The 246,180-nt window shown below is 42.9% G+C and overlaps 1 protein-coding gene across 2 annotated transcripts; it reads right to left on the bottom strand.

Moving 5' to 3' along the window:
• Positions 1-5,636: 5,636 nt before the first annotated feature.
• On the bottom strand, positions 5,637-221,851 carry MAPKBP1 (mitogen-activated protein kinase binding protein 1). Of its 2 annotated transcripts, none has more exons than XM_060263107.1 (32): positions 221,472-221,851; positions 219,861-220,227; positions 155,044-155,135; positions 101,839-101,901; positions 100,418-100,475; positions 96,746-96,916; positions 92,266-92,403; positions 91,782-91,964; positions 90,308-90,325; positions 89,716-89,876; positions 84,800-84,989; positions 83,383-83,529; positions 82,225-82,409; positions 82,042-82,133; positions 79,645-79,770; positions 78,600-78,670; positions 78,161-78,282; positions 65,704-65,779; positions 63,131-63,242; positions 61,960-62,023; positions 60,589-60,714; positions 35,933-36,081; positions 33,665-33,714; positions 26,951-27,184; positions 24,787-24,956; positions 21,828-21,964; positions 21,126-21,314; positions 18,582-18,657; positions 16,808-17,103; positions 14,990-15,895; positions 10,891-10,979; positions 5,637-10,373 (listed from the first exon to the last, which is right to left on the bottom strand). In XM_060263107.1, the coding sequence occupies exons 2-32, from the start codon at positions 219,972-219,974 to the stop codon at positions 10,077-10,079; spliced, it is 4,902 nt and encodes a 1,633-aa protein (XP_060119090.1). In that variant the 5' UTR covers positions 219,975-220,227; positions 221,472-221,851; the 3' UTR covers positions 5,637-10,076. The 2 variants fall into 2 exon arrangements, with proteins under 2 accessions (XP_060119090.1, XP_060119089.1); XM_060263106.1 differs by lacking the exon at positions 221,472-221,851 and adding an exon at positions 221,122-221,193 and having other exon boundaries at positions 14,837-15,895.
• Between the last annotated feature and the right edge of the window lie 24,329 nt (positions 221,852-246,180).

Here is a 246,180-nt window from a genome sequence, read left to right as displayed (position 1 = left end):
AAAAATTTGGAAGCACCAACTCCTGAGACCTATGAAAAATAGAATTAACTTTAGGGATGAAAGATGGGTCTGGTCTAAGCACAACCTTATCATTATGAAAGACACAGAGTTCCTTACCAAAAGAAAGGGCCCATAACTCAGACACCCTACGTGCCGTGGTGATTCCCACTAGAAAGAGTGATTTTAAAGTCAGTCCTTTAATCCCACATGATGCCATAGGCTCAAAGGGATGTCTACACAAGGCATTCAGCACTACATTCAAGTTCCATGAAGGGAACCTATGAACCTGTGGCGGTTTGAGAAGTGCAGTACCCCTCAAAAAACGCCTAATATGCGGATGCATGAACAAAGCCTTACACCCCTGCACCCCTTGGATAGCAGAGATGGCAGCCACTTGATGCCGCAGAGTACTAGTGGAAAGCCCTTTGTCCGCCCCCTCGTGTAGGAAGCAAAGAACACCTTGAACCTGAGTCACGAGATAGTCCCTCCTCGGCAGTCGCCAAGGGGGTTGAACCGACAGCCTCAGTAGTTCCTGAAACCACGCCCGTCTTGGCCAGAAAGGAGCCACAAGCACCATCTCTGCCCTTAGGCTCCACTACCCTCTGAATCACCCTGGGCAATAGTGGAGTGGGTGGGAAGGCATACAGTAGCCTTGTCGGCCACTCGCCACTAAGCACATCGGTCCCTTCTGCTTTTACATCTTTGCTTTTGGCGAAGAACCTGTCCACCTGCCGATTCTCTGCTGTGGCATACAAGTCCACCGATACTGGACTGTATCTGTCCACTATCAGACTGAAGGTATCCCTGTGCAGCATCCACTCTGTCTGATCCAGAAAACGTCTGCTGAGCCAGTCCGCTAGCAGGTTGTCCTTTCCGGGGACATGAACCACCTTGATCGACAGAAGATTGGCTTCCGCCCACTTGAAAAGAACCTTCGCCTCGGCGTGAAGAGATTTCACCCGGGTTCCTCGTTGATTCACATACGCCTTGGCAGTTGAGTTGTCCATTTTGATGAGGACATGGCGACCTATCAGGAATGCCTGTAAACCCAACAACCCTAGATGAATCGCTCTGAGCTCCAAGAAGTTGATACTGTGCTTCATCTCGTGGGGCTCCCATTGTCCCTGAATCATTTGTTCCTGCGAGTGGGACCCCCAGCCCCATAGACTGGCGTCTGTGGTCACACATAATCTCTGGGATTCACGGAGTGGATGGCCCAGAAGGAAGCGGACTGGATCCAGCCACCACTGCAACTGGGTTGTCACCTCTAGCGGCAGCGTCACCAGTTTGTGAATTTTGCTCCCTATAATGTCCTGGAGGGGACGGAGGAAAAACTGAAGGGGTTGAGTGTGGAACCTGGCCCAAAACAGTAAGTCCTGAAACGAGACCATCATTCCTAGCAACTGCGCTAGAGACATAACCGATACCCTGCGTTGTTGCAGAACCCCTTGTAACAGGGAGCAGAACTTCTCCCGTCTCTCTACAGTCAAGAATACTCTGTCCATGGTCGTATCTATCTCTACCCCCAAGTGCACTAACCTCTGTGAGGGAAGAAGATTGCTCTTTTCTACATTTACTACAAAGCCGTGACGACGTAACATGGTCACGGTCTGCTGAATGCCTTCCAGACATTGCTGGTATGACCCCGCATTCACCAGAATGTCGTCCAGGTAAGGAAACAGGGCCACACCCTGAAGTCTCAGCTCCGCCACCAGCATTACCAAGATCTTTGTAAACACCCGAGGAGAGGACTTCAGGCCGAATGGTAGGGCCCGATATTGAAAGTGCTTCCCCCCGTAGAAGCGCAGAAACGTTCGGTGTGATTCCAGAATGGGAACATGTAAATAAGCCTCGGATAGATCCAAGGAGGCCAGGAAATCCTGTGGCTGACTGGCTAGCAACACTGACCGTAAGGTCTCCATCTTGAAATGTTTTGTTTGTACGAACTTGTTGAGCCATTTCAGATCCAGAATGGTTCTGAACTCCCCATTCTTCTTTGGCACTAAGAAAATTACTGAATAAACTCCCAGCCCCTGTTGGGGTGTTGGGACTAACTCCTCAGCCTCAATATCCACCAAATGCTGAATGGCTGACAACATTGCTCTGTGAGCGGCCAGATCCGGCTTCCGTGGGACCCAACGAAAGCAGTTGGGAGGGAGTGAAACTCTATAGTGTAGCCCTGTGCCACCACCTCCAATACCCACTGGTCTTGAATAGAATGATTCCAGGTGTCTGCGAATAGAGAGAGACAACCCCCTATTCTCCCTGTCGTCTGGTAACCAGCATAGTCATTGGGATCCCCCTTTTTTTGAGAGGGGTTTAAGCATTCTGGTTTGACTTTCCAGAATAGTAGGGTTTAGATTCACGCCCCTTCTGTTGCCACTTTCCTCTAAAGGAACGAAAAGGACCTGGTCTAGAAGGCTTCTTGGAGTCTCGAAAGGAAGAAAAAGATTTCCTCTGTTTTGCCTCTTTACCCTTAGAGGGTAGGACCTTCTTTTTATCCCTGTTCTCAATGAGATACCTATCTAAGCCCTCACCAAACAAGGCCCCTTTAAAGGGTACCGCTGCCACCCTTGCCTGGGCTGTGTCATGGGTGCTGGGGACCCTGCAGAAGAAGCTGAGCCTGCAGAAGAAACTGTGCCCCTGCCACCTGCACCAGTGCCCCTGCCTCCTACTGGAGAAGATCCGAGCCCCCCTGCCTCGCCCTCTCGGATGGCTCATGTGCGTGACCGCCTTCGTCAGGACCTCAGGGATCGGAGGAGGGCAGCACACTCACGAGCAAGACGCTCCCTGAGCCCTGAGTTCTAAAAGTATCCTGGCCCCTCTAGGAGTGAGGATGCTTGAGTCTCAGCAGGATCCTGGCCGCCCTCTGAGTCAGCAATTAGTCCAAATAGGCAACAGACAGCAGAGGGCTATATAGCTGTGGGCTTTGGGAGAAGGCTTTGTGGAAGCAACTAGTCACTTACCTGACGTTCTAGCATCCACTTCGGCTTCTGACTTTGGCTTCTGGACCCCTTGATGTTGGCTTTGACTTCTGGACCCCCTGACTTTGGCTTCTGAACCTCTGACCTGCAATACCTGGACTGTGATTTGGTTTTGGCGCTTTGAACCCTCTTTGCTCACCAGCTACAGACCTTGGACTGCCCCTGGACTTCGCCTGGCCTGGCCCCAGCTCGTGACAGGCTGCAGCATCTACCTCCCAATTTCAAAGCCAAATGTTGTGCCTAGCCGCCACGCCACAGGCCATGGCTCTAGCCGCTTGCTGCATGGTATCTAATGAACCATCTGCCACAAAAGCAGCAGATAAGGCAATCATTTTCAGCTCGTCCTTTAACTCCTTAGGAGCTCCGCTATCCGCTGCTGCTAAATTATTAGCCCAAATACACATTGCTCTGGCAAACAATGAAGATGTCGTGACCGCCTTAATGGCCCAGGCTGCCGCCTCAAATTCCTTGTGCAAAGCCTGCTCTATTCTTCTATCACATGGATCCTTGGGTAAACCATCTGTGTCCATAGGCAGGACCAAATTAGAGATAAGACTAGTTACAGGGTCATTACCGCTGGTAACTTTAGCCTCTTAGTGGCCTGCGGAATTAGGGAATAGAGCTTAGAAAAAACCTGCTGGGTGGCCTTGGGTTTAGCCGGCCGTTCCCACTCTGCCTTAATCATAGCAAAAAAGGCAGCTGGCAAAGGAACTGCTCAGTTTCGGCATCATTTCCCCTGAGCCTGTGGGAAGGTCAGGATCCAGTTCTTCCTTTTCTGAGTTGCCACAAAGTTAAGGGTCCTTAAAACCTTAGGGAGCAACTTTGAATAATATTCGAGGGGGAAAAGCCTAGATTGCACTGCAGCAGGCTGTTCTTCCTCTTCTGAAAGCTCCCCTTCCTCCCTGTCTGACTGCTGATCAGAGCACTCTGACTCTTCAGCTGAACTTGGGAGAGGCAAATCTAAGCCTAAATGAAATCTGCCCTTAGGTCGCCATTCCAGAGAGTCACTAGGGCTGGTATCTCTGCCTCTTTTTCTTCCCTCCTGTTTCCTTTTCAGTATCGAGGAAGAGGGAAGTCCAGGTGTTGACGGAGGTCCTGCCCCAGCTCCTTTAGCATTTCTTGCTTAAGCCACTGCAGCATATTTGCCTTGGCATCATCCCCTGAGAGATCGGGGTTCTGAGCCTCTTGCTGAGAGGCCAGTGTCCCTGATAGAAGGGGTAGGTCAAACTCACTGGGGGAATTGCTCTTTGAACTAGCTGCCATTTCATTGCCTCCACGCATCACTGCAAACAAAAGTGAAAGTAGAGGCAGGAAGAGCATAAAATGGAAGGCAATATGCCTTCACTGCACCCCCGGTCAGAACTTAAGGCGTCTTCCACCCTTCCCTCGGTCCCTCTACCAGCCACCGTGAAGGGTTTCTCCCCACTGCCATGCGTCTCACCGCAATGCAGTTTTGGGCTCCAGACAGTTCTGTCTGCACCATGCCTCTTCAGTCGAGCTTCCTGACCATGCCAGGTCCCTTTCCACTGCCGGGCGACTTACCGCACTTTCGGGCTCACACGGCTTTGTGCCGCTTTCCTCCCGCTCTGTTCCTGTCGCATCAGCGAGGAAACGGAGCTCCAGAGGGCTCTGCCGTCTCCAACGATAGGGCCTACTCGTGAGTAGCCCTCCGACAGCTTGCCTCTCTGCCGGTTTTGTTGGGGACCAACCCCTACGCTCCCGGCCTTCGTTCCTCTTCTTCATCCGGATCTCCCACGCTTTTTCCAAAGGCGCTCAGAAGAAAGCTGTCCTGCTTCATGCAGGGCCGGGAAAAAACTGGAGAGTTCTGGGAGGTATAGGCCACTCCCCCCCCCCCGGATCAATTGGAAGACCCGACCCTGTGATGAGGAGGAGGAGCCTATACCCAGTAGTCGGACCGACCCACTGACCAGACCACCAGAGAATTATGTTTTCTTGAGAGGTTGAGAGCAATTAATAGGATAATATGTATCTAGTTAGAAATTAGCTAAAAAATATGATAAATGGGAATGGAAAATGGAGATTGAATTTTTAAAGCCAATGGATTAGCAAGGAGGTGGTGGGTGTGACCCCCCCCCCCCCAGACCTCTGACTGTAGAGAATTTTCTGCAACACCCAGCTTTGGAGGTAACCCTGTCCAGCTTTCTTTTGCAGGCACAAGGAAGATAGTTAAAGTTTAAAAATTAATGTATAAAGATGTAAGTACGTGAAAGAAATTTTGGAAACAAAGAGAATATAATTAGGATTAGAACAAGAATAAGGAAAAGGAAAAGTGGTACGGGGATTGGGTAAAGAAAGGAAATAAGATAACGAGGAAGGAGTTTATTTGTTGTTAGTATTCAGTTAGATTTGTAGAAGATAATAAGTAAAAACTGAAATGTATTTATATGAGATGTATAAATATGTTGACATATGTACACTTAATAAAACATTAATTTAAAAAAATCAGTTCTGGTTCATTCACACAAGCATGTCAGTATTGTCATGGTAGTCAGACTGCTCCCCCACCCCGCTCCAGTACATAAGTAACCAGGAAGAAAAATCCAGGTACCCAGTAATAGATATTCTGTAACATTTGGCACTCCCAAAGCCCCTTAAGATGGCAGCTTTTTTCAGCATTGGCACAGAGATCTCTTTTTGTAACAAAGGATCACACTTTTTATTAAAACTATTTAAGACACAGAGTACAAATGAATACATAATTAAAAATAGCCCCAGAAAGGTGGCTTACAGTGCAAAACCCCCACAAACATAAAACAGGTATTTCAAATAATTAAAAAAGGCATTTAAAAAGATTTTTTCCTCTTAAAGCCAAGGTAGAAAAAACATTTATAAATAAAAATTTCAGGTTTGTTATCTCCTTTAAAAACCAGTGGAGAGAGAGGAGGGAGTGTAGAAAGCGCACAGGAAACAAAGGAATGTCCATCAGGTGCCTGTGGCATAACTTAGACATGCTAAGTAGAAATGGCTTATTCCTAAGGTTGCTGCCCCCATGCATCACAGTCTGTGATTTACAGCGGATTATCCTAATATAGAAGTATCCCAGTCCAGTATATTATACACAAAAGTCCCATCTTCTGAATACTTTTAAGTTTTTTATCTACAAAAAGAACTATCAAGTTAACAATACCTGAAGGGCCACAAGAGGATGATGTTTCCTTCCAACTAAGCTGTAAAATACTGAAAATGCAGGATGCTGGAGCTCCAGTACCTGGGCATCTGTGTATTAGTAGGTAATTATGTTTATAATACTTTCAACAAAGGCCTTAGGAATAGCTTTTTTGTGGCAGGAAGTGTATTTATTCTGGAACACTGGAGTGAAAGTTGTATCTAATAGAGTGATATTCAGTAGAAAATAAATGATTAAAATCAAGTGGACAATTAAAACAGCCTTATCCAGTAGCACTAGTTGCATGAATCAATAGCTGGTGTAAACACAGTTTGATTTTTAAATGTGCCCTATATTTGAGGAAACAAGAACAGGCCATTTTGTCCTATTCAAGTGCAAAGGTATTTGTTCACTTTTCTAAGGACTGTCTTTGAAAAAGAAGCAGCATACACAAAGAAATCATTTTCAAGTTACGTTGCTTGGAAATATTATAGGAACCATGAAAGTAATACATAAGTGACAGATCCAGGGTCTTGTACATAATTTCCACACTTGCCTTAATACGTTATGTTTACATGCACATAGTTTTAAAAAATGGTAGAAGTAGGCCAGTCAAATACTACATGTCTTTATATTTCTCCAGCTTTTGGAAGATTTCCTAATGGAGACCATGGATACCTGTAATATAGCTTGCACGCAATGTAAAACAAAATCACAGTTTGCTGAATTATCTTACTGACTTGTAACTAGGGTAACCAAGCCTGACCTGGCCAGTAGTGGGAGACTGGAGGGGGGCATTTTTTTTGGGGGGGGGCCATTACCCACATCATGATGTCACTTATAGGAAAAACCTGGAAATGATGAGACTCTAGGGATTGCCAGAAACTCTGTAGAAAAACCGTATTTTCAGTGATTTCTAGAGAAGGCTGACATCACTCCTGTTCCCTCCCCCCAAGTGATATCATGCTGTCACTGATGGCATGTTTTTAAAATTTTCTCCCTCCAGCTGCTGAAATGCCAGAATGCATATAACAACTTTACTCGTAACAGCTATTCCTTACAGTGTTCCAAAAGTGATATTTGTGGCCAGCAGCAAGGTGCTACCAATGAACATTTAATATCCAAGTATTTTCTTCAAATAAAGCTGCTTCTTTGCAAAAACAAATTCTTATGATATCAACAATGAATTAGGGCTTCTGCTGGATGACAGGCATGCTAAGAAACTCATGGGAGCCAGGTGGCCTGGACAACTATTGGCAGAGGAAAGACATTCCCAAAATCTTCCCAAATCATGAACACAAGTGGGAAAAATAGGGGACACTTTAAGAGACTTAAGAACTGCAATCCCTTTCCAGTCTTTAATCATCATCAAATTCCTGTCCAATTCTACTTAACTAAACTCTGTCTCTAGTTAACTATCTCTGTCCTATATAAAAACTATTAATCCAAGCTCAGCTGCACAAATTTTCTAGAAGTCTTTGCTTTACTACTAAATGTATTACTGGAAACTACAGGCCAACTCATGCATCCTTCAATATCTACTTACTTAAGGCCACAAAAAACAATTCCATTTCTCACTCCACTATTTTGTTTTCCCATCTTGAATCATGAAAGCAGTCAATGCTGAATGTTAAAAGCAGTTTCACATGAATTATCTAGTGGAAGCCCTGTTTTGGCATCAATATAGAACTTGTTTCATTTTGCTTTTTTATCCAACAGAATCCCAGATAAATCTATTGGGTGTAAATCTATAGAAAGCCAATCAGAAACTTGAACCTGCTCCCATACAATATATTTGGCAACTTCAAAAGGTTAAATTAAGGAACACCACACCAAAAACTTCCAACTTTCTGGTATCACAGGTTACCAGAAGATTATGGCTCTTTGACCTGATATGTGTGTTTCCTGATCACTGAGCATTCTTTTCAGTTTAAATATAAAAGAGATAGACATATTTTGCCTGTATGATCTTTCCTGTACATGCAAAACACAATCCTAACTTTCTCTTGACAGATAGCCAATTGTCACATCTCTAACTGATTTCATGCTCGTTTATGGAAGGAAAGGACTAGCAGGACCTCAATTTGAGAGTCTGTATCTTAACTACCAGTCAAACTGTTTCAGTGAAATTCCAAGGAGAAATAGCTAAAATAAGCACAATTTCTGGGAGGGGTATATAAAACACTAAAAAAAAACCCAAGTCCCCAGCCTTGGAGTTCAGTGATGAATGATTGGCCAGCCAGTCAAGGATCTCATGAACTGCATCTTGAGTCCTGAGATCCAGCCTGTCTCAGACCAGAAGCAATGCTATAGGGTTGTCAGTTAAGAAAATGCCTGGATGACAGGCCAAAAGTGCAAGGAGGAAAAAGCCAACTAGAATAAGTCACTCTCTGGTCAAAGAACAGCAGCAATAAACACTGTGAAGGGCAGCTATTTTTAAAATATTTTCATCAGTGTCAACCAGCACTTTTGGAACATGATAAAACTGATAATTCAGTAAGCCAGAAATTGTGCTGTCCGAGAGGAAAAGAGAAGTTTACAAGAAGCTTGCACATACCTTCTAGGAGGCCCCTGACATTTAACTGATAATTTAACTGATTATTTTTTTCCTTTTATGAGCTAACAAATTAACCATGAGCTTGGACAGGACCGTAAGATGAGGTGGTCCCTGAACACAATAACCCATGCATCTTTCATTCCCACTCAACAGATTTGCATTTGCATTTCTTCCCAAAGATCCCTAACAGAAAAGGAAATAGAAATAGTCACAACAGCTTATATTTGGTAGCTTAGACTTTATAGATTTTTGTCATTAGCCTTGGAAACAAATGAAAGGATCCCTATCTTAGCAGGCTAGATATCTCTTATGAATCTCTTGAACGGTGCTGGAGAGCTAATAATCTTTATATTCCCATTAGGATGGAATAAAAGCTACAGCCATCCTGTTTTCTTGTTTCCATTTAAAGAGCCCGCCCTCTACCCTGGTGCCCTCAAGATCTATATCTTCCAAGAAAGAATCATTTTAACATCAAGAAACTTTTATACAATTTCAGTTGGACAATGTGGGTAAAAACTTCATAAAACATTTTAACTATTCTTCAATTATTCTGAAACACTGTAGTGTCTGAAAAAAGGCCAGATTTTATTTTTTAAAAATCTGTCAAAATTTTAAAAACAGGCTTTAAAAAACATGCTGTTCTATTTAGAAACAGCCTTGTAACAAATCTCCAGAGCTTGGTCCAAAGGGTACATCATCCTCTGGATACAAGTGCATATGTAGGTAAAGCACAGGCCTTTCTTGAGTATTGAAACCAAAGACAAAGGATATTAAGAAGTATAAATATGAAAAGCTCTCTGTGTAGTAAACCTAGGCAATAGGGAGTGAAATTCAACAAGGCAAAATACTTTTGTAACCCTGCCTGTTATTCTATGAATCCATTAACTGTAACAAACTCATCTCTCACTACAGACAGCAAGAAAGAGACAAAAAAATAGCCATTACAAAATGCAGGTGAAACGCTGAGAGCTGTAATCACAAAAATAAATTAATAAATAAAAGGCTTAGCAGTTTGTACACTGACAAGCCCAAAGGAGGGAGTGATTGGTGCAATCTTTATCTCTTTCAAAACCAACCATTTCACATTGAGCCACAGACTACAATGAAGTGTGTGTTGTTTGTTCCTGCAGAATTTTTTTAAAGCCAAACTTAAAACGTATTTCCTGGACGAAATTTTTAAGCAGTTTTTCTAAACAATGTTCAAAGAGAGGAAGAGCACATAAAGGACCGATACTGTGACCAGCACATTTTTCATAGATGGACCCTTAAAGAGCACTGTTCATTGTTTGAGGGAGAAAAGATATTTCCACGGATGAAAAAAGTAATGTTGGCATTCAATCCTGGGCTTCCACCATGAACTCAGTTTTCCTGTGTGATTATCACTTCAAAAAGTTCATTCTGACTCTTTTTAGAGTTTTTTATCCATACGTCGTTCAACAGCCTGTAGTAACAACTTGGAGTATTGTTCCAACAAAGCAAGAGTCTGCTCATCCCCAAAATGCTGAGGGATTGATAAGGGGACACCACTTTCCTCACTCTGTGGCATCACAACAGAGTCCTGCTGATTCACCAACATTGCCTTCTCCTTTTGGAGTTCTTTTCCATCCTTGAGGGAATCTAGTTCTTTTTTCATTAGAGAGAAGGTGTCAGTCAAGAGGCCAGCCATCTCATTTTTGTCTGCTGAAGACTCCAGGTCAGCAGATACCTAAGATGACAAGACAAGACTTTTGTTTATTTTATGCCCACACTATACACAATATTGGTGATCTCAAAAGCAGTCTCAGGCAAAGTGGGGGGTTTACATAAGAGTTGAGGCATTGAGTAAGTGGCGCTTTAGCCAGTCCTTGCAGATGTGATTAAACCCACTAGGAAAAGAGAATGCTTCCATGCCTGGCAACACTAAGCAAATCTATTTAAAGCAGAATAAAACTAATTCAGGCTAATCTCCACCCCATCTGCTGACAAACTCCTGAAAGCCAGTTCCACAGTTAAATTCAAGCTAGCCTAGCTGCTGACTAGTCTAAACAGCCCACTACCTCCAAACAGCACTCTCTAGGGAGATTACTACAGTTACATTTTGATGTAGACAAAAATATGCATATAAAGCTGATCCACAGAGAATTTTCACATGCTGCCTCAACAGTTCACCTCTAACTCATCCAGTATGGATAATCATATACAAGCACTATGATGCAACCAGCTGTTGTGAATGGGTAACTTACCACATGGTACAGATGGATGGCCTTGCGCATGCTGTCTTGGAGCTCTGTCACAACATGCTTGCACTGCTCAACACTGATAGAAGAACTTCCTAGATAGGAGAAAAGACAAGACAACACAGGATCTAAGCAATGTATATAAAGCGTCCTCCCACCTGTGCCTATTTGCTCCCTACAGAAAACTGCTGCTGAAAATGTAGCAATCTTAAATTTCCAAATAATTTAAATGGAATGTGTATTTTCACCCTTTAGCTACTTTCAGAAGGTTACCTTTCCCTCTGTTAATATAATGCAGTGTATCACATGGTGGCCAATCATTATACCAGTTCTGGAAGTGTTCCTTACTGCAAACATTCCTGCTTTACTAATTTTCAACCTCTTAATGTGAAAGAATGTGCTTAAAATCGATTGTTCCAGGTTGTGGGCTGGGGTGTCTATGATTAGACCTCTGTCAAGAGTGAAATTCCTCTGCTTAATGCTACATCAGCAGCTCCCAAACCAGTTCCTAGGGTACACTGCGCACTGTAAGAAATCACTTGATTAAATAAAGATAAATGCTTTTGTAAGCCCCAAGACACCCATCCAACAAAGACTGCCTGCTGGTTTCTGCAATGGCTGACAGGGAAGAGGCTAGGTCACAGCTGTCAGCCTCTGCCATATCTCTGCATCTCATGTATTCAACCACTCCTCGTTCAGAGAAACAGTGCTCACTGCATCTCTGCAATGAGCCACTGCTCTGGACTTAGTTTCTTCCAGTCAAGAGATACATCAGAATAGTAATAAAGGCAGAAACACAGGATAGGCTGTTCTGAAGAGGGTATTTCACTCTATAAAAGCAAATTTTTTTGGAAGCAAGAGTGACACAAGCTGCTAATTTTAATTTGCGGGGGGGGGGGAGTCCCTCTGCTATCAGAAGTTTTGGAAATATTGGCCTAAAATCTCAGCTATACATTAATGAATTAATCCAAGCAGGGTCACAAACCAGTTCTATTCATTTTTTACAAAGTAACTTTACCTGCATGAGATGCAATATGAAGCAAAAGGGAAGTTATTCTAGATATTGACGGATAAGCAGTATTTTGTAAGCTTCGGAAGCAATAGTCTAGTAATATAGCATTTTTCTACCTCTACTAAAAGCAGATAGCTGTTTTGCTACCTTCCCATTAACCCAGCAAAATTTAACATCTGAAGACAGGAGGCAACACAAGATGACCAACATGTAGACAGAGACATACAGTATGAATGTGGCTTTTACTGTGTCCTTTTGCGTTTTGCCTAATTTAAAAAAGCATTGTAAATCTTTGTTACCTATCAAGTAGTATAATGTAATACATCTACAAGCTTCTGAGTTAGCCAAAGAAAGCGCGGGAGACAGCTCAACTAATAACCCATGCAGATATGTGGCGCAGGATATGCACTATTACACTAAAATATAATTTTGTAATCCACCTTGAATCTCAAAGAGACAGGCAGATGATAAATGAAATGAAATGAAATAAAACAAAGCTGGGGGTCTCAACCAACATCTCAGGCTCTTATAGTCTTCACGTTGATAGATAAATTGACTTTCATTAGCTATATTATAACACTGATCATTCTCTTCTCCATCCTTCGTGTATGTGTGTGCTGGTATTCCTTGAACTGGCGCCAATGCATGTGCACAGAAGTCCACAAACAGGAAATGTGATGAAATACAAACGCCTGGATGAATGAACTATGATGTTTGTGAGGCAGTGAGAATGTACATTCAGACATACGTATCAGATGGGCTGGTGTGGTGACAATATTTCACATCCTACAAGATATTCCTCCATGGGTTTCAAAATACTGGACAGGCCAACAGTATGTGCACATTTGGTAAATGGAAAAAAGACTGAGAGCAGATGTGTTAATGTAACTTTGTACCAAAGTTACATGTAAACCAATGGGAGAGGGGAAAAATAAGAGCTCAGTTTTCCAACCTGCACACTATTAATCTTACTGCAACACTTTCCTTCCTCCCTCTCTCCCTTCAACTCAAGGCAGGTAACACCGAGTAAGTCAATACAATCAAGGTTGGAGATTTTAACTCCAATGCATTAGGATTTGGACTGTAGAAATCTGGAGCCAACCAGAAATCTGAAACAGAATTGTGAGTTTGTTTTAGGCACAGTACCAATGTTATGAAATTAACTGAAAATAATAAACTACCAAAATCTAGCCTTCCCATATATATATATTTCTAGGTGGGCAGCCATGTTGATCTGAAGCAATAGAACAGATTTTGAAATGAGAAATGAGTAGCTTACATATGACAGCTCATACTTTGAATAAAACTTTGTTGGTCTTAAAGGTGCCACTGATTTCAAACTTTGTTCCCATATTTTTTATTTATTAATAGCCAATGTTTAGAAATGGAGAGCAATGGAGAGCCAGTTTGGTGTAGTGGTTAAGTGCGTGGACTCTTATCTGGAAAAACTGGGTTTGATTCCCCACTCCTCCACTTGCACCTGCTAGCATGGCCTTGGGTCAGCCATAGCTCTGGCAGAGGTTGTCCTTGAAAGGGCAGCTGCTGTGAGAGCCCTCTCAGCCCCATCCACCTCAGGGTGTCTGTTGGGGGGAGGAGAAGATATGGGAGATTGTAAGCTGCTCTGAGTGTGTGATTCAGAGAGAAGGGTGGGGTATAAATCTGCAGTTCTTCTTCTTTCTTTTAAAAAATCACTTAAAACAAAGTGGTGAGTTTACTTTTCTCATTTTGTATATTACCAATTTGGGAAAAGGAGAAGTAGCAAGAAGTAGCTGAGATTTAGTTGAAATCTATCATTAATTAATCCAGGCCTAAACAATCCACAACCAAATAATCAGCTTGGAGTACAATTCTCTCTGTTACTATACCTCCTACACATTCAGTAAACTGTGTGAGTATCTGTGCGGGGCTTTCAGTCTCTCATCTTGCCAACATACCTTTCCCATCACAGAAATGGGCCCTCCATTTTAATTTTGCAACAGCTTAGAACACCACAGAACAGTAGGAATTTGTTCTGGTGTGATGAAGCCATGCACTAAATTTTTTCCCTCAAAAGCAATGGCTAAATGGTTTGAACTAAACTTTTTTTTTTTAACCCAGGCTATGTTTAATGGACACCTGAGTAGTACTTGCAACCTTTAACTCTGGTTACTACTGTAAGATAAAGCAAGCAGCTATTCAACTGAAACACACTGTAGTCAGCAACATTTTCCCCACTTACTGAAACCTCTGGTTATGATACTATGTGTATACTGAACATATATGTATAAGCCAGCATGGAGTAGTGGCTAAACTGTCAGACTAGGATCTGGGAAAACCAGGTTCAAATCCCCACTCTGGTTACTGTGGACCAGTCACTCACTCTCAGCCTAACCTACCTCAAAGAGTTGTTGTGAGCTTAAATAGAGGTGAATGATGTAAGCTGCTTTGAGTCTCCACTGGAAAGAAAGACTGGATATAAATTAAGTAAATATTTTATGCTTGTATAGTCCAGAAAAGATCTGATTAGATAAGCTGGCTAATACTTCATCTAAAACCTGAGCATGTCCAGTTTAGCTCCATTAGCTAGAATTCAATGAGACATTAGATAAATGAATAATTTTCTTTCAGTAGTGTCAACAGTCCACTGCACAACTCATTAGCAAACAGGAAGACACTGCTGATTGGCACTGACAAATGGAAGGTTATACATAAACTAGTAGAAGCAAAAAGGCAGCTTGAAAAATCAGCAAAGAAGTCTATGCAAACTGATTGACACAAACATTTTCTTTCCCCAGAATACAAACACTGGGAAATTATATTTGCCTCTGCTATTATTATTCCTTCCTCTCCTTTCAAACAAGGAAATGTGTGAGCAACAGACTTTGCAGGCACCAAAGAACAGAAGACAAACTGAGCTGCCACAGAAGACAGAAAAATGAATGTCAGACTGAAATGTCTCACCATTAAAAGGGTGGCTTATGGAACGAGACAGATGCAGACAAGACGAGACAGGCCAGAAGCTGGACGTAAAGAAATGTGATGGAATTGTGAAGCGATTCACAAGGACAGGAGACAGAAGGGGGAGGAAGTTTAGAGATGAATATCCGTGCACACCTGAGTCCTCTGCCGGAACCACCACTGTTGTGGGAGACCTCAGTCTGCTTTGTTCAAGAGGGGAAAACCCACACTGGGTATCTGCCATGCTGCCAGAGCTGGCAATGCTGCCTGCACATCCCAGCACACTGTCCTCTGGAAACTTTGGAGATAATCCATCTGAAAACTCTTTCATTTGGGAGCTGCTAACTCCTGGCTCAAACTGGACTTCGGTCCTCAGTAGTTTTTGGTTCTCTTTCAAGATCTCTGTACAGGGGTTTGCTGAGCAATCTTTGCCAGGGCTCAAGAGCACAGCTACTTGGCCTTCCATTTTACAAGTCCGGCCTTCAGGAAAGGAGTGTTTCTTTTTACCAGTGCCAGCAGGTGACTGAGGAGATTCTAGCATTTTTGATTTAGCAGTTGGTGAGAAAGAAGCCAATGTTGGTCTGTCAGGTAGTGGTTTGGGGATGTCAAGGATCAAGTGGGCCCGGTTAGATGTTAACTTGCTGTGAAAGGACTTGGGTGACACAGAATTTGTGGCTTGCTGAAGAGCAGGTTTCATTGGGCCATTTTCTTTTACAAGTGGCTTGTTCTTCTCTGCATCTCCTGAAGCATTTAGCAGTGTCTTCTCTGGTACCTGGAGGCTGATCTCTCCCTCAGTAATGGTTTCTGCAGAGTCATCAAGGCATAGATTCTCTCCCACAGATATGCTACGGGACATCTTAGCCATGAAGCTAGTGGTAGGGTTCATGTAGGACTTGGGTTTTGTAGCTTTACAGTCTCTGGCTTGTAGGGAGTTGGAGCCATCCATCTTCAACACAGTTGCAGGCAACATCCGACAGTGATTAGACCTGGGATCCTTCTCACCTACCATTAGTGTCTGAGGACGTTGCCCAGCAGAAGGCATCATCACCCCTGGAACCTTATCTGTGGAAACGGAAGAAATAAATGCACAGAACTGGTCTGGAGAAATCTGTGGAGCCAGAATCAGAATATCTTCACCTTTTAAAAAGTATTTCACCTCAGGTTTGTCTTTTCTTTTTTAAGGACATCAGGTGAATCATTACCATCACTACCTCCTGGGATGAATTTTAAACAAATCCCCCCCATCCCCACCACTAAGCACTGATGCTTGAATTGAACTAGGCTAAAGCTAGTGATGCACCTTATTTCATTCTATTGTTCTGGTTTTTTATTGTTTTAAATTTGAATTGTAGGTTTTTATTGTTCAATTTATGTTGTGATCCGCCCTGAGTCCATTATGGGAAAGGGTGGAATATAAGCCTACCAAATAAATAAATTTTTAGTTCTGCATGATGAAGAACACAACAGCTGCAGGTGCATAAAGACATATTACCTGATATTTTCTGAAATATGCCATCTTTATATTGCTAACAGCTACACAGCTGTTATTGCTAGCTTGGTATCCTGTGAAACATTCCTAAAAACAAATGTGGTCCTCTCCTTTGCAAAGCACCAAAGAGAAAGCAGCCCACAACTGCACATGAATGATCACCCTTGGCTTATAACTGAAAGAAATTCTCTGGATAGGAGCACAGCTATATAGGCACAGCTTCTACAGAAGAACTTCCAGGTAGCAATACTGCTGTTAAACCAATGACTGATGTTCACAGAAAGCAAATGAAGTTGCTTTCCTACCATCACCAAGGAGAAGCGGAGATCCTATTTCCCAGGTCAGGTCACCCTGTGATATAAATAGGGACATGTGGGCAGACAAAGTTTAGTTTTAATGCTTGCAGATTTTTGTTCTCTTCTCCAAGGCTGTGCAATTTTCTATTTGGAGTCCACTACACATCACAATACTAATCATTTTCTTACCATTATGGACAAGGTCATGAACTGACTGGGACTTTCTCATCACCCCATCACTATCTGGGAATGGCCCAACAGGTCTTCCAGGACCTCTGTTGATCTCTAAAGCAGGTTTTCTCTTTCTATGCACATAAAGAGACTTAAACGAATTCCCATCATTTTGAAAACTGCCGTTCTCTGTTGCCGAGTTCAGCTGATCAATCTCATTTTTCAACAAATCAGCAGAAACTTGGTTTGACAAGGCTGGAACCTCAAGAGGTTTTCGATCCAGTGGCAGATTAGATGAAGAAAGTGACAGCTGTCTATAGAAATGAAGACAGAACAAGATACTCAAGATACTGTAATTAGGTTTTGTTGTTTTTAAAAAAGTAAAACAATACTACATAGCTAATTCTCACAATGGAGCAAGACACACTTAACCAGATCAAGACCTTCCAGAACTTCCAGAAACTGCATATAAAGTACGTTTTCCCCTTAGACAAACATAATACTGAATAGGGGAAGACAGACTAAACAAGAGTGCTATGTTTAACAGAAGGACTTAGCATACATGGGAACAACGGGGAAGGAAGGCATAAGGGCAGGTTCCAGCAGGGGAGGACACATTTATATTAGGATGAGTTCCTCTCTGCTCCTTATGGTACCAGCTTCAGACTCTTACATTTTCCCTACTGCAAAATCATTAGACAAACTGTATAATCTTTGAAAGCAGGGACACGGATTAAAACATGAGCCATTCCTTCTACCTGAAGCAAGATTTATAATGCTAATGTAAGGCTGTGTAACAGAAAAAGGTGCACCAAAGCTTACCGCAACCAGTCTACACCGCTCTTCTCTTTGCTACTTTGATGAAAAGCAGAACAAATGCTCAGTAAACTCTGGCACTCATAGAAACCCTTTTCCAGTGCACATTATGATGATCCTTCTCTCAACTACCCTAGCTGGCTGGCAGTCAAATTAATTCATCAAACCAGGTTTTTAAAAAGTTGTCATGCAGTGTTCGGTACATAGTCATTAGAACAGAGAACTTGTTAATATGAGAAAAACTAAACTTAATAGGATGGTTTTCACTGTCCAGGTTGAATGAAATGCAAAAATAAAGTGCATAAATGGTAAAGAGCAAATCAGATGACAAAAGAAATTTCTCAGCCTTTTCAATATGATTTTACTCACACAGCTGTGAAGTTGGCTAAAATACTGAATGTCACCCTGTTCAAACCAAGGAAGTCACAAGAACTCTTGATAGGCTCTTTGTTTCAAAGACTGAGGGCCAAAATAAAGGCTGCGACTGCAACTTCTGTTCCTTCTAGCCACACAGCAACTGCAGGGAATGGCTTCTAAACAAAAGGACAGCACAAATGGGCTTTAACCTATATGGGGGGAAGGCTCCTGCCTCCTGCCCCCAAGCTGTTTCCTGTACAAAAATGGCACGCAAGGAGTTATTTCAATTATTTTGCTGCTCCAAATGGAGTATCTGTATACATGAGGCAGCAAAGTCAGGGCAAGAGCTTTTCTCCCATCATAGCTTTGACACAGGAAAATAGCTGGAAGGGGGAGAAAGAAAGGGATGGAGGCCCTCCTTCTGCTTTGCCATTCTAAGCCCTTTTGAGCTTTTTTTTTAAAAAAAGATGCCATTTCCTGCAGCTCCTGTGCGGCTGTGGGAAACACGTCTTTAAAGCCTGTAACATTTAGTTTGCCCCAAAACAAGAGGCTTTCATACAGAAACCAGAGAAAGTTCCATAAAGCCATGCAGCCCAGCAGCAAAAAAGTGGAATGGTACCTGAGAGCTGGAGACTGGGACAGAAAGCGAGAAGAAATACTGTTTTCTGTTCGTTCCAGGGTCCTACATGATCCACCTATGAATTTAGGGAGAAAATATGCAAGCATTAGGCAAAAAAATATAGCTTCTGGGATGGGGCATTTTAGTAAATGACATTGTACAAGTTCTTCACAGGCCGCCATTCTTGCTAAGAGACTGCAACAGGTTATAACAATCTTGGTGCTTGTAGAATTTATATGGTGTAGGAAAGGCTCTGATAATCTTGCACTGGTCATTGATTTGATTGCTTTAAATATTAAGAGATCTGATCAAGTTACTATCCTTTCACTCAATGTTGGAAAGGCCAACACAATATGCTGGAAAGTTATTTTTGCTACATTGACTAAATTTGGTTTTCCTCACATATTTTTAAACTGATTAGAATTTTTTATTCATTTCTCAGGTCCAGGGGTCTTCACTAATGGCATATTTTCTGCACCATTCTAGACAAGGTACTAGACAAGTACTCTTTCTTCTCTAATTTTTTATTTATGCTTGAAAGCAGCAGTTTATAAGACAAAATAGTTATATTCATGGCTTTGTACATAACTCTCTGGAATTTAAACTTATTTTTTGTAGATGGTCTATTATTGTTCATTTTGGAACCTCAGTCTTTCCAATCCTGTACTAATGAAAAATGATCAATACTTGGTATGATTTGTCAGGTTATTCAATTAACTGGATGAAATCTGAGTTGATGCCATTTCATCCAGTTAATTGAATTTTGTCTTGTAACAAGTGCTTTCAAGCATAAATCAAAAATAGTTCTTATGAGCACTTATCACATAATGAAAGCCTAACCTATGAAGAACACACAGAGGTTGAATTCAGGTATCACTTCAAGCTGACTTGTGCACAAGCCTGGTTTGTTGCAAGGATTACATGAAGGCTTAGATTCTTCCAGCCCTTTAATCAAAGGGCAACTAGAATGATTAAAGGGCTGGAGCACTTTCCCTATGAAGAAAGGTTGAAACGCTTGGGACTCTTTAGCTTGGAGAAACGTCGACTGCGGGGTGACATGATAGAGGTTTACAAGATAATGCATGGGATGGAGAAAGTAGAGAAAGAAGTACTATTCTCCCTTTCTCACAATACAAGAACTCGTGGGCATTCGATGAAATTGCTGAGCAGACAGGTTAAAACGGATAAAAGGAAGTACTTCTTCACCCAAAGGGTGATTAACATGTGGAATTCACTGCCACAGGAGGTGGTGGCGGCCACAAGTATAGCCACCTTCAAGAAGGGTTTAGATAAAAATATGGAGCAGAGGTCCATCAGTGGCTATTAGCCACAGTGTGTGTGTATATATAAAATTTTTTGCCACTGTGTGACACAGAGTGTTGGACTGGATGGGCCGTTGGCCTGATCCAACATGGCTTCTCTTATGTTCTTATTCTGTGTGTGTGTTGGGGGGGGGGGGGGGTGGAGAAACTAACTCCAGTTACTCTTCACATCTATGTTTGTATATCACAAGTAACCTAAATTTGTTTTTAATTGGGATTTCTTACAAAAGAGGGGAGGAGGGGAGGCACACAAACAAATCAAGTTTATATATATGTCAGATCAAGACATGAAAAGGCAGTCCAAGAAAAACAAGGCCCAGTTCAGCTATTGCTCCCTAACCTTAGAGCTCTAAATTTGAAAAATTGGCTTTCATTCTTCCAGCACAGGGGTGGCCAAACTGTGGCTCGGGAGCCACATGTGGCTCTTTCATACATAGTCTGTGGCTCTCAAAGCCACCACTGTCATGTTGGCTGGCTTGCAGAAGGCATTTCTCTCTTTAAATCACTTCTCAAAGTCAAGCCAGCCATTGACTTGGAGAAGGTATTTAAAGTAAAAGTTGCTTTCTTTCCACCTCTCCTTCCCTCCATCTATTTTTCTATCTTTATTCCTTCCTTCCTGTCTTGTGGCTCTCAAACATCTGATGCTTATTCTATATGGCTCTTACGTTAAGCAAGTTTGGCCACCCCTGTTCTTGCAATTGCATGGTTAATTAAACTTAAAAACAAGTCTTAGCCCAAACTACATAAAATAAGAAACCCCAGTATGTACAAATAGATTTGTTTCATTTGTAGAAATTGGCTATAGAACCACTACCCACTGTTCACATTTATTGCTTCTATTTGTTGCCTATAACCCCACTGCCACATTCCTGTTCTTTAAACAGATTTATGTGCTCACTTCTTCCACTAGGGGGCTATTATATTGCCATTTAATTCACAGCACAATAAGTAGGTCAAGGCCATAATGTTTCTCCATGTCAGTAAATTGAGGGGGGGGGGAGCCATTTCAGCAAGCCAAATAGAACTAATTTTAGGTTGGCTCCATTCCTTATTACTTATTATACTACAAGCTATCTGCCTCACTTCTCAGTAACTCCACTACAGGTATTTGGTTCCACAGTTGCCAAGTGAGAAGTAGTTAACATGAATGGTCTATGCAGATTTATAGAGTCATGTTATGCAACATTGTTATAAACTGTTTTTCACCGCTTTTCAAATGTACCCTTTTCACCATTACTGGCCAGAGTCTCAAAATGTTGCTTGAGAAACTTCTCCTGATCTGGAGTCCTGGGGACTTCTCCCTGCAACTGTCCGGTGCCCACATCTTCCTCATCATCTTCTCCCTCTCCTTCCACCTGTTCATCCAAGTCTGAGGTACCATCAACGCTAAGAGGTTCTGTACTCTCAGAATCTGAAATAGAAAATGTCACATGTTAAACACACAGCAACTTGTACTGATAAAAGTAATACTTCTGTCTTGGTTTTGTTTGATATTCATGCAATAATCCTCATTAACACTGGTTGCCCATTTGTTTCCAGGTTCATTACAAGTTCCAGCTTCCACTTTTAAAGCCCTTCCCTGTATAAACCGGTGTCAAAACACTGGTCTTCGCTCTCTTACTATAGATACGTGAGAATGGCCGCTGTTTGGTCTCATGCTTTTATAATACAGGTATCCACTGATAGAGGAATGTCTGACTCAGAGAAAGGTGCATCTACCTCCATGTGTTTCAGGAGGTTGTGTAAATCTGAGTAGAACAGTATGGCATTTGAGGATGGCTAGTGGCAATGTACTTTTTCAGGCTGTTTTTATTGTTTCAATGCATTGTTTGATTTACTGGTTTTGTGTTTTGTTGTAAATTGCTCTGCCCCCACCAGAAAAAAAATACAGAAATGTTTTAAATAAAAAATTTAACTCATTCACCTTCATTTGGACTTGATAGTCGGCTGCTGCTATAGTCCACAGAACAGGCACTGTCAGGACTGTGTTTATCTGGGCATCCATTGCTGTGGTAGCCTCTACCTAGCTTCCCATGGGGGAGTGCCTTTACCTGGAACTCACTGTGAGAAAGAGGTAGGAATACAGAATTTGAACAGGTGCATGCCTTGTACTTTTAAGATAAAAAATTCAGCTCTTACATACCTTACATATAATAATCATGACAAGAGAATAACCTTTTTTTCAAGCCTAACTTTTTAACCATTTATGCAAAGATTTTTTTGCATTTCATAGAGCTTGGACAGTGACATTTGGACTACTTCTTTCACTTTGATACCTTATACATTGATACTCCATACCTTATAAAGATAAGCTATACTCAGCTGGATCATTTCCGTCTTGTCAGTATTCAAAGGCCAATGAAGCTATACCTAAAATTCTCCAACACTGCATTCAGCTGTAGGATATACAGCTTTTATATAGCTGTCTCACAGATCAGGGTATCCTAAATCAGACCTCAAGAGCCACATCTGTACCAAGTCTGAGGCTTAATGACTGTGTAGGTATAAGCCGTTTGTATCCTTTACAGAAAACTCAGCCAATTGTTGGAGTCATCACTTTACACAAAACGGAAAAGTCTCATCACATCACCATGACAACAGCCTTGGGCCATTCTCCTTCTCTTCCCTGCATCAGCAACAAGGTGTGTTTTTCCAAGCACAGCCAATGATTTCTTGTCACCTTATGGCTGTAAACAAAGACGTTCAGTTTTATCCAGTATTTGGGAGAAGTTTTAATCCTAATCATTATAGCTGAATCAAGCACCTTGGCTACTAATGGTGGATATATCTGCCTTAACTGCTGCTCCAATGGCTTAAAAATGTTGTGCTGACTGTGCTTCTGAACACCATCCAAAAGTGCTTTCCGCCCCTATTTTCTAACTTCTTCGAGAGATCACAATTTGCTCCATCCACAGACTAGAACATTAAATACATAACGCAACAGTTTCTGCAGAGTGGAAAGAGGATTAATGGTTCTGAGTACAAAACTCTGCAATGTAAATAACTCATGCAGATGTATATCAAGGTCATAGATATAACGTTTTACACACACACACACACACACACACAGAGTGGAAGGCAAGGAAATAAAACAGCCACAAGTGAGGTTCAGCTCAGAGGAGGGAAAACTGGGAAAGGAGCATTAAACTGTGTAAAGTTGAGAGAGACTAACAAAGACAGGGAGAAAGAGAACAAGTTTCCTTTATTTCTTCAAGTTTCCTTTTCTGTCACATATGATGCCCCAATCCACTTCCCTCCGTCAGAGGCAAGATTTGCCCTCCATTTTTCTTTCCCTTTGTGATTAAGCTGCCTAGTTATCTGTTTTCATCTTTCCTGAGGAACTCTGGCTGTCCCACCTTGTCACAGTATGATATTCTGGCTGTTGGCTCAACCCAGGAACATGAAAGAAGGGTCAAAAGTCTCCTTTAACTTAAAACAACCAAAATGGCACTTGAGGTATTTTGAAATTCCAAATTAACAAAATATTTTATTCAACATAGAGGGAAAAAGTCAGGTGAAATCAGGAGTAAAATGTCTGAGGTAATTCAATATAGAACTTTGAAGTTCACAGACTTTTGTTCATATGTTTCAGGCTATTGAGAGTTTCATAAGCTTTTCACAATGACTTAGGATCTTTAAGATGAGAGGCTTTTGTTCCAGTGTTTCCCAAATACTCCAGTACATTTTCTTTGAGCCTTCACAGGTTCTTTTGGTTTCCAGAATTTTGGGACACTTGTTCCAGTACCCAAACCTCTTCTCTAAACACATCAGTACTCTTCTTGAGTTTTATCTGACTCCTAAGGTTTCACAAAAAAGAACCCCCTGGCGCAGAGTGGTAAAGCTATAGTACTGCAGTCCTAAGCTCTGCTCATGACCTGAGTTCGATCCTGGCAGAAGCTGGGTTCAGCTCGAGGTTGATTCAACCTTCCATCCTTCTGAGGTCAGTAAAATGAGTAACCAGTTTGCTGGGAGGAAAGTGCAGATGACTGGGGAAGGCAATGGCAGACCACCCCAGAAAAAGTCTACTGTGGAAACGTGAAATCAACGTCACCCCAGAGTTGGAAATGACTGGTGCTTGCACAGGGGACTACCTTTACCTTTTTAAGGTTTCACAAGGCAGTTTCTAACTACACCAGACTAGGGATCTCTCCATTCTTCAGAGCTATTGACTGGATAAGGAAATTCTTCACTCACTAGATCTATCCTTTTTTCTTGGCTGGAATGGGAGTCTTCTCCTAACTACCCACTCCTCTTACCAACCTTGCCAGTACTCCATCTCTGTTAAACTGCTCTCAGTAAGGGCTGAATTCAGAACATTTTTTCCTCAGCATCCAATTTAGAAGTCTTTCTCTGCTCAACTGATGCTAACCAATCAGATTCTTTGGAGCAGCCTGTCATTCAAGGCTGTCTGGCTCTGTGAAGAATTAACCCTTCACAGTCCATTTCCTGTTTATACAGCCCTTATAAGATTTAAACTGCAGTCTGTCACACCACATCACTTCTCAAAATCATGATAGCTGGCCCCTCAAAATATTCACTGCTTCTAGATCATTATCTTACTAAAAATATTTTAAATAAATAAAAGCCAGACTAAGATGAAAGATTTCAAGTCCAATTAAGATGAAAGAGCAAAACAGAGGTCAAGAATCTCACAGGATATTAATGCAAGAAGAAACCTATTAATATGCACAATTTTAGTTGTAAAATGTGGAATAGCTCACCACACTCTAGAAACTGGCCAGGCCAGCATCTGTAAAATCCTTATAATAATTAATTTTGACATGAACCTGCATCAGATTACTTCAGTGAATGCCCTCAGCTCAAAGATAAAAGACAAACCGAATACCTCAAATATAAATCACAGAAAAGAACTCATATTTGACCTGCTAATATCTGTAGGGTGAATCTCATCTTGTTCTGGATAGATCACACATTCCTCGCTCTCAGAGGGCTCCAGTTCCTGGGGGAAAATCTCATCCTCACAGGATAAAAGCCGAATAACTTGAGGTCGGACACAGGGTTGATTCTCCTGAGGAGACGTGTAGTCTCCAATCTGGGAAATAAGTGCAGAAATGTGATTAGTTATCATTGCTTTAAAGTTTTTTACAAGGCTTTGTACTCATTATTGGAAAATCTGTAGCTAGCAATATTATTTGGTACTATGGTTGCCAACCTCCAGATGGAGCCTGGAGGTCTCATAGAATTAAAGCTGAAGCTCCAAGCTACAAAGATCAGTTCCCCTAGAGAAAGTGTCTGTACTGGAGCGTGGCCTTTATGATATTATACCCTGCTGAGGTCCTGACCTCCCCATGCCCCATCCCCAATCTCCAGGAATTTCCCAACTTGGAGCTGGCAACCCTATTTGGGAGAGACATTATAAGATCACTATTGGCCTGTAATAATTTACTTGACATCACACTGCTATATACACAAAACAAACAGAAACAAAAAAGCAGCATCTCTTTTCCTTTACCCATGACAGCCAGTATGGTGTAACGGCCAGTGTGCCGGACTTGTGCCCTTGCTAATATTGTCAGGAGATATGGGCTGGGGTACCATCAATATGCAGATGACACCCAGCTCTATCTTTTGACGGGTGTTCGATCCAGCTGCGCCCCGGACAACTTGGACCTGGCACTACAAACCATGGCATCTTGGCTCAGATTGAGTCGATTGAAGCTGAATCCGATGAAGACGAAGGTTCTCTCTGAGTCGCGGTGGTCCGGGAAGGGTGATCCCTTTGCCGACTTTTGACAGGGTGCCACTAATACCGGCCCCGAAGGTCAAGAGCCTGGGAGTGCTCCTGGAGTTCTCTCTAACTATGGAAGCCCAGGTAGCAGCCACTGCCAAGTCCGCCTTTTTTCATCTGTGGCTGGTACAGCAGTTGCCCCCTTTTTCGGAGCACCACTACTTAGCTATGGTGATCCATGCTATGGTCACCTTGAGAATAGACTACTGCAATGCCCTCTACATGGGGCTGCCCTTGACTTTGACTCAGAAACTGCAACTAGTGCAGAATGCTACAGCGTGGTTGCTAATGGGGCTCCCTCAGTGAGAGCCCATTCAACAGGTGCTGAAAGAGCTGCACTGGCTACCTATTGTGTTCCAAGTACGTTTCGAAATGCTGGTATTGACCTTTAAAGCCCTATATGGTTGAGGACCTGTCTATCTATGGGACCACCTTTCCCCATATGTTCCCCAGAGAGCACTGCATTTGGAAGTACAAAATCTGCTATCCATCCCTGGACCAAAGGAGGCTAGACTGAGCTCTACATCGGACAGGGCCTTATCGGTGGCAGCACCAATTATGTGGAATGCCCTCCCAGAGGCCATAAGGGCCCTGTGGGATCTCTCCAAATTCTGCAGAGCCTGCAAAACTGAACTTTTCCGACTGGCCTACAATATCTAAATGGGAGAGGGTGCCACCTCTATATTGCTGAGCAATACCAATTACAAGGAACTAGGATCATCAGAAGAACCACCATCAGAAAAACAGAAGAAACTATTATTAGACTGCCGAAGAACAAAAGTTGTGATCCATCTGTATCAAAATTTTTCTGAGTAGTACCTACTATGCTGTTTTAATTATGTAATTGTTTAAGTTATATCGTTTTAAAATTGTAACCTGATATTGTGTTTTAAAATGATTGTTAGCCGCCCTGAGTCCGCTTGCAGAGAGGGCGGGATAACAATCTAAAATAAATAAATAAATAGAATCTGGGAGACTGGTCCAAGTTCAAATCCCCACTCTGGCATAGATGACTGCTGGGGAATCTTGGGCCAATCACACAGTCTAACCTGTCTCACAGGGTTGATGTGTGGATAAACGGTAGTAGAGGAGAAAAATAGTAAGCCACAGGATCCACACAAGAAAGAAAGGTAGGTAATGAAATAAACAAATATTTTATGCTTGTATAGCCAAGGAACCTGAGCATATCCCAGTTTAGCTCAATTCACTAGAATTCAATGATGTCATCTTTACTGTAGAACCCTATTTCTTCCATTTGACAACTGGTGGATGCTTCCATTAAGAAGAACAGTTCTTACATTGTTAATGTGCAGAGAGACATCAGCATGCTCTTCTTGGTCATCTCCATTGCTGGCCTGGGACATGGAGTCTCGGCTAGGAGACCGGGAGACTGAGTAGGACTCCAGCTGGCGTAAATCAAGCATGGATTTAACTGTCATCTCTAGACTGCTGGTTGGCTGGGACCAACGCCCACGCTGCCGAGGTGCCTTGCTTGTAGTCTCTGAACACTGGATTGTTGCAATGTCTTTTGCCTAGAGATAGTTTAAAAATAGGAGCTTATGTGATCAGAGAAACAGAATCCCTAAAAAGCACTTGTTTCAGAGTGGGGACAAGATCAACACAACAGCTCTAAAATTTTGATCATAAATACTGGAGGATGAGACATGATAACAGAAACCAACTGATGAAATTTTGTCAGTATATTTTAGCATTTTCTACAGTTTAATTGTATCTTCAGTAGCATATAGCTCCGCTCTCACAAGCTACTCTTATATCTTAAAGATCCTGCTGTTTGTAAAGTGAGGAGCAACTACCTGATTTGTCTCAAGCAGTTTCTTCAAGAGTGGCCTTTTCCCTATATTCTATATTTCAGTTTCCAAGTAGAAAAGGGTTTGTGTGTGTTTGTGTGTACATGTGTTTGGGGGCTTGTTTTTTTTAACAACCACATGACAACATCCCTTAAAAAGCCCTCAAAAAGCCCTGTAGTAGCATGGTGGGGTAAAATGCAGGGGAAACTGCTGCTGATAAAATCACAGAAAACTCCCATGTGCCAGTCCCACTGTTGCCAGTGCAGATGCCTTTACATCAGGGGTGGCCAATGGTAGCTCTCCAGATTTTTTTCCTACAACTCCCATCAGCCCCAGCCAGCATTGCTGTAGGCAAAAAACATCTGGAGAGCTACCGTTAGCCACCCCTGCTCTACATTCACAGAAGCAATGAATGCAAAACAAAAAAACCTTGACATCTGGATGCAGCCATGATGGGTTCTGTCTTGTTCAGCTAGCCACCAGCTAACATATGTTGTTTCTGTTGTTGTTCAGTCGCACAGTCGAGTCCGACTCTTTGTGACCCCATGGACAAAGTCACACCAGGCCCTCCTGTCTTCCACCAATCTCTGAAGTCTGCTCAAATTCCTGTTTGTTACATCAGTAACATTGTCCAGCCATCTCATCTTTTGCCATCCCCTTCTTCTTTTGCCTTCTGTCTTTCCCAGCATCAGGATCTTCTCCAATGAGTGCTCCCTTCTCATTTGGTGGCCAAAGTATTTCAGCTTCAGCTTCTGACTTTCCAGGGTACAGTCTGGGTTGATTTCCCTTAGGACTGACTGTCAAGACTGATATTTCTGGTTATTGAATCAATATGTATTATTGAATTCTTTCTTTTTCCTCTATTCCATTTCTGCATAAGACTGCTCTTCAAAGCTTTCCTCCCCTACCTAGTAATTCTAAAGGATTCAGAATATGCAAGTAACCTTGTCTTTGTAAGTAAATTGCCTCTCCCACCAGTTCCCATCCATACATCTTATCAGTAAGTCAAGAACTTGTGGGAACTAGGAGATGTTGTAGTGACCAAATGAATAGTTGATAGTACCCTTTGAACCTTCTCTGCAAGTCACATCTGTATGTTATGCTTTTGAAACTATCTACTATTGTGCCTTTGAAGTAGCCTTTAAGATTCCATGCCATGTGAAACTATGTATCACTTCCAAGGTATTGTTCCTTGGAGCAAGTATTGGATTATCAATAAAACGAGTCTTTGAATTAAACAAAAGCTTGGTTATTTGAAATACCAATGCTTGACCCTGACTGATTTGATCTTCTTGCAGTCCAAGGGACTCTCAAGATTCTTCTCCAGCACCACAGCTCAAAAGCATCTATTCTTCTGCGCTCGGCCTTCCTTATGCTCCAGCTCTCACAGTCATACATTACTACTGGGAATACCATCGCTTTGACTATACAGACTTTTGTTGGCAGGCTGATGTCTCTACTTTTTATTATACTGCCCAGGTTCACCATTGCTGCCCTCCCAAGGAGCAAACGTCTTTTAATTTCATGGCTACAGTGACCATCTGCAGTGATCTTGGATCCCAGATACGTGAAGTCTGTCACTACTTCCACGTCTTCCCCTTCTATTTGCCAAGGTGTGATGGGGCCGGATGCCATGATCTTAGTTTTTTTGATGTTGAGTTTCAAGTCTACTTTTGTGCTCTCCTCTTTCACCCTCAACAAGAGGTTCTTTAGGTCCTTCTCACTTTCTGCCATTAGAGTGGTGTCATCTGTATATCTGAGGTTGTTGATGTTTTTCCTGGCAATCCTAATTCTGCTTTGTGCTTCATCCAGGCCAGCATTCCACATGATGTACTCTGCATATAAATTAAATAAGCAAGTTGACAATATGTATCCTTGTCGAACTCCTTTTCCTATTCTAAATCAATCAGTTGTTCCATATCCCGTTCTGACAGTTGCTTCTTGACCCTTACACAGGTTTCTCAGGAGACATGTGAGGTGGTCTGGTACTCCCATCTCTTTAAGGACTTGCCACAGTTTAATAATAATAATAATAATAATATAATAAATTTTATTTATATCCCGCCCTCCCCGCCTAGGCAGTTTGTTGTGATCCACACAATTAAAGGCTTTAGCGTAGTCAATGAAACAGAAATAGATGTTTTTCTGATACTCCCGTGTTTTCTCCATAATCCAGAGAATGTTGGCAATTTGATCTCCAGTTCCTCTACCTCTCCGAAACCCAGCTTGAACTTCTGGTAGTTCCCGATCGACGTACTGCTGAAGCCTAGTTTGTAGGATCTTTAACATGACCTTGCTGGCATGTGAAATGAGTGCGATAGTTTGAACATTCCTTGGCATTACCCTTCTTTGGGATTGGAATATAAACTGATCTTTTCCAATCCCATGGCCACTGTTGCGTTCTCCAGATTTGTTGACCTAATGTGTGCATCACTTTAACAGCATCATCTTTTAGGACTTTGAAAAGCTCAATTGGGATACCGTCATCTCTGCTTACTTTGTTGTTAGTAATGCTTTCTAAGGCCCATTTGACTTCACACTCCAGAATGTCTGGCTCAAGGTCAGTGATTTCACTGTCATGGTTGTCAAGTACATTGAAATCCTTCTTGTATAAATCTTCTGTGCATTCTTGCCACCTCTTCCTGATCTCTTCTGCTTCTGTTAAGTCCCTACCGTTTTTGTCCTTTATCATGGCCATCTTTGCACAAAATGTTCCCTTGATTTCTCCCCTTTTCCTGAAGAGATCTCTTGTCCTTCCCATTCTATTATTCCTCTATTGCTTTGCATTGTTCCTTCAGGAAGGTCTTATCTCTCCTTGCTGTTCTCTGGAAATCTGCATTCAGTTGGGTGAATCTTTCCTTTTCACCTTTGCCTTTCGCTTTCCTTCTTTCCTCAGCTGTTTGTAAAGCCTCATCAGATAGCCACTTTGCTTTCTTGCATTTCTTTTTCTTTGGGATGGTGCTGGTTGCTGCCTTCTGTACAATGTCATGAACCTCCGTCCATAGTTCTTCAGGCACTTTGTCCATCAACTCTAGTCCCTTAAATCTATTCTTCACCTCCACTGTATATTCATAAGGGATGTGATCAAGGTCAAACCTAATGGCTTCCCCAGTTTTCTTCAGTTTAAGCCTGAATTCTGCAATGAGTAGCTCATGATCTGAGCTGCAGTCAGCTCCAGGTCTTGCTTTTGCTGACTGTAAGGAGCTTCTCCATGTTTGACTGCAAAATATATAATCAATCTGATTTCTGTATTGCCCATCAGGCAATGTCCACGTGTAGAGTCGCCTTTTAGGTTGTTGAAAGAAGGTGTTTGCTATGACCAGCTTATTCTCTTGACAAAACTCTTATTAGCTTTTGCCCGGCTTCATTTTGCTCTCCAAGGCCAAACTTGTCAGTTGTTCTGGTTACCTTTTGACTTCCTACTTTGGCGTTCCAGTCCTCTGTGATGAGGAAGACATCTTTTTTGGTGTTAATTCTAGAAGGTGTTGTAGATCTTCGTAGAACTGGTCCACTTCAGCCTCTTCTGCGTCAGTGGTTGGGGCACAGACTTGGATTACTGTGATACTGAATGGTTTGCCTTGGATACGGACTGAGATCATTCTGTCATTTTTGAGATTGTATCCCATTACTGCCTTCCTCACTCTCGTTAACTATAAAGGCTACACCATTTCTTCTACAGGACTCTTGGCCACAATAATAGATGTAGTGATCCTCTGAGTTAAAGTCACCCATTCCCGTCCACTTTAGTTCACTGATTCCCAAGATACTGATGTTCAGTTTTGCCATTGAGGAGGGACAGTGGCTCAGTGGTAGAGCATCTGCTTAGTAAACCGAAGGTCCCAGGTTCAATCCCTAGCATCTCCAACTAAAAGGATCCGGGCAAATAGGTGTGAAAAACCTTGGAGACCTTGGAGAGCCGCTGCTAGTCTGAGTAGACGATACTGACTTTGATGGATCGAGGGTCTGATTCAGTATAAGGCAGCTTCATATGTTCATCTCTTGTTTGACCACATCTAGCTTACCTTGATTCATAGCTCTTACATTCTACGTTCCGATGCAGTATTGTTCTTTGCAGCATCGGACTGTTCTTTCACCATCAGACACATCCACAGCTGAGCGTCCTTTCGGCTTTGGCCCAGCCACTTCACTCTTTCTGTGGTTACTTGAATGCTCAACCCCAGTAGCATATTGGGCACCTTCTGACCTGAGGGGCTCATCTTCCAGCGCCATATCTTTTAGCCTTTTGTTACTGTTCATAGGGTTTTCTCGGCAAGGATACTAGAGTGGTTTGCCATTTCCTTCTCCAGTGGATCACATTTAGTCTGGGCTCTCAGCTGTGGCCTGTCCATCTTGGGTGGCCCTGCATGGCATAGCCCACAGCTTCATTGAACCACACAGGCCCTCTCACCACGACAAGGCAGCAATCCATGAGAGAGCAGCAATCCATGAGAGAGATGTTTCTGCAGCACTAGAAAATGCCTTAACAACAGTATGTTAAAGCAATATAGTCACCCTTGAGTGATATTTTGTTAACGACCATAATTTTGACGATTTCACATCCCTTCCATGTGATTTGAATTGCAGGGAGGAAGAGGGTGACCCTCAATCTGTGGCAGGGAAGGTCATTCAGGGGCCTTGACTCCAGCCTGCTGGCCCTGCCTCTCTCTCCTCTCTTGCTCGCCTGAACAGAATTGATGGAAGCTGTACAAAGCATTTGGTTGAATGTTGGAACTTGTTTTTGATTTGGATAAGCTTGGAAAAAGCAGCCAGTGAAACAGGACCTGAATACTAGTTTTGCCTGTTGCTGCAGGTACTTGTTGAATAGATTTGAAATATATACAATGTATTCGGTGCACTGGAGACCAGTAAGAATCAGATGTGACGACTGTGGACTGGCTTCTATTTTGAGGTTGTATGGTCTCAGTGTTTTACATATCTGTGTGTGTTTGATAACTGATCGCAAATACTTGGAAACTTTATTATAAAGGCTATTCATTTGATACAATAGATTGAAGAGGTATTCTTTGTCACAGAGTCTTGCTGCTTGTTCTCTACTCTCCATTCTGGGTGACTCATCTGGGATTGCTACGCCCCTGGATCATCATCTTCTTGACATGTAACAACTAGTTTTCTGTGTTGAAGATTTTCAGTATGGAAGGGCATTCAGTTCACAGAGTATGAAGTGACACAGCCCAGATATAGGCTTCAGAAAAGACAAAACTAGGCTTGAGGTGGCATTCCATGCCTTTTACTCATTTACTAAAAGCAGCCTTAGCAAGCTATGTCTACAAGTGAAAGAATGGATGCAGAAAGGCTTACTTTATTATTTTGCTTTACTGCCAATAAAGAATCAAATTCCTCAACTGGTTTTGGTCCTGGGAGAGGAAAGCCATAGATTTAAGTAGAAACACACCTAAGCAGGGAAGGGTTACACTGCTCTTCACTCTCATTTCACATCCTATGATGACTGGATTTTATTTATTTATTTTTGAAAGCTACTAGGGAAGAGGGTTGTGCAATTCTATGCTTTGGATGTCTTGGCTCCAAGAAGTGGGAATCTGTATGCATGTTCCACTTATGAGCAAATGTTTCATTAATTTCAGAGAATTAGAGTTAGGTTAACTATCAACTGAGCTAAAAATCTCTCGCAATGACAATGTTAATGAAACAAACCAAACCACAAGACACAGAATGGGCAGATTTAAAAACCCTCCAGATTCAGGTATTTTTTTCAACCCCCCAATAAACTTTTATTCCCCATACCACCACTATTATATTGGTGGTATGCCACTACAGACTACTAGTATTTACATCTGCTGAACAATCCTGTCATGGAGTAGTGATGCTACTGATTCAGAAGACTTAAGGATATGCTCTGATTTGAAGCATACAAGCCTGTCTCATAATAAGTATCTCTCACTGTTAATAAGTGTTCAGGAACAGCAGTTTCTCCAATGAGAACAGAAAGCCCTTCAAAGGGAGGAACAACTTTACGTAACAGATAACTCTGCTAAAGGTATCAAATCAACTGTACGGCACTTGAAGCAACAGGATAGAGCAAGCATAGATTCTTTGCAAGTCAGCACATTAAGAAACTGCCAAATTATGTGTGGGGGGAACCTCCTACACTGATACATCATACATGTTAGGCATGCCTGCATCAATTGTCTTTACATTTGTAAAAGAAATGTATTGAAAACTTACCCTCCTCATTTCCCACTGTGATAAGCTTCTTGAAAAAGAAAGATCTGAATCTAGAGGGAGAAAATAGATCAACAGATATTCCAATTAACAATTTTTAAAAAGAAAACAAAAGGATCCCCTGACCCTATGCACACATAAAATTTTAGTGTAATATTTCAACTATCATATGGCTTAAGAGAAATTACTACTGATTCTGCAATTTTAGAGGGGCACTATAAAAAAGTTCTGGATGTTAAATAGGCTATGCCCCTGTAGCACAGGGGAGATTGAAACCAAAGAACATGTATTACTTTGTTGCCCTTTTTATCAGGAGATTCATAATAAGTTTGTTTTTTTCTTTACTTAGCAGGTATCCTGCCATTCAGAATCAATATATACCAGAATGTTAATAGATGAAAACCCACTGATTACAGTGGCTAATGTGAAGTTTTTTGAAGTCTTTTCAACTTTGGAGGATACAAACTCTGTAATGTTTTAAAGATTGATTGGTTGATACTACCAATTTTATTTTACAACTGACTGAAGAAATATTCTCTCATTCTAGCACTCTCCTGTATATACATGTGATGTTGTTTAATTTTTAATTGTAATGAATTATGTATTAATTATTTATTAATCTATTATACATAGAGGTCTGGTAGTTTTCTTCCCCTGTTGAGGCAACTTGGTGCACAGTATGTAATGTTTCTAGGATAAGGCTAGGAAAGTAATTAATTTGATTTGCTTGTTATTTGGAATTTAGAAATATATAGCATGTATTTTTTAAAAATATCCTTTATGTTTTCATATTTAGTACAGACCAGCCACAACCCTTTGTTTATTATGCATGCTTTGCATTTTTTGTAATATTTTATCCCTACATTCCTGGTTTTTTTACTACGTTTGGCCTTTTATTTATGTTTTGTAAATAAAGGGGTATTTTGTATTTACTTAAACATGTACACCATGTTCCTGGTTTTGAAATGTACGTAGTGGGAGTTTTTAGTATGATGAATCCATAAGTTCAGGAATATGTTTCTGTCTTTTTACATTAAACTTCAAGAACTTTGTATTTAAGTATGGCATTGTTTTTTCTGCAATTCTCTGCTTTTTGATGTAGGAGAAATTACTACTAGTTTCATTTTACAACCAACTGAAGAAATATCCTTTTTAGGGTTGCCAGGTCCAATTCAAGAAATATTTGGGGACTTTGGGGTTGAAGCCAGGAGACACTGAGAGTGGAGCCAGGAGCAAGGTTGTAACAAGCATACTTGAACTCCAAAGGGAGTTCTGGCTATCACATTTAAAGGAACTGCACACCTTTTAAATGCCTTCCTTTCATTGGAAATAAGGAAGGATAGGAGCACCTTCTTTTGGGGCTCATAGAACTGGACCCCTGGTCCAATCTTTTTGAAACTTGGAGGGTATTTTGAGGAGAGGCATTGGATGCTATGCTGCAAATTTGGTGCCTCTATCTCAAAACATAAGCACAGACCCCAGAGCCCTAGATACCCGCAGATTAATTCTCCATTATACCCTATGGGAATTGGTCTCCACAGGGAATAACGGAGTGCCCAGCAGACATTTCCATCTCCCCAGCATTTTCTGATGACCCTGAAGCAAGTGGAGGGCCTCCAAACCCGAGAATCCCCTTCCCCCACCTGGGGATTACAATAGAGAGAATCACGAAGAGAATGAGAACGGTTTCTCTTTGGGTCCCCACCTGGGGATTGGCAACGCTAATCCTTTTAGCTTGGAAATCTCACTTTTTTTTCCCCCTTGTACCTTTACAGCCAGATCACCATCCTTTTCTTTGCATGTTTGTATTGAGAAATATTCTGCAGAAATTGCCCCTAGAAACATTTTGCAATGATTTTTAAAACCATTACTTCACAGTTTATTCTATACAATTACAAGTCTGCATAGGCCTATAGACAATTATATGGAGAAAATCTGATCAAGAAGACTGCAGATTTATATCCCCCACTCTGTGAATCAGAGACTCAGAGTGGCTTACAATCTCCTATATCTTCTCCCCCCACAACAGACACCCTGTGAGGTGGGTGGGGCTGAGAGGGCTCTCACAGCAGCTGCCCTTTCAAGGACAACCTCTGGCAGAGCTATGGCTAACCCAAGGCTATTCCAGCAGGTGCAGGCGGAGGAGTGGGGAATCAAACCCGGTTCTCCCAGGTAAGAGTCCATGCACTTAACCACTACACCAAACTGGCTCATATCAACTAACTGTTCTCCTTCTCTTTGCTTTTATAACTCCCATCTCCCCCTTTATACCTGAATTCCTTTCAGTATTGGAGTTGCTTTGCATTTGGAGAGAGTGCAGACCATGAAGCTCATCTTCATCATTCCCTTCATCTTCACCATCTTTGTCACTGTCTGATGAGAGTGCTGGTACAGATGAGAGGACAGAGGCAGATTCATGTCTAGGAGAAAAGTTAAGAAATAGATATATAAAATATATGGTAAATGCCAACATCCTCCATTCAAACCAGTCTGGTACAGAGCACCTTTCAGTCTCAGCAATAATGTATTTAATTTTATTTCAAATAATCTGATGCCTCAGTGGTATTAGACAACATAAATCAAAATAAAACCACCCTCTAATTCCACCCTCATGTTGAAGCCTCTACAGCCAAAATGTCTTCCTACAGCCAGTATTATGCTAGCAAAAAGGCCAGGAAAGCCAAAGTAGTACTAGAAACAACTACTGGCTGAATCTAGAAATCTCTCAAAGGGGCCTCCAGCACATAATCAAAGAAGATATGAGCCAACTTTCAATTGTACCAGATCCACAAGGTGCTATCTGAAAAAGCTACTCCTCAGCAAAGCAGCAGAAGAAAAAGCATTTAACCTAGCCAAAGAAACACTCTCTGATAGTTAGAGATGGTGAGTTGATAAAAATAAGATGGAAGTGTAGAAGGCACAATACCCCCCCCCCATAACATAGAGCACGCTCTATGAGCCCTAAGATACAGAGCACAACTACTCTATGATCAGACCACCCCACATTTAGAGGGGGAGGGGGAGAGAAGGAGAAGGGTAAGAACTCTGCTGCTCACCTTAATATGTACATTTGATCACAGGCTCAGTGTACCCAACACAGCTTAATAATACAGATAATTATTATTCAACCTTTTCAATTGAAACACTTTTGGAAACAAGATTTAGGGGGGTGGGAATTAAGAACTTGAGTGTCTGGTTGTTTTCAATGGGAGAGTTATAAGTATACTTAGATGTCCCCCAATAAAATTGATTGGATTTTAAAGAAGTGAAGTAGGGCTAAATTCTGCCCTTTGATATGTCCTCTAATCCATTTCCCTTATCTTGGGTTTATCACTACTGTAAACATACAAATTGTGCTGTGCTATATAAAGTTAATGTATTGTTTGGCAAGGGGAAAAAAAAAGATGAATTATCAACTAAAACTGTTTGCATTCTGAACATGTTTGCAAAACTTAAGAACTAAGTTAGTGCCACATTTCACTGCCAACACCCAGACACAATAAGAGAGTCCTTAACATACCTGAGATAGGTACTTAATCAAAATGGATAAGACAGACATTCCAGGGATTAGTCACGAACATAAACATTCACCAGCAGAGCATGCACTTTCCCCTTTCAGCCAAAGTAACAGCTAAACTAAGTCAGCTAACGATGGCCCATTTTTTTAAAAAAAGTCACAATCCATCAATACCACGCTGGGTCCATGATCTTACACAAGTGTACCATTAGGAGCTTTTATAGAGTTTTGTAGGTAGATGGCCACAGCAAGACACTAATCAGGAGATAAAAATAACTTGGCTGACCAAATACGGGTTAGTCTAGCTAGCTGCAATGTGTAAGTTGCCAGCAGTACAAGAATAGGACCAACAAACATTGAGGGTTTTAGCCATTGCTCCTGTATTGATCCTCTGCACTCTGCCTCCCTCTGCATTTTGTTGAAGCTTTCCCTGCCTAAGCAAAAGGTCTCTACATAGTCCTCCTTCTTGACCACTCTGTTGCCTTATCACTCTCTTTTACATAACTTCTTTCACACCATCAGTTTCAATGTCTCTGTCCAAGGTTAGTTCTTAACCTATAATAATAATAATAATAATAACAATAAACTTTTATTTATATCCCGCCCTCCCTGCTGAGGCAGGCTCAGGGCGGCTCACAAGACATGGAGTGTACCATGATTATAATAAATACAATTTATACGATATAATATACAGTTAAAACACATTTAGATAAATAAATTAAATTAAAACCAATACAAATTAAAGGTGCTACAGTACAGTACATATATATATACCAAGATGGCTAGATGTCACTTTCAGGGTTCCATCTTATAAGCCAGTTGTAAGAGGACAGTTTTACAAGCCCTGCGGAACTGATTGAAGTCCCGCAGGGCTTGCACCTCCTCTGGTAGTTGATTCCACCAATGGGGAGCCATTATTGAGAAGGCCTGCTCCCTCGTTGTTTTCAGTTTGGCCTCCCTTGGTCCAGGGATTTTTAGAAGATTTTGAGAACTAGATCTCAGTGCTCTCTGGGGGATATATGGAGAGAGGCGGTCCCTAAGGTAGGCAGGTCCTTGGCCATATAGGGCTTTAAAGATCATCATCATCATAGACCTTTATTGGCATTAATATAAGGATACAGTATACTTTAAAACCAGCAGTGACACTATAGAATATAATAAAAATTATATAATATAAAACCAGCAAAAGTTAAATGACATAAAATATAATAAAAATATAATATAATAAAAAAGCCAGCAGAAGTTAAATGGCATAAAATAGCTGTGGGCTATGCATGAGTAAAAGCCTCTCTGATTCGGATCGCAACCTGTAAAAAACAAGCAACGTGAGTAGTGACAAAGTTGTATTTCCCGTGGAGTAAAAAGCAGACCTTGGCATTATCAGAAAGGCCTTGATGGTCAGAGAGCAGAGCATCTAGGTATTTTGCTCGTGGGCTGCTATAGAAAGGGCAGTCCAGAAGATAAAGATAATAACCAGCACCTTGTAACGAACTCGGAACACAATTGGCAGCCAATGCAGCTCCCGCAGCCTAGGCTGTACATGTTCCCACCGAGGTAGTCCCACTAACAGCCTGGCTGCCGCATTCTGCACTAGCTTCAGTTTCCGAGTTCGGTACAGGGACAGCCCCATGTAGAGGGCATTACAATAGTCCAACCTCGAGGTGACCGTTGCATGGATCACTGTTGCCAGGTCGCTACGTTCCAGGAAGGGGGCTAACTGCCTCGCCCTCCTAAGATGGAAAAAGGTGGATTTAGCAGTGGCTGATATCTGTGCCTCCATTGTCAAGGAAGGCTCCAGTAGCACTCCCAGGCTCCTGACCCTGCGCACTGGTATCAGCGACGCACCGTCAAAGGCTGGTAGGGAGATCTCCTCTCCTAGCCCACCACAACCTAGGCAAAGGACCTCTGTCTTCGCTGGATTCAGCTTCAGCCCTCTCAGCTTGATCCAACCTGCCACGGCTTGCAGCGCCTGGTCCAGATTTACAGGGACTCCGCCAGTCCGGCCGCCCATCAATAGATAGAGCTGGGTGTCATCAGCGTACTGGTGGCAACCCAGCCCATGCCTTCGGGCAATCTGGGCAAGGGGGAGCATGTAGATGTTAAACAACATCAGGGAGAGAACTACCCCCTGAGGCACCCCACAATTAGGTAAGTGCCTCTGGGATAGCTCTCCTCCAATCGCCACCCTTTGTCCCCGACCCTCAAGGGAGGAGGAGAGCCACTGTAAGGCTAGCCCCCAAATTCCTGTGTCGGCGAGGCGGCGGGTCAGCAGCCGATGGTCGACCATATCGAACACAGCCAATAGGTCTAACAACAGCAATACTGCCAAGCCGCCTCGATCCAGATGTTGTCGAAGGTCATCCATGAGGGCGACCAACACTGTCTCCGTCCCGTAGCCCGGGCGGAAGCCGGGATGGTATGGGTTGAAGCGTCATCCAGGAAGCCCTGTAACTGCAGTGCCACAGCCCTCTCAATGATTTTGCCCAAAATGGAGAAATTTGAGACCGGCTGATAGTGAGCCAATTCGGCCGGATCAGATGTAACCTTTTTCAAGAGAGGGCGGACCACTGCCTCCTTCAGGGGCATTGGAAAAGAGCCCTCCAAAAGAGATCTATTTATGATGTCCCGTATAGGTCATCTTAGCTCCTCCCGGCAGGCCTTGATTAGCCAGGAGGGGCATGGGTCCAGATCACAAGTAGTTGGGCATGCAGTGACAAGGATTCTGTCGACTTCCTCCAAGCTGAGTGGGTCGAAGTGGTCCAGGATTAAACCAGAAGACATGCACGGGGCCTCGAGTTCACTTACTATATCTAATAATGGCAGGGCAGTCGTGGTGGAGCAACTGGACCTTGTCTGCAAAAAATTTCGCAAAAGCCTCACAGCCTATCTCCAATTCCTTAACATTTGGCTTGCCTTGTGGCAATGTGGCAAAATTTCGAATTATCCTAATAATTGTGCCGGGTGCGAATTTGCAGACGCAATCTTAGCCGCAAAGTATGTTTCTTTGTGGCCTTGACTGCCATCTCACAGGACCTCATAAACTCCCTATAAGATGTTCTATTCGCTGCTTCACAGGTACGCCGCCATTGCCTCTCTAGCCGTCTGAGACCTTGTTTCAGCTGGCGTAGCTCCGGGGTGTAGAAGAAGATGATATTGGATTTATATCCCGCCCTCCACTCCAAAGAGTCTCAGAGCGGCTCACAATCTCCTTTACCTTCCTCCCCCACAACAGACACCCTATGAGGTGGGTGGGGCTGGAGGGGGCTCTCCCAGCAGCTGCCCTTCAAGGACAACCTCTGCCAGAGCTATTGCTAACCCAAGGCCATGCTAGCAGGTGCAAGTGGAGGAGTGAGGAATCAAACCCGGTTGTCCCAGATAAGAGTCCGCACACTTAACCGCTACACCAAACTGGCTCTCCGTGTACCACGGAGCCAGCCTAATCCGAGGTCGTAGAGGGCGTCGAGGTGCGATCTCATCAATGGCCCTAGAGAGTCGGCTATTCCAGGTCTCAACCAGGCCATCGAGGGGATCGCCAGAGGGCCAGGAATCCCGCAAAGCCATTTGGAACCGTTCCCTGTCCATCTGGCTCCGGGGACGAGCCATAATAGGCTCGTTGTCTAAACAGGTTTGGGGTGGCATATCTACACGAGCCCTAAGGGCAAAGTGGTCTGACCATGGCACCACTTCGGTGGTTATATTGTCCACCGTAACCCCGGCCGCAAAGATCAAGTCTAACATGTGCCCGGGCTGGTGAGTGGGGGCTGTGACAAATTGAGAGAGTCCTAGCGTTGCCATGGATGACACTAGGTCCACCACCTGACAAGAGGCTGGGTCATCAGCATGGACGTTGAAGTCACCCAGGATTACCAGCCTTGGGTGCTCCAACGCCCAGCCTGTCGCCGCCTCGAGTAGGGATGTTAAGGAGCTGGCTGGTGCGTTAGGCGTATGGTATACCAGCCAGACCTCCAACCCCTCTCCAGCCTCCCACGCCAGACCAGCACATTCAATACCCTCGATCCTTGGGGTCGGGAGTGCCCTAAAGGAGTAAGCCTCTTGTATAAATAATGCCACTCCTCCCCCCCCGCCCGCTAGTCCGTGATTGGTGAAAGACCGAATAACCTGGGGGAGCTGTTTGTGAGAGGGCCACTGTATCTCCCTCTCGAACCTAGGTTTCGGTCACGCATGCCAGGTCCATGTCCTGTTCGAGTAAAAACTCTCGAAGGACTGAGGTCTTATTGTTAATAGACCTGGCATTGCATAACACCAATGACGGAGGCGAGTTGTTCAACCTGACCCTACTACCTGTCACCGTTGGGATGGGACACAGATTGGAGGGTGAACGAGAACTAACTTGTCTCGGTCTCCCTCATCTTGTCTGCTCCCACCGCCATAGTTCCCCCTCCCCAGGAGCACTGGAATCCCTAGACCAGCCATTCCCCACTGGTAGTAGCCGCTGTCTTAGCCACCACCAGTGCACAGCAATCACTAATACTCTCCAGTCCACTCCGCCCTACTAGATCCCAACAATCAAATCAACTCAATAAAACCCAGCCCTCAATTTCTCTTATATATTAATTGGTCAAATAAATAATTTAAATCTGATGGCAGTAATTAATTGTAAATCCCACCCTATTAATCCTCTTCAATTTAATTCGCCAATAATATTTATATAAATTCAGACCCAATAAATACAATAAACTAATCAAATGAGTTAATTAAAAATCAATTTTACACTAGTAATTCATAAGTGTGGAGGTAAGATGTTGTTAAAGTGCAGTGTAAATTCTTCCAGATTAAAGTAAGTGCAAGGAAGGGTGTTGAGTGTGGTATAATGTGAGGTAGGATGTTAAGAGTGGTAAAGTGCAAGTCAGTGCAAAGCCAAGCGCTGGCGTCGAGGCAGTGCCGTGCCAGATGTGACGCTGAGAGCTGCAGTCATCCTACCGGGTGCAGGATCCATCAGCCAAGGGTCCAGGTCCGGTGCTCTCCATGTAACCTGGTGAGCCCGAGGAGGGCAGAGACCCCCCTCGTGCTCCCCTGCCACGTAGCGAAGCTCCACTGTTCTCCTTCTGGAGATAATCGGTCCACTCAGGGCCCCCGCTTCGCCCGTGCACCTGGCTGCTTTTGTCATAGGCTCTCCTCTTCGGCAGCGGCACCCCGGCTTCGTCCGCCGACACCCCCGAACTTCCTCCGGCGGTGCGCCTCAGTCGCCGCGTCCGCCTTGCAAGCATCTCCGGCCCCACCCACCCTGCAGGCGTCGGTTCCACCGCCCGGCTGCTTCACTCCGCCCAGCAACGCCGGCCCTGTTCGTTGTCTGATCGGCCGCCTCCCAGTCCATGCCGCTGCCTCGGCCACTTCCGCACCTGCGGCAGGCCCCACTTGCAGTTCGGTGGCAAAACCCAGCTCCATCCACACCAACAAACACCGCAAGACCCTCCAGTGCCTCACCTCCCTCTCTAAGACAAGGGTTAACCCGTCCAGATTTTATATCGTTTTTAGGTGGCTAGTAAGCAGGTAAGAGCCCTGGTTTCAGGTTTTTCAGGAGCTCTAGCACCTGAGCTCCTGCCTCGCCGCCATCTTGAAAAAGATTACCTACCTGCCTAACTACTCTTTAGTGTTTCCACAAGAAAAAGTTCTTCTGCTTGATGGAATCCTCCAGGGATTTGTTCTTGGCCGTCTTCCCTTTATGTACTTTTCTGGGGTAACCTTATCAATTCCCATGACTTTAGAATCACTTGCACATACCTCCACTTCTCAATTTTCTTCCTTCATTCAGCTCCACGCCTGTTACAATATCTATATTGTTATCTTGCCTTTCATCCAAAGAGCTTGTAGCAGTGTACATAGTTCTCCACTTCTTCATTTTATTGTTACAACCACTCTGTGAGGCAGGCTAGACTGAGGGAGCATGACAGACTCAAGGTCAACAAATTAGTTTCATACCTCACATTCATACCCAAGTCTTCCTCAGCACTATGAAGTTTGGAGGACTGTTCAAAACAGATGGAGAAAGAAGGACAAAATGCCATGGGGGGGGAGGGACGGTGGCTCAGTGGTAGAGCATCTGCTTGGGAAGCAGAATGTCCCAGGTTCAATCCCTGGCATCTCCAAAAAGGGTCCAGGCAAATAGGTGTAAAAAACCTCAGCTTGAGACCCTGGAGAGCCGCTGTCAGTCTGAGAAGACAATACTGACTTTGATGGACCAAGGGTCTGATTCAGTATAAGGCAGCTTCATATGTTCATCACAAGCTGCTGCTGCTAATGATAACCAGTTGCGTGGTGCAACAATATTTGGAAACAGGCTGGTAACTTGACAAACTAATTGCTTGTTTGTTGCTGGAGTTGTTCAGTTCAACACTGAACCATGGTGAAGAGGCTTTCAGAGCTTCTAGATCAGGGGTGTCAAATGCATGGCCCGGGGGCTGGATACAGCCTCTGCAGGGTTCCTACCTGGCCCCTGAGCAGAATCCTGCAGCAGAATCCTGCTTTCTTCTCTGGGGCTGCTGTGACATCACAGATTGCTTTCCCAAGGCTTCTCAATCACATGGAAGAGACAGATAACCACACCTCCCTTCCCTCCATTGGCTGAGTCCCCTCCCCTCTCCTCCTGTGGGAAGAAGGGAAGAGGGGAAGGTAAGGAGCAGGCGCCAGAGACAGCTGAGTTGGAGTCAGACTCATGGCACCTCTTTAAGACCAAGTTTTCTTTCAGGTATAAGCTTTTGTGTGCAGGCACACTTCTTTGGAGGGAGAGGATACTCTTCTGCTCTGCTGTTTATTTAGAGACTTGATCTCTCTCTGTTTGTCTGTGGGAATAAGATAAAAAGGAAACCTTCTGTCTCCTCCCACCTCCTTCTCCTTTGAGAAGAAAGGGAGAGGGGAGGGAGAGAGCACACCAGAGTGAGCAAAGTCTGAGTTAGTCACTAAAACCAAGGAAGTTTTATTTTACTTCTTAGAAGGGAGGGGGGAGTCTTCAGAAAACACAAAACAAAATCCAGGAGGAGGGAGCTGTTTTGGAGGCTGAAGTTTCAAGCCATGTGCTCTGTTAATTGCAATAAATTGTTGGGGCTTCTTTTTATTTTTCCTCCGCTGTGCACGTGGCCAAATGATTAACAATCTCATTTTGCACCAGGCTCCTTCTGATTAGCCCTCCTGTTTTGCACTAGGCTCCTTCTGATTAATTCTCCCAGCAAGTGCTTCTGCAGGGTGTTTCTGAAGTCATCTAAAGGTATAGTTCTCCTCAGTTGGTGCTAGCCAATCAAAGGGGGGGGGGGGGAGAGCAGCCTGTCACTCAAGCTCTCCCTTCCAGTGAAGAGTTAACTCTTCACCCTGCCAGATTTCTGAAATTGCTGTGTAGGGAGCCTGTTGTTAAGAGCAATCTGTCACAAAGGGGCTTTTCAATGGCTCTTTTTGCAGGTTGCTAATTTTATTAATCTATGAAGCAATTAATTATGTGAGACTTATTTCCTTTTGTCCGTCCTGAACCGACTGCCCATCAGTTTCATTGGATGCCAAGTTCTCTAGCATTTGGGGAAAGGGAAGAAAGTTTGTCTTTCCCAACTATCTCCATCCTATGCATAATTTGATAAACTTCACCTAGAGAGCCTCCTGAGTAAACTTGGAGGGGGGGAAAGAGAAGTTTGTAACGATAAGCCATTTAATGTTTTCCCTTGGGTCCTAGGCTCAGAGCATTGAGCATGAGAGCAGGCTGGAGAAAGGGTTTGCAGGTTCTCCAGTCTGCCTATGTGGATTTTCCTCTGCACCTAATTTGATGCAATAATTCAGCGCAAGCGGTTAATTATCAAAGACTGTTAAATAAACAAAATATTTTTGCTAATCTTTTAAGCATGATTGTACTTTAAATAAAAAAATATCTTTAATTGTGTTTGTGCCCTTTATAAAGTTTTCATCTCCACTACCTGGCATAACATTTTATGACACACATGGCCCGGCCCATTTATGTCAGATCCAGCCCTCCTAACAAATGAGTTCAACACCCCTGTTCTGGGTAGCAACCTATTCAAGCTGATTACACCAAAAGAATTAGGTATCTTCCACTTGAGTCTCTTAATTCATCTAATACTTCTGATTATAAGTTGTTTATATAAATGGCTATTCCACATTTTTTTATTTTGTGCTGAAGCAAAATATGCTTTGCCTAATTATTTATAGTTTAAAATATGTTCATATTTTTCGTTTATATGAGCTTCTTGTAAGCGTACTATATCTGCATTTTGTTTTTTCAGTTGAAAATTTCCATGCATTTTGAAGGAGAATTCAGTCCACTGACATTTATTGGTACAAGTTTTAATTTATTCATTTTGCCCTGATGTTGTTGCCACATCCAACTTATCCTTTTCTATAATTTAGTACACCTTCTGGTGATGTCAGGGGTGTGTGGCATATGCAAATGAATTGTGCTAATGAGCTCTGTCACCTCTTTTTCTACTAAATGACCTCTGTTCAGAGAAATATTCAAGAATCTGAGGAAAGAACTCAGAAGAAAAACAGGTTTCCTACCTGTAACTGATGATCTTCGAGTGGTCATCTGTGCAGTCACACTGATGGGAGAAGGCGCTGGCGCCGATCACGATCGGTAACTTCAAAGCTGCGGATTTCCGCGCCCCCACCCCGGCGCGCATGTGCAGGCACTCCCCTTCCCTGCACATGCCCATCGGGGCAGGAGCGGACATCCCGCCAGTTCCTTCTGACCGCTGCATGATCCCCTGTGATGGACCAGCAGCAGTGGGGAAGGTGGGCGGGTAGTGTGACTGCACAGATGACCACTCGAAGATCATCAGTTACAGGTAGGAAACCTGTTTATCTTTTTCGTGGTCTCTGTGCATCACACTGATGGGAGAATAGCAAGCTAACAGCCTACCTGGAGGAGGGTTGCACGGTCCGTCAACAGGTCAACGATTGCAGAACTGCACGGCCCACAGACGAACTACGCCTCCACTGAAGGTCCAGCGCATAATGCTTGATAAACGTATGCGGGGAGGACCAAGTAGCCCCCTTGCAGATGTCTCTCAACGGCACTCCCTTCATGAATGCCGCCGAGGTTGCCATTGCCCTAGTGGAGTGTGCTCTGATCGGCCCCGGGAGAGGCCACTTGTGCAGTAGGTAGCACAGTCTGATTGTCTCCGTCAGCCACTTTGAGAGTCTTTGTGATGAGATTTTCTGCCCCAATGTGGCTGCGGCATAGGAGACGAAAAGCCTAGGGTCTTTACGCGACGGCCTCACTCTGTGAAGGTAAAAGGCTAACGCCCGTTTCACGTCCAGGGCATGGAAACGTCTTTCTGCATCTGTGGACGGGTTTGGGAAATAGACGGGCAGGCAAATGTCCCTATTCAAGTGGAAAGAGGACACCACTTTAGGTAGGAAAGTCACATCCGGTCGCAACCACACCCCTTCCGGCCGGAACTGGAGGTATGGGTCATCGCACCTTAGTGCCGCCAGTTCCCCGACCCTCCGTGCTGAGGTGATGGCCACCAGGAATGCCGTCTTCCAAGACAACAACTGCAATGAACACGGGGCCATAGGTTCGAAGGGTTTCCCCATGAGGGCCTCCAGGACCCCCGGCAAATCCCACGAAGGAGTTGGGGTCCTGACGGAGGGGTATAAACGCGTCAACCCCCGCAAAAAGTTCTTTGTGGTAGGGTGTGCAAACATCGATCGGCCTTCGATCTGCTCATGATTAGTCGAGATGGCCGCCAAATACACCCTTACAGAGGAAACTGCCAACCCCTTGTCCAACAGGGTAAGCAAAAAGTCAAGGATGCAGGGAAGACCTGCCTTCGCTGGGTCACCCCCGGTTCTAGAGGCAAACTGTACGAACTGTGTCCACTTATAGGCGTACGACTTCCTCGTGGACTCCTTTCTGCAGTTAAGTAGCACTTGCTGAACCCTTGCCGATAACTCATTCACCCGAGCCTCCACGCCGTCAGCTTTAGGTGCGGAACATCGTGGTGGACTATAAGACCCTGCTGGGACACCAATAAGTCTGGTACCGCGGGAAAGTGGTGAAAGACTCCTTCGTAAAATGGGGGCAAACCAGTGTTGTCTGGGCCACCATGGGGTGATTAGAATCCCTCTTGGGTGTTCTCTGTACAGTTTTTGTACTACCCGCGTAATCAGAGGGATCGGGGGAAACAGGTACACGTGGTAATGGTCCCATCGGAGCAGGAGTCCGTCTCCTAATGACAGTGGATCCCTTCCCCCTCGGCAACAGAACCTTTTGCACTTCTTGTTGTTGCGGGTAGCGAAGACGTCTACCTCCGGTGTCCCCCACTTCTGAAAGACAGGTTGGAGGAGAGACCAGTTGAGTTCCCATCCATGTAGGGAGGCTCCCCCCCGACTGAGAAAGTCCACGCACCCGTTCTGTTCGCCTGGGAGATGAGCCGCCGTCAGGTCTGTGTTCATCTCTCTGCAGACTTCCCAGATGCGTAAGGCCAGCATACATAGCTTCCGAGACACCGTGCCCCCCTGCCTGTTTATATAGGCCAACGCCGTGGTGTTGTCCGGCAGAATCGCTACTGTCTGATTTGCCAGCAGCGGCCTGAAGGAAAGTATAGCATGGTGAATCGCCAGAAGCTCTAAGAAGTTGATGTGATACTGCAGGTGGTCCTTGGGCCATCTGTCGCCCACACATAGGCAATTTACATGTGCGCCCCATCCGCATAGGGACGCGTCTGATGTTAAGGTTACTGCCGGACGTGGTCTGTAGAACGGAGCTCCCGCTAGCAGGTTGTGCTTGTGCTGCCACCAGTTTAGTGTCCTCAGGACTTCCCCCGGGACAGAGAATCTGCGCAGGGGGGGATCCTCGCCGCACCTGAAGCGCTTCAGGAACCACAACTGGAGACATCTCATGTGGAACCTGGCAAAGACCAACACTGCTGTTGTGGATGCCATCAAGCCTAGCAACCGCTGTATCTGTAGAGCTGTGACCGACCTGCTGTTCTGAAAAGTCCGTATCAGTCTATAATGTCCTCCGCCCTCTTCCCTGGCAGAAACGCTTTGCACAACAACGTGTCCAAAATTGCCCCAATAAATTGTACCCTCTGAGAGGGCTGAAGGCAAGATTTCTTTGTATTCACCTTCAACCCTAGCTTCTGCAATAGAGACAGGGTGGTGGAGATGTGCTGTAGGAGTTTGTTTCTCGATTCGGCCACCAGTAGCCAGTCGTCGATGTATGGGTATATTGCTATACCCTGCAGTCTTAGATGAGCCGCCACCACAACCATTGTCTTTGTAAATACCCTGGGGGCAGTTGATAAGCCGAATGGTAGGGCTCTGTACTGGTAGTGCATAGTCCCGATGGCAAACCGGAGGAATCTCCTGTGGGATGGGTGGATGCTTATATGAAAATAAGCATCCTGTAGGTCTAGCGTGGCCATCCAGTCTCCCTGGTTCAACAATGGAAGTATGCTTGGCAGGGAGGTCATCCGGAATTTTTGGTGTGGTATATAAAAATTGAGACCCCGAAGGTCCATAATGGGGCGCAGTCCCCCATCCCGCTTTGGGATCGCAAAGCAGTGGGAGTAGTACCCCAGTCTCAGTTGATCTGACGGAACCGGTTCTATGGCCTCTTTCTGGAGCAAGGCGCTCACCTCCGCTTGGAGCGTCAGTGACGGGGCGGTGTAGACGAATGTCGGGACCTCTGGTTCGTGTTGAAATTCTATTAGGTAGCCCCGTCTGATTATCGATAACACCCACTGGTCCGTTGTTACAGTGGACCGTGTTTGGTAGAAGGGCCATAGACGGGTGCGGTCCGAAGAACAGGATGGGTGGGGGAAATATGGGGAAGGACAGTCAAAGGCCCTGTTTGGGCTGCCTGTTCCCTTTCTGGCGTGATGACTGTGATGAAGTTGAGGAGTATTTGGACTTGGTGCTGTACTGTGTTTTGGTGAAAGGGGCCGTGGGCTTAGGTCTCCACTGCTGCTCTCCTGACTGCTTTGTGAATGGCTTTTTGCTCCACGGTCTTGACCAGGGTCGTTTGCCTTGTTGCCTGGACGAGGCTGGAACTCCCAAATTTCTGGAGGTGCGGATACTTTTATCCATCTCCTGTAGTACTGTATCAGTAGTAGCACTGAACAGTCCTTTCCCATCGAATGGCAAATCCTCAACATATGCCTGGGTGTCAGCTTGTAAGGCTGTGGACCTGAGCCACGAGTGCCTCCGCAGTGTGACGGCCGTGGTAAGGGTTTTTGCGCCAATGTCGCCAGCATGTTTTGCAGAATTTAACTGCTGCTTGGCCAGCGCCATGCCTTCATTCTGAATCTTCCTAACAGCAGTTTTAGTCTGCTCTGGAAGTCCTGGCAACAGCGTGGACAGTTGGTCCCATAAGGCGTATTGGTACCGCCCCATACATGCCGCGTAGTTGGCTACCTTTAGGCCCAATGCTCCCGCAGTGTAAACACGGCGTCCCAAGCCATCCAGCTTCTTGCCCTCTTTATCAGGAGGGGTGGCATGAGTCTTTCTTGCCTTCGATGACGACGCTACGACTACAGAGTTAGGCTTAGGATGATTGAACAGAAATTCTGCCATAGACTCCTGTATGTGATACATGTGATCAAGCCTGCGAGATGATATAGGTGTGGAGGCAGGCTTGTCCCATGATGCCTTGGCCGTATGCAGTAGCACCGTCGTTAGGGGAAGGGTGACCGCTGTCGACGTATCCCTCTGTACGATGTCGAACACACTGTCGGTGATGACAGGCTGGGGCTGGACTGTCGGGAGGGAGAGGGACTGTGCCATTCTCTTTATCAATTCCCCGTAAGATTTTAAATCTTCCGAAGGGGAGATGGGTTGGTCTTCCCCAAGTTTGCTAGGGGGTGAGCGCTCTTCTGGAGAGGATATTGCTTGCTCCTCCAGTACGAGTCTACCGAGGACCTCGGCGAACCATCAGGGGATTCTGATTGCTCAGAGTGTTGTGATGCTTTATCCCGACTTGGGTCTGGAACTGTGACCTCCTGGGGTGGAGGTCGAGGTGACTTCTTTTTCTTGGGAGGCTCCTCTATCGGCAGCTTCAATACCGATGCCGACGGGGTATGCTTTTGTGGTCGATATGATGTCCTGGAACGATAGGATGCCTCCGAGCGTTGGTCCCACTCAGTCTGTCGTGGTGGAAATCATGGGAACATCGAAGGCATCAGGCAAGATCCATATAAATATTGCCATTGGCGTTGGTCCCATGGCAGTGGTGGTGGTGCCCTGTCCCTTGGGGAGTCTTCCCGACGTTTTCTGGGAGAGCGGTCACCTGGGGAGCCTTCTCTCGATACTCGGAAGTCATGCCAATGTCGAGGACTCCAGGATCTGTCCCGTTGTAAGCTCCTCGAGCAATCACCTCGCACTGGCTCACGCCACAGAGTGAGGGGGGAGACTCTATAAGGGCTTCGAGATCGTTCCCGCCGAGCTCCCTCGGACCGATCCCGAGATTCAGGCTGCTCTAGTTGTATCGGGTCCGACGGACTATCCTCCCTTGCCGACCGTTGGGCTGGGTCTAAGTCGCGGTCGGAGTCTGACGAGATTGCAATTTGTGTTGACATCGACTGCAGCGTCGGTGGACTTTGTCGACGACACGGGGAGGCAAACAGCTTTAGTGGTGGAACAATTAGCTCTGCCGGGTCTGGTGGAGTTTTCGGTGAGGAGCGAGAGGCGGGCTTGCCATGTTTCAGCTTATCCGCCTTCTTCTTCTTCGGTTCCGAAGAAGCCCCTTTATCCTCCTTGGACCTCTTTGCTGGTGTAGAGGTATCCGACATTGAAGCCGAGCCCGCTCTCTTTAGGGGGCGATCGGCATTGGAGGAGGCCTTGTCGGTATCGATCACCGACGCCGAGGACTTTGGCGCGCTTTCAGATGACGCCGCCATTTTGCGCGGAGACAGCGCTTGCTCCATCAAGGCTGCGGCGAGACGAGCCGCGCGATTCTTTCTTGTTTGCCTGGACAACTTGGCGCAATGGGCACACAAGTCTGGTTTGTGCGCCTCTCCCAGGCACAGCAGGCACAGGGTGTGGCCGTCAGGAAGGGCGATTTTGCTGCCACACTTCCTGCACCACTTGAAAAATCCCCAGCGCTTTTCCATACGCGGAAGGCACGGGGGTAAGGGGGAGAGGGGAAAGGGAGGGGAAACTGGGAAGTTAGGAAAAATAACAAACGTCCTTTCTCCCCACTCACGGACAAAGAAATACAAGTCAAAGTCTCTAGAAATCCTCTCTGGAAATCCAAACAAATGCTCTGAAGAAATCCACCGACCGTAGCGAAGATCGACTGATCTCAGCGGCGGTCAGAAGAGAACTGGCGGGATGTCCGCTCCTGCCCCGATGGGCATGCGCAGGGAAGGGGAGTGCCTGCGCATGCGCGCCGGGGCGGGGGCGCAGAAATCCGCAGCTTTGAAGTTACCGATTGTGATCGGCATCGGCGCCTTCTCCCATCAGTGTGATGCACAGAGACCACGAAGAAGATCATTCAAGAAATGTACCAAAAGATCAGCTGGATTATCAAAAATGAGTTTAATATTATAAGAACGCACACAAGAAATTATAAAAATCAAAGAATAGCAAAAAGATAATGATGCACATTTAGAAAGGCAGGATCTTCAGCTTGAGAAGACAGAACAAAGAACTGAAATCCTGGAAACTTAATGGAGATCTAATAATTTGCATTTTAGAAGAATCTCAGAGGATTCTGGGAAGCCAGATTTGGAAAAAAGCTTTCATGATTTACTTCAGAATTATCTGAGGGTAGAGGAAGACATTCCTGATATTGACCATATTTTCAAGATTTGAACTCAAGAATAAGCTTCCTCAATATATACTGATTCAATTCACCTACAAGAAAACACAAGACACAACACTAAAAAACTGAAGGGAATTACCACTTAAGGTTGCAGAAAAATAAGTGAAGATCTTTCAGGATTGACCAACAAGTGTGTTAAAGAAAAGGACAGATTTCTAGGTAGGGAATCTTGAAAGCAACAAAATACTAGCAGTTGTCAGAGCAGCACTAATGATGCAATTCTGGAATGACCAATGCTCAAGAATAGCAGTAGGGCTATATAAGGGAAGAAACATTATCAGCCTATATTGCATAGCTTGTTCTCTGGTGTAATGAAGTCTATTCACAATTTAAAATGCTTCATGTTTAGAATCATTAGATTTCATGATATATATCATTTTAAACAGAGTACTGATTCTTGATCCTGCCTCATGTGCTGCAAACATAAGTAAGTTTGCTTTTGGACTCGCAAATACTGCTCTGGAAGAAGCTTCCTGCAGCTGTGTTTCTAAGGACATTGAAATCAGTCCTTGTATCACTCTCCAAAGGATACATTTCAAAGAGCAACTTCATTAACATAAAACTAAACAAGGGAATCAGTCACCTATTCTTTATTTTACATGAATGGCCTGTCTCTTCCTAACCACACTGCAAGGACAGCTAAGAAACTAATGCCCTGCCAGATTTCTGACAAGCAGGCCTCACTTCAGAAAAACTCAAAGGGGTCTTCCACATAGAACAAATGCAGTTGCCAAGTCCAATTCAAGAAATATCTGGGGACTTCAGGGGTAGAGTCAGGAGACTTTGGGGGTGAAGCGAGGAGACATTGGGGCAGAGCCAGGAGCAAGGGTGTGACAAGCATAATTGAACTCCAAGGGAGTTCTGGCCATCACATTTAAAGGGACAGCACACCTTTTTAAATGCCTTCCTTCCATAGGAAATAATGAAGGATAGGGGCACCTTCTCTTGGGGCTCATAGAATTGGACTCCCTGGTCCAATCACTTTGAAACTTGGGGGATATTTGTGGGGGGGGGAGGCACTAGATGCTATACTGAAAATTTGGGGCCTCTATCTCAAAAAACAGCCCCCCCAAAGCCCCCAATACCTCCAGATCAATTTCTCGTTATATCCTATGAGAATCGATCTCCACATAGGGAATAATGAAGTGCCCAGCAGACATTTCCCTCCCCACCCCCACCGTTTCTGGCGACTCTGAAGCAAGGGATTGGCATCTCTACTCATGAGTTGCTGCCAACTTCTTCAAAGTAACACAGACACACCATCCCAAGAGGAAGCCTTTCCAATCAGGAGACTGAAGCCTCCGGGGGTGGAAAGTCACATGGTGGCTTTGGGGGCGGGGCTTCCCCCCGCCGGCCAGCTGACTCGGGGCAGGAAGGAGCCTGGGAAAGCGGGAAAACCCCTGCTGAGACCTGGGGATTGGCAAGCCTAAGGTCCACCTTGAGCAAATTCATGCTGCCCACAGCTGACTCCTGTCAGTGAAAAGGTGGGCTTCATTTAAAATCATCAGGAAAAAGACAAAATGAGATTAATTACCAACAGACAAACTTTTAAACCTCAGAACATTTTGTACACAGAGATCAATACTTAACCAGTCTTTTGGGCTTGGGGGCAAGATAGAATGGTATTCCGAGTATGAATGAAGCACAGGGAAGGGAGGAAAATGGAATGTATTTTTAAAATTGTATGCATGTTGGTGTTTCAGTATTTTTTCTCCAATCTACTAGCAAAAAAAAAAGTATAACAGAATACAATCCATCGTTTTTAAAAATCCACCAACCAGTATGTGAATTTTGACTAGCGCACAGACTGAAGAAAACTTTTTTTAAAATCATATGTACTGTCAAGGAATCATTATTACATAAAAAAGTGTAAGGAGATCATAAGCAAAAAAAAAAGTGTTGCAACACAGTGATGGTATGGCCATAGGCTACACAGTGGTGCCCTTTAGATGTTAGGAACTTGACAATGATGTGCTGCAAGCTTGCGCAGCCCCAACTTCCCCCTCCTTCCCTGCACCCTCCTCTTCTGCTTCCTGGCTTACTGCAATTCATTTGCCAGGACATAAGAATGGGCAAATTGCATCTAAACCAGTATCAAATGCCAGTATCAAATGCCAAGGCACAACATGTAGTACATGTTCCACAGTTATCCCACTTGCCAAAATACTCTTAATTCCTCTTGCATGCCAGGTTCCCAGACTGAAAAGACAAACGAAAAAGTTACCCTCCAGATTCTTGCTCCTCCAACAAACTGGAATTTTGTTAATTCATCCACTGACTTTTGAAAATACTGTCTATTCATCAGCCTAGTTTAAATAAGGGAAGAAGAAAGGCAAGCTAAAAAATGAAGCACATTTAAATGTTCTCTCAGTTAGGCCGCACAACAGCCTTACAGATATCAAACTGCAACCCAACTCTTTCTGTATCCCATCTAAACAGGAATGCACATTCGTAAGGCAAGCAATCATAAGTATCTTACACAAGGTCCCAAAGTTTCTTAGGTTCTTAAAGTGATGCTGCGACAGCGTCTTGCATCCTTGCAAAAATGCAGTGTTGTCAGATCTGTGTTCATAATCCAAGAGCCAGGGTAGAATACAAGCCTTTTAAAGGTGACCAAACAGAAAGTCTCCAGCTTTGCAAAGAGGTCACCAAACGTGTTTGCCAACAATCTATTGAGCTTGGTATGCTACAGACTCAACACTCAAAGCAGAAGCATGTGACAAACGAGATTTGCAATACTGACTGAAACCAGGAGTGCCTGATGCAGACTGTGCCTCAAAAAAGGCAAAGCTCTGCAAGCTTCTGAAATGAAGAGTTGGCTATAAAAAGCATTCTGCTGTACCACTTCAGCATTTTTGGCTTGAAAAGCCTTCTCCACGGCTCTATACTGAGCCATAGCAGGACAGGGTATTACATAAAGTTACATCAGAGTTTAATTTCAACAGTGATTCAAAGGCTTAGCCCAGAACATGTAAGTGCCAAGCCTCAGCCCTTGAACAGGGCATTTTTAAGCATGTACAGAGTGATCCTCTCTAATTGAACCCAGGCCTCATAGGGAAGGGCTTCCAGTTCACATGATGCAGTTTTCAGCCAGCTCTAGTACCTCTTCTTAAAAAGCAAATCTGGAGCCTTTTCTTACAAGAAAACCTTATGCACAGCACAAACTGTGTTTTCTTAACAGACAAAGAAAAACCTTCCTCTAGTAAGAAAAACATACATCACAAACCAGGATTTTGTATTTTCTTCTTAAAAGGGCTTTGTGATGGACCGGCCCTGTGTCAGCTGGCAGGCTCCAGCTCTGCCTACCCCTTCCTAGAATGCTGACCTGAAGGGATCTTCCACGCCACTGCCTTCAGGTATTGCTGCCACCACTGCCCCTGTCTTGGGCTCTGGTTAGGCAGGGCAGCCTCCTAACCTCCCTCCCGTGTCACTAGAAACATAAGTGCATAAGAGAAGCCATGTCGGATCAGGCCAATGGCCCATCCAATCCAACACTCTGTGTCACACAATGGCCAAAAAAACCCAGATGCCATCAGTGGGGCCAGGACACTAGAAGCCCTCCTACAGTTGCCCCTCCCAAGCACCAAGAATACAGAGCATCACTCCGCCTGATAGAGAGTTCCAACAATATGCTGTGGCTAATAGCCACTGATGGACTTCTGCTCCATATATTTATCCAATCCCCTCTTGAAGTTTGCTATGCTTGTAGTTGCCACCACCTCCTGTGGCAGTGAATTCCATGTGTTACTCACCCTATGGGTGAAGAAGTCCTTTTATCTGTTTTAACCCGACTGCTCAGCAATTTCATTGAATGCCCACAAGATCTTGTATTGTGGGAAAGGGAGAAAAGTACTTCTTTCTCTACCACATAATCTTGTAAGCCTCTATCATGTCATCCCTCAGTTGATGTTTCTCCAAGCTAAAGAGCCCCAAGCATTTTAACCTTTCTTCATAGCGAAAGTGTTCCAACCCTTTAATCATTCTAGTTGCCCTTTTCTGGACTTTTTCCAATGCTGTAATATCTTTTTTGAGGTGCAGTGACCAGAATTGTACACAGTACTTGAACACAGCATTATGATACTGGCTGATTTGTTTTCAATTCCCTTCCTAATAATTCCCAGCATAGAACTGGCCTTTTTGTTTATTGCAGTCGCACACTGTCTCAACATTTTCAATGAGTTATCTACCACGATCCCAAGTTCTCTCTCTTGGTCAGTCTCCTCCAGTTCACACCCCACCAACTTGTATTTATAATTAGGCTTTTTGGCCCCAATGTGCATTACTTTGCACTTGGCCATGTTGAACCTCATTTGTCACGCTGACGCCCACTCACCCAGCCTCAACAGATCCCTTTGGAGTGCCTCACAATCCTCTCTGATTCTCACCACCCTGAACAATTTAGTGTCATCCGCAAACTTAGCCACTTTGCTGCTTACTCCCAACTCCAAATCGTTAATGAACAAGATAAAAAGCATCGGACCAGTACTGAGCCCTGCAGCACCCCACTGCTTATAACCCTCCACTGCAAAAATTGCCCATTTATAATCAATCTTTGTTTCCTATTAATTAGCCAGTTTTTGATACACAAGAGGACTTGTCCTTTTACCCATGACTCTCGAGCTCACCTCAGGGCTTCCCAGAGAACTTTGGGGCTTCCCTGGAGAGTTGGCAACTGGACATTTTGCTAACTTTCTCTCCCCCTAAGGATTCCCTGCCCCACCCCTAGTGTTTCCAAGTGACAGAAGGACTCAATATCACAACAGTCAAAAGATTTATTCAAATATTATAACTATATACAGGCATATACATAGGTGAACAGAAAAATTAAATCAAAGTTGGCAAAATACTCCATCTCTCTCCTTGTTTATACTCATGCCCTAACTAGATGGTATGTAGGGCAGGCACCTAACTTAGTTACTCAAGAATACATGGTTGAACATATTCTTCTGACCCGGCCATGGCTTGCTGAGACTGCCGCTGGCGTCGGACACGCCCCCCCTGAATTGCCGTGTGACCTCCGGGCCACCGACCCCCAGACCCTCCCGGCAACCCCAAAACGGGACTGAGGTCGCCCTGCCCCACCTCCCTCACCCGGTGGGCTGACAGAATCACTGGAACCGGCGAAGCAGTCAGCCCAAGAAGCAGGGAAGATACGGGGATTGTGGGCCGCCCAGCAGTGGGATGAGCTCAGCCCCGAAGCAGAGGGAAAGTCGCCTGGCCCCGACAAGCAGAAAGAGAGGGGCCAAGCCAGCGAAAGCACGCTGCTCCAAACCGCGGCAGTGCCTGCCGCACCATGCCCACCCTGTCAGCCAGCCAGAGTCAGCCCAGCAGGCCATGGGGGAGGGAGGAAGCTGCTGGGCATCTGCCCTTAAAAAGGGTGGTGGAGTCTGGAGGGTCCCTTCCTGGGGAGAAGGCACAGGGGCTGGGGAGGAAATAAAAGGAAGGGCTGGGCGGCCAGTAGGGAGGTCAGTGATGACCCACAAGAGTGGAGCTGGTAAGGGAACCTCATTCGGCCTGAACTGAGAATGAGAGAGAGTACAGGCAGAGGAAAGCTGAAGGACCAGCCAGAGGGGCGGCAGGGTGCTGTAACCCAGCCCTCCACTCTAGATCTGAGCCCTCCCGGCTGCCCAGGGTGGGGCCCTGGGAGGCAGACGGCCGCTCAAGGGGCGGGGCCCCCAGACAGGGCGGGGCGTGACACCCTTCAAAATGACTCTGGCCCAGGAACATAACTCTGTCTGCCTCCTTCTATGGCAAGCTTCAACTGAGAATTGCCTTGAACTGAACTTTTTCTGCCCAAAAAATACTAATATAAATTGCAGTTCCCACCCAGGAACTGCCCACCCTTCCGCAGCATTCTGGGACAAACTTATGACGGACTTCCTGTCCTCTCTAGGGAGCTGCCCTCAGATTATTGGTTACACAGGGAGGGAGGGAATGAGGAGAAGACTAGGCCAAGGCCTGCCTCAAGTTTGATTGTCTCTCTCCATCTACCCCACAGTTAAACACAAACAAAATGGCATTTCTCCACAGGCTATAATTATACAAATGCAAAGGATGGCTGCTTAATAGTGCATCAGAATGTAGCCATAGCCTTTTATATCAACTGCTCTCAGAATCTAATTTGTCAAATTGGCTAGTATTTATTGAGAGGAAAATTAAATCTATGGGCATTGATTTAGATTCACTTCTTATGCTATCCTTAAAAGATGCATTTTTGAAACTTAAGCTCAGAATTCTAGATATTGAAATGCAAACGTTACATAGCCTGGCCAACAAGTCTTGCTCCCAGCTGAATTTCGAACTTCCTCTCAGTAGGGAAATTAGCGTCATATTTCTTCTCTCTACAAGCTCCACAGCAACGGCGTGCGTTCTCGTTAACGAGATGTAATGCATTACCATCTGCTATCCTATTTGGTAGATTTAACAGGATTGAGTACTCTAACAGACACTGTCTTTGTAATCCCAAGTGTATTGAAACTATTTCCCATGTATTATTGAACTGTCTTCTTTATGATATTCATTGTATATACCTGAAAGATATCTTAGCAGATATGTTGGGCTGTGCTGATTCAGGCAAAGTCCACAAACTTTTAAATGACACTTGCTCTGAGGTAACTTTAATGGTGGCTAGATTTCTTCAACAGGCCATGGAAATACGATAGAGAATGGTTCTGGAATGACCACATTTTATTTGTTTTAATTATTTAATTTGTCTAAACTCGACTCATATATATTTTACTTATTTTATGTATATTAGCTCCCTATGTACTCTATAATCTAGGATTTTATATTATTTATATTGCTATTTTACTGCTAAATCTGTTTTATGCCAATAAAGGCTTGCTGCTGCTGCTGTTGCATTATGGTTCAAAACAAACAAACAAGCCTGGGGTGTATAGTTCCTTAAGAAGTGCCATCAGAGTCCACATATATTGACATGGCTTCTACATAGGGTTGCCAAGCTCCTGCCAGGGGGATCCCCAACCCAAAAGGACCCGGTTGTCACGCAATGTGCCCTGTGCAATTACATCATCGGGAAGTGACATCGTCATGCTAGGCACATTGCACCAGGGACTATGAATCCTAGAGCATCCCTGGTGTGATGACATCACTTCCATGTGATGTCATCATGCCCCGTGCACAAAGCATGTGCAGGAGGAGTCCCCTGTCGCAGCGGTGGAGGGACTTGGCAACCCTACTTCTACAGTTGAGATACAGCTTTGAGGTTCAGGGGTGGGGGCCACCAAAGAGGTTTGAACACAGTTTCCAGAGTGATTTGGGAAGTCCAGTGATCTCTGCCTGATCTGCCAGCTGAGTGGGGTGGGCCTTATTCCCAGCAAAACAACCCCAGTGCAATACAGCGAGTGGGGCTGACATGACCGGTGGTGCTCACCATAAACTTAGTGGTGGAAGGCAATACCATATGCACCACTGATGTTAAGACTGGCTAATATGACCACAGATGCCCTTCTGTAGCAATAAAGAAATTTACATGTATGAACTTGCCCTGCTCAAAATAAGAGTTCTTGCTTGGGCAACTTTTTTTTTAAGAAGACTACTGGAAAATAACTGTTGGTAGAAAAAAAGTAGATAGAATAAATGCCAAAAAGACAAATAGGAGTGCAGTGGAAGTAATAACAACATAAAATAAGACTCAAAGGGTCTTTAATGTTAATGGCAATCCACACAGTACCTTATCCGCACAGATCTAGTGACCCTTCTTTGCTTCACAGTAATTCCTAGCACTATTTCTATTTGAGTTTCCCCACTGCCTCAGGTCATCTAGAGAGGTTCAAGTGCATAGCTCTTCCGTTCTCCAGCCAAAGAACCTGGCAGGGTATGGAGCAGAGCCTTTCAAGTTATAAGACGTTTTCACTAGAATGATCACTGTAAGGAAATATGCCAAGCCACCACATTGGTTGCCTTCTGTCCCCTTTTGAAATATTTAAGATTACAGCATTTATATTGAATTAATTTTGAAGGTGTTTTTACTGTATGAAAGATACACCATTTTTCTTTTATTTCTTGTTATTTTTATTATATTATATACAGTGCAAATCAAGCATCCCCAACCTTTTTAGTCTGCTGGCACCTTTGGAATTCTGAAATGGAGCGGCAGTTGCTGCAGTTACAAAATGGCTGCTGCAGGAGGTATAGCCAGCCACAGAAGTGTTAGAGAATGAGGTCATACGTAACTCTACCAGTAATCCTTAAACAGACCAGCTGCCTAAAATATTAAACAGGATGCCTTTTAAAATGAACAAATTGTTTAAAAGTATTTTCTTGCATACACACAACCTACCTGCAGTAAAACAGTGAAGATATTTGTGCTATGCTAGCAGCTGCTGCTGAAACAACTTAAAAAAAAATAAGCACAGCCAATCAGCTCTTCAATGACTGATCAGAAGTCCTGGAAGGCGAAAAGCCCCACTTGGCCCCTCCCACTTTCTAAAAACACTTTGTGGGCATCTGGAAAGTGTTAATAGCTGCAATATTGGGCACCCACATCTAAATATTTTCTATTAAGAATTTTTTATTGGAAATCTGGTTTAGAAACATAACAGATAAAAAATGCCTCTTGTTAGTGAAAACTGTCCAAAAAGCCACACCATCAGCTCCTACCTGAGGAGCCCAGCTGTTTTGCCCAGCTGTGCTTTCTCTGCTTGCTTCCCTCTTTGTTTCATGTCAGCCAATCGCTGCCGCATGTTTATGGTCATCTCAGAACTCAGCCGCCAGATGAAAATACAGCTGGATACAAAAAGAAATATATAATTTATAACCAGGGCTTTTTTGTAGAAAAAGCCCAGTAGGAATTCATTAGGCCACACCCCCTGACACCAAGCCAGCTGCAACTACATTCCTGCTCAGAAAAAGCTCTGATTATACCTTATTTTAGACCCAAGTACCCCAAACTATTCCAGCCATGTCTTCCTTCAGAAAATTAGCTCTGACAGTTTCTATTTTCTCCTTGGTATCAAATTTTGTAAGATTTTAGACAACAATGCCCCAAAAGACAGAAACTTTCCCTTAAGGAGAAATATAAATTATGAAGTATAACTCAGTCATAGGGCACATGGTTTGCCAACAGAAGGTCCCATGTTAATTTTCTTGCACCTCCATTTAACAGAGCTAAAGTAACAGGTACTGGGAAGAGAGATCCTACTAGTGAATAGACAATACTGAGCTAAAAGACTGTCTATCCAACTCAGAATAAGGTAGCCTCATACATTAGTTTTAAGATTGGAGGCAAAGGAGGAATTAAGTAGGCACAGCCCAAAGGAACTGTTACTTTGAATCAAATTAATCTGCTGTTAAAGTTTAAAAGATGAGAAATTCTACAGGCAATGCTGTCAAAAATGGTTTACATTTTCGAAACGGTCTTCCAAAAGAGAAAACCTTTGGGGAAAATTAGGGTGTTTTTCATTCTTAAAATTTCAAATTTGGCTTTTCTCATCCATTCCTATAAATGCGGGCAGTTTCAAGCCAATTGGAAGTACAAACGTTTTAAACATTCAGTAGCAACTCTGCTTACAACTAATATGGCTGGAACTTTCAACTGTGGAGAACTTAGCACCATAGTTAATCCATCTCTGTCTATGAACTTTTGAATTTGAAGAAGAAGAAGAAGATGATATTGGATTTATATCCCGCCCTCCATTCCGAAGAGTCTCAGAGCGGCTCACAATCTCCTTTACCTTCCTCCCCCACAACAGACACCCTGTGAGGTGGGTGGGGCTGGAGAGGGCTCTCACAGCAGCTGCCCTTTCAAGGACAACCTCTGCCAGAGCTATGGCTGACCCAAGGCCATTTCAGCAGGTGCAAGTGGAGGAGTGGGGAATCAAACCCGGTTCTCCCAGATAAGAGTCCGCACACTTAACCACTACACCAAACTGGCTCTCCATATACACAAGTATTAGTTTTAAGATGTCCCCAAACTGTTGATCCATTCAAATAATGAAAAGAGGAACTACATAGTAAGCTTCATTTGATTACCTGTCGCCTGAGACAGAGATCAAGTGTTTACAGTCATTGGTGAACTTCATCCCAGTTACAATTTCTGGGGGAGGAAACAGAACAAGCAAAACCGTTTTTGAAACATCCCATGAGCACTGTTGGAGTTCCTCAGCTCTACTCAGTAATGCTATGGAATCCTATAAATCTAGAGCCTAAGTGTATTTATTGTCCTGCTAGAGGGACTTATAGGATTTGTGCAGTTACATGGATCCTTCTCATGTAACCTGTAAATGACTGAGAATAGGAGCAATGATTACATGGGAAAGGACCTAAGAGTCACCCCAGACACATAGGGCCTATGCCTTTAAATGTTACTGTAGGCTATGCTACTGAACAATACCATCAGAAGGACCACTAGCAGATTAACAGAAGAATTGAGACATCAATATAATCTGAACCACCAATGTTAAAAAAAAAATTCCATAGCACCAAATATCTAGTTTTTAAATTGTTTGTACATGTTTTTATCGTTTTAAAACTGTAATTCAAATTGTTTGTTACCATGACTGTTAGCCACTCAGTCTGCTTGCGTAGTGGGCAACATATAAATCCAAAGTAAATAAATAAATAAATGTCATGAAGCAGCTCTTAACAACATGCTGTAACATATAAATGGCTCTTCGTTTGGTATAAGATCTGCCCCCTACTGCTGAAAAAAATAATCTCTTTGGAACACCTCTCCTGTTAAAGCCATTAAAACATAGCTTAGTGCTGAACAAAACATTCCCCATTTACATTAAATCCAGGGCTTTTTTTCTGGGGCAACACAGCAGAACAGAGTTCCAGAACCTCTTTGTGAAAGCAAAAGTCTCATAAAAAAAGTTTAAAAGTTCATGGGGGGGCACCCATGGGTTTCTCCTTCATTTCCCTCTTGAGAGTTCTGGAACCTCTTTTTCCAGAAAAAAAGCCCTGATTAAATCTAAGATTTGTCTGAAATGTGTGTGCGGGCAAACATAGTATGCATATTTCATGTTTCCCTTGCTAATTTTTCAAGATGCAGAAATGCTGATAATTCTATTAATATTACCACAGCAGCCTTAAGCAGAGTTACACCTAAACCCACTGAATCTGTTAGACTCATTTATTTCCACAAAAAAAATGGAAACTAAGATTTTCCAACTAATATTCACCAAAAGGTTCCACAGTTTACCTGAGTGCCCATACATTGTGGCCACACATTCCCCTGAGTAGAAATCAAATATAGAAAGGTTCTTATCAGAGCAACTTGTTGCAATGTAGAGACCAGAGGGATCAGTTTGTACCTGGAACCCAAAAGATAAATAAATGCATCAAATGTACCTATTGTACAGTTTCTTTACTTTAAAAGATCCTTGCTGAACTCTTCAGTGTTTTACTAAGTGTGTGAACCAACTTGGGGCTTACTGAATAAGTACTATTAAACATCATTGATTTCAAAGGAGAATGAAACAGGCGTAACTTTTCCATTTGGACCTATCTTTGATCTGGTAGTGCCCCACATTTTGTTCCACACAAGTTATTGTTTATTAAAACATTATGCTATATGAATGCTGATCCTTTCAACTAGACAGGCTTCAATTCTTTATATGTGCAAGTTATGTGCCATCAAGGCATTATGGACTTGTGGTGACTATTCTTTAGTGCACACGAAAGCTTATACCCAGAATAAAATCTTGTTGGTCTTAAAGGTGCCACTGGACTCAAACTTTGTCCAGCTGCTTCAGACCAACATAGCTACCCACCTGAATCTATCTTCATGGAAGGCAGGCACCACATTAGTTTGCCTAATTTATTCTGAGGTGCAGAACTATGTTGCCTTAATGCCAAGATGTTTTATTTGCTGTGCACAATCCAACTAGTGTCATGAGGCATATAGTTCGGATATCTGTTAAGGAACCTGACCTTACAACCACATATATGGATAACAGCACCTCAAGTGAACACCTTCTAAGCTTCTTCTTATACTGGCTAAACTAAACATTATACTTCAATAGTCCCTCAAAAATGCAAGTGATACACAGTGTTGGCTTTGATCTAGACTTCAGCTGTTGATCCACAAATCTCTCCCATTGACAACAGCATCATTTTCTTGGTCTCACAATTTCTAAACAGTGCAGGAGCAATGTAGAAAAGCAAAGGAATTAATCAGGCTCAAACAGGCTTTTCCTGAATCAAACAAATCCAGGTGAGCATATTTGTGCACAGTTTCTTTCAACAGCTGAGAAATTATAAAGCAAAACAGCTTCAGCAGCAAAATACAAGGCTATTGCACATTTGCTACAACACAGCGCACAGCATCTTCAAAAGCTGGTAAAGAAAGCGCCCTAGGATCTTGTAAGAGACAGAAAATGAGATGCTAAGAGTTTTGTCACATCAGTCAGGATATAGCATAACTTTAAAAATAAAGCACAAAGAATGATTAATCTGTAGCCAAATCCATTCCACTTGTGGGGTCAGGGATTTAGACAATTGGCATGAACCAAGAGAGAAAGGAAAGTGGTATATGTTGGAGTGTGTGTGCTACTATAACCACTTTACTTTGCTTTTATAGCTAGGATCAAAGTTGTGCTAAGGGGTGCTGGCGCACAAAATTTTAGCTGCCAGCCCAGGCATTTTTGAGCTCAGCCTTCTAGAAGGCATTTCCCCCTGTATTGGAAACAACTGGGGATAGGGGCTCCTCCTTCTGGGGCCCACAAAACTGGACCCCCTGGTCCAATCTTTTTGAAACTTTGGGGGGGGGGGTAAAAAGAGGGAACAGCAGCTATGCTGTAAATTTGGTGCCTCTACCTCAAAAAACAATCTCCATAGAGCCCAAGATACTTCAGGATCAATTTTCCGTTATAGCCTATGGGGCCAATTGACTGTAATGGTCTCATAGGCGACAATCGAGCAGGGAAAAGAATGGTTTATTTTGCACACCCCTACTATGCTTTTCGGTATGATTTATAAGCTGCCTTGAGTCACAGGGATATAAATATTTGAATAAATAAGTAGTTTGGGCAAGTTGATAATATTTAAGCAACTTCCTGTTTGTTAGGTTAGACAGGGTTCTGACAGTGATTGTTCCTCCTCTGTTAACACTTGACTTGTAATGATGGCTGTCGCATTGAGCTAGGGAAAAAAGAAAAGCAAAGTAGACTGCAAGATTCCCCTCTCCCCCAAAAAAACATGCTGGTATGTGTTCTAAGGCTCAGTGCAGGGTGATAGTCCAAGGCCAGGTCTACCAATATAGTAGACTGGGCTGGGTAGTCCTGTTCTCCCAAGGACAGGTCTACCAGTATAGTAGAATGGTTTTAGCATATCTCATTATATAAGGACACATCAATCTCCACGTGTGCATTCACATGAAAGCTCACACCTTGAATTTTTTTTTTTTGTCTTAAAGGTGCCATTGGACTCTAATTTAGCTCTAGTGCTTCACACCAACACGGCTACCCACCTGGATCTAACAACCTTGTGAAGTAGGCTCACTCACGATAGCTAAGCTAGTAGCTCATGAAGTAGATTTTCTGCTCATAACATGCTACAGCTTAAAGGGAACATTAGCTAGGATGCCTTGATGAGACAACCAACATGTATACAAATAAATGCTGATCTGAAAAAGTGCAAGGTCTCCAAAGATGTAAAGTCCAGAAACTGTTGCTCAGTCAGCAGCACATTGCCTTCAAATATGATCCCATCCCCAACACACCCAGCATGAAATAAAGAGAAAGTAGGCAGCACTGAAATTGGTGGAGGACTTACCTTGATGAGAGTGCCATCTTCACTTTGGGATCCCTTATATAGCTTTTTCTGCTTCCCACTGCTAATGTTGAAAATCCTAAGAAGAAAACAAAGCAGAACTTAACTTATGAGGAGAGGCTTGCCAGCACAAGATCTGGGCAGAGGATCCCCTGGTTTTCCAGGCTCCACCCTATTACCCTATGTAATTTCTGAGCCTCTGGCTATTATTTTTGAGAATTCTTGGAGAACAGGAGAGGTGCCGGAAGATTGGAGGTGGGAGAATGTTGTCCCCATCTTCAAGAAGGGGTAAAAAGAGGATCTGGATAACTACCGACCCGTCAGCTTGACGTCTATACCTGGAAAAGTTTTAGAACAAATCATCAAACAGTCGGTCCTGGAACATTTAGAAAGAATGGATGTTATTACTAAGAGCCAGCATGAGTTTCTCAAGAACAAATCATGTCAGACTAACCTGATCTCTTTTTTTGAGAAAGTGACTACCTTGCTGGATCAGGGAAATAAGAACATAAGAGAAGCCGTGTTGGATCAGGCCAATCCAGTCCAATACTCTGTGTCACACAATGGCCAAATCTCCCCCCCACCAAGTGCCATCAGGAGGTTCACAAGTGGGGCTAGAAGCCCTTCCACTTTGCACCAAGAATACAGAGTATCACTGCCCCAGACAGCTCCAACAATATGCTGTGGCTAATAGCCACTGATGGAGCTCTGCTCCATATTTTTATCCAATTCCCTCTTGAAGCTGGCTGTGCTTGTAGCCGCCACCACCTCCTGTGGCAGTGAATTCCACATGTTAATCACCCTTTGGGTGAAGAAGTACTTCCTTTTATCTGTTCTAACCTGACTGCTCAGCAATTTCATTGAATGCCCACAAGTTCTTGTATTGTGAGAAAGGGAGACATTTATCTTGATTTCAGTAAGGCTTTTGATAAGGTTCCACGTACTATCCTTGTTGACAAGTTGGTAAAATGTGGTTTGGCTCCTGTTATCGTTAGGTGGATCTGTAACTGGTAAACAGATCACACCCAAAGAGTGCTTGTGAATGGTTCCTCACCCTCTTGGAGAGGAGTGACAAGTGGAGTGCCTCAAGGATCTGTCCTTGGACCTGCTTTGTTCAACATCTTTATAAATGATTTGGATGAAGGAATAGAGAGAATGCTTATTAAATTTGCCGATGATACTAAATTGGGAGGGGTTGCAAATACAGTAGAATACAGAAACAGGATACAGGATGACCTTGACAGGCTGGAAACAGGGCCAGCGCATGGGAGCAGGCCAAGTAGACAGCCACCTCGGGCACCACTTGGCCTAGAGGCGCCATGAGGTGTCCCCTCTCCCAGCGCCTGCCATCTTCCCGCAGTCGCTGCCACGTTCCACCACCTACCAAAGGCCACTGCCAGCTTCCACATCCTCCCCACGACCTTCTGCCACCTCCCCATGGCCGACATCTTCCACTGCCTCCAGGCCACCTTCTGCCACCTCCCCATGGCTGTCACCACCTTCTGCCACCTCCTCGTGGCTGCCACCTTCCGCTGCCTCCCCACCACCTTCTGCCGCCTCCCTGCGGCCACCGCCATCTTCCACTGCCTCCCCGCCAACTCACAACTTTAATGACAGGAGCTCACAAAGTAGAATTTTTGCTCACAAGACTCTGCAGCTCAGAGGGAACATTGGTGGGTACTCCCCTACAAGTCCACCATTCTCCCACTGAAGTGCCTTCCTTCCAGTCAAACCGGAGAAGTTCTTGGCTGGGAAAACTGGGATTTTCCCGCCCCCGGTTGCAAGCCCTGGAGGCAGCCATCCATGCACACTGCTGGGCATCCCAACATGTGTCTCAGGCCAACTGCAACAACAGTTTGGAAGGTCTGGTTGCTGCGTCCCTGTGGAACTGCAGTGGAGGGGGAGATCCATGAGTTCACAGGTTGAGCAGCAAGCGAGGCAGCGTGGTGGCAGCTCCCTTTTGCTGCCACCTTCTGCCACCTCCCTGCCACCTTCTGCTGCCTCCCCGTGGCCGCTGCCCCGCATTTACCTCCCTCCCCACACCCCAAGATGCTTCCTGAACTATGCATGACTCTCACCCCTGCCCTCCCCTGCTTCAAAGGGAGCCAATCGGCTCCCTTTGAAGCAGGAGAGCGCCGGGGTGAGAGCTCACGTGTAGCTCAGGCAGCCTGATGAAGTCACTTCTGGTGACGTCATCGGGTTGTGCATGCTCTACGCACGCAGAAACAGATTTGGTGTGTGTGTGTGGAGGAACAGCTATTGGCCTAGGGGCACCAGAACCCCTAGCACCAGGCCTGGCTGGAAAACTGGGCTAAAATCAATGAAATGAATTTTAACAGGGATAAATATAAAGTTCTGAATTTAAGTAGGAAAAATCCAATGCATGGTTATAGGATGGGGGAGACTTGTCTTAGCAGTAGTATGTGTGAAAAGAAAGACAGGTTGCTTACCTGTAACTGTAGATCTTCGAGTGGTCATCTGTGCATTCACACTCATGGGATAGAGCGCCTGCGCCAATCCCCGAATCGGTATCTGAAAAGCCCGGGATTTTTCCGCGCTCGGCGCCAATGGGCATGTGCAGGTGTCCCAGTACGCATGCTCACCGGCGCCAGCGCGGGGATCCCGCCAGTTCCTTCCTGACCGCTGGAAGCCCCTACTGGAGGGAGACCATCAGCTGTGGGGAAGGAGGGCGGGTAATGTGAATGCACAGATGACCACTCAAAGATCAACAGTTACAGGTAAGCAACCTGTCTATCTTCTTCGTGGTCTCTGTGCTTCACACTCATGGGAGACTAGCAAGCAAGACATACCTGGAGGCGGGAAGACAGTCAACCGGAAGAAACAGCTTGCAACACTGCAGTTCCCAACCGAGTCCTCTGCTGAGCACATAGTGCTTCATGAAGGCATGCGGAGAAGACCAGGTGGCAGCCTTGCAGACATCAGAAAGGGACACACCTCTCAGGAACGTCCCGACGTGTCCATCGCTCTTGTGGAGTGTCCACGAACAGGCCCAGGTAACGGCTTCTTTGCCAACAAATAACAAAGTTTAATCGTCTCGAGCCATTTTGAGAGCCTCTGAGACGAAATCCTGGAACCTATCTTGGGAGCAGCGTACGAAACAGAAAGCTGCTTGTCCTTACGAAAAACCTTTTAACGTTTCAAATTAAACTGCAAAGCATGCTTAACGTCCAGAGCATGCAACCTACGTTCCTCGTCCGAGGAAGGGTTAGGGTAAAAAGTGGACAACCAAACTTCTAAGTTGAGGTGGAACTGAGAGACCACCTTCGGAAGAAAAATAATGTCCGGAGCCAGGGAAACCCCAGCCTCACGAAAAACAAGATAAGAATAATCACACCGCATTGCCGTGAGCTCCCCAACACGACGTGCTAATGTGATGGCAACCAAAAATGCAGTCTTCCATGACAAGAGCTGCAAAGAGCACATGGCCATCAGCTCGAAGGGGCGACGAGTTAGTTTGTCCAGCACTAAAGTCAAGTCCCACAACTGTGGGGGCGATCTTGATGGTGGGTGCAGCCTAAACAACCCCTTCAAAATTTTTTGGGACTGAGGATGGGCGAAAACAGAGTACCCCTCCACCGGATCATGGAAGGCAGATATTGCTGCCAAATAAACTTTGATGGAGGAGAAAACCAGGCCCGCATCCACTAGGGGCAACAAAAAATCAAAAATTGCCGACAACCTGCTAGGTGAGACCGACGGGTCAAGTAAAAACTTAGTAAATCTCCGCCACTTCCTGTCATAGGAAGCACAGGTGGACAGTTTTTTGCTGTTCATAAGGACCTGCTGGACCCTGTCAGAGAAACCTACTGGTCAATGAACCACGCTGTCAGCTTCAGATGGGGCACGGAATACATGCCCGCCCTGAGCTAATAGAAGGTCCGTTTCTGCTGGGAACTGGTAGAAGACCCCCCTCGAGAGTTGGAGCAGGATCGAGAACCTGTTCTGGCGAGGCCACCAGGGAATCACCAGGATGTAGCGTGGTCTCTCCCTTGCTATTTTGTTGACCACCCTCGTCAACAACAGCAGAGGCGGGAACATGTAGATGAACCGACCCTCCCAAGGAAGCAGGAGCCCGTCTCCCAGAGAGGCTGGATCCGCTCCCCCTCTGGAAAAGAACATGGGGCATTTCTTGTTCTCAGCCGTGGCGAAGACATCCAGCTGCGGGTACCCCCAAAGCTGGAATACAGGCTTCAGAAAACCCAACTGCAGTTCCCACTCGTGTGGGGAAGCCCCACCCCTGCTGAGGGAGTCTGCCCGAATGTTGAGGATCCCCGGAAGATGTGCCGCCTTCACGAAGATGTTGTACTGGAGACACTCCAACCAGAGATCCATCGCCAATGCGCAGAGCTGACGAGACACTATCCCTCCCTGCCTGTTGATGTAGCACAGGGCAGTGGTATTGTCCGTAAGCAGCGCTACAGTCTTCCCCGCCACTAAGGGACGGAAAGAGCGTAGGGCAAAGTGAACCGCCAGCAGTTCCAGGTAGTTTATGTGGAACTGAGTCCGTTTTGGCGGCCACTGGCCCCACACACACAGGCCTTCCATGTGGGCCCCCCAACCCCACAAGGAAGCATCTGTGGTGATAGTCACAGTAGGAGTTGGCAGATGGAAGGGAGCTCCCTGGCAGATGTTGTTCTCTGACTCCCACCACTGTAGCGTCTGAAGAGTCCCGGATGGGATGGTGAACCTTTTTCGAGGCGAGTCTCTGAGTGGACGAAACTGGCGAAGAAACCACAACTGTAGGCCTCTCATTCTCAGTTTCGCGAAAAGTAGCACGCTTGTCGTTGCCGCCATCAGCCCCAGCATCTGCTGAAGCTGCTGTGCTGTGCTCCACTTTCGCCTCTGAAGCAGTTGTACCAGACCGACAATGTCCTTTGCCCTCTGCGAAGGCAGGTATGCACGATGCTGGTTCGTATCCAGCAAAGCCCCTATGAACTGCACTGTCCTTGACGGAGTAAGATGAGATTTCTCCAAATTGACCTGCAACCCCAAGGTGTCGAGAAGACGTAGAGTGATGGCAATGTGCGTTGACAAACATTCCCTCGACTTCACCACAAGGAGCCAGTCGTCGATGTATGGAAAGACGACAACTCCCTGGAGATGGAGATGGGCAGCCACAACACTCATCATCTTCGTAAACACCCGAGGTGCAGTGGACAGGCCGAACGGAAGGGCTTTGAACTGGAAGTGCTGGGAACCCACTGCAAACCTGAGGAAACACCTGAACGCCGGATGGATGCTGACATGGAAATAGGCATCCTTGAGGTCCAGGGTCGCCATCCAGTCCCCTTGGTTGATGAGGGGCAGGATTGTTTGCAGAGTGGACATTCTGAACTTCTGGTACAGAATGAATTTGTTCAGATTCCGAAGATCCATAATTGGTCTTAAGCCCCCGTCCCTCTTGGGGACCAGGAAGTAGCGAGAGTAAAAACCTCCCATCCTGGCCTCCATCGGAACTCTCTATGGCTTGTTTCTGTAGGAGGTTGTTCACCTCCGCCAGCAGAGGTGGGGAAGGGGGGGTGGTGATCACCATGGATTGGTTCGGAATCTGCGCAAACTATTTTGTAGCCGTCTTGTATAACGGACAAGGCCCACCTGCCTGAAGAGATCAACTCCCAGGCAGATAGGAAAGGGCGGAGGTGGATAGATGTTGAAGTGGGGGCGATGACACGTGCCACGAGAAAGTCAAAAGCCCTGCTTTTGAGGGCGAGCACCCTTGGACTTGCTGGTGGTCTGAGAACCTTAGCGGTTCCTGTTGTTGCCTGAGTACGATGGTCTGCCAGGCTGGGTGGAGCAAGGTCGCCATTGCTGTTCAGGCGAAAATTTTTGGAAAGGCTTCTTGGCCCACGGTTTGTGCCACTGCTTTGCCTTAGGAGCCCTGGAGGTGGCCTGCACACCCAGGTTCCTAGAGGTCTTCAGGCTCTTATCTATTTCCTGCAGTGCACTGTCTGTGGTGGTGTTAAACAGGCCATCCCCCTCAAAGGGCAAGTCCTCAACAAAAGCCCTAGTGTCCTGCTGCAGGGCTGTTGATTGTAGCCAGGAGTGCCAACGAATGCACATAGCGGACGTGATTGCCTTTGCCGACACGTCCACCATGTGCTTTGCTGCAACCAATTGCTGCTTGGCCACAGCAAAGCCTTCTTTCTGCAGCTTCCTGGCAGCAGCCTTTTTGTCCTCGCTCAGGGAAGAGAGGAGAGGGGTGAGTTGTTCCCATACTGAGTACTGGTATCTAGCCATGCAAGCCGCACAGTTAGATACCTTTACTCCTAGGGCCCCTGCAGAGTAAACCTTTCTTCCCATATTGTCCAGCTTCTTTCCCTCCTTGTCAGGTGGGGATGAGTGGACCTTTCGTGCCTTGGAGGAAGAAGAGACGACCACTGAGTTCGGTTTCGGATGGGTGAAAAGGAACTCAGCCCCCGTCTCCTGGACCCTGTACATATGGTCCAGCCTTCTGGATGACATTGGAGTCGAAGATGGTTTCTTCCAGGGCTCCTTCACTGCCTGCAGAATCACTTTGGTGACCGGCAAAGTGATTGCTGTGGATGTGTCCCTTTGCATAATGTCAAAGACATTATCATCCACGACGGGTTGTGGTTGAGTCATAGGCAGGGAGAGGGAGGTTGCCATCCTCTTCACTAGGTCGCCATAGGACTTCAGATCCTCCGATGGTGAAATCAGAAGATCTTCAGTCGTCTGGGACCTTGGCAAAGGCTCCAAAGCACCTTCCTGGGTGTCAGCACCACTCTCAGAGTCCGATGAAGAAGACTCCCGGTGCTCAGAAAGGATCGGCATCGATTCCCGGATCGGCGAGCGGATCGACGTCGATGGTCACCGACGAGTCTCAGCCGCTGATGTAGTGCACCTCTCCGAGGGATCGATGCAGATGGTCTTCGAGAATGGTGCGACAGCCTCGACATGCAGGACGCCTCTGAATGTTGATCCCATTCCGCAAACTCCCTCGGTGGGTACCATTGATAAGGAGGGTACGGATAGGAGGGCGGCCATTGATGCTGCTCCCACGATGGTAGCGGTGGGAAACGGTGTGGTGCCATGGAGGGCTCTAGCTCCCGTCTGCCTCTGGGTTCCATTGGGGGAGACGGATCCATCGGCGCCGAAGCCTCCACATCTGAGATCGACCCGCTCCTACTGCGACGCCATGACCCGGATGACGAGGATCGCTGGGTGAGGTCGATCTCCTGCTTGGACATCGAGAGATGGTGTTGTTGAGTACTGCCTCTTGATGCCGATGGGCTGTGGCACGGGGACGCCAGGATCTTACTCGGCAGGGCAGTCGGTGCTGAAACGTCGCGTGAGGGCAATGGAGTGCGGGGCCTTTTCCGCTTCTCCTTGGCCTTCTTTGGGGCAGATGCTCGGGTCCCCGAATCATCCTGACGCTTCTTAGCGGGTGTTTCCACTGATCCGTCATGGGATCGTTTTGTGGAGGAGCCTCGCTCGATCGGCATTTCGATGTGACCGTTGGGGCTGGAGTGTCTGCCATGGTCGATGCCGATGGGCGTGATGCCGATTTTTGAGGGCAGAGTGCCGATTCGGTTAGAGCCGTCGAAAGCCGTGCTGCCCGGTTCTTCGTTTGCTTGGAGAAGCAGAGGCAATGTGGGCACGACTCCACACGGTGCGCTTCACCCAAGCAAAGAAGACACAGAGAATGGCCGTCTGGGGGGGGGGGGCAATCTTCTTCCCGCAGGAACGGCAGCATTTGAAAAAACCCCAGCGACTTTCCATAGACTCCAGTCGCTAAAAACCTGCTCAGAGTCCTCTGAGGGGAAAAAAACTTTGGGGGAAAACAAACGGGGGGGAAGGCCCCGGAGGGCAGTCCGACAGACACACACACAAACTTTTTTTTTTATATCTATCTATCTAACTAACTATCTATCTATGCTAAGAAAAACAACAAACGGGCTATTTACAACGATAAAGGCAAAAAGACCAATATCTCACCGACCGGGGGACACGAAAGGCAAACCTCTCCGCGCAGCGGTCAGAAAGGAACTGGTGGGATTCCCGCGCTGGCGCCGGTGAGCATGCGTACTGGGATGCCTGCGCATGCCCATTGGCGCCGAGCGCGGAAAAATCCCGGGCTTTTCAGATACCGATTCGGGAATCGGCGCAGGCGCTCTATCCCATGAGTGTGAAGCACAGAGACCACGAAGAAGATTCTAGGGGTCTTAATGGATCATATGCTGAACATGAGTCAACAGTGTGATGCGGTAGCTAAAAAGGCAAATGCAATTTTGGGCTGTATCAACAGAAGTATAGTGTCCAGATCACGTGATGTGATGGTATCGCTTTATTCTGCTCTGGTAAGACCTCACCTGGAGTATTGTGTTCAGTTTTGGGCACCACATTTTAAGAAGGATATAGACAAGCTGGAATGGGTTCAGAGGAAGGCGACGAAGATGGTGAGGGGTCTGGAGACCAAGTCCTATGAGGAAAGGTTGAAGGAGCAGGGCATGTTTAGCCTGGAGAGGAGGCGGTTGAGGGGTGATATGATCACCATCTTCAAGTACTTGCAGGGCTGTCATATAGAGGATGGTGTGGAATTGTTTTCTGTGGGCCCGGAAGGTAGGATCAGAACCAATGGGTTGAAATTAAATCAAAAGAGTTTCCGGCTCAACATTAGGAAGAACTTCCTGACTGTTAGAGCGGTTCCTCAGTGGAGCAGGCTTCCTTGGGAGGTGGTGGGCTCTCCTTCCTTGGAGGTTTTTAAACAGAGGCTAAATGACCATCTGACAGCAATGAAGATTCTGTGAATTTAGGGGGAGGTGTTTGTGAGTTTTCTGCATTGTGCAGGGGGTTGGATTAGATGACCCTGGAGGTCCCTTCCAGCTCTATGCTTCTATGATTCTATTTTGTTGTGTGAACAAATACTTAAAGACATGTGTCATGACAGCACTCATAAAATCACAAGGAAACAGGGAAATACACTAGTCCATACACGATATATGCAGTTCAATCTTAATCCAAAATGTTATGCTCAGTTTCTCAAACAGATAACAAAAGTATTACAAAGATTGCAGAGTCTTCAAAGAGACAATGAGGAAGATTCCAAATTCAGATGTGGTTCCTAGGTGTTGCCAACATTTTGTAATCCTTCCAATGTTAAGTATATAAATTCCATCAATCTGATGGTAAGACATTCTCACTCACTGAGGTGCTAATCAATTTTTTTTTACATAGTTCAGTGATTTTCCAGTTGGCAAGAAGAAGACTGCAGATTTATACCCCGCCCTTCTCTCCGAATCAGAGACTCAGAGCGGCTTACAATCTCCTATATCTTCTCCCCCCACAACACACACCCTGTGAGGTGGGTGGGCTGAGAGGGCTCTCACAGCAACTGTCCTTTCAAGGACAATTCCTGCAATAGCTATGGCTAACCAAAGGCCATTCCAGGAGCTGCAAGTGGAGGAGTGGGGAATCAAACCCGGTTCTCCCAGATAAGAGTCTGCACACTTAACCACTACACCAAACTGGCTCTCTCTGCTCTACTGGCACCTTGTTTTTTTTAAGCATCCACCATGATGAAAAGTTCTGGAGAATTCAAAAGTCTGCTCAACGTTTTGTGTCAATTTGAAAAGTCCTAATTTAAAAAGTATTAAATGATTTTGGATTTGGACATATAAAGCTACTTGCAATCACAATTCAAAATAAATGTCACACTCACCTTCACAGTGCTCACTTTTTCCCATTTCCAACTCTATTCCTATGCAGTTTTAACATACAAGTTCTAGCATACACACTAGAATACAGTGAATGCAATCCTATGGATATTTACAGGGTTTTTTTAGAGAAAAGCCCACTAGGGATTCATTTGTATATTAAGCCACACACCCTGACATCATCTGAAGTGATATCACCCATTCAGTAGGTTACTTTCTGCATACTGACACAGAGCAACACAGTGTCATCAGCTGCATTTCATGAACATGTGTTCTCACACATCCCAATGAGAGAGCTTATTTCACTCCCCCTCCAAAAAAACATGGCCAGAGAGGGAGAGAGCCATGTGTGATGGAGCCACAGCCAGTGAGTGGAAGTAGGTCAGGTAGGTGGCTGCCTAGGGTGCCACCTGGCCACAGGGGCAGGCGCCCCATCCCCGCTTGCACCATCTGCTCCAAACGCCTCAGAGCCAAGAAAGGAGACCGCACGTGTCACCCAGCCCCCTCCAGGTCTGGCGAGGGCTGAATGTAGCACGCGGCGAGGCGTCTTTTCTTGGCTCCGAGCCATTCAGAGCACCTCTGAACGCCTCAGAGCTGAGAAAAGAGGCCATGTTCCTTGCCCAGCCTCTTCTGGGTCTTTTCTTGGCTCAAAGGTGTTCAGAGCACTGCCGCTTGCCTTGGGCAACAGAAGCCCCAGCGCTGGTGCTGGGTGGAGCAGGCAGTTGCAGGCCTAGCTTCTCCTAGGAGGGGGCACTTGCAGGCGGCTCCACATCTCTCGCTCTCTTCACAAGCCTGTTAAGAGGCTGGAGGAGGCAGAGAGGGTAGAGTTTGCAGTCTAGGAGCACGTGGCTGCCTAGTGCCTTCCCTTCTGTCAGAGATCTTTTTTTTGAGCCACAGCCCTGGCCAAACCAGCCAGAACTGCATCCCTGTGCGTTCCTGCTCAAAAAGAGCCCTGGATATTTTATTCAGAAACATGTTCTGCCCATTTTAATATTACTTTTCCTAATTAGTGTGCATAGGAAAACACCCTTGGCTCCATTTCTGTTTTCTGGTTCCATACCCAGTATGCACTTTATGCTATTCTCAGTTATTTCCTTTGCCTATACAATGAGAACTACAGTACAACTGGAGAATATGAGAGCAGGCATCCACTGCCACATTATTCCTACTTGGGAGGAAGATGTGATTATTCAAGATCCTGGACTGCCCTCATCACAATCTGCTAGTTTCTTCCTTGCTACATGGGCAAGGGGGAGTGATTGAAATCCTCCTGTGCCTTGTCAGAGGAATGCTGGGTGAAAGTAGATCACCAGGAAAGCCAGTAAGTATCCTATATAAAGCACAAGAGGACCATATGAAGAACATGACACAGCACGGCTCAAAATTAACTCTCTCCTTAATATTATACCAGAACCCCTAAAGTAAAATAGGGCATCTATAAACACACCACTTCACATTTCAGATTCAGAGAACAGATACCAAAAGCCAAGGGAAGAAGCATCATCAATCAGACTCTCACAATGACATCAATGATTAGTTCAAATTAGTTAAAATATAAAGCAAAGAAGTCTTTTGCAAGTACATCTTAAAAGGAAACAGATAATCTGAGATCATTCCAGATTCCCACCACAAGAAACAGTCTGTGTATGAGGCAACAAGGAACATAATACAGAAGGCATGAAGGGATTTTCTTAAGCCAAATGCCTAAAAGCATCCAATAGCACAACCTAATCTCCTTCCTGAGTTAATGATAACAGCAAAAACTCATCTCCTGAGCTCCAAACACAACTGTAAGCAAATATTCATCTACTATAACTGAGTTAATCATGTCACGGTCAGTTTTTGCCACAAACATTAAATAAGGATATAATTTTTTGAAGCACAAAACTAATAGATAAAGTTAATTTAATTTGAAATTATCTGAGGACTCCCCTAAAACAAGAGAATTTTAGGCATATCATGACTGGGATTTTAACCACAAAATGGTTCAATTTCTCCTACAGACTGACCACCACCAGCAGCATAACAGAATATGGCAAAGTATTATTTAATACTCCCTCACTCTCCTCTGCCACTGCATTCAGCCCAAAACATTTCTACCAGCTCTGCTTCCAGCTCCCTCTTTCACTCCTTCCAGCTCACTACCAGTGGTCACATTCCTCCCCCTCTTCTCCAGGCATCTCACTAGAAAGCAACTTTTCCTCACTCCCCCCCTCTGCAACATCTTTAAACATAGCCTCTGAATTCAGGTACAGGAATTTTCTGGCCCATCAGCTGCTGCCTACATGTTTGCCTGTCTGTCTTTCACCTTGGCAGCTCTTTTCTCCCTGTACCAGCACATACACATGCCTGGACTGGGTGGAACACTACTGTAAAATAAGGGAATAATCACACTACGAATGAGATTGTCATTATTACATGTATACACTGCCATTCATTAACAGATGTCTTTTCCTTCCTGCTTAAATTTATCCACAATTTGGTCAATAAAGTTTACTATTGTTTATTAGATGTGTCTTTCTTTCAAAGCCCTTTGAAGAAGGGCGTGACAGGGCAAGCCAATGCATACAGAGTCCTAAGTGAACCCTAGATTGTTGGGATGAGCACCTCCAGGGATGCCTACACATGCCAGCCTCAGGTTTTGGGTACCATTATATCTTCCAATAAAAGTCACCAAAATATTGTTTATTGGTGAAATTAAGTATTATATGATTTGCTGACAGACTTAGAGCAGAGGAAGCATCTGTGGTAACTAGTGAACCAACCTGATATTCCGGTCCTGGCATCCAATAGCAGCATATTTCCAGTTAGGATCCACATCCATGTCATACAAAGTGGTCTTCCTAACAACATGATGCGTACGAGTAAACTGGACCCCATCTGCTGTCTGAGCACAAGAAATATAAAAGGAATGAAAACCAGTCCAACATCTCTCACTAGCAAGAGGATGATGAATTCTTCACCAAAACAAGTTTCAAGGAGGCAACACAAATTCAACAAACTGTGGCTATGCAATTTCTTAAAATTCAATTCTGCTAAAACGCAAAGCAAGTCCTATAACCAATTATCACAATACTGCAAAATTTTAAAAAGCAGAACAGAATGAAACAGGACATGAATCATCTAAGCTTTTGTGTCCACCTTCAATCTTAAAATAGCTCTATTCCATAAGTTGCAAAAAAGAGAATAGTCTAATGGAATTACCTTCTGTGCAGTGCGGAAATAGATACTCTTATCCGCTCCACAGCTGATCATTCGTACCTTTCCATCATTGGCTAAAGGAAGAGAGAAACGCACAGACACATAAACAGAAAGCAATAAAACAATGAACTTCTCCTTAAGTTCTTTGGGATCAATTGTGGTATAGCAGCTAGAATGTTGGACTTTGTGTGAGGAGACTAGTGTTCAAATTTTTGATCTGCCATTAAGTTTGCTAGCTGACCTCAAACAAATCAATTTATTGACAAGCATTGTTGTGAAGACACACTGAGAGGGTAAAAAAATGCACACCACCCTCAGCTCCATAAAAGGAAGATGGACTTCTCAGATAATTTAATAACCAACAGGATGGTATTTCATAGGGATGGACCACAGAAAAGTCATGGTTGAACTTCCACCAGGGAGAAGTTGAGCCTGAAAGAAATGGTGCATCCAATGAGGATAACCAAACATTAAGCATGAGCTGTAATTGTGAGTCAAATTTGTTGTACTCCGCCCCAAGCCCGTTTGCGGAGTAGGGTGGAATAAAAATCAACTAAAATATACATAAATAAATGGTTATGAAAAGTTTTAGTTTAAGTTTCTGCAACAAAACAGGATCATCTTTAACTGGCTGCTTATAGATGAAGTCATACAATGTAACACTAAATAAGTGTTCCAGAAGAGATATGTACAAATAGCTTTGCACCACTGTCAAACCCCAAGTAATGGGATAAAGCCCAACAGAAACTGCATTGATCTGATGAAGGGGGAAACGGTGAAGGGTACCTCTGTTTCAGTGCTGAACTGACCACTTGTCTTCTTTGCCTACTCTGAATACTCCAGAGAAAGAGAAGAAACGTCTTGGAGAGAGAGATCCAGGGAACAGGTAGGACTTTCATTATTCATAATAAGTTGATTGCATCCAAGCAACCAAATCACAGAAATCGATTAGGAAAGTTGCCAATACAATCTGGTACTCTAAAACTGAAACAAACAGCAGGTGCAGAACTGTTGTCTGGTACTGACAAAAATAGATGTAATCCATTACCTGCAAATTTTACTGCTGTGATGGAAGATGAATGCTCATCCAGGGTCTGTTGTAGGCTGTAGTCCTTCCCTGCATCCAAAACATGGATCAGCCTGTCCCGACTGGCTGATGCTAGAAGCTTTAACCCTGTCATATAAGAAAAAGTGATGGTTCCTCCAGCCCTGCACTCAAAGCATTCTCTCAAGCCAGACTTCAAAAGGAACATAATGCACTTTGCCACACTGGAGCTGAGCACATAGAAAAAGCTTCTACCATGTTTTCTTGTGTGACTTTCTATAAAAAAGGCTAATGGTTAATTCTTTTGTGCTTCGTGTTGTATGGTCTCTGCAAGAAAGCTATAAGAATACAGCTTGACCAAGTCAGCGTAGATGGTGCCTCTTCAGACAAAAACAAATAAGCAAAGCTTTACCCATTCTTAACTGATTAAAAGTGGAAAGCTGACCTTACTCTTAAATCTTTGTGAAAATAAATCACAAAAATGTCAGCAATCAAAACAGTAAAAGTCTTCTGGGGACTATTTTTCTGTACCAGGAAAGGGACTAGAGATGGAAGAGGAGGAAGTTGGCCTGAAGGTGTTCATATCTCCAGAGCATCAGATGGATAAACTCTAAAGCTTTATAGCAGGGGTGTCGAACTCATTTGTTATGAGAGCTGGATCAGACATAAATGAGACTTTGTTGGGCCAGGCCATGCCATGCCATGACAGGCTGGGCCATGTGTGTACCTATTTAAGATTATGTAGCTGAGATATAAACTTTATAAAGTACATAGACAAACACAAAGGCCTTTTTTAAAAAAAAACTTAAAACATTAACACTTGCTGGTCTTAAAGGTGCTTTCTTCGTATTTCTCCCATGGGATCCAGGGAACAGGACAAAGGAAGCTCTGGCTCTGTTGTGTGATTGAGAAAGCCTGGCAAAGCAAGCTCTTCCTCCCCCCTTCCTTCCCAAGAGAAGAACCTCAGCCAATAGAGAAAACAGAGGTTTTGCTCTGTAGCTCTGCTGTGCTATTGTTGGACATAGATTCAGATTTGCATTAGAGCATGGACAGACTGCCAAATAGAATTGCACTAATCTTGATCATTTGCACTAACCTGCCTTAACAAAGTATTATATGTGTATTCAAAGTATCATGTTTGAGTGTTATCTTTGCTGAGCTCACCTTAAGAGTATTATAGGGCCTTTTCTATGATTTTGGTTCCACAGTCCTAACCAAGAACAATGGGCTACTGTTAGGTATGAGAGGAAGTCTCCTCTTTAGCAGAGACTCGTTATCTTCATTTTGTTTTGTAAACATCTTTCGGTGGAAAGTAAGCTATATTTCTACCTCCAGGAGTCACCAGGAGCCTATCTCTTGGAGAAAGTCAAATCTCCCTGCTACAGCAGGAGCTCTGCGCTGACACATCCTGGAATTCGGCCAGGAGGCCTACACTGGAGTCGAACAGGGAAGGGGGAGAAACCGCAGATATGAAGTATAGGGAAGTGGGGCATGGGGGTCCAGATTAGTGGCCCCCGGGTGATATCTATTCATCTCTCGCTTCTAAGTTGGGATATGAGACTTATTTAGCCGCCCTGAGCCTGCCTAGGCGGGGAGGGCGGGATATAAATAAAAATTTATTATATTATTATTATTATTATTATTATTATTATTTGACCAATGAATGTAATCAGGATGTCAAAGGCGAAGACCGGTGCAGCCAATCTGTGAGTTGGCCTTTGTTTACAGGAAGGTATAAGATGTGACTGTGGGGAAGAATTTCAGAGGAGAACGGGGTGTATGGTTTGTTTTCTCCTCCCCACATTAATGTGAAAAAACTATAAAAGAGATCTGCACATCAACTCTTCTATGCCTCTGTCATTTGGGGAGTCCTTTGTTTGGGAAGAAGGGGACTTCATCTATGTGCAACACTATTGAGCAACCCTTGCAAAGCAAGTTGTGATGCAGACGGAAGCAAGAGAGAGGGAGAAGAAAGCAGATGACAGCCAATTGCTCAGGGGGCTGATAGGAGCCCTCTGGGGGCCTGATTCAGCCCCCAGGCCGCACATTTGACACTCTCACTTTATAGTCTCTATATTTATACACTATGCAGAAGAAACATCACCAACCCCCTGGACCTGAGGTCAGCAGCAACAACAACAAAAACTAACTGAGCAAGGTGGAATGGAAACATTTCATAACCCATGTCCTATTGAGGATGCTACAGAATACTGTGGACAAAATTCTCAATACTCACTGATCTTGTTGGTCTGAGTCAGCTAGCAATAGCTTCTGCTGTGTTTTGCCCTCCTTCTGAAAAAATGAATTTCTGCTCCATAAGCAGTCTGCTTTTGCACTGTAGTAACTGAGGCCTTCCACAGTTAACATAAGCAAATCAACAGTGGGCTAACACCATCTTACCTGTCTCTGGTTTAGAGTACTCAAGACAAAGGATTTCAGAATCATGGGCTTCCACCTTCAGCATCTCTTTCAAAGATTTCAGCTCATAGATCCTGAAACAGGACATAGAGACAGAAGGTCAGAAAGGATATTTTAATTGCTATTGGAAAAGACCAGGCCCTCTTCAAGAATCCAAAAGCTTACCTGAGAGTGCCTATTCTATCACCTGAGGCCAGGTGCTCCCCAGTGGGACTCACACACACTGTGCGAATCCCCATTTTTGTGTCTTGAGCCTGCACATCAACTTTTTCTGCACCTCCACCTGTATTGTACTCTGTGTCCAAAAGGCCCTGAGTGATTCCATCTACATAGATAATTTTCATCAGGTCCTTAGGACAGAAAAAAAGAAGACCATAAGAAGAGACCAGATGAAAGCAAAAATGATCAGAACAAGACAGGATGAATGGCTATAGTACACATTGCCTTTGACATCAGCAGAGGCAATAAATAGCATGTGCTGATTTGCTGCTTGTCTGACTCCAAAGCTGCTATTTAACAAAAGCCCACAGGCAGACTGATGATAGAAAATAGCTGTAAACTGCCACCCTTTGATACTAACATTTCTTTGACCCTCAGGTACAGATTATAAATACAAGGATATTGGGGGAGCTCTTATTTAATTTAATTTAATTCCGATTTATAACCTGCCCTATCCCGCAAGTGGGCTCAGGGTGGCTTATCAAAGTATGGTAATTCAAAGTATGGTAAATTACTGAAAGACTTTGGACTGCCAAACTGGACACAAAATCTGCAGTTTAATCTCATCTGCAAGAATGTGCCAGAGGAACCTAATTCTATATTATTTGGATGTAACTCTATGCCACTTATACACAAGCAGCGAGTAAATCAAACAAAGAATCTTGTTCACCAAGAATAAGTACAGTGGAAATAACAAGAAGAAATTCTGTTGCTTCACGAACATGTACATGCAAGTGAAGAGTGCAAAGTAATCACTCACTGCCCATTATTTTTAAAGTCAAATCAAAAGTTTATCCTGTCTGACTGAAGTAACATTTGGTTACATGTTCAGGCACTTTGCAGGGGGAGAGGCTTGCTTCTTGCATTCAAATTAGGCAGTAATAGAAATAAAAAAATTGTCAGAAGTAAATATATAGGTTATAACTGAAGACCAAATCAGAGACTGTTTTCCTAAATGAAGCATAGCTGGGTTGCTATATTAACATCTGTTAATTAAAAGCCTATATTACCTAGCAAACACATCAAGTTAGAACATCAGTTCAGCATTCCCTCTCACATTAAACAGTGACATGTGAAGCATTCCATTCCCAAAGATGTCCTTACACTGCTTAGAATGTTCCGATGTAGAGCAGCCCCATGAATGTTTGAGCTCTCCGTGTTCCACAGGCGGATGGTGTTATCCGAGGAACACGTGATGAAAGAGTTTGGGGGTAAGCAAGACTGATTGCTATTTTTCACCTCAGGATACACCTGAAAGCAGGCAACAAAAACAGAACAAAGATAACCTGTATCCTAAGGCAGTAACCATAACCTCATAAGGGTAGCAGAAAAAAGGCAATTCATTTGCATAAGAATTCCCATCAGGCCAAAGTTCAGGGAAATAAAGACTAAAAGAGCTCCTGTACTTTTCACTCTTGTTAAAAACTGACACTGCAGCCCTGCAAACAAGTCAACGCTCAATGGCCATAATTATTCTATGCATTTTTATGTAAAATAATAAAGTTAGTCTCAATGCATAATCATAACCATCTTTTGAAACTGGTTCACCCTGAGTTATAAATCCAGTTATATGAAATGCCCAGATTTTTTGGGGGGTGGGGGGTGGTAATTGGTTCTTTAAACAAGAACCTTGCTGTTTATATAACACTCCGGATGCTCTTTTCCACTCAGTAGAAAGAAATTCCATGAGGGTGCTAAACATTCCTACACACAATGCACCAGCAGGGAGCAGCACTTCGCTACTGCTGTGATCTTTTGTTATGCTGGTGTAGCTGCTGCTGCTAAAAGGGCACTCTAAAAACCCTACTCAGTTCTCTTTGTTTCTTTTCTGACTAACCAGAAAGAGAAAGCTTCTGGGTTCACAGAGGCCAGTCAGTCACATACACCAACTGACGAGACAAGAGTAGTGGTCTGATGCTCAGATAATAGCTGCAAGAAAGCAATCATTTGAGAAAAGAGCAATAAAGCAACATGTCTTCCCTTGCGGGTAGCTAGCCACCTTCATGTTGCAAGTGGCTTCTTTAATCAAGGGCTGTCTGCATACAGTCAAGGTTCATCCTGGTAGGTCACTGATAAAAACTGCATGGCCTTTGTAAGCACAGAAGACTATGAAACAAGGCAAAAGACTGGCAGTCAGCAAACTGGCAATTCATCTTATTCACTTAAGAAGTGGATTTTAAATTATTTACAGTAAATGCCCAAGCTTGGCCCCTGGTTCTAGCCCATATGCTGTTCTCAGTTATTTTAGTACAAAGATGTTTTCTTTCTCCTCTCCCTACTCCTCCACAGCCTCCATTCCTAGTGTTTCAGGGGGTCATTACTATAATAAACACAAGACTGCTTCCTCCTGCAGTCAGAAGCCATGCATGTTGGGGGGAAACTTGCTCACAAAGGGGAGGAAAATTTGAGTTTGGGGTTTTGCCATAAGGAGAACTGAATTTTTAAATTTTTTAGGTTTGTAACCCATCAACAACAGGATCTCTCTCTTTCAATCTCTGCTCCCCCGCCCCAGCTTAATTACCTCAATGCTCCAAACACACAAGGAGTGGTATAAGGCAGAATAAACCTTGCCCACTTTCTTGGGATCCTTGACATCCCATACATACAAGCTGTGATCATTGTAAACACATGACAGCCACTGGTTGTTGGGGTCAAAGGTCAAGGCGATGGTATCCGGATACTTGGCATCAGTCATACTGGAGAACAACCGGCTATAAAAAGAAGTGTGCATATATGTGTTTAGAAAAATATATAACATAGAAAGCTTACAAAAAAAATCTACAGAAGTTACAAACCCACAAAAATGGTTACTACTAGCCTGTCTACTAAAATATAACCACATTTATTAAGTATTTTTATCTTACTGGTCAACTAAAAATGGTTCATAACAACATATTAAACACAATTAAAATCCCAGTAAAAAGGCTAAAAAAATTAATAGTTATGAAACACCATCTGTAAGAAAGAACCTATTCCTCTCCCACTTGAGAAAGACCTCTGCCTTGTCAACTAGAAGCTATCACCACATCTTTCTTATCTGCACAAACAAGTAGCTGTCTATGTCCATATCTATGTAAATAATTTTTATTCCCCTATTAACATAGTCTGTCCCTTCCTACTATCAGAATTATAAGTTATGAGCTCAAGGCAAGATCCCATTTTTTTGCTTATATAACTTTGTGAGGTGCTCTTGTTATATTACCCCTCTCCTGTTTTCAAAGTGGGTTCCCAACATTTTTATACCTTAAATGAGCTGGAAAACAACAGGCTAGGAAGAAGCCTCCTGTGTACTGTGTGTTTGTAGGTGTGTAGGTATGCCTCGTGGTACAGAGTAGTAAAGCTGCAGTACTGCAGTCCAAGCTCTCTGCTCACGACCTGAGTTCAATCCTGGAAGAAGCTGGGTTCAGGTAGCTGGCTCAAGGTAGCTGGCTCAAGCCTTCCATCCTTCCAAGTTCAGTAAAATGAGTACCCAGCTTGCTGGGGGGAAAGTGTAGGTGACTGGGGAAGGTAATGGCAAACCACCCCGTAAAAAGTCTGCCTTCAAAACATCATGATGCGACAACACCCCAGAGTCAGAAACGACTGGTGTTTGCACAGGGGACGGCTTTTACCTTTAGGAAAATTGTGGTTTTCAAAAATGAAACTCATACAGATCCCTCCTCCTCCACCCCCACCCCATAGAATCCAAGGTGCTGCTCTCATGCAGCCAGTGAAGGTCCCTATGGGGGAAAGTAGCTATGTATGCATGAAGTAAGTGTTGAACTGAGAAACTCAGCATCCTGGACTTTGGGAAGTGCTACTTCACTCTAAGTGTGTACAGGTGTTATTTCCTTGAATAGGATGCCCTCTCTTTGTCTTAAGGGAGCTGCCCTCTGCCCTCTCCTCTCTCGCTTTATCATCTCACTCTATTCACATAGCCCTCCATGGAGACACATCTCTACAGCTCTGGCCCAGAATGTGGTGGTGCAAGTCCTGACAGGAATGTCATAGATTACACATATACATCCAGTGCTGTGCCAACTACAATGGCTCCCAGTGGAATACCAAGTCAAGTTCAAGGTTTTAGTACTGATTGACCTATAAGGCCTTGAATGGTTAGGGACCAATGTATCTGCAGGACCATCTCCTCCTCTCCTGGAAGGGCGTTACACTCTTCAGACAGCAACTTGCTGGTCGTCCCCAGCCCTAAAGATATCCAGCTTCCTCAACTAAGACCAGGACCTTTTTGGTCCTGGCCTCAACCTGGTGGTACTCTCTGCCAAATTCCATCAGGGCCCTGCAGAGCCTTATGCAATTCCACAGGACCTGTAAGACAGGGTTGTTCCACCAGGCTTTTGGTTGAGAACAGCAACGGTTTCCATCCTGACTGGCACCCTCCACTGTTCCTCATGTCTGCGTCCCCTTTCCCTCAGCCTGCGGGAGTGGCTGGCAGTCTGTAACTTAGATACTTTAATAAGGAATTGTACTTGCCATATATTTTTATAATATCTATTGCTTTATCTGGTAAATATTTTTAGCCTTATGTACATCACTCAGAGCCCTACAGTAGCAGTGATTGGACCATTCCTAAACTGAACGAACGAACGAACGAAAGTCTCTCCTGTAGGTACAATGCCCTCATGCTCCTCCACACACATGATGCCAGACAAGCTGGCCATTTGCGATAGGAAAAGTACTCTTTAGATTAGGCTTCTCTTTCTCTTCTTTTAACTGCAACCTGAATGTGAACTGGATCAACTTGAATAAATGTAAGTTAACTTTTTTTTTTTTTTGCAATATACTTGAGAGATTATTTACTGCACTTAGTATCATGCTTCTATGACTGGGCAAAACTCTACTATATTAACCAAATATCCCAATAGTAAGTAAATAAAATAGTCACAGCAGAGAGCAGCCATACAGTCACAAGTGCATAGCAATCTAGGACTGGCTTTCCTTCAGTCTGGGGCCCAACAGGGGGAGAGGATGCACACATCCTCTCAACACCCCGCCAGAGCTCAAAGAGCACAGGGAAGAAGCTGTATGAACTGAGGCTAAGCAACAACCATCTCATAAAACACTTGGTTTTCTCATAACCAAGAAGAGCCCACCAGGTGGCAGCCAATCTTTTCAGTGTGTGTGTGTTGAGGGATTACATTCTCCTGCCTGCATTGTGCTTTCTGCAGTGGCAATGTTCTTTGACAGCACATATAAGGTCTTGGTCCCTGTAGGGGTTTTCTGGGGGGGGGGGGGAGGGGGGGGGAGGAAGATCTGTTTAAAAAAAAAAAAACCCTACAATTTCCAGTTTAAATAAAGGGAGAAGGGATTGTAGAATCTTTCGGGCTCAAGTACCGTGTTCTACTGGAGAAAGTTGAGCCTGAAAGATTCTACAAACCCTAATGATGTTACCAGCCGTGAAAACCTGAAATCTTTGGAGAAGGGATTCTTTGTGAAAGAAGTGTACCCTCACGTTTGTCCAACCCTTCCCCTCCCTTGCTAATATCAGACTCAGCCTAAACAGGAGGACCACTTCAATGTGCTTGCAAGTGTGGATGCTGTCTATCTATACTGCACCGCATTCAACTGAATGAACTCTCAAATAAGCATCCACCAGGTACCATTCTACAGAAAGCAACACAGTAGCATCCATGCTCACATGTACACACCAATAACCAGTTTTTTGTGTTTCAATACTTCATATTTAGCAGCAATTATATGTATTATACATATCCCCTCCCCTGGCCCCAATGCTGATCAACTAGTACATTTCTTCTCATCAGGCACCATGTAGATATTTTACTATGATGGAACATTCATTACCCCAGCAACCACACATCTAGATCAGCAACTGAAAAGCACAGAATAATGGAACAACAAAAGTTTTCACAGTGGTAGGTACAATCCGAAACTGTAATACCCTTCTAAATCTGTTAAAGTCAATGAACACAGAAATGTGCAACTCTGCACATAACTGCCCTGAAAAGAAAGTATTCATTTGGCGCACTTTTTATCCCACCCTTTCTCCAAAGAAAGCCACAAGGAAGCAAAGACTGTACTGAAAGCCAAATTATTAATGAGGTCATGGGCTGTAAAAATTAAAAAGACAAGCATCCCACAATGAAGTTACTGCATGAGTTGTTCTAAAGACACCTGTGTATTTTGACTTCCTTTAAAAGATGTTGGGGGGGGGGGGGGAACATGCATCTACCAATTTTCTTGGCTCTCAAATCTTGTACTTAAAAACTATGTGATTTTGCTGCATAGGGAGAAATGACAAACACACGATGGGTGGAAGTTTTTACAAGGTGAGCATTTTCTTCATCAACTGCTCTTAAAAGCCTCAATTTGTCAAAGTGGAATACGTACATTCCATGTGCCATGTTTAGCTCTCCATTTTAAAAACTCCTGATCTTGTGATGTAAATACAACTCTTCTTAAACATTTGTTCTTCCTTTCTAGTAAAAGCCTGACTACGTAAGGTTCTAACTGGGGAAAATATTTTTTAAAAACCCCTCCATACAGAAGAACTAAGTTCACATGCACCAGGGAATAGCATGCATGGTCATTGTTTTTTTAAGCTACAGCTTCAGGGGTGAAGAATCACACTGAAAAGTCCTTTCAGATCTAGAAACTGATATGCTGAAATGGCACACACATCTTCCGTGCATTTGTATGTATGTATTTCTCATTCTGAAGTGACAATATGGCCACAACATGCTAAAAATCTGGCAATGCCAGGTTACTGAAATGCTGCCACAAAAGAAAAACAAGAAGCTGTGTGCAAACATGTGAAAACTAGAAACTGAATCAGACATGTGTGGAATGTTGTTCTCTGTTTTAATTAAATATCTATTTATCAGGAAAATGCTATGGAAGAGCAACAAAAAGTGTTCTCAATATATATACATTCATGCATAGTCCTAGGCTTTAGGTCTGCAAGCAAGGACAGAAAAGGGCTCTTCTATTTCCTACTAGAAATATGAGCAAGAAGCATTTTATGCAGGGCATCCCAGATACCTAGCATGAAAGACTCCAATGGAATTCTAACCTTTGAATTCAAAAAAAGTAAGCTCTACAAGAAACAGCTTTGAGAAACAGGCAAGGAGACATAAATCTATACAAAAATGGACTCATCCATATTAGTGTATGAAGCCAGTTATAGTCAGACAACTGCGCCATCTAGCCCAATATCTACTCTAATGGACAGCAGCTCTTCAAGATCTTATATAGAGGTTTCCCCCATTCCTGAGACAAAAAGAGCCTTCATCAGCGATTAAGGGTTGAACCTGGGATATTCTACAGGCAAAGCATCATTCAGCTATGGGCTCTCCTCACATGGACTACCCTTAAAGGAGAATGAACTGCAATTAAGGGCCTAACATAGAAACAGACACCCTAATAATTTTAAACCCACCACATGGTAAGCACTGTTACAGATCTAGTTCCCCCTTTTCCTACCTGGCATCTGTGATGCTGGCGATATCCGTTCCCAGGAAGTGAGGCTTAGGGAGTGTAGTCACAAAATGAAGGTTTGAAGGGTTAAAGATTCGCACTGTACCATCAGCACAGCCACAGAAGATGTAATCGTGGCTCAGAGAGATGCAGTTTGCCACAGTAGTCTAAGAACACAAGACACCAGTATGAGTAGCATTCTTTCCAAAGCCACCACAAGAAGTATGACAAGACACAAGGAAATCAATGGCTGAGGCAAGGGGCTGGGGGGGGGGGGGGAAGAGAGCCAAGGCAGAGTTAGAAATGGGAAATGAGATGAAGCCACCTGATGCACAAAGGCATTTTTTCCTAAACTGTCTTCTTTCCAAGACCAGTCTTCTACAGATCCTAGGATAACCAGTCTGATACCTTATTGGGAAAGTGTGTTTGGCATTAGAAGACAGAAAGCTAACTCACTATACAGGCTTCTTGATTTGGATTACATCTTATTCCTCTATAGCTAATAGATTGCAATTTGAACAATCGCAAACAATGATGGGAAATGAGAAGCATGATGAGCCAGTGGAGTGCTGGTGGCAATGAGTTCATTCTGACTTACTGTGAAGCTGTCTGTGTTCTAAGTGAAAGAGAAAAGGTGATTTTAGTGCAGAAAGGAAGAAAGGAACAATCAAGAGAGAGACAGATTAAATCTGGAGAGTGAACTAAGATTTAGAAACTGGAAGCCTTATGTTCACCATTTGCAAAGAAAAAGGGTTTTCACAGTGTTAGTTCAGCAGAACCTTACTTCTACACAGAATAGATCTAAAAAAAACCCACACTACTGTCTGGGAGGCAGCACAAAGACACCTTGCCCAATTCAGTTGGCTCATGTTGGAGCCTAGCAACAAAAGGTAAGCAAGTCACTATTTTCCAGCTTCAGCTTACCTATCCCATAACACAGTAGCAAATTAAGACTGAATTGCAAGACTATAAAAGCCACAATTAATTAAAATGCTTAAAAATAAAATGACTTCATTTTTATTTACAGCCTACAAGTAATACACAGTGTTACCAATACTGCAATTTCAGATAATGAGCATTACATTTTCCCATACAGGGCAACTGCTTGTCCCAGCAATGGAGCTTCACAGAGCTGAAACAACTTTCCAAGGGAAACCATTATTCAGATGCTGCTTCTAAAAGATTCAATTTCTCTTCTTAAGAAACTCAGACTTTAAAACTTACTGCTTCTACCTGCTCATACATATGATGCTGCCTTGGCTGATTTCAGATTGGTGGTGTTGCTCTTAGATGCTGTTTTATAGGATGTTATGGCTGGCTTTATTTATTTTAGCTCTATGTGATCTTAGAGAATCTTATGGCAGCTTTTAATTATATTGTGGCTGTTTGAATTGCTTTATTCTGTACTTTTATTGTTTCTCTGTCATACTGGAAGCCTCAAGAACAATTCTGGACTTAGAGTGTCAAGTATACATTTCTAAATGAAATAAATGCAGGTATATGTAAACCGGAGACTAAGAATGCATGTTCTGAGACTTCACTTTGTTTCACAGCTCCTACCCACAACTGTTTTCCTCCTAGCCAAACTTTGTCCAGGATTAGAGTTTAGCCATAAGAAATGTGTATTCTTTCTTCCAAATGCACTTATCATTCTTGGCTTCATTTTTAGTTGTTTAAGGTCTGAGAGGCACATTTCTGGGTGTATTATTTGGTTGGCTCGTATTTAGTTATTATTTCTCTGTTCATGCTATTTTATGCAGTATTTCTTTTGACTATTTTTTGCAATGCAACTGAATGATACAATTTTATGCTCTTCTTATGCATTTGTAAGTCAAAGATCTTTTTTAAAATATTTATTTATTTATGAAAAAAAGAAATGTGCCAGAAAACAGACCGCAGACGGAGGAAGAATCTGTTCCATACACCCCTTTAAATTGCATTGACCATTCCTACAGATCAACAGCATTAAATATAGTCTGGGTTTCACTGACAACAGATTTTTGGGCTTGGTGCATCCCTAACCCTCTCTTCCCTATGCACACATATATGAGAGATGCAAATTCAGAACTTACTCTCAGCTCCACCCACTTGTCCAGCAGCCTTTTCTCATTGAATTCACAAAGAAGGCCTGAGGAAGTGATACAGAAGGTGCTGTCTGCTTTCTTGCCCCTGCCACATGCTACATCAGTAAAGAAGTTGTTCCTCAGTTCCCCAAGCAAACCGGAGCGCCCGAGCAAAGGAACTGTGGCATTCACCTGGCCCAACGGGAGGGGGTGGGAAAGGAGAGAATATGTCATGATGGTTGTATACTAGCAATCTTAAATGGTGTGAAAAATTACACTGACATACACATACACAGAAACTTGCACTATAATATGTATGCAAAAGAAACTTCTTCCTTCATGTTCAGGGTTATCAAAACCAGTAAACTCCTGGAAAATGCCAAGCAAAAGTGCCAAATAATCACAGTGGAAATAAAGCAAAGCCTTCCAAATGTCTTCTCACTCCCAGTTTTTCCTACCCACCACCTGGCGCTTTTCTCATCCTGCCTCTCACCTTGGAGGTTTTGCTGTCATCTAGGTACCAGAATTTGATGTGCCGGTTTCCAGCAGTGACAAAGTAGCTGCAGTCCTCAGAGAATGAAACCGCTGTCACTTTGCTTGAGACCTTATTTGCTGCCACAACTATATTTTTCTGGAAAGAAAGTATTCAAGCAGGTCAGATTTCTTACTAAGCAGAATTCATATGCCATGACAATAGTTTAGCCATATCCATGACAAGAATCATAACCCATATTGTGCAAAATAAAGTGGGAGGAATTAAGAGAAAGTTGAGAAATGACTGTCCTTTCATAGTTTTCTCAACAAGACTCCTCTGATTTGAGCCACTGGTATAAATGCCCTCAGCATCTCTTATTAGGTTAGGTAATTTCACTGTTGCTACTTTTAAAAAACATCTTAAAAATGCATGCAGATAGCAAGAGTTGCAATGGAAATGTTTTGCAGTAAAGATACTAATTTTCCAAACTCACATGAGACAAAACAACAACCGGGGGGGGGGGGGAGATGCTAGAGTTTTAGAACATTCATAGTGAGGGTGTCAAGTCTCAGGGGGGTCTTGTCAATTGCTGCCACCACTCTGGGTTAAGGGTTCACCTTGAAAAGGCCCAGAGTTCCCTCCCAAGCCCTTCAGGCCTCTTGTAGCTTATGCCAAATAATAGGCGTGAGGACCAGGTAGAGTGAACAACAACAAAAAGGTTTATTTAAAGTCATTGCAAGATAAATTAACAAGGTGCATAAAACAGTAAAAGTGTGAAGGGAAAATAAGCAAAAGTCCTAACGTGTCTTAACTGACAGTCCCTAAACTACTAACCAGCACTCACCGCTTCCCTTGGCTCAAGCTCTTCAGCTGGGTTGCCAATCCCCAGGTGGGGGCAGGGGATCCCCCGGTTTGGAGGCCCTCCCCCCGCTTCAGGGACATCAGAAAATGGGGGGAGGGGAGGAAAATGTCTGCTGGGAACTCTATTATTCCCTGTGGAGATTTATTCCCATAGAAAATCATGGAGAATTGATCCGTGGGTATCTGGAGCTCTGGGGGGGCTGTTTTTTGGGGTAGAGGCACCAAATTTTCAGCATAGCATCTAGTGCCTCTCCCCAAAATACCCCCCAAGTTTCAAAAAGATTGGACCAGGGGTCCAATTCTATGAGCCCCAAAAGAAGGTGCCCCTATCCTTCATGATTTCCTATGGAAGGAAGGCATTGAAAAGGTGTGCCGTCCTTTTAAACGTGATGGCCAGAACTCCCTTAGAGTTCAATTATGCTTGTCACAGCCTTGATATTGGCTCCACCCCTAATTTTTCCTGGCTACACCCCCAAAGTCTTCTGGCTCCACCCCCAAAATCCCCAGATATTTCTTGAATTGGACTTGGCAACCCTATCTTCAGGCACAGCCTACCTCCAACTCAGCCTTCCAGGGAAAGAACACCCACTTCCTGGGCTGGGCCTTTATATTCTCTTCTCAGGCCCCACCCTCTTCGAGCCTGTTACCCTCCAAACCCCTTGCTACCCAATCAGAGGGACAAAGGGGATCCTGGGAGATGTAGGCTTTTCCTAGTAACTCCTAAGCAGGCTTCCCTGCGACCTGCAGGCCTCGCTAGGCCCAGGATCATGACAGAGGGAAAAGTAAATAAAGGGAACTTTTTCTCCCTCTCCCATAATCCTCTGATGAAAGCCTGTTTTTCCTTCATAAATGATGGCATCATAAGATCTACCCCAATATCTCCTACTAAATCAGCACTCCCCAGCTGCACTGGTGACAGATTTGTACAACTTCCTTGTTTTGGCAGGGAAGAATCATGAACATTGATTCTGTACATACATGGACAGTCACATACAGTGTCCACATCAAGCCACCAGAATTTGTGAAGGAGAGAGGAAGCGAGTCTAAACTAGTTTTAAGAAGATATACATAAGAGTTGGGTTGATCTATCCAATTCTCAGAATCATAAAGTTATCAAAATACAAGCATATCAAAATAAAAATTCTGATGTTAACTATAGACTGTGAACAGACTATCCAAAATATCTTCCCCAACCAATTTATATTGCATCAGCTACACAAGTACAAAATGATTACCATTCTAGTCTTCCTTATGCTAAACATGCTTATTCATGAATTTTCACATTCCACAAGAAAAAAGTGATATTTCAGCTGCACCAGGCAATAACATATATTCTTGTTCAAACAAAACTGCTTGTTTATTTGGCATTCTGATCAAAGGACTCTCTCTCCTTGGAGAAGCCACTTTTGTTATCAACAGTAACAACTGTTGAAGACCTTGTTTTGAGTATCACAGTGAGCAAACAGATTTTTAAAGGAACCTTGACAAAACAAACACATGCTCCTTTGATGCTTAAAGACACATGTATGCCAGCAATTACCTTTCCTTTTTAGAGCAGCAACCAGTGGGAGTTTAGAATGAAATAGCAGCTATTTTTTTAAAAAGCAAAAAGAGAATCTTTCTGCTTCAGAGTGGGTACTTTAAGCACAACAACCAAACTGTTTAATCTCAGAAGACCTGCTGTGATCTTCTACTGTGTGTGATAACCAAGAAAAGGAAAGGTCACTGCTGAAGGGGAAAAAAATCACTCTGGTTTAGCTATTGTACTCCAGAAAGCTTATTCCACAGATTAATTATGGTAACAAAAAGCTTCAGTTATCTTTTAGATCTGTCTTCCTTCTTTGAAAGGTCTCAGGACAATGAGCAACCCTCTCTCATTTAATTCTAATAACCTTGGAAGGTGGGTTATACTGAAAGAGCAAGACTACCTCAAGATCACTCCAGATTATCATGATTAGAGCCTAGTCCAATAACCTAACCACTACTCCACATTGGGTCTTGTTGAAATTCCTTTGAAGGGTGGGGGAGAGAGAAATGTCATCAAGTCACTTCTGACTTATATCAAACTTATGAATTAATGACCTCCAACACATTCTATCTTGCTCAGGTTTTGCAAACTGAAGGCTGTGGCTTCCTTGATTGAGTCACTCCATCTCATGTTGGGTCTTCCTCTTTTCCTGCTGCCTTCAACTTCTTCTAGCATTATTGTCTTTTCCAGTGAATCTTGTTTTCTCATAACTTGACCAAAGTATGATAGCCTCAGTTTGGACATTTTAGCTTCTAGGGAAATGTCAGGCTTGATTTGATCTAAAATCCGCTTGTTTACTTAATCTGTGTAATTTATGTAAGCAGGAGAGCTCAGCTTTTCTTTGTATGATTTTTGTTACACTGACAAAGACTTCTGACTCTTGCTAAGACCATGTACCACCCAATATTAGGCATAGCTTACTTCCTAAGAGCACCCCAATAAAATGGTACTGATCAATAAAAGGACATCATATTGCGGTATTTATCTATTCTTCTCTTCAGCTGAAGGTATGGTTGGCAGGTGGGAGTAGGCAAGGTAGGGGACCCCTATGGGACGCCTTCAGGTGCCCTCTCCCACCACTCCGATGCTTTTGGCTTCCTGGGCTGCAAACCCGGGAACCTGAGAGTGACAGGTCCATGTGCCAGTGTGTGCTCTCCTCCAAGCCTGGCTTCCTAGAAAGGGTTGGAGGAGAGCAGCCTCACTCTGAGGCTGCTTCCTCTTGCAGGGAAGGCAGCCAGAAATGAGGCCACACTGCCTCTTTTGTCCACCCAGGACCCGGGCAGACAAAGATGGTGGCCCGGCCTCACTTCTGGCTGCCTTCCCTGCGATGAGAGACAGCCTCGGAGCTAGGCACAGCAGCCCTGCTGCCGCTTTCACCTGCCCATCAGCAGTGAGCGGGATCACAGAGGTAAACAAAACTGAAGAAAAACAACACACTCACTCCTATGCACCATCCTATGCACGACACAACTACTGTCCAAAGAACCATGCAACATTTAAACTGTAGTCCAACAAATGATAAAAGAACCAGTCCAATTTCATTTCGGAAGTATCCTTCTTCAAGGGACCGTCTTTTGTACTCATAGGTTCAGTAGAGTTGAAGTGCCATAATCCATTTCTGGCTGTGGGTTAGGTATTTCTGCATCCTTCGGAGAAAGGTTTCCCTGAAAGATGCAGAAATACCAGGCTGACAAGAGAGGTGGCGCAGCCTCACTCTGATGGGGTGGCTTAGACATGGTGACAGCCTGGGGTGGCAAAAACCCCAGCACTGCCCCTGACTGAAGGCAAGAATTTTGACCCTAACATTTCAAGTGGGAGCTGAAAAAAACAGTAATGGTTTATGATGTGTCTAAAACAAGAAGGTGAAGTACCTAGCATCTAAATCGTTTCCCACATTAGTATGCAGGAAATCTGACAAAAGGCATCCCGTATCTGTCTAATTGCAAGGAATAACCCTTAATTAATATGACTTTGTGATTTATTATGACCATTTAATATCAATTCATAAACAGAGGCACGGGAAGCAGAACTTAAAACGCCCTTCTTTCTTTGAGATCTTTCAGCCACACCTACAAGAGTTCTAAAAGAAATCTTGTTCTATATTTTTACCTTCCATGACCAAACGTTGACAATCATGTCATGCTGGTAACCCACTGAGACGATGTACTTGGAGCTGGGGGAGAAAGCCACACACGCCACTCCATACTTATGCTCTTGAAGCTCCGCCACCTGAGTCCGTTCAGCCACATCCCATACTCGAACAGCTGGCATATGCCCACTCTGAAAACAGAGAGAAGGACAGCAAGTGAATATGATCTTAAAACCACTGACATTGCATCCCTCTGTGGACAAAGCCACCGCATTTTGCCAAATGTTTTCTAGCAGGGGCTAGAGGCTTGTCTAGCAGAGACTAGAAGTTTGTTAATTTCAGTCCATAAATAGTTAAAGATTTTAAAAGGCTACTGAAGGTCCATATGTATTCAATGCTAGTGTGTTACCATCAACTCGACCTTATACCTGGTAGTAAGAAATCTGTAAATGAGGAACCACATGGCACCTCTGTTTTTGTTATTAATATTGTACTGAGATTTGATAGGAGGTTGTTACCATTTATAACAATTTTCAGCACACATATTTAACCATTTAAAAGCACAACAGATCCCCACTCCTCACATAACTCAGGTATGGCCAATCAGAGGAAAGTAAAATAAAATACACACTTTTGAGTTTGCTTGGGTGTAGTGGTGCAGGGAGACAGACAAAAATTATCTAAAATGATAAATTGAAACAGTTCTCTGAACGATATCCTGCCCCCAAGGTAATGTGTTATTTGGTAGCTAAATGTAAAAAGCCTTCCAATCCAGTGCTGTATCAGTGGTGAAGATCATGCCTTCCAGAACTGCAGTAGTCTGCTTTGCTATCTGTGATCCTCTAATCAAATGATTCAAAGTCTAGCAGCTTCTGGAAATGCCCAGCTTACTAGTATTGAACCCCGCAAAAGATTAATTTATAAGTAAAGATTATGGTTAAACTGAGAAGATCAAGTATTTTCAGAGACTGCAGGGCAGCCAATTGTTTGTTGTTAAAACAGCCAGTGTACCAGGACCAAATTTCTGAAACTTGGCAATGCCACAACTGAATATATTGCAACATGGCCATTTTAAGTGAAAACCAGCAAAATCTTGAAAGGAACACGAGAGTGTTCAACTGCTGCTCTTGAACACCATCTTTTCAGAACATCTGTCATTTATAAGGATTCATAATTGCTCTTGAAGCTGAAAAACTGAAAACGAACTGACCCAATCATGAGGGGCAAGTGAAATTCTGCATTCCAGAAATATCAGAGAATTAAATCTTCTCAGTGAGGGACTGCAAATTTCCTTTCCTGCTGAGGGAAATGTCACAGAGAAGTTCCACATTTCTGTTAGCTGCCTGCCTGTTTCTAGAGATGCACAAATTTGCTCATTACTGCAGGGTAGTGGTTTTCATAAGTTGTCGCTGTGAACCATTTTGCTCATTTTCATTGCTAGTATTCTCCATTTGTTTCTTTCATGCCACTGATGTGAAAATAATAATAATAATAAAAATAAATTTTAATTTATATCCCGGCCTCCCCCGCCGAAGCAGGCTCAGGGCGGCTTACATGACATAGTACATTGTACCATGATACAACAATAAAATTCAAAGCAATTAGCAGCTTGCAGCACCAGGTCCAGATTTTTAGGGACATCGTCAGTCCGGCCATCCAGCATACTGGTGACAACCCAGCCCATATCTCCGGGCAATCTGGGCAGGGGGGCGCATGTAGATGTTAAACAACATCGGGGAGAAGACCGCTTCCTGAGGCACCCTACAATTAAGTAGGTGTCTCTGGGATAGTTCTCCCCCGATTGCCACCCTTTGTCCCTGACCCTCAAGGAAAGAGGAAAGCCACTGCACGGCCAGCCCCTGAATCCCGGCGTTGGCGAGGCGGCGGGTCAGCAACTGGTGATCAACCATATTGAATGCAGCTGATAGGTCTAACAGCAACGGTACCGCCGAACCACCTCGATCCAGATGCTGCTGGAGATCATCCATGAAGGCGACAAGCACTGTCTCCATCCCATGGCCCGGGCGGAAGCCGGACTGGAATGGATCTAAGGTGGAAGCGTCATCCAGAAAACTCTGCAACTGCAATGCCATTGCCCTCTCTATAAGCTACCTGAAAATTGCTCTCTATATAAGATACCTGAAAATTGCTACATAGATCAAGATGGGTAGCTGTGTTAGTCGGTCTGTAGCAGTAGAAAAGAGCAAGAGTCTAGTAGCACCTTAAAGACTAACAAAATTTGTGGCAGAGTATGAGTTTTCGTGAGCCACTACTCACTTCTTCAGATACTCAAGAAAGCTCACATCCTACCACAGATTTTGTTACTGGACTCTTGCTCTTTTCTATTGAAATGGACAGTTGATAAAAATCTAGCACTTAACTAGCATTTACCGGGGAGAGCGAAGGAGGGGAGGAATCACACACTGAATTTAGTACTTGTGATTGGAGGAATTTTTTAATAATCATTTCATGCATGTGTGTTTACAGAGGCCAACAGTAATCAAGTCAGAAGACACAGATGGCAGCTATCCAACATGGACATAAAGAGGACAGTCAGCATTTTTGTGGTCTTTCAGCATCCAGCAATTCAAGTTTCACTGCACACAGAGAATGAATATTGTGTATCTGGTCTGCATTAGATACAGAATGCAATCATTTCTGTCTTTCCTTTTTGCATCTTCCAAGGGGAAAAACCTTCTGCCAGCGATGAAGTAAACCTGCCAAACCCACAGGCACCAGAATCTTTGTCACTATTCAAGGCTTCCTTCTAAATGACTTAAAAAAAAAAAAGACTGTTCTGCATTGTCTCTTCTGTATCCCAAGCAGAAACCAGAACTTCTGATCCACATCCTCCTTTACGGATGAATTAGAGGATGCCAGTGCCCACAGCTAATTCTTACCCTGCAAATCTTATCTTTGCTTTTCATCTGTCTGAATACCCAATCTTTATTCTCTGGAAAATACATTTAAAAGCAAAGCTTCTAAAGAGAAGTAATTGAGATTCATACTAGTTTCTACCTTTCATGGTTTAGAGAAGTCATAACATAGAAGCAAATTAAGGTTCCCTCGTGACTATTTTAATAAACTGTTAATTAACTTCAGTATAAACCACACTTTCTATTTCCTAATCTCAAGAAGCATCCTTTTGTCAAACCACACTGATAAATTGCTCCAGTAAGATAAGAAGAAGTTGCTTTATTCAGGATCATCCTAATGGATCACTTGGGCCATAGTTGCACCCCCAGCATCTCAGAGATCTTTTTCCCCAGCCGTGCTTACCAAAATTCTTTCACTGAAGATGGTCAGAAAGGAAGAATTTTGTATATACAAAGTGTATGTTGTACTACTAAGCAATGACTCCTCTAAAAGCAATGACATTACCTCAGACAGGAAGAGGCAAGCTCTGCCTATCTAGAACCCTAAATGTTCCAACTCATCAACTATTCTAAGGCTAGAAAAAGAGAGTAAAATGGCGAGCAGCAAAAAGGCAACATGAGCCCTTCTGTCACACAAGGAGCTTCTCGTCCTTTGTATCAAGGCTCTCTCCCAATACCAAATAGGCAGGAAAAGGTAAAAAGCTGCTTTAGCCTGTTCACATATCAGCCTGAATGTGTGAGGAGAAACTTCTATGATTCGTGAGAAAAGGGCAGGCAGCCTCTCATATCAGCAGGCTTTAAAGCTCCACCACTTACCTCTCCAGTAACCAAGTATTTTCCATCAGGAGAGAAAGCAAGAGCTGTAATAGTCTTCCTGTTCAGAAGGAGAAAAGACATTTTGTGAAACAGCTGAAGGTGATGGAGTTTTCAACTCAACAAAACTAAGGTGTAGATCTGGGACTATAAGCAAGACCATACTAGCCTATGTAAACCATCATGTACATAATTCCTAACAGTAAACTTGGAGAACATGTAAATACTGGATCAGCATTCCACTGCTTTGCTTTTTTTTTTTTTTAATGATCCAGTTATAGGCTTGTTCTAAAATCACAACCATTAAGAAAAAAAGAGAAAGTTTATCAGCCTGTGGCTGATGCACATGTTTTGAAAATACTGATACAGCTGGTATCCCAAAGTCTCAAACAACCAACTCTGATGCTTTTCCAAAAAATTATTTTAAAATTAAAAGGAATTTAGACATCAAAAGGGATTTTTTTAGTATTTAAATAATTAGTATTGTACACTCAAGTAGCATCCGACTGGCTGTGACCCAATTAGAAAGAAGTTCCTATATCCTTCACTTAGCAGTCAGATGATTTCCATGGTCAGTATCCCACTGTTCAAAAAACCTTTAGTTCAGTGCAATATCAATATTCCTGTGGATTACACCAGTGGTGGTATCAATATTATACAACTGATGCTTCAAAATCCTGATGTAGGATCATTCAGCATAACAAACCACTTGGGAAGTTCTTAATTCATCAGCAGGAGCATGATATAAATACAATTTAAAAATGCAACACAAGTTCAAATTTCCAACCAATGTGAAAATTCAAACACGTTCAAAATGCTTTGGGCAAATTATATGTTGCATAGCGGGATGGGGTGAACATCACTAATCCGTAATAAAAATGTGGTGAAGAGAAGCCTGAATAAATTGATAGATGACTAAATTCTCTCTCCTGTCAGTAATCCTGGTATCTATTCCTTGAAGAGACACATTTGTGGATGGAAGCCAAAACAGAATTCTGCACAAAACTCAACACATTTCTAAGAAAGTCAGAATGGCCAGGATAATAGTGAATAAAAATTATTGGTCTGTTTGTGCCTAAAACTCCCAAATTAAAAAATGGCAAAATTTAAAGTAAAAAAAAAAAATCTCCCCACAACCCAAATATGAGCACAAAAGAAAAGACTAGAACACACAAGTTCTGAGCTTCCTTTCCCAAGTTTCAACAGCTAGCCATACTATTCCACTGGGTTTGTTTATTCCTATGCTCCTAAACTATTTCAGCTACTGTACATGAGTGGCTGAAAGACAGAGGAAAGGGGTTTTTTGTATGCCATCCTTAATTTTGATTGTGAGGCCCCACCACTTGGCAAAGTTTTAAAAGGCCTCTCAGGCTTCCAGAAAAAGAAAAGCAAGACACCATTTGACAACCCTGGATTTCACTCACCTGGAACTATTCAGAATATGATGCTGCTTATTCTTCCGGGGGTTGAAGAGCACAACGACACACCTATAGAACAAGAATTTTAAAAACCATTAAATGCACATCAATAGCCTTTCAGATATAGCTATTGATCAATACGTTCTTTTCTTCTGCAGAGGACAGTAAAGCCTGCTCTGGACAAGTATTGTGGGGAACACAATACAAGTGAATCTTTTATAGCAGGGGTCCCCAACCCACAGGCCACAGACCAGTACCAGTCCATGGCTATTAGCAACCAGGCTGCAAGGCAGAGGTGCTGCACTGCCCCTTTCACCCACCCAGGACCTGGGCAGACAAAAGAGGCAGTGTGGCCTCGCTTTGCAGGGGAGGCAACCTCAGAAGAAGAAGAATTACAGATTTATACCCCACCCTTCTCTCTGAATCAGAGACTCAGAGTGGCTTACAATCTCCTATATCTTCTCCCCCCACAACAGACACCCTGTGAGGTGGGTGGGGCTGAGAGGGCTCTCACAGCAGCTGCCCTTTCAAGGACAACCTCTGCCAGAGCTATGGCTGACCCAAGGCCATTCCAGCAGGTGCAAGTGGAGGAGTGAGGAATCAAACCCGGTTCTTCCAGATAACAGTCCATGCACTTAACCACTACACCAAACAGGCTCTCTCAGAGCAAGGCCACACCGCCTCTTTTATCCACCCGGGTCCCGGGCAGGTGGAAGGGGCAGTACTGCTGCAACCTTCAGCTACCCCTCATTTAAAGACCTCCATGGGGAGCAGGAACAGGGGCAACTTGGGGCAGCAAAACCCCAGTGCCACCGCCCCCACCGATTTGTGGGAAAACTGTCTTCCACAAAACCGGTCCCCAGTGCCAAAAAAGTTTGGAGCCACTGTTTTATAGAATTTTGGAAGATACAGGAAATCCTACGTTAATGTTTTAATTGAATCACTCCTCCGCTGGATGAGAGCCATCAGCTTCATATAACTCAAAGGATTTACAGCAATAGCATACTTCTTGTATTACTCTGTAGTCAGGGTTATCAGGCAGATCACACAGGCTGCAAAAGCCAGTCAGCCAGCCAGCTCTGGATGGTTGTGGAGAGTTTTGGAATGGAACATGAACAGTCTAGGGTGGCCATAATATCTGCAGGCCAGCCAGGGACACCTTGAGGGGGGAATGAATGTGTGCGTGTGCGCGCGAAGGGCGCGCCGCCGCAAACAGGAAGTGACGTCACTTCCGGTGACATCATGCCACTGCCGGAAACAGGAAGTGACATCACTTCCTGTGACATCGTTTCCCCGCGCCACCTGCCGGAAGCAGGAAGTGACCAATGAGCTGCGCTGCCCCAAGGACTGAACCCCTGGCCCCACAGCCAACCCCGCCCTCGTGGCCCTCCAGCTCGAGCGCTGTCAAGCCCGTGGCCTGCGCTGCTGGGGGAGGGGCAACCTACGACGTGCCCCCCCGCCGCCCCCCTCCCCTCCCGCCGCCCAGACCCCACCCTCCCTTCTCACCGAGGTATCGCCTCCACAGCAGGCCGGGCTCCTCTAGCCCCAAACTCCGCTTCCTCACATCCCACAGGAGGTGGGTGCAGCACCCCCGGGACATGGCACCGCGCTCTAACAAGAGGGCAGCCCTCTTGTTACTTTCCTGACATGGGTCCACAAACTTTGACAGAAACCTTTGCACGCTGGCAAGCCAAAAAGCTGCACCTCATTGGACAAAGTGTCTCAAATGACCCATTGAAACCAGAAGCAAAAGAACTGAACCTCAACAAAACCTCAAAACCCAAGCATACTCCAAATCACACCCAGAAGCTCAGAAGAGATTGCCTACAGTACGAACCTATGCCTGTTTACTCAGAAGTCACTCCTTCAGAGCTCAATAGGGTTTACTCACAAGCAGTGTTCCCTCTAAGCGGAGTTAGCATGAGCTAGCTCACAGATTTTTAGCCTCCAGCTCACAGATTTTTGTCTTAGCTCAGGAAGGATGACCCCAGAGCACAATAATTTATGCAGTAGCTCACAACTTTAATTCCAGTAACTCACAACTTTAACACAGTAGCTCACAAAATAGCATTTTTGCTCACAAGACTGCAGCTTAGAGGGAACGCTGCTCACAAGACAAGGCTGAAACCTGGGTTTTATTTACACCTTGTACCCAAAAAAATATTTTTAAAGGGGACCATGAGCACATGATGTCCCACGCTCGGATATTCATTGCAAGACATACAGAAGCCAAACCTCCAAAAGCAGACTTTACACTCAGACACAAAATGGGGAAACTTGTACAGTTTAAAACACACCATGTCCCTTTTGGTTTAAAGCAAGGGAAGTGATGCTTTTTTTAAAGAAAGAAAGAAATTGCACAGGCTGACAACATTTTGAACACAGAGGAAACAACATTGTTGGCTGAGGGGTGTGTGGGGGGGGGAATAAATTCCCAGCTATACCAGAAATGTCAAGACACAAAAAACCAACACCACCAAGAACTACGGAGTTACACGGAAACAGAATGGCTTTGATGTGCATCTTCGTTCCTTTTCTCTCTTTGAAATGGGAAGCTCTTTGGGCAACCCTCCCCCCCCACCCCCATGTAGACCGAGCTGGCTTCTCCGCTTGCACGCCATTTGCGGCAGCTGCCTGCCTTCAGTCGAACAGACCCCCGGCGGCCATCTGGTCTGGGAAACCGCATGCACAGATCACGGAGCACAGAGCACGACCAGCCCCGACATTCAGGGGGATGACTCAGTGGCAGGAAGAAGCCGCCAGTAACAGGTTCCTCCTGCTGCTGCTGCGCCCGGGAGGAGAGAGGAGAAAGTTGCAAGCCCGAAGGCAGCCCCGGCCGGCCGGGAGGAGGCGGAGCAGGGAGGGAAGAAGAAGAAGAAGGGACCACACCGGGACAGCTGCAGAGCTGCAAGCGAACCACCCTCCGAGCTTCTCTCTCCAGCCCGGGCGTGTTGGATTGAGGAGCACGCTGCCCTCCTCGCCTTGCCTCTCTCTCTGCCCAACACCCCGACAGAGGGAGTTGCGCAAGGCAGAGCAGCCGGCGCAGGACTTCTCCCAGGGACCTCTCACCAGTGTGCCCTCTAAGCTGAGTGAGCGGGAGCTGGCTCACAGGTTTTTAGCCCCCAACTCACAGCTTTTTGTCTCCGCTCAGGAAGGAGGGCCCCGGAGCACACGAAGTGATGCAGCTCACAACTTCAATGCTGCAAGCAGCTCACAAAGTAGATTGTTCTGCTCGCATGATTGTGCAGCTTAGAGGGAACGCTGCCCCAAACTAGTTTCTTTCGCCCTTCTCTCCCCCTCCCCCCGCACCCCCGACTTTGGCTCCTGCTCCGCTCCCCCTTGGATCACCGCGAGGAAAGTTCAGCCCGAGGTGGGGGGTGGGGACTCTCTTTAACCCTTTCCTGACTGGGCGACTTGTATGTCTGTGAAGGAGGGGTGTTCTTGCTCTGCTTCTGCGAGGCGGAGGACGGCAGGTCGACCGAAGGCGCTGCGTTACCAGTCACCGCACTCACCATGGCGGCGGGATTTTGGCGAACCTGGGATTTGCTTGGTCCCGGGTTAGCCAACCCGTGAGGCGGGAATTTGGGGGCAGGGGCGGGACTTTCCCAGGTGGGCGGGACGATCTGGCCACCCTACTCCACCTGGAGGTTTGCAATTGTAGGCTATGGTAAGGCCCAGCAGGGGAAAGGGGCCAAGGTGAGTAAACCTCCCTTTTCTCCCACTGCTCAGGCCCCAAAGAGCTCTTACAAAAGATACTGGAGAATGCCTGAGGTCAGGGGTCCCCACCGGAAGCCCCAGCTTCTGACAAACTGACATAGGCAACAAGGCAAATGCAATTTTGGGCTGTATCAACAGAAGTATAGTGTCCAGATCACGTGAAGTGATGGTATCGCTTTACTCTGCTCTGGTAAAACCTCACCTGGAGTACTGTGTTCAGTTTTGGGCACCACATTTTAAGAAGGATATAGACAAGCTGGAATGGATCCAGAAGACAGCAACGAAGATGGTGAGAGGGCCGGAGGCCAAGTCCTACAAAGAAAGGTTGAAGGGCTGGGCGTGTTTAGCCTGGAGAGGTTGCGGCTGAGAGGTGATATGATCACCATCTTCAAGTACTTGAAGGGCTGTCATATAGAGGATGGTGTGGAATTGTTTTCTGTGACCCCAGAAGGTAGGACCAGAACCAAATTAAAGCAAAAGAGTTTCTAGCTCAACATTAGGAAGAACTTCCTGACCATTAGAGTGGTTCCTCAGTGGAACAGGCTTCCTTGGGAGGTGGTGGGCTCTCCTTCCTTGGAGATTTTTAAACAGAGGCTAGATGGCCATCTGACAGCAATGAAGATCTTGTGAATTTAGGGGGAGGTATTTGTGAGTCTCCTGCATTGTGCAAGAAGTTGGACTAGATGACCCTGGAGGCACCTTCCAACTCTATGATTCTATTATACTACTACACAGTTCTCTAAATGTGTACATCAGTTCCAATTCTGTCATGGTACCTTTAATAAAGTTAAAGAAAGGATGCCTCTGCAATATGCTGGAGAATGGCTGAGGTCATGGGTCTCCACCAACAGCCCCAGCTTCTGACAAAGTGATGAAAACACAATTCTTCTAAAAGTGTTAAAGAAAGGATGCCTCTGCAGCACAAGATGATCAGGGACAGAGGCCTTGTGAAAAAAGCAATGTTATATTCAAAACCAGGCCTCTGGACCTCTATAAAGAACTCCAATCATATCTCGCTGCTAATACCCACCAGGTTTATTAGCCCCAATCTTCCAGTATGAGTCACATTTCAAATTCAAAGGACATTTATTGAAACAGCTCAAGGCCGCTTTGCAGGGTCATTGCCAAACTACACCAGCAGTCTGTTGCCATAACCAATTCGTTTATGCAAACTGCTTACAGGAAAATTTACTGCCTTTGCATACAAACTTTTCATTTCCAAGGCTTGAGATGGCACACCCATACAACTATCAATCTCTGATGACAGGACAAGGTCCCTGTGGTAGCAAACAACTGTGAAATACAGCTTTTTAATAAACTACTATCTCTCTCACATCTTGAAGAAGCTACAGATTTTTTTTTTAGACAGTAGATTTGAGCACAAGATGAAAGGCACACAGCTGCAGTCAAATTATTAAAGAGCACCTGAGTCTAGTATACCAGCAAGTGATCCTCCAAAATACTGGGAGAGTATATACCCTTGGCAGCTCATATAAGCACTGGAAACACCCACAAGAGGAGGAAGGAGTTCAGCATTATCGGTCAAGAACTATTAGAGATTACCCATTAGATTGAACTGGAGGCAACACAGCCTCAGGTTTTCCAGTAAGGCACGTAAGGGAGACCATGACCATTTCAGTCACAGAATATAAGACTTGAGAACTGAACTGCTTGCTGCAAAAATTTCCCAGAAGAAACACATAGCTCTGGTAAACACAACGAGTGGGATATTGCATTTTCCCTGTTAGAGTTAAGTTTTGGAATGGAACAAGATATAAGATGTCATGTTTGAGTCACACTTATACATTGACTCATTCAAACAGTTCTGTGGAATTCTCCCCCCCCCCCCCCCACACACACACACCTTTTCAGCTCACTTGAGACTTTAAACCCTTTTTAAATTTTACTCTCCCCCCTCCCTCTTGACAGCCCCCTTGTCCATTTCCTGGCTTGATTCATCTCTTGCCATGCCCTTTCTCAGACTCCACTCTTCCCTCAGCAGGCAAATAGAAAACAAATTTGAGGATTTTTTAAAAAAAGTTCTACCTTTTCTCTTAATAGTAACTTGAATGTGACAGGGTAAAGACCTGCAGGTGAAGCTTTTCCTATTGTATTAGTGTTCTTAAACATCTATTGAATTTGTCTGCTAGACATGCCAGGCACATGTCTAAAACCCCCAGGAGACTTTGGGGAAATGGTATAAGGAGGAATATCAAAATATGTTGTCAACACAGAGATATCACTTCTAGCTAAAACCCAAAAGTGACATTGCCAGGTCAACACCACCTCCCCGTCTAGGGCTGCCAGGTCTGCCCTGGCCACTGGCAGGGGATAGGGAGCTAAGGTTGCCAGTTCCAGGTTGGAAAACTCCTAGAGGTTTGGAGATGGAGCCTGAGGAGGTCAGGGACCTCAATAGGGTACTTTGCCACAGGTCCCACTTGGAGGCTCGTATACCCCAACTATCACTTATTCAAACAGGCAAGGAGCAGGAAGTAACCTGGCACAGCAGGCAACGTTACTGCTCCTACACAACTTTTTAAAAACACAAAAACACTGACGGAGGATGGAGTGGTATCCTACACCTCCTATTCTAAAACAGTATATACTCCCCGCCTCCTCCAAAAAAAAAAGTTCTGAAAGAACTTGCAAATCAGTGCTGAAATTTTGTCCAGACTTTGTTTTTTAAAAATCCTTCGCTGTATTTCACAAAGCTGTCAAATACTTGCATTTAAAAATGATCTTTTGTTCTTGAACTTCAAGTAGTTTAGTATTATGGAAGTTCAATACTTATATTAATCAGACCCTTCATAGAAAGAATACTACGATATCCCAACGGCCAAATTTTCAGTCTGACAGCAAAAACTTTAATTTCAAGCACTGCTTAGGGCTAGGTTTATTCAGAACAGCCTCTTTCCTTCAACAAGGTAGGCACATGCTAACAGGTGCAGCTTCTTCTATCGCAGTCTTAACTGCAACAGTATTTGAATAAATTTCATCTGTTTAATGTTTCAATTCTATCTCAGGTGAAATATGACAGCCTTATTTGACACAGACATAAAGTGTAGTTTGTATGCTAAACATACTTGGGCAACTTGAGAGTTCAACACTGTGTGTTTCAAGTGCCATCAATTCACAGCCAATTCACAGCATGAGATTTTCAAGCAGAGACTTCAGAGGGTGGTTTTTGCCATTGCCTGCCAAAGCATAGCAACCCTAGACTTCCTTGGTGGTCTCCCATCCAAGTACTAACCAAGGCTGATCCTGTTTAGCTTCTGAGATCTGATGAGATCAGACTAGCCTGGGCCATCCAGGTCAAGTAGTCTGCCTGCCTACAAGCAAAAACATGCAAAGGTATGTTCTGCTTTCTCCTGTACACACCATGGAAAAACTTATGAAAAAATTGACTTCTTTGTCTATAACTGCTCAAAGTTTTCTCATCTTTCAATAAATTTCTCCATACCTACATTCACACAGAGCTCAGTTAAACAAGGCTCCAGCAAACCCCCAACCTCAAGCATTTCATTTGTTATAAGTGTGGTGCTCATGAAAATCCCTTGAAACAGTGTATGAATAATAATAATAATAGCTACCACAAGGACTTCTTTTGTAGAAAAAGCCCAGCAGGAGCTCCCCCCTGCCTTTCCCAGCGCACCTGCTGCAGCGGGCACGCTAGGAAGGCTGAAGCCATCAGGGAGGCATTTAAAGATGCCTACCTGTGCCATCGCTAGCATGCCAACTGAAGCCCTGGCCAGACCAGGCGGAACTCTGCTCCTGCACAAAAAAAGCCCTGGCTGGATAGTTTTTTTCCAGTGCAAGCAAAGAAACAAACTTTATTAAATACATTGTGAGGGAAAGAAGCCTAGAATGAGCAGGAGAGAGCTACAGTGAGACAACACAAATTGGAAGTGCCTGTTTTTAACCACTGAGCAAGGGAACTGCCAGAGACTGCTGCCACCAGGCGTGTGAAGGACAGAGATGGAACAGATAAATGTTTCATGCTTCATAAGATGCCAGAGAAAATTAACAAAGAACTGCACAGGACAGAATTATCATATTGTGTCTATTTAAAAATTGCTAGGATTATAAATTAATTAGTGATTATGCCACCCACTTAAATGGGATACACCACAGATCAGACTCTGCAATAAGGGCTCCAGGGAATTACTGGGTGTGTGTCTCTCATCATGTAGGATAACTGGAAAGAAAACTCCTCAAGACATATATGCTATGAATTTGCTTGTGCTAGGTTTGCCAACTACTATTTGGTTAGAGGCTGCTGAATATTACGTACTACATCTGGGAAGATTCTTCCCTGAGTGCTGCTAAGAACAGAAGAATGAACAAACAAATAAAAAAGAGCCCTGACAGCTCACAGACCAATGAGCTAGGGTTGCCAGGTCTGACTCAGGAAATAACTGGGGGCTTTGGGGGGTGGAGCCAGAAGCAAAGTTGTGATAAATATGACTGAATTCCAAAGAGAGTTCTGGCCACTGCATTTAAAGAGACAGAGCTCCTTTTAAATGCCTTCTCTTCACTGAAAAAAACAGGTTGCTTACCTGTAACTGATGATCTACGAATGGGCATCTGTGCAGTCATAAACACGGGTTCTCCACACAGCTACGCATTTGTGGGACTACACAGAGACCACGATGAAGATAAACAGGTTGCTTACCTGTAACTGATGATCTTCGAGTGGTCATCTGTGCAGTCACACACGTGTGGCTGTGTGGGACTGCACAGAGACCATGATGAAGATTAATGTTTACGTATGATTGCACCAGATTTCTGGTGGCTGTCAAGAAAATTTGAGAAGATTTTGGACTTCCAGGATTTTGAGAATGCTGAGCTGACCTGCCTCTCTAAGGGGGGCAGATTAGAACTTCTGTTCGGGGTAGTAAAGGGCAAATTTTTGCCTTCTGCCTACTTTTCTCAGTGAGAGATTAGTCCAAGATATGCAGAGGAAACTTTGAGGTGATTTACCTTGGCTAAAAGGAGTCCCAGGAGGGGGGCTCCTTTGAGGCTTTGAGGGATCCCCAGTGAAGAGTTGCATATTTATCATCTGCAGAAGCTTACAGAGTAATTTATTTGACATAAGCTTGACAAGATCCTAATCTTCTTTGAGACTGCTAAACATCTGATGCTGTACGAGACCAGTGTTGATATGGATAACCTTAGAAAAAGGTACGGATTGTTATCTACCATTCCGGGACTATTTTAAAGCAAACAAAATAATATTAGAAGGTGGGAAAGAGAAAGTTTGAAAGCTTGGAAGAAGAAGAAGAGGAGAAGGGGTGAATTTTGGACTTTGTTAAATTAAGGACAGTGTTAAAAACTGGAAAGGAATTTATTGTTTTGTCTACCTGCAGTTATGGAGTGAAAGCACCATCGTCAGAGATCTGCAGTTTCTACAGTCAACACAGGAAATACGTCAAGTATCGTGAGACTTTGTTACCAGCGAGAATGTGACTTGGGGCAAGCAAAGCAGGAAGTAACTATTGAAGAAGTGGACCTACTCTAGGATTGTATTACCATAGAAAAACATCGGTGGCCATTACTGGGAGGCTAATTTTTTTAAAAAAATTAATATCTGAGCCTGGGAAGGTCAGAGGACAGCGAAATTAGGCTCATTTGAAAGGGCAAGTTCTAATCTATCAAACCTGATAGTTGAAATTTAATTTGGTGATATCAAAATTTTTGCTGTTTTTTTAATGTCAGTTGGAAGCAATGGAAGCTAGGATGATGAAAGGGGTGGAAAAGATGATAAATGCTTGCAAAAAAGAACTTTAAAAAGATATTGAGGACTTTAAAAAGAAATGGAAGAGCTTAGAAATGAAACAGTGGTGGTGTCAAAAAAAGTGCAAGAGGTAGAAGGGAAAGTTAAACTCCAGGATTCCACCTTATTACAAATGCAAGAAAAAAATAACAATCCATGACTGTAAATTGATGGAGACACAAATACGTCTGAGAGGAGTACCTGAAGAAGAAGGGACGGATTTAAAAGAACATGTAATAAAAATAATTGCTGATTTCTTGGAGGAAGATCCTGAAGGGACTAGAAATATGTATGATTATATGTATAGAGTGAATTCATCATATGCCAAGAAAAATAACTTACCAAGAGATGTGGTTATAAAATATATGACAAAAGAAATGGTGGGGAAAATCTTGAATAAAAATTTTGAAAAGACATTGATAGTGGGAGGAAGCAGAGTAAGAATAATGAAAGAATTGCCAAAACAAGTGATAAATGACAGGAGAACATATAAGAAATTAACAGAAAAACTATGTGGCAATGAAATGAGGTATACATGGATAATACCTGAAGGTTTGAGCTTTGAGCTACAAGGAAGAAGAATTACAATTACAAATACACAGGAGCTGCGTAAATGTTATGAAGAGAATAAAGAATTTGCACCATGATGGATTATAAATTATTATCTTGGAATGTAAATGGATTAAATTCACCACAAAAAAGAAAGGCAATATTTCATTGGATTAAAAAACAAAACTGTAATATAATTTGCTTACAAGAAGTTCATATTAAACTAAAGGATTATAAATATTTATGGAATAAACAATTGGGACTGGAATTTTTTTCATTGGCTGAACAGAAGAAAAGGGGTGTGATTCTTTATATTAAACAAGAATTGGACCCAAAAATAATATTTAAAGATAAAGATGGAAGATTTGTGGCAGTAGAAGTAATAATAAATGCGAAAAAAACCTTATAATTGGGACTGTATGCGCCAAATGGTGCAAAAGATTTTTTTTTTAAGATATTATAAAAAAACTTGATGAAGTGACATACGACCAGGTCATGATTATGGGAGATTTTAATGGAACAATTCAGAATACATTGGACAGATCTGGGGGGAAAAATAACAATAAAGAAGGAAAATTGCCAAAATCCTTCCTTGAACTGGTTAAACAAGAACATTGGAAGACATATGGAGAAAATTTAATCCTGAAGTACGAGATTATACATTTTTTTCAGCAAGACATAATACTTTTTCCAGAATTGACATGTTATGGGGTACAAAGGACTTAGGCCTTATAACTAAGAAAATAGAGATCTTACCAAAGATAGGTGCAGATCATAATCCAATATTATGGATTACAAAGTTGTCTAAAAAAGTGAGAAGATGCAGATTAAATGAAGATTTACTACAAAATAAAAAATTAATGACATGAAAAAAGAAGGGGAATTGAGGAAAAGGCCAGGGGAAAAGAAAATTATAAGGGAAATTACAATACTACAAGCACAAATGAGACATTTGTTAAATAAGGAATTGGAATGGGATTTGCAAAAATTACAACAGAAGTCCTGAGAGGGAGCGAATAAACCTGGAAAGTATTTGGTCTGGCAACTGAAGAAAAAGAGAGGAAGTAAAATTATTAATAAAATTGTGGTTGATGGAAGAGAGATGGTATATCAAGAAGGAATAAAGAGAAAATTTTTCAAGTACTATGCTAAATTATTTAAAGGTGTTAAAGTAAAGAAGGAAAAGATGGAAGCGTATTTGCAAAAGATTAAAATAGCACCCTAAACTGAACATATGAAAAAAATTTGAATGATACAATTGAAAAAATAGAAATTGAAGCAGCAATTAATGCAATGAAAATTGGAAAAGCACGGGGGCCAGATGGATATACGGCTAAAAATTTAAAAATTTTTAAAGAAGAATTAGTACCGAAACTTCAAAAATTGATAAATATGATAAGAATAAAAGGGAAAATACCAAATACATGGAAGGAAGCTGTAATTTCTTTGATTCCTAAGGAAGATAGAGATGTCACGAATGTAAAGAACTATAAACCAATTTCATTACTAAATAATGACTGTAAGAATTTTGGCAGAACGACTTAAACAATATTTGATAAATTTCATAAAGGAAGACCAAGCAGGATTTCTCCCTAAAAGGCAAATAAGAGACAATATTAAAACTGTTGTAAATATTGTAGAATATTATGAAAGACATCCAGAGAAGGAAGTTGCATTATTCTTTGCGGATGCAGAGAAAGCTTTTGACAATTTTAACTGGGACTTTATGTTTGGAGTAATGAAGAAAATAGAGTTGGGGGAAAACTTTATAAGAATGACAAAGGCAATATATACTGAACAACATGCAAGGTTATGTATAAATGCAGATCTTACAGATGAAATGATAATCAGCAAAGGTACAAGACAAGGTTGTCCGCTTTCACCTTTGTTGTTTATAATGACTCTTGAAATTTTATTGATGCAAATACAAGATGATAAAGAAATAGAAGGGTTGAGAGTTAAAGGATTTATTTACAAATATAGAGCATTTGCAGATGATATAATGTTTATAAATGAAAATCCTACACAAGTAACATCTTTGTTGTTAGCTAAAATACAAGAAAATGGAGAACTGGCGGGATTTTATGTTAATAAAGAAAATCAAATTTTTTATGTAAAAATATGCAAGTAAATAAACAAAAGGAGTTGCAGAGACTAACAGGATGTGAAGTTACCTCTAAAGTAAAATATTTGGGTGTGGAAATAACAATGAAGAATATTGACCTGTTCAAAAATAATTATAAAAAGCTATGGCGTAAAATGGATGAAGATATGATAAAATGGAATAAGCTAAAATTTCTTTTTTTATTTCAGAACATCCCTATAGAAATACCGAAAAGTGAAATGACAATGTGGCAAAAGAGTTTATCCCTTTTTCTGTGGCAAAACAAAAAGCCAAGAATAGCATACCAATTACTCGCCAAACCGATTGACAGGGGGGGCTTAGGAGCACCGATTTTGGAGAAATACCATTTGGCATCCCAGCTGAGAAACATTCTGTTGTATTCCAAGAAAAGTTGTGATCTTCCATGGCTTCAGATAGAGGCCGCAAGTATTTTTCCTGTAAATCTCAATGAGTTTGTTTGGAATAGTGAGGCGGACAGGAAAAAAACTGTTTTGACCAACCCTTATCTAAAATATACTCTGAAGATTTGGGATAAGTATAGATCTGTAGTGGTCCAACCATCGATGCCAGTAATGTCCTTTTTGGGGCAGACCTGGTTCCCCCCAGGCTTGCCTAAAGAAAACTTTAAGAGCTGGAGGAATGAAAATATTATTAGAATTTCGGACATTAGCTCGAAGGGGAAACTATTGACACGCACTCAATTGGAAGCTAAGTTTAATGTTGTAATTCCTTGGTTTGAGTACCATCAAGTACATGATGCTCTCAACAAAGTGGTCCCTGTAATGCAACCTATTAGCCAACTAAATGTCTTTGAGAAATTAATCTATGAGGAAAAAACGAGACTGAAAGGTGTAATTGCAAAGTTGTATTGTTTATTAAATCAGAGAAATTGGACACAACCCACATCTCAGCAAAATGCGTGGAGTAAAGATTGTAAATCGCAATGGTCAGAAGAGCAGTGGCACACAATTTGGACATCATCTGTATGTAAATCCAAATGCACTAACTTTAAACTGCAACAATACAAATTAGTTTCAAGATGGTACTTAACTCCACAAATTGTAAGTCACGCACACAAAAACACTAGCTCTATTTGCTGGAAAGGTTGTGGTGCCTCTGGCTCCTTCATCCACTGTTGGTGGTCGTGCCAAAGAGTACAGAAATTTTGGAATACTTTAATAACAAAAATTGAAGCAATTGTAAAGGAAACCATTCCTCGTACCCCTGAATTTGTCCTTCTGAATCTGTGGCCAAAAGGGGATTTTCCCAAATTAAAATCAGAACTTATTTCATTACTACTCTTAGCAGGTAAACTACTTCTTGCAAAAAATTGGAAAACTACTAAATTGCCATCGCTAACTTTATGGTTTCAGAAGGTGTGGGAAGTTATAATCCAAGACAAAATTGCCTCCCAACTCACTTTAGGGGATAATCCTAGGATAGGAGAAAATTTTGTAGAGAAATGGTTTCCTTTTTTGGACTTTGTAAATAATAGTTCATCAAAGAAATGTATGATGCCAAAGAAGTACCTAAATTGTATTATATATTGAATAATACTTGAATGTAACAAGACGATTCTTTTTATAAGAAATTGTGCAACCGCTTACGGAGGTATTTTATTTTATTTTATTTTTATTATTATTTTCCCTTCTCCCCTTGAATATGTGTGAGTGTATTGTTTTCTGTACTGTAATGTTATATATTTGTCAAAATTTGTTGTTTACTGCTTTTTATAAAATAAAAAAATTTAAGTTTAAAAAAAATGGAATAAGCTTAACTTGTCATTGCTTGGAAGAATAGCTGCAATTAAGATGAATATTTTGCCGAGAATAATGTATTTGTTTCAAACTATTCTGATTGTGAAAGACAGTAAACAATTTAGCAAATGGCAAAGGAAGATTTCGGAATTTATATGGGCTGGGAAGAAACCAAGGATTAAATTGAAAGTTTTAATAGATGCTAAAGAAAGAGGAGGATTCCAATTACCAGATTTAAGATTATATTATGAAGCAGTTTGTTTAGTGTGGTTAAAAGATTGGGTGACGCTGTTGAATAAAAAACTTTTAGTGTTGTAAGGTCATGGAAATAAATTTGGCTGGCATGCTTATATGTATTATGGGAAGAAAAAGATGGATAGTTTTTTCTCTCACCATTATATAAGAAATAATTTGTTGAATACCTGGTTGAAATATAAGAAATATGGTGATGAAAGAAAACCATTATGGATAGTGCCAGCAGAAGTGATAAAAATAACAGCTGAGACAGGTGAGGAAAAATGGCTGTCATACAATCAACTATTAAAAATACAAAGTGGCAAAATAGAATTGAAAACTGCTGTGGAGTTGAATAACAAATACGATTGGTTTCAAATGCAACAAATAAAGAGTTTGGTGGAAAACGATATTAAAACTGAAGGAAAAAGACGAGAGCAAACAGAAATGGAAAAAGTTCTGCTTGGAGATAATGAAAAATTAATTTCAAAAACTTATAAGTAACTTTTAAAATGGTCTACAGAAGATGAAGTAGTGAAATCTCAAATGATTAAATGGGCAATAAATGTAAATAAAGAAATACAGATGGATACATGGGAATATTTATGGAAGAGCTATATGAAACTTTCAACATGTCAGAGTATTAAAGCGAACTGTTTTAAAATGATGTATAGATGGTATATGACTCCTAAAAAATTGGCAAAGATGAATAACAAGACGCCAGACAGATGTTGGAAATGCAAAAAACATGAAGGTTCTTTCTATCATATGTGGTGGACTTGTGAAAGAGCAAAAAAGTATTCGCAGATGATCCAACAAGAAATTTCTAGGATCTTGGGATATGAATTCAAGAAAGCTGCAGAGACTTTTCTGTTAGGATTGCAAATGGAAAAATTTCCAAAAGAGGATAGAACTATAATTTGGTACTTGCTTTCAGCTGCTAGAACACTTATATGCGCAGTTATGGAAGCAAGAAAAAATACCAGAAAAATGGGATTAGATTGTAAAAGTTATGACATGGAGTGAGATGGACAAATTAACAAGAACTTTAGAGACTATGATTTAGAAGATTTTAAAAGGGAATGGAAATAATTTAGAAGTTATGTAGAAGACGAGTGGAAAGTAAAAGGACTTTGGACAATTTTTGATAATGATTAAACTTTAGAAGAAAGAAGAATATTAATTTTAGTTCTTAGTAATTAAGGGTACCTTTTAATGTTAGTATTTTAAGTAAATAACACTGGCGGGAGTCAAGTAACGGAGGGAGGGGTGATTAGAAAGAAGCATATGGGATAGATTAAAAGAAGTTATTAACGGAAATTGTTACCATATGTTATCAATAAAATTGTTTAAAACAAAAAGAGAATTTGAGAAGATTTTGTAAAGTAGGGACCTTGAAGTTGATTGTTTTTATTTTTTCTGAATATTTTGAAATTTGTAAAGCTCCCTTTTATGAATATTTTTATGCTGCTGTAACAACCATGCCTAAATATTTGAGTACTTTGTATATTGGATTTTAATGGATTGGCTTCTTAAATTGTTTTCATTAGTTATGTACTGCAACAATAAACTGACTGACTGACACAGGGAATAATGAAGGATGGGGCGCATTCTTTTGAGGCTCATAAAATTGGACCCCGAATCCAATCTTTTTGAAAATTGGGGGAGGGGGTTGAGGAGGGGGACCGGATGCTATGCTGAAAATTTGGGGTCTCTACCTAAAAAAAAAGCCCCCTAGAGCCCAGTTGCTAACCAGGTGGTTCGGATCCCCGCAATGGAAGCATTTGCGGGTTGCTGAGGATTTCACGGCTCCTCCCCCCACCTGGGTCTTCTTTGCCTCCATCTTCACCCCTGTGGCCCACTTTTCCGCTTTGCTGCCGGCGTTGGAGGGCCACCCTCTTCATGTTGGTCTCCACTTCTCCCGCCAGCTGTATCCAACCTATCCAGGTAGTAGGTCTCGCTTGCTGTAGGCCCGATCCAGAACACAAGCATTTAGCCAGCCCCCGGGTGAAGTGCTCAAACTTCATCAGCTCACTCCACCCCCTCACCTTAGCTGCGTTGGCGCGGAACTCGGCCGCAAACTCACAGATCGACTTAGATCCTTGCTGTATGTCCCTCAGGGTGGCCAGCGTGCGGGTCTCCTGCAATGGAACCTCGTACTAGGTCAGCAATGCCTGAAGGAAGGTGGCCACATCATCCAGCTCTGGGCTCATAGCCTCGTACAGCAGGTCACTGACGAACCGGCACCACTCAGGGTGAGAGTAACGGGGTCGTTATTTTTTGTCCCAGTGATATTGCTGAACAGCAAACTCAGGCGGTTCATCCAGGTGAAGGCCATGATTGACTCGGGGTGCACAAGGGACATAATCACCCCTAAACAAGTGAACGCTTTGGGTCTGCCCACTGAACAAATTTGAACAAATGGATGGGTCAGTGATGAGGGGGGAGCCTTGCGTGTTGGAGACACAGTTGGTGCCCATAGGCATTAAAGACCACTGGGACCAGGAGGCCATTGTGATAGCCCCCTCCTCCTCCTATGATGTGGTCCTAGGAGTGGGGTGGCTGGCAAAGCATGAGCCGGACATCTGATGGGGGGACCAAACAATAGAATTCAATGATGTGAGGTGTCAGACCCATCAGTGGAAAGGGGAGTGGGGGCCGAACCATCTGCCCCAGAATGAGAAGGTTTGCCTGACGGTGGAAGAAGTTCAAGCGATCCCAAGGCCTACCGAGACTTGAGGGAGGTGTTTAGTGAACAGGGAGCCGATGAACTCCCGCCCCACCGGGACACTGACTGTGCCATTGAAGTAATCCCGGGGCAAACCTTACCCAAAGCGAAACTGTATTCTATGGGGTGGGCTGAAAAGATGGAATTGAGGGAATTTTTAGATAAGAATTTAAAGAGGGGTTTTATACGACCCCCCACAGCCCCCCATGCTGCCCCTGTCCTTTTCCGGAAAAAGAAGGACGGCTCGCTTAGGCTTTGCACTGACTTTCGTGGGATTTCCACCTCTAACGCGTACCCAATACCCCTCATCAAGGACTTACTCAGTACAGTGTCAGAGGGGAAGATTTTTACCAAGTTGGACTTGAGGGACGCGTACTTCAGAGTGCACATCAAGGAGGGGGACGAATGGAAAACGGCTTTCAATACAGCTATGGGACAGTTCCGAGTACCTAGTGATGCCATTTGGGTTGCATGGGGCCCCAGGGGTCTTTATGAACTTTATAAACGAAGTGCTATTTGTTTAAGGGGGTGGTGGTGTACCTGGATGACATAATTATCTATTCCCAAGATCTACAATCGCATATGAAGTTGGTACAGGATGTTCTCAGCACGTTGTTGAAACATAAACTGTATGCCAAGTTATCTAAGTGTGAGTTCCACAAAACCGAACTCAATTACCTGGGTTTCAGGGTATCCAGGCAGGGACTGGCCATGGACCTGAGTAAGGTCCAAGCGGTACTAGATTGGGCTCCCCCGAGGACACATAGACAGCTCCAATAGTTCCTCGGACTCACAAATTTTTATCGCACCTTCATTCCGGGGTTCGCTCAAACTATGCTACCCCTCACTGAGTTGTTGAAGACTAAGGGGAAAGGTCCAGATGCTAAGAAACCGGGGGCAAAATTAAGTTGGACGCCTAAATGTCAGGAGGCGTTCACTAAGCTCTAACGACTGTTCACCAGTGAACCAGTCCTAAATCACCCCAACGAGCTAACGCCCTTCATTGTGCAATGTGACGCTTCCGATGTCGCTGGCAGAGCCATCCTCATGCAGAGAGATGAGGAAGGGAGACTGAAGCTGTGTGCCTATATTTCAAAGAAATTCTCCCAGGAGCAGAGAAACTGGTTCATGTGGGGTAAAGAGGCTTTTGCAGTGACCTATGCATTAAAGACTTGGAGGTCCTGGCTAGAAGGCGCCAAGCTGCCATTTGAAATTTGGACAGACCACAAATATTTGGAGGCGCTCACCAGCCGCCACAAACTCACCGAAAAGCAAATTAGGTGGGCGGGGTTTTTGTCTAAATTCGACTTCATTTTGAAGCATATCCCAGGGACGAAATATTTCTTGGAGGACGCCCTTTCGCACCTTCCTCAGCACAATAGCCAAAAGGAAGCGGTAGTAGATTCCCTAATTCCCCCTTCCCAAGTAGCTGCTGTAGTAACTACCTGCTCTAAAATGAAGCAGCAACCTTCCCATGCCGAGAAGTGGCGGGGGGGGGGGGAACGTCTGGCCGTTGAAACAGGAAACGAAGGAGAAGATCGGCCGGGTGAGGTGCAAAAAGGGGAGGACGGTTTCTGGTACAAAGATGGCAAACTTTATGTCCCCAAAAGCCTTCGCTCAGAAGTTCTGCAATTCTGCCATTCTAACAAACTGGCGGGACATTTTGGGTATGTGAAGACGCTGCACCTAGTTAATAGGCAATTTTGGTGGCCCTCTATGAAAAAGAACATTTCTGAGTTTTTGGCTTCTTGTCCCATTTGCCTGATGGCCAAAAAGAGGGGAGGGAAGCCCCCCGGGTTATTGAAACCCCTGGAAATGGCCACCCGACCCTGGTCCGTAGTGTCCATGGACTTTATAGTAGAGCTGCCAGCTTCTCAAGGGAAAACTGTAATCTTGGTAGTAGTGGATACTTTTTCAAAACAAGCGCACTTCATCCCTTATGTGCAATTGCCAACCGCCAAAAGATTAGCCTACTTGTTTTTCCACCACATTGTGAAGATCCACTCATTCCCAGACAAGATAATTAGTGATCGGGGCCCACAGTTCATTGCCAACTTCTGGCGGGAGTTTTGCAAACTAATGGGTATAGAACAAGGGCTGAGCTCAGCATACCATCCACAAACCGACGGGCAGATGAAACGAGTGAACGCTCTTCTACAGCAATACTTATGGTGCTATGTGAATCACCAACAGTCTAACTGGGCAGATCTACTGCCGTTTGCTGAGTATGGTTATAATAACAGTGTTCATAGCTCAACCAAAGCCTCCCCGTTCCAAATCGTGAATGGGTATGAAGGCAAGCCTATTGCATTGCTACCAGGGGGGGAGCAAATCAGAGACCCCACAACATTTGAGCAATGGTGGGGAAAGTTGGAGAAAAGCTGGAAGGGGATCCAGGAGAACCTGGAGATGGCCAAAGAAGCATATAAAAAACAGTATGACAAATCACATGTCCCCGTGTGGGACTTTAAAGTTGGTGATTCTGTGTTTGGGTCAACCAAAAATCTCCCATTGAATCAACCTTCAAAGAAACTGGCCTACTGGTTTCTGGGACCATTCAAAATAAAGAGGGAAATCAATAAAGTGACCATAGAACTGGAGTTACCCGAGATGTTTATTAAAATACACCCTGTCTTTCATTGCAGTCTTTTAAGAAGAGACCCGAGTGGTACTCCTTGGCACCCTCAACCACCAGCTCCACAACCTATCCAGATTGGGAATCAGAGTCATTATGAAGTACAAGAGATTTTAGATGCAAAATTGAAACGTGGAGTGTTGTATTATTTGATTAAATGGAAGCATTTCCCGGCCAGCCAAAATGAATGGGTAGCAGAACAGAATGTCTTAGCACCTGATTTGATTAATAAATTTTATAAGGCTTTCCCTCAGAAACCCCGAAGGTGATTAAACGGGGGCCGTATGTCAAGCATCGTAGAATTCCACTGGTAATTAATTGTTTTAGGGTCCCCCATAAAGCTGATCTGTGAAATATCAGGGGGACCAAGGTATGTTGGTTCTGTTATTCTTTCCCCTTCCCCCCTCTTGCTTTATTGCTTGTGAAAGTAGACTAGAGAGAAACGAAACTGACTTGACAAGAGACAATCAGCACCTCCCCATGCATTCCTCCTTGGTAGTGTGAAACATCTGGGGGAAAGCAAGGACGAGATACTGATAACATTGTGAGAATGTAGACATTTATGATAGTTTATGTGTTAGAGCGCCCCGCTTGCCCCCACCCTTGGGAAAGTCTCCTTCTAAAGACAGAGGCCACTACCAGAATATGCACAAACTGGCTTTACAGTTTCATTTCCACCTTCTGCCAATTTATAGTTAAAAACCAGCTGTCAGAAGCAGATATCTCCACTTAAAATTCAACACAAATGATAGTTACAAAATACAACTTGAGGTGGAGATTCTAATCCAGGGGTAGCCAAATTGCAGTTTGGGAGCCACATGTGGCTCTTTCACACATAGTGTCTGGCTCTTGAAGCCCACACCAGCCAAAGTGGAGAAGACATCTGGCTCTTTAAATCATTTCTCCAGGTGAAGCCAGTCAGAGGATTGAATAAAGCATTTAAAGTTAAAATTGCTTCCTTTCCATGCCTCCCTCCCTCCCTCCTGTGGCTCTCAAACATCTAACATTTATTCTATGTGGCTCTTATGTCAAGTAAGTTTGGCCAGCCCTGTTCTAACCGATGTCTGGGTCCAGGAGCAACCAAAAGGTGCCAAGGGCTGCCTTCCCTCCCTCTAATGGCATCAATAACAGTGGGTGGAAGTTGCGAACTATGGGTGTTTTTACATTCAGTTTGATCCAGAGTTTTAGAGTTTTCAAATCGCCTGCCATTGTTCTGCTTTAATTATTTTCGTTTAACATTTAAGCGTTTCAATTGGGGGGTGGGGTGTCTCTGATCAGAGGGCAGCCGGAATACCAGTGCTTAGTTAAATGTATATACAATTGCTTGGAAATCGTGTCAACACTGTAAAAACAATACAAATTTAAATTACTAGATGAGGCAAGCAATGATATGTAAAATTTTCAAGTGCTGTCAGTTCTCATGCAAATTACTGCACCTTGTGGTGGCTTTTGGTGGAGTCTTTTAAAATGCAAGAAAACTTCTACAATACAAGTTTGAAACGCCTGTAGAGAAAAGACCACATCAAAACTAGTGTGGAGAAAAACGTTATAGCAGCAGCTCCAAAACTCATCTCACTGAAACAAATGTAGATGCTTCAGGCAGCAACAATGCAAAACAGTTGTGAGAACGTTAGGTAATGTAAAAGGTGAGTTTCCAGTGTGGTGATAGAGAGTCACAAACTATCAGTGCAAAAACACCCTATGTGTTGTCTCCAAATTTTAATCTGTCACTGATCAATTTCATTTGCTGTCCTTGAGCTCTAAAACTTTTAAAAAGATTCATAGCACACTTCTTTGAGGCAGCTAGCAATCAGCACACTAAAAACAAAAGCCTGTATCCTGAGCAAAGTCTAAAGCCTTCTTGCAACCTAAGGAGCCTTCCTCAAACTCCCAAAGAGCCATTTAAATTAGAAGCAGGCTCCTTAGGCTGGAGGAACTTTCCCCAGGCAAAGGTAGCATACATGTCAGTAAGGTTGCAATCTCATTTTTGGCTTATTGTCATGTCATCTCCTTTACAAGGTTTGATTATAACCTTGAGTCTGTTGGAAGGGATCTGTTGTAGATGGAAAAAGCTACTTATGTAGATAAGATATACACCAACCCAGATTATGAGGATGTATAAAGAAAAGCAAAGAAGAGAGAAGCTGCCAATTAGAGTGAATTTAAATTGAGCTGCATTGTACTTTTGGGGGACATTATGGTTTAGAGGCTTTTTTGACAATTGTGACAGATGAACATATGTGTTTTGTTGTGCCCTGACGTGCATGTGGGAGAGTTCCAGGGTTAATAATGAAGTAAAGGATGTTCTGTGTCCGCCTTAATCTGTTCTAGGTACAGGAACTGAATGTTGTTTGTATGATATGGAATTGCTATATACTGAGAAGGCTATTGTTCCATCAGCCCGAAGTGGCAACAGCTCTCTAAAGACAAAGGTCTTATGTGGCTACTGATATTCTCATAATCAAAGATAATAGGATTTGAATTCCTATTAAGTTTTAATTTAATTTTTCGATTTATATCCTGCCCTATCCTGCAAGTAGGTTTTGGCTTACTGATTCTTGGTTTGTGATTTATTTCTTTAAATGTTGACTCTATTTCACATCAAATGTTTTTTAAAAATCCAAGACCCTGGTTGGATGCATGTAGGCAAAATGAGATGACAATCCTTTTTATGTGAATGTGGAATAGCTTTAAGCCACACAAGTAGGCGTGAAACCTCAGCTTGAGACCCTGGAGAGCCGCTGCCAGTCTGAGTAGACAATACGGGCTTTGATGGACTGAGGGTCTGATTCAGTATAGGGCAGTTTCATATGTTCAATTATGAATGGCTTGGTAAATTGGGATAGAAAACTTGTTCTCTTCCTCAACCTGTGCAGACTCACTCTCTTGTATATTCTGTGTAGGCTTTGTTTTTTTTGCTGAGTCATTCTGCAGTTGCCCTTGTACTCTGGAATGGTCCTTTTGAGGTCTGGAAAATACCTCTCCCCTACCCCACTCACTGAAGCAAAAGTGCAAGACGTTGTTGTTCAGGAGGGGCATTTGGGGACTGAGATCAGTTGGATCTAATTGCTCTTATGAACCATGCATGCGCTTTAGTTAAGTTGCTTCCTGTTTTACCAACTTTTATGCCTTTTTGAAAACGGCAACCTTTAGAATGACATAGACTTACTGCAGAGAATTAAGATCTACCCTTCTATGGTACTTTAAGTTAGGCTTCCCAACCCCCCCGCCCTGGCGGGGGACCCCCGAATTTGAAGCCTCCTCCCCCGCTCTCCAAAAATCCAGAAGCGGGGGGGGGGGGGAGAACATGCGTGTAGGCATCATGTAGTTGTAGAGCTCCTGATCTGTTTGTAAAATGTGTGCCTTTAAGGCTGCACAGGAAACAGGAAGGGCTTCATTGGAAAGGGTCAGTAATAGTTTCCATGGAGAACGGCCCCTCCCTTTCTTTTGCTTTTGTTTTCACAGCAAGTAGAGTTCTGCAGGAAGAAGATCTAGTACGTATTTGTGTGTGAGAGAGAGGGAGGGGGCAGGGGATTCCCTGGTTTGGAGGCCCTCCCCCCCTTTAGAAAGTGTGGGGGGAGGGAAATGTCTACTGGGCACTCTATTATTCCCTATGGAGAACGATTCCCATAGGGAATAATAGGGAATTGATCCATGGGTATTGGGGGCTCTGGGGGGGGGCTATTTTTTGAGGTGGAGGCACCAAATTTTTAGTATAGAAACCAGAGCAGAATAAAGAGATACCATCACTTCACATGATCTGAACGCTATACTTTTGTTGATGAAGCCCAAAACTGCATTTGCCTTTTTAGCCCCCACATCACACTGCTGGCTCATGTTCAGTGTAGGGTCCACTAAGACCCCTAGATCCTTTTCACACATACTACTGCCAAGACAAGTCTCCTCCATCCTATAATGATGCATTGGATTTTTCCTACCTTAATGCAGAAGTTTACATTTATCCTGGTTAAAATTCATTTTATTTGTTTTAGCCCAATTTTCCAGCCTGTTAAGCTCATCATGTATCCTTTTATTTTATTTTTTACTCAATTTTTAGACCACTCTTCCCACAGAACAGACTCAGGGCGGGTTACATCATAGAAGACAACAGTTAAATGCCAGTTAAAATATATAAAATCTAAAATTACAGAGTAGAGACTAAAATGGCAAAATTCTGATTCTGTCTTTTACGGTATTTGTGACCCCTTCCAATTTAGTATCATCTGCAAATTTAATAAGCATTCCCTCTATTCCTTCATCCAAGTCATTTATAAAGATACTAAGCACAAGGACAGATCCTTGAGGCACTCTACTGGTCACTACTCTCACAAGCATTCTTTGGGTGCAATCTGTCAACCAGTTACAGATCCTCCTAATACTAATAGGATCCAAACCACATTTTACCAATTTGTCAACAAGAACAGTATGTGGAGTCTTACTGAAATCAAGATAAACTATGTCGACAGCATTCCCCTGATCCACAAGGTAGACACTTGAGAGGGAGGGAGAGGGAGGGAGAGGGCAGAGGGAGAGATGTTAGTCTGACATGACTTGTTCTTGAGAAACCCATGCTGGCTCTTAGTAATCATAGCCATCTTTTTTAAATGCTCAAGAACTGACTGTAGATTATTTGTTCTAAAACTTTTTCAGGTATAGACGTCAAGCTGACAGGATGGTAGTTATCTGGATCCTCGTTCCCCCCCCTCTTGAAGATGGGGACAGCATTTGCCCACTTCCAAACTTCTGGCGCCTCACCTGTTCTCCAAAAATTCTCAAAATAATAGCCAGAGGCTCAGAAATTATGTCTGCACATTCTGTAAGTACCCTTGGATGCAGTTCATCTGGCCCTGAGGACTTAGTCTCATTTAAAGAAACTAGGTGTTTATATACTACCCCTAGGCTGCATCCAGAGCTCCATAGTGCAGAGTGGTAAATTGCAGTACTGCAGTCCAAGTTCTGCTCATGACCTGAGTTCGATCCTGGCGGAAATTGGGTTCAGGTAGCCAGCTAAAGTTTACTCAGCCTTCCATCCTTCTGAAGTCGGTAAAATGAGTACTTAGCTTGCTGGGGGTAAAGTGTAGATGACTGGGGAAGGCAAGGGCAAATCACCCAGTGAAATGTCTGCCACGAAAACGTCATTATGCGACATTGCCCCAGAGTTGGAAATGACTGGTGCTTGCACAGGGGACTACCTCCAGGGCTTTATTTGAGCAGGGATGCACAGGAACGCAGTTCCAGCTGGGTTGGTGTCAGGGGGTGTGGCTTAATATACAAATAAGTTCATACTGGCCTTTTTGTAGACCAGACATTGGTGAGACATTGGTGATGCCAGAGGGTATGGCCTAATATGCAAATGAGTTCCTGCTGGGCTTTTTCTAACAAAAAAAGTCCTGACTACCTCTATCTTTTTTTTAAGGTCTTACCATGTTAAGCACCTTTTCCTCTCACAAGAGAAGACTGAGGAAAAGTTAGAAGTTGAGTAGTTCTGCCCTCTCTGCATCACCTGTTACAATTTCACTTTCCTGTCCCTGCAATGGGCCTACCATGTCCTTGCTCATTTTCTTACTTTAAACATAAGAAAGAACCCTTTTTGTTGTTTTTAGCATCTCTTGCTAGCCTAAGCTCATACTGAGCTTTAGCTTTCCTAACCTCTCCAGTAAAATGTCCTAACTTCTCCATAACATCTCCAATGCCATGTGTTGGATGGCAATGACAGAATGATTCTATGATTCTATGAATGTCCTACATAGGATGACATACGCAAACTGCCTATGAATTATCATGTGTAACAATCTCATAGGTGAGGCATCAATTTTGCATGGCAGTGTCCTTGAAATACCAAATTTACAGAATACACCACTCATGGCTGCTGTCTCCACATTGTGAAACTTTGTGTGTGTGTGCTGCTGTTGGGGGTCATGCCACCCCCATCCATCAGGAAGACTCAGCAGAAATTCATGGATTTTCTAAAGTGTGGGGGGAAGGGTACTCTCACATTCCTGTCTTTCTGCTCATTCCAACTCTATCCAATCCCAACCTGAACCTCTGTTATCGGCCAAGCCAGTAGGTGTAGACACTGTAACCTTCTCTTCCATAGCCCATATCTTGAGTTACAATGCAGATGAACATTTACAGGTACACAACCAATTTAAGCAAGCTACCCTACACCCATGGCAGCATCCACACAGGCTGCGTTTATTTCACTACAAGCTCAATGAAGTAAGCACACACAAATTGAACTAGTGTTTTATGTGCTTTTTCTACACAACTGAAGCACCTTCATGAAGCCAGAGCAGAACAATTAACTTAACAGACAATGCAATGGTAATAGTCTCCCTGAACTCAATATAACATAGAATCTTATTTCTTCCCACATGCAGCAAATTAATTCCTGAATCTCATTCATGAATATTTTCAGTTCAACAGATGAAACACAGAATATATAAGGACAAAGAAAGGGACTGTTTGGGGTTTCTCTTGTTTCCTCTAATTTCATGAGAAGCTAGAGTGTTGTTATACATCAGAGTACATGCCTGGATAATCTGGGCTAGATAGATTCCCAAGCAGTGGGCACATGAGTATTTAAGATGGCCATGGATAGATACCCTGATGCAACTTTCTAAATACGTACAAAAATGCTTGTGTTACTAGCCACTACACCATCATCTCAGATATCTTCTGTGACAATATGGATCCATAAAACTTTATCAGAAGGTACATATCAAGCAGAGCTTAGGGTTTTGCTCTGCTTAGTATACACAACACTCCATCTGTTTTAGATCTGTGTGACCTCAATTTACAGTATGAAGAGCTGGAGAGAAATAAACTGGAGGGGATGCTAACACCAAGGAAGCTTGTTAACTTGTCATATTTCTGCACTATAATTGATCCTTATTGCCAAATCATTCTGATTCCAAAAGCCTTTCGCATCTCATATATATTTCCTGCAGATTCTCCCTGCTGTTAGAATTATTGCCTGCTCTAGCAGAACCTACCCTGCCAAAAAAAATCTTCCAAAGAACACAGCCATCTGCCCCTGCGGAACGCAGTGAACCACCTGAAAGTCAAAAAAGCAACACCAGCAAAACTACTAGAATTAACATGCACGAACAGAACTGGGTGACACCCACGGACAGGACATGATTTATATTATAATTTTTGTAGTTGCATTAATTCCCAGTCCATGAGATACATCCATACCCATTAAACTTCAGGAAGGGGGGGTGGAAGAGATGATAATGAAAAAAAAGCATTCACTAGCTTTTGAAAACGTTTTAGCAACAATTCCAATCAAAGATAAAAAGATATACTTACTGTACCAAGTATATGTGCATAATCTCCAGATCTCATGTACAAAAGAGACCAAAGCAGAAATCATGAGAAGAAAATTCAAGAACTACTCAGGTTCTTGACATTTTCTGGAAACACAGAGGAAGTTAATAAACATTAGCTAAAGCAAGCATTGTGATGTCCCACTGCAACTGATATTACAAAAATATATGAGATTCATGATTATTCAGTATCTTGTCATCACAAAAAGCCTTGTTGGATCAGAGCAGTGGTTCATCTGATCAACCATACTGTTTCACAGTGGCCAACCAGATACCCTCTCCCTCAAAAACTCAGCACATATCTACACCTAAAAAAATCAAACACCAATATTATATTTAAAAGAACTGTCATAGAGCAATCCTGTTAACTCATGTCAAGTGCTTGCCTTGAATTACATATCTATGGACCAATGTTCCCTCTAAACTGCAGTGTCTTGTGAGCAAAAATTCTACTTTGTGAGCTATTGGTATTAAAGTTGTGAGCTACTGTCATTGAAGTTGTGAGCTACTGCATAAATCATGACTTCACCACTTAGAGACTGCCCTCTCACATGTATTTACACAAAAGGAATAAAGACTTTAATTTTCCCCAAAACTCTACCAATCCAGATAGTTGCTGCAAAGGATAAAAATTCCTGAGATAAAACTCGTGAAGGTTAATTGTGCTTTGCTCAGTCTTGAAGACAGAGAGGTTATCCAGAATACGACAGAGAAACAATAAGTAGAATCTATTAAGAACACCTGCATAATTCTCTCTTGAAATGAATGGGAGTTGTCATTAATTCCAGGAGACAGTGAAATACTTGCCACTGAGCAGAAAGATGTTGCTTCAGCAGTAGGGACATCTCCTTTCAGCCTATTCAGAGCAGAGGCAAAGCAGTTATCAGAGTCAAACTAGATATGAAACATCACAGGTCCAACCCATGGACAGCAATGCCATTTTAAAGTTATTTTTAAAAGTTGCAAGGGCCCAGCTGGGTTCCCAACAGCCTGGAGAAAAATGTCCTGTCCCTTTAATGGAGAGTTGTGTGTGTTATGTTCCCTCAAGTCACTTCTAACTTACATGACTCTATGAATTAATGTATGTTTTACTTCCATGCCATGAAAAGCCTCAGCTGCCCATTACATTAAACCCTCTTTTAAAAGAACACATTTTTTCCTCCAGGTTGTTGACAACCTTTAATAAGGATGCTGCCGTTTCCTTCACTGTCAGGTTTTTTTTAGAAACTTGCATAAACCAGCAACACAAAAGGTAAATAATGGCTCCAAACAGGTACAAAAAATATATCAAAAAAGCTTTTGTTATTAAGTTTTCCCTAGAAAGGTCATAGTTCTCAAAAAGTGTTCCAAGGCAAAAACTCAACACAGCCCTCACTTCTACATAAAAATGTCATCTGTTCCCAAAGAAGTAGCCTCCTCCTCCCCTAACCCACTACCAGACACATCCACAGCTCTTCCTGTTGTTACTGCACAAACAAAAAAGGAAGTGTTCATTTTTTTTTAAATGAACAAAACTGCCAGGGTTGGCAAGTAGGAATCTCATGGCAAGAAAGCAGCACAGTAACTATGAAGACAGGCAGTGCACAAAATGATTTAACTCTCTGTGCTTCCATTCAATTAATTAAGCCATGCAGGGAATAGCACAGGGCAAGGAAATGATCTGCAACACAGAGAGTGTGCTATCCCTTCATTCTTTTTCAGGCTATAAGCATTTACTTCTGCAGAATACATACCCAAGACCACCCCCACTCCAAGACCCAGAGGCCCTACAAAAATAATGTGGCATATTGCAGAAGGGAGGGCAGGCTCCTCAACCATCACTGAATAATTGGTTCAGAGAGCATTAAAACAGCTTCTACTGCACACAAGCACTGTGAACTAAAAGCAAGACATCTTTTGAAGAACTTTGCTTTATGACAATGTTCAAAGAACCATACAAAGCATACAGCATTGCAGTGTGGGTCAGAACAGGGGAGAGGATGAGAGCTACAACAGCATATGACATTATATATCAGATAAGAAATCCAAGGGCTCTCATTCCTGAAGACCAAGATCTTCTTCTGAACCACATGGGTGTCCAATTACAAAGGAAGAAACTTTGTTACAACAAACCACATCTGTATGAAAATTCTTAAACATCTATTCTCTTTTAGTCTTTGGGGGGGGGGGCTAGAGCATGCATCAACATCAGTAGCTAGAAGACTGAGTTGGCTGGATGCAAACAACAACCGGAGTACTCAGTTATGGTTTTCTTGAAACAGCCAGTGTCAGACAGACACTGCAGAGAAATACGGTGCAAAATTTCAGGTGCCTGATTCAAACCATACATTACTTACCAACATAATCTACCTTCTCTTCATTTTTTTTCCAATCTAAATCTACCTTCTCTTCATGGATGCATTAATTCAGAGAGATGTAAAGTGCAATCCACTTTACATTGCTCTGAGTTATATCCCCCCACTCTCCATGGCTGCATTCACAGACTTTGCTGCCACACACATCCAGGATTGTACTTGTGTGGGCAAATGTCATGTATGATCTGAAGAAAGAACTGGACAAGGCCAGTACTTTTCAAGAGGAAAGAGTTTTGTGACCTGGTCCTTTGATCCTTTTAAAACCACCCACCTTCAAAGTTACAGCATCAGTCCATTAACTGAACATATTCATCAACTTGTGGGTTCCCTCCAGAGAAAAAGTCAGCAGCACTGTTTATCTTCAAGAACTGAATCAAATGCTAAAATGTCCCTAGGAAGCACCTTTTACAGTATGCTCTGCTCAGACACACTGAATTTAGGTTTTTGGCCCAAACTCAGCTAGGATTTTTCCTCTTCTTGTTCTTATGAAAGCTCAAAACTTGGCTCTAAAGCAAACCCACATTGCTAAATTAGGCACCAGCTGTTAGGAGGTATAACTGCTCTTAAAGATGCCAAGTTCTTCCTCAATAATGGAGAGAAGAGAACAGGTTGTTACCTGCAAAGGCAAGAAAGATGCCTGAACCTTTGATAGAGAATTCCATCTTCCTCACTTCACAAGCATCCAGAAGACTTTAGGTACAGCAGGGAGCTAGGTGTTACAGAAAAGACCATCCTGAAATCCCTCTCCTGGTCAAGGAGAATACAGATAATTTGTGGCTGGTGGGGAGGGAGAGCTGGCCAACTTGAAACTACATACCTTTCAGGGGTAGAATGGAGGAGGACAATATATGGCGGGCATTCAATATACCTAGAGTTCCCAGGTATGGCAACTGGTAGGAATCCACAGGGCAGGGGCATAAGGGGGCACTGTCATGTGATGGTGTGACATCACTTCCAGGGAAAATTTGGAAGTGACATCACACCTCTGTAGGAATTGCTGGATACTCTATGGTATACCAGAGTTGTCAGTGATTCCTAGAACAGACTGAGATCACTTCCAAAAGTGATGTCACACTGTCATTGCTAACTTTTTGTACATTATTTTGCCAGAGAAGTAGCAGGGAAGCCTTGGCCTGCTCCAACAGGAAGTGAGAGGCCCACCCACTCTTTACTTCAGAGTAGGCACATGCTTTTCACATGGGAGGTAAGTAAAGAATTTGTTGCACCTTTGGCTTGATTGGCACTAAACTCACAGGTGCGGAGTTCATGTAGTCTACTCTGAAAGTGATGTCAGCGAAGTCTTCCAGCTTGTGGCAGATGCCATGTCACTAGTGGCGGTAGCAACGCAGACAGGTTTGCCAGCATGAGCCACCGGTCATGGCTTCTCACTGTGCCTATACTTCATGATTGAGTGTAGGAACTTCAGTACATGTTGGGCTATGTCTTGAACTCACACAATTCCCTGTTCAGAAATGAGCTTCATGGAGAAAATGCATCTTGTATAAAGAAAGATATACAATAGTCTCATCAGTGACCACAACTGGTTTTTCACCCACACCAGTTTTACAACTTTATGTTTTGACTTTTTTCTTTTCTTTTACCAGTCAAGATGCTAGATCAGCTAGGACTGCCAGCCTCCAGGTGGGGTATGGAGATCTCCCAGAATTTCAACTGATCTCCAGGCAACAGCTGAGTTCTCATGGAGAAGATGGCTACTTTAGAAGGGGAACTCTGGCATTATACTCTGCTGAGGTCCTTCTCTGTTCCCAACCCAGCCTTCCACAGGCTCCACACACACCCAAATCTCCAGGAAATTCCCAATTTGAAATTGGCAACCCTAATACTCAGTCCCATTCCTTATGTTGATTGGGCTGTCCACTTTTTAAAAAATATATAAGTGACATACATGCATTTGTATACATGTACATTCACCACACTGCAAAAAAAAAACAGTTTTAAAAAGTTGCACACTTTGGAGGTATTGGGGATGCAGGCTGAAACATTGATGACATCAAAAAGCATCCACAAAGGCTACTTCGTCCCCAACATAAAGCTGATAATTTATACTCCAATATTTGAAAATCTTTTGTTTCTTCCAGGACACAATAGTGTCTGTGTGTTTCTAGGGCAGTAAAACTGATTCAAACTATCTCTAAAGTAGCCTTATTTGTAGGTACCAAATCTTGGCTATTGCTGCTACTAGAAAACTGCCAATGCTCTGAGTTTTCTATAGCTTCATTGCTTCCTTATATGTAACAGTAGCCTGTAGCATGATGCTGGAGAGACAGGAGGAGAATCAAAATTGTGAATGCTGCCTCTGACGTCTACACATTCTTCTAAAGTTGCAACAGAAAAGCTGTTTATGCATAAAGTCCTCAGTGTGACCAGGTCCCTGCAAAAGACAATGCGCAACTGTAAGTTCTATTAGTCTTTCATATAGCTGTGGGGAAATTTGGCACAGGGCTCAGTTTTTTCCCACTCACTCATACACAGCATACACTATTTTGATTCTTACTCCTAATTTCAGTATTTTTCTTTATGAAGAGTCTAACTCTGCCCTGGGTCACGTGTCTCTGCCTTACTTTATAAATTAATCCTTATTCCAAATTATCATACATCCAACATTCCAAATCCATACAAGTCTGCAAGACAGTGGTGGTGCACTATTTTCTTCAGCTTTCCATCGGAAGCAAATATCAAATTTTTGAATGTGAAGTGTAATGACACACACAGAGGCCTTTTTGTAGAAAAAGCCCAGCAGGAACTCATTTGCATATTAGGCTACATCCCCTGATGCCAAGCCAGCTAGAACTCCATTCCTGTTCCCCCCCCAAAAAGCCCTGCTCACACATACAAAATAGTTACAAGATCTGACTCTTCTCTAGAGAAGATGAACCCTGCCTACTTGGGTATGGACACTCAGAGGACAGAGAAGCCCAGGGAAATTTGTTCAGTAAGATGACAAATTCCAACTTTTTTTTAATACAATACCCCGTAAATTCAAAATGACAACACAACAACACAGCATGAGGAGGGTTTTGCTTCTATAGTCTTTACACCATAACTGAGTACTTCTGAATTTGTAGACCAATCACTGTAGTTCAATCAGTATTAAGTACAAATAAGAAATCAACAGGGATTCCAAATATGCATTCCAGAACCTACCATTTCTACCACTAGATGCTTAAGTTCCATGTAAAACAATACCAGAACATTTTTATCTGTAGATAGCCCTCAGCAGCTATTTTAAGTGAGATGCTAAAAAGTTAAAGGTAGTGCAAGCACCAGTCGTTTTTGACTCTGGGGTGACGTTGCTTTCACAACGTTTTCACAGCAGACTTTTTACGGGTGGTTTGCTATTGCCTTCCCCAGTCATCTACACTTTCCTCCCAGCAAGCTGGGTACTCATTTTACTGACCTCGGAAGGATGGAAGGCTGAGTCAACCTGGAGCCGGCTACCTGAACCAGCTTCCGCTGGGATCGAACTCAGGTTGTGAGCAGAGGACTGCAGTACTGCAGCTTCACCACTCTGCGCCACGGGGCTCTTCAAGTGAGATGCTAGGAACTGCTTATTAAAACTTTTTGGAACTAAGCACCTAGAATCTGATTTATGAGAATTGCATATTACTATATCAGATATTGCTTCATTTGGATCAAAAACAAGCAGAGATGAATAGGTTTCACACCATTAGGATGCTCTACTTATGGCTGTTACCCATAATACAGAGCTTTGTGGACATCATTATTAGTCAACTGATTCCATTAGGGAGAGAAAGCAAATAATGTAGTTTATTTTATGCAGACTTTCAATTATAAACAAGCTTCATTTCCGTTACTGGCAGTATTCAATTGAAACAAAGGGAGAAGGAAGACTGTCCCAACTTATGGTCAAATAGCTCTATTTTATTTGGGGTTGGTTGGGGGCCACTATTCCTCTGCACTGTGATCCAAATTAGAACACTGGCAGCTTGTGCTGCTTTTCTTTGGCACAGGGTAAAACCAAGCCCAGCTGCAGACAATTATTCCAACTACTGTGTTGATGCAGTAAATGAACAAGCCACTGTTACTACCTTCTAGAGAAGATGAACCCTGCCTACTTGGATATGACCACTCAGAAGACAGAGCAACAAGGGGAAATTTTTTCATTAAGAGGACAAATTCCAAATAAGTTTTTTGAACTCCATAAATTCAAAATCCAGGACAAATTAACACTTGCTTTCAGATTTATTTTTTACTTGTTTCTTTGCACTTTGATTAGAATTGCCTTTTGTCAATACATAAATAGACACTACTGAAAGCATACTGGCTGTCAAAATCATGAGTCCTATATACAAGGATGGACTGAAGTGGAGCCAAATGATAGGGGATGGTACCTAGCAAATTCTCATTCCGATTATAAACACTGCTGAATAATTTGTGACTGGAGCAAGACTACCATTATTAGTAGGCTTGCCAATCTCCAGGTCCCAGCGGGGGTTCTTCCGCTTTCCCAGACTCCTTCCCACCCCCAGTCAGCTGGCCAGCGGGGGGAAGCCCCACCCCCAAAGGACCATGTGCCTTTCCACCTTCAGAGGCTTCAGTCTCCGATTGAAAGGCTTCCTCTTGGGATGGTGTGTCTGTGTTACGTTGAATAAGTTGGCAGCAACTCATGAGTAGAGAGGCCAATCCCTCACTTCAGAGTCACCAGAAACGGGGGGGGGGAGTCTGCTGAGCACTTAATTATTCCCTATGTGGAGATCGATTCTCATAGGGTATAATGGGGAATTGATCTGGAGGTTTTGGGGGCTCTGGGGGAGCTGTTTTTTGAGGTAGGGGCACCAAATTTTCAGTATAGTATCTAGTGCCACTCCCCAAAGTGCTCCCCAAGTTTCAAAACGATTGGACCAGGGGGTCCAATTCTATGAGCCCCAAAAGAAGTGCCCCTATCCTTCATTATTTCCTATGGAAGGAAGACATTTAAAAAGGTGCGCTGTCCCTTTAAATGTGATGGCCAGAACTCCCTTGGAGTTCAATTATGCTTGTTACACCCTTGTTCCTGGCTCTGCCCCCAATGTCTCCTGGCTCCGCCCCCAAAGTCCCCAGATATTTCTTGAATTGGACTTGGCAACCCTAATTATTAGTCCCAGAGACAAGAATTTATAATTAGCATCATAGAGTTGGAAGAGATCTCCAAGGTCATGTAATCCAATCCCCTGCACAATGCAGGAAATTCACTAATACCCCATTTCACAAGCAGGAGGCAGGGAAGGCCTTCTACTGCCTGCCACCACTCTGGTAAAGGTCCGTCTGGGAAGGCTCAGAGCATGCACCTGACTCCTGTCTTCCTTCTCAACAAGTACCTTTTACCTGTGACTGAAAAGGCCAGAAGACCCAGGCAGTATAATAACAGTAAGTTTTTTGTAAGTGCTCAAGAACAAACGAGTTGTAACTTTTAATGCAATAGTGAACATGGAAACAGTAAAGGTGGTATAAAGCAAAATAAAAAGCCCTGATGCAACTAACTATGCATTCTTTCCTCTAATTCCAACTGACTCACCACTCTTTGGATAAGGGAGCTCTCATGACTGCAGCCTTCCTCCATCCTGGTCTTTTCAGAGAGACCACAGCTTCCTCTCCAGCTAGACCTTTTATTTCCTTCCTTCCAGGTCCCACCACTCTGGTCTCCACTGGGCAAGTCATCCATCCAAAACTGCTATCCACCCAATCAGAGGGACAGAAGAAATCCTGTGAAATGTAGGCCCTGTAGTTACTTTAATATAGGCTTCCCTGGAGCCGGTAGGTCTCAATAGGCCTAGAATCATGACACCCCTACACACAGACACATACAAACCCAGAAGATGGCAAAAACCTCCAGGATCTTTTCCCAAACTGGCCTGGAGAAAAACTGATGACTGACCTCAAAGTGGCGATCAGCATTTCCCTGGGTGTGTAAGAAAAGGCCACAAGAACTAAGCACTCATGTAACCCTTCCTGCCCTCCTTCTCATGATCTTGCTAAGTTCACAGAATCAGCATTGCTGTCAGATGGCCATCTAGCTTCTGTTTTATGAAGGAGGACAGTCCATCACCTCCCAAGGAAACCTGTGTTCTGCTGAGGAACCACTATAACCTTCAGGAAGTTCTTCCTAAAGTTAAGTCAAAAATTCTTCTGATTTAATTTGAACCTTCTGGTTCTGGTCTGACCTTCTGGGGCAACAGAAAACAACTCCATACCATCCTCTATATACCAGCCCTTCAAGTACCTGAAGGTGGTTATCATATCACCTCTCAGTTGCCTCCTTTTCAGGCTAAACATACCCAGCTCCTTCAATCTTTCCTCATACAACTTGGCCTCCAGACCCCTCACAATCTTTGTCGCCCTCCTCTGGACACCTTTCACATTGTCTATACGCTTCTTAAATTGTGCTGCCCAAAACTGAACACAATACTCTAGGTCAGGCGTGGCCAAACTATGGCTCAGGAGCCACATGTGGCTTTTTCACATGTATAGTGTGGCTCTCAAAGCTGCCCCCCATTGGCCAACTCAGAGAAAGTATTTCTCTCTTTATATCACTTCTCCAAGTCAAGCAAGCTAGAGACTTGGAGAAAGCATTTAAAGTTCAAGTTGCTTTCTTTTAGGGTTGCCAAGTCCAATTAAAGAAATATCTGGGGACTTTGGGGATGGAGCCAGAAGACTTTGAGGGTGGAGCCAGGAGACATTGGGTGGAGCCAGGAGCAAGGTTGCAACAAGCATGATTGAACTCCAAAGGGAGTCTGGTAATTACATTTAAAGGGACTGCACACCTTTTAAATGCCTTCCCTCCATTTGGAAATAATAGACTGAGGATAGGGGCTCCTTCTTTGGGGGGTCATAGAATTGGACCCCTTGGCCCAATCATTTTGAAACTTGGAAGGTATTTTGAGGAGAGGCACCGGATACTATGCTGAAACTTTGGAGTGTCTACCTCAAAAAGAGCTTCAGATACCCACAGATCAATTCTCCATTATACCCTATGGGAATCGGTCTCCATAGGAAATACTGGAATGACCAGAAGACATTTCCCTTCCTCCCCCACCCCCCACTGCTTTCTGATGACCCTGAAGTGGGGGGAAGGCCTCCAAACCGGGGGATTCCCTGCCTCCAACTGGGGATTGGCAACCCTCCTTTCTTTCCACCTCTCCCTCCCTGATCCATTTGCCTGCCTGACTTCCCTCCTATCTCGTGGTTTTCAAACATATGGTGTTTATTATTGGACAGCATCTAGCACAGAGTCTTCAAAGATTGCACTGCACCTTTTTCCTCTTAAGTTTTGTCTTTTAGATCATGTTATGCCTTGGGTTTCAGACACTTCCTGCTATTCACTAAGGCAACACTCCTTCAACTCAAGAGAGACTACTATCAAGCTCACTTTTGAGTAGGTAGCTGGAGCATGTAAATAACTATCTGAATGGGGACACTGGTCAGTTAAGGAAAAAGGGGTTGGGATCAGTGATGGTTTTCCCTGAGGAGGGGGGGGTGAGACTATATAATGCAATCCTTCAAACTTTTTTCTCTTTTCATTACAGGATAGCAAAAAAAAAATCAGTTTCAGGAATCAAAACATCTAATTTGGAATTCAAATGAGTGTACGTATATATATATATTTCATCCCTTTCAAAACTTTTTTATACTATTCATCAGTAATCTTAGATGGTTTCTTAGTTTTGTTTTAATCCTTGTTTCTAGGATACAGAACCTCAGCAGGCTAATATGAAAACATGCCAAGAAAGAGATACCAAACACCCCACAAATGTAAGTTTTAGGGGAATGTGGAAGAAAGCTATCTGGGGTAAAATAGAAGAAAAAGAACACAGAGCTTTTGCCTGTCACTCTAAGATTAAATAAAGTGACGCACCGTTTTCCATCCTTGCTAAACCTGAATTGCATTTAACAGTGTAACAAGTTAGGCTGCCTTCATAAAGCTAGTCAAGGCTTATTCCCATTCATGGCTTGGTTTTGTATACAGAAAGTACAGCAGCAGCGAGGTCTGCCAAGGTGAACTAACTGCATGTTACTTTACTCGCTTCCTTCAAAAAGGAGACAGGAAAATAGTTGCTGCTGGGTCCCTGGCCCATGCAAGGCAAGCAGCTCCCATTCCCAGAATGAGATCTCAATATACACTGTGCACAATCTAAGGATGCTGTTTGATAAGGAAACAAGTAAAACACAATTCCTATTTATTCCTTTAGACCAGCTCAACATATCATAGGATTGTCTACTGCATGATTTTTATTCAAATAAATAAATAAATTTGATAAATAAAATAAATAAACTGTACTAATACAAATGCATTTCCCCCGATCCCTGCATTTCACAATACCAAGTGCTGGTTATGTAATCTGAAAGATACTTGCAGTTTTGTAAAGTATACTTTGTTTCAAATTTTCATTTTTTCTGAGGTTATTTTTGTATGTTTGAGGTTATCTTTGACCAAGAAACTGTATCACTGAAGTTGTGTGTGTGTTGTGTAATGAGAAGTTTGGCAAAACTTGTGAACAGTTTTGTTGTCCCATTTAACTGTGATCTTATGTAAATGTACTTTAATCCTGATGTCCAGTATTTTAACCTATTTTCTGTTTTTCAACCCATTGTTCTTTTAACCTGTTTTTACATGCCATTAAAGGTTGATTGATTGAAATGCAAGTTTGTTAAAAGAAGTCAAAATTTCAGGAGGATTTTTCTAATTTCATGGAGGTATAGATCACCTGCACACAGAAGCATCATTACAAAAAAAAAAATCCACTAAAGAGACAAAATGGAGATGGATGTGTATAATTCAAATAATACACAATAAGGACATGACTGCCTCCCGAACAAACAGGAAGAAGTGGCAAAATGCTTGTTATAACAATAGTTGTGTTGGGTCTTTAAATTGTAGACCTTCACCCATAAGTGATTGAACAATGAGTGGGATACGTTGTGCTTTTTATAGACATTTATAAAATTATATATGTTCTTATTGTAGACTTGATATTGGGACTGAAGCTACTTGTACCTTTAAGAAACGCTTGCTTGTTGTTGTAATGCACTACACCTGGCTGGATGATTACAATGCCTACCGCTACACTGTTGACTTTGCAAGATTGGTGGTCACCACACAGATGAGTATGATGTGTGAGTGAGAGTTCTTGACATAAGATTTTGTTTTGAAGCAGAAAAGCAGGCTGTAAAGGAATTTATTATATTTGAATATTGTAGTGCTTTTATTTCCTGTGTATATTAATTTACTCTTTCATGCAGCCTGGAAAAAGCAATTTTATGAGATAAAAAAGGAGTACCAGCTCATTGCTACAAAAGCTGGATTCATGAAAGACTGAACTTTGAAGATTTGGATATATTGCTTTCTGACCTATGGACTGGGATTTCCTTTCTAAAGGACTAAAGACGTTTTCTGAAACTTTTCGAATTTTACAAAATTGGATTCCCTAGCTATAGGCTTTTGTTCCGTGTTCTATCTTGGAGTACTTACAATAAGATGAGTCACATTGCCGATTTGGAAAAAAGGTATTGTTAAAGCATGTGTTATATAAGTATTTAAAGGTATATGAGTTTGGTTTTTTTTAATAGAGGCTGGTTCCACGAAGGCTTGAACTAACTTCAGTCACTTTTAGAAAGGGGGCAGAGTCAGGGTTTCTTCTGCCCAGCAAGGATTCTGACAGGCCAACTGAAGATCTGATTGTCTGTGCAGATTCAAAAAAAAAAGAAAGAAAGAAAACTAATTTTTTCGGCAATAGCTGTCACCACAGCCCGAGGATCTTTACTATGTGACTGAAGGTATGCTATGCATAAGCAAGAAAATGAACAATGTGTACATTCCGCACCCCATTAAGCCTCAACTTGAAAATGAAGAGTTACTATTAGAGTTATATAAAATGAAGAGTTACTATTAGAGTTATATAAAATGAAGAGTTATATAAAGGCTGGGTGAGCAAACCTCCATGAGACACCCAATTATATGCGGAGTGCCGCAGGGAGCTATTCTCTCACCCATATTATTTAACATCTATATGCGTCCCCTTGCCCAGATTGCCCGAGGTTTCAGTCTGGGTTGTCACCAGTATGCTGATGACACCCAGCTCTAGCTGTTGATGGATGGCACACCGTCCTCTGCCCCTGAACATCTGTCCAAGGTATTAGGAGCCGTAACGGGATGGCTACAGCAGAGCTGACTGAAGTTAAATCCAGCTAAGACGGAGGTCCTGTGCCTGAGTCAAGGGGGGGGGGGTACCCAGCTCCCACCCTTAGATGGCACGGTTTTAGTGCTAACCCAACAGGTGAAGAGTTTGGGAGTGATCCTGGATGCCTCACTCTCTATGGAGGTCCAGGTCATGGTGGCTGCCAGGTCTGCCTTCTACCATCTACAGCAGATCAGACAGCTAGCACCGTATCTACCATATCTATCCCCCCAAGGCCACAGTGACCCATGCAACAGTCACTTCCAGACTAGATTCCTGTAACTTGCTCTACGCTGGCTTGCCCTTGAAACTGATCTGGAAACTGCAACGGGTGCAGAACATGGCAGCTCACCTGCTGACTGCATCACCTATACGGGTGAGCATGCAGCCGGTGCTCCATGGCCCGCACTGGCTGCCCATAGAGTACCGGGTCCATTTCAAGGTGTTAGTTCTGACTTTCTAAGCCTTACGCAGCCTAGGACCAGCATACCTGCGGGATCATCTCTTCCTGTATATGCCCTGGAGGTCACTTCGCTCAGCATCCCAAGATAGGCTGACTGTCCCCAGCCCAAGAGATGCCCGTCTTGCCTCTACCAGGTCCAGGTCTTTCTCGGTCCTGGCCCCAACCTGGTGGAATCAGCTCCCTATAGAGATCCGGGCCCTACCTGGCTTGCTAGCCTTTCATAGGGCCTGTAAAACGGAGCTGTTCCGCCAGGTCTTTGGGTGCGGCAGCAGGCATCAACACATTAGATCAGTTGGCCTCCCCTACTGTACTATCTTGCTGTGTTGATTTGCTGCACTGTCCTGCTGCACCATCTCATCATATTGTTCTGCTGGGCTATTTTGGTCTATTGAATACTGAAATTGACTTTTATTATTATATGATTTTATTGTAATTTTATTATTATGTTGTGCTCCGCCCTGAGCCCCTACAGGGGAATGGGCAGAATATAAACAAAATAATAATAATAATAACAACAATAACAACAACAACAACCTCACTCCCTGTTGTGGTGGCTCCACCCCCTGCAGCAGCCATTTTGTAGTTGTGGCCAGCACCTTGTCTCAGATTTCCAAAGGTGCCCACAAACTCCAAAGGGTTGGGGACCTCTGCTCTATAGGGACACATATATGTCAAGCTAAAAATGGGAGAGGCAGACTTTCTAGCCCTAACAAGCCTGGAAGAAATTTCTTAGTGCAGTTTGTGACTGAATATCCAAACCCTTTCATTGTCCACTTTGTATTTGATAATTGTGTAAGAAGAGACCAAATTTACACATGTATTTTTCTATTAAAAGTTGGTCCAACAATATTTCAATGTGAAACAGAAGCAAAAAGGTTTGCAAAACAGGACACAACTTTAATCTTCAATTAAACACAAAAATAAAATTAAAATTAAACAACGTATTTTTGGTGTGATTTTCTTATGAATGTTAAGAATTTGAGCCCTGTTCAGATCTGTTGATATTAAGTCTGATGCTTTTAGGGTTGCCATTTCCCCAGGTCCAGGCAGGGACTCCCCCAGTTTTGGGGCTTTGGGGGAAATCCCACCCCCATGCTGACATCACATGGAAAAGGTATTGCATCTGTCAGGGCTGCTCCCGTTCTTCTGATCCTCTTTCCCAAGCCCACACTTTGTTCTACAGGAAGAGAAGAGAAGGGAAGGGACAGGCCCATCGGTCTTCCTCCTTCCCAGCCATCCTTTGAGGCACCCCCTTGATTCCCCTGCTCTGGCTCCTCATTTGCTCACCATCCTGTCTGTCTCCCAAGTTCCCCTTCCATTGACAAATCCCTGCCAAGTTCCAACGCCAGCCTTCTTCTCAACCCGTCCTCACTCTTCCTTGTGATTGGGCCCGACACCTCCACATTTGCTTCCTGCCAGCCTCCTTATTGGTGTGCCACTTTCACCACTGCTCCCCATCCCCAGCATGATTTGGCAGTTTGGAGGGGTCCTCCTGCCCTTCACCACTGCCTGCCAAGCTCCTAGTTTTGCCCAGGTTCTCCGCCACCATCTTCCTCATTCCAGGAATGTCTTCCATGCTCCCAGCCTTGCTCCTTGCTCCCAGGCTTGGTGAGTGGTCTTTGGGTCAGGCCCTCTGCCTTGGCCTCTTGGCTAGTTGCTCCACAGGGGGGCTGGATGTGACAACATCACTTCCAGATGGCATCAGCACACCAGGGACATCCCTGCTCACTCCTGGAATGCCCCCTAATTCCCCCTGCCAGCAAGACAAAGGGAACTGGCAACCCTATTTCAAACAGAGATCTGTCTCATAACTTAGGCTTTTAGGTTGGAACAGCAGAAGAGTTAAACCTCAGGACTGCCCTGTATTAGCAGTTCCAAGTATATGCTGAAGCATCAAGTAGAGTTATCTGGAGATGGAGATGACTAGAACTGAAGCAGATGTAAGAGCTGCATGGAAGGCAGTCATGCAGAGCCAAGCACATTTTGCACTACCCAGGCCAGCAAAATGCACATCAATTCAGTATTCAGCAAGTTCTGCTCTCTGCCAAATGGGAAAAAAGGTTCAGAATGAAAACCCCCAAAAGCCAGCAAAATAGCTATGCCAAGGGGTTTTTTGCACTCTGTCAAGGAAGTACAACAAGATAATAAAACAAACTGACCTTGCAACCCAATTAGGCTTGAAAACTGTTTCTTTTGTGTGCTTTGGGCCTATAACAAGCACAAGCATAACCTTGAACACAAAGCGATTTTTTGACAGTGGCAACTTGTATCAGCTTCACAAAATAGTTAAGCACAATGCATAAACACTTATTCAGGCAGGCACTTTGTACACATTTCCTGTCCACTGTCACCTACACCACAAAGGTACCAATTGCTTCACAAAGACCAAAAGTAGGGTTGCAGGACCTAGAGATTTCCCAGAATTAAAACTGATTACCAGGCAACAAAAATACCTGCTTTGGAGGGTTAACTCTACAGTATTATACGCCATTGAGGTCATAAGAACATAAGAGAAGCCATGTTGGATCAGGCCAATGGCCCATCCAGTCCAACACTCTGCGTCACACAGTGGCCAAAAAAAAAAAAACAAGTGCCATCAGGAGGTTCACAATTGGGGCTAGAAGCCCTTCAGCTTTGCCCCCCTCCCAAACACCAAGAATACAGAGCATCACTGCCCCAGACAGTTCCAACAATACATTGTGGCTAATAGCCACTGATGGACCTCTGCTCCATATTTTTATCCAATCCCCTCTTGAAGCTGGCTATATTTGTAGCCGCCGCCACCTCCTGTGGCAGTTAATCACCCTTTGGGTGAAGAAGTATTTCCTTTTATCCGTTCTAACCTGGCTGCTCAGCAATTTCATTGAATGCCCATGAGATCTTGTATTGTGAGAAAGGGAGAAAAGGACTTTTTTCTCTACCTTCTCCATCCCATGCATACTCTTATAAACCTCTATCATGTCACCCTGCAGTTGACGTTTCTCCAAGCTAAAGAGCCCCAAGCGTTTTAACCTTTCTTCATAGGGAAAGTGTTCCAAACCTTTAATCATTCTACTTGTCCTTTTTTGCACTTTTTCGAATGCTATAATATCCTTTTTGAGGTGCGGTGACCAGAATTGTACACAGTATTCCAAATGAGACCGCACCATTGATTTATACAGGGGCATTATGATACTGACTGATTTGTTTTCAATTCCTTTCCTAAAAATTCCCGGAATGGCGTTGGCCTTTTTTATTGCAATCGCACATGGTCTTGACATTTTGAGTGAGTTATCTAGCACAACCCCAATCTCTCTTGGTCAGTCTCTGCCAGTTCACACCCCATCAACTTGTATTTGTAGCTGGGATTTTTGGCCCCAATGTGCGTTACTTTGCACTTGGTCACACTGAACCTCATCTGCCACGTTGACGCCCATTCACCCAGCCTCAACAGATCCCTTTGGAGTGCCTCACAATCCTCTTGGTTCTCACCACCCTGAACAATTTAGTGTCATCTGCAAACTTAGCCACTTCACTGCTTACTCCCAACTCCAAATCATTAATGAACAAGTTAAAGAGCATGGGACCCAGTACGGAGACCTGCAGCACCCCACTGCTTACCATCTTCCACTGTGAAGATTGCCCATTTATACTCACTCTCTGTTTCCTATTAGTTAGCCAGTTTTTGATCCACAAGAGGACTTGTCCTTTTACTCCATGACTCTGAAGTTTACTAAGAAGCCTTTGATGAGGAACTTTATCAAAAGTTTTCTGGAAGTCAAGGTAAACAACATCTATTGGGTTCCCTTTGTCCACATGTTTGTTCACCCCCTCAGAGAACTCTAACAGGTTAGAGTGAGGCAAGATCTTCCCTTACAGAACCCATGCTGAGTCTTCCTCAATAACTTGTGTTTATCAGTGAGCCTACTCATTCTGTCTTTGATAATGGTTTCTACCAACTTTCCTGGTATTAAAGTTAGAGTGACTGGCCTGTAATTTCCCAGATCTCCTCTGGAACCCTTTTTAAAGATGGGGATGACATTTGTTACCTTCCAGTCCTCAGGAATGGAGGCAGATTTCAATGAAAGATTACTTTTTTTATTAGGAGATCCACATGTTCACCTTTGAGTTCTTTCAGAACTCTTGCATGTATGCCATCCGGACCTGGTGATTTATTAGTTTTTAATTTGTTTATCAGTTGTAGGACTTCTTCTCTTGCCACCGCAATCTGACTCAGGTCTTTCAACACCCTTTCCAAAACGGCCCATTGGACTTACTGTGAGGGGTCCTTCTCCTCAGAGGTTCGGAGGCCATCTCTGTGGGTTATTCCTACTGTTCCTTTAGGGAGGCAGGAAACACTTTTTTCACCTTCCTGTTGGCGCCTTCGGAATAATCCCGCCCTCAGTTGTGGGACTCCGAAAGCAGTATCGTCTTCCCTCTAACTAGAAGGACTATAAACACAACTAACAACGTATACTACAATATAAACTGTAACCTTGAACTCCGATAGTACTGAAAGTAATGCAGTACAAGGGAGAAAAGCTGAAGTAAGTAGAACCTAATGAGATATAAGCGATGAAGATAAATTTGGGAGTGGCGAGATGTCCTCCGAACCTCTGAGGAGAAGGACCCCTCACGGTAAGTCCAATGGGCCGTTCTCCCTCAGAGGTTGTTGGACATCTCTGTGGGACCTACCAGAGCAGTCCCCCTTTAGTTGGGTGGGTCTTCATCGCTGGCCTCCCCCAGAACATGCTGTAATACCTTTCTCCGAAATACTGCATCTGCTGATGCCATGGAATGAATCTTATAGTGTCTTACTAATGTAGATGGAGAGGACCAAGTAGCAGCTCTACATACCTCTTCCACTGACGCGCGATTCAGCAGTGCCGCGTTTGTAGAGGCACTCCTAAGGGAATGGGCCGTAATTCCTCTAGGAATTTGCAACCCTGATGCCCTATATGCTTCACTGATACAGGCCTTTAGAACTGCACTAATTGACGAAGTGGACATCTTATCTCCAGCTCTGGGAGGAGAGATGTTGATGAACATATAGTCAGTTTTCCTAATCGACTCGGATCTTAGGATGAAAATTTTTAAGGCTCTGCGCACATCTAAGGTATGCCAAACGACTTCCTTTGGGTGTTTGGGATGTGGACAAAATGTGGGTAGGTAGATTTCTTGTGTACGATGGAACTTAGAAACAGCCTTGGGAAGAAAGGAAGGATCTGTGCGCAGAACCACCTTTTCTTTATGGAACACGCAAAGACCAGCCTTCACTGATAACGCCCCCAGTTCCGAAACTCGATGTGCAGACGTTATGGCTACCAAGCAGAGAGTATTCATTCGAACCCATTTTAAGTCCACCTCTTGAAGAGGTTCAAATGGCTTCTTTGTAAGAGCTGATAAAACAGTATGGAGGCGCCAAGATGGAAAACGATGGACTGTCGGAGGTGACTTTAAATTGACCCCCTGCAAAAATAACTGGATGTGTGGATGTTGCGATAGCTTGTACCCTCCAATGACCGGTAAGACGGTGGACAGGGCAGCTATCTGCCTTCGTAACGTAGCTGGTTTTAACCTGGACTCTAGGCCCTCCTGTAAAAACGCTAGTATCTCTGCAATGGAAGGAGTAAGCGACAAGACCTTTTTTCTACAACACCAGCGAACAAAGGCCTTCCAAGTTGTGTTGTATATACGAATGGTGGAAGGTCTTCTTGACGCTAGCATAGTGTCCGTCACCTCAGAAGAGTAGCCTAAACTTCTGAAGGTTTCCCGCTCAATCTCCACGTGGTCAAGTGAAACCACTCTGGGTCGGGGTGCCACACCGGACCCTGATGGAGCATGTCGGGAGACACTGGTAGCGACAGCGGAAGGCCTATTGATAGCTCTGTCAACATTGAGAAACACGGTCACCGTGGCCAATAGGGAGCTACCATGATGATTTCCGCCTGCAGAACTCTCACTCTCCGCAGAACTCGAGAAACCAGAGGGACTGGGGGAAACGCGTACAGGAGACCTGGAGGCCATAGAGCTGTCAACGCGTCTGTCTGTTCGGCTTCCGGATGGAAGAACCTGGTGAAATACCTTGGTAGCTTTGTGTTTGTGTCGGAAGCGAATAGATCCACTTCTGGTTGACCCCAACGTTGACATATGAGATCGAATACACTTGTGCTGAGAGCCCTTTGCAAATAGCCTGTCTGCTTAACCAGTCTGCCTGTATGTTGTCTTGGCCTCTGATGTGTTCCGCCCTTAGAGAGGCCAGATTCTTTTCTGCCCATGTTAGAATCTTTGATGCTTCCTTGTGTAACTGCGAGGATCTGGAACCCACTTGGTTGTTCAGGTATGCCTTGGCTGTAATGTTGTCCGTTCTGATGAAAACGTGTTTCTGATACAATTGTGCCCTGAAGGCAACCAGAGCCAGACGTATGGCTCTGACTTCCAGGAGATTGATGGGAAGCAGACCCTCGGGTTGTGACCACCTGCCTTGGACTGGTTTGTCCCGAAGAGTGGCCCCCCACCCCCCCAGGCTGGCATCTGTGAACAGCTCTAGGGATGAGGGAGGATGGAACAGTTTGCCCTGGCAAAGATGAGTCAAGTCTGTCCACCATAGTAAGCTCCTCTTGACTGTTAACAGAATTATCAGATTTATCTCCTTTCTCTCCATGATCTGAAGTTGAAAAGGCCTTAGGAACATTTGAAGAGGTCTGGAATGGAATCTGGCCCATTGGATCATGTCTATGGTCGAAATCAATAGTCCCATTAGTTTGGCAAGCAACATTAGTCGTGATGATTGGCTCTGGATGACCCTGATAGCCAAGTCCCTGATGGTCCTGGCCTTGGACAGAGGCAGAAATAGCAAGTTGCACGTGGAGTCGATCATCACTCCTAGATGTTCCAACCTCTGGCTCGGCTGAAGTGAATACTTTGCTATGATCACCATGAACCCGTGCGACTGAAGACACTGAATGGCCAGAGCTGTGTCCCGAAGAGATTTCTCTTTGCTGTTGGATCTGACTAAGAGGTCGTCAGGTGGGGGTGAATGTGGACCCCCTGCTTTCTCAGCTGTACTATTGGATTTATTAAGATCTTGGAGAAAACTCTGGGCGCTGTTGACAGGCCAAAGGGTAAGGCCCTGTACTGGTAATGTTGATTCAGTACCACAAACCTTAGGAAACGACGATGAGAAGAGTGGATAGGTATGTGAAGATAAGCTTCAGTCAGGTCTATGGAGGTGAGGTACTCCCCTGTCAAAAGTGAGTCCATAATGAATCTCAAGGTTTCCATTCTGAAATGACGTACCCTGATATAGCGGTTCAGAAACTTGAGATCCAAGATGGCCCTCCAGTCGCCATTCTTCTTGGGTATGGTGAAAAGAATGGAGTACACACCTTTCCCCTTCTCCGACCCCGGGACCGGTTCGACTGCTTGAATGTCGAGAAGGTGCTGGATTGCTTTTGTAGTAATGAGACGTTTGTGACCCTGCTTGGGGGTAGGTGATCTGACAAATCTGTCTGGTGGAATGCGGTGGAACTCTATTGAATACCCCTCTTGTACAATTTCTAAAGACCATTGATCTGCCTGAGAGGCTTCCCAGGTTGCTGCGAAATGGAGTAGTCGAGTTCCCACCGGTATGTGGTTGTAGTCATGCCTGCTTGGACTTGGCCTCTCGGTCGGGCTTGTCCATTTTGGAGAAGTTATTTCGATTGAATTTGGAGCCAAATGAACCTCTCTTAAAGGAGCTCTTTGGCGTTTCCCAATTCAACTTTTTTGAATCGGTGCGGCATCTGGCCAAGGAATGCTGAGTCCGAAAGGACTGAGGGCCCCTTTTTTCATTTCTCCAAATGGATTTGGGCATGGCCTTCTTTTTATCCCTAGTCTCTACTAGGATCTTATCCAAAGCATCCCCGAAGAGACGATCCCCCTGAAAAGGGTATGCTGCCACTGTAGACTTAGAGAGAAAGTCAGCTTGCCAAGCCCGAAGCCAAAGGAGGCGTCTAGCCACCGTAGTGGACGCCATTGCCTTGGAGGCAAATGTTAGGATATCTAAGGTTGCGTCAGCCGTAAACGACGCTGCCTTAAGAATGCGTGAGGCGCCCTCTAACATACGTCTGTTGTCTTCTGGTAACATCTGGAGTAAGTTACGTACCCAAACAATGGCGCCCTGGAAACCAGGGAGGCCGCAGAGGATGCCTTCACGATCATGGCCACAGATACGTATAGCCTTTTCAAGGTCGCCTCAGCTTTTTTGTCCAGAGGATCTCTAAGAGAACCCTGGCCATCCTCCGATACCAGGCCCGAGGATTGTAGAGCTGCTACTGGACTGTCCACAGTTGGAGCCTGTAATAACTCATTAGTGTAAGCAGGAAGTGCGTACAACTTTTTTACTAAGTGAGGGAACTGCTTAAGGGAAGCTGGCTTTTCCCATTCCACTCTAACCTGCTTTTCAAAGTATTCTGGAAATGGGAATACTTGTTCAGAAGTTTCCCCCCTTGGCAAGAACTCAGTATTTCTGCTGGTTCTGGACTTAAACTTCTTTGATTTAGCTACCTTGGCTTCCTCATCAATGGGCCCCTCCTCAATTTCTAATGCTGAAAGTGTCTTGGTTAGCAAAAACTGGTAATCTTCCTGATGGAAGAAACGACTAGCCTGCTCGGGTATTTTAACCTCCTCCTGTTCCTCCTCTGAGAAACATTCCCCCTCTTCCCTATCCTCCTGATCAGAGCCAGATGCTATAGATTCAGGCTCAATAGTTAGGGACTGGGAAGACTGTAATGGGGCCTTTCAAGCTGCCTTGGTGGGCCAGGAGAAGGAGCGGGGAGGATCTAAGGGAAAGGTTGGTCCCTGTGGGAGAAGCCCCATTCGGGCGCAAAACGATCCCATTTTCTCCTTCATAGCTCGCCTAATAAAGAGCATAGCCTCTGGGTCCAGAGGGTTGCTCCTTAATACATTACCTCCATCCTGGAAGCCTTCCATTCGTGGCTGCAGGTAGTTCCGAGCCTTTGGAGTGCCTGCTCCTGGGGGTTGGAAGGTCTGAGAGCTATGCCCCGCACTTCCAAAATGGCCGCCGCTGATTGCTGCTGCCCCGAGGCACATAGTCGGGGCTTCCATTACGCGCCGTTTCTTGGCGCTGGCAGCCGAATCGTCTGCGGCCACGTTGGGAAGGGCGCGAGCAAGCCGCGAAGGCGAGTCGGCACCTTCGATGCAATTCGCCACCACGAGAGGCGCGGCGTGCGACTCTCCCTCCTCATCCGAAAGAAAACCGTCCTTGCTGCAGGCCATTCTAAAGTGGCCCAAACTGATCCCCTCTGCTGCCTTTACCCAGCGCAGGGAAAGAGAAAGGAGAGGAAGAGAAATAGCTATGGAAGGGAAAGAATAAGAGAAAAAGAGAAAAAAGGCTTAGCCTAGCCTAGCCTTGTGCTGCTGCTCCCTGTAGAGGCAGGAACAAAACTGGGGGCAGGGTTATTCCGAAGGCGCCAACAGGAAGGTGAAAAAAATGTTTCCTGCCTCCCTGAAGAAACAGTAGGAATAACCCACAGAGATGTCCGACAACCTCTGAGGGAGAACAACAAACAGGCTATATACTTGAGAAAAGGCAAAAACCAATATCTCACCGACCGGGGACACGAAAGGTGAACCTCTCCGCGCAGCAGTCAGAAAGGAACTGGCGGGATCCCCGCGCTGGCGCCGGTGAGCATGCGTACTGGGACGCCTGCGCATGCCCATTGGCGCCGAGCACGGAAAAATCCCGGGCTTTTCAGATACCGATTCGGGGGTCAGCGCAGGCGCTCTATCCCATGGGTGTGAAGCACAGAGACCACAAAGAAGATCTGCATAATCTTGCATCTAGTCTATGCAATTCTCAAGAGTTGAGCAACCCTTGATTTTCCACTAAGCTGCAAATACCACTTTTAATGCAGTTAACACGTATGAGCAATTCATGCATTCCTTACAAATTCATTGGTAGCATAGAAAATTTACACATTCACTGGTGACATATTAAAATTAATTTTTATTATTAAATGTTCTATGTATTTCCATCCAATTTTGCTAGGTTGTTTTTTTTTTTTTTTTTTGCAAGATCACCACGTATGGTAAAAGGTACCATCTATCTCTACACTTCCAACACAATCCTAGTTTTAATTGATTTAAAGATGTGTTATACTTTTGGGTTGGTATTAAAATGTTATTTTATGCATAACTTAATTTATTAGCCACTGTAGAGGCCTTTGTGAGAGCAGAAAGGCGGAATGTAGATTTTGTAAATATATATATATTAGCCAGCTGAAAATTTCTAAAAATCTTAATTTTGTCTGCTTTCTTCACATTTGATTACAATGATCTTGACTTCATTGTCCCTTAAAAGATAAGACACATATGAAGCCACCTCATAATCTAATCAAACTGGAATAAAAAGAATTCCTATAGTCCTAACAGAAAACAGACATATCAGAATTAAGTGAAAGGAGGCATCGTTTGTTTTAAACGTTGCCTTCTAACAGTGAAGAGGCTACATTTTGACTGCAGCTTGCTGCATTCTAGATGTATGCAAACAAAATTCAAAACATTTGATAAATGCACAGTAAGTATTCAAAAAAATTCACTTTTTCATTACACCTCAAAATATATTGTTTTCAGGGAATAAGCAGCAATACATAGTCTGAAAGCTGAGTTATATCACAGAAAAAGAATTCACTGAGGGAAGCATTCCATATCACTACATATCAAACCCACCCAAATGAAAGAGCTCTGCAGCAGAAACATGCCAGTTATCCACCACTCCCAAGACAACAGCAAGGGACACCAGATTTCACTTTAAAGCAAAAGGCTTCCCTTTCTCCTGTCTCTGGAAAGACAAATCCACATACATTCAGAACACCAGCAAATCTTATCAAACTTATTTCAGCTTCTACTTAGAATTCCTCAGATCCCACAAACCATCTACAGAGGTTTCAGCTACGGAACTCCTTGGAAATTTAAGGCAAAACTGCAAACATCAGCATTTCAGGGACAAATCTACTTTTTAAAGGCAGATCAAACTTCTAAAAGAACCCATTGTGCTGTGGTGGATAAAATGTCAGATTCAGACTAGGCTTTTTAAAGAAATCTTTGAAATAATTACAGTAGAAATTAGGTAAACCAGATAACACAATGAGGCTCTAAATCCTAAAACCCTTGCTACTATCACCTTTCTTATATCAGTCCCACAGACCCTACAGACCCTACAGACCCTACAACTTATCAGGAACAAAGTCATCCAACAGACTCCTGGCTTCTGAGGAGATCCCTTTTGGGGCTGCCAGCATCTGATAGAATCTCACAGTATTTATTTTTAATGCATGCCAATTAAAGATTGCCAAGAACCTGAGCATAAGCTTATCATGTGCTTCAAAAAACAATGAAAACCTGTCAGACTGGCTTCAAAACTGTTCACAGTGTTAGAGAAGGTGCAGAGAAGGGCAACTAGAATGATTAAAGGGCTGGAGCACTTTCCCTATGAAGAAAGGTTGAAACGCTTGGGACTCTTTAGCTTGGAGAAACGTCGACTGCGGGGTGACATGATAGAGGTTTACAAGATAATGCATGGAATGGAGAAAGTAGAGAAAGAAGTACTTTTCTCCCTTTCTCACAATACAAGAACTCGTGGGCATTCGATGAAATTGTTGAGCAGACAGGTTAAGACGGATAAAAGGAAGTACTTCTTCACCCAAAGGGTGATTAACATGTGGAATTCACTGCCACAGGAGGTGGCGGCGGCCACAAATATAGCCACCTTCAAGAGGGGTTTAGATAAAAATATGGAGCACAGGTCCATCAGTGGCTATTAGCCACAGTGTATGTGTGTATATAACATTTTTTGCCACTGTGTGACACAGAGTGTTGGACTTGATGGGCCGTTGGCCTGATCCAACATGGCTTCTCTTATGTTCTTATGTTCATAACAAGTTTAACAATGACAAAGGCCAGAACTATCCTCTCCTTCACACCTGGGATTGCCATACTCCAGACTGGCAGCCAGTAAAGACTGGGTAGGCAGGGACATGGCAGGCAGCCATCAGCAACACAGATATGTCACTTTTGTGGAAACCTGGAAGTGATGTCACAGCTCTCTAGGAATTGCTTAAAAACTACACCATTCTTCACAATTCTTAGAGAGGACTGGCATAACTTCCAAGTTTTTCCAAAACTTATGCCATTACCCTTTTCTCATTTTTTAAAAAATTCCACTGGCAACCCTACCCCCACCTCAAGAGGTAATATTGTTACCAAACCTGCAGCAAAAACCAGACTCAGTTTCCTCAAAGCGCAGATTAATTATATTCATCTACATATACTTCCAAAAACTAATGCTAAAACATTGCTAAGTAGTGGCCCACTTCCCCTTTGTCAATTGATCAAGTTATCATTCAATTAGCTACACTACACTAAACATAGTAAATGCCTTGAAATTTAGACACATCTGAATCAGATTTAACTAGATGCCTATCTGCACTTTCCAATTTAGACCTGTGCCCCTTATTCTTATGGAGGTGCACAATCCAATATGTTCATGGAATAAGATTCAGTTTCTCAAAACATTCTGCCTTTCCATTTTATTCACCCAAGATAATTGCAGAGAACAGAGCGCTGCTGAAGGTAGCTTGTTCTACACTCATTCCTATTCTGGAGACCTTGATAGTGTGGATAAGAAAGGCTAGTGGGACATGTCTCCATGATGCAATGAGCACCTTAATTTCTATTAATGTAAATCCACCCAAACAGAAGATTATCTCACATATATCGCATAGGGAGCACTCATTAGTTCTTAGAGAAGGTGTGGCAAAAATCTTCTCATGACATTTACAGGGAACAAGCCAACATGGTTTGCTCACTACTATTTACTTCCAAAGTAGCTCTAATAGGCTCCCTCACTAAAACTGGCTCTGTGACCTAATAATTGGTTTGGTTCTGCTAAGGAAAACTAGAGACCACCACTAGTTGTGTGTCCCTTTTCACACAAGTGGAAGCTGGACCACGAACCACAAGGCTACTCGATATTCTTACAGAGCAGCTTCTACAACACTGTGATTTTGAAATTAACCTCATTTTTTATGTCTGATCATGCTATGGAATCCAACTATAAAAATGCAGTAGAATTAATGCTTAGCTGAGAACAGGAAGCAGAAGGGAAGGAACCACAGAGTAGAATTTCATTAACATTGACAAGCAAAGAGTGCTCCTTCTAGCAATAATTTAAATCAACACAGCCAACATTCACCATAATTGGAAAGCATTATTAGACTCCTATAAAATGCATCACTCCACTACATTTGGCATAAACTGTACCTTTAGGCTGACAGCATGAAATAACTTACAAACACCTTTAAATGACTCACCCAGCTGGATAGGCAACAAGACCACTTTTAGGGTCACAGGCCAGTCCTCTGCCTCCTGATACAGTGATTCCCAATACTTTCTCCAAGGTCACCTTAAAAAAGAAGAAATTAAACACAAATATATTGAATTCACCTGGTAGGTAATTCCCATCCTCCAGCCCCCATTTCCTTCTCTCTCTCTTACATTTTTTCAGAACAGATATTTTCAGAACTGGAAGCCGCACAAAACTCTATCTACAAACATGCCTCTAAATGTCAAGACCAAATGCCTTTTGTATGATAGTAACTTAGCATGTGGTTGCCAGGTCTGACTCAAGAAATATCTGAAGACTTTGGGGGTAAAGTCGGGAGCAAGGGTATAACAAGCATGACTGAACTCTGAAGGGAGTTCTGGCGATCACATTTAAAGGAACTGCATGTCTTTTAAATGCCTTCCCTCCATTTGGAATAATGAAGAATAGGGATACCTGCTTTTGGGGCTTATAGAATTAGACCCCCTAGTCCAATCTTTTTGAAACATGGGAGGTGCTTTGAAGAGAAGCACTGGATGCTATCATGAAAATTTGTTGCCTCTATCTCAAAAAACAGCCCCACAGAGCCCTCATTACTCATGATTCTATACCCTATGGGAATCAGTCTCTACAGGTTATAACAGAGTGCCAGCAGACATTTCCCTCCCGCCCGCCTTCTGATGGCCCTGAAGTGGGGGGAGGGCCTCCAAACTGGGGGATCCCGTGTCCCCAACTGGGGATTGGCAACTCTACATATGCCAGAACAGTTTTATTACACCATGACCACCATGGCATCTGGGTCCCAGTGGCCAGCAAGGTTTCCACCTGGCATGTGCCACCCACCTGGGCTTCCCAACACCATGAAGGGCTCTTCTCCCTCTCTGGTCAAGCACTGGCAGCACCTGGCCTTTGTAGGAACTGCCCACTGAGAGGGCCAGGACTCTCAGCTTCCTCACCCAGTTCTGAGGTCTTGCCTTTGTCTCCCACCATCCAGGATCTGCTTACCCATGGAATAGCTTATTGCCTTGGTCATGGGGAGAGTAGCCACTTGCCAACAGACTGCACCTCCCCTGCCTCTTGGTGCTGCTTTTAAAACAGTGTGCCTGGAGCAGTGGATGTTTAATGCAGTACAGAGAACCACTACCAGCATTAAAAGTTATAAAGTATTTCTTTAAAAAAAAATGTTCACAAGCACTCTCAGCACAGTACCAGACACAGCAAGGTTTAAAATGCAATTCTTCTGTCCCTCCCTCCGGACATGCCCTTGCAGCTGCTAAATATAAGGCAGGCTCCTTAGTTTAGAAAGTTACAGATGATCTATTCTAAAGGGTTTCTATTAGCTTGAAGTCTCTGCTCAGATGTAAAGGCCACTGACCTGGATGGCCCAGGCTAGCCCAATCTGCTCAATTCTCAGAAGCTAAGCAGGGTCAGCCCTGGTTAGTATATGGATGGGAGACCACCAAGAAAGTTCAGAGTTGTTAAACAGAGGCAGGTAATGGGAAACCATCTCCTGCCTCGAAAACCCTACTCACCATAAGTTGGCTATGACTTGATGGCGCTTTCCACCAACAACAACCTAACACAGTACCTTATAAACGAAAGGCAGAATTCTGTTACAGAAGTTGGAACCAAAAAGAGGATGAAAGTATACTGGGGGGGAGGGGGGGAATTGCAGGAAAGTGGCACTGCCAAGCCATGTGCCACTACAACCCGCCCCCCCCCCAATCATGCTCCTTTTCAATCATTTTGGGGCAGCTTCCCATAAGAATGTGTGTGTTGAGGTGGTCAGCAAATGCAGTGTCTAGCAGCAGTTCTAATTCTTTTGCAAGGTTTTTAGAAAGAGCCTTGCTGTAACAGACCAGTGGTCCATTCAGGCCCGCAACTACAGTGGGGGCCAGGCCCATCCTTTCAAACCCTCCTTAGAATCATAGAGTTGGAAGGGACGTCCAGGGTCATCTAGTCCAACCCCCTGCACAATGCAGGAAACTCACAAACACCTCCCCCTAAATTCACAGGATCTTCATTGTTGTCAGATGGCCATCTAGCCTCTGTTTAAAAACCTCCAAGGAAGGAGAGTCCACCACCTCTCGAGGAAGCCTGTTCCACTGAGGAATCGCTCTAACGGTCAGGAAGTTCTTCCTAATGTTGAGCCGGAAACTCTTTTGATTTAATTTCAACTCACTGGTTCTGGTCCTACCTTCCGGGGCCACAGAAAACAATACCATGCCATCCTCTGAATGACAGCCCTTCAAGTACTTGAAGATGGTGATCATATCACCTCTCAACCGCCTCCTCTCCAGGCTAAATATCTTTCCTCACAGGACTTGGTCTCCAGACCCCTCACCATCTTCCTCTGGACCCATTCCAGCTTGTCTATATCCTTCTTAAAATGTGGTGCCCAAAACTGAACACAATACTCCAGGTGAGGTCTTACCAGAGCAGAGTAAAGCGATACCATCACATCACATGATCTGGACACTATACTTCTGTTGATACAGCCCAAATTGCATTTGCCTTTTTAGCCACCACATCACACTGTTGACTCATGTTCAGCGTATGATCCACTAAGACCCCTAGATCCTTTTTGCACTTCTACTGCTAAGACAAGTCTCCCACATCCTATAACCATGCATTGGATTTTTCCTACCTAAATGCAGAACTTTACATTTATCTGTGTTAAAATTCATTTTATTGATTTTAGCCCAGTTTTCCAGCCTGTCAAGGTCATCCTGTATCCTGTTTCTGTCTTCTACTGTATTTGCAACCCCTCCCAATTTTGTATAACTGGCAAATTTAATAAGCATTCCCTCTATTCCTTCATCCAAATCATTGATAAAGATGTTGAACAAAAGAGGCCCCAGGACAGATCCTTGTCACTCCTCTCCAAGAGGATGAGGAACCATTCACAAGCACTTCCAACCCCTTCCAACTGTATGGCCCCAGCAATCTGTCCCCTTTGCTCACCACAACTCTGAACAAGTAGTAGCATCGCTGCTGATCTTTTCACTTTTTTCTCTCCCCTTCCCTAACCCAGAGTGCAGAGCAAAAGAGGGGGGGGGAGTCAAGAGGTCTCTGTCTCTCTCAGAGAGGGGCACATAAGAAAGGGATTAGGAAGCAGAGCTGCTGTGATTGCCCAAGCGAAGGGTGGTTAGCTTGTGAAACTCAAGGCAGTTTACAGTGCCAAGAGCCCAGGGCCGCCAAACTAGGTGGCCCCTCAGCCCCCCCAAACAATAAATCCTGCTGTGGGCCCCACCAAACAAGAAATCCTCACTATTGCCCTGAGTCCATTCAATCCAGCAACCTGTTTCAAACAGTGGCCAATCAGTTACCTGGAGAGGGGACAAGTAACAGGGCCTAGAGACCAATGCCTTCCCCTGATATTTACTCCAAGCACTGGCTTCCAGTGGTTTGCTGCCTCTAAATATGAGGTTCTCTTTAGTCACTCTGGTTAGTAGCCATTTATCAACCTGTCCTCCATGACTTTGTCTAACACATTTTAAAAAGTGCTCATAGCCATCATTATATCCCTGGCAATGAATTCCACAACTTAGTTACTCCTTTTGTCTGTCCTGATACTCTTACCATGAACTTTACTGGGTGCCCCTGAGTGCTAGTATTATAATCTTTCATGTTGTCCCTGACAGCATTCAGGTAGTTTAGAAAGGTCTGCCAGTTGACAGGACACGTCATTTTTTAAGATGATGGGGCTCAGAGGACCTCTTCTTCAAGTACCTAGTTAGCAAACCAGTAGAATTAGCCTATTAATGTAAAATATTTCCTGCATAAAAACTGTTTCAAAATTCTTATTTATCCTCAAATGCAACTATATAAACAATATTAATCCTAGAAACAATGACATGCCTATGGCCAGCAAATTAAATTCATGAATGATTAGTGAAGAGATTTATATTCTTGAAAATCTGTCAACAAAATAATCCTAAATATTACTTGGACTATGCACAAACCCTAACTATGGACAAAACCCACTTGTTAGAAATAACAGCCTCTAAGGCTTTAGCAAACTGAACTGGTCTCTTCCCTAACTTAACAGGGGTTGGCAATTATCCTAAGTCAGAAGGATGACTTCTGGGATGAAGCTGCCTCTCTGGAAGAGAGCAGTTGCTGATTCAACCTAGGTATATTGGAATCCATACATCTAGTTATTTTATTCAATTTTTAGCAAGGCCTTCCCACAGGACAGGCTCAGGGCGGGGGTGGGTCATGCGCCTGAAAATAACTGTTCCATACCTGAAATGGATGCTGGACTCCACCCCCTTGCCACATGGCCCTTGATTGGCTCTGGCAGCCCTGTTCATCATAGTGCTACTGCCTCCATACAATGCCTCCACTGACCACCATGCCATGGTTCCTAAAGACCATGGCAAAGTGTTCAAGACCTGAACCCTGTGGGTCCTCAGGGCAGCTGAACACAAGCAACCAGACTGTTGTTTATTACAAAGGCAAATTTGCCTTCTCAATCTCTGGAAGGACTTTAAGGTATCTGAGTAGAAAAAGCAGCATATCCTTGCTACGAACTGCGGCAAAGTTTGCAATAGCAACAGATCGGAGGTTAAGTTTGCCTCCCTCGTTGTCTGGCTGAGTAAACACTGGGAATATTTTATCTTGGATTAAATTGCTCACAATCTGGGTGGTAGGATGAGACCAGATCGCAGGAATACCCTTCTTTTTAAGTGGTTGCCTTTTCTAGATTATTTTGTTTGTGGTATTTTTGTACAGGGCGCATCTAATTCTAGTTTATTGGTTTGGCATTAATAAGTGCCAATTATTTTATATCTTATATTAACATGTAACAATCTATTTGTAAACTGTCTACTTTGGCTTTCTATATTTGTTATCTTGTATATGATTTCTGAAATAAAATTATTCTGAACTAAAAAAAAGTTTATTATAAATTCAATCAATTAGGAGAGTTTACTAAACAGTCAATACGTCTATAGTAACCCAGTTGAGGGGTAAATGGCTTAGGGGTAAGATACTGAGACCTCAAGGGGCCAAAAAAGTGGTAGCCCCTCTGATACAGATGCCAGGGCTGTCTCACAAAGGACCTCTGCTTGAATTGGAACATGGACAATTGTGAGACTCCTAGGCGCTTAGCTGTCTGCTTGTTCTTTATCAGGAAAAGCATCTTGTCCACCTTGGAGAAGAGAGTCAAACCTTCAAAAGGTAAGTCCTCAACTTTTAAGTCTTGTCTCCATAGGCAAAACCATTCATTTTAATCATGTGTGGCCCAAGTATGATAGAGCTCACCATTGCCCACATAACTGAATCTACAGAATGCCATCCCACATTAATCTGCTGTTTCAAAAGTTTAATGGCCTCCATATGTAGAGCTTTAGCAAGGGGATGTTTATCTACCAGGAGAGTTCCAGGAACAAAAGAATCCTCTCCCATAAGAAGAGCTGATAACCAGTCATACTGGTTTCATAGCCATTTTGAAACCTACTGTTGTTGAAGAAAATAATTTTCAACCCAGGACATCCAGTTTGCTCCTTTACTTATTCTTTATAGCAGAGTGGTAGGCCTGATGGCCCTTGGGTTGCATGTCCTCCATAATCAAGTAGGATGGCAGAGAATGTGTTGTCAAATTGTTAAATGACTTTTTAATCTTATAAAAATGTTCTACCCTTCTAGAGGTAGGTTGGAGAGATTCATGTTTTTGCCACAATTCCTGTGTGAGGTCATGAAGGCCCTCCAACACCAGGGAAACAATGATCCAGGGAGACTCTGAATAGGGATAACTGAAATCTTATCTTTGGGTTTGTGCTCTGAGGTAATGACTTCTAGCCATATGACTCCAAACATTCAGAGATCCTCCATGGATGACGCCAGAGACAGCTCACCTACCCTCTTTGTCTGGGCTCATATCCAATGTTGTGTCGGATCCATCAGATTCAATTGGTGTTTATTCTCCTCTCACGGCAAGAATAGGAGAATGTGGCCAGCACTCAGAGGCTGCTGAAGGCAGATACAACAAAACCTGATGAGGTAATGACACAAACTCGCATCTCTATGGCTTGCAAAGTTGTCACCCCATTTCTCCATATATTTCAGAGATGTCATGTTGGGATGTGAAGGCTACCACACAGGCAGTTGGGGCTGAGACCACAGAACCATGGTCTTTTGCCCCGACACAGAACCTGGCCATGTGGTAAGCAAGTATCCCAGTCCCCATCAGAAATAGAAACAGGTAGAGAGCTTGGAGATGGAGATAGCATACATTCTGCTGGGGAGCCAATTTACACTTTTCCTTTGTCTTGTCTTTAGGCTCCTTAGCTGGAGGCTCAGAAGAGATGCCATGAGCCTAAGGGGAGCATAACCAAGATCAGATCTGCTGAGACACAGATCTGGGAGGTGGAACCAAATGAGTTGATTCCAAAGATGTGGAATTGGGAGCTTTCTCCAGGGCTGACTTGCACAAGGGCTCCGAGGCTTTAAGGCACTTCTCCTAAAATGATGCCTTAAGTTTTGTTTTGTTTAGAGTTTTAAATTTCTTATTTAGTTTCAGTATAAAGGGGAAGGAATGGTGCAAGGATACAGAAGCAAAAAAGGGGAGGGAATTGGAGGGGAAACAAAACAAAGGAAAAAAGAGAAGCAGTAAATAAAGCTGCTACATTTCTACATTTCAAACTTGATCCTAAAGTCTTTCTACCTGCAAGTCTTAAATTTTAACCCAATCCAACCATTACATTCTACAGTCTTATTATTTTACTATATATTTTTACTAATTATTACTTATAATGTAAATCTATACTATTCATTGCTAACTTCCACACACGAGAAAAGCAAAAAACCCAGTCACAAAATAAAACCCAGTAGCTTATTTTAACCATATTAGTGATAAGTGCTAACTTTAACCATACTAACAATAATCATAAGGAGAAAAGATGAATATAATCTCTTTATCCTTAACACTACCTTAATTATTTCCAACAGAGAAAAAATAAAAATAGCAAAGGACCAAAATAGAACCTAACAGATATTACTTTATCTGTTTCAATATCAACAAAATCTGTTACTAAAAAGAAAAAGAAAAAAATAACCAAGAGCAGATCTTTAAAAAATGTTTAAAGACCTGTGTTGTCTACCTTATTGTAAATTGACCCAAATTAATTATTTGTCTAGATTTAAGTTTTTTAATATTTAGCTTCATTAAACTTTTGGGAGGCTCATATTGCTCTAAAAAAAGCCACGCAGATTTAATAAGCAGTGACAGTCTCATTTCCCATGCTTGTTATTTTTACCTAAGAAAAAAATCATACAATCTCTATAACCCTCTCTCTATTAACTTGCTCCATTTAACTTTATAAGAAAAAAGTAAAATCCCTAAATAAAAACGGCCTCCTTTCTCTCATTTATTTATCTTGCCCATGGAAAAAAATCATATATCTCTATAACCCGCTCTCTATTAAATTGATTAGTTTTAAAAATATGGAACCCATAAGTAAAGATAACAAACTGGAAAAAAGTATTCAGATTCTAAAAGTCTCATTTACCGTTTCAAAATCATGCATCTCTAAAAATCACGCTTGTCATTGCCAATCTGTTTCAAGGCCGCACGTCAGTTCCCTTTTGTTAATTCCATGTTAACCAGTTACAAGAAAGAGCAACAGTTTATAATCCCTTCTTTTAAAAAGTTTTCCAAGACTTCATCTTCTTAAAGTAGTCTGCCTTTTCTCCCTTTAGCATATATATCCATTTTATTAAAAGTGATAGGATCTCCACACTGTCATTTCCTCCTGCACGAACTTTTATCAAGCTTGATTTCAGCCTCCTTTTTGTAACTGCGCACAATGTCTCCATTGTCTCCATTTTTATTTCTTAAAGTAGTCTGCCTTTTCTCCCTTTAGCATATATATCCATTTTATTAAAAGTGATAGGATCTCCACACTGTCATTTCCTCCTGCACGAACTTTTATCAAGCTTGATTTCAGCCTCCTTTTTGTAACTGTGCACAATGTCTCCATTGTCTCCATTTTTATTTCTTTCGACTCCTTTCCCACTGGATCTTTCTCTGCCTCTCTCATCTCCGTAGACATCACCGGGATCCCTTCATCATTCTGCTCATGTAGATTTTCAGTTTCGCTGTGTTTTAAAATAAAGATTTCCATCTTGTCCTGTATTAACTCTGCTAGCAGACCGATTTCCTGCTTTAAGGAGGATATGGTAATCATAGTATATTTTTTATCAAGCGCTTCAGGTTGAGTTGCCATCTTCTCTGCAATATAACTCAGTCTGATTATCAAAGTTAAAAAAACCAACTCAAAGTCCACGATAATCTATCTTTCTCAATCTCCTCCAGCCATAAACTTTCCTCTTACAGTTTGGTTGCAATAATTTCAAATCCAATCAGGTAACAGAAGCATTTCTCTTAGAAAATATAGCAAATTTTTGTTCACACCATATTAAAATAAAATAATGCTCTCATTATAGCTTGATTGACTGTAAGCCAAATCCATTCAAATGTTCATGTTCAATCCAATTTAAGTTATAAAGAGTTCTTAAGTTTGTTCTTTATTTTTTTGAGGCCTTCTTTGCGGGGGGGGGAAGGGGAGGATATCCTCTTCTTTCCCTTTTTTTGAACAGTCCAAATTGGCACTATAACAGAAGATCCATTAATTGGTAGTGGTAAAAAGAAAAACTTACTTGCACGATAGCATTTTGGTGATTTAGGTAGAAATATGATATAGTTGAAGCTTGTTAAAAAAAAAAAGCAGTCAGGTGTTCATCTCTTACTGCCATCATGGCGACCACAATGGTGGAGCATCAGGGCAGACAGAAGGAACAGGGACCAGCTGCCGCTGTTTCCCTGGCTCCTGTAGAGCCCCTTTCTGTCGGAAGATCCCTTCAAGATCTTCTTGAGATGCCACAGCTGTGGCACCCCCCCCCCACTGCCCGGTTTAGGGGGTCGCCAGGAGTGAGCTGCACGCACCCCACCAAGCTCAAGATGCCAAAATCCCAGAAGTCAATGCTGCCTTAAGTTTTGACACCCTATTCCCCCAATGTTTAGGGGTAAAGCATTGGCAGGCTTTACATGTGGCGACACTATACCATTCACCCAAACAGAACAAAAAAAAAGTTGTTCAGTCATCTTTGCTCCGCATTGGGTACACTTCTTGAAAAGGGTCTTCTGAGCCATGGAACAGACTCAGAAGCCAGTGCAGCTTCAACAAATCCAGACAAAATCCTCTCCACTGTAGCTGGAGACTCCAAAAATATGGCCTTCTCCTTCAGCAGCAAAAGAATTGAGGGTAGGGAAGTGCAGCTGCACAGGAGCATGTGGTTCCTGGACAAAAGAACAAGCTTCTGGCTCTGACAAGCAGTGCCCTTGGAGGCTTTTAGCTGTAAAGACGTCTTCAATGGCAAGACTGCTCGTGCACAGTCCCCATGTAGGACGGCACAGAAAACTGATGATGAAACTGTCTTCCCTAAAACGAACTGAACCCCCAATGTTGCTCCCGTGTTGTTGGTGCTCCTGCTGTCTCATTTTTTTTACTGTAACCATGTGCTTTTCAACACCATAAATTAGTTATTTTATTGGAATTAAAACTGACTCTTCTGTTTTTAGTTACAGTAACTGAATATATTTTTGTTAGGCCTCCAAAAAGCCTTTAGGGATGGGTGGCACAGTTATTTATTTTCATCAGTGCTGTTAGCTGCCCTCTAGAGATTCAAATCTTTTGACACATAGCCTCGCTGCCAACCAGCTGCAGGGCACACCTAGATATGCCTGTGAAAGCAGATTTATCCACCACCTTAGAACAGGATTTACCCAGATTTACACCTCTTTACAATAGAGTTTCTCTTTTGTAACACTATTTCCAATCCCAGTGGAACTTTACAAGTTATTCCTTCATATGCTAATAGATTGGTTAGCTCATTCTACATTCAAACTTATGGCCTAAAGGTAAGATGATTTCATAACCCACTGCCAGCCCTTTCTCCACCTCCATTCTTGTGTTACTCAATTCACATTCATTTTTGTGCCAGATGCCCTGTGGCATGGAGACAGAACTCAGAAAAGGTCTCTCCTTTCCTATTGCAAAATGGAGGGCACATCTTTGGAAATGTGGTTCTTATAACACACAAATATTTGTTTCTTTTTACAAATGTATTTTTCTAGAGAATGTGTACTTAGAGGTATGCAACCAAGGACCAACACAGACACTTTCTACCCTGGAACACCACTTTCTCAACCCTTCTAAGTGAACATGCATATAAACCCGGGTGCTTTGATTTTTTTCCCTGGGGGGAACATGTTCCAGAACCTCTTTGTGGCAACAAAATTCTCCAATATTGTTTAAACGTTCATGAGGGACACCCATGTGTTTCTCCGTCATTTCCCTCTTGAGAGTTCCAGCACTTCTTTTTCCAGAAAAAAAGCCCTGTATAAACCTACCCTGCCATCTGGAACAAGATAACACCTATCATATTTATCATTATCATAATGGGTGAGGTTAAACTTGCGTAATCCCTGTGAAATTCTTGCCAAATATATTCTGTGCTTGTGAAATTATATATATTCAGTGCATTCAAAAACCTGAAAAATGTGTTTGTTGCAGCTGGCTTTCCAAATAATTTCTTAGGACAAAACAGAAGCTGTTAACAGCCAGAGAGCAGAGGCAAGTGTTCCCAGGTTATGCAAAAGCAATACTGGAAGAGCAAAAGGACTTTTTTGGAAAACAGACACAGAGGTAACATTCTGGCCAAATCCAGGTATGGAAACTCCTGGAGATTGGGGAATGGAACCTAAGGAGGACAGGAACCCAAGTATGGAACAAAGCCACAGAATCCACCCTCCAAAGTATGAATTTTCACCAGGGAAACTGATTTCTTGTCGTTTGCAGATGAGCTATAATTCAAGGGGCCTTCCCAGCTAAAGCTGTGTCCCACACAACTTACTACTTCAAACAAGTGATCATTATGACAAATCTCATTTTAAATATCCCTATTATGTCTGGGTTGGAAGGTTAGAAATATTCCTTGTTAGTTGCAATTAGAAAAGGAAAGGAAAGGTCCCCTGTGCAAGCACCAGTCGTTTCTGACTCTGGGGTGACGTTGCTTTCACATTTTCATGGCAGACTTTTTACAGGGTGGTTTGCCATTGCCTTCCCCAGTCATCTACGCTTTTCCCCCAGCAAGCTGGGTACTCATATTACCAACCTCGGAAGGATGGAAGACTGAGTCAACCTTGAGCTGGCTACTTGAAAATCCAGCTTCCACCAGGGATTGAACTCAGGTCGTTTAATTTTAAACTGTGATAATTGCAACTAACAAGGAATATTCCTAACCTTCCAACACAGACATTTTTATCATTTTTTTAAAGATCCCAAAAGAAGGCAGACATAAAAAAAATGAGGACATATGGTAACTCTAATTAACCCTTTCAGAAAACCATAAACTGCTTCAGATTTTTGATAGTTTCTTAGAGAGTATCTTACACAACACCCAGCTGCACAGCAATATTGACAATGGGCATAATCATCATCTGTGTTAAATAATGCGGTACAAATAAAATTCCTTAAAAGAATTATATCCCACTCCTTTGAAGCAGCTTCCCTCCTCCTCCTCAAAAAAAAAAGAAATACAGGCCCAACCACTGCATAATTATATGGAGCAGGGATGGCCAAACTTGCTTAACATAAGAGCCACATAAATTAAACCTCAAATGTTTGAGCCACAAGACATGAAATCAGATGTTTAAGAGCAAGGAGGGAGACAGCTAAATAGGGAAGGAGGAGGAAGAGAGAGGTGGAAAGAAAGCAACCATAACTTTAAATGCATTCTCCAGGCCACCAGCTGGCTTGGCTTGGAGAAGTGATTTAAAGAGACAAATGCCTTCCCCAAGCCAACTGACAGGGTGGTGGGGGCTTTGAGAGTCACACAATAAAGAGCCACATGTGGCTCCAAAGCCACAGTTTGGCCACCCCGACATACAGATTTGCTCCTAACACAGGATCCAATTGAATCCTATGCTAAATCAACCTCATAATCCCCTGAAGCCCAGAGATCATTGAGAGATTAACTCCTAAAGGTTTACAGGGACAAGGTGGCTTCACAAAGCTTCTTAAATCTTGCCAGAAAAGGTGCCCTCTGTAACTTATCTGGTATTCTATACCAAATGATGGGGGCCATTACTGAGATTGGCATGTACCTCTTACCAAGGCCAGGTGAACCTGCCAGTAAAGGAGGTGACCTTTAACAAAAAGGTACTGTGCAAATCAAAAGGGGGGGGGGAGAGATATTGCGAGAGGAAGTCCTTCAATATTTAGGCAACAGGTCATGAAGGGCATTAGAGATCAAAATCAGTCCCTTAAATTAAGCCCAGAAACAAAGAAGAAGACAGGGCATTGTTATAAAATCACTTATATATGCATAGTGCCCCACATGAACTAAGACATAAATTGCTCCATTCTGCACTAACAGTAGGTTCTAAATTACTCAACAGAACCTATCGCAATAGTTCAGTCTGGAAGATACAGAAGTAAGGTTCAGTGTGGTTAAACAAGGCCAAGGAGGGGAGAGAACTTTTGAACAATAATTTAATCCTTTAACAAGAGTCAGTATCCATCACAATCAAGTAAATATATCATGCATGTAATTGTGGGTACACATCAATCACATATCGGTAAAACCATTCATTGCTTGTGGAAAAGACAGAAGGCTCTGATTACTTCATTTTCAATTTCAAATGCTTCATTTTGAGAAGAACAGAGACACACTGTACTCAGTAAGTGACAGGTCATCTTAACAGCTACACATTTATGCTGTTCTTGGAATCAAGCTGCCTCACACCTGCATGTCTTAGCTGTTATCAGGATGCAGTTTCAAAACCTGAAATACCTATTTGGCCAGAGACAACACTGTGCTGAGGCAGGAGCAGAGATGAATGTATTATGCTGTCATATCACTTTTTGGCCTTTTGAGAACTCTTCTTTGTATAAATCTTTATGCAACAGCATGCTCAGTGAAGGCTACAGAATCTGCAGTATCTCTTCAGCTATCACTGGTTTCAGTTGGATGAAAGATGAGCAAGGGAAACATCGTGCAGCCTGCAGGAATCAGATGTGCTGAAAAGAGTACATGCTATCCTCGAAATATACCCTATACATGGCACCATCAGTGTCCTAAGCTTTAAAATACATGCAGCTAGGGACAAGCTGGAAGGAATGAGAGCTCCCGTGCTCTGTTACACCCATCCTCCATAGCAACTGGAAATAGCTAGAAGTATTTCCACGGTAGCGGTGCACACAAACACCACAGATTTGATCTACTCTCAGAAAGCATATTACAATATTGCTGAACAACAACAAAATGTTTGCACTATTACATCTAGCTCTGCTGGGCTTCATTTAGCACACACAATGCAGAAACTCTAATTATAGTGCTGTGCTGTTCATTGTAGGAGGGCTTGTTAGCATTTCTACTGTAAAGACTTCATTTTAGGATTTAGGATTTTAGGATTCAGCTGTGATGAATTCACACTAGTTAAAGCTGGATGCTGGTCCTTGACCAAGTTCTTCTCCTTAAGGGCATTTTCAATTTTGATCAAAGATTTGAGAAGGAAATTAAAATGGGAGAACTTTACAAGTTATAAATGTAAAGAAAAAAATGTGCAGTTCCAACTTGCACCCCAACCCATGCACACACAACCATTTCTCATCAGCATTTTCTAATTCAAAACAGTTCAATTTTTATAACAACTGAAATACCTTCCCATAGTGGATCTTCTGATTTTTTTTTCTTGCCTACCTACAATCTCTTTGGGAATTGATGTCCGGCAGATATCAATGACAGCTCTAGAAGACTGAAATAGGACTACCTTAAAACACAAACAAAATAAGCAGAGCAGAGCTGGACAGTGGAAATAGCTTTCCACCTTCTGCTACCTTATCACCTTTAAGTCAACTTGCATGTAGGTTTCTTAAAGCAATAAGAAATCCTCACATATGTCTGGCCAAAGAAAATCAATATCTGATTCCAACCACAGACAGTGTTGTTCTGTTAACTAGTATGGTTGCTAATCTCCAGATAGGGCCTGGTGATCCCTCAGACTTAAAACTGATCTTAAGACTATGGAAATCAGTTCCCCTGGAGAAAATGGCTGCTTTAAAGGGTGAACTCTATGACATTGTAACCATCGCCCCCCTTCCAAAATTTCACCTTCCCCAGGCTATACTCCTATTTCTCAACCCAGAGCTGGCAACCCTAGGTTCAATTAAACAGGAGACCTGTGCTAATAGGGATTCAAACTACTCTCCAATTCCATATCAGAAATGTTTTGGAGAACAGTCTAGGTTTAGGAGAACATCCGCAGTTCAGAGGATGGCAAACAAGGAGGGTTATGCAAAGTCAAGGCAAAGAAGTGAACATTTTCAGTGCCAAATTTTCTACCAAGAATGGCATTTAAGGCAATATATTGGAGTGAGGGAAGAAAACTAAATACAACAACCATAAAAATACAAATACCAATATAGCAAAATTTAAGAACCACTACTGCTAGATCAATCAGAAGATAATTAACTTAGGGAGAAATTCTTCAGGAAGAAGTTCCATAACCAGAGAAATACCCTACAAATATATACAAAAAAACCCACACACACTGAGTTATCTTTTCCTGAGTAAGACCATTGGTCTATCAAGGTCTTTAAATAAAATAAATTTTAACAGGTTAAAATTTTAATTTGAACAATAAATTTTAACCTTGTTTCCAAGGTCATGGAAATGCAAAGTTCTCCATTTAGGTAGGAAAAATCAAATGCATAATGATAGGATGGGAGAAACTTGTCTTGGCAATAGTATCTGTGAAAAGGATCTAGGGGTCTTAACAGACCAAACAAAGAACATGAGCCAGCAGTGTGATGTGGAGGCTAAAAAGGCAAATGCAATTTTGGGCTACATCAACAGAAGTATAGTGTTCAGCTCATGTGATGTGATGGTATCACTTTACTCTGCTCTGGTTAGACCTCACATAGATTATTGTATTCCGTTTTGGACACTACAATTTAAGAAGGATCTAGACAAGCTGGAATGTGACCAGAGGAGGGCAACAAAGATAGTGAGGGGTCTGGAGACTGTATCCAACGAGGAAAGGTTGAAGGAGCTGTTTATGTTTAGCCTGGAAACAACTGGGAGATGATATGATAACTAACTTCAAGTACTTGAAGGGCTGTCATATAAAGCGGCATTTCCCATTTACTGGGTCCTGACCCAGTACCTGGGCCCTGAATGCCTTTTTACCGGGCCATGGATGCCTTGCCACGCTGCCCATGCTTCCCGCCCTCCCATTGCTGCATCCCTCTCCCCCTCAGCCTTTGCCCCATCCCTAGGCCAGCCCTCCTCCCGCTATCCTCCTGCTCTGGTGGGCACAGGCTACTGGCAACGTCGGGGCTGCAGCTGCTTCAGCCGCTTGGGCCTGGGTGCTACTCTTCCCCCCCGCCATCGCGGAGACCATTGGGGCTGGCTGCAGCTCTCCCGGCGGCGCTGCCATCAGGCACAGCCAAGCCCAGCCAGGGAGGCTGCGCCAGAAGGACGTGTCGGGCGCGACCACCCCCGCTGCTGCTCCTCATTGCTGTGTTGGGGCCCCACTGGGCACACACCATCCCTGTCCCTCGCTGTTGGCAGCGAGCCCATTGGGACCCCAATGCAGCAACAAGGAGCAGCAGTAACAGGGGTGCTCCTGCCCAACACGTCCTTCCAGCACAGCCTCCCTGGCCAAGCTTGGCTGCACTCGAAGATGGCGCCACCAGGAGAGCTGCGACCAGCCCCAATGGTCTCCGCGATGGTGGGGGGGGGGAGGAATGACACCCAGGCCCAAGTGGCTAAAGCAGCAGCCCCGACATTGCCAGCAGCCTGCGCCCGCCGGAGCAAAAGGATAGCAGGAGGAGGGCTGGCCCGGGGATGGGGCAAAGGCTGAGGGGGAGAGGGATGTAGCAATGGGAGGGAGGGCTGAGAGACAGGCAGAGGGGTGAATGGGGAAGGGAGAAGGCACTTGGGATGGAGGTGGTGGGGCAATAAAGGAGAAAAGAGGCTGGCCAGAGGGAAGCTTTATTTCCCACTCTCCCCCTCTCTCTCTGTCAGTCAGTCTTTTCTCTTTCTGTCTGTCTCTTTCTCTCTCTCTTTCTGTTAGTGAGCCCTTTTCCCATCTCTCTCTCTCTTTGTCAGTCAATCCCTCCCTTCCCTCCTTCCTTGCCACTGCTAATCCAAGTGGGGGGGGGGGAGGAAAAGCTTCTTTCTGCCATTTCATGTTTTCCCAGGATGAGAGCATTATATGTTTTTAGTTTTCTGCGTGTGATCCTTGTGCTTTTTCTTGATGTCTTATTTTTTAAGATTGCATTGCAAAATCCCACTATTCCCCTACCTTTTCTAAACAAAATATTGCAAGAGTTGTAATGTAATGTAATGTAAAATTTTATTTATATCCCGCCCTCCCCCGCCGAAGCAGGCTCAGGGCGGCTAACAGCATTTCAAGTAAACAATACAGTATTAAAAACATTAAATTCACATTAAAATTCACATTAAAATCAATCAATAATTAAAACATTCCTAAATCAACACTGGTGGTAACCGTTATTAATCTGGCGGTAAACATTAATTCAGTTATTGGTGAACACCTGTTTGAAGAGGGCGGTCTTGCAGGCCCTGCGGAACTGGTCTAAGTTCCGCAGGGCCCGCACCTCCTCTGGGAGTTTGTTCCAGAGTTGTGGGGCCGCAATGGAAAAGGCCCGAGTGCGGGTGCTTTGAAGTTTGACTTCTTTTGGCCCAGGGATATTCAGTCTGCTTTTCCCCACTGACCTCAGTGCTCTCTGGGGCTCATATGGGGAAAGATGGTCCCTCAGGTAGGTCGGTCCTTGGCCATATAGGGCTTTAAAGGTTATGACCAGCACTTTGTACTGGATCCGGTATACGATTGGCAGCCAGTGCAGTCCGCGCAGCCCTGGCCATATATGCTCCCATCTTGGGAGACCAAGTAACAGCCTGGCCGCCGCGTTCTGCACTAGCTGCAGCTCCCGGGTCCGGTACAGAGGCAGCCCCATGTAGAGAGCGTTACAGTAGTCCAGTCTTGAGGTGACCGTCACGTGGATCACCATTGCTAGGTCCTGACGCTCTAGGAAAGGGGCCAACTGCCTCGCCCGCCTCAGGTGGAAGAATGCTGATTTGGCAGTGGCTGTTATCTGGGCCTCCATTGATAATGAAGGCTCCAGTAAGACGCCCAGGCTCTTTACCCGCTGCGCCGTCTTCAGCAGCGCCCCGTCAAAGGCCGGGAGAGATATTTCCTTCCCCAGAGTGCCACGACCCACATGGAGAACCTCTGTCTTCGCTGGATTTAACTTCAGCCCACTCAGTCTAAGCCACGTTGCAACAGCCTGCAAAGCCCGGTCCAGGTTCCCCGGGGCGGAGGCGGGCCGGCCGTCCATTAGTAGATAGAGCTGGGTGTCATCCGCGTATTGATGGCAACCCAGCCCAAATCTCCGGGCAATCTGGGCGAGGGGGCGCATATAGATGTTGAATAACATCGGGGAGAGAACTGCTCCCTGGGGCACCCCACAGTCTAGTGTGCGCCTCTGGGATCGCTCACCCCCAATCGCCACCCTCTATCCCTGACCCATGAGGAAGGAGGAAAGCAAGAGTTAAGCATGTTTGTACTTTCTTGTCTCCTGGCTCCACCCGCAAAGTCTCCTGGCACCACCCCCAAATTTTAGTGGGCCACAAAGGAGAAGTGTAAAAATAACTGGGCCGTGGTGGGGGGGAAGTTTGGGAAACCCTAATATAAAGGATGGCGCAGAGCTATTTTCAGTTGCCCCAGAAGGTCAGACCAGAACCAACAGGTTGGAATTAAAAGAATTTCCAGCTAAACGTTAGGAAGACTTTCCTGAGAGTTAGAGCAATTCCACAGTGGAACAGGCTTCCTTGGGAAATGGTGGGCTTTCCTTCCTTGGAGGTTTTTAAACAGAGGTGCTAGATGACCATCTCACAGCAATGCTGATTCTGTGAATTAATCAGATCATGAGAAGGATGGCAGGAAGAGTTGCATCAGTGTTGAGTTCTTATGGCTCTTTCTTCCATGCCCAGGGAAATGCTGATTGCCACTTTGGGGTCAGTCAGCAATTTTTCTCCAAGTCAGTTTGGCAAGGGATCTGGGAGGTTTTTGCCATCTTCTGGGCATGGAGCAGGGGTCACTGGGGATGTATGTGTGGGGTACTTGTGAAGTTCCTGCATTTTGCAGGGGGTTGGACTAGATGACCCTGGAGGTTCCTTCCAATTCTACAATTCTGTGATTACTGTGCACTCTGACTAGCAGCAGTTCTCTAGGATCTCAGACAGAAGTGTTTCACACCACATACTACATCACCTTCTCTACTGGAGGTGAGGGGATTTAACCTGGAACCTTCAGTATACAAAGCAGATGCTCTACCACTACAATCATCCCACTTCTCTCTACTAGCTACCCACCTGACATCAAAACACAATGGCATAAGTGACAATCTTAAATGACAGGCAGATTAATCCAGGGAAGAACACCACACCACTTACAGCTGCAACGATAAAAACAAGCTCAAAAAGCCTGGAGCCAGTGAAGATCTTTCAAAATAGGCATAATATGGTCTATCACAGATTCCAGTTAGCAATCTAACCACTGTATCCTGATTCAACAGGAAATTCACAAACCATCACATTTAAAGGGACCAAACATTTCAAAGGCAGCCCCATGAATTCAGCCATTAAAGATTTTTAGGAGCTTCAAAAATATAATTTTATTCCAGCATAAACTTCTATGAACTGTAGCCCACTTTGTCAGATGTATATAGTGGGTTGTCAGCAGGGAAGATCTTTATACTCACTTCAAGTACTGAAAAGAAAGAAAACACAGGTACCAATGGAGAGAAAGCAATGGAAGAAGAATACCTCATTGGTTAGAGAAACATCTATATAATTTAGTAAAGAGAAGAAAGGTGGGCTTTTTGGGTTGCAAGCTCTGGGATGGGAAATACCTGGAGAGTCAAGGGTGTGCAGCGTGGACACAGGATTACCAGGTCCTAGGCTCTCACCTGTAGGGAGTGGGAGGGAACTTTCCAGGAGTGGGGGAGTGGACTAATGTTGCCAACATGTTGACATCACATGGAAGTGATGACATCTCAGGAGCATCATGCACAATATCCCCAGCATGTTGATGTCACTTCTGTGTGATGTCATCACACCAGTGCTGTTGTGCCAGGTCATGGGGGCAGGGCTTCTCCCCATGGGCCAGCTGGCTGATGGTGGACAGAAGCCTGTAAAATCAGGAGTTCTTCTACTCCCTCACCTGGGGATGGCAATTCTACCTGGATAGGGTGGGATTTGGAGAGGAGAAGGACTTCAGTATGCTATGACGCCATAGAGTCCACCCTCCAAAGCAGCCGTTTTCTCCACAGGAACTGACCTCTGTAGCCTGGAGATCAGATTTAAAAATGAGAGATCTCCAGGTCCCACCTGGAGGCTGACAATCCTTGTAGACTTGTATCCTATCACTCTGTTTGGCAAGGTTGGAAGCCTTCCTTCATCTTAAGGAGTCTTTCTCTGACAGAAGTGGCTCTTCTCTAGCAAAAGGTCCACTTTCACTGGAGGAAGGTTTCAAACTTTGCAGGACCAAGTAGTAGGATACAGACTGTCTCACCTCCAACATCTGACTAATAAAAATAGGCAGGGTAGTCTCACATATTAGACCTGCAAACCTAAGCCTGTTTATTAGATGGTAAGTGCCTACCCACTGGAATTGACCTCTAACATGATGACAATCACACTGTAAATGAGCAACTTATTTCCCCTGGAATCTGGGTAATGTTCCTACAGATAATGTTTGGAAATAATATTTCAGTCTGAGAAAAAGGTTGCTACCTGCACAGCTAAAGAAATAACACGAACCCACCACATTACCGGCCTATGTTTCTTCTTATGAAAAACGTGACACTTGTTTAGTTTAAAAATGACAGAAGGCTTTGAATGGTGATCTTTGGATGTGGGTCCAAAGAAATAGGGTTGGCTGATCTGACTCAAGAAATATCTGAGTACTTTGGGGATGGAGTCAGTAGCAAGTTTGTGACAAGCATAATTGAACTCCAAAGACAGTTCTGGCCATCACATTTAAAGGGACCAAACTCCTTTTAAATGCCTTCCCACTACTGGAAATTAAAAATAGGGGCACCTTCTTTTGGGGCTCATGGAATGGGACCCCTAGTCCAATCAGTGCCCAGCAGACATTTCCCTCTCCCCCGCTTTCTGATAACCATGAAGTGCGGGGAGGGCCTGCAAACCAGGAGATCCCCTGCTCCCAACTGGGGACTGGCAACCCTACAAAGAAACCATGTGCTCAGTTACAGGCCTGACACTTTTTTATTCTCAGGTTCAGAATATTCAGAGCTAAGGTAAACTGATTATTAACTTTACACCAGGGGTGTCAAATGTCTGGCCCACGGGCAAGAACCATCCCATTCAGGGCTTTAATCAGGCCTGCGGGGTTCTTTTCTCAGCCCTCCTCCTCTTCCTGTCCTCACCCTTTGAAGCTCTGAGGCTGCCGAAGTCCCCTGCTCTTTCTGCCTAGTCTTTGCCAGCTGCAGCAGGAAGCAGAGCTGCAATGAAAATGCAGGTTTTCCATTAAGGTCTCCCCAGTAATGGGGAAGGGGGCAGATGTAATGGGAAAAAAAACCAGCAGTCTCCCATTCTAATAGTTCAGACTCTCCACCATCTATGCAGGTTAGGGTTGCCAAGTCCAATTCAAGAAATATCTGGAGACTTTGGGGTGGAGCCAGGAGACTTTGGGGGTGGAGCCAGGAGTCATTGGGGCGGAGCCAGGAACAAGGATGTGACAAGCATAACTAAACTCCAAGAGAGTTCTGGCCATCACATTTAAAGGGACAGCACACCTTTTTAAATGTCTTCCTTCCATAGGAAATAATGGATAGGGGCACCTTCTTTTGGGGCTCATAGAATTGGAGCCCCTGGTCCAATCGTTTTGAAACTTGGTGGGTACTTTGGGGAGAGGCACTAGATACTATATTGAAAATTTGATGCCTCTATCTCAAAAAACAGCTCCCCCAGAGCCCCCGAAACCTCCAGAACAATTCCTCATTATACCCTATGAGAATCGATCTCCACATAGGGAATAATGAAGACGTTTCCCTCTCCCCCCCCATTTCTGGCGAGTCTGAAGCAGGGGATTGGCCTTTCTACTCAACAGTTGCTGCCAGCTTCTTCACAGCAACACAAACACACATCCCAAATTGAAGCCTTTCAAGTCAAGCCTCCGGAGGTGCAAAGGCACATGGTCCTTTGTGGGCGGGGCAGGGTGGGGCTTCCCCCCCCCCCCGCCAGCCAGCTGACTAGGGGCGGGAAGCAGCCTGGGAAAACAGAAGAAAGGCTGCTGCAATTGGGGCTGGGTGGGAAGGGAAGGGCAAGGAGAAGCTGCTGCAATCCGGGGTGGGAAGGGAAGGGACGAGGAGAAGCATCGAGGATCGGTGGGAAGGGAAGGGGCAAGGAAAAGCTGCTGGGATCGGGGCTGGGTGGGAAGGGCCGTCATCCCCCCCCCCCGCTTTCCGGATTTTTGGCAAGCGGGGGGAGGAGGCTCCAAATCGGGGGTCCCCCACCCAGGCGGGGGATTTGGGAGGCCTAGTGTAGGTGTGTCTGTCAGGTTCTTGCAATTTTATATATCTAAAGCAACATATAAAATTAGTCTGAATAAGGACAATAGTGTACACAGACAGAACTGGCAGAAAGATTTAAGAAAAAACTCCTTCAACATACCCATGTGCAACACTTTCAACTGTTCTCGGCTTCTAGCCTCTCAGATCATTGCTATTCTAACAATCCCATTCCAACTATAACAGAAGGAGTACATTCTCAACTCATTATCTAAAGTGAAGGAGTGGGATTTAGTCTATGAAAATTTATGCTGGAATGTTACTCTTTAAAGAGCAACCAGCGACATGGAATATCTGGAAATTCTGAAGCTGTGGGGTGTGAGGAAACATGGGGGGGGTTTTCCCCGGGGCTCAGAAATTGGGGGGAAATTGAAATATATGCAATACTTACTTTCCTATCAAACCTAAATTTCATAAAATAAACCAATCACCAAACCTAAGCTTCTTTTATGGATTGAACAACATAGAATGCATCATTTCTACTTAGCATGTAAAATTGTTTTGTTTGGAATATTTATAGAATTCAGAAATGTAAATGTCTTCATTGTCTGTAGGAAAAACGGCAAGTATACCCACTACTTGAGAAAGACTTGCAAATTGCTGCACTCTGTGCAACCATAGCATATTTATCTAATTTTTGCTATCTGATATAGGAATATATAAAAATGGAAGGTACAAATTCTGTAGTAAACAGAAAGAAATTCTTTCAGAGTCACAATGAATTGGCTCCTGGCAGTCCATAACACTGAAAACACTGGAATATTTAATAATGTTTCATAAAATAAATTACAGCATATTATAGCCCAATTTACATTTAAACAAAAATTATTTAAAATATTCTTTATGTCTATGATATAAGAGTTTATTTTAATGGTCTCACAAATTTCCCCATATTTTTTTCTAATGGAGTAAATGAGGATGTCCTCAAACATCTTCATGCTATACATTTTGAGTGTGGAAATATCTTATTCATCCTTCAGAAAATCCTCAGGGGAAACAAAATCCCAAACAGGCCTTCACATCTCTAAGAGCAACAAGATTTCTATTTATTTTTCTTGCAACACACTGTAAGGGTCAGAGACCCCTCCCAAGAATATTGTTCCTAGCCTCATATTATTGATTAACAATTCAGATCAGGTGCTGGAAGCAAAAGGACAGGCCTGAACTTTAAATATGAACTCTCTCGACAGAAGATAGGCAACTTATAATAAGCTTCAAAATTTGGCCTTGAAAAAACACAGACACGCAGCTGTCTTTTGAAGTCACACATAAGGAGCTTGGCACACATAAGGAGCTCTAGTCCTGATTAAGGCTTTTATAATAATAATAATAATAATAATAATAATAAATTTTATTTATATCCCGCCCTCCCCGCCTAGGCAGGCTCAGGGCGGCTAACAACATATTCAGATAAAAATTATACATTAATTTTAAAACAAGATTAAAAGTTATACAATAGTTTAAGATCGACAGTATCCTAAAAATCATTCCAATTTACATAATTTAACAGCAACAATGATGTTCCTGGCGCTATTCTGTCTATTGCATAATGGCAAGATCACTAAATAGAGTCACTTTGGTGGGTCATCAATTCGGCCATCTTTTGTCAGCAGCCTGCGAAGGCCTGCCTAAAGAGGATGGTCTTGCAGGCTCTGCGGAATTGGTTTTAGACTGAACACCTGTAGCAGATAATTGGAAAAGTGGAAAGGAAGATCACCTAGAGTTCAACACGTGTCTTCTTCATTAATTAGCTATAGTAAGACTTGCTATGTCAGCTGTATGTCTTTTGAACCCTTGTTATTTGAAATTTATGGTTTGTATTGCTCATTATGTGTCTGGAAATGGAACCTTGAACCATGGTTTGAAATTTTGGCTTGAAAGACGAGTTTCCATTCATCATACTATTGGTGGGGCCAAAAATACCACCAATTAAAAAGTGCTGACAAATAAGTTTTGTTGGTACACATGCTCAAGTTTTGAACAAAGAAAGTTCAATTGAGCATGTCCAATGATTTCACAAGGAGGTGTTTTAGAGGAGGGGCAACCTCAAGTATAAAATTGTGTGTTACTACTGCATTATGAAGCTCTTTGGTAGCTTCCTTATTTGCAAATAAAGCTTTGCCTATGCAACTTAGTCTCCCAGCACTGGTGTGACTTATTGGGCTCAGCCACACTTGCCTAAGGACCTCTTCCCTGAGGTATTGCTTTCAACACCAACATGGCTACTTTCCTGTAGGGTTGCCAGACCCTCCAGTGGAGGCAGGAGTACCCCACTGCCAGACCCTGCCCTCAGCTGTCAATCTGCTAACCGGCAAGGAAGGGAATTAATGTAGAAAGAAGGCCTAGGCCACAATGCGAGTGTCACATAGGAAGTGACATCACGCCAGCAATTTCAGGGCAACAATCTAGTATTTGGGCAAAAACTCTGGTAGAAGCTGGTTTTACCACATTTGTCCAAATGCCAGAGCATCACCCAGAAATCACTGACATGACAACTACTTCCTGTGTGCTGCCAGCAACATGGGCTGGGCCTTGTTCTTTCTCCTGGTAAGTTCCCCCATTCCCCGCTGGTTCCCCTACCTTCCTGATATCATCCCACATAGTAGGTTTGCCAGATTTCTCTGGCCACCAACAAGGTATGGGGACAGGGTTGAGAGATCAAGATTGGATAACTCCTTTAGATCTCCTTTAGCTAGCTCTGCCCCCAAGTAGTTGAAAAAGTGGTAGAGAAAGGACCTCTATGACTTCTTAAAAACAGACTCCATCCCTCAACCCACTGATTAATGATCCCACCCATAGCTTCTTCCTGAATGCACCTGGCAGTTCTCGCTCAGTTGATCCATTCCCAACACTGGTACCTAGTTGGAGGAAACTTAATCCTGAGTAAAGTTATAAGAAGGCAAGCCATGGATGGGGGAAGGCATAGCATCCCCAGCATCCTCATGTGTGCACCCCTTTTCCTCTACAAAACAGGACTTCCACTACCCACTTTATACATGATCAATATTTAAATCCGAGACTTCTGCCCGCATGTGTAGTTTGTCCCATAACTTCATACAAAAAAGTCATCCACATTCTCCCCAGCAAAAAATGTAAACACAAATACCGTAAGAACACATTTGGGGCAAGTGTGCTGTGCTTCACTCTAAGTAGGGTTGCCAATCCCCAGGTGGGGGCAGGGGATTCCCTGGCTTGGAGGCCTTCCCCCCGCTTCAGGGTCATCAGAAAGCGGGAGGAGGGAAGGGAAACGTCTGCTGGGAACTCTATTATTTCCTATGGAGACTTATTCCCATGAGAAATAATGGAGAATTGATCCACAGGTATCTGGAGCTCTGTGGGGACTGTTTCTTGAGGTAGAGGCACCAAAGTTTCAGTATAGCATCCAGTGCGTCTCCCCAAAGTACCCACCAGGGGGTCCAATTATATGAGCCCCAAAAGAAGGTGCTCCTATCCATTATTTCCTATGGAAGGAAGGCATTTTAAAAGGTGTGCAGTCCCTTTAAATGGGATGGCCAGAACTCCCTTGAAGTTCAATACACCCTTGCTCCTGGCTCCACCCCCAAAGTCCCCAGATATTTCTTGAATTGGACTTGGCAACCCTAACTCTACAGTGAAACCCAATAAAAACTGTGCCAATCGTACCAGGCCTCTGCAAAATCCATTCATCTTACCAAGACAAAAGAACTATTTGGAATAATTTCTGCAATGGCAATAAAGAGCTGGAATTCCCTGTTAGCTTTTGACTATGAGATCAGCCTTCCCCTTCTGCTGCTTTTTCTCTTCCCACCAGAATATTAGTGTTCATAAAGGCAAGTGAAAATAAAGTAAAATACTGGGTAAATAAAGTACTGGGTAAAGTAAAATTGGACAAAATCCAACAAAACTCTGCTAGATGTAGGGTTACCAATCCCCAAGTGGGGGCAAGGGATCCCACAGTTTAGAGATGCTCCCCCCACTTCAGGGTCATCAGAAAGCGCAGGGGGAAGGGGGGGAAATATCTGCTAGGTACTCCATTATTCCCTATCGAGACAGACTGCCATAAGATATAATGGAGAATTGATCTGGGGTATCTGGGGCTCTGGGGGGGGCTTTTTTTTTAGATATAGGTACCAAATTTGCACCATAGCATCCAATGCCTCTCCTCAAAACACCCTCCAAGTTTCAAAAATATTCTATGAGCCCCTAAAGAAGGTGCCCCTATCCATTATTTCCAATGGAGGGAAGGCATTTAAAAGATGTGTGGTCTCTTTAAATGTGAAGGCAAAACTCCCTTTGGAGTTCAATTATGCTTGTCACAGCCTTGCTCCTGGCTGCACCCCCAAAATCCCCAGATGTTTCTTGAATTGGACCTGGCAACCCTAGCTAGGTGAGTACTCATTTCACAGACAACTCAATCCGAAACACTTTGCCAAAGCAGTCATCAAGCATTCACTGCAGTGGTTTTCAACTGGTGAAGAAATCATCATAAACAAAAATCTCAAGAGGGCTATAAAAATCATATTGTAATTAGCTTAATTGTATTTGGAATATTGCTTTGTTTACATTGTCAGAGGTCTCAAAGAAATAGTTTTCAATGCTCAGATAAATTTCATATAACCTTTATTATGTTTTGGAATGAGAAAATGAGAGCTTATCCATGCATTTTTATGAGTTACTGTAAATATTTTTCATGAATATAGTTAAAAATTAGAGAGTTTGATACTACAGCTCATTCCACAGAAACATATATCATGATGAGCATGTGTGTCCAAAGGTTATCATGCTATTACCACCCTGCTCAATCCTAAAGGGACGTTTAAATGTTATTTCCCCTGAAGACACGCTAATAACAGCCAAACCAGCCTGCGACTGTGACTAAATTCAGAGCTTGGGACAAGTGAGGGGAGAGAAGAAGACAGTAATTTAGTTTACAGGACATTTGGTCACAAAGACCCAGAACACATATGGTCTCAAATTTAATCCCTGGCATTCCTAGTTTAAAGAATATCAGGTTGCAGGAATGGGAAAGGCACTTGACTGAGATCTTGAAGAACTACTGACAAAATAAATAGCATGAGGCAAGGTGCATATCTGCTCTGGGATATCCAAGGATGAATAACTAAAACCCTATACAGGACGTCAGACAATTGATTACAAAGTCAGAATTTTTAAGACTTTCATTAAAACTATTAGAATGGCTTAAAAACTCACACACAAGAACAGCATACATGCTTTGAATTTGGGTGTGGGGAGGGTTCTTGATCTTAAATACAAACATCTCAACACACACAAGTAAATCATCCTTCTGTAACGTGCACTCTTCCCCCATGTTCCCCAAGATTCTGAAATGTCATGAGACATTTTTAAAAAGTGTTCTTGAAATTATCATCTTTTGACCCCAATTTAGTTTCCCTTACTAAGAGATTGAATGTCACTGACAACTGCAGTTCAAACAAGACACGCCTTTGCAAATAAGAGTGGTGGAGGCTGTTTTAAGGACAAAGAGACTTTTTAGAAGTTGGATTTATACACTTCTTTTTGGCAGACACTCTCCGTAGCTTCACATGCTTAGGGATACTTCTGCTGACATCTTGCCTAGCAGCTAGAATACAAAGCTTTATCAGTCTTACATTTCATTTCATTTTATTCCATTTATATCCCGCCCTCCCCACCGAGGCGGCTCAGGGCGGCTCACAACATTGCTAATGATCATGGCTTCCTCCAAAGAGCCAGATGCATTGAGAATTTTGATACTCTCTACCCCCAGCCACCAAAATAATCATTTCTAAAGTTCCCTACCAAGAGCAAACAAAAACAGTTAACCATCTGTAAGGTGGCTATGTCCCAAGATTCTGCTCCTCTCATTCAAGCATCTTTCCTTGTCAGCCAAGGGAATAATTTTAATCCAATTGAAACCATCTGTCTAATTCTCATTTATTTTGTTCTCACTTTGCTTCACACAAATCTCCAGAGAAAGAAGATCAGACTCCGTGGCTGGTACCAGCTCAGCTATTAGACTATTTATCTGAAAACATACAACTGCAGACTGAAGCCCCAGGGAAAGATGTACCCTACTGCCAGCCATTTGATGATTGTTCCAAATTTTGCCACAAGTTGGAGAATGTTAATGGATACTGTTGTGTATTGTTTGTTTTGACTGCTGGTTTGTTGGTTATTTTGACTGCTGGTTTGTTATGTCTGTTAGTTGACATTGAAGCATACTTCATTGCCCTCCAGGATCCTGATGCCTACATTCCGATTGGCTGCTCTTTTAGAACCAGCCAATCAAGATGCAAGGCATTTCTCTCAGGAAATGCAAACGAAGGATCCTGGAGAAACCAATAGGGTGGATTGCTGCCCATGTAAGGTGGGCGTCTTTAACTCAGGTGAAATGAATATGAGGAGTAGTGTTGCCTGTTTGTGTTCAGCTCTGCTCTTGTTCAATAAACGTTCTTGCTTACCTCAAACTGGCTGAACTCACTATATAATAGATACATAGAAAAAAAATTAGCTGGATCCTCAGCATTGCTCTGTTATGTACATGCACCTAATTGGGCTCTATCCAAAAAGAAGTCCTCTGGCTTACCATTCTTAACAAATGTTCAACATGGAGGTTTACAAAAAGAATAACTATTTCTTAACATTTTAAAATACCAATTTTTTTGGACAGTAAACAACCTCAAGGTGCTTCAGCAATGCTACATCTATAACACTCTGTAAGTTGCTGGGGAAGAACAGATTCACAAGCCGACAAACTTTAAAAAAAAAAAGATGAGAGGGGCCAACAAAAGTGACATTTTGGATAATGCCCGATGTGACAAGGTTTTTACAGGGAGACCATTTCCAAGCCCCTGAAGCTCACAATGCACCTAGAAGATTATTGTCACAGGTAATTATTTGAGAGATGGTATACACACAAGTATACACACACAAGAAGTCCTCGGGTTCTCCACAAGGAAGAACAAGGACTGGTTTGATGAGAACAATCAAGAGATCCAAGATTTACTGGCGAAAAAGAGATCTGCCTACCAAGCACATCTTGCTCATCCCTCCTGTCCTGGAAAAAAAGCAACCTTTCGCGCTGCATGTAGCAACCTCCAGCGCAAGCTTCGAGACATTCAGAACGAGTGGTGGACCAAGCTTGCAGAGAGAACCCAGCTGTGTGCAGACACTGGTGATTTAAGAGGGTTCTACGAAGCCCTGAAGGCAGTATAAGGTCCATCATATCAGGCTCAGAGTCCCTTGCGAAGTGCAGACGGCCAAGTGCTCCTCACAGACAAGGCATCCATACTGAACCGGTGGTCGGAGTATTTTCCGGTTCTCTTCAGTGCCAACCGCGTAGTTCAAGATTCAGCAATCCACCTCACCCCACTTCAACCAGTGAAAACAGAGTTGGATGAGATCCCCACCCTAGAGGAGACTGTTAAAGCCATCAAGCAACTGAAAAGTGGCAAGGCAGCAGGAGTTGATGGAATTCCACCAGAGATCTGGAAGCATGGGGGCACAGTACTACATAGCTCACTTCACAAAGTACTTGTCACCTGCTGGGAACAAGGCAAATTACCACAGGACTTCCGCGATGCAATCATCATCACCCTATACAAGAACAAAGGGGAAAAGTCAGACTGCTCCAACTACCAGGGGATAACCCTGCTCTCCATCGCAGGCAAAATCCTTGCCAGAATACTCCTGAACAGACTGGTGCCCACCATTGCAGAAGAACTCCTCCCAGAGAGCCAGTGCGGCTTCAGAGCTAACAGGAGCACCACCGACATGGTATTTGTTCTCAGGCAGCTCCAAGAGAAATGCAGGGAACAGAACAAGGCTCCGTATGTGATTTTGTCGACCTTACCAAAGCTTTCGATACCGTTAGCAGGAAAGGCCTATGGCAAATCTGTTGGTGTAATGAATCTATGTAAACCCAGTCTGACAGCTATGTTTTGACAGCTGGTGATCTAGCAGGCATGCTAGGTCACAATGACCTTATCAGCAGGCCGGTTTGAGCCGGCAGAAGCCAAGAGAAGAAACCTGCTGAGTCAGCATGACAATGCGCAGCCAGGATTGGCTAGTAGAACTATAAGAAGACTGTGTGTGGAACACACAGGTCTCTCTCCGAGAGTTGGTGTGTAGGCGGAGCATTTTGTCTGTTGAAGTAAGGTATTGGACTGCACTAGTGAGCACTTATTGTATATATCTGTAAATACACTATTTTGGCACTAGTTTGGCCTAGAAGTTAGTCTGAAGAAGACAGAAGTTCTCCACCAGCCTGCGCCCCAGGAAGATTATCACCCTCCCTGCATCACTGTGGGTGAATCAGTTCTGAAGACAGTCCAGCAGTTCAGCTACCTGGGGTGCATCATCTCCTCAGATGCCAAGATCGACAAGGAGATTGACAACAGGCTGGCAAAGGCAAACCGTGCATTTGGCCGACTGCACAAAAGGGTGTGGAGCAACAAGCATCTGAAAAAAGGCACAAAGATCAATGTTTACAAAGCGGTTGTGATGACAACCCTCATCTACGGCTCCGAATCGTGGGTTTTATACCGTCATCACCTGCGACTCCTCGAGCGCTTTCATCAGCGCTGCCTTCGCACCATCCTCAACATCCACTGGAGTGACTTTGTGACCAACACTGAAGTCCTCAAGCGGGCGGAGGTTACCAGCATCGAGGCACTGCTGCTGAAGACGCAGCTGCGCTGGGCAGGGCATATTTCTAGAATGGAAAACCACCGCCTTCCCAAGATTACCCTGTATGGCGAACTCTCCACCGGCCATCGAAATAGAGGGGCACCAAAGAAGAGGTACAAGGACTCCTTGAAGAAATCCCTTGGCACCTGTCGCATCAACCATCACCAGTGGTCTCGCCTAGCCTCAGATCGCAAAGCTTGGAGGCACACCATCCACCAGGCTGTCTCTTCCTTTGAGAACGCACGCATACCTGGTCTTGAGGACAAAAGGAGATTGAGGAAGAATCGCACTGCTACAGCACCAACCCTAAATCAGACTTTTCCCTGCAGCCACTGTGGCCGGACCTGCCTGTCCCGCATTGGTCTTGTCAGCCATCAGCGAGCCTGCAGCAGACGTGGACTATTGCACCCTTCTTAAATCTTCGTTCGCGAAGCCAAGCCGAGAGAGAGAGAGAGATACACACAGCATTGCACAGTAGCAGCAAAACTGACATTCTCCACTACTTTGTGTATCTTTTCTTCCTATGTAAAATATTATCCATGCAGAAAATTCATCATGCTTAAAGTAGCCTTTAAAAAGGGCACTTGACTCAGTATGTTGAATAGGAAAAAAACCAGAATATATCAGTTTAAAACTACCCAGGGGCTTGCAATGCAATGATAAAAGAAAAAAATATGAGGAAGATGGATGAGTGAGCAGATAGCAAGTGTGACACTCAAAGGAACAATACATCACATTGCTTGTCTTACAATTTGTGTGCTGCATGTGCATTTCTTTTTTTATTAACTCTGATCTTACTACAAGTCCAACACACTTCTTTCAATCATCTCTGAACAAGCCCAGCATCCATCTCCATCACAGCTGAATGCAATTTCCTCCTGCCTCCCTTCCTGCTGAATAAGCAGCTTATAAAGGAGGGGACATTATCATTGAGTGCTCTTCTAACACTGGAGAATTAAGGCTTTGCTCACATCTGTTGTTTGGTATAAATGCTGTCCATGCTGCATTTACAGTTGGGGAAAAGAAGCAAGATAGTTATTGCCAAGGGAACTAGTCCATTTAAAACCAAAAAAATAGGACCCAGCTTCCAGCTGCATACTAGCAGCTGCCTCTTCGCTTTTGCTAGCATAATTTGCAGAACAGATAATGGGCTTTAAGGACACTCAGAGATAAGATAGTTTGTTTTACATATGTCTCTATACTCATACCCATCTAGCTACACATGATAACCTGGGACAGCAGACTGTATGGCAGCAGAAGGAATCTGGCTTTGCATAAACACAGTCCCACTGGGCATTTCAGTGTTGCTTCACAGGTCACAGAATCAGCACCTGCAGACGATTATAGCATTTTACCTGATTTCTCCAAAGTGCTGCTGGAATTAATGCTGACTGAGGTCAAAAGGATCAGAGAAACTGATTCTGGACAAGCACCAGAATGTGAATTCTGCCCACCTAAAAAAAAATAAAGTATTTCATAGATAAAAAAGGCATGATATGCCTTTATGGTTTATATCTGGACTGCGCCCACTTTAATATTGTACATAATTATTTGCCATGCCACTGCTTAACAGAAGGCCTCAATGACAAGTAATACTGAAGAATGCATTCATTATTTTGCTTACATTACACTATCCAAGTCTCCTGCTCAGAGCAGTACTGTATTTCAGAAAAAGACACGAGGAGTTTCTATGTTTTAGTGACCTCTGTGTTACAGAAAGCTCCTAGTGTTTTAAAAAGAGACAGGCCTGTCTTGTTTTGAGCTTACAGTGAAGCATAAAACTTAACCAAGATAAGGATTTGCAGGCCTCACAGATTTGGGGAAGGGGGGAAATCATCATATGGATGTCATGGTGATATGCCATGTGTGACATCTGTCAAACAAACTGAAAACTGCTCCTAAGCTGCGATCAGACTGGAAGGTTGACGCAGTTTGGATGTGCCACTAATTACTCCATCGCACTTTGTTATGGAGGTTTTCAATCTGACTCCCATCCTGATCCGGACTTACTGCATGCTTCTTCTATGGTTGACTGTTCAGATTAGTGCTGTGTATCAAACACAGAGCGTGTGGTCTGGCTTTTTATTTTTTAAACAACTTTGACATTTTTTAAAAATAACATTTCCACCCATGTGCCCATGCACTATCAGTTTTTTAAAAACAGAACAGCAAAACTGGAATTAAAGGTTCACATTTCTAAACCAGTTTGAGCACCCACTGGGGGAGTTCAGACATCCAGAAATGTGGGATGAATGCATGGACATTGGTAAGCACTGGACTTTCTCCGGTACTCTGCATACTATTTGTCACATGATGGGGTGAGTACAATTGGGGAGCAGGCACTAGATGTGGTTGTATGAAAGATCCCATTTAAAACATAAGGGAACAACAACTATATCGGGCCAAATTGCCCATCTAACTGCAGCCACAATCACTCATTTCCCTTTACACTTCATCTACTCTTTGCATCCCACCCCAAAAAAAGAGGTTATGCACAAAGCCTCCTAGGATCCTGATGTAATTGCTCATTCTGTATCCTTCAAATACAGATCAAAAGCAAGCATGCCTTTTGTCGTGCCCACAAACCTTGACTTGGTAAAGCAGATTCATTTCCCAGGCAGAAAGATGTCTGAATATCATGTGAGTTTTGGTGACTCAATTTAACTAAAGGTTTTCTTTTGTGGTCCATATTCTGCGGTTCACCTTCTAGGTGTCCCCAGCAGCTGTTTGTATGTCTACAAAATAAAGACCTTTATAATTTGGCTTTGAGAGGCTCTCTAGGTTATTTCCCCCATGTGTTGGCCACTAAGCTTATACTACCATACGGATTTAAGAAAGAGGAGGAAGGAATCCTGCCCTTTTCATTTACTCATATGCAGACCAGTGATCCCTCTAAGCTGAGTTAGTGTGAGCTAGCTCAGATTTTTAGCCTCCAGCTCACACATTTTTGTCTTAGCTCAGGAAAAATGGCCCCAGCACACAATAATTTATGCAGTAACTCACAACCTAAATGCCAGTAGCTCACTAAGTAGAATTTTTGCTCACAAGACTCTGCATCTTAGAGGGAACATGGATGCAGACCTATACTCAAGAGGTGATTTTCTTTTTTGTGTAAAACAATTTATTATACTGTAATATATTGTAACATATTATAACAATACTTATCCTCTATTATTAAAAAATCAATACATATACATTATGTTTCCTCCGACCTCCCCCCCTTTTCCTGATCCCCGGCAGTGTATTTTAATTTGATTGTTTAAAAAAGTAATTTTATCTATTAAAGAATCTTCATTAAAAAAAAATCTTAAAACACAAAAAAACAAGGAAAAAAGAAAAACCATATGTTATAATTATAATCCATCTTCAAAATAGTCCTTTAGTCCTTATCAAAAGAACGAAGAAAAAACAATATGTTCACATAGTCTCTCTTTTTAGCCATAATCCATTTGTCATATCTTTAGAGTTCAATTGTTATCAAAATTTGTCAAATATCCTTTAACATTCCATTGTTTTTCAACATATTTTTGAAATTTTCCCCACTCATTTTTTAACTTCTTTAGATCATATTCTTTTAAGATTCTTGTAAACGTGTCCATTTCACTCCAATGCATAACTTTTAGAGTTCAGTCCCACTTTTCTGGTGTTTTATCTTGCTTCCACATCTGCACATATAACGTCCGTGCAGCTGAAAGCATATACCAAACTATCATTCTATCTTGTTTTGGAAATGTTTCCATTTGTAATCCCAACAGAAAAATTTCTGGTGCCTTCTTAATATTATATCCCAAGATTTTAAAAATCCCTTGCTGAATCATTTGCCAAAATTGTTTTACCTTTTCGCAAGTCCACCACATGTGGTAGTATTCCCATGACTCCATCTGTATTTCCCAAGTATTCCCATGACTCCATCTGTATTTCCTTATTTATATTTATCGCCATTTGATCATTTGAGGTTTAACTACTTCAACTTCCGTAGACCATTTCAGTAATAATTTATAAATTCTTGAAATCAATTTTTCATTTTCACCAAACAGCATTCTCTCCAATTCTGTTTGTTCTTGTCTTATTCTATCATTTTTAATGTCTTGTTCAAGCAAACTCTTAATTTGTTGCAGTTGAAACCAGTTATATTTATATTGTAATTCTTCGGCTGATTTTAATTCCATCTTTCCTCCTTGTATTTTTAAAAGCTGTTTATATGATAACCACTTCTCTTCTTTAATATCTGAATACAATTTTATTACTTCTGTTGGCACAATCCAAAGCGGTTTCCTCTCATTGCCATATCTTTTATATTTTGACCAGGTATTTAGCAAGTTGCTTCTTATATAATGAGCAAAAAAACCGTCCATCTTACTTTTCCCATAGCACATATAAGCATGCCAACCAAAAACCTTTCCATGACCTTCTAATGCTAGTAATTTTCTATTTAGTAACATCATCCATTCCTTGATCCACACCAGACATACTGCATCATGATACAACTTTAAATTAGGCAGTTGGAAACCTCCCCTTTCTTTTGCATCAGTCAAAATTTCCATTTTAATTGAAATTTTCATTTTTCCCAGCCCATACAAATTCTGAAAGTTTCCTTTGCCATTTATTAAATTGTTTGTTATCTTTCACTATTCGAATTGTTTGAAACAGGAACATAATTCTTAGTAAGACATTCATCTTGATTGCAGAAATTCTACCCAACATAGACAAATTCAACTTATTCCATTTTATCAAGTCTCCATCACTCTTACGCCAAAGCTTCTCGTAATTATTTTTGTACAAGTCAATATTTTTGTTGTTATTTCCACACCTAAATATTTTACTTTGGAGGTAACTTCACACTCTGTTAACCTTTGTAGTTCCTCCTGTTTACTCTTTAACATATTTTTGCACAAAATTTTCGATTTTTCTTTGTTTATATAAAAGCCTGCCAGTTCTCCATATTCTTGTATCTTACAAAGCAGCAATGGTGTTACATGAGTGGGATTTTCATTTATAAACATTACATCATCTGCAAACGCTCTGTATTTATAAGAAAAACCCTTCAATTTCAGTCCTTCTATCTCTTTATCTTCTTGAATTTGCATAAGCAAAACCTCTAAAGTCATTATAAATATCAATGGAGATAGAGGGCAACCTTCTCTTGTTCCTTTACTAATTATCATTTTTTCCGTCAAATCTGTATTTACACAGAGCCTTGCTTGTTGTTCAGTATATATCGCCTTCACCATCCTTATAAAATTCTCTCCCAGTCTCAATTTCTCCATCACTGCAAACATAAAGTCCCAATGCACATTGTCAAATGCTTTCTCTGTGTCTGCAAAGAATAATGCTACTTCTTTTTCAAGATGTTTCTCATAGTATTCAATAATATCTATAACTGTTCTAATATTGTCTCTAATTTGCCTCCTGAGAAGAAATCTTGCTTGCTCTTCTTTAATAAAATTGTTCAAATGCTGTTTAAGGCGTTCTGCTAAAATTCTAGCATATATTTTATAATCATTGTTAAGTAATGAAATTGGTCTATAGTTTTTTACATTCGTGGCATCTCTGTCTTCTTTCAGTATCAATGAAACTACTGTCTCTTTCCATGTGCTAGGCACCTTCCCATCTGTTATTATAATGTTCATCAATTTCTGAAGTTTTGGTGATAGCGGCTCCGCGAGGACTTTATAAAATTTTGCTGTAAAACCATCTGGGCGCTTTCCCTAATTTCACTGAATTAATTGCTGCCTCTATTTCTCCTTCCCCAATTGGCTCATTCAATACCTTCTCCATATTCTCCTCCAAAGGGCTTACTTTTATCTTCTGTAAACATGAGTCAATTTCTCCCCCATCCACCCCTTGACATTTAAACAACTTAGCATAATATATGTAAAATTCTCTTTTAATTCCTTCCTGGTCCTTACCTCCCGATACAATTTTGTTAATAATTTTATTCTCCCTTTTTTTTTCATTTGCCAAGCCAAATATTTTCTAGGTTTATTCGCTCCTTCAAAGGATCCCTGCTGAAGTCCCCTTAAATTCCACTCCACTTCTCTAACCAACAAATGTCTCAATTGACCTTGCAGTATTGCAATCTCTCCCATAATTTTTTTTCCCTAGGTCTCTTTCCAAGCTCCCCCTCCTCCCCTCTGACTTCCCTCTGAATGTCCATCATCTGCTCATCTTTAGCTCATTTATCTTTACTGTTCAATGCAATCAAGATGCCCCTCACTACGGCTCTATATGCATCCCACACAACCCGAAACTGAGTGTCCTCCTTTTCATTTATTTGAAAGAAGAATTTAGTCTCCTTCCAGAGACACCACTACTTCCTGCCTCTGTAGCAAATCTAGAGTCAATTCTCGAAAAAGTGTGATGCCTTGCTGAAAAAGAAGTGTAGTCACGTTCTTTAGGGTTAAATTCCCTCCACATGTCTTCCAGACTCTCTTGTTTTAGCAAATCAAAAAATGACTGGTAGTTTTCCTTCATTATTTTTTTCCCCAGATCTGTCCAAAATATTTTTAACTGTTCCATTAAAATCTCCCATTATCATAATTTGATCATATGTCACTTGATCTAATTGTTGCATAATATCCTTAAAGAAAGAGTCTTTTGCTCCATTTGGGACATACAATCCCAATAACCATGTTCTTTTATAGTTCAACATCGCTTCCACCACAATATATCTACCATCATTGTCTTTAAAAATCAGTTTTGGGTCTAATTCTTGTTTGACATAAAAAAAAACTCACCCCTTTCTTTCTCCTTAGCCAATGAACAAAATTCCATACCAAGTTGTTTATTCCATAAAAATTTGTAATCCATTTATTTAATATGGACTTCTTGTAGGCAAATTATATTACATTTTTGTTTCCCAATCCAATGAAAGGTTGCCCTTTTTTGTGGTGAATTTAGTCCATTTACATTCTAAGATATTAATTTGTAATCCATAATGATTTTTTATTTTTAGTCTGTACCCCCAAATTCTTTATTTTCATCGAAAAACTTTGTCATTTCTTGAGTGCTTGTAATTGTGAATCTCTTTCCTTTGTATTCAAAACTTAGACCCTCTGGAAGTATCCATCTATATCTCATTTCATTTTCTCTCAGCTTTTTAGTCAGTTTTTTTGTACAGTCTCCTGCCGCTAATGACTTTCCTTGGCAATTATTTCATAATTCTTACACTACTCTCATCCACCTCCAATGTATTTTCAAATTGTTTACTCAGGATCTTTCCCACCATATCTCTTGTCACAAATCTTACTACCACGTCTCTTGGTAGTTTGTTTTTTTCTGGCATAGCCTGAATAAACCCTGTAAATATAGTCATAAAATAACTAGTTTCATCTGGGTCTTCCTCCAAAAACTCAGCAATAATTTTTATTATATATGTCCTTAAATCAGTCTCGTCAGATTTAGGCACTCCTCTCAAACGTATCTGATTTTCCATTAGTTTACAGTCTTGTAGCAATGCTTTCTCCTGCATTTTTTTAATAGTGGAATCCACTGTATCAATTCTCAAATCTTGGTCCTTCACCTTTTCTTCCACCTCCTGCACTTTTTTTAAAGCTGCTTGAGAATCCTTTCTGAGATCTTCAGTTTCTTTTTTAATTTCATTTTTAACCTCCTTTGCACTGGATTCAATGTCTTTTTTCAATTCCTTCTTACTTTCTGTTATTGGTTCCTTTATTATTTTTACCAAGTGTGCGAACTCTTCTCTGGGAGAACCGGGTTTGATTCCCCACTCCTCCACTTGCACCTGCTAGCATGGCCTTGGGTCAGCCATAGCTCTGGCAGAGGTTGTCCTTGAAAGGGCAGCTGCTGTGAGAGCCCTCTCCAGCCCCACGCACCTCAAAGGGTGTCTGTTCTGGGGGAGGAAGGTAAAGGAGATTGTGAGCCACTCTGAGACACTTCGGAGTAGAGGGCGGGATATAAATCCAGTATCTTCTGCTTCTTCTTCTTCTTCACCTCCATAACCTCTATTGCCTCCTGCCCTTTAGCCATTTTTGCTTCTTCAAGTGACCTAGCCCTCGTACGAATCTGCTTTGCTCCTGATTTTTGCACAGACATCACTGCCTGGCCATTGCTAAAATAGGCTCCTAAATTGACCTCACAAATTTGATTTTCAGTTACACAGTCTTATAGATTGGAGCATGCCCTTTTCAATGAGCCCAAAATTGCCGTTCCCTGAGGCTTCTAAGTTGAGATATTAATTTTTTAAAGTTTTATTTTCTTCAAAATGGCGTCCGTGGCTTTTCTGTCCCTTTTTAAAAGTTTTTCCCTTATTCTCCTAGAGTACACCAAAATTGATTCAAAATATATAGTCCAATAGATTTCAATTTTTAATGATGATCTCTGCCGGCTCCACTATTTTTAAAAGCCCCGTCTTTTAAATAATTTTTAAAATGTTGACCTTCTTTTAATGGCCGCCAGTGCTTCTCTATGATTTATAGTCCTAGAGAGGGCTAGGAAGCTTGCAATTTTCCCTTCTTTTAATGGCTACTTCCTTCCTTTCTTGCCATGAAGTCTTGTTTTCGATGGTTAAGAAGTTCTGCATTGTTTTTATGACGCCATTTCTTGTGACGTCTCTATCAAGTCAGCAGTTCTGTTTCGGAGGGGGTTCTGACCCGACCGCAGTCATTCAAAACAATAGTTTTTTTTTCTTTTCCTCTTTTAACCTTATTTCTCGAATTTCCTTAGTCCCAAATTTACCCCCTCCTTTATCTTCTTTAATTTAGAAAGACTTAGTTGGATCCAGACCTTTGTTTTTATTTTAGATTAATCTTATATTAGCCCCGGAGTGATAGATAAAGATCTTTACCTTTAAAGCCGCTATCCTTTTGAACACCGCTGTTTTCAAAGATAGATGTTAAACAGTTCCAAAGAAGCTTTGAGTCCTGGTGAATTTAAGTCAATTTAATGACCACAGAAATCCTCTGTAGATGTTGGAACGCAATCCTTCTCCAGGGACTCTTCAAAGCCAAAAAGGAACCCCACTGGAATTCCTCGTCAGCCGAAGTAAATCCCCTCAGAATTTTATATGCATGTCTTTGCCTTTCCCCTGCCTGGAAGAAGTAGGCAGCAGGTGTTAGAATCACTTTCTCTGTCCAGAACAGAGGCTCTGGTCCGCTCCTCGACTGAGAAGCAGCTCAGTCCTCCATGACCCAAGCCCGGAAGTCCCTCAAGGGGTGATTTTCTGACTTGTTTGGAGAAGTCTACCTGAAAATCCAAAGACTTCCAGGTGGTGGCAAACTACCCAGTAGTATCTTTGGGGTCCAAAAGGAGGGAATAAGTAAGGTCAGACAACTCTACCAAGGATCCAGAGAAACACTGGGAACAGTAACAGCCCCTTGTACAACAAGTGCTTTTTGCCTTAGAAGTTTTTGCATATTCTACTTTAAATGTATGCTCAAAACCAACATAAGGCAGCTTGGAAAACATTTAGCAACAGGTGACACCTGTGCTGAACTGCCAGTGCAGGATGCCTTCCAGTAATTGATGAGTTCTGTATACCTGAACAAACATTAATGCTTGCAATTATGCAGCCATAGAGAGACCAAAAAAGCTAGTTTACTGGATAGTATCCATTTGTACATAGGGGAAGGCTGGGGGAAAAAATCAAGACATAATTGCTGGGCAGGTCAATTAGTAGTCAACCATAGTATCAGTGAGAATAACACTGAGTTTTTTTCTTTTAAAAAAAGTACCTGAGGCTCACCTTCTGTACAAAGATCTTTACTCCCCATACAAACAGCAACTTCTCAATGACCAGGTTCAATTTGGAAGTAAAGGACCACTTTACAAACTATATTTTAGGTTTAGGCTGAAACTTTAAATGAATCAAAGATGTACCACATACCACAGAGACCTGTAATTCGGCTCCAGTTCTCTTCCTGAATGTGCTTGGTAAACTCTGGTTTACCTTTATATAATGCACAAAATGTGCCTTGTAAATTCAGGTTTACCTTTATATAATGCACAAAATTATCCCAAATACTTCAAATGGCAATGCGGACATACAATGTGTGCCTAATAGGATAAAAGAACGAGCTGTTCAGGTCAGGAAAATGATGCAGGGAAAAAAGTCAAACTCACATGCACCTTTCCAAGCTTTTATTGAACCTGCTATTCAAAACGAAAGAAGACTTGGGAGCTCTGAATATAGACTTCCCAGCACCATGCTTACCTTACCCCTGAACAAGCAGAAGTAACTCTTCTGTATGTTTAACAAATGCTGACAGGCAACTATGAATCAATAAACAAATGCTGCAGAAAGAAGGAAGTCACTGTTAAAAACCAAACTGAATAATAATTCCCAGCTATTTAAATAATGGCTCGTTCTGCTTCATTGTGCTCACACACATTTTGCATTTCAAATGCTCACAATCACTTGAGTTCATTGGTTTGTTTTTACTCAGTCAGTCTTGTTCAGGATAAGAACAGCAGAACAATTCTGCATGGTTATACTTTCTCATAACCACCCTATATGCTAGATCTTTGTTATAATGAGTTAACAATAGAAGAACAATGGCAGAGAAATAGTAATAGCCCTGGGCTGCACAACAGATCCTGTGACAGAGATAAAGACTGAACAGAGGTCTCCCTGAGCAAAGCCCAGGCACTAGAGTGCGCTTTTTCAGACTGATATTTCCAAGTGCGTGGGAAACCTGCAGCTCAAACTCAACCCTTTAAGGTATAAAATGTGGGATAAGCACTACATATGCTTGAACAGAACCTTAAAAGAGGTTTAAATCCTCTTCTCTGTCCCAGAATTATAATAGAACAGCCACACAATTAGTGGCTTTATAGGTCAGTCTGAAAAGATTTCTACTTAATTTAGCTCTCAAGGGCATTAGTTCAATCAGAACATAACAGCAGGCACCATGAAAACAAGGCTGAAGAAATGTTAAGTTTGCATACTGAAGTCAATAAACGGAACAAGTCAGTCAACACATTCGAGAGCTAGCTCAAGTGTAGGAGAAGCTGGCTACCAAGACACAATGCTTTATAGCTGTAGCTGGGAAAGTTGGAGGCTAAGGGAATAGGAGAAAACGCAGTCTGTTCCTGCTGGAGAATAAAGATAATAAAGATTAACTTGCACTCTGTCACCACTCCCCCCTGTCACTGAGTAGCCTCGCTGTCACCCACCTACAGCCAGCCCTATCAGGCCAGAACCCTATCAGAGGGCCACTGACCTTTGAACGAGACAGTTCTCTACTGACAGGTTCTCCTGGAGCCCTACTGATTACTACTGCCTCTCCTCAGTCCATATCTTCCCTCACCCCCCACAAAAAACAATACTGCCATCATTTTGCCACCTCCAACTAACACTCCCTGCCAAAGTTGCACTCGCCCAGTATACACACCCCACCCCTACTGTTTGGGAGATGAGGTATATACAGGCCTCAGATTCAGCAGGAGCTCACAGGAGCACAGCTTCTGAACCTTTCTGAGGGTTCCACCTCCTCCTTCCCACCTTGCCCACTAAATAGTAGGTGCAGCTGCATAGCAATCCCTGGATGAGCTCCACCGCCTATTTTTCTACAAAATGACCCCGGTATGTGTGTGTATTCTATTTATAAATATGCCAGAAACTCCTCCTTTTGGGGCAATATTCCACCTCTTCATTTACAGCACAGCCTGTGGTTAAATCCAGTATGAACTAATATCATGTGGCACACATACTTAAGTAACATTGGATATCAATTAATAACTATATACACTGAAGCAAACTCTGACAGAAAACAGTTAAACCTCTTCAACGGGCAGTAAAGGAATGTTCCATCACAATGGGAGTGGGGGGGGGTTCAGCAGCAGCAGAAATAGACTCTATACGGACTCTGTATCCCCTTTCCACCTGCAAATAGTCTTCACTCTGTTCAAATTAGGCTACAGTGGGCTGCTAACTTTAAGAGGCAGGAAGCCATTTGAAGGCTCCCTTTCGCTCCCCCGCCCCACACACCTGCAAGTGGGAGGGGGTGAAAGGCAGGCTTCTAGTGCCTGCCTGCCTGCTTGCCTGTCTTCCTGTCATTTCTGTCTCTCTGTCTTCCTTCCTTCCCTTCCCTTTATTTTATTCCTTTCTCCCAAACTTTAACATAACTTTCACTTCATTAATTCCTCTCATTCTTTCTCTGTCTTTTTCTTTCATTCTGTCTATCGTCCTTCTCCCTTTTATTTTTCTCACAGGCCTTATTTTGGGCAGGAGCTCACAAGAATGGAGTTTCAGAACCTCTAAATTTTATTGCACTCTTTCTTTCTTAAACCCTCCCCTCCGCCCCCAATACTTGCTTCTGGGCTCCATTGTTCAAACCCCCTGTGAGAATTTTGCTGAACTCTTAAGATTTGACAAACTTTCTAATATTTTTCCCCACAAAAAATGGGGAAAATAACCAAAACATATAAAGCCAGGGGTGGCCAAACTGTGGCTCGGAAGTCACATGTGGCTCTTCCACACATAGTTTGTGACTCTTGAAGCCCCCACCACCCCATCCACTGGCTTGGAGGGGGCATTTGTCTCTTTAAATCACTTTTCCAAGCCAAGCCAGCTGGTGGCTTGGAGAATGCATTTAAAGGTACCATAGTTTTCTTTCCGCCTCTCCCTCCTTCCCCCATCTATTTGGCCTTCCTTCCTTATTGCTCTCAAACATCTGACATTCACAACTTATGGATCTCAAACATTTGACATTCATGACTTGTGGCTCTCAAACATCTGACATTTATTCCATGTGGCTCTTACATTAAGCAACTTTGGCCACCTCTGTATAAAGCAGACAGATGGAAATCTTCATCATGCCACTTGGCCACATAGGAGAAAGAAATTTTAAAAGCATGATGGGAGTAAGGTGACAATTATAATTCAAGAAGCATATTAAAGTAGATGCTGAGCTGATATAATTTAGTACACCTTCCAGTGATGTCAGGGGTATGTGGTATACGCAAAGAGTTATGCAAATGAGTTGTGCTAATGAGCTCTGGCACCTCTTCTTCTAGAAAATGACTCCTGCTCTCACTCCTTCTCCTCCTCATTTTTCTACCTCCCTTCTGTTCTTTCTTTCATTCTTTCTTTGTATCTCTGTCTTTCTGTCTTTATTTCATTCTGGCTGCAATGACACAGACTAAATAATGCACTTTCATTTAGGGTATCCAAGTTCATGGACTTTGGCCATGAAGCCTGGAGAATTTGGAGGTAAAGCCAGGAGGCATCGGGGTGAAGCCAGGAGCAAGGTTGTGACAAGCATAATTCAACTCCAAAGGGATTTCTGGCCATCACATTTAAAAGGACTGCATATTTTTTAAATGCCTTCCCTTCATTGGAAATTACGAAGGATAGGACCACCTTCTTTTGAGGCTCATAGAATTTGACCCCCTGATCCAATCTTTTTGAAACATTGGAGCGTATTTTGAGGAGAGGCACCAGATGCTAAGCTGCAAATTTGGTACCTCTACCTAAAAAAAACCCCCCAACTCCGCTAGAGCCCCAGATACACACAGATCAATTTTCCATTATACCCTATGGGAATTGGCCTCCACAGGGAATAATGGAGTACCTAGCAGACATTTCCCTACCCCACCCCCGCTTTCTGATGACCCTGAAGTGGGGGGGAGGGCCTCCAAACTGGGGGATCCCCTGCCCCCACCTGGGGATTGGCAACCCTTCTTTCAACCAACTTCCAATGTACTTTACAACTGGATTTTACTGTGTGAACTGACAAAATTCAGATGGAAAGTACTTTGAAACTGGATTGAAACTGCATTATTTAATGTGTGTGATTGCAGCCTCTGTCCGTCTACCTTCCTTCCATTTCTCTTTGGCTGTTTCTACACTTGGCAGAAAATCCTGTCTTTTTGCATATTTAAAAGTACATTGCATATCTCTGTCACTTCTGTCTAGCTTTGCATTTTCTTAAGTCTTCTACATTCATTTTTTTGAATGGGCAATGAAAACACTTTCATCCTGGGGTTGCCCTGCAGTTCTCAAGAGTACTTTTGAACAGAAGAGTACTTTTGAACAGAAGTTTTCCTGAACATGCGGATCTAAGTTTGTAATTGTAGAACTTTCCCTTCGAGTTTAAAAACTCCTCCCAAAAGTCCCGTCCATTGCCAAGACCCTAGGGCTAGCATCCACAACAGCAGGAAGGAATAGAAATTCGGGAAAGGCTTGACCTTTCTGCCCCACATAGCTATAGGCATAGCTACCAGCCCAAAATCAACTCCACATTAAAAGAAAAAATATTACTTCAGGGTTTGTCATTATGCTGTTTAGCACTACAAAGGTAGAGAAGGCCTAACAAGCCAGTCATGAAACTACAACACTTAGAAAAGACATGCTGTCTGTAGAGAACTGTACCATTTCCAAAAAAAATGTTTCCTTTCAAAAATGGCAGAACGCATCCTTGGGATTTACGTCTTTCAAAGAGGAACCCAGCTATTAGATGCTGCATCATAAAGATTGCTCTAAAAGTTTTTCGAAGGTTTCAGCTTTCCCATTCTTCTTCCCAAAGAAAGAGATCTGCACCAAACAACACTAATGTAACAAAGCTATTGTCAACCGTTAAAGAAACAAAGAGGCCCTGAGTTTATTTCCAGCCAGATGTAATTCTACACTGGAGCACATACATTGAGACCACAGTAGTTGGAAATAGCTTCACGTAAAGGCCGTTACTTCTGTGGCTCAGCTTTGGTGATGCCCCTTTGTAGGAAGAACACACCAAGGAACCCAGCGTTACTTGGCAGCTGCACGTCATTGGCAGATTTCTACTTTGACCCCAAACAGCTTTATATATTCACTTGCTAACACTCAGCTCTTTGCCATTTATGAAGGATTATCAAAGAAGCTTTGATCCCTGACTGAACATACACACAACACTGGGGAATGCAATCACAGATCATAAACTTTGAATTAATATTTAAAAATATAAAACAATGAAACCATGTAACATGAACCCAACAGTTTCCCTGCAACTGCTGAAGTCTGGGTTCATCTGGATTTAAAGGCAATGATCCTACTAATCTCCATGAAAAAAATAACTTTATCTGGATCAATAAATACATATTTTCCCAAAGATTAGGGAGATAATTTTTCATACTTTTTTGAACAAAGCCAACAAACCTTCTCTTAGCCATGACTTAGTTACCTTGAAGCTAGATTACTGCAATGCACTTGGTGTCGGGCTACCCTTGAAGTGCAGAAGGTAGTAGCTTGACTTCAGACAAGTATGTAGGCTCAAGGGTACTGTGACTCTCTATAAACACCCTCATGGGTTGCTTGTTTGTTTCCATGCTCAATTCAAGGTGTTGGTTTTTACTCTTAAACTGTTCACAGCCTAAGACCCAAATACTTAAAAGATCACACCTCTGGTATGAACCTGTGTGCCAGCTTCAGTTCTCCCAATTGTTTGAACTTGTCTCCCACCTTCAGTCTTCCAACCAAATTGTTTTATTCTATGTTCTCATCCATGCTTAGGGTTGCCAGCTCCAGCTTGGGCAATTCTTTGACATTTGGGGAGGGAGCGCAAAAGGAATGCAGTATCACATTCTGATTAGATCAGCGCTTACAACTCCCCCCTTCCTGTAAAGTTGCTTCTTCCCACTAAAATCCAGATTTTAAAATTAAATTTCACACACCTCACATCAATTCCTTCTACTTTTTCTTTTTTAATTCTACACTATATCTCTGTATGCATCTGTACTGTATACTGAACCAGTATTTTGATCCTGAATATTTGTGCTGGTTTGGTGGTGGTAGAAAGTGCCATCAAATCATAGCCAATTTACAGTGACCTTGTAAGTGGGTTTAAGGGCAAGAGATGTTCAGAAGTGGTTTGCTAGGGATGCCAGTCCCGAGGTGGCAGTGGGGTTCCCCCAATTTTTAGGGCTCCCCCGACAGCTTGCCAGCGGGGGGAAACCCCAACAGTCATCCAGGCACCTCTTGAAAAGAACAGGTATCTACAACTCCTGCCATGCAAGAGGCAACTTTGTCTGTTGCAGGACAGGAGCATGCGGCACCCGCTGTTTCCAAGGGATATAAATATTTTAGATAAACATTCCAATTTGCATTCATTTGAAGATATATATATCCAGCACTTTCCCAAATGTAACCCATAGCTTCCTAAATTACTGGCCTCCAGACAGCCAAGCCAGACACAGAAGGAAATGTTCAGCTGGGTGGGATGGAAGCACTTTCTTCTACTTCCTTGAATACAAAGTGGCAGAACAAAATTCTCCAGATCTGACTGCAAAGATGTGGCAAACTATTTTAGCCATTTTCCTTGCAAGTCCAGCACAGACATGTCCTTGCTGCTAGATAGGAACAACTCCAAATCAAAGATCTCCCAAACAAAAGTCAGCAGACAGAACCCAAGTTTCTCTCATTACTTTGTGGCTTGGGCTTTGAAGATAAACAGAAATCCCTAGCCCTGTGCAGTCAGAAGCTGGTTTACAGGAGACACTACAAGGAGCACCAGTCCCATCAGTTTCTCTCTCAAATGCATACCTCACCATTTGCAGCCACTTCAATAGAAGGATGGGCTAACAGTCCTTAAAAGCACCATAAAACTACAAAATGAGATTAAGCAACAACTAACAGAAGTCACCGTTCTAGGAACAGAATGCCTAGATAGACATCTATTCCAGAAAAGGCATCTTGTTCTAGTATTTCATATTTTGAGAGTACTATTTGTGGTTGGGTTATTTAATCAACAGCTGTGATAAATTTTCTTTCTAGGGAAGAAACCTAATATAGCAAGCTACACTGTTAATTGTGAAATAAAAGATCTGGGTGTTCATGATTGCATCCCTCCCCACTCAATGCTGTTGGATTCCTAGGATCACAGGGGTATAGCCAAACTTTTCCTTATCCTGGCCAGTATTACCCCCCAGGATACCAGCATGGCTCAGTCAAGGAAATGTTACTGCAGCACAAGGAACTTAGCCTTGAGAAAGCAGCAACCATCCCTATAAATGTTTTTAAAAGAAAAAAAAAAAAGCTGGATTCAAGTTCTATTTTATCACCATCAACCCAAAGAGCAAGAGCTCTGTTTATATATTATCTACAATCTTTAGCTGCTGTTTAGCCTTTTACAGCTTTTTCCTTATTGGGGGATGTTGCTAAAGTGATCTTAAGTTAAAGCACAGTGAGAAGCAGAGAGAGGAAGTCCATGTAAGCAGGCAGAGAAACCTCAGAATGTAAGCTAAACACACATTCTTTCCAGGGATTTGCAATGCATGCATTTTCCAACTTTCAGGAGACTGACCACTACAAGGCCTTGCCTAACCTTTTCCAGGAGAATGAGTACTTTCCAAGAAAAGGAAAAATCATCTGCCTTGCCATTTTCTAAATGGATTTTATTTCTAAGTCTTCCTTCCTCTCCTAACTGCTTCTAAGCTTACGCTGATCTCAAGCACCCAGACGCAAATAAATCCCAATGACGAGTAGTACAAAAACAACATGCTTCAAACGCTTCATTTCTATTGCCTTGTAGCATTGTACCAGGATCCTGAGAACTTACAAAGGCATTTACATTTCATCCTCCACAAGACAGGTTAGCTAGGATGTCCCATATGTTGCTTCTCCCAGCAAGGCAAGGCCCTTGGTGCCTATATAAATCCTGCTCAGCAGAAAAACTGTACCCAGCTCTTGCCAACAAACCTTAAAGCAACACTAAAGGTAAAGGTAGTCCCCTGTGCAAGCCCCAGTCATTTTTGACTCTGGGGTGACACTGCTTTCACAACGTTTTCACAGCAGACTTTTTACAGGGTGGTTTGCCATTGCCTTCCCCAGTCATCTACACTAGTGGATACACAAATTAGGGAGTTTCCCTGGTGCTTTAAAGCCTGCTGGAAACAGTAACCAGTCACACAAGCAAAACCAGAAGTATCCAAGCCAACTCCAAGATGCACCCCCAGAGAGTACATGTGCAAAAGAACACATGTCATGTTGGAATGAAAAATCCATGTGGATTTTCTATATATTACTACTGCATGAAAGATATTCCTTGCACTGGACACACAACAAATATTGAAGTGGTCCTTTGGAGTTCCTACATGTCATTGCAGGAACATGACTTCCCTTACAGTAATTCTGAATTATATTTCCAAGCTCTTTGTGGATCCTCTGACATTATGGGCAGGGTTGTGAGATAATCTTCTCAAAAATTAAGTACAATCTTAAACTAAAAGGTAATAAATTAAACAGGAAGATTTAAAAATAATTAATTCAGGGCAAGGCCTAAACAGAACGTTCAGTCAGTTGTACTGGTGAAGCATTCCAATTCAAGTCTGAACTTGCCACTTGTTTTAGATGGTATTTAGTACAAAGATTATAAAGTCTCATTGCCTATATGATTCCAATCCCTCCACCAACAGATGACACAATTAGGATGAATAAGCACAGGAGAGAGAAAGCAGCAACAATTTAAGCTTTTGGCAAAGAAGACTTTCTTAAAATATTGCCAACTGCATCCTACTGAGACTTAATTAGAAGAAACACGTTTTTAAAAACATACAGAAGGGAGATCTAACATTTGTCCACTGTAGCTTCTTCTGCACTGAAAACACTAGCAAGGTTACAGTAGGCTCAGGCAATTTAAATTTTTAAAAGCACTAGGAGATTTATAGTGTAATACCATGCAGCATCACTTCAGCCGGCATAGGGATGGGTATGAACTGAAACACAAACAACTGTTTGTGCATGGAACTGGGCCAGTTGGTGGTTCATGAACCATGGGTTCATGAAACAAGCCTCATACGAACCATACTCAAACCTCCAGGTTTGGGAGGTTTGAGGAGGGTTCATGCCTACCCTTGGCTTCCCCATACACCACAGAGCTGCAGGGCTCCTGAGGAAGCCAAGGGGAGGCAGTTCCCAGGATCAGCTTCCACATGTGTTGCATTGCTTCAGGGCGCCTGGGGAAGGCAGCTTGAACTACCTTCCCTCCTGAGATCAGCTTTCACAGGCAGTCCAGAGCCGTAGGGCACCTGTGGAAGTCAATCCCAGGAGGGGAGACAGTTTAAACTCCCCCCTCCCGCTTCCTCAAGGCTTCTCCCCAGGGAAAGCAAGGGAAGGCACCTTGAACTGCCTTCCCTCCCAGGATCAACTTTGGGGTGACTGTGGAAGTCAATCCCAAGCGAATCAGCTCAGCTGAGCCTGTGTGGAGACCTCTCTCTGCAGGATCACCTGTTTTGTAGGCTCTGCTGGGCTGCCTGGTTGAAGCCGGACAGCCCAGCAGAACCCCAGCAGAGCTCACAGAGACTCTCTCCCACAGGATCGACTGCTTTGTGGGCTCTGCAGAGCAGTCCAGCCTCAACCAGGCAGCCTAGCAGAGCCCCAGCTGAGCCCTCAGGGAGACCCCTCCCTGATCTTTCTTAAGAACATAAGAGAAGCCATGTTGGATCAGCCCAATGGCCCATCCAGTCCAACACTCTGTGTCACACAGTGGCCAAAAAACCAGGTGCCATCAAGAGGTCCATCAGTGGGGCCAGGACACTAGAAGCCCTCCCACTGTTGCCCCTTCCAAGCACCAAGAATACAGAGCATTGCTTGCCTCAGACAGAGAGTTCCAACAATATGCTGTGGCTAACAGCCACTGATGGACCTCTGCTCCAGATGTTGATCCAATCCTCTCTTGAAGTTGTCTATGCTGGTAGCTGCCGCCACCTCCTGTGGCAGTGAATTCCACATGTTAATCACCCTTTGATGAAAGTGCTTCTTCCTTTTATCCGTTCTAACCCGACTGCTCAGCAATTTCATTGAGTGCCCATGAGTTCTCGAATTGTGAGAAAGGGAGAAAAGTACTTCTTTTTCTGCCTTCTCTATCCCATGCATAATCTGCCTGGGCTGACTGGCTGGGGGAGGGAAGAGAGATCTCTCCATTGTACTGGAAAGATCGTGCTGGGGCTGCAGCATAACTCCAAAGAAGGGTTTTAAAGTTTAAACCCCTTCTCTCTCGAGATTGTGGGCTGCAGAAGGGGGGGGTGGCCTTCCCCTCCCTCCACCAGCCATGCCAAACTACAAACAAGTTCAGGAACACGGTGGTTCAGTTGGTTTATGGTTCAGTTTGTACAATCATAGAATCATAGAGTTGGAAGAGACCTCTAGGGTCATCTAGTCCAACCCCCTGCACAATGCAGGAAGCTCACAAACACTTCCCCCTAAATTCACAGGATCTTCATTGCTGTCAGATGGCCATCTAGCCTCTGTTTAAAAACCTCCAAGGAAGGAGAGCCCACCACCTCCCGAGGAAGCCTGTTCCACTGAGGAATCGCTCTAACAGTCAGGAAGTTCTTCCTAATGTTGAGCCGGAAACTCTTTTGATTTAATTTCAACCCACTGGTTCTGGTCCTACCTTCCGGGGCCACAGAAAACAATTCCACACGATCCTCTATATGACAGCCCTTCAAGTACTTGAAGATGGTGATCATATCACCTCTCAGCCGCCTCCTCTCCAGGCTAAACATGCCCAGCTCCTTCAACCTTTCCTCATAGGACTTGGTCTCCAGACCCCTCACCATCTTTGTTGTCTTCCTCTGGACCCGTTCCATCTTGTCTATATCCTTCTTAACATGTGGTGCCCAAAACTGAACACAATACTCCAGGTGAGGTCTTACCAAAGCAGAGTAAAGCGATACCATCACATCACGTGATCTGGACACTATACTTCTGTTGATACAGCCCAAAATTGCATTTGCCTCTTTAGCCACCACATCACACTGTTGACTCATGTTCAGCGTATGATCCACTAAGACCCCTAGATCCTTTTTGCACATACTACTGCTAAGACAAGTCTCCCCCACCCTATAACCATGCATTGGATTTTCCTACCTAAATGCAGAACTTTACATTTCTCCCTGTTAAAATGCATTTTATTGATTTTAGCCCAGTTTTCCAGTCTGTCAAGGTCATCCTGTATCCTGTTTCTGTCTTTTTCTGTGTTTGCAACCCCTTCCAATTTAGTATCATCTGCAAATTTAATAAGCATTCCCTCTATTCCTTAATCCAAATCACTGATAAAGATGTTGAACAAAACAGGTCCCAGGACAGATCCTTGAGGCACTCCACTTGTCACTCCTCTCCAAGATTTTGAGGAACCATTCACGAGCACTCTTTGGGTGCAATCTGTCAACCAGTTACAGATCCACCTAACAGTAACAGGATCCAAACCACATTTTACCAACTTGTCAACAAGGATAGTATGTGGAACCTTATCAAAAGCCTTACTGAAATCAAGATAAACGATGTCTACAGCATTCCCCTGATCCAGCAAGGTAATCACTTTCTCAAAAAAAAGATCAAATTAGTCTGACATGACATGTTCTTGAGAAAACCATGATGGCTCTTAGTAATCACATCCATTCTTTCTAAATGTTCCAGGACCGACTGTTTGATGATTTGTTCTAAAACTTTTCCAGGTGTAGACATCAAGCTGACGGGTCAGTAGTTACCCGGATCGTCTTTTTTCCCCTTCTTGAAGATGGGGACAATATTTGCTCACCTCCTGTCTTCCAACACCTCTCCTGTTCTCCAAGAATTCTCAAAAATAATAGCTAGAGGCTCAGAAATTACATCCGCAAGCTCTTTTAGAACCCTTGGATGCAATTCATCTGGCCCTGAGGACTTGGTTTCATTTAAAGAAACTAGGTGTTTATGTACTACCCCTATGCTGATCCTAGGTTGGAATTTCATACCCTCCTTATATGTTCTGTTTTTGCCATGCTGAGCACCATTTCCCTCAGAAGAGAAGACTGAGGGAAAGTAGGAAATGAGCAGTTCCGCCCTCTATTCATTACCTGTTACAATTTCACTTTCTTGACCTCGCAATGAGCCTACCATGTCCTTGCTCTTTTTCTTACTCTGAACATAAGAAAAGAACCCTTTTTTGTTGTTTTTAGCATCTTTGGTCAGCCAAAGCTCATACTGAGTTTTAGCTTTCCTTTTTCTCTACAAGCACTGGTGATTTGTTTATATTCATCCTTGGTTATAAGGCCCTCCTTCCAATTTCTAAAAGAGTCTTTTTTATTTCTCAAGTCTTTAGAGAGCTGTCCATGGAGCCACTTTGGCTTCTTTAGGCTTTTCCCATTTTTTCTTCTCATAGGAATTGTCTGTGATTGCGCTTTCAGTATTTTGCTTTTAAGAAACTCCCACCCCTCCTGAACCCCCTTCCTCCTAAGTATTTCTGACCATGGGATTTTACCCAGCATAGTTCTAAGTTTATCAAAGTTTGCCTTTCTGAAGTGCAACCTATAGGTCTGACTACGTATAGCTTTTTTCTTCCCTAAGATTGTAAATTCCAAAATCACATGGTCACTACTGCCCACAGTGCCCACTATTTCCACTTCTTCAATCAATTCTTCCTTGTTGGGGAGAATCAAAACCAAGAGAGCAGATCCCCTTGTTTCCTTCTTCACTTTCTGGAAAAGGAAGTTGACAGCCAGACAAGTCAGGAATCTATTTGACTTTTTATTTTTAGCAGAGTTGGACTTCCAACAGATGTCTGGGTAATTGAAATCTCCCATGATCACTGTATCCCTTCTCTTGGAGAACTTTGCAATCTGCTGTAGAAGTATCTCATCCATGTCCTCTGCCTGACCATAAACTAAACAAACCAAACAAACCAAGAACCAAACAACCCACCATTTTCCCAGTTCATGCCCATCTCTAGTCTGCACCCACTGAATTCAGAGATCTTAATCTAGAGTAAGGGTGGCCAACCTTGCTTAATGTAAGAGCCACATAAAACATCAGATTAGAACAGCAAGATGTAAATATCGAAGGGAGGGAAGCAAATTTAACTATAAATGCATTCCCCAAGCCACTATCTGGCTTGGCATGCAGAAGTAATTTAAAGAGACAAATGTCTTCCCCAAACCAGCCCATGGGGTGGGGGTGGGGGGCTTTGAGAGTCACACTATGTGTGAAAGAACCACCTGTAGCTCCTGAGCCCCAGTTTGGCCACCCCTGATCTAGAGAAACTATACATAGTATTAGCATTAGATATTCAAAAGTTCTACAACTGTGGGACAGTCAAGAACTTTCAGGGGTATTTCATTTCCCCCTCTTTCCCTCTCATGGCAACCTCCATATTCTCATTGTTTCCTGCTCCCTTCTCTCCTTCCTAACAACCTATCTTTCAGCTATCACCCATCTTCAGCTAAGGTTGCTAGCCCCCAGGTCCCAGCGGGTGTTCCTCCACTTTTGGGGGCTTCAGTCCACTGGCAGCTAACTGGCCAGTGGGGGAAACCCCATGCCTAAACAGTGACATCCCTGATGCAATGATATGACTTTCATGTGACATCATCACACTGGGGATGTTGCATGGCAACACTGGTTTTTGGGCAAACTCTATGGTTTTGAAGCCCAAAGACAATAGAGTTTTGCCCCAAAAGCAGAACATCACCTCTGACGTCACCGATGTGATGATGTCACTTCTGGATGATGTCATCATGTTGAGGACATTATGTGCAATGTCCTGTCCACCCCCAGAACACCCCCAAATCCCTCCACCACGATTAAGATGGGATCTGGCAACTCTATCTTCAGCTATATTTACTTGATTTATACCCTGCCTTTCTCCACAATGGTGGAGGGAGGGGGATCCCCGGGATCCCATTTAACCACCAAAAAGGTTATGCTTGAGATCATGGGACCTGCATGGACAAAAGCCATGGGGGAAAGGGATTTTTAAAAGGAGAGATATTGGCTGAGATTGAGTAAAATAAAAAAGATGGCTGGCTCCAACCCAAATCTTATTTCTCACATTAAAATGTTCCATTTTAGAACATAAAAATAAATAAATGTGCAAGAGATTCTTGTCTGTCCTTGTTCATCTTATTTATTTAAAAAACTTCTATGCCATCTTTCTACCAAATTCAGTGTCTCCTAGTGAGTGAACATTAAAACAAAACACTGAAACATTTGAGACATTTAAAATATTGGGGGGGGGGGGGGAATTGAATATATATAACAGAAAAATGTAATCACCCATAAAAACATACAAAGGGCTAATAGATAGTAAAGGAAATACCAAACAAAAAAGTCTTCCCACCACTGGCAGAAGACAAAGGGCTAATAGATAGTAAAGGAAATACCAAACAAAAAAGTCTTCCCCCCACTGGCAGAAGACAACAATAAATGGAGACAGATTAACTTCCCTGGGAGGAGCCCCAAAGATTCCGCATTGTGACTGAGTAAGCACTTTCTCAGGTTGTCACCCACCTAGCCTCAGATGGTGGGGGCAACTGAAGCAGGGCCTCTGAAGATGATTGGAATGGCCCAGTAGGTTCATATGCGAGTTGGTGTTCCTTCCAGTATACTGGTCCCATGCTGGCATTAAAGGACCCCATAGCACTTTGAAGTGGGCCTGGAAGAATACTGAAACCAGTTCCTACAACCCACTCCAATAAGCATTTTGGCCACAGCATTCTGTACCAACTGCAGCTCCCAGTCTCTGAGGGCAGCCCCATGCTGAATGCCTTGCAGTAATGTAATCTAATCTAGTAACCAGGACATGTACTGCATGTCCTGCATGGGACCAGCATGTACTGCAGTGGCAAGTTCTTTTCTGTCCAGGAAGGGCTGCAGCTGGCTCACCAGCCAACGCTGATGAAAGATACCCCTGGCCACAGATGCCACTTCTTTTTCCAACAGAAGGCCCAGGTCCAGCAGCACCATTAAGCTACAAACCTTTAGGGGCAGTGCTACCCTATTTAGAATGGGCAACACCTTAAATCCTGGATCAGACCTTCTACTCACCAGTAACACCTCTGTATTGTCAAGAGTCAGTTTGTTAAACCTCATCCGCTAGAGCTGCCAACTCCAAATTGGGAAATACCTGGAGATTTGTGGTTTAGAGGATTTTTTACTTTTCAGTCCTTACACAATAAATAATTACTTTAGCCCTTATTGCTTAGAAGTGTCATACAAATAACATTACTGTTTGCTGGACTGCGTCTTGGTGTATTTTGTTTAGTATATAGTTATGGTGCTATATGTATATGTTCTGAATAACTGTTGTTGAAGAATTGTGATTGAAAAAATACTTCATTGTGTCATAAAGTAGCATGGGATAATTAAGTATCCTACAGGCATTTATTTTAACAGGCTGAACTAGCTAGGGTGGCCTTTCTTTCATCTAAATTCTTTCACAGAAAGCCACTCAGAAAAAAAACGTCAATGGCCAAAGAGACAAAGTAAGGAAGACAGTTTTCAGAATGGAGAAAAGATTTTATGCTACATAAATTCCTATTCCAAAGACAGAATCTACACTGATTTTTTCCTTTAAACTATTAAGAGGCCACCATTGATGTACCACTACCTTAAGTAACATAATCACCAGATTCTGAAGAATAAACAAAGCTAAATTGAATGTCCTTGGCTTAAAGATCTGTATCGAAGCATATTAAAAAGTCTCCTAATGTTTTACTGTGCTATGCAATCTAGATATATAGCTGGGCACAGAAAATGGCTTCCTCAGGCTAAGTGCCTTGTCTTAGAACTAAACAACTGAGAGCCAGTTTCGGGTAGTAGTTAAGTATGCAAACTCTTATCTGGGAGAGCTGGGTTTGATTCCTCACCCTTCCACATGCATCTGCTGATATGACCTTGAGTCAGTCACAAGTTCTCACAGAGCTGTTCCTCTCAAGAGCTGTTCTTGGGAGAGTTCTTTCAGCACAGGGTATCATGTTGCTGGGAGTGAAAGGCAAAGCAATTGTAAACTGCTCTGAGACTCCTTTGGGTAGTGAAGGGTTGGGTAAATCCAATCTCTTCTTTTCTTCTTATTCAAAAGGTAAGTATACTTCTGACTGCCAAATACTTATTCCCTGGACCCATCTGATTTAACCCTTCCTCATATCTAGATTCTTAAATTTTTTAACACAGGAGATTTAAGAGCCAGAACAGAAACTAATTATAAGAAGCAAAACACAGATTATAGCCTGTTTTCAAACAAATACCCATACCTTTTCACCTGGTCTTCTCCCTTTTTGTACATCCCTGCCTCCTGCCCTTGGCTTCCCCTCTCCCACTCTCCTGATAATGTAAACAAAACACATCTTAACAGTTCAAGGGTGACAGGGACAAGCAGTGTCATAAAGGGATTACTGGGTGAGATTATCTTTCCCCTCCTGGAAACAGAAAGAGACCAGAGCCAGGATGCTGCCTTAGAAGCAGCTCTGGCTATAGGAAGCATCTTATAGCAATGAGGAGATGCTTATAAGAATTACGTAGCAGAGAAAACAGCCAGAATGACAAACATTCCCTAATTTCATGCATAACATGACATTTTGAAAATATATAGGTTAATTTATTTTAACAACTCTTGCTGATTTTATGCTGAGCCAGTCTGACACTAAACCCTTGAGAAATGAAAGCTATGTAAGACATATTTTGATATTTTAATATGGCGAGCACAGCAGTCTTAAGAATTCTGGAGACCAGGGGCCAGGCTTTATTGTCACAGGCAACCCTGAACTATTACATTGAAAATAACTGGGATAGTGAAACAATAAGAAAACCATGTATACGATTGGATCCACCAGCAAATCTAGCTGTTATACTCAGATGTCCATAGTTGTAGAAGAATCACCTTACACTAAAGAAACACTTCCACTTCATGTGATGCTAAATTGTTATGAGTAACTGTTCAAAAAAGAAACAAATGATTTATCCTTAGACAATAGCAACCACTAAAATTCAGGCAGCAGATGACCCATTGTGGGTATATTATTCATGCTTTCTGGATCCAAGCTGTTAGCTAACACCACTGTTCTTGGCTGGCACGAAGGTGTTGTGAAGTCCAATTGATTTTTGTCCCAACAAAAATACAGTACATAGAAAACATAATTCCACTCCAGTCAAAAGAAAATTTTCTTTAAGGTACCATAGAGGAATTATAAGCACCATTGTGCTCATCACACAACTATAAGGGTCACACGTGCCTTTTAAAACAATACAGAGACAGGTAGTCTTCTGGGGAAACTCAGTCTTCAAGATTAAAGGAAACGTGATTTCATGAGCAAAAAGCACTAATACCAGCCCTGACCTGGATTGCCCAGGCAAGCCCAATCTCATCAGATCTCAGAAGCTAAACAGGGTTGACTCAGACAAGTACTTGGATGGGAGACCTCCTTGAAATACAAGCAGTCAAGAGAACAGGAGCAGGCTTTTTAAAGCCACCTCTCTGAATTCCTCCAGGCTCCCAGTAGGGGTCAGTCACCAGAGGTCGACATGACATCCAGGTGCAGACACACACTAATCTTTTAACAGCCATCTAATGGGAAAAACAAATCCAACAGATCATTTGTTAATTTACTTCAAGCTGTTCATCCAAGTTCTCCATCCACTAAACAGATCTTTCCTCATTTCAACTGCCAGACTTTCCTCACTGTCAGCAGGATTCTCATTGGAAAGACCACCACTTAACATATTTACTAAAAAAATGACCCTGAGTGCAAGATAACTCCCTTAAAAAATGTTACATGCATACCAAAAAATTATTATTGGACATAACCATAGCCTGTATGACACACACACCTGTTTTTAATGGCATGCCTGGGGGAAAACCTAGTCTTGCATTTGAATAAATACAGGATGCTCATATCCCTTTGTGAAGGAGCCAGTCAGAAGCTTTACTCGGGAGGGCAACCACTTTAAATTTCTCCCCAGCCACCTTCCCTCAGTCCCCCAGCCACACTCACAGAAATCCTGTCAGAACTCTTAAAAATTGACACCAGTCAGTTTTAAAATTCAAAACCCACAAAAATATTTATTAGATAACAAAAGGCAAAGGAGAGGGATAAAATAATATTGATAACTGTTCACTATTCACAAGGCAAATCAGTTGGCAGATGGTTGGCAGAATGAATCAATTACTATTCACAGAGATGTATCAGGCTGAGGTAAAATATCACAATTACTTTGGCAGAAGATCTTTAAAATAACCATAAACAGGCAGGCTTCAGAATCCTACTAGATTCTACAGGCAGGCTGTGCCTTCTGGCCACTCAGAATGCTGTTACTTCAGATGTTTAGCCCTAGCTTTGGCAGTGCCAAATCATAAAAATAACAAACTACAATCACTCTTTCCACACACAAACAGGGAACTCCTGACTAATGTCAGTATATTCTCCCTCACAGACCCTCTCACACTAGATATCTTCCAGGACTCACACCCGCAATACCGATGCGTCTCAGTCCCACAACTAGTCTTCTGGTCTGAGTCTTGGGTAATTCTGCTGACCACCAGAATCCAGTTCTCCCCTCAGTATGTATTTGTTTGTACATGGAGATTGCCTGATGTGCTGGCAAAATCTCCCTCAGAGTTTCAAACCATCTGAAAACTCTCAGACAGAGATTACCTAGCTCTGTCTCCCACAAGGAGTTCAGCCTTTCTGGCTGCTCTCAGCCCCTCGTCCAGTTGGTTTTACAACTGCTCGGCCTAAACCCACCGTCTTTACTTCAGACTCCTTCTCTGAAGACTTCTCTCGAAGACTCCCTGGCTAAGACTAAAATCCTGAGGTGTTCCATTGCTAAGCAAACTTCAAAATGGATACTTTTTCGTTGCTCAGGCAACATTCCAGCCAATCGCCGCAAGCCTGTTCCTCAGCTACTCAGGCTAAGTTCCTGAGTCCGTCACACCCTTCTTTATGGCCACCTACAAAAAGAAGCTACACTTCTTATTTCTCCCTCCTTCAGCCTCCCATTCTGAGAGGTACTAGCTACTTCCACAAAAACATTTCCACATACTTGCGGTGTTATCCTAAGCAGAATTATACCCTTTAAACCCACTGTGTTAGGGTGTAACTCTGGATAAGGTTGCCAACTCCAGGTTGGGAATTTCCTGGAGATTTTGGGGGGTGAAACCTGGGGAGGGCAGGGTTCTCAGCAGGATGCAATGTCATAGAGCTTTTTGCCTTGGATGTTTATTTATTTATTTGGTCAATTTATATTCCGCCCTTTCCTATGTGGGCTCAGGGCAGATCACAGTCAGGTGAAAATGTAGGGTTTTGGCTCATTGTAGTTTTTCAGCCCATTGTGTGGGAGGGCAATAGGTGGTATAGACAGTAGAAGGACGTCCTCTTACCTCAACTGAAGGCCTGGCGAAACAGCTCCATCTTGCAGGCCTTATGAAATGGAAGCAAATCCGGTAGGGCCCAGATCTCCACAGGAAGCTGATTCCACCACGCCGGGGCCAGGGCTGAAAAAGCCCTGGCCCCGGTTGAGGCGAGCCGGACGTCCCTTGGACCGGGGATGGCCAGAAGGTGTTGATTGACTGATCGCAACAGTCTTCAGGGCTTGTATGGGGAGAGGCGGTCCCACAGGTATGGTGGTACTCAATCAGAAGCCAGTGCAATTTGCACAGCATCAGCCGACTGCTTGCCTGTAGAGGCAATCCAATTAACAGCCGTGCTGCCACATTTTACACCAGTTGGAGTTTCTGGATCAGCCCCAAGTTTTACTTTGTTTTTGCAATTCAATTTTGAATATATCCAAGAGTAAGCATTTGACCCTTACTGTGCAATTTAATACTGCTCTGGTTGAAACAAAGGCAAAATATTACACCGTTAGATGAAGCTTTAAGGAATTTGCCTATAGCAAACCCGGTGCTTCTGTTCAAGTAATATTAAATTCAAGATTATTAGATTTTCTAAAGAACATAAAATTGCTTGAAGCAAAAATACTTACCATACTTTGAAACTCCAACACCATTTCTTGTATGCTTTTTAGCTGGAGTCACACAGATTTATACACCCATCCTACAAAAATATTGTTGCACTGAAGTCATTAGCAAGTTCTGCTTAACTGGTTTCAGATGACTGGGACTCTTCTAGCCTGTCCACTTCTAGACTATAATCCTGCAAAGAGTACTCCGGACAGAAGCCAGCTGGCCACACTATAGCTCTTCATCTTCCTTCCCTGCCTCCATCAAACAGATTTCTTTAATCATCTTCCAGAAAATCTCCTGGAGACAAAGGATGTACCACACTGACTGGGATGTTTGCCATCACAGCCTCAGCCATTAATTAGGAAGCAGCTCAGGACCCTTTTCTAAACAAGCCACAGCACTAGAACACAAAGAGAGAAAACATACACACACTGTTTCCAGATCTAAACTGAGATTAATCAAGCCTAAAGGGCATCTTTCTAGCCTGAGAGGGACAGGCCACATTCTTTCTCTCAAATTCAGAATTTATCTAGTAGCCACTGATGTTCTTTTCCACATAAAAGCATAGCCACCCAGTTCATAATCTGTTTGCAATTTAGTAACCTTTTGCTGACTTAGATCAATCTGGAAAGATTACTGTGGCTAAAGAGTACCCTTTTCACTTGGGCCAGAACACAAGCTAGACATTGCAATTTTAGTGGGAAAAGGTTGTTACTTCCTTCGTTCATCACTCAGTTGTAGACTCAGGTCACTCACTCCTCTTCCTTCTCAACTGAGGGAAGACAATGAGCAACAGGACTAGGAAGATATAGGATGGAGGCACAGCAATTTCAGATGTTGAATCAGTTCGATTAAACAAAATGTGGTTATCTCTCAATGATAACCTGACAACCATGCCTTTTCAAGCTGGTTTGGTTTGGGATGTGGGTGTATGGGTGTGTTGCGGGGGTGGGGGGGGAGAGGGTTAACTAGAATTTACATTTTCAATGGGCCAAGTAAATGAATTTAAAAAGAAAAACTTGAATAATCACATGTATGCATAAATTTGCATAAAAGTACTTATGCTTGCCTCAGACAGTTCTTCTCTTACAAAGCCAACATTTATTTAATTTATGTTTCTACTCCAAGTTTTCATCCAAGAAATTTAGGATGATGTACATGTTCAATTCCTTCCCTGACCCATCTTATGAACAACCTTTTAGATATGTTTGGCTGAAAGTACAACTAGACCAAGGTTACCCAGTGTGTTTTATTGACCAAGTAGAAAATTTAACCCAGTTTCTTAAATCCTGGGAAACGATGGATTAGAATATCTGACTAGGAAGTGAGATTCAGGTGGGGTAGTCATGTTGGTCTGAAGCAGCAGAACAAAGTTGGAATCCAGTGGCACCCTTAAGACCAACAAAGCTGCCACTGGACTCAAACTTCTGACTAGGAAGTGATAATCCTAAATCTAGAACCTTCAGGTTTAGATTCCAAGTGATTTAGTAATATTTCATTACACATAAATATTCTTCCTACATAGAAACCTGATATCAAGGTAAGGGTTAGAGAACCCTAGAATACTACAGAGCATGAGGGGGATTGTTTTTATACGGAAGAACATTGAGTTACACAAATTACCTCATACAAAATGAAGGGAATGTGCCAGATGTAGGTTTGCCACCTCAGTGAGAAATAGGGAGAATTTTCCCAGGGGTTCCAGTACTAAAAATGAGCTATCAGTTTTCTCCCACTGAAATACGGTAGTTTGCTTCAAACAGTTTGCTTCAAACAGATTAGGGTTGCCAAGTCTTATCAGCATCCCACAGCACAATGACATCACCTGGAAGTGATGTTATCACTCTGGGCATGTCACCAGGAGGATGCTCTAGCATTTGAGAAAAACTCTATGATTATCCCCCTCCCCCTCCCCAGCCACGTGCCCAGCATGATAATTGTGATGGGCACACTGCAGCATGCTGAAACTCCTTGAGAATAAGGCTCCCCTGCCAGCCAGTTAGGTGGGGGGGGGCGGGCGGGTTGGGGTCCCTGAAATCAGGAAAAACCCTGTCTCTTGCTAGGATTTGGAAACCCTAAAACACACAGAACCAGAAGGAATGTCAACTGTAATTTTTACACAAATGCATTTTCTGCTATCCCATCACAGTCCCAGAACACATAATTCTCACGAGAATTATTAAGTGTTACAGAATAATCCAACAATCCAAAAAAAAATAGTGCTTACCAACATTTCACCAAGTGGCCATGTATATGGATATCCATGTTGCAACTTGGTAAAACCAGGATTGAATATTAGTCAACTAAATTGCATGAATAAACCCTCAAATAAAAACTTTAAAGGTTTTTTATACATTTTGTACCCTGAGTGTGAGGAAGTAAGCAAGATTCCCCACCCCCCCACAACCACTTAGTCAAATACCAGTCATGCCATACACAGGTTTAAACCATCCTATGGTAAATGATAAGCTGCACTCATCACAGAATTGAAGAATTCTAGCTCTAATTTCCAAAAGAGCATATTTAGCCAGTTTGGAAAACATGGATATTCTTGCCAGAGCTAGGCGGAACCATAGCTTCACTTTTCTCAGCTTTTCACCTGGACAGCTATCCCTCACTATTTTATTTCAAACATTTATAACCTGCCTTTTAACAAGGCCCAAGGTAGCTTACAAAATATACATACACAGTTAAAAATATGTGAAATAATATACATCAAGTTATCTGCAATTTCTGAAATATGTATCACCACCAGCTACCAATGTTATGTAAGTCTCCATTCTTTCTATTTACTCTTCTTTGGCAGATATTCCATTATTTGTGTCAGTTGAGGACATTGGCATTAAACTGGCATATAAGGTATATAAATACAGTTAATCAAATAGCACAGGAGGCAAGTGTGATTGCTCAGGAGGGGGACAGACATCCCTCAGCTCCCAGAAGACGCTGTATGCTTCTATTCACAGTCAGCCCTTAATGGTGAATTCTTAAGACTTATTTTCCTAGCCAACTGTAAATTCTTTTTGCGGCTTAATCATAAACAGTTGACAATATTTTCAAAACTCTTAATTAAGCTAATTAAATAAAGTAACTATGTATGCTTTATTAACACACATATATTTTGTTCATGCTGAAGGGAACTAAATGCTAATTTCAACCTCTTTCAAGTAATAGCCCTACAGACAGGCAATCACCAAGTATGAAAGAACCAATCAAGGAATGCCTCTATTTTCTCTGGGTTTCTCATGTACTGCTAACCCATTACAATCAGACAATACACCAAGCAGATAGATGACAGAAGTTTAAATTAATGAAATAGATGAATGATTCCCTTTATGAAATTAGGCAAACCATACCAGCACTCTGGTAGAACTAATTTAATTTCAGGCTACAATAGAGGAGAGGTTTTTTTGGAAGAGAGGCACTTAATCAGTGGGGTAGTTCTTTTTTTTCTTTTTTTAAACTATTGTATGTCTTCAACATAAGCAGGCACAATAAGCACAGTTCTGCTCCTTTTCATTTTGCAAAAATAATTCTGCAAACCAAGTCTTACCCACTCCTCCACAAAGTTTGCACAAGACTGCAATTCTAATGGATCTAAATGGGGTTTACTTCTGAGTAAGTATGCACAGGTTTGTGCTGGAACTTAAATACATGACATTTGCAACTCATGTCATGATCTACCCAAGCAGGCCTCAATACTTTAAAGCAAGCATTTATTACAATAACACATAATTAAATGCAGTTAAGATAATTTTACAGATGGGAACACTGAGACATTTGTTTATGCTTTTCCTCCAGGATCATGTGATTGGTCACAGAAAAGAACTCTCATGCCTCTACTTTAACCAATGTGATGTAGGAGAGCCACCTCTGGGCTGGGAAATTCCTAGAGATTTTGGGGGAGGAGTCTGAGGAGAACAGGGTTTGGGGAGGGAAAGAACCTTAGCAGGGTATAATCCCATAGAGGGCACCTTCCAGAACAGCCATTTACTCCAGGTGAATGGATCTCTGTCATCTGGAGATCAGCTTAAATTCCGGAAAATCTACAGGCTTCACTTGGAGGCTGGCAACCCTTTTAGCCTGCTTTATTTCCTCTCTCCCCCCCCCCCAACTTTTATTTTCTACATATATCAAATAAGCTCACTCTCTAAAGGAGAGTGTGGTATCTGTGATATACTATTCTGGAAAAGATACCATGGAAGGGGGGAGGACCTTTCATGATAACACTATTACAAGCTTTAAAAACAGCAAGTATTGAAACAAAGTCTGCACATTACCTTAACAGCAGGATTATTTCCTAGACACTTCTAATTCAATTCATTATAATGAATCAGTAATGTGTCTAGTAGTGCAACAGTTCTTGAATTGAAGATGGACTGTTTGCATTTTAAAAGCAATAGACATTCCTTTGGTTAAAGGAGACATTCAAGATGCTCAGGACACACCATTTAAAAGATCTGTTTTAACTTAAGTGGTCATTTTTTTTCCTCATGCAAGAGTGCAGCCAGTTACCTTCTGCCTTCATATGCAGTTGCCCAGATAAGTATAATGACCTCAATGTTGCTCCAGGTCCAACAAATCTTCCTTAGATATACAAAAAAACTTGGACAAAGTAGCCTTTTTGTGCCCCTCAACAAATACCCTGCCTTTCCAGCTGGTATCTACACATAACTTAGGAAAGAAGAAACAGCAGACACCATCATCCTGGGACATTTATGACCCCACTACTGAAGCCAATTCACCCACTATAATAACCAACCAAACCCTAGGCAACAAAATAGACTTTGCCAACATCCAAAGTTCACCTTAGAGCTGATGTCTTCCTTCTTGCTCCCAGGCTTGCTCCTCCTCAGCTTGATTGAGGGAGATCGAAGCAAATTCTTTATTCTGCTTGTTATTGTGGAGCCTTCAACCGACATCACAGCCTTTTATGGTGAGGGAGCACTGCCCCCCTCAAGCACTGCTTCTTCCAGCAGCCAACACAACAGGGTAGTCCAGGCCTCAGTCAGTGCTGCCTTTCACATTTCTCTCCAGAGACTCCACATTCCAGACAGTTCCTCTTCACTTCATCATAAGGCCTCTGCTTCGGGGCACAGTTGTTGTAACCTTTATTATTATTATTGTTACTCGTAATTCCTCTTGTTAGTTCAAATGACTCAGATCTATATGGACCTTAGAGGAAAGAACAACATGAGTCAACAACAGACATCCTCAAGCACATTTTTACTTTATCCTTAATGGAGAATGAATGACAACATACATCAAGGCCAGAATTCCCATCATAATTTGTGAAGAGAATTTATGGCTCAAGATGACAGTGATTACATCACACAACTACAAAAAGATGTGCAATATGTCTTACACTATAGATATCAAGATTTAAACTTCAAATACTGGCCCATTCCTTTCCATAAGCAAATAATAACAATGGTCTGATCTTGACTTAAGAACCTTGTACAAGGCATAGTCAGTAGAGATTTGTCTCATAGCAGAATCAGTGTCAAGTTTCCAAGAAAAGCACTGTTCCCTGCTTATTGTGGAGTAACAATAAATAACGCATGATTGTGGTATTTAAATTACAAAAGAAACAGAAGTCAGATGCATAGACAAGTAGTAAACAAGGAACACTTCTGACAGTTCTAAGATCAACCAGTACGCATTTTGTCCATACTTTAATGTACTGGACATTTTCTAAATTAAAATCATATCTAAATACTATTTTAAAGATCCTACTCCCATTCATTATTTATTCAGAGAAATATAATGACCAGCCAGTATTGTTAAATGTTACAGGTCCAAAACCTTTCACACACCTTTGACGTCTGAGAGAAAATTTTCCCCAAATTTCCACCAAAAGTGAATGATTTTTTTTAACTGCCTACAAGTGAAAAAAGCCGAGAAACGCCTGAATCCGCAAGTTCATAAACCCTCTCGGCAGGTTTTGCACAAATGAAGTCCTAGAAATCCGCGGTGGAGTGCAATTCAACCCGTCAAGAGAGTTGTCTACAATATGCCAAATAAACGTAATTTTAAAAGGAAACCACTACAAGCATCAACCTTTGTTACCTTGGTGAACAGGCAGCGGCGCTTTGCGGAGAGGAAGAAAAAAGACGAGATTTAAGAATATCTCTCCCCCAGAAACCGATTCCCGCCCCCCCCCCACCTGAAGAAAGCCACTGCATAATTTAAAAGCGTCTTCTCAGTTTCCTACTCATCCCTTCCCACCCGGAATGTCGCCGCTTTGCGGGAATCAAGACCGCAGAGACTGCACGAAAGGGAGGGAGGAAGACGGTTTAAAGTGCAGGGAAGGTCGGGAGTTCCTCCTGCAGGTTTTTCAAAAAACGCTTGCAAAGCGAGCGGCGGGGGGAGGGGGGGACAGAAGCGAGGAGAGAGAATAGGAAAAGGGCTGGCTTTACCATTCAGCCCTGGTCAGTTTCACACCGCACTCCGCAACATTGACCGCCAAGGGATTGGAAGTCGCTGGGGTGCCCGTGCAGGGGACACTGCCACTGCGAGACAGACCCCGTCCCCAGAGGGCTCGATGCAGAGTCTCGGATTCTCCCCCCTTCCTTCGCACTCAGCTGTTTCCACTCGCCAAGTTCCAGCCTGGCGACCACTCTTGCTGTTGCCGCTTACACGCTCCAGCCGCTGCCTGCTGGGATTGTATATTCCTTCTGGCGCAGCACTCACACTGACAGATCCTAGCCAGCCAGCCAGCCAGCCTCTGCGGAGGCTATGGTGGCCGAAGTGGAACAAAACGCGAAACGAAAGAGAGGGGGGAAGCTACCTTGCGAGGACGGAGGAGGAGGAGATTGAACCAACCCCCTGATTTAAAGAGAGAAAGAGATTAGGGCTCTGGCCGCAAAACTCTAGCCAAGGGCGAATCACTGACAGTGCTTTATTCGGTCCTTTTGGCTGCTGCCAGTTCACACGATCTTTGCAAGACAAAATATAAACCGGTTTGCTAAACTCGACCGAGCATCACTTCTGCGCCAGCAAACGTAGCCTTGGATGCGGTTTAACATGTGGGAAACCCGAAACCCTTTCAGCATGATACGAATGTCATTAATAAAGTAAATAACACTACCAGATAGGTTCCTCCCCCCTTCCTTGCAAGGACCCTAGTGTTTTTAACTGCTGCCTGATGGGCAGAAGGTAAAGTGCTCCCATCACATCCAGAGGGGGGGGAAATACCTGTTGAATGTCGATTTAAAAATAACACCCCCATGTTTGGCAAACAGGATCTGTTGCTTTAAGGGACCTGGGGGAAAGAGTCGTTTGTGCTTGAAGCCATTGGGCATTTTCTAGGCACTTTTTTTTGTTCCAGAACTCCAAAATAGATGTTCTATCCTATCCTCTATGGGAAAAAAGCCAAATGAAGTCTACATGACAAAGGTGAACTATAAACAAAAGAAATAAACCATTGTTATGCAGTCTGAATTCTTTGGTGGTTTTATTAAAGGCAAAGTAAAGCATGAGCTCTACCTCAGTTTTCAGTAAGTCCTGGTAGGTATGGTTGCCAACCTCCATGCCATGGCTGGAGTTCTCCTGGGATTTCAACTGATCCCCAGGTGACTGAGATCAGTTTACCTGGAGAAAATGGCCACTTTGGAAGGTGGACTCTATGGCATTATACCCTATTGACTCTCCCCTCCCCAAACCTCGCCCTCCTCAGGCTCCACCCCCAAAATCTCCAGATAATTCCCAACCCTGGGCTGGCAACCCTAGCCATTGCACATTTTAAGATTTGGTATAGAAAACTATCAGCTGACAACACCACAGAAACCAGAAGCATGAGAGAAGTCGACGAGCCTGGCTTTAGGACCGACAAAAGGAAATACTACTCTATACAGAGGGTGATTAAAATGTGGAATTCACTGGCAGAGAATGTAGTGATGGCAACAGGAATAAACAGCTTTTAAGGGGGATTAGAGAGATTCATGGAGGAGAAGTCTATCAATGGCTACTAGCCATGGTGACTGAAGAGAACCTCCACATACAGACGCATTAAAACTCTGAATCACAGAGCCAAGAGATAACATCAGGAGAAGGCTTTGGCCTCTATGCCTTGTTGTTGACTCTCCAAAGAAACTGGCTGGCCACTGTGTGAGACAGGATGCTGGGCTAGATGGACCACTGGTCTGATCCATCAGGGCTCTTCCTATGTTCTTACACCCCTCATCACTTCCTGGAACAGTACAGCTGCCAATCCAGAGCAGGCAACCCTATATGGAGCACATGGGCAGCACATTGGGGACCTTACACTAGTTGCATCTCTAAGGGGCTGGCTTGCTCCTAGGTTGTCTAGCCAAGTACAACCCTCCTATTTCCAGCCACCACTGTTGCCATAACATCATCAGACCAGTGGTCCATCTAGTCCAACATTCATAAAGTAGCCGACCAGTTGCCCAAAGGCCAACAAACAAGGCATAGAGACAAAAGTCTTTCCCTGATCCTAGCACCGGGTTTGGCTGCCTTTGAACGTGGAGGTTTGCTTTACTCACCATGGCTAATAGCTATTGATGGACTCCATAAATCTGCCTAACCCCTCTTAAAGCTTTCTGTGCTTGTGACCACCTCTACAGACAGCACACCAACAGCTTTACAAGCATTTATTTCAGCACTTAAGCCAAAAGTGCTGCCTACTCCAATCTAACATAATTCTCCAGATGTCTTAAAGTGATGACATAAGATATAAAAAAATAATTCTTGACAAGACAAGATCTCTCTCTGAGGGTAATTGTTTTAACTTAATATGTCCTGAGAGGGAACTTGTAAGGCATACTTGTATAAAAGTATTAGTACTTAGAATTAGATCTAAGGAAAGCTGTTGCTGTTTTTTTGGGGGGGGGACAATGGTCTCCATTCATCAGGGTAGGACACAACACTAATTTTATTTTGTCTTTTTAGCTTTGTTTGCCATTGGTTTGAAAGATAAATGATAAAGGAAGTGAAAGACAGGAGGTCCATTTATGGATTAAAAATTGGTTAAATTAGAGGAAACAAAGAATAGGATAAATCAACAGTTCTCACAATGGAGGGAAGTAAGCAGTGGGATCCCATGAGGATTTGTATTGGGGCTGGTACTATTTAATTTACTCAAGAATGTTCTGGAGCTAAGGATGAGTACTGTAGTGGTCAAGTTTACAGATGAGAAAGGTGAAAGCTGATGGGCAGTAGATTCAGAACAGACCAAAGGAAATACTTCTTTACACAGCCAGTGATTAAAATATGGAATTCGCTGTCAGAGGATGTAATAATGACTACAGACATAGACAGATTCATGAAGGATAGGTCTATCAGTGGCTACTATCCCTGGTAACTAAAGGGAACCTCCACATTCAGAGGCAGTAAACCTCTGAATACCAGTGTCAGGAGGCAACAACAGGGCAAGGCCTTGGCTTCTGTGCCCTGTTGTTGGACCACCAGAGGGAAATGGTTGTGAAACCAGATGCTGGACTAGATGGACCACTGGCCTGATCCAGCACGGTTCTTCTTATTTTCTTAAAAAGAATTTTGGGGAGAGAGAACGGATATGGGGGAGAATTCAAACTCAGATCCTTGTAATAGATTGTGGTTAATGGTGAGTTGCAGGGTTTGGAAACAGAACAGATCATTAGACTTTACTATCAGACACAAGGGTTGCCAACAACCTAGGAAAAAATGTCCTGTTCCTTTAATAGAGACTTAATGGGATGTTATTTGCCTCTATGCCATAAAAAGCTTCACCTGCCCATTCCTACACATTAAGCTTCTGTTAAAGGGGCAGGACTTTTTTTTTTAATTCCAGGTTGATGGAAGCCAACCAAGGATGTCCCAGTTAAAAGTTATCACTGTTCCTATTGGTATCCTTTATTTTGAAAATGTGGGGAGGGGCTGTGGCTCAGAGGCAGAAGAACTGCTTGGGATGCAGAAGGTCCCAAGCCTTGGCTGAAATTTTGCAGGTGACTCCTGAGAGGATGGAAGAAGAATTTGACCAAGTTAGACGGGTACCTTCGAGCTATACAAGATGAAACAAACTGCCCAGTGAAGTTCATTTGAGATTCACAAGAAAGAGGACCAAAGATGATATTTTAAAACAAGTAAGAGATAGACCGATGATGATAGCTGGAAACATGGTGAAAATCTTGAGAGAGGTCCCCTGGCCTGTGAGACAAAAGAGGAGAGAATACCAAAACTTAACAGACTTTTTGCAAAGAAGAGAAATACCGTATATGTGGCTAATGCCATAGGGCCTTCTTTTTACATATCAGGAGAACAGATACAGGATTAATTCCATCTTTAAAGCTCAGAAATTTTTTGAAAGAATGAAGGAGAAAGAAGGTAAAAAAAAAAGAAGGAGGAAGAGGGAGAAGGCTCTGGGGAAGAAAATCCAAATGAACCATGCAGATACCATACAAGGCAACATCTCAAAAAGGATAAGAAAGAAAATGATAATCCAAATCCATAATGACTTCAATAGTTTCAGTTAATGTGAATGGACTTAATTCTCCTGTTAAAAGGAGGAAGACAGTTAGATATTTGGCAAAATTGGAAATGGATATAACTTGTTTACAAGAAACTCATATTCTAACGAAAGACCAGCACTTTTTGAAAATAAAAAAATTGGGTAATTTATTCACAGCAACAGACAAGTATAAGAAGAAACGGGGTGTGGCAACATATATCAAAGATAAATTTAATCCACAATTGCAATTTGCTCTGAAGATGGAAGAATTTTATTGGTGGAAATCACAGTGGACAATAAAAAAATTTTACTTGCAAATATTTATGCCCCAAATGATCACCAAGAGAAATTTTTCAAAGACCTGCATCTTAAATTATCAAATTTGGAATATGAAGAATATTGTTTAATAGGAGACTTTAATGCAGTCCCAGATAGACAACTGGATAAAAAAATGCACAAACAGATGAAAAGTAAAAGTCTTCAGTTACCAGTAAGTTTTTGGAAATTAGCAGAAGAAATGGATCTGGTAGATGTATGGAGAACAAGATATCCCACCTCTAAAGATTTTACTTACTATTCTTCCAATCACCAGACCTGGTCAAGAATTGACATGTGTTGGCTCTCGGCAAGTCTGATTAAAGATCTAGCTGATGTAGAAATTCAAACAAGAGTTGTCTCAGATCATAGCCCTGTAATGATAAAGCTAAATGGTTTACAGAAGTGAAAATTATGGAATTTAAATACTTCAGTTTTGAAAGATAAAGATTTTCTTAAAGAATCCAAGGCTGAAATGGAATACTTTTTAAAAAAGAATATAACACAAGAAGTAAAGATGCAAGTAGTTTGGGACACTGCTAAAGCTTATTATAGGGGCCTTGCAATGAGATATAATAGCAAGAAAAAGAAAGAGAGAACTGAAAACTTCCAAAATTTAATATTACAAGCCGGAGAAGCGGAAAAGAATCTTAAAAAAACAACCAACAAAATGTGAATTCCAAAAAAAGGTGAAAGAAATGCAACATAAATGGAATTTAATTCTTATGGAAGAAATGGCGATTAAACTGAGGTATGCTAGACAAAAATTTTTTGAACATGTCAACAAGCCTGGAAGGTGGTTGGCTTATAGGATGAGAAAAGAGAAGGCCAAAAGAATAATTACGACACTGAAAGATGAGAGCAATAAAGAGAAAAAGCAAAAGCAAAAAATAAGTCAAATTGTGGAGCAGTTTTATAAAAAATTATATGAAGAGAAGCAAGTTCAGAAACAGAGAAGAATATATTAATCAAAATAACCTTAACAAATTTACAGAGGAACAACAAAAAATTTTAAGTGGGCCAATAACAATAAGGGAACTTGGAGAGGCAATAACATCTCAATGGCAAAACTTTACAATTCTATAAAGCTTATGAAGACTCTTTGCTTTTACCATTCAAACGTCTCATTAAAAAGATTCAAGATGAAGGTCAAATACCAGCTTCATGGCAAGAAGCCACAATATCTTTGTTCCCAAAGAAAATAATGATTCGAAAGATATTAAAATTATTGACCAATTTCCCTTTTAAATGTGGATTATAAAATCTTTGCTGCAATATTGGTGCAATATCTGAAGAAAGTGTTATAATCTATAATACACTATGATCAAGCAGGATTCCTTCCTAAAAGATATTTGAAAGACAATGTCAGAACAGTTTGTAACATCTTGGAATATTATGTGAGTCATCCAGAGAAGCAACTGGCCTTAATTTGTCTAGATGCTGAGAAAGCATTTGATAATGTTCGTTGGCACTTTATGTTACAACAATTGAAAGGCATGGAGTGTGGTGAAAAATTTTTGAGAGTTGTAGAATCAATATACTGTTCACAAAATGCAAAGGTGACAGTGAATGGCGAACTAACAGATGTTATTAAAATTCAAAAAGGTACAAGACAAGGCTGTCCATTTCACCTCTTCTTTTCATCTTATCTTTAGAGATGTTGAATAAGCAAATAAGGGAAGATCCAAATATAAAGGGAGCTGTGATAAAAGAAGAACAATAAAAACTTACAGCCTTTGCTGATGATTTAGTCTTTATATTAGAACAAACAATGGATTCAATTGACTGCCTTATAAACAAGATCAAACAATTTGACCATCATGTAGGATTAAAGATTAATTATTATAATACAAAATTTTTGACAAAGAATATGACGATGGAACAAATTAAATCCTTCCAGTAGAAATTAGGATTTTTTAATGAAAAAAAATTAAATATTTAGGTGTGGTTATTTCAAATAGATCCAGCAACCTAAAAGCAGATAACTATGATAAACTACTCAAAGAAATTAAAAAAGATTTGGAAAAATGGCATGATTTAAATTTATCTTTAATGGGAAGAATAGCCATAATAAAGATGAATATTCTACCAAGATTTTTATTCCTGTTTCAAGCTATTCCAATATTTTTAAATAGTGGATTTTTTCAAGAACTGAACAGGATGGTTGCTAAATACGTTTGGCAAGGCAAAAAACCTGGAATCAAACTAAAGACATTGCAGGATTCTAAATTAAGAGCGGGCATGGGCCTGCCAGATTGGCAGTTATATTATAAAGCATCTGCACTTTTATGGGTAAGAGACTGGGTGCTTCTGAATGACAAGAGACAAATGCTATTAGAAGGACATGATTTGACCATGGGATGGCATGCATATTTGTGGTATCAAAGACTTGAAGGCCACTCCTATTTTAAAATCATTGGTTTCGAAAATCTTTGTATCATACATGGTCATGGTTAAAGATGAAAATTTATCAAAAAATTCCAAGATGAGTTTCTCCAGTAGAAGCATTTACTCATCCAAACCTACTAAAACCAAAGCAGAATTATAGATATGACGACTTGTTGGGAAAAGATAATCAACTGAAAACCAAAGAAGAATTGGAAAATGTGGATATTAAAATGAATTGGTGGTTGAGAATGCAAATTGAATCTAGATATATCAAAGATAAGGTGACAGGTTTTAATACAGAGCAATATGTATTTGACAAAATTTTGTTGGGCCCACAAGAAAAGTTAATCTCTAAATTATATGCATATCTACTTCAAATGAAGACACAAGATGAAGTTGTAAAGGACTGTATGGTTGAATGGGCAAAAAACTTTGGCTACAATATTCCATTAGAAGACTGGGAGAGACTGTGGAAACTTAATGTTAAATTAACTAGGTCAGTAACTTTCAAAGAAAATCTATATAAGATGTTTTATAGATGGTACCTGATCCCACAGAAACTCTGTAAAATTTATACTAATATGTCCAACAAGTGTTGGAAATGTACTAAACAGATTGGTTCCTTTTACAATATGTGGTGGACATGTGAGATTGTGAAAGACTATTGGAAAATGGTGCATGAAATGCTACAGAAGATCATGAAGACGCAGATTCATTTCAAACCAGAATGATTTTTATTGAATATATTCCCTGAAGATTATTCCAAAGAGATGAGACACTTGTTGGCGCACTTTAATACAGCAGCTAGGATCCTTTTGGCGCAGAGATGGAAATCTCAGGAAATCCCCACAAAAATGGATCTGATGGGAAAAGTTCTGGAAACAGCAGAGTTGGACTTCTTATCCCAGCTGTTAGCTGGGAAATCTAAAGAAGAAGCAAGAAAATATTGGATAAAATTCTATGCCTGGGACTCTTAAGATTCTCTGATGTGAACTTATTTTTTCTTATTTTTTCCTGTATTTTATATTATAAAATTTATCTTTACTGGAATTGTCAAAATTACTAGATAATTTTAACAAAAGGTCTATACTATAAAATTTGAAAATGGATTCTGTGCAGTTGAGACAAAATAATAGGGAATAATTTATGTAAAGAAATTATTGTAGAATTAAGCTTTTTGAAAGTATTCCTATGCAAAATAATACTGGAATGTATTGTGTTGTTGTTTTTTAATTTTGTTCCATTCCCCATCCCTTTCTTTTTCTGAAACTAATAAAACTTTTTGAAAACTAGAAGTACCAGGCAGTAAATTATGTGAAAGTCCTCTACCTGAAACCCTGGAGAGCTGCTGAGTAGACAATTCTGACCTTGATGGACCAATGGTCTGATTCAGTATAATGCAGCTTCCTGTGTGCATTCATGTGTACTATAAAATTCCATTGTTGTTTCTTATCTGTCTTTAGTATTTAAGAGAAGAGGTAGCTAAATCTTTGAGAAGCTGTATCTCAGAGTCAGCCTGGTGTAGTGGTTAAGAGTGGTGGGTTCTAATTTGGAGGACAGTTTGATTCCCTACTCTTCCACATGAAGCCTGCTGGTTGACCTTGGGCCAGTCACAGTTCTCTCAGGACTCTCTCAGCTCCACTTACCTCACAGGGTGCCTGTTGTGGGAGAGGAAAAGGTGTTTGTAAACTTCTTAAGAAAGAGAAAAATGGGGTATAAAATCAACTATTCTTCAAACCATTATGCTAATCTATTTCATTTATGATGAATGATAATAAATAATGAAAAATCAACTGTATCTATTTTCATTTGCAAATGTTAAAAGATAGGAAGAGTTCTACAGGGCAGGTACACAGAGGTATGATATACTTTATAGAATCATACCAAAGCATTATATGGACAAGAATTCTGATTCTATCAGTAGGCAGCAAGTCAGCCATGTCTGGAAAAATTACAAGCAAGATGTAGGACAGTTTCAGGGGAATTATGCATGTTATAATAAACCTTCTCAGTCCACTTCATCGAAGGTACTGCAGGGAAATGTATTTAAAGCTTCAGTCTAGCTGTTGAATTGTGACTTTGCTACTGCAAGGTATGCTTTACTCAGGGGTGGGGGCTGTTTGAGGATGCTACATTCTTAAGACATTATAAAACACTAGCAGTCATGACTGATTTTTCTTCCTGGAGCTGGTTATAATGTCTGAACAGTCACAGGTACAATGGACAGGCTCCAGAACAATGTAATGTTAAAGCCATGGCTGAGAGAAGTATTTTCTTCTTTAACAGGTTACAGTATCAGATAACTTTATGTATAATTTAACCCATTTCTTCACAGATAACTTAAGCATCATTTTGCCACTGAAAAATATTTCCCTAGTCACAAGTCATTTATGAACTTCACCTTTAGATACTTTTCTCTGTCAGGCTCCCACAGTTTTGACAAACAGACCAGTGGTCCTTGCTGAAGAACAGACTTTAACCAGATGAGATCCAATTATACACAGGGGCTCTAAACTACCCTGCCTGCTCCATGTAAGGGTTAGACCACAGCTCTAACCCATTTGCTCTCTCCCAAACCTGCTCACTCCAAGAGTCAGGCCTTAACTGAAATCCACCTGTTCTCCCCTCAACATTCCAGCTCTTTGACAGCTGGCTTGATGTTGCTGCAGCATTCAAATCTGCTCTGGATTTCGCATGGGATTGGATGTTTGAAACTGGAGACCCATACAGCCTCATGTCTGTCAGAAAGGGCAAAAAGGTAGTTCCAGGCTATTGTTTCTCACAAGCATCTCTGACTCAGAGGTATACTTCTCTGACTATGGAGGTTTTATTTTGTTATTCAAATATTATTCATCCCAATAAATGATGATATTGGATTTATATATCCTACCCTCCACTCCAAATCTCAGAGTCTCAGAGCGGTTCACAATCTCCTTTTATTTTCCTCCCCCACAACAGACACCCTGTGAGGTGGGTGGGGCTGAGAGGACTCTTACAGCAGCTGCCCTTTCAAGGACAACCTTTGCCAGAACTATGGCTGACCCAAGGCCATTCCAGCAGGTGCAAGTGGAGGAGTGGGGAATTAAACCCAGTTCTCCCAGATAAGAGTCCACACACTTAACCACTATCCAAACTGGCTCTCATTCAGCTTTTTCACCCTGATCTGAATGCAGCTTCTTCACCCAATCTCATATCACTTGGGCTTTTTTTGAGCAAGAACACACAAGAACGCAGTTCTGGCTGGCTTGGTGTCAGGGGGTGTGGCCTAATATGTAAAAGATTCCTGTTGGGCTTTTTCTACAAAAAAAGCCCAATGTGAAACAATGGTGACATCAGGGGGTGTGGCCTAATACGCAATTGAGTTCCTATGCTAAACTGGGTTGACTCTGGCAACAGTTGGGGGGGGGGCAGGCTTTATTCAGCTACCTCTCTGAATATCATCCAGGCCCCCAATAGGAGTCAGTCACCAGAAGTCTCCATGACTTCCTGGTGCACACAAACTCAATGTGTGCACACACACACACACAAAATACAAAAAAAATGCAGCGGTTTCCTTATTCAATTTTGCTGAGGTCAGCAGTAGTTTCTTTGTAAATAACAGTTCCTTTGTAAATAACAGTTCCAGCATTATTGGCAGCACTTAGTAATTTTGCTTCATTATTAAATTTCAGTCATTTGAATACAAGGGGCCTGGAATTTTCAAATTCTTGTCTCCTAGTAACGGGCATACAGTATGCCCTCTCAGAATCCACTGGAAGTTGTCAGCTTGAATATTCAGACTAACTTATACAATACACATAACTATACCTTCGAGCATTCTTTAATACCCAGAAGACAAAGATTATTTGCAGGGGGGGCTCTGTTTTCTAAAGCATCCTGCTTTTCCCCTAGCTTCTGTTTTACATGCAGCATGATCCTAGCCTTGTTTATTCACTGAGGTCAGTGAAACCCATACCAATTCCTAGTAAGCCTGAATAAAACTGTGACCTTAAGAACAACATTATTGTTCATTTCACAGTTACTACAGCAAGATTTCCCAAACAGGAACCAGGGCCCACTGGAAATCAGTGAAAGAATTCCAGGGGGTTGGAAGCCCTTTTTAAGGACAGAAGGTGAGCCCCTCTCATGCGCCTTTAGCTAGCTAATGAAAGAAAAGAGCCCTTCAGTTTTCTATCTATTGTTGTGTTCACTTTATAGCACACCTTTCTTGCTGAGACTCAAGGTGGATTACAGCATATAAAAAACAATGCAATCAAGCAGCACAAGGCATCCAATGAACAATTTAATGTGATTAGGATTACAGAATCAGAAAACAATGTTAACAATGAACTAGGACAACATATATCATAAACAATGCAGAAAGTGGATTACAAAGGCAGAGGACAATGCAATAAAAGCAAAATGATACCTACAACACACACTGCAGTAGACTACAATCCTGTTCCCTTATAAAAGTACTCTCTCAAACTGTTTCACTCTATTTCAGTTGTAATCTTATTTTAAAAAATGCTCTCCTGAACATTTCTGTTTTGAATATTCTGCAGAATTAAAGATGTATTGGAGCCTTTCTAGAGTTGCCAGGTCTTACCTGGGAGCTGGCTGTGGGGGGTGGGGTGGGTGGCCATTGGTCCTCTTTGAGAGGTTCTCCTGCGCACTCTTTAGAAATGACATCAGCACATCACCAACGTCAGGAGGTGATGCTCTAGTTTTTGGCCAAAACTCAATGGCTTATAGCCAATTTTACTATTGAGTTTTGCAAAAAAAAATACCCCTAACATTGGCTATGTGATGATGTAATTTTCAGGTGATGTCATTACATCCCCTTTCATGCCAGTTGGATTTTCCCCTGCCAGCTAAAGTGGGGTTTTCCCCCACCACTGGTGAGAGTCTGGCAATCCTAAGCCTTCCTGACCTCTTCCGAGAATGTGTGCAGCTGCCAGTCTTATTTATTAGCAGGGTGGCACCTTCAGTAGGCTTTGTCCAGATGAGCAAAGCTGTTGCAGCAAAGCGTAGAAGGAGAGGTGTGCCTGCAGGTGTCCAGGACCAAGGACCAAGAATGGGAGCTGGGACTATCTGCCTGAGAGGAAGGCAGATCCACTCCTCAGCCTCCACTTTGAAGGGCAGAATATTGTTGAGCTACTGCTGCCTACAGCCACCCAAATTCCAGAGCTCCTCAGAGCTCTAGACAGAAAATGTACTGACTGGCTTCAAGGATCTAGTAACATAGCCTACAAATTCTAACTGGTTGAGTGGTACAAAGGAGGTACAATCCTAATACAGTAATCATAGTTACTTTAGAAATAAAATTCAATTCATTTTGACTGTATTTTCTATTGCAAATTTTACCCCATAAACCAGGGGTGTAAAACATGTGGCCTGGGGGCCAAATCAGGCCCTCGGAGGACTACTGTCAGGCTCCCAAGCAACTGGTTGTCATCTGCTCCCTCTCTCTTGATTCCTCCTGTATAACAGCTTGCTTTGCAAGGCTTGCTCAACAGTACAGGAGCTACAGAGCAAAGTCTCTGTTTTCTCCATTGGTTGAGGCTCCTCCCTTGGGGAGGAGGGGGGGGAGGCAGAGCTTGATTTGCCAGGATCTCTCATTTGCACAGCAGAACTGCTGAGCCAAGCCTCTCTTCTTCTATTCCTCTCCTCCCCCTCCTGGCCCCCTGGGAAAGGAAGGAAAGAGCCAACATGGGAGAGATACAAAGAAAGCACCATTAAGACCGAGTGCTAATGTTTTAAGCATGTTTTAAGTTTTTTTAAAAAAATCATCTTTGTGTTTGTCTGTGTCCTTAATAAAGTTTATATCTCTGCTACCTAATCTTAAATAGGTACACACATGGCCTAGCCCGACATGGCTCAGCCCAACAAGGTCTCATTTATATCAGATCCAGCCATCATAACAAATGACTTTGACACCCCTACCATAGACAGATGCAACTCTGACTCCATAGACAAGAACAACCAATGGTAGTTTTCAATTAACTATCAGAAGTTCAGGTTGTGTTGATCTTTTTCTATCTCTGTGAGCAGCTCTGAAAAATTTCCCATACCTCTTCCCACCCCTGTTCAGCTGCTTTCTGCCCAAAAGTTATTAACCAAAATACTTTTTTAAAAAAACAGTGTCCCTTCCTGTCAAGAAGCTTAGAATTTGGGTCAGGGATTCTGAGTTGTGGCTCTACAGAGAAATCTGTCCTGTGGAGACTTGATTTTGCCTTCCATGTACAGACCATACAAAATTTAATACAAACATTTTACTTAAATTTGCCTTTAAGGAATAGCTGATATTAGGGTTGCCAGGTCTCCCCTGGCCACTTGCAGGGGAAAGGGTGATGTTGTTCTCAGAAACTTTAGGTAATTACATTTCTAACGTTTTTCTGGATTTTTCATTACACATATTTTTAGAAAGATTACTGCTGTCTCTTGAGACTGTCAGGAATTCTCTTAGTGCTATGATTATCTTTAGTTAAGGCCTGCTGTCATGTTTCAGCATCTCCCTAGATGCCTAACCAGCTGCAATTAGATTTTTGACTACCTTTTATGGTTTCATTAGAATCCATATTTAGATAGCTTAACTGCAGTAGCTGTTAATTTCATGGCAGGGACTTACTGCCCATTGGGGAAAGAAATAATGTTTAGATATTAGTTAGTGTAACATGTGAGAAGCTCAAGCAACCATGTTTCTTACAGGTAAACAGCTGAATACTAGGAAATACATCAGCACATGTTTGTATTACCCTCTCCTCCTTAACCTATAGAAACGTGTTCCAGTGAGTGCACTGTCCACACTCCTTTTTTCATGCTGACTATGTTCAATGTGCCAAAGTATCTATATAGCATTTCTTGTTTCCCTTTTTCTGTATCCTGTAGAAACTGGCAGGAGGGAAGACAGCATAGTATAGGGGTTAAATTTCAAATGGCTCACAAAACCAATTTGAACTGGTTCAGTTTGTGAAACGGCATATCAGTTCATGGTTCAGCCTGAAACTGAACCACAAAAATGTGGTTCATACCCTTTCCTGCTGATTTGTATGAGGGTACAGAGAACTGGTTGGTGCCGACACCTATTGTCACTGCACATGCCTCTATTGTCACTGCACATGTTCACAATAGTAACCCAGCACTCCTTTTCTCATGAATTAAACTAATGTGACTGAGTAGTAGAGCATCTGCTTTGCATACAGAAGGGCCCAAGATCAGTCACCAGCATCTCCAGTTAAAAGTAGATGATGAAAAAAAGACTTCTAACAGAGACTTCAAAAACTGTTCTAAGACAGAATAGACAGCCTGACCTTGGTATATCAATGGACTGATTCTGTATAAGGCAGTCAGTTTGGCAGTGGTTAAGAGTGATGGACTCTAATCTGGAGAACCATGTTTGATTCCCCTCTCTTCCACATGCAACCAGCTTGGTGACTTTGGGTCCATCACAATTCTCCAAGAACTGTTCTCTCAGCTTCACCAACCCACAAGGTGTGGGGAGAAGAAGGGAAGGAGATTGTAAGCTGTTCTGAGACTCCAAATGAACTCCTTCTCCTCTTCTTCTTCAACATAAGTTAGTCTTAAAGCCCCATTATATTCATATTTACTTGGAATTAAGTCACACCAAAATCAGTGGTACATTTCCCATTAAGGCATAGGTAAGATTGCAGCTTATCTTTAAAATAAAGCACTAAACAAACAAGCCTACATATGTGTCTCCAAGAGACATTTAACTACACCTGTTGTAACAACTGTGATAGGGAGCGATTTCCCACACAGCTTACTTAGGAGCGAAGTCCCTCCTCACCGCGCAGCGTCTGCTCAGATTTCCCACCAACTGCTCCGCGGATTCAGGAAGTGCCGCACCTTGCCCCAGGACACCCCTGACAAGGTCAAAGTGCAGGTCTTGATCGAGGGGGGTCCCTGCCTGATGGAATTGGACATGGGATCCTCCATCTCCATTATTTCGGAGGAGACCCTCAGTAAACTCTTCCCCCACAACTGGCCGGCCCTGTGGCCTGCGGAGTTCATATTGCGGGACTTTCAAAAGAATCCAGTGCAGATCATGGGGTGGGCCAGAGTTAGGGTGGAGTTCAAAAATTTTAAAGGGGCCCTGGATATACTTGTGGTGAAACGCTGGCTCACCACCCTATCGGGATTGGCTTGGTTTAAGCCCCTGGGCATCAAAATTGTAGGGGCGGACCACATACAGGCCCACAATTTCGACCAAGTGTGCCGGGAGTTCTCGGAAGTATTTGATGGGGCTCTGGGAACGTACAAGGGGCCACCTATCGCATTGCAGCTGGACCCCACGGTTAGGCCCTTAAGGCTGAAGGCTCGGTGGGTTCCATTTGCAATTAAGCCAAAAATTGAAGCTGAACTGGACCGCCTCGTGGCCCAGGGGGTGCTAGAGCCCGTCTTCCACTTGGGAAACCCCCATAGTCACCGAACGGGGACATGCGCATCTGTGCAGACTACAAATGCACAATTAATAAAGCACTACAGGACCACGCATACCCCATCCTGGTAGTCAGCCATGTCCTCGCCTCCCTGGCCGGTTCCAAGATTTTTGGGAAGTTGGATTTGGCCCAAGCATACCAACAATTTCCGGTGGATGAGCAAACGGCTGAGGCCCAGACCATCGTTACGCACCGGGATGCTTTCAAGGTGCGGAGGCTACAATTTGGGGTCAGCGTGGCTCCGGGAATTTTCCAAAGCTTAATGGACTCTCTCCGTAAAGGGATTCTCAGAGTACAACCCTTTTTCAATGACGTTTTGATAGCGGCACCTGACACCGATGGGTTCTGCCACCGCCTTTGAAAGGTGCTCTGCTGTTTCCAGAATGTCGGTCAAAGGTGAAGCAGGAGAAGTGCTCGCTTGGGGTGCCAGGGGTGGAGTTCCTTGGGTTTGCGGTGGACGCCACGGGAATTCACCCAACGGCCGACAAGACCAGGGCGATAGTACAGGCCCTAGCCCCCACTTGCAAGACGGAGCTACAAAGATTTTTGGGGCTCCTGAACTTTTACCACTCATTCTTGCCCCACAAAGCAGCCCTGGCTGAACCCCTACACAGACTCCTAGATAAGGGCACTCCATAGGTCTAGGGGGAAAAGCAGGCCATGGCCTTACAGGTGGTAAAGGACATCTTGGTTTCAAATGAGGTACTCCACCATTTTTTTTTCATTTTATAATTTTTTTTATTAAAACATCAGTGTTTTCGCCAAAATACAACAATTCATTAATATACAAACAAAAAAGATTCCTTCTGCGACAAACGTGTCATTCATCCTTGGAGAGGTCGTTTGAGGTACGTTTCAAAACATGAAAGAAAAATCACAACAAAAGTATACATAAATTTATCATATACCTGACTAAAGCAAGTAATACCTGGTCTGACAAGTTATTTATTTCTCCCTATCCACTTATAAAATTTTCCCCATTTAATACTAGCTTCATTTTCGGGTGACCCTTTTAACAAATTTGACAAAATGTCCATTTCTGCAGCATGAAAATTTTTTTCAACAACTTCACTCAATTTTGGACACTTCTTTTGCCTCCAGTACTTAGCAAAAACAATTCTCGCCGCAGTCAGAATATAAATTGCTATATGCTCATCCTCTGGTAGCACTTCTTTCCTGACAAATGACAGGAGCATTAATTCAGGTTTAAAATGAATATTGGTTTCAAGAATCGCCTTCAACATATCATAAACTCTCAGCCAAATTTTTTTGGCAATTTTACATTTCCACCAAACATGATAGAAGGAACCTGTTTCCAACTCACACTTCCAACACTTAGGGGATATAACTTGAGTGATTTTAGATAACTGGAGAGGGGTGATGTACCACCTGTGAAATAACTTTAAAAAATTCTCTCGGAAGTTTACAGGTTTTATAACTTTATAATTAGTTTCCCATTGTTCTAACTCAATATTTTTTTGGAGATTTTGGGACCATTTAATTATCGGTTCTTTAACAACTTCGTCCTCCAACTTTATTTGAATAATATAATTATAAATTGTCTTAATTACTTTATCTTCTTTCAAAAGTAAAATCTTATCAAAATCAAATTTGGCTTTAGTAAATGCTACCCTTTTGTCTTTATTATACTTTGTAATAATCTGGTTCATAGTCCACCAGTCTAGTTTTATCCCACAGGAGTCTAAATCTTCTTTTTTTTTTAGCTTATCTTCATCATCTAGCAACTCTTGGTATCTTATCCTCATTGAAGTATTCCATAACACTGGTTGGATTGAGGCCTCTTCCGGAGATATCCACCTTGGTGTCTTATTATAAATCATTGTTCTGATTTTTAGCCAGACTTCATATATTGCTTTACGAATTAGGTGATTTTTGAAATATTTTTGGGCTTTAGTTATATACCATATGTGTGCATGCCAGCCTGCATGCAGGTCGAAGCCTTCTAAAGCTAATAACCGGTTATTTTCTAGGGTTATCCAGTCCTTCATCCAGAGTAAAACACAAGCCATATAATAACAGTCCCAATCCGGTAGGCCCAAACCTCCATTTTCCTTTTTATCTTTCAAAATTTTCCACTTTACTCTTGGCTTTTTCCCTTGCCAAACAAAAAATTTGACCAGTTGATCTAATTTAATGAAGAAGACTTTTCTTACTACGAAATTAATCATTTGGAAAAAAAACATAACCTTTGGGAGGATATTCATTTTGATAAGCGCGATCCTTCCCATAAATGACAAATTCATATTTCCCCATTTTTTAAGTAGATACTCTATCTTTTTTAGCAGGGGTGTAAAATTATTCTCATATAGTTCACTGCACTTATTTGAAACTGTTATACCAAGATATTTTACTTTTTTTTCTGTACGAAATCCTGTTCCTACTTTGAGTTCTTTGTTTTCCTGTGCTGACATATTTTTGTGAGAATTTTTTATTTTTGTTTATTCACCCTTAGCCCAGCAACATAACCAAACTCAGTGAGCTCTCTTAGGATCTCCTCAACAGACTCAGATACATTTTGTGAAATCAATACCATGTCATCTGCATAGGATAAAACCTTATATACTTCATCTTTTACCTTTAACCCTTTAATTTTGCTATTGCTTCTTATAGCATTATTTAAGCTCTCTATAGTTAACACAAATAATAACGGAGATAGGGGACATCCTTGTCTTGTTCCTTTTCGAATTTTTATCTCGTCTGTCAAAGTTCCATTAATAATTATTTTAGCTACCTGGTCGTTATAAATTGCCTGAATATTTTTAATAAAGTCCTCTCCAAAATCCCTTATCCTTAAAACTTGAAACATAAATTCCCAACTTAAATTATCAAATGCTTTCTCTATATCCAGAAAAAATAAAATCATCTGCTTCTCCCTGTGTAGTTCGTAATACTCCATGATGTTTGACAAAATTCTTATATTAGACCTCATATATCTCTTCGGAAGGAAACCTGATTGGTCCGATGAATTAAAGTTCTCAGAATCTTCTTCAATCTGTTAGCCAAGATGGTAGTATATATTTTATAATCTACATTGAGTAATGAAATTGGGCGATAATTTTTAATATCATCGGCATTTTCTACAGTTTTTGGTATTAAGACCACATTCGCCTGTTTCCACGATTCGGGTATACTAGTTGAAAACCAAACTTCTTCAATTAAGTTTTTAAATTGCGTTATAATATTTTCTTTAAATACAATATAAAACTCCGCAGAAATTCCATCCGGACCTGCCGCCTTGTTTTTCTTTAGTTTTGCCCATGCTTCCTCTATTTCGAACATTGTAAATGGACTATTCAAGATGTTCTTCTGTTCCTCAGTTATTTTTTGTGTTACCTTATCTTTTAAATATGAACTTTGTTTATCATAATTTATATCTGTGGCTTTGTATAGTTCAGTGTAAAAATCCCATATAATCTTTTTCATATCCTCTATAAACATTTTGTGCTTACCCTCTTTATCTTTCAATACCTTTATTGTTTTCCTTTCTCGCTCTTTTCTGATTCTATATGCAAGCCACTTACCCGGTTTATTCGCATGTTCAAAAAATTGTTGTTTCGCGTATCGGATTTTTTTCTCCATTTCTGATAGAAATATAAGATGCATCTTATGCTGCAAAATTTTTAATTCTGTTTTTATTTCCTTTAAGGTTGGTCTATCTTTTAATTGTCTCTCCTTTCGTTTAATTGTTTCTGTTAATTCTGCTAGACTCTTGTTCTCTACTCTCTTCTTAAAAGCACTGAAGCTTATGACTAAGCCTCTTAAATACGCTTTACTTGTCTCCCAAACTATCCTGTTGGAAGTCTCTTTCTGAGTATTTAGTTGATAAAAAATTCTCATCTCTTCCTCTATAAATTTAATAAATTGCTTATCCTCTGTCAGTTTTGGGTTCATTCTCCAGCCTGATTTTTTCTTAACATCTGAAAGATGCAACATAATAGGACTATGATCTGCTATTGTATTTGGTAGGATTTCAACCTCCTCAATTAACTTCATTAATCCTACCCCAACCCATACCATATCGATGCGGAACCATGAGTTATGCCTCCCAGAAAAAAAAGTAAAATCTTTTTTATTAGGTTTTAATGTCCGCCACGCATCCACAAAAGCAAATTCATCCACCATTCTAAAAAACACCTCAGGCAAGGTGTTGCTTCTACTTGCCTTAAGTTTATTCTTTTTATTTCTAGGACTTCTGTCCAATTTTGGGCAGCTCACAGCATTAAAGTCCCCAATGAGACAAATCTTCTCATAATTACTGGAACTTATCTCATGATACAGCTCCTTATAAAAACTCCCCTGATTTTCATTAGGTGCATAAATGTTAACTAAGAGAGTTTTTTGTTGATCTTTTATTATTTCGATTCCTTGGAATCTTGCATCTTTGGCTTGAAAAATCAGTTTTGCTTGGATATCATCCCTAATATATGTAACAAGACCTCGTTTTTTCTTCTCATACTCTGACGTTATAAATGCCTTCCCTAGTTTCCTATTGAGTAATAAGTGCTCATCTTTTCTTTTCATATGCGTATCCTGCAGACATACTATGTCTGCTTTAAATTTTCTCAACTGTAGGAAAACACGTTTTCTTTTCTGAGGAATATTTAAGCCATTAACATTTAATGATAATATTTTCATTCTGTTTGCCATTGGTATCTCTCTCAAAACTTTAATCTTAGTTCCTTTAAACATCAGTGGTTGTTCTCTTGCTTCTCTCCATAATCTATCTTTTAAACCCCTTCGAACGAATTTTACATGTACTTCTCTAGGAAGATCATTCTTTTTTGCATATTGAGTATTAACTCTATAGATAAAATCAAATTCTTTTTCAATATCCTCCTTTTTCATCTTTAACATCTCCGCCACAACCTCTGTCATAACATTAGCAATATTCTCATTTTTTTCTTCTGGGATATTCAGAAATCTGAGGATATACTCAGCTTGCGCCATTTCTAGTTTTACCATTTTCTCCTCATATTCTCCCTGTTTTAATTCTATTTCTTTTACCCTATCTTCCGTTAAACTAAGCTTATCTTCAATGGATCGGGTGATTTTTACCACCTCATTTATGTCTTGCTTTATGTCTTTAATTTTATAGTCAAGAGCCTCTAACTTGGATGCCAATCCTTCGATCTGATTACTCAGGGTCGTCTGCACTTGGTTCAAGGCATCCAAGAAAGAGTTCTGGATTTCTTTAAGAGATTCCTGGGAAATTGTTGCTCCCACTGATTTGGGTTGCCCTGGAGAGAATCTGATGTTTAAAGGAACTAAGATTAAAGTTTGGTGTAGTGGTTAAGTGTGTGGACTCTTATCTGGGAGAACCGGGTTTGATTCCCCACTCCTCCACTTGCACCTGCTGGCATGGCCTTGGGTCAGCCATAGCCCTGGCAGAGGTTGTCCTTGAAAGGGCAGCTGCTGTAAGAGCTCTCTTAGCCCCACCCACCTCACAGGGTGTCTGTTGTGAGGGAGGAAGGTAAAGGAGATTGTGAGCCGCTCTGAGACTCTTCGGAGTGGAGGGCGGGATATATATCCAATATCTTCTTCTTCTTCTTCAAGGTCTTCTTTTCCCCGGTGTTGTGAGGGCGTTTCTTCTTCCACCGTGGCTCCTGCCTTCTCCCCCACTTCACAACAGAGAGGTCAGTCTAATTCGCCTAATTAGTGCAGTTCATCCGTCGTTCGTCACTCACCTACAGCTGTAATTACCCCACCGTTAATGGTCGCAGCGAGGAAAGTCTCAACTTGTTAGTCCAGCCTCACTCACACAGCTCCAAAACCCCACCGCCAGTTCTATAGTTAAATCCCTTTCTTCTATTTGGAGCCGTTCCTCCTCCACGTCCTCTCCCACACTGACCGCCTTAGCCACGAGCACAGCTCCGCCACAGTCTCTCCTCAACCACGTTCACCACAGTCTTCAAAGGGAGCCGTCTCAGTTTCCTCCCTTCTTAGCCACCAAATAAGTCGGATAGAGTCGAAAAAAACACAAAATGACAGAAAAGCGACCGAAAAGAAAACAATCTTCTCCCTTACCGCCTTCCAACAAACACCTCTGTGTTCCGGTGGCAGGAGCTAAACCGCCCGTGGGCGCTACTCGGCTCTGGGACAAGGTAAGAAGGGCGATACCTTGCGAATTCGTTTCACTCTGGTATCTTCCCTCGCCCCCTCAGAGTACTTGCCTCTTCTAACTGGAGGTCAGTACGGACCCTAGGGTCCCCCCAAAAAGCCTTAGTTCAGCGTGTCTCCGGAGAGCTTCCCGAGACCACACCGCTCCGCCACAAACCGGAAGTCCAGGTACTCCACCATTTTGACGAGTCCCTCCTCGTGATTTTAGCATGCGATGCTGTCCCTTATGGAGTGGCTGCTGTCCTGGGCCACCAACTCCCGGACGGGAGAGAGGTCCCCGTGGCCTATACTTTCGCACTTTGACCCAGGCTGAGTGCAACTATGCCCAAATAGATAAGGAGGCATTGGCAATCGTGGCAGGCATATACAAATTCAACAACTACCTGTATGGTAGGCACTTGATGATTGCCTACAGACCGCAAGCCATTGCTCGACCTACTCGCCCCAGACTGCCAGACACCGCAGATCCTGTCTCAGCGGGTCCTGCAGTGGAATGAGTTCCTCAACTCATACACCTACAAGCTCATCTACTGCCCCGGCAAGGCAATGGGCCATGCAGACGTCCTCAGCTGCCTGCTGCTGCTGGAGATGGACCCAGATCCAGCCCCGGCTCACCACGTGATGCTCCTGGAGTCTCTGCCGGAGTCGCCCCTCCACACAGTGGAGGTAGCCAAGTCCATGGGCAGAGACCGCATCCTTGCACACATTTATTTCCTATTAGTTGTTAATCCAGTTGCTAGTATTAGCACCTTCATATTCAGAGTGGCACCTGAAGACACAACAGTGGAATGAGTTCTCTTGCCTTAATGTTTTGCTTGCAAACTTTCCCCAAAACATTTATCTAGCAACAAAATTTGGAACTAGGTGAAGGCTGGCATAATTCAATAGAATTCTCTCTCTAGTCTACATACTGAGTTTTCTAAGAGGAGGAGGAGAATTGAATCTATACCCCACCCTTCACTTGGAGCCTCAGAGAGACTTACAATTTCCTTCCCTTCCTCTCCCCACAACAGACACACTGTGAGGTAGATGCGGCTGAGAGAGCTCTGAGAGAACTGCTCTTGAGAGAACAACTTTGAGAGAACTGGGACCGACTCAAGGTCATCCAGCTGGCTGCATGTGGAGGAGGAATGGGGAGTCAACTCAAGTTCTCCAGATTAGAGTCTGTGGCTCTTAACCGCTATGTGAAACTGGCTCTCTAGATGGAGTGTAGGTGGTTGAACCACTTCAGTATTGCAAAACTCACAGAGCTAGTAACTCCAACCAGAAGTGCAGTGCCTCATGAACGCTCATCCCCTATCACAAATGTTGTTAGTCTTTAAGGTGCTACTAGATGCTTGCTAAATTTTACTTCAACCAGAGAGGCTGCAAACAGAAGATAAAAGGTATGAAAACGTATGGCCCATTCCTGTGTGTGTGTGAAATGCCATGACATTGCAGCCAATTTATGATAACCCCAGCAAGAGGTCTGCAAAGCAAGTGTGAAGCAGAGATAGTTTGCCATTGCCTTCCTCTGCAGAGTCTTTCTTGGTTGTGTCCCTTCCAAGTACCTCCCCTGCTCAGTTTCCAAGATCTGATGAGATTCGGTTATATGTTCTGCTCCCCATGAAAAGTGTCAGGGAGTAGAAAGCAGAGGTTTAAATTGTGTGCAGCCATTTCACCCACTGTTTTCTAATTTTCATGAAGAACAGAAGATTCAGAGTCATTTAAGTCCCTGCTTTCTGCTCATAGCAAACTGCATCAAAATTCATGAAAGTTCTTGGTGGTTATTTAGTTAGTGAAAATCATGATGAATTTTAGTTCATGATATTGTATATCCTCAGCTGACAAATAAAGATCACCTCAATCTTTAAAAATGCATAAATCATTGACTCAAAAGTCATGAAAGAGGTACAGTTGGTGACACTTAATGCTCATGTTTGTGAAAAGTTAGTTTAATCTGATGAAGGACACACCAGCAAAAGAGAACACATAATATTTTATTGCCAAATGTATTTCTCTGCTTCACTAGATGCTGTTTACTGCCCATTCTCTTCCCACTCTAGCCTACTGATCCTCTGAAAACTCCCATCTGCTGTGTAACCCATTACCTCAATCACTGCAATGTAGGTCACTGTTCCTATTTTATACATAAGCCTCACAATGAAATGCCACAGTCTGTACCCCTTGAATCTCATTGCCTTTTGCTGCCTATTTTTCTCCCTATCCAGTGTTTATATACCAGATGAAGCAGTAAGGATATGCACCTGCGGGGGGTGGGGGGAGATGGTATTTTTCAGACTAGCATTATGGAATTGGTTTTCATTATGGTATTCTGGAGTATTCCAGTCCCCAGTAACATTTCAGGATTCATATTTTCCTCTAAAATACCCCCCAAATGGATTTTTTCAGGTCCATTATTTCCTATTGGATGGAGTCTATTTCCAGGGGCTGGAGTAGCTGTTTCTCAACCAAATTACACCAAAGTTGCAGGGAACCTAAAGATCCCCCACCAAGTTTCAAGTGAATTGGATCAATTATACAGTCCCTGAACAAGGTGCCTCAACCATCCTACTTGTCTCCATTGTTTCCTATAGGGAAATAAATTCTACGCTTTCTCCAGAGCAAAGAAATCGAACACACAAGCGTAACAATTGGCAAAAAGCCCCCAAATGCAAAGAGAACCAACAAGTCCAGCATCATTCCCTGCCATAAATATCACCAATTTTTTCAGTCAGAAGACCCACATTGTATTAGTTTGCCAAAGCACTCCCTGTCATGTTGTTTGGACGTTGTGCACTTCTTCACCTGGGCTTTCTAATGCAATATCATGTTTGTTCAAAATGATGGCAATATGTGTTTAAGCATTTGACTACCTACATACATAGTCATGCAGACATTTCTTGGACATACTTTTGGTGAGCTAATTGTTACGCTTGTGTGTTCAATTTCTTCTGTTTCTGACCTTTTCCACACATTAAATTTACTCCTGCATTTCTTGGGAGTTGATCCACAAGCCCTGGAATCTGTTTGGGCAGGATTCTTCCACCCTTCTGTGAATTTTTACAGTAGGGGAATCAGTTTGTTTTCTTCCTAATGAGGATTTTCAAAGGAGAGTGCCATCATCGTTGTTATTGGTGACATCAGAGGACCACTCTTATTTTTTATCAGTATAACATTGTAGTATTGTACTGATAGTTTAAGCAGGTTCTTTAAATTTCCAGTTTTCATTTTATTTAAAAGTGAATCTCTAGCTCTTTCCCTCCCAAAGATATGCTTTGTATCTCCATGAGAAAGGGAACTAAAGGCTGATGGATGCCAGATTCCTTCAAAGAAAAGTATTTTGAAGATAAACCTGAAGTTTTATGAAGTAAAAGCTCCACTCAAAGCAATTGGGAGAAACAAATCACCAAGAGT

This window comes from Heteronotia binoei, chromosome 21 (assembly GCF_032191835.1).
Source record: "Heteronotia binoei isolate CCM8104 ecotype False Entrance Well chromosome 21, APGP_CSIRO_Hbin_v1, whole genome shotgun sequence".
Taxonomy (NCBI): Eukaryota; Metazoa; Chordata; class Lepidosauria; order Squamata; family Gekkonidae; genus Heteronotia; species Heteronotia binoei.
The sequence above is the reverse complement of the archived record's forward strand: the minus strand, read 5'-3'. Positions and strand labels throughout refer to the sequence as shown.

Coding starts and splice junctions, on each gene's coding strand:
- MAPKBP1 (XM_060263106.1), bottom strand. CDS start 219,974: ATGTCGGTTGAAGGCTCCACAATAACAAGCAGAATAAAGAATTTGCTT. Junction 63,243..65,703: donor AAGATGGCACTCTCATCAAG/GTAAGTCCTCCA, acceptor TTTGGGTTCCAG/GTACAAACTGATCCCTCTGG. Junction 21,965..24,786: donor CACCCTACAGATATTAGCAG/GTCAAATATGAG, acceptor TCTTTCTCACAG/TGAGTTCCAGGTAAAGGCAC.